This window comes from Anomalospiza imberbis, chromosome 7 (genome assembly GCF_031753505.1).
Source record: "Anomalospiza imberbis isolate Cuckoo-Finch-1a 21T00152 chromosome 7, ASM3175350v1, whole genome shotgun sequence".
NCBI lineage: Eukaryota > Metazoa > Chordata > Aves > Passeriformes > Viduidae > Anomalospiza > Anomalospiza imberbis.
Genome location: NC_089687.1, coordinates 27,603,519 through 27,842,500, shown reverse-complemented (window position 1 = coordinate 27,842,500; position 238,982 = coordinate 27,603,519). Strand labels below are relative to the sequence as shown.

The 238,982-nt window shown below is 42.5% G+C and overlaps 1 protein-coding gene and 5 long non-coding RNA genes across 13 annotated transcripts; 2 read left to right on the top strand and 4 right to left on the bottom strand.

Moving 5' to 3' along the window:
* Positions 1-8,331: 8,331 nt before the first annotated feature.
* On the bottom strand, positions 8,332-12,054 carry LOC137477323 (uncharacterized). Its single transcript, XR_011000932.1, has 2 exons — positions 10,665-12,054; positions 8,332-9,143 (listed from the first exon to the last, which is right to left on the bottom strand). It is a non-coding gene; the product is annotated as an uncharacterized lncRNA (long non-coding RNA).
* A 4,292-nt stretch (positions 12,055-16,346) lies between these two features.
* Positions 16,347-32,352, bottom strand: LOC137477321 (uncharacterized). Its single transcript, XR_011000930.1, has 3 exons — positions 32,021-32,352; positions 30,731-30,855; positions 16,347-16,706 (listed from the first exon to the last, which is right to left on the bottom strand). It is a non-coding gene; the product is annotated as an uncharacterized lncRNA (long non-coding RNA).
* Positions 32,353-43,537: 11,185 nt separating this feature from the next.
* Positions 43,538-51,288, bottom strand: LOC137477319 (uncharacterized). Its single transcript, XR_011000929.1, has 3 exons — positions 51,055-51,288; positions 46,551-46,668; positions 43,538-45,214 (listed from the first exon to the last, which is right to left on the bottom strand). It is a non-coding gene; the product is annotated as an uncharacterized lncRNA (long non-coding RNA).
* On the top strand, positions 51,266-58,390 carry LOC137477318 (uncharacterized). 2 transcript variants are annotated; one of them, XR_011000927.1, is made up of 3 exons: positions 51,266-51,671; positions 51,829-52,078; positions 58,022-58,390. It is a non-coding gene; the product is annotated as an uncharacterized lncRNA (long non-coding RNA). The 2 variants fall into 2 exon arrangements; XR_011000928.1 differs by lacking the exon at positions 58,022-58,390 and adding an exon at positions 53,534-53,736.
* Positions 58,391-59,558: 1,168 nt separating this feature from the next.
* Positions 59,559-191,843, bottom strand: SATB2 (SATB homeobox 2). 7 transcript variants are annotated; one of them, XM_068196245.1, is made up of 12 exons: positions 191,024-191,843; positions 187,245-187,463; positions 167,648-167,824; positions 132,324-132,450; positions 130,149-130,272; positions 125,292-125,394; positions 121,940-122,008; positions 112,457-112,929; positions 101,388-101,600; positions 96,654-96,809; positions 84,814-85,011; positions 59,559-62,606 (listed from the first exon to the last, which is right to left on the bottom strand). In XM_068196245.1, exons 2-12 carry the CDS (start codon positions 187,411-187,413, stop codon positions 62,151-62,153), a joined length of 2,265 nt encoding a protein of 754 aa, XP_068052346.1. In that variant the 5' UTR covers positions 187,414-187,463; positions 191,024-191,843; the 3' UTR covers positions 59,559-62,150. The 7 variants fall into 7 exon arrangements, with proteins under 7 accessions (XP_068052346.1, XP_068052352.1, XP_068052347.1 ...); XM_068196251.1 differs by lacking the exon at positions 191,024-191,843 and adding an exon at positions 187,943-188,267; XM_068196246.1 differs by lacking the exons at positions 121,940-122,008; positions 191,024-191,843 and adding an exon at positions 187,943-188,075.
* On the top strand, positions 161,396-167,823 carry LOC137477322 (uncharacterized). Its single transcript, XR_011000931.1, has 2 exons — positions 161,396-161,711; positions 167,601-167,823. It is a non-coding gene; the product is annotated as an uncharacterized lncRNA (long non-coding RNA).
* Positions 191,844-238,982: the final 47,139 nt, after the last annotated feature.

Genomic DNA, 238,982 nt, shown 5'->3' with positions numbered 1-238,982 from the left:
GGCATCTGCTCTGGTAGAACAAAGCTGTCAGCAGCAGCTATGAAATTGGTGTGGACAAACAGTCCTGGAGCTGGTGAACCATTTATTCACTAACACAGACTCCAGTACAGATTTCTTTGCATTTCCATCAGGTAAAAGCACTAGTCGGCAAAAGGTGCCACACAACCAAAGAGAGCAGCATTTGGGTCCTGCTGCTGTTGTCCAGGCACTTAATCACTTTATCAAAGCTCTGCTGCTGTTGTCCAGGCACTTAATCACTTTATCAAAGCTAAACTCACAGCAGTGACCTAGGAGGGGAAAGAAGGGCAGGGATAAGAGATTCTGCCAACAGATTCTTAATGAGTAGCTAACTGTGACCTCACTCCTTTACCACCAAATTTTGTGTGCTTTGGAATGACAATCCAGTCTCAAAGAAGAGGTGTTACATTTATTGCTTTTTAAGGATCACATCAGACTTTTGAAAGTAAAATGTCTCCAATATAATCTTATCAGATCTCCACTGAAACGAAAATCTAACATAATTATTTCTTCTCCAAACCTTGTAGCAAGGCACTCCAGGGAGTGTTTATACACATCAGTGTTGGCTGTCCTTTACCACCAGCGATAATCCTTGAGCTGTGCTCATATGAAACATTATAAAGGGCACAGCAAAGTTATCACCCCTCTGTCTCTGCTGACCTCGCCACCTGCACAAAAGGCACTGTCCCACTGAACACAACAGCAAACAGAAGAAGTATATGAAGCTGACTGAGCTGCTTAAGGAGGAAAAAAAAAAGGTTATTTGTAACCCATAATAAGCTCATAGCAACCAGATGACATACTAATTTACTGGCTGCTTTACACTGTGCAGTCCCCAAAACTAGTGTAAACAGTGCATTGCAGGAATGATCCTTGGCTATGCATTTTCTCACCAAACAGTTCTGAGTTACAAATGTAGAGGTTGGTTTGGTTTGATTCTTTAAAGTATATTGCCCCAAGAAATACCAGCAATAATAACACAAGACAAAAAAGAAATTGCCAAAGTCTGGCTCCAACATTTTATTTGACATCTATGCCCCAATGCCAGCTGATCTCTTACGTTTGCCCCCTCTGTCCTGACTTTGTTTATACCTTTCCAAACATGTAGCATCTTCCTCTTGGAATGTGGGGACTATATGAAGCCAGAACTGTTGCCAATTTCATCCACTCCACATTCAAAGGCTTATCCAGATTCAAGTCTATCTGTTACCACTACATTTTGTGCTAAATATCCTTCTTCCAGAGTCCCCATAACTTACATTCTAGAGTTTGGGAAAAGCATCACAGACACTTGGCTAAGAGCAGCAAGCCAGCCCTGCCTCTACCAGGTCTTCCCATACTTAAAGGGCAAATAAATTATAATATTAAAACATCCAGATTGTGTTGAGCCATTTCTTGGTTCTGAGAGGAACTTGCAAAAAAAAAGCTTAACTACGGTAGTTTGTTGCCGGGTCTCGCTCCCTGATTGGGGTGGCCCGGAAAGGTGGAAAAGTCTCTCCTCCAACCCGTGCCTTCAAAGAAAGTCTCAGTAGTCTTCAGTCGTCTGGTCTCAAGGTAGTTTATTGTATGTTATCTAAAAGAATTTCTCCCTGAGCTGCTGCGCTCCGTTCAGCAGTCAGGCAAGGGCACACTCCGACACCCGGGGGGCTGGTGCCTTCTTTTATATCATACATTACGTGTTAAATGTTTATAGTTTTTCCCCAATGCCCATCACCTATACTGAATAGTGACTTTCTACTCTAAACCAATCTGTGAGTGCCAACATCACCAAGAACATGGAGGTTAGGAAGAAGAAAGAAGGAGGACAGGGCACACCCAAATCCCTCCATCTTTGAACTTCTGACCCCCATGTACAAAACTCAGACCCCTCTGTACAAGGCCTAACACCCCCCTGTACAGCACTCAAAAATTCTTCCTTTCACTTTGTGACTACTTCTACTATAAAATCTAAACTTTTGTGATTTCTTGTTCTTTCTGAAAGGTTGGTAAATTGTTCCATGGATCAAGTTCAAAGCCACAGGGGTCTGTGGCTGCATTCCAGGGTCTCAAATGCTTTTGACCTGGGCCCAGAACATCCAAGAGTGTCCAAGGGACATTCTGGGTTCCAATAGTTTGTGGAGGAATTTAAATTACATCTGGCTTTTAGCCAAGTTCTGCCATTAGAGAGTACTACACTTCCTTGTCCTTGTCTATATGTGTCCAGCAGAGGAAAGCCAGAGGACAGGCACTGCATAGGAACTCCCTGAACTTGTGTTCTCCTGGTGATCCTCATCCCAGCAGAGCATCTGTCCCAGGAAAATTAGTGCTAGATAGCTTGAAAATAAACATAATAACACCTACACCTCCACTTGCCCTACCCAGCACACAAAAAACTTTTTTCTGCCTCACTTGTCTAGAGCACCATGACAGAAGAAGCAGGTCTGACCCTCGCAGGGATCAAACAAGACATCTCATGCACAGTTCCATCTCTTCTGCAGACACACAGAATAATGGCTGTAGGAAGGCAGCACAAAACCCACCTTGCATCTACTCTACACAAGACTCAACGTTACTACATGAACCACTTCTATGTCCAAATAACTAGCTTTGTTTTTCTGCAAAAGGACTCCTTTTCACACTACACGTGTGTAAAGCTGTTATCCTACAGTTTCTCCTCAAATACAGCGCAGTCTTCCAGGTTTTTCTACCTCATCCATAGCACAAAAGACCCACCACTTCTCCTCTTTTTCCCAAAGAGGCTCTACCGGCATCCAGGATATACAATAAATACACAAAAGTACACAAACAAATAAAAATAAAAGACATTTCCAAACTAAGGTGAAAGGTCTTACCTCAAGAAGATAAACGTGCATTGCCACGCCGTGCTCCAAACAGGTGCGTCTCCCCTGCCTAACTCGTATCAGGCTCCAGCCAGCCCATTAGCAGTTAATTTAAAAGTTCACAGGTGTTAACAGGATAAGTATCAGAGGATTCTACCTATTTTGGTGTGGCAAAATCCTACCCCGGGGATATGGTTCACTCCATGCAGAAGAGGTGAAATGTTTTCATCAAACGAAGTTTAAGATAAATCTCTCCAGCACAGAAATCTTTATTTTTTCTTGTGCAAATTTTAGAATTTTGAAGCCACTGAGTGTTTGCATTCTCCCCCTCAGATGATTATAAGATTGTGGAGATTTCTATACTTGACCTTCACTTGCCCTTACTTGTCTGAATCACACACTTTCTAGCCATGCAACTTAATACAATTACTTTCTTACCAAGCGTCCTTTTTTTTCTTTTTTCTCCCCACCTCCCAGATACATACAGCTCCAGTGCTGGTTATTGCAGAGGGCCAGAAAACATTTGCTTTTGCTTCAGGTTGAAACTTACCTTCTGTAATGACTCCAGACACTGGGAGTAAGTTAGAGACAAACAGCTCATAAAAACATTATTTTCTGTCTTGATTACTTTTGTTTGGACAACTTCAACAAAAAGAGGAATTTGCTCAAAAAGTTATTCTACCTGCTTTGGTTTCCAGGCTATTGCCAGGAATTTGAACTGAAAAGATGTGGAAAAATATGCTGTGTAAAACAAGGCATGATAATGAGGAAAATACACTGCTGAGTTACAAATGCAAGTGGTTTTGACAGTTGATGCTAATAAAGCCTTTCTCAAATCTTCTATTGCCTTGTTTTTGGGCTGTGTGGGCAGGACAAATGAAGGAAGCACAAAGAGGCTTTTGGCCTTTGACTTCCACCCAGGAGGTGTTGGACTGTGCTACTGAAGGCTTCAGGCTGAGCTGTGTCCCATGGCTTCTCCACAGGACAGGCTGAGAGGAAAAATGATTCAATAGGACCAATTTTAAATGTGGTTTGCATTGTCATTTCCAGGCAAATCCCTCACCTTTCTTGAGCTCATATTCAGGCTAGTAATATATTTTGTTCCTATGACAAGAACACCTAGCAGCCTGTTTTCTGGCCTCTACCTAGCTCTCAGAGAGAAGCGGCAGGGTGACAGCCCCCAACACATTCTCCCCAGCATCCTGGGAGCATCTCAGAGGTGGAAGGAGAGACATAACACTGTGCAGTTCACCAAGCAACAGCCAGATTTCATATGGGTTACTGTGTCCTCTGCCTGTTCCATCTACCCATAACATGAACTCTGGTTCAGTGACTGTGTAAGCCCAGACCCAAATGTTTTAGATCACCCATATGGAAATGAGTAACAATACCTTCACTTTGTACTTTTGCACTTACACAACCTTTTCACCAGAAGTTCTCAAAATTCAGTGGGTCTCCTTATAAATATTCCATAGAAACAGCCCTGTTCTTATTACCCCAGAAACCATATATATGTGTTTCTTATGTAGTACAGAATAGTTTCAGCTACACAGTTCACAGCCTAAATATACAGATTAAACAACACAAGGCATGGTGTGGGAACAGAAAAGAAAGGTAAAACCTCTTGCCCAAGACCAATGATGCTACAAAACCAGTTCCACTCCATCCACCACCCTTTGCTGGATCACTCTCTCTTGCACTGCTTTAATTGCTCTTGATCGTTTCAATGAAGCCACATTGAACTGGAAAATGATGATTCTTTCAGGCCATTCAGATTATTTTGGCAGACCTAATGGCCTCTTGAAATAGTTTTGGGGTTTTTTTTTTCTTCTACTACTAGAAGGATAAGTGCTGGAGACTTGGTCCCGCACACTGTTCTACACCTGGGGTGCTAACACATGAATACTTCAGTAGTGGGATAACACCAGTTCCTGCAGAGAGAATGTGGGCAGGGATCCCATAAGTTATGCTTGAAGAAGAGCTGACAAGGAATGCCAAGTTTTGTCCGTGTGTAAATTTACAGTTGGTGGCATTTCCACTGTAAGTGCCATTGTCAAGATTTTAGGATTGGATCACAAAAAAAAAAAAAAAAAAAAAAAAAAGCATTTGACTGAAACTTGCCATTCAACTTCTCATCATCAGAGTAAAATACCATACTGTACCAAGAATGAAAAGAGAGAGAGAGAGAAAACAACAACATTTAGCAGGTTTTAAAATTATGCAGATATTTTTAATGGCTTTGGAGTATTCAGACACTCACTCATATGTCAGAAAACAGATTTGATTTATAGGAATGACATTTGGCAGAGCAATTAATCCATACTATGTTCTAATCATGTTTGGTATAGGGAGAGGAAAAAAAAGTCAAACTTAGGTTTAAAGCTGATCGTGCCAGGAATTATTTTCAAAGAAGGCTCATAAGGGTTTTCAGCAAGCTCAAGGACAAAATCTGGTCTTTTATTCCTTCCCCACTCCATCACCCAACAGAAGAATGAAGACTACATCCCACTTGCTAGTTGAAACTCAGCAATTAAATCTTCTTGCCTTCACTAGAGGTGAAACAGGAGTACGAATCTCTTTGGCTTTTAAACATAGACTCTTCGTCCTGTGTTACTCCTCAGTCCTAATAAGACTGTCTAACTTAGAAATCTTGAGAGGGAAGCAATGGGTAGTTCATCAAAAAATGCTGAGGTTTCATCCAGCAGAACAGAAATTTGCCTTTGCATGAGCACTCTTTGATCTGCTTTGCCTTTCCCAGAATGAAACTTTATTTGGTCTCCATAAGGTCCATTTTAGAAACACAATTTGAGACAGGAATTTGCAGCTCCCCACCTGGCACTGGTTAGATCTCCACTGCCAGAGCATTTACACTTGACTATGGGCGCTCCTGTGCTGCAGACAGCAGAGCTGCTGTTCAGGCACCTGCACCAATTTCCACTGCAGCACAGCACAGGCCAGGGGCAGAGCAGCACCTTCCTATCTGAGGCCCTGGGACCCTGTGTCCCCAAAAAAGGGTGCTCTGCTAAGACCCAAGCACGCCTGGGAGGGCACAGCTCCTTTGCCCAGCACCTGTCCTCCCTCCATGAGGTACACCTGTGGCTGCTGACACCTCCTTGTGCTGTGCTGGGTTTGTGTAACCATGAACCTGTGTTTCTTTTAATCCACTTGAAGCCCTGATGTTTCATATCCCATGTGACAGACCCCTAAGAAAAACTTCTCAGACAAATCCATTATGTAATACAAGAGCAAGCACTACATGGTAATTTTCACTTACGGACTTTGCAGGAGCTGTGAGTTATCTCACACAGTAACTGCATCATGTCTAACACAGCACTCTTACCAGTTTGCTGGAAGAAATCTTTCTTAAAGGCTATTTTGTCTCAAATCTATCAGATTTAAATCTAACAGCTGTTCCACAACATACAAGTGCTTTATCTGTGCCTGAGCTTGTACCCCGGACTGCTCTCCACTGGTGGTTGGACATTTACCAACAAACAAATAAAAAAAAAAATGCAACAGGTAATTTGATTTTTCTGTTGCTGTTTTTTTTTTTTTTAATTATAATTTTTAAAACCAGGCCTCCTCCCTTTACTAACTCTACTAACTCTCCTTCATACCCTATCTACAGAAACTCCTGCTTAATTTATTCACAGATGAATATATATTCCTCTATACTTCTTCCAGGCTAGCTTTAAAAATCTGAGGTTACACTTTCAAGACAAATAAATAATTATTTTAGCATAATGTTTTTAACACCTGCTATGAAGATTGCAAAACCATTCACATTCTACCTATAACTCAGTTTTCTGACACTCATAACTCAGAACATATTTGCCTCTGGGTTTAATAGCTTCCATATTCTTTTCTGTCTGAAGATGCATCGTTAAATATTATTACTACTGGAGGTATGTTTGGGCAGTATTTTTCAGACTTATTTGAATTAAAGGGAAAAAGTAGAAAAATTCTGACCAGATATACTATTTTTGGAAGATGACTACAGAAAACAGCTGGCCTGAGCTAGCTTCTACTGAAAATTATACCTCTAGAAAAGAGCAAGATAGGCGAGAAAGTTCAAAAGACCTTCAGGAGTAACATTTATGCCTCACGTAAGAGTTACTGCCTCCATTTGCAGGCAAGTAAGGATTCATCCCTTCGCAGGTTTGTGCCAGGACACACATAAGAGCTTCCTTGCTGCCACACCTGGGTAACTCATACCTTTTGTCTTGACTAATCTGCCCTCAAAACCCTCCTGTGCAGTCTCACGCCTGGGAGAAGGGAAGGCAGCACCGGGGCAGCTGCTGAGATTTGCTCCTCAGGCTCTCAGGCCACACCAGCTGGGGCAAGAGCACACACACAAATGCCCCAGGAATGCCACCCTTGCATGCCAGCCTGGAGTGGAGCTGCTGCTGTCTCAACAGTGTAGAGACTCACGGATCTGTCCCGTCTTTCTATTGCCTTTCTGTTGGAAACGCTCCTACCTGTTCAGATGGTGGTCTCAGTGTGTCAAGGACAGTCCATTCTCTCTTTACCCCCTTCCCAGCAGCCAGCTTTGTTCAAGCCCTGGCTTTGATCTCAGCACGATACTGTGAGCTGCTTTCACTGTGTGAAGTCAGCTGGAGGATGGGTTACCCAAGGCATGAATTCACAGATGACTTTTAGCACAAATAATCTGACACAAAAAAACCCCACAACATAAAATTAAGAAATAATAACCAAATGTGGCATTTCAAGTTCCCTGCCTTTTCCAGAGAAGCATTTCAGGCTGTTATATTTCCACCCAAATTACTCAGATAAAATTCGAACAGATAAAGGTCCCACATCAAGAAATATTTCATGTGCAGGCAGGAGGTCTGGTCCAGTGTTCAGCTGAGTCAAAAGACACCTATTTGCCACTTATAGGCCATAGTAACATGGTGTCTGATTTACATATTTTTCACATATAACTTGGTATTTTACCATGAAAACTTTCTATTATACCTGTCTGAAGCTTTATCTCCTAGATTTACTACTGATCAGTGCTTTTTCCCTGCACTGACAGACAGGCACTGTCTGCAGAGTCATTATTTCTCATACAAGGACACAAAACTGGTGTTTTAGGTTTGATGTTGCAACTGCTCACTGTCACCTTGGAATCTGCTGCTGACGGTTATTCCCTCCACAAAAATCTTTGTCAGAGTGCTTACGTTTTTGCTGGAAGGCTTTCAAGTTCTCTTTAAGAGCTGAAATCCACATCACATGTGGGCACACAGGCATGCACACACTTCTTTAAATATCATAACAAATGATACCATAAGCCTTTCCGAAGCATCTAAAAGAGCTCTTCTTTTTCACAGGTTAATGTATGTGGATTTTTCTGAGGATGATTTACACACTGGTTTTTAGTTGGCTGGTTTGGTTGATTTCTTGTCGGTTTGGGGGCAGGAGGTGGTTGTTTTGTGCTTGGGATTTTTGGTGTTTTGGGGATTTTGTGTGTGTGTGTGTGTGTGTGTGTGTGTGTGTTTTGGTCTTTTTTAATAATAGGAAATAAGTGTTTCCTCAATGCCTGGATTTTGAAATCTAGAGTGTGGGTTCTTCAGTAGATGTGGCAGCATGTGGGTATTCTCTCCTGTTTTTAGAACTCAAGTTGCTATAACAACCTACAGCATCTGCTCAGCTCACTACCTAAGCGGCCTTTTTTCTTTTTTTTTCTTTTTTTTTTTTTTTTCTTTTGGGTCTCCTATTCTTCTGAAGTCAAGTGCTTTGCTTTGATTTTTATTTAAGGAGCTAGCTTATGCTCCAATGTGTATATGCAGAATGAGCTGAAAGAAGCCAAAATCTGTGCTGAAAAGACTTTTGGAGAGTATCTGGCTGAGTGGGACGAGCTCAGGGCTGGGCCCTGTTCCCGCTGAAGTGAAGACACACCAGTTCCTGCTGTGAGCCTGAAATTCACTGCCACGTCTCATGAAAGTGGGGGTTACTCTGTTGAATGACAGACAAGTGATGGACTACCAGGGAGCCATTGACAGAACAAGAGCCAACAGATGGACAATCTTGTATAACTGGCTCCGTAAAATTATTATATTTCCTCCTTATCAACTGCTTTTTTCTCTTCTGGAGAAAATTTTTATTTTTTCTTGAAATGGATTTTTTCCAGATTGATGGAGGGTGGGCAAGGAAGAAAAAATAAGAAAGATTATTTTTTTAAATTCATACCAGAGCAGCAGCACCATATCAGTATTGGGGTTTGGAGGATATCCCACCTCCTCCATGGGTTAGCTGCCCATATTTCATGCTTCATCACAGAACTCTGCCTGTGAAAAAGAGGAGCTTATCACTACTAGAATCCCTGGCTGCAGTTCATCAGTGAAGGTACAGGACAATTACAAAGTCCTAAGTAGATAAAAGAATGAGAATATAGCTACAATTCCCATAAAGAAGACAGACACTGGCTCCAACAGGAATATTTCTGGTTAAGGATGAAAGATTTTGGCTGTGAATTTTTAAAAATACTTAGGATTTTCTATCCATACAAAACACTTTCATTACAAATCTTCCGCAAAAAATAAAAAGGCTTTTGCATTTTCTCATCAGTCCAGCTCCAAAATGTCCCTGCTGTCAATCAGCAGATAAGCAGGGCTGGGCATACACAGGTCTGTCCAGCCCCATAGCCCTGGCTTGTCAGGAATCAGGAAAGAAGATGGCACTCCTTAGGGGCTTTAGGGCAAGTATGTCTAATGTCTTAGGAGCAATGGAGCAGTGTTCAGAGCAATCTGCTGAGCAGCCAGTTCTCCCATGTATAATTCTGCACACAAGTAACTTGTCAACAAACTGAGGTACAAGTTGCCCTGTCCGAACCCAAACACACCTTTGGCTTTGTCCCCAAACTAAGGCACTGCCAAGGCATATGCTCAGAGCTTTAGAGGAGACAAGGCTCCTTGTGGGTAGGATTTGCAGGCTCTTGACTGCCACAGGAGCTCTGCAGGGAAGCGGCACTGGAAAGACAAGCTCCTCATCATCTCATGCAGCTGTCCCTGCCTGCGAGGAAGCTCTGAGCAACAGGAGATCACACAGCAGCTAGTGAGAGGCCAGGTGGGATAGAGTCATCTATTGTGTCACTCCAGCCTTGGTCATTCCATGCCACTCTTACATCACATGTTGAAGGCAAGAATTCACAGGGACTAGGAGGCTCAGCAGCCAGCAGGGCTGAGACACACAGGCAGGAGACAGTGGCTCTTGGATCAGAAGAAGCACTTCTGCAGGGCAGGAACTGATTCAGAGCTATCCCAGGGACTGGGACCACAGCAAGTTCTCTCAAGACAGTATTGCCTTTCTCTTGTGCTACCACTAAACCTAATCTTCACTTGTACCTAGATACATTGCAATATGCACATCTACTAAGGGAAGACATAATCAAGGTGTCCTTCACCTCACATAAGGACTTTCAGAGCTAACTGTTAAGTAATTCAGTACCACTGAAACTCCCATGAGGGGCAATGAACCTGGTTTCCCATTTTTCTCAGGAATCACGAAATAATATTCTCTGAAATCACACCTTTCTCCTTCAAAGCTTCTGTGTATATTTGGTAGCTTGTACATATGTCATTTCTGTATGACAGCCACAGCTCCCACCTGGAGTTTTGCAACATTGTCCACATGTTACCTTTCCTGGAGGATATAAATGTGTTACTGATACTATTTTTGCATTACAGAGAGAAAATGAGAAGAAAAAAAAAAAAAACAGAAGGAATGAAGCTGCATGCCAGCTACCAAACTGGGACTCATTTTGCCCTGTAGAAGAAAGACAAAGAGTAGACACCTCTCCCCTTTACCTTTCAAAGACGCAGAGACAGGGTCTCTGTCTGAGCACAGGGATGAACATCATCCTTATCTTCCAGCAATGCTGTTGCTTGTCAGGGTCCTGAGGAGACATGTCTGAGCTGCCACACCTCACCCCAGCAGGTAGCACTGGCCTCTGAGAAGCTGCAAGGCTGAGGGCACTGCCAAGATGGGAGCATGAAAACCCATCAGTGCAAGAACAGGCAGTGAGAGAGGACCTTCGTTCATCAGCAGCCAGCAACAGCCTTGGCCCTAGCAGTGCCTGCTGCTTCTTTCCCATAGCTTGAAGGGAAAAAACCTGTGGGCATCCTCACTGTGATTCCAGCAGGATTTATCTGGAACTGGTTGGAAAGAAGAGGAAAAGCACAGAAACAATTTTAGATATCTTAGAGATCACATAACCCAAAGTGAAAGTGGGAAGTATATCCCCAAGAAAGATTTCAGTGTTAGGGCAGGAGCCACATTTAAGAATCTAAACAGTGTGCCAGCTCCAGATCAAGAGCCAAAGAGTGACTGCAGATGGATTTATCCCGCAAATGCTTCCTAGTGACAGCAAGTTTCATAGTGCAGCACATAGATCCTCACCTTTGGAGACACCCATGCACACAGACTCCAGAGCAGAACAACAAAACTGGGCTAAGAATTGAAACCATTTCCAACGTGCATGTTTGGTTCTACTCTATGGGACAATGACTTCCTCTTAATCTCCTTCAGTCTTGCCCAGGGTTGCAGTAAATGAGCATAAATGGGCTTTGCTGTCTACTTTACATTAGCTGAGGACGTGCATTCAGTATAAAGGATGTGTGACAAACCTTTACAATTTTCCCAAAAACTAGTTATTGGAAAGACAGCAATTGCAAGATTAGTCTAGTGGAGAACACAGCCACACATAAATTTGACCTTCACTCTGAGAAATGCTAGGGTGACCAAAAGATAACATCTGAATATTTTAAACTTACAAATTTATTTCTATTTTACTTTACCAAGTGTTTATCTCACTGTTTTGGGCAGGAAAGAGGACATGTAGGTATCTATTCATTCATCAACTTTCTCTAAATTACAGGATTAATAGACTACTACTACTATGAAGCCTGAGCAGGAGATAATATAGCTAGAATCTAAGTTTAGTGTAACTTAATGCCCCAGTCACAGAAGCATGACCTGACCAGAGCCTTCATTCCTGCATGTAGGTTATAAACAAATGAAATAAATATTTCTTTCTTTGTAGGCATAACAGTTTTGATCACAAATGACTAGAGCTCCTTATAAAAAGTTAAGTAAACAATATTATGAAAGCTACCTTTTTAAGTTTTGTTTCAAAATTTAATACTTAATTTTCATCTCTATTCTGCCAGAGTTTGAATCCAGACAAGTCAACCAATCTTCTGGTCATATCTCTACATTGATACTTAGAAATCACAGATATGAAAGATCTCCTTTTTTTAATATGCTGCACTACAGCTCTGATAAGAAACATTCTGATCAGTATGATTGTCCTCTAAATTAGGATCCAGTTCTGGGTCTCAAATCCACTGTGTCTTTGGGGGTCAGGGGAATGTGTTCCACCCTGACGATCAGTCAGAACTACAAATCCCTTTGAATATTTTGAGTATTTGGTTCTTTGGTACCGTTTTGATTTCCTTGCAGTTCACTTCAGTGGCATTAAAATCTGGACTCTTCCCTATGTGCTTCCCACTTCAGCACTGACCACTTGTTAAATAATTCTTCTTCAACCTAACAAGATGAACATAAAAGATTGCCTGTATTCCTTGGGCAGGTTGTGACCAAACACAGACCAAGAGATATTTAGAAGTATTTTTATTAGGCAGCATTTCCAGCTGCACTACTAACACTGCTCAAAACAGAAAGCAATTCTCTTCCTGGCATGGTTTCAGAAGATTTAAAATGCATCATTCTAATTACTGCCTGACAAATAATCCCATAATGCTAGCTAGGAAGTTTGTAGTGCAGACAACAGATATATTATCATCACACTGGTATATTGAACTTTTTATGATGTCTAATATCTCTAGATTATAAATAAGGGAAAGCATCCTTTGCCACTGGTGGAGTACAGCCCTCGCACACAAACTGTAGGCTCAAACATTATCGTGACACAGCTATAAACCCAAGGTCATTTTGTGGTAAAACAGTCTAGAAGAGTTGCCAAATCTGTCTTCAGACTATTCTTGATCATTTTGGACAGTGATTTCATTCAGTCATTCTAGAAATTCATAGAATTCCTTCACATTACCCAAACTCTTTGCACTTCTGCTGCTGTTATAGAGTGGCTGCCTAATCTCAGGAAGATCAGAGCTTCCTTTATCAAGTCCACAGAAAGTCCTGTAACTCTTTCTAAAGCAGAGCTCAATTCAAACTTCTTTGAAGGTCTGAATAAGTCATTCTTTTCTCCTCCCAGGTTTCAGGCAGCAACTGGGACTTACAGGTTCCAAAATACCAACAGGAACTTTGTTCTCTTCTTATGTAGAACATTGCTGTGGCAGTTCAGGAGATGCAGAAACTTCACTGAGCTGTGCATATGCCTGCTTTAGCTACATGTTGAGGAAGCTCCCATGCCAACTTTTCTAAGCACTGCCTGTCACCCACGTGAGGTGCACTCAGCATGCAGATCTGATTTAAAAAGTCTAAGTGAATCCAAGTGAACAAGTGTGATTCACATGTCAAGAGATCAAAAGAAATTTCAAGTGGGAAAAGCAGCCATTAGGAGAGGTAAGTAAGTGAAGACAGATTAAAGTCCCCCACGCCCCTGCAATGCCTATACAGTCATTAACTAAGCTGAATAATGTAACTGAAAATTTTGCTAGCTGCCATCTGTAAACACCTCTGGCAGTAACTGCTTATCACTCAGGCTAGCAATGTGGACTCATTTAATGACATTCAATTAATTTAAGCTCCCCTTTCTCTCTGCCTTTTTTTTTCCTTCTCAGAAATAGCTATTTGACATAAACATCTTTGTTTGGCATATCACTAGATCTGCTGCTAATTATAATGCTGAACCCAGATGCTTGGTGGAGGAAATTAATCTACGTCCTGCATAGTTTGTTGGGCTTGTTTTAGTAGGTTTGCCAAATATTTAGTGAAACCCTCATATGACTTTTATTATCTGGAGATAGATATTAAAGGGCCAAATACTGTTCTTATTCTCACTGGAATAAACCTGGACAGCTCCATGGAGAGAAATAAATATTGTTACCTTACTATGGATTGAGATGATGTTAGTCTAGATTTACAGTACTGTAAATCCTCAGCAGTGGAACCAGGAAGCTAAATCACAAATACTCCATCGTGTAAACCTGGGCTCTTCCCTTAACTGAAAAGCACAGTCTTAATCCTAAGAAAAATGACAGTACTCATAATGTATGTTGCTAAATTGGCATACAGAAATCACTTTTTTTTTTTTTTACAAGTTGGCCTACAGAAAACACCTGTGGAATAATTGGCATCAAAATTCCTCTATTCAGAAAAGCAAAAATGTTGCATTACAAAACAGTTAAAACAGTTCAAGCTATGAGCTGCTTCAGGAGCCAAAGAACTCATTTGCCTGCTTGGCTCACCTGAGTTTCCCATAAAAACCTGTAGCACATCACTAGTGGAGGAAAGCTGCTGGTGGTAGAAGCTGTTTGTGAAGGCACAACAAACCCAGGGTTAGCACTGGCCTTGGATACATGGACTGAAGACCCAAAGTCCCAAGGGACCCAAGAGATCACTTGGGCCCAAGAAAATGTCACATTCCCCCAAAGTAAGTTCCACCAGAGAAAATAGTCCAACCATAGAGAATACACATTTCAGCTACAGAAAAATTGACTATATCTCTGCAGAAAATAATGGGGCTTGCTAATCTCCCTTTTCTCCATCAATTTTCACAATATAATATTTTCCTGGTGAAAAAATGTGAGGTAGGGAACCTGCAAAATAACTATTATTTCCCACACAGAAAACAAATATAAACTTTTGGCTCTAAGCTTTAAGGTAACTAAAAATAAACAAAAAATGCCAACAAACTTTAAACCAAAAACCCCTGAAGTCAATATTTCCCTGACAGAGGCCAATATATGTAGTGAAAAGTCTATTTTCTATGAGAAAAAAAAACTGACAGAAAGCTTCCCACTCTGCTTGCAGAAAAAACTGAGTAACCTAGAGGAGCACTCCTGTATGCCAACTGACATTTGAGGATCAGTATCATTAGGCAACACAGACCTAAAGACAGGAAATTTCTGACAGAAAAAAAAAAATTAAAAACCCTGCTGAGAAATTATAACCTCGGGTACAATGAATGGCTACTAACCCCAGCTGGTCATAGTTTGCAGAAATGCCATAGACCTTAGCTGGGGCGATGATTTTAGAAAGAAAATACATTTTTTTTAAAGTAATAATATGATTTTTTAATTTAACTAAATAATTTGGCTTCATCTGTGGCCTTTACAGTGCATAGTTAATTGTAGTTACGCTGTTGGAAAGCCACTTTTCAGAGAAGCACCAGGAATGTGATTATGAGTGTGAACCAGACTGCTGCTATCAGAAGGGGCAGCAAGACCCCTGCCAGTAAGACATGATTTCCCATCTCATGGAACAGGCTGAGGACCCCAACTCACATGCTAAGAGATCCTCAGGGATCCATGTAGATCAAAGTAATTTACAGGAGCCTGAGGCTAGAACTGAGCAAACAGAGCAAAGTCCAGTTCTCAGCCCGACAGTAATTGAGTGGGACAGATTTTGGGCAAAACAAATTCCTGATTTCTGCAGTACTTAAAAGGCCTCCACACTTTGTTCCTTCACAGATACAGTAAGTAGCAGCAGAGAAAGTTCCCTGCTGAGCTGATCCTCTTTCACTGCAGATTTGAAGACACTGCCACCAACTAGTAACTTCAGAACATTTCTTTTCTCTCTTACATCCTTTTGCTCTGATATTCTCCATTAAGCTGTTTGCCACCCAGGTTTGTTCTGCATTTTGCCCAGACCACACAGGTTTAATTTTCAAGTGTCTTTTCCAAGCAAGAAGGGGAAAAGTAATTTGGTACATTAGCAGGAAGTTAAGTATCTCTCCACGCAGTGGCAAATGCTTACCCTTTTTGATAGATGTGTCGGGAGCAATGGAGGGTAAGTTCATCTTTGATGTGGGTTTGGAGAGCTCCAGTGCTTTGTGTACTCTTTTGGGCTAAAGAAAACACAAGATAATTTGCCTTTCTGCAGCATGGTTTCAACTCAAGCTAGAATTTGGCACGGAAAAACAATGCTAATTAAGCAAGTGTGAAGGAAATCCAGATATTCATGATTTGCATGGCAATATCTTCAACATTCCTTTAAACATTAGAATAAAAACAGGACCTTAGACTTGCAATATTCTGCTAGAAGTCCAGCAACACATCACAGCTTCCCCCTCAGTACTATCCAGAAACCATAGTTGAACCTTGCTTTCTAGAGACAGGCCTACAACTAACACCTCATACTGCAGCTGCTGACAGGATAAACCTTTCTCCGTGCTCAGGGATCTGAGGGACAGAGAGATTTCCACCAGAACACCTCCGAGGACAGTAGTGAGAGTACAGAAGCCCCAGACTATTCTGAAGTACACCCCATATATTCATGAATGGAGTCAGGGTATAGAGGGTACAGTTCACAAACCAGCCCAATTACCAGTCTAAAAGGAAAAAAACTAGTTCAAAAAGCAGTTCTGAGTCTAAAAAGCTGGAAACAGTACTATTTCTCCCTTTTAAACTGCAGCAGGGTTTCCAGAAACCACAGCAGAAATGTGGTTGCCGCACATTTAAGAAACTGACTTCAGGTGGGCAACCTGCTCCAACAGATTTTGCATTAACACACCAAACTGTACTTGCTAACACTTCGCATCGAAAAGCAGGTGCACGCGTACATGCGCAAGCAGCAAAGCAGGACTCCAAGCCATGATCCACTTGGAGCTCAATCCAAGGAAGCATGGGACACTGCCAGGGTTCGAACATGAGGCTTGGCTCTGGAAAGGATGGGAACCACTAGACGACACACTCTTTGGCACAGGTGGAGCACAACCCCAGAGATCTGGAAGACAATCAAGTACAGACAAGCCACTGCAGCCAGCATTCAATACAGCTTCACACAAGCGTCCTTCTGTAACCCTCCAGCTTTACAATCATTTGCACAGTGAAATGGCAGCAGCAAACTGCAATGTAAAGAGCAGCCATACATTCAGAAATCAGTGTGATATACAGCCCTGTAGAATAATTCTTCATTCAGGTAAATGTTGTCCAGTTATTCTTGTAGCATGCTTTTGACTGTCATTCAATCCATGGTGAATGCTATCAGTGCAGTAAGGTAATGGAACTGAAACCTTAACTAAGATTATTGATAGCACCCTGTATCTAGTCCTTTATAATCTCTACACAGAGATTGTGCAGTTCATAATAGCTAGCAATAAAATATTTTTGTTCATAAAGAAAGAAGATAAACAATGCACAGATACTTTGCTTAGAAGTACTCAATGATTTAAAATGTAAAAATATAACGTACTTGTTCCATCTAAAATGGCATTATTGTTTCATTAAAAGTTCATTGCACTGTCCTTTTGGTTAGAAATTTTATTTTTTCAAGGACAATCTAATACAGAGTCATTTAAATTGCTGGCCTTTATATCTCTAATAAACTGTAACCTGATAATCAAGGACCATAAAGGATTATTTTTTTCTCTTAAATTATCCCAGAGCAGCTGTAAAGTACAAAATCCATGGAACCGTGTGTACCTAGTCTTAATGATAAACACAGGGCTTCATCCTTCTGGCCTCAGCAAAACCCAATAGACTGGGCCCCTGAAAAGACTAAAACAGTTGTTCCCCTCAAATATTTACTCATACTTCCTCCTTTCTCAAAACAGATGCCAAGCTCCTGCTGCCTCTTCATTTTCAAGAGTGTTTGGCTCTTTGTTTTAACTCTCCTGGTGCTCTGCAGGAGCAGAAAGGCCTGGTGCAGATTGCACCTACTGTCACATTCACACCAGGAAGGGACTGGGAGAAGAGCTGCCGCTTCAGTTTTACAAGGGCGCTCTGGGCGTTGGCATGTACATACACAAAGGGGCTGTTTTACTTTCTCACAAAGACAGATTTTATTGACTTATTTATTATGCCTTCATTTTACTCAGGGTGGACAGAAACACCCAGTTTAGATTCACTTTTATACAGAAATCCTGTAACAGCAGAACTATGGCTCCTGGTGCTAATACAGTGAGAACTTAAAGACGGCCTCAATGAGTTTACGCTGTGCCTCAGCCCCCACCTGGGATCCCTCTCCAAACATTAAAATAAATGCCCTACATTCTGCATCAGCCAGATACTGATGATTTACTTTGTCCACCTAATTTCCATTCACTCTGAGCGCCAGCCATCAACACCATGTTCCCCACAACTTTCTCCTCCCTTTCTTGAATGCCCTTTTCCAATGCACTTTTTGTTGCCTAAATTCAAGTTATAGGATAAATTTATGAGAAGAAGAAAATAATTTGTGGGCCAAAACAAGCCAAGACAGGTCTGACAGTAAACAAGGCCCATCCTCGCCTTGGGCCAGTCACACATTCTTGCTAATAGGAGAGAATGGCATCGCTGGCAGGGTATCTGTGGGGAGCACAGGCTGCCCCATGTGCTGTCTCCCCAGAGACAGAGACAGCCTCACTGCTACCAGATTCTCCTGGCCTTTCCTGTTTTAAAAGGACAGGAACGAGATGCCTGTGTACAACAATATAAATAAGTCCAAATAGAGACATAATTAGACTGCCTTTGCAACAATACCAAGAACAGCAAAATCACAAGCCTTTAGTAACAAATGACATTTTTGGTCTTGAACAGATTATAACTGCTATGGAATTGAAAGTCAACATGTTCCTTCCATTCACTAGCTCACATTTCTCTCACAATGGAGCCCCTTTATTAGCTAATCACAGTCACCACATCCAAGGAAAGAAGAAGCAAACTGGCCTACAAGTCTTCAGCTCTGTGAGGCAGCAGCTGCATGAAAGATTTCAGGGAGAGGTGAACTCAGCAGAGGTACACTGGGGACACTGGGGACAGCTGCAGCCCTGGGTACTTCTGCTACTAAACACTCGCCAGAGTAAAGGGCTCTGCGAGCCACAGCCGTCTGTGAAGCCAATAGCTAAATCCTCTTTAATTGCAGCTTTTGTTACTAATGATTTAATTGTTTCTCCACAGCGATGCCAACAAGCATTCATTCTTCTCCCTCTTTGTTTCCTTTGGTGCTGGTAACTCTCTTCTCAGTTGCAATCTTCTCTGCCACCCAGAAAAGTGTGCACAGACTACCTGCAGTCACTCACAACAGTGTACAGCAGATGAAAATTGCTTCAGGATCAGGATGGCATTTGGTACCTTGCTGCACTGCAGGTATCCACCCCCCCTCAGCCAGGTGTGGTGCAATGGTGATTCCAGTCTCAGGCCTTTAAAGGCTGCAGCTCTGCTCTGTCCCATTCCCTTGCCAAAGGGCCTGTCTATAAAGTTTTCAGCAAGGCACATTTATTGAAACTCTGAGTAAACCAAAGATTCATTAAATGCCCTATCAGATGTAAAATACATTTTTCATGGTCCTGCAAAGGAAATTTCGGCAATAAGATTAAAAGAAGTCACTGCCAAATATTTCAGAGAGCTAATGTTTATAGATTGAGACTGATTCCATCCTCCCTGCTGGAGCTGCAGCCACACAGCCAGTGTAAGCCCAAGCAAAATCAGGTTCTGGTTAATTTTAAAGTGCTGCATTGTTGAACCTCTAACTAGGTGGGGCAGGGGGGGGTGGAAAAACTATTAGTAGCAAACAGATAATTTTGGCTACCTGGGAACTAGGAACTCAGGGAAGAGAAAAGTGGAAAAAATACATCAAGAGCAACCAGTCACCTTAAATGGGTCAGCATTTAGGAATGCAGAAGTTTGTCATGCTCTTTTAATTATAAGGGTAAGTTTAAGAATAAAAGACACTATTACAGCTGAAAAAACACCTCACTTAAAGACCAAGGGAATAGTTATGCTTCCTGCAACCTTCCAAAATAAACATTTCTAATACATATATACATAAAATACCATCAGAAACTCAGTAACAATTATTTTAAAACTTCTGGCCCATGCAGGAATCCCTTCCTAAGAATGTACTCTAGGTTTAAAAAGTGACTTTGTAAATACATGATGATTTTACAAAGGCTGTGTGTTGGAGCAGAAGTGTTCTCCAGTCAAGCAAAAGAACAAGACCAATCTGTAGAGCTCCCCAGGGACAGTCATCCTGTCCCCAACCACAGCATCTCTCCATAAACCTTCAGAGATGGAGTAAGCAACATGGCACAACATTCATCCTCCACTAATATAGCCTTCATCTTTTCAAGTTCTGGATCCCAGTGCTGCTCACTCCGGTATCAACAGATACTAATGCAAAACTCCTTCTCCACTACTTTACTACCTCATAGTCTAGGTTGCCCAGGCAGCCATAATGCACCCAGCTAACGTGGGAGTCACAAGCCTGCTCAAGGAACTGCAGCTTTGGGTCTTCAATGAGGTTCTGAAGTTTCCTTTGATTCTTAGAATTTTGTAATTTTAAAGTCCGACCTCAAGGGGGAGATGCCAGAGTTAAGGATCTTCATTGATCAGCATGTGCATATTGCAGTAATCCTAAAATTTGGAAAGGCCCAAATTGCATTGCCAAGATAATCCTTCTCCTCCAATTTCCTTTAGCCTTTGAGCTGCTTTAGCCGTTTTAGCTGCTTTTCCTTTAGCCGTTGTGCTTTCAGTAACAACTCACACTGACCTTCTGCCAGCTGGAAGCTGACCACTGCTCCTGAAATACAAATCCACATCAGTGAGTCAATTTCACAAGCCAATCCTGAAATCCACCCTTGTCAATGGGAGCCCAGAACTGATCCCATTGGTTGGAGCAGATTTATACATCAAGCATACACTGATTATAGGAATGCCAAATGTGTTGAAGGATTACATCCTTAGTTTCTATTAATTTGCAGTGCTTCTCTCCAGACAGCTATAGTAGTAATGCTCAATTTTTCCCAGTTTGAATAAAAACACAGCTATTCAGTATCCTGCTCTCAGCAGCATGGACATGAATCCAAGCCTGGCTCAGTTAAATTGATCTAAACTCTCAGCTTCATCTGGTTCCCCATGGCACATTTGGCTTTCTCATCAAGATAAACTTGATGCCATTCACTTCACGTCATCTATGGCACAGGGCACCATATTTACAGTGTTTGCAAAATAGAAAAAATTTACCTTATTCCTTTGATCAGGGTGCCCTGATCAACGACATCTCTAATGACAGATCATGCACCACCAGGCTGCTTTAAAGAGTTTGAGATAATAGGGAAGAGCCTTGGCTAAAACTGAGGTCAAAAACCTATAGATGGTTTTCAGATAGATTCACTAAAGTGGGATGCATTAGGTCAGCAATACATGGAGAATACTACTGCAGGGCATTTTATCACTGAATGTGAGAGGGAGCTCAGATACCTGCAGTTTCTGGCCTTGCAGGAAGGCAGGCATGCAGGTGATGAACCAAGGTGGATCAGTGGATAACAAACAAAGGCTTAAACATATTCAGAAACTCTGGTCCAAGACACTGTCCCTACATCACAAGAGTACACCCAAAAAACAAGGCAGACACTTTTGGATGGCTCAGCATCCTGTCTCAAAACTCACAGCACTTAGATAAGATTCACAGACAGAAAATTCTGACAGTTGAAGCTGAGTTTGGTTCAAGCCTGATCTCATCCGTTATTAGAAGCTAGACTTTATCCTGCTCATTCAGTATGGCAAAAACATGCACCTTCCTTTCAAACCATGGCCACATAGAAAGACCAGATTTCAAATGTCTTTTGCAAGAGAAAAAAGAGAAAAAGTATTGTGTCCTCTACATTTCTCTGACATTCCTTTCCCTTAAATGTAAATCTGTGCTGTAACCATGACTCATTCTTACTCAGCTTTTCTCAGATTTCCATAAGCAAACACTTGAAGTATTTGCATATTTGTGCACTGAACACAAACTTACTTGCCTAGGTCTAACATAATATAAAAAGCTCAGTATTTGTATCTAGCTCTGGCATAACACTCAGATTTGCTGAGGAGGAGATTGGCAGGTAAATCAGGGGGTTAATATTCTGGTGTTTTTCCAGCAGTCCCCTGCAGAACAGGCAGGCTTTCTCTAAACAAAAGCAGAAGGGAAGCCATCCAATGCTGCTGGCAGCAGCACACACTGCTTGAGGCGTCCCCTCCTGCAGACAGAGCTGGTGGGGAGCTGAGTCCCAAAAGGGAAAGGCCAGCACAGGTGGGAATGTGGCTTCTGCCCAGCTGGTCACATGCTACTCTCAGTCACACTCTGCATCCGTGGCAAACTCTCAGTGTCCAGTGCTCACGGTGAGGGCTGAGACAGCAGCCAAACTAAGGGCAGTCTCAATATTCTATCACTTGTCCATTCAAGTTCTCCACAAATCTTAATGGACAGATGGAATAAGTGATGGGTCTCTAGGTGATCCATCTTCTACTGGCTTAAACTGGAGCTTGAAGTTAACATGTACAGGCAATAAACTCTCTAAAGAAGATTTACGAAGCAACAGATAATTTGGTTGAACAAAGCTAAGTTATAAGACATTTGTGAAGCCCCAAGCTCACCTAAAGGCACAAAGAACTCAAGAAAGTATCAAAAAAGTTATACAAGGAAAGAGAGAGAATAAAATAAATTCCCCTAATGTACCACAAATATCAACCACCACACACTACCTACAAACCATATGTTTTGCCCATCTGTTCTGTTATCTTCAACTAAATTTATAGTATTTGGGCTATCGGAAGAATTGTCAAGCCTGAGCTGGGCAGGATTATAAAACCTAGGTGTTATTACACTTTAAAAGACATTTTCCCCTCCCCCTTACCACACCAGGCACAAGATTATACATTTCTCTTGCTGCCTCCTGGCTCTGGTACTACAGAGGATGCTATGCTTGTTCTCAGCTACAGTAAGTAGTAGGGCATCCCAGCCCCCAACAAAAGAATAGTTCCTCTGCCTTTCTGATTTTGCTGTCTTCCCCATCCTTCACTCTAAGCAGGTCTAAGAAAGCAGTGCCATGGCTGAGAGTGCAGGGTCACTCCCTTTGCTGCTGCAAACCAGTGAAGCTCACATTAAGTCAGGAGAGAGCTCCTAGTTGTGCCTCAGAAAGGGTCAGCTCTCTGGGGCAGGGCTCCAGGAGCAACACTTAAATTATCTAGCTGCTGAGCCAGAGTTTCAAATTTGAAACATCAGGGGTTGTAGATCAGGGCTATGATCATAAAATGTCAGTGCAGGCAAAGGATTAGAGCAGGAGAGCAGACATTTACTACAAAAGCATATGTGCAGTTGATGTCTCTTTGGGAAGAAAAAAATAAAGCTCCCTAAGTGAGCCCTTCCCACCAGTCCAGATGCATCATAAGCCAGAGAACACTGCTCCTAATACAGAGCTTACTTCCACAGAATGCAAGTTACTGCCACTGAGGAAGCCACCAGCTTTTAAGCTGGTCTAGCAAAAAGCACTTCTAAACACAGCCTGGAATGGCTCAGTCTACTTCTTCACTGCTAGTCCCATACCAAGTCTTTTGGGTAGAGCTCAGCATGCCAGATATTTAAGATCCTTCAAAATAGAGCCCAAATCTTACGGGCCTGTTTTTCTAAGCGCTGTTCTCCACTGCATACTTCCATCCATGGTGTGTCAGCTCTCTTCTGCGTGTACAGAAACAGTGCTTTTCAGAGTGTGCACACACACAGGGAAACTGCTTGGAAAAACTCAGCTCTGAACTGTCAAGTCAAATAACAAACCTTAATGCTGAACCCTCCCCACCTTGTGCACCAGATTCTCCAGTTAGTGCATTGCTTGCAGCAGCTACCTACCTCTCAGCACCTCTTTCCAGAATGCAAGGTGACTTGCATAGCTCCAAAAGCTTCCTAGGAAGTCCATAAATAAGTACAGCAGGGAAGATTCCAGTTTGCTTTTTCACTTGCAAAGGATTAGGGTAAACGTAACGATTTTCCGCACAGAAGGTCTTTAAAGAGTGTGCAGAATTCCAACAGGTGTCTCATTAATGCCAAGTCGTGGAGCACATGGTGCTGCACTCTCACTGCCCGGTCCACCTGCCCGGTGCCAAGAGGTTCTCTCCAGTGCTGCCTCAACCTGCCCACTGCCAGGTGATGGTATCCTGCTGCCCCAGGCCCTGCTGGGGAACCAGTGCTGCCTTCACCATGTTCCCACATTTGCTTCAAGAGCTGATTTCTGAAAGGTGCAAAAGCTCAGCATCAACCCCTGGGAGAGCCCAGCTCCCCTTTTGCCCCTAAACAGCATGTACAGAGGACATGCTGGCACAGCATCATCTCCCTTCTGCTTTCCAGGATGGATGGCAGATTGCAATGCAATTTTCCTCCCAGTCCCTCTCTATTCATGATTTCTACCTATTGTAATCAGCAGTCATTTCTGAGCCTGTCACTGTCACAGAAGAGGCAGATGAGTTCAGAAATGAGTGAGAAGTGCTTTTCCAGTTTTACAAATACTGCTGCACACAACAGAGTTGTGGAAATTCATTCAAACTGCACAAAGTTGAGATGGGGGTTTTATTTTGATTTGGGGGTTTTGGTTTTTTTACAGACCTTCTCAGTAAGGGGAAAGACTTGCATTGTGGACACTCATGTACTAGAAAGGAAGGCCAGGCTACAGAGTGAGTCCTTACCTTTCCTTCTTACAATATTCAAGCAAGTCCAGGCTAGTAGAGCATCAGACACCCTAGAATGTCCTGGAGAGTGGTAATCAGAGCACGGAGGTAATGCGGAACAAATCCCACTTCTAGGCAGTAATTTCCCTGGCTTTTACTACAAATAGAGCTGCTTTCAGTGGCTCAGCAGCAATATTAAAAAATTAAATTTTACAATGAATAGGAAGGTGCTTAAGAAGATCTGCTCCTGATGAAATGTTTCCTTTTTTAACCCTCTGAGAAAAATCACCTAGGTTTAAAAGAAAAAAAAAATTCAAAATATTCTATCATTTTTCTTTAGACATCAGGAAAAGATACATCCATTTATAAATCTGAGTTTTTAAGCTTGAATAGTCACTGCAGAAAAAAACCTCCATCTCTACTTTACAAATGCCCCAAACTGAAATGCTTTGAGAAGTACAGAGTGGACTTTTTTTAATACATGTATAGCTATATGGATATAATACAGAATATTTCAACACTTCTAGCCAAAACTATTCATTGAATTTGATCCAAAGTAATAGCTGTCTTTGATTGCTTCAAAATTGCATTTGTGGCAAATGAAACTGATTAGGTAAAAAGAGTCAATTTTTTAGCCAAGTTGTTTGTCTTTTCATGGGTTTAAATTCAATGTGGTATTATAAACATACTAAGTTCATAAAAGCTGTTCCATTCTTCAAATCTTCCTGAAATCTTGTTAGCAGGGTTGGGTCCTTTTTTCCTACACACATCCCCATTAATATCTCTGAGTCTGAACTCCTTCCCTCATAATATCTGCATAGGACTGATAAAAGTCAATCACACAGGCAAAATAAGAGATTTCTGAGAAAGGAATAGCTCTGCTCATCTTTATCCAAGGAAGTGGGCAGAGGGTTATGAAACATCTTCACTTTTGTAAAGCTAATAAATCTAACCTGGAACTGACAAATGTGAATCCAGATGTCCTGCAATGCCATTTGGACAGAGTCACTTTGAGAGTGGAGCAGGGCATGGAAACCACTCACATTTGAAGGAAATCAAAATTTTATTCCAAAGTTAATCCAGGACTTCAGAAGTCCTTTTGTATATATGACATGAAAAAGATCACTGTACAGGATAAACAAAGATAAAGTCTTGCACAAGGGCAGGAAAGCAGGCCTTGGCATACCAGGATTTAGGAGCAGAGCTGTGCTGCATTCATTCCCCTATGTGTGCAGAAGTGCACACACGTGCAAGTGTGCTGCACACTTACACCTGTGCTCACTCTCTTGTTCTGTTCATCTGAAACCCTCTTCTCCCAAGAACTGCCCCAAAGTAGCACCATGTGCCACTGATGTCGAAAGGCAGGACAGTCAGTCTGTGATCAACCAGCCAGCCAGAAAGAACAACACCACTGGGGATGTACAGCTTTGCCTTTTCCCACATTGAATGGGGCATTAACTTCAAAGTCTGTGATCCTTTAAATCTTTAACAATAATTAATAGGAGAAAGATGACTAATATTTGTGTTTGCCTTTAAACCTGCTCTTGGGAGAGAAAATAAAAGCTCAAAGAAAGTGACATTTTGTGCAAGCAAAGTCAACAGTATTAGTTATTCCTGAATTAGTTTGTCTTAACTCTGGTGTTAATGCTTTACTTGGCCTTGTGCTCCCAAGTGGATTGCATTTAGCACTTCAGTTCCTACAGCATGAAATATTTCACTGCGTGGATCTCCCAGTGCTAACTAGAGCAACCTCAGGGCTGCAGCAATGTCTGCCAGTTACCGTGGACTACTGCAGCCCTAAGAAAGTGTCACAGTCCAAGAAAATCGAGCTCACACTGTACAGTCCTGGACCTTTGCTCCAACACACCAAGTGGGCTGATGCTTTCCTAGCCCAGAGGAAGACTCACTTTATCAACTCTAGGCATTGGCTTCAACACTGCTCACAGCGAGTCAACGCTGTGAGCATTTCACTTCAGAAGGTTTATTTTCTTAACACATAAATAGTCTGATGGGGTTTGGAGTTTTTTCATCCATCAAAATCAATGTATCCTAGTCTAGACTGTAAATTTACAAAATTATTTTAAGAGGACTCTGTGTTCATACCATCGCCAGTGTGCCACCTCAGGGAAAACTGTAAAAAAAGTGGAAATCTGTTCTTCCACAGCAACCAGAGGTCTTGATAAGCAAAGCCAGGTTTCTTCCACCCTGTGTGTAACAGCCCTACCAAGATACATTTGTGCACATGTAAAGAGTTCAGAGTCCAAACCAATAAAAAAGACAAACTCTCTGGTTTTTCCTGTGCCAGCTTTAAACAGCCCATGGAAAGAGAAGTAGTAAAGTTGTAATTTTTTTCCTAAGCTTTTACTGAAGATGCACACAGGGCCATTTTAAGATGCTGCCATGCTGACCAGATCCTGGCATTGCTTTTTGTATACCAGTATGTTAAGCCAGGTCAGCAAATTCCCTCCACTGCTCACTCCTGAGCCAGGGACAGCAGGCAGTGAGAATTTCTTCAAGTCTCCTGCAAAGATCATGGGGAAGTTGGGAAATATAGGAATGTCCTGTGGTAAGGAGATTTCATATCCAGCTCTGCTGAGTGCTCTGAAAGCACAGTCTAAAGACATGCCAAAACAAGTGGAGCCTGGGCCAGAAAGAATGGAGCTAGCAATTGCATTCCATGCTCCCTCTGCCCCCTGTTCAGGAAAACTTGCTACCACATTCAAGGATGAGCCCCAGGATCCAGAAAATAATTAGATGAGTAAACTAGCACTGCAATCCAGCCCATGTTTCAAAAATGCCAGTTTCCTTTGGAATTTTCAAGCCCACAAATATTTTTGTTATTTTTGCCCTATTTTAGGCATCACTTTATGCCAGGCTGCCACTTAAAGGCTATTTAAATTACTGTAGGAAAAGAAAATTTAAATTAGATTTTGTCCCATTTCAGATTCTACCAATCAATAATGGAGAAAAACTGAGATAGAAAATGAATGTCCCTTATTTCAGGAGAGCCCACTGCAAGGGCCTGATCCAAAAGCAACTAGGGAGTTAATGGATTACATTCTTAACAAGTTTCAGATGATCAGTCATTTCCATCAGTCATTTGCAGAGATGGGAATGAACTTCAAAGGATTTGATGTAGAACTGAACTTCCAAGGCTTTCTATCTGAACATCCTGGGACTTATAGGTATGTTTCCAATCATCTGCAGATGCAATGAAAGGAAACAGAATCCCAAAGGCTCTGTATTTTGCAGACAGAGAGGTCAAGAAAAAGTGTTTTGTTTGCAAGAGATGGTCAGTTCATTCTCCCACTGATTCTTATCAGACACTCACACAAGCTGGCAGTGAACCACAAACAGGAGCCAAACTACTGGAATTTAATGGCTCATTCTCCAAAAACTGTAATGGCTTATAAAGATACACTGTGTTCCCAATCAGTGCTAATTTACTTTAACAATAAACTTATTGTGACTTGTATTCCCACTTCAAAGAGAGTTTTTATGTGGCAACTGGGAGGGGCATAAGTGGGAGTTTTCCTCTCGTGCATAAAATAAAGATACAGTAAGGTGAAGGAAAAAAAGCTCAGTAATTATCCTCCATAGGGTGTAAGGCTATATAATAACAATACCTCAAATTATTTGCAGACATGTCCATGTATTTGAGAGAAATAAAAGCTTTCAGAGGATAACACACCTGTGCCATGGGTAATTGCCCTCACTTGCAAACTAGAACTGCCCAACAGATGTTTATTTCACCACACACAGACAGCAGGAGCAGTAGGAAAACCTTGTCTCTTTGAGAAGTGGAAAATTATTAAGCCCACCTTAAACTGGTACAAAGCAGCTTTGCCTATACCTCCTCCTCTGGCAGCTGCTTTAGCCAGAGAGCTGCTCATCCCTTGGCAGGATAAGCCTGGATGTGAGCTAGCCCAGAGGCTGCCCGTGAGGTGGACAAGACTCCCAGGGGACAAGAGAGGTACACCTGCACCTATGGGAAGGTGCCACCAGGCAGGGACATGCAGGAAGAGCAGCCTTGAAGTGCACAGGGAAGAGACAGGTGCAGAAGGGCTCCAGCATTCCTACAAGACTCCATCAAGCCCGTCACAGAGCCCTAGCAGCAAGGGTGCTCAGTGATTGCTGAGGCATGAGCAGCCCACCCCATCAGAACAACTTGGATCCAGCAACCTGAGTTTCAGGCAAACTGACACTTCAGCATTTTTGAGACACTGTCCAGGATTTTCCAGCATGTTTGCAACCCTACTCCAGCATGTTGCAGCCATGCAAGACTGCAACACATTGAGGGATTGATCCCTAAGGCACATGGGGCCTACTCCCATTGATTTAGCTCCAAAACCACAGTGTGAATATCTGTGAATAGCGGGGTCTAGCATCTCCTCTTTCTGTTATTAATGTGCCCATAGCAAAAGCATTTTGCTCTCCTTTCTCCTCCTAAGCAGCCCCAGATTCCTTTCACAGCATTTGATTCAATCCAAGCACCCCTGGAGCACAACACCCCAACTTTATAAAAAACTCTACTCTGGAAGAGCAGCCCAAGAGAAGAGCTGTTTGCAGGATGCTGGAAGGGATAAGGTCAGCCTGACTTCTACCCCATGGTCCACAGCTGCCTGGAAATACACTGACTAAAACAGTTTTTCTTGAAAAAGATCAATAACATTTTGTTCAAACCAAAATGTTTGGGGAAACATGTCGATTATGGTAAAACTGTAATGGGGAAAAGAGTCCAAACATTCCACTGCAATCATATCATATAGTTAATGCTACAGTAAATATTTACACTGACCCTTTGTAGCCATGCATTCGATATTTAATATGACTATTACATTTAACATTAAAACGAATAGAACAATTTCTGGGGAAATAATCAACATTTCCCTGAAATTGCTTAACACAAGATGCTGAGATTTTAATTTTTCACTTCAATTACAAGTGAATTTTAATTTTTAAACACTTAGACTTCCTGCCAGATAGGAACTTTGGCTCCTCACCACCAACAGTCCAAGGTCAGAGTAGTTCACTATAATTGCTGATACATCACCAGCCTCTTGCTCCTGCAGGAGCCACTGGGAGGTGGTGCACCAAACAGGTTGTCACAGGGCAAAGATGCTGCAGCACAGAGCTGACATGCTCAGCACAAGTGAAGAGGCAAAGACAGCACAACTAGCTAGAGCCTGCTCCTAGAACACTCTCTGCAAGGGTATGCCAAATGGCCTCTCATCATGAAGAGACAAGTGGAGACATGTATTTGACCACCACATCTCTTGCCCCACCTTGTCAGCCCCCCGATTTGTCCCTGAAGATATTAGTATTTCCTTCTAATTGCTAAACAGCCAGTGATCTCCATCTTGCATGTGTCACACACATTATTAAAAACAGCCTCACTTCACCCAAGTGCACTGGGAGATCCATCATTCAAAGCACCATGTTAGGCCCCAATCTCAGCTGCACAGGCCAGGAGCCTGGTGGCAGCCACCACCTCTGAGTGTGTTACACCCACCATGTGTGACACTTGTTTAATCTGCTGCTCATTTGTTGTGATTGCTCTGCAGCTGAAATTCTAGCAAATGAAGCTCCCCAGATAGAGAGCTTGTTGCTGTGCACCACAGTTGTACCCACGTGTCATTAGAGAAGTCTGCCTGAAGGATAGGTTTCAGAAAGTTTTGCAGAGTTGCCGTCTACCTTTGTTAAGTACAGGATTCACTTAAGCTTATCTCTAGCTATATAAAGTCTATACAACTATAGACTTTACAACTATAGACTTTACATTTGTCTCCATTGTCATCACTTAGCCTAGCAAAATACAAAATCCCAGAAGTATCTGTTTCCTCCCTTAGTGGCGGGCATGGAAAGGTGCTTAATTAGAGGCACTTAAAGCACATTTAGAGTAGTCTTTGAAGCCAGCCACATTTTCTTTTCTCCTAGCCCATCACCCTTTCTTCCTCTTCCTTGCCTTCTGGCAATTTTTTGAAATGCCAAGTGCACTGCCTGGTATAACCAGCCTCATTTTTCATCAGAAATGCTCTAACTGATTCTGCTTTGCACATGGAGCTTGTACTAGATGGTCTCAAGAGGGCCCTTCCAGCCTTACCTGCTTTCCTTCACAACAAAACCAAACCAATGTGGGAGAAAAATCTGAACAATAAAACATTGTTACTTCCAAAGAAAAAAACTCTGCTCTTCCTTCTTAATTCACAACCTGCTGCTGCAGCCTTTTCCAGAATACCTCCCAATACTTCATACAGCTGAAACCTGATGCACTATCTATCAGCTAGATGCAACCGGGAATCTTGCCAAAATATTTAACAGGTGTCTTGCAATATTTGTTAAGGATCTTACAACATCAACTGTGAGTCAGGTGAATCTGGGAGAATTTTAAATTGCATTTGTTTAAACCACACATTGGAAAGCTGTCCCACTTACTTGAGTGGGTTGTGCGTGCTTAAAACAGAAGTCCAGTGCACCTGAAAAAAAACAACCAGAAACTGGGAAGCAGTTGAGGGTCTTTCACTCTATACTCTCATAAATTTTACTATTCTATTTGGTGTGTCTGAGTTTACCAATAGGTGGGCTTGAGAATATTTATATTATCAACTGGGAATGTTTTTGAACATTATAATGTAAAATAAATGGCTTTGCCTTATAACTGTCATTTTTGTGAATTGTTTGCAGTACACATTATAAAATCTTTCAAGTGGATTAGGAAACCTAAGACCCAACAGAGGCCGAATAAGATGCAGGTAATTTCCTGGTATTTGCAGGGCAATTTGAGCAGCTTCTTTTTCTCTCTTCTCTTGCTTCACCAAAGGACTGTGACTATGCTAAGATGCCACAAATCTAGTACCCTAGAGGGGATTTCTAACCAAACTGTGTATGTATAATTCCAATTCTGCTTTGGCCATGGTGAAGGTTAACAACTTTCAGTTTTTTCCAAATGCTGCTTTGTTGTCTCTACTGATATTTTATTCAGGGGAGGAATGAAAAGGATACCTTTTGGTTTACCTTTTTTACTCTGCAAATACCTCCATGCCACCTTAGACACTTCTGAAAACAACAATTCTCTTACAGGCAGTATAGATGCCCTCCTTGGCATCCCTGCTGCTTGTGGGTTCAAGTCAGGTTGTCAGTTTATCAAGAGAATTTTTCTGCAACACCCTACACTGACCATGAAATCATATTGCACAATATTTTCCTTTCCCTCTGCACTTCCCATGAACCACAACAATCTACAAGGAAGCAGGCCTTAATACTTCCAATGCATCTTTGCCTGACAGCTCTGTTACTTGAATATGGTCTGTACTTCCCACCTGGTGCCCTCCAGTCCACTCTCCCTGCTGGCACAGAGCTGACCACTCTTGTCTGCTCCCTGCCAGCATCCATAGGCAGTCATGGGATGCAATGGCAGGGATTTGAGGCAGTGAGTTGCCACAGGTAGCAGAAGGAGCACCTCAGACACTGACATGGCTTCACCCAGCACTGACTTGGTGAATAGAGCTGCACTGTGCTTGGACTTTTCTTGCTTCTGCTCACCCTGTGAAGCAACACTTATGTCTTGTTTTCCCCCAGTAAGATGCATGCCACTGTTTGTGTGAGATGGAGCAAAGGCTTTTGCATCCCTGTTCAGGCAACTCACCCTAGCCTGCCATGGTTATGAACTCCACACTTCTGTTGTTGCTAGTCCTCTATGACCTTGACCTTACAGTTACTCCTGTGCCATTAGGGTGGCTTGTCTTGAGCAGAGGAGCAGAAAGAATTCCTTAACCTGTCAAATGAAAAAGAGAAGACTTAAATGAGCTGCTACTGATTCTTCTGCCAGCTCTGGACTGAAGACAGCAGAGCATGCAACCAAGGGGCTTTGCATGGACTTCCTGCTGGGAGCTCCAGTCCAGGGGGCACAACTTTCCACAAGAGAGAAGAAGCAATTGCTGTATTCAGGTTAACCTGCTGTCTGTGCTCCCATGTACTACCACTATGTTAAGGGTCCTAAGAAGCTGCTGATAATGAGGGTATGTACACTCATGCTCCTCCTTCAGCTGCAGCGTAGAAATACCCTGAGATGCCCCGTGTCTCAGTTTATCTGTAAATATAGCCTATCTAATAATATTTCCTTATACCTTATTTACAGCTAAAAGGTGCTGAGATAGCAGAACACAGGGAGTGTAGAAGAACAGCAGTGACATATCCTACAGCTGACTCAGGAACTCCAGGTAAAGGTGTGAACCATCAGTGATTGAAAGAAGTACCTTATATCAGACCTATTGCTTTAGACTAAAAAAAATAACGGGAAGAAAAAATGGAAATGTGTTTGTGCTTATAGAACAACACCATCTTCTAATGGATTTTCCACTTCCACAGAAAGTTTTATCTAGCATTAATGTTAGTGATATGGGAAACAGGTGCTCTTTCTAGGAAAGGTCCAGCAGCAAAGGCAATTCGTGTCTCTGCCATTTAAAATTACATGCTATCTGCAGGAGAGGAGATGAGAGCTATTAGATGAACATTTATTTGCTGCGTTTGTAAACTCTGGCACACTGTGTCAGAAGACACCTTAGCCTACCTGGGATTCTGGTGCCAAGTACGCAGCCTGCCAGTTAATGAGTTACTTAATAGTTTATGAAGTATCCCTTAAACTCCCCTCAAATTATAACCATTCCCATGCAGCAAACCAAGCATTGATTACACACTTAAAAGTGTTTTCCATCACAAATGTCAGAAAGCATAAGAAAGACGATACTAAGATCCATTAAATTCTTGATAGTTTTTGTTGAGGGCTGGCAGACTGGCATCCTGTCCACTGGGGGACAGACCCTTCCAGGCTGCCATTTCATTTGGTCACTAAAATGTGAAGAGGCAACTATACTGTGTAATCATCCCGCTTCAGCACAGGCGTTAGACCAGGACTCTAATACTGAGCTAAATCAAGACACAGTTTCTTTTTTCCTGGACAAGAGGCACAGCCCTTGGCAGCTCACACTGACAGCAGGAGGAGAGTGTGGCAGAAGCTAAGCCTGGTTTCCTCAGGATCAAAGGGCACTATCCATTGGCACAATAACCTCAGCTAAAGTGTCTGGATGGACTTTGAAATATGGCAGAAAACGTGAAAGTTTGCAAATTAACTTTTATGTTCCACCCCATTCGGCTGATGTGAAGTGCATTAAATGCTACCATGGAGTGTGTCAGAGAGGATACTGGATGGAGAACATTTAATATGAACATCTGCACTTACAGGGTCACTGGCGATAGCAGGGGTTATCTAAGTGACTGACAAACCAAGCCTCCAGCTCAAAGGTTGCTATTTAATTTGTATCTGTGCTTACATTCTACTACTAACATGTGTTTCTTTCTTCATACACAAATCCTCAGTAAGAAACCTATTTAAACTAGAGTATCTGATCAATAGTAGAATATAGTACAGTCATAAACTATAAAAAGCATTAATGAGAATTTGAAACTATCCAGCATGTACTCAGAGAGCTATCATGCTGTCCTAAAGGGTTTTATTCCAGGAGAGGTTGGGGCTAAATGAGTATTCCACATGTAGTGGCTCATGGATATGCAATGTATGCCTAAGATAGTATAGCAAATAATGAATGAAGTCTTAGCAGGAAACATAGGCCATTTACTGGAAGAAGGTTTTTCCAGACAACTGTGATTTCAACATTAGAATTATAAAATACTTCAAAAGCCAACATTTCTTCATAGTGCATGCTTGCTATACTTCACAGATTCAGCGCTGCATGCAAAGCACACATCACAAATGATGCCTGCTCACAAGCAAGCAGCTTATCTGTAAACATATATTCTCTGAACACATGCTTTGTACCTGTGCTTGCAGGCACAGTTTGCGTATTCAACGTTCCTTAACTTCCTGAAAATCTGTGGGCTGTTTTAACGAGAATTAAATACCCTTTTCAGTAATAATCTCTCCTTCCCCAGTGCCTTCTTGAGAATTTTTTGTTGTTTTTTGATTATTTTGGCTGCCAAATGCACACAAAGCTGTATAAGGCAGCTTTTGTCTTCCACAAGAACAAGCTTCATTGACCCAAGAACCTCCAAGGCATTGTCACTTTACTCATGTTAGTATGCATGGCTGTGCTGCTGGAGCTGCAGAGAAGGCCTCCAGAGTTTGGCATTTCATCATGATGCCAGCAATGACATCATCTCTCAGTGAACCCTTGGAAGAACCTCATAAGTTTGGATTGGGCTGAGCAGATCTGGACAGGTGCTTGGTGTGTGGTCAGGCAGAGCTTTCCAGAAGCAAGGCAGAATATTATCCTACCGCAGGCTCACGGAGTGCAGCGTGGCCATGGAGCCTCAGTGCAACTACTTGGGTGAGCTCATTCCTCTGCTACAGCTCCCAGGAGCCACTTCTTGCTGCTTCTGCCTTTGGCAGAGTGAAAGGGGTAACTGACCTGGAGGAGGCCTGCAGAACCTCACTGTCCAGGGGCACATGTGCCAAAGAAGCAGGTTGACTTTAAAAGCATGACGATGCATTTAACCAAGCTGACAAAATAGGAAGAAAGAACAAAGAAACAAACTCAAGGCAAACAGCATTTGATCTGGAAATTATTAATATTTGAGACAATAAAGGCAGACCCCCTGAATACTATTTGCATAGAATCCCTCCTCAGAGCCAAACCACACTTTAAAGCACTTCATCTCGAAAGAGCTCTGCCGAATTGAAACTGAACTACTAGCATGACCAGAGGGTTTAGTGCCAAAAGATGTCAGATTGAACACAAAACAGAATTTTCATTCTTTTGTGTCCTCCATAAATATTAACAACTTGACACCCCATAATGAAAGCAAAAAGCACTTAAGCACGGGCAGAAAAACAAAACTAGCCAACCATTCTTCTTTTAGGATTACAATTGGAAATTAGCTGAAGAGGTCAGAGTTTTCCAGCATCACTGTAGGTTGGGATTAACTCCATGGACATTGAGCACCCAAGAGGAGAATTTGGCCTTGCATGGTGCAAGAGGATTGCAATTCCATGAAATAACCACCCCATCCTTCCAGTCCTTAGTTGGATGGAAGCTGTTGTAAAATCCTTGTCTAGCAACTGGCCTCAGCCCATGCTCGTGGCCAACAGGCAGAGGATGGAAGTGCAGCACAGGGGGACCACAGCACCTCGCTGGCCTGCTCAGGAGCCCTCTTGAAGAGACCCAACACTCCCTGTGGCCAAGAGGCAAGAAGTGACAGGAAAAGCACAGCAGCCAGGATTTGCTACGACACATTGCTTTGATTCACTTTTCTCATGTATCTGATAAAAGTATCAGAGTCTTTAGGGGGGAATAAAATGCACCTCAGTTTAAAGCAGAAAATAATATTTTTGTATTGGTCTCCATGTCCATCAAAAAAAAGGACAGGAACTTCCACTCTCCAAGACATGCAACAAAATACTAACTGCAGTGGGAAAAATAAACACACAGTTCCCTCCATCTCCAACTTCCTCCCCACCCAAAAAAAAAAAAAAGGCAAGAAGGTAAAACCAAATCAGTCTGGGATATCCACAAAGCAGAGGATACTCTGAATTCTGTGTTTCTCTTCAAGTATCTCTCAGTAAAATTTTTCTAGATAGCCCTTGGAGAGAACAGAGGAAGGCAGGAAATTTCATCTGTGTAGGAAAAGTATTGGGGAATAAAAATAGGGAAATATTTGTTTCAATTATTCCCCCTGCAGAGACTGACAAAGGCTTTTGCACACACTATAAGGGAAGAAACATTTAAAACACTGAGGTTCTTGACCAGAGCAGCACAAATCACTATATATATCTCCGTAGTACCTCGATGTTACTCTTAAAATAATTTAAATAGCAGAATATTGCTACCACCATATTTACCAGTACCTTCAGATATTTTCTTCCACCAGTTTTAGAGCCAACTTCAGAAAAGGATATTAGAATTAAAGGGGCACTGGTGCATCAGGCAATAGGAGTATCCCCCAGCCAATCACAAATATTTGAACTTTTTATTTTTCAGGTTTTGCAAGTGCCCCGAGAGTCTTTTGAATGCCTGTCCTGCTTACCACAGAGTTTCACCTGCTGTGTCTGCAGCAGGAGCAAACACACCTCACTGAAGGCTCTGACCACCAAGACAAAGAGCAGCTTTGCTCCAGGAGAGCTCCTTCTCTGTGGGAACCCAGGACATGCCTCTGGCTGCCCTGGCTGTCTCGAGACCCTGGCAGGGGGCTTGGAGACCTTGGCACAAAGTCAAAAACACCTGTGGCTTCAATTTTAGCCCGTGGAAAAAACTGCCAACTTTGTGTGAAGATTTACAGGTCACAAGAGTTTGAGTTAATGTAACACAGGGTGAAAAAAGTAGAATTTTGGGGTTTTTTAGAATGGGGTTCAGGAGGCAAGATAGAGGAATTTGGGTGTATCTTGTCCTTCTTCTCCTTCTTCTTCTCCTCCATCTTTCACTGTGATGGTGACACTTTCTATTGGTTTAGAGTAGAGACACACTGTCTAACATAGGTGATAGGTACTGGGAATTAACAGTAAATAAAGTACACGTAGTTCATAGTATAAAATGGAAACACCGCCCTAGAGGGCAGACAGACTGCAATGATCTGACTTGCTAGACAGAGCTTAGCAGGTCAGAGAAAGAATGTTATAGGTAAGAGAAAATAAACAACCTTGAGAAGCAAAACCGATGCATCTGGACTTCTTATTTGGCTGTGGGGCTGGGAGGAAAATACTTTTTACGATCTCGGGGTCATCTTGACCACAGAACCCCAAGACTTCTCAATAGTGAGGATATGCATGAATGCTTTGCCTGCAACGTCCTGCTGCAGGAATCGGGGCCTGCCTGAGCTCCAAGTTATGTTTCCACATTCTCCAGTACTGAAGGAAGGCGCTGAGGAGTCTGTTACCTAAACAGTTTCTTTGTGATTAATTACTGCATGGGAAGAGAGTAGCCTTAGGTAAATTTCTGAACCTCAAGCTAAATGCTAGAAAGATGGTCCCAACACTGAAGGAGCACAGAAGACAAAGAATCCTGTTGTTTCTAGCATGAAATGAAGTATGTTTAAAGTCTAAGGAACCCAGCAAACAGCTCTGTGAGGGAGATATTTCTTCAGCGAGTCCCTAAAATTATCTGTGGTACCAGTTACTGCCATTGTCCTGGATCCTTCTTTAGCACAACCTTTGAAACGCTGACTTCACCCATCAAACACCTTCTGTAGAAATCTCAGACCCTCCTGAAGGGAACCCAGTCCTGCCTGGAAAGTCCTACTCTCTCCTACTGAAATAAATTTTATTTTCATACTCCAGTAAATACAAAATGTGGGTGTACCCCCTTCAAGGAAGGGTTAGAGCTCTGCAATGTTCCTAATCTCTAAATTGTTTAGGTAATTTCATTTGACTTTGCTGATAGATCAGGAATGTATTTTGCAGAATCATTTACTGATTGCCCATTTCATTCCTTTTGAATTGTTTCCAGAAAGGCAGGGAAAGGACAGGGACATTTTTTTATATTGTCTTTCCTCCACTTGCACAACTATGATATTTGTTCTTAGGTGTTCAAATATCCTCTCCAAGTGAAAGAGGATGTTCACTCTCTCACTCTTGCTGCCACCACTGCCTTTACTGCTCCCTGGCAGCTGTTTTGGGGGGATGTGCAGGAGCAGCTATGGAAGTGCCAGGAGAGCAATCACCTCTGGCAGAAGTAACTCACACCAATGCATCTAGAAGGGACCATAAGCCAGCTCTTACACCATCACTCATTTAAAACTCCTGCCACAAAACTGCTTTGAGTTCTCCAGCTGCCTGTACAACACGGCCTCCAGTGTTTGAGCAATCCCCAAAAGGGTTTCACCAGGTCAACCCACGTTTATTTAAGAGCATTTTGACAAGGCTGTGCAGGTACTTTACTGCATTGTCAGCAACTGTTCAGGTGAGGAGCTTCTACTCTAGCCCCAGCGACTGGATCCCTGTTCTATTCAGCAGATGCTACTACCCTTCCCAGGTTTATTTGATCCAGGCTCAGGTTTATTTGATCCAGCTTTTATGCAAAAGCACATAAAAACAATATAAACACATTTATATAAGAGACAAATGTGTGTGTTTAAATTAGCTCATTCCACAAACATAGGCTATTGAACAGCCCCATCTGCACATGGGGAAGACAGCAACGGCCAGGTGTACGCGTAGGAGAAAGGAAGGATGAAGCAAGGAGGAAAAAAACAGGAACAAGAGCTGAGTGCAACATGAGGATGTACAGAGAAGGAAAGAAGATAGAGTCTTGTGTGTCTTAGCCACAGACGGGGCTGACCTGTGTCACTACTGCTAAAGCTGATGTGGAAAGGCAATCCCAGGGCTGTGGGTGGGGATCCTGCAATCCCACCACCATCAAGCTTCATTCCTCAAGGGCTTTCTGCAAGATGCTGGGCCTTGGCAAACCTGACATTCACCTGAGTGTGTCTGGCAGCTCCATAAGGCTTCCTATGCCATGAAGACCATAGCATTTCACTGGGAATGAACAGGGGTCTGAAAGAGTGGAAAAAGAAGGAAAAGATAAAAAAAACCTATCCAAGAGTCCCGGCGCACCTCCCTGCTATCTGCTGACATGCAAGTGGCCTGTTCAGAGAAAGATTTATAGTAGCCCTGAGAGTGGCCAGACCCCAAACTTCTCTGGGAACGCCAGCTGGGACAGAGTCCCCAGTATTACTTCATGAGTTTGACTTAGATATATCATTTCAGTTTGAAAGAGGCTTTTTGAAACATGCTAAAGCTGAAGTAGAAAGTTAGAACTTCCAAGGTGACATAGCTCTGACCAGGAAGCCAAGATGATAGGTGCTCAAGGGCAGCAGGGCTACACCAGAGCAGAAAACCCCTCCTCTTGAAAAGGAAAGCTGCACTGAGACAGAATCCATAAATCCTCAATGCCTGGAGTCTGGTCTGGATGAAAACCACAGCGAATGCCCTCAGGACTTAGTGTAGTGCTCTATTCTTTAATGACACACATCCTCGCATTGTTAAATCTGCACTTCGCTTAGGTACAGATGCTAAGATCCGGACTAGCTGAGCACTCCCTTGGAAAACCTGTGGCATTACATACCCAAATATTTGAAATTCAATGGACATTGGTCCCTTAAGTTCCACAGGACTCATCTCAAGAGCTTATTCTTTATTCCTATGCATCTCCACCTTTATGTGTATACTTAAAATGAGCGAATACAACTGGATGGTATTATGAGTATCACTGAAATTGACATATTAAACATGCTTGTCCTGAACTGGCCTTAGACAATCCTAGCTTTTTGCCAGAGAAAATTTCAGTAAATTGTTTTTTTTTGTTTAAACCTTTAAAATGTACATCGATAAATTATTCTGTTAAATCTTTTGATATGCATTAAACACACCATATTAAAAAAAAAACCCACAATGTTGCTAATTTAATTTAAACCAGCCATGAAAACAAAGGATTTAACTACAGTGCAGTTAATGATTCCAGTAAAAAAACCCAAAAAAACTAGCTGTTTACATGTTTTACAGTAAGACTTTTCCTGGCCCCTTTTAGCTATCCATACAATACATTGTTAAGTTAACACTTAATAACATCAGCTTAATATATAACAGAGGGAAAGTGCACTGCAGCCTCATTTGCTCTATTTAGCAAGTCCTATTAAATTCTGGTTTTCACCCTCAGAAGATTGTAAATATACCAATGTTCACCTTTGAGAATGAAAGTCTAAAGTGCAACATTATATGGGCAAATGCTTGACAAGTAATTTGTGACCCTCAATTTGAAACCACATTAAAAGTACCTATTCTGCTAAATAGGAGATCCCAGGCCAACTGGAGCATGAAGCAGAAGAGGGCATAAGTTGCCATTTCCCTTCTCTCCCAAAGCCTGAGCCCAACTGAGAGCCAGGCTGACTGTGCCACTACATGCAAGCCTTGGCTTCCAGAGGACTATCGCTGCGCAGGCTGGCACAAGCCAAATCCCCAAAGAAACAAGTGTAGGAGGAGAAAACACATTCTGGCTAGGACTTCAGCAGAGACACGGTTCTCTTGTCAATAGTTGGTGGAACACCTTCAAATATATGAAAGAACTATAAACAAAGCTACAAATACGTCTGGGTTTGAGTAGCAACAAAAAAGCAGAGCTCCTGCTAGTGCATTCCTGACAGCACTGACTGACACTCAATATGGGTTTTGGGTGTTTTTGAGGGTGGTGGTGGTGTGTATTAGCTCCTTTGCTGAAGTCCAAATTCTTTCAAAGGATATTTTACTGCAAAGCACTTAGTGCCTCAAAGCCTTGCCTGAATTCCCAGACAACACAAGCACCCTCAGACAGGAAGTTCCAGGTCCAACTCTAACATGCATACATTTCTTCCAGTTGTTCAAGGTATAATGTAATTAATTATAACAATTCAGCAGCAATTGAGCATGCATTTTATACTATATTATAATATATACAAATGAAGAGATAATTTCTAGACACATCTTTTCTTTCTAAACCCCAAACTTTTTTGTGATTTGTTCTAAATGAGGCAAATTGATACAGCTGCAACATTACCAAGCTCTCCTGCCTCATACTGAGGTTTGGCTGGTAGAACCTGCAAATTCCCTTTGTTAGGAAGAGCAGAGAAAGCTTCTCTGCCCTTTACTTCCAGGTGGCTATATTGTAAATGCAAAGCAGAATCTACAGCTACCCTAAACAGAGAAATACAGAACACTTCTAGTTTTGATTTTCCATCCCCCATCTGAATTTGGCAAAGGTGGTGAATGTCTGAATCATGCAATTCAGTTCACGGCAGACACCAAAGATCACTGGGGACCTGAAGTCCAGCAGCGTGCTCTGCCCAGGCTAATTATTTGGTCTGCAAAAGACCAAGGCATCTCAGCTGCTGTCCCACTCCTATCTTGCTCCAGCGAGCTGCTCTGTGCATCTGTTCAAACCCCAGCCAGTCTGCAGGTCAACGGGGCTGTAACTACAGCACACACAAAGCAAAACAGAGGTCACGACTGCAAGCTCTCCCTTCAGAAGGCTAAACTGGGTTTGGCTGGGATAGGGTTAATGTTCTCCATCATAGCTTTATCATGCTATGTTTTTGATTTGTGTTGAAAATGATGTTTTCATTGTACCCCTGACATCCCTGGTTACCCACTCCTACTAAACACAGGCCAGCTGCAGAAGAGCTGCTCCGGCTAGAGCATCTCAAAGGATTTGTTTGCCTGAGAGAGTCCCTGGTGTCCCCTTGTGAGGATTAACCCCTTTTGTAGATGGTACCAGTAAAAGTCACCTCCACTCCCCCATACATGCAGCACTTACACTGTGATCCAGCTCTCCAGAAATTGTTACACACAGCATGTAGGGATGCTGTGGATTTCATCAGATGCTGATTATACAGAGCTGCAGAAGACATCCAACTATAATATTGATACAGGGTGAATCACAGGGCTGTAAATTTGCAGAGACATTCCATAATCAATTGAATTCTAACATTACAACTTGCTGGCCTTCAGAATCTCTGTCAAACACATAATTGGGAGTTTTAATTAAAAGACTACCCACAACTTTGTAAAGAGCTAAAGATCAAGAGCCTGCAAAAACTGAAGAGAGATGAGGTTTGTCATGTACTTTTTATCCTCAGATACACAACAAATGCTGGTCATGTACTAATTGCAGGTCTCTTACAACAGCACACTGGGCAGTTTTCCAGACTGGTATCTCCACTGCAAACAGAGCCAAACTGAAGTTTATCATACTGTTCACTTTGTCCCAGCTGGAGATGTTTCGACACCTCAGCTTCAGTTCTGAGGAACTATATTTTTATACTTCAGGCATTTAAGTTCTATAATGGATAAACTGATGAATTTATTGCTCCTTCTGGATGCTCACCAGAGCAAAACTTATCTTGAAGAGGCTAAAGGAGCAACAGAACCCACATCAGTAGTGCCAATACACCAGAGATGATCATGCAGTTCAGAGTGTCTGCATTTGGGGCAAAGGGGGCTGAAACACAGGTGGGCCATCTCCCAGCTGCAGGGGCATTCAGACAATTTGCAGCTGCCAACTTTTGGCACGGAAATATTTGTGGAGAAGCATTAATAAGGCAGAAGAAGCCAGAACAGCTGCAGAGACTGGTGGAAAGATCATTCTCTGATGTAGGTGGAAAACATAAGAGCTGCTTCTTTAGGCCTGAGCTCTGTCTCCTTCCTGCTTGGCAGTCCCCTGAAAGAGCTCATTGCCAACTGAAGCATTAGCTGCTTGAAACACACACCTTGCATGCATGTTATTTCTCCCAACTAATTTGTTCTTCTGCAACTATTTACAGTTCCATCACCTTGGGCATCCAGAAGAAAAGGAAGGTAGAGATTTACCCTATAAGACTTCAGTGGATTTTCCCCTTTCTCTCTCCTGATTCTTCTCCCCATATTTTCCCATGGCTGGAAACACGGTGTTATGCCTAGGCTCTGTTCCTGAGCTGCTGTTCAGTCAGCTTTCCTGTACAACCCCTGCCAATTAATTACCAGTCAGTCACATTACAGGATGGATGACGAGGGACTCTCATGGCTGGGCTGGAGAAAGCATGGGCTGCAGTACAGCACTCATTGGTAAGCAGCACATAAAATACCTGAGAGCAGCACAAGCACATTGGGCAAGGCAGACTATTTGAGCTGAGTCCAGTTTGGTAAAAACCAAAACATGTTTCATGCTATGGTATCTTCAGGCTGGTGGACAGCTGCAACAGCCCTGATTGTGTTTGCCTTTCCTCAATTCTATGGTGGCAGCACCAGAGAAAAGGTCTTTCTGTGAGAGCAGAAATCTTGCTGCATTTTGTAAGCTAGCCTGATGTCACATAAGGGAATGCAGAGGAGTTTATTCTAATGGCTGTTGAGCCTCCAGAATTTACACAAAGTGTGGTTTTCTCTCTACACCCTAAAACATGTCTACCTTTTGCTAAAAGTGATGTTTAGAGAGGTGTTGGCAGCTGATTGTATCATTTCATATACGCTTCAGGTGCTATTTGCAGTGGACTCACAAGGTGTCTCTGAAAACATTTTTGTTCAGTTGCCTTTCCAGATAGCAGAAATTATAAATTCTCTGCATTTGGTGCTGCATAATGTGTCAGAGACTGAATCGTAATGCCCAAATCTAGGACTATACATTCATTTACCAGTGGAAATTACATATTAACAGCAGTTAATACACAAATATAGCTAAATTGTTAATTCTGAAGCTTATCTCTGTTCTCTTGGTTCACTTTGTTCCACTAAACCCTATGCATTTGTGAGCTGCTCAGTAAGGATTCACAAAAAGTTCTCTCAGAAAAGCAAAGTGTCAAATTTCAGTCAGAATTCACAGCTCTCCAGAGAAAGGAGAAAAGCCATTGCTTGACATTAATAAAGAGGAGAGCTGAGTCTGTGTAATCAGGGCTCATATCACATATTACCATGTATGCTTAACCTACTGTCTATAATAGAGATGTATCAAGAGCCTGTAGTTCTGGCCCCTGCATGTTTGATGATATATAGGTTTTGATTTTAAGCATTTATTGAACAAACCTAATTCCACTTTGGAGCTAAAAAATTATTATAGGCAAGAGTCTTTAATATCAGAAATCCTTCACATGTTTGTTATTACATTAATCCTCCAGAATATATTCTAGCAGAAATACTTGACACTGTTAGAAAGCTCCAATGTACTCGTTCAGTTTAAAAAAACTAGTTAAGATTGCAAGGCTAGAGATGCAGTCATATCCCTGAATATAACCTGAGATGCAGGCAAACCAGTAGTGGGAGGACCATTTATACTTAGTGACTAGGTTGTCAGCGTGAAAGCCACAAGTGGGTTGTAAGTGTAGGGTTGGCTGTATTTAGCTTTTTCGTATTTGCTGATTCAGCTCTGACAATCAAGGGATGTTGTTGCTTAATCTGACTAAGCAGACAGTTTTGTTTGCCTTATCTCAACCCATTTGGCTGATAACTAGGCCTGACAAGAAACGTCAGCATTTTCTTTAAAGATCATCTTCTCTAAATTTGATCTTGCTTGTCTTCACCACCCTTGAAACCAGACACATGCAAGAAAGACTCCAACTATGTCCTCTTTATGCCAAAACCAGAAATAAAGACACTTGGTCCACAGGAAGGACTTGTATGATAGTGTCAGTTGTGAAATGCACTGCCAAACAGATCAATAATTTGGGAGTTTTTCTGTTTCAGAAGTGTTTTTAAAGTGTTCATTAAATACCAAAACACTTCACACCATGTTTTTCTTCGAGCCTGGGTGTATGACACATGTTGATGTTGCCCACAGTTATTGGTCACTATTAATCAGAAACAACTCCTTTTCTTTTTTCCCTTCATTCAGCCAACCTTTCTCTCAAGCAGTTTTGGAGAGTTTCAGAGAGACAGTTCAAAAAACTGAGGACTAGATTTTTTTTTTTTTTTTTTTAGGTCTAGTGCTATTTTGAAAGTTTATAAACAGTCAGAAGTGACATCACTTTTCTAACATATGTTCTTAAGCATAAGTGGTGGGAATTTCAAAGCACATTCAGCATTGGTCTTTTTTCTTTTCCAACTGAATCAACAAACTTCTATTGACCCTAATGGCAATTAACTTCAGCAGATACTGTAAAAGCCTCACTCAAAGTAAAGCAGTTAAGGAGTTTTATCAGACTTGCAGTCCTGGGTTTCAGGATTAAAGGCAGCAGAGGACTCTTCATGTTGTTCCTCTTCCCCATTCATGGCCAGCACCATCTGGGCTCCTCAGACAGCGCATGCCTCTGCGCAGCAAACAGACGTGGGCAGGGGCTACTGAAGTCGGGTTGCCTGCCTGAGCCCTCCTGCCTTCATAAGGCTCTCTCACCTTCCTACACAGTATGAAAAAATAATAAGGCACTGTTTTGATAGAGACAAAATGGTTGTTCAAATACTTCTGCTAATTTCACAAAGACGCATGATAATGTTTCACATATGGCTCTGGGCCTTTTAATAACAGAAATTGAACACACATTTCAAGACACAAGTTTTGTTGATATGCTGCTGATAGTCCAGAGTAACTGTTTGCCTTGTGGTTTTAATTATTCTAAAGACAGCCCAGGGATCATTTACCCAGAGCTAATGGGTTTACGGGCTCTTTAAGAAGCATGGTAAGCCCACAGATGTGGCAGGGAATGGCAGGGGGGTCAGAGCCACTGTGGGGGCTTACACCCTGGAGGATGAGGAGGTCATAGGGAAGGGCTTATCCAGCAGCCTCCGGGCTCTTAATTATCATGTGGCCGTTAGGATAGCTGTGTTCTGTGTAAACATCCCTGTTTTCTCTGGAGGGGACTCTGATCTGAGCACAGTCCACAGCCCCGAGAGCCACTTCCTGGCTTTGCAGCACCCAGGGATAGGCCAGAGCGCCGGTGTGGGGAGAGCCCTCAGGGCCCGGAGCCCTGGCATTTACCCCGGCAGCCCCCTCCACCTGTGGGGGCCAGAGCCCCACCCCGCCACAGTGCAGTCAGGAGCCCACGGCTGTTCTGCGCTCCTCACACAAGTGCCTGCCTTGCCCGTGCCTCATGCCAGTCCTGGGCCTGTTTGAGCTGGGGTGGAAGCTGGGCAGCTGGAGCAGGACCGGCTGCAGCTATTTATACCAGCTAAAATGACAACACTTCGGCCGCATAAAGAACTTCTGGTGCCCTGCACAAGGAACTAGGCACTGTCTTGGCCATCAGCTGTACAGCTCACAGGGAACACACCTGGGCATCTCCAGAGCCAGGAGGACAACCTCTCCCATGCCTGCAACTTCCTAGCTGCAGTGCTTTTACCTGGTTAGCAAGTTTGGAGGGTTTGAAACTGCATCAGGATGTTTGAGGCCCAACTTTCACTTAGCAACTTAGCACTGATCTAGCACAAAGTCACGGCGGTGATTCCTAGATCACACCAGAAAAAGGTGGGTAGGAAACTGGCCTCTTCCACAGAGACTGTGTTACATCATGTTAAGCACAGCTTCTTTTAGAACACTACTTGTTAATTGTTCTAGATAAAGACTTGTATTTTAGGGATTAAACATAATGAACTTATTGTATAAACCCTGGAAACATTTTGCAGGCAGAAGATGATTTTATCTAGAATATGAAAAGTAAAGGTACAGAATAGCTGAAGCCCTAGCAGGTAGACACCAACAATATTTACAATTCAAAGTTAAAAACAGATTTAAAACACTTGAAAATGCAACAGGTCAATTCCCCCTGGACTGGGAGTAAGTAGGAGGTCAGCAGCTTCACAGACAGCAACACTGTCATCTTCTTGTCAGGAACAGAAGAGCAATCAGACTTGCCAGCTGCAAAGAAATCTTTGCAGTTCATGTGGACCTTACCTTAAGAAAGGGATCAGGCCTGCCACATTATAAGTTTCTCCTTCTTTGCAAGAGACCCTATCAATTTTGCAGAGGTTTTCAGCCCATTATCACATTACAGGTAGACAGTTGTCATAAAGCATTAGATCTAAGCAAGGCTGACAGCATAACTGCAGGCTAGCTCCAGGCTTGGCAGTCTGTGCAGCACCTGCAGGCGCAGGACCAGAGTGTGCTCCATCAAGAGACAGGCTGGTGTAATCTGCTGTGAATCACTTTGAATTGCTGCCTTTAATTGACAGTGCACTCAAGACCTGGCCTACTATGTAGACAAAACTCTAAGTACTAGTACATACACAGTCTTGCCAGAAACCTGCTTGCCCTTGGATGAGCAATGGCTACAGACGCACCTTTTTCACAGAGCAAGAGCTCTGTATTTTGCTCCGCTCCTTCATTATTGCAGGCTCATCAGCGCCACGAGAATAAGCAAGAACAATGTTTCTCCTAAAAATTGTTGGGGGTTTATGGAGGAAGAGGAGGGTAGGGATTGAGCAGTCAGTGTGCTACTGTACTGGGGAAAAGGAGGCACACACACATACACACTTCAGACAGGATCAGATAGCCCAGACCCTGGAGAAGTGCACAACCAGTATCAAAGTGCTATAGGACAAGACCCTTGGAGTGAGATGGCAACCCTCTCTCTGTCTGGGGATACCAACATCCCAATTCAGGTTTCTCAGCATCTTTTCTTATAGAGTACACAGGGAAAACCACATCCAGACAATACAGACAGCAGAGGACAGAATGCATAATTGTCATCTTTGCACTCCACCATGAGCCTAATCCTACTCCCTCCAGATCAACAAGCATTTGCTAGAGATTTAAATAGGCAGGTGCTGAAACTTCCTTGGCCAGGTGAAGAGGATTCCTCTTATCACTGCTGTCTCAAGTCACCTCCTGAACAAACTCTCACCTCCTTATGTCCCAACCCAAGTTGTAAGCAGGACACTTTCTTTGGCTTCAAAGTTTGTTGTTGTCATTGATATCATAATTTTAATGGTCTTTTAGACCCAAATTCTTACTTGTGCTCTCCTGGAAGCATCAAAAAATTGAAACTGAAAGTGCTTAAATGCCTGCCTCCCTGCTGCCAGTACAGGATGTAGAAAGGCCAGAAAACAAAGGCGATTCAGGCCTTAGAGGCCCCTTAAAAGTCTCAGTTTTTAAATTGAAGTTCCAAAAACTTTTGCTGAAAAGATTAGGAGAAAACACAGAGCATGCTGGGTGGGACATTCTGGTTGTTGAGCCAAGTCCCTTCTCTGCCACAGATGCAGTTTCTGGCTTCCTGGGGAGAAGCCAGCTGAAAGAAAAGCCATAAAGAGATTGCATGGCTGAAGGAGCAGTTTCCATGACCAGACAAACCCTTCTCCTTATTCTCTCAAAGTCTGCAGGGTTCAGACTACAGTACCTGACCAGACTGGCAGCAGCTTGCTCAGAGCCACAGGATCTACCCAGGGCTGCCTGCTGCATCCTGCACAGGCTCTGCCTTCCTCAGCACCCACAGGGATCCCTTAGCATCCAGTCCCATCTCCTTGGCATTTGTTTAACCCCACATGTTCATTTCAAGGGCCAATTTGTATGAGGGACCACCAGCAACAAATGTCAGATCTGGTTTAAGACTTGGTTTGAAGGCATTTAGATAGGAGAATAATCACACGGGGATGTGGTTTACTCTGGAGAAATAGAGGCTGTGTTTAAATGCCTGAAATTCCTGGTGACTCTAATAATTGTAACCTCCACCTCAATAAAATGCACAAATGATGTTATTGAAACATTTCCAGTCAAAAGGTATTATTTTTGGTTTAAAACATATACAGTAGCCAGTATTTAAAAGCAAGACGTCTGGGCGGGCTTACCTCTTTCAGGGGAAGAGAAAACTACCGGAACGCTAGTCTAGTCTCTCTTTCTCTGTTTTTATAGCCTTCTTATTACAACATTATAACCTTCATACAGTTCCTCTGTTGCTTTTTCTTACCAACCAGAAAGTAGCTCTAAAGTCATCCACAGAGAGGTTTTTACATTAAGGTGTGTTTCAGAGCTTGACCTGGGAAGACATCACATCCCCAGAGAAGCACTGTCCCTGCAGTAGTTGAGCATCCTCAGTACCACAAAACCCAATGGGCACCAGCAGTGCTGCAAGCCTGGTTATTGTGCCAGTCTAGCAGACACCAAACAAATTCTGGAACCTGAGATCCCCTTGCCAATTTTGACTTGGCAGATCACAGGGCTACATAACAGTGGCTTGTAGGATGAGGATTTTACTTTCAGCGGCATCTTGAGACTTTATGACACCTACAAGGAAATCTCAGAAGGTTTAAGATGGTAAAGTGGCCACCTGCAGCTTTAAGTGCTTAAATATCAAGTGCATGTATTTCTTCTGAAAAGAGACCTCAGGATCCCCAGCACTCTTGGAATTTTGCCTTGAGCTCTCTGCTGACCTGCATTGCTCACATGAGCAAAGTCAGATGCATCTCACAGAAGCTGGCAGAAATTGGGCCAGTGTTTCATGATTCACATGCCTATAGGATTAGTTATAATTAGTGTCTTCAAGTAAGACAATAACTGTATCATGCTATTGCACTCCATGGATGCAGTATCAGCACATATGGAAGACATTTATTGCTATAAATATTCGGGCACTTGATAGTTATCCAAAAATATAAAATCAGGTTAATCATTCTATCCTACAATCCCTGGCAAGAGATTTGAACTCAGGTTTTTCTGGCTCAGCTTAAAGTTTCACATATATGATAACTTCTGCCAGCTGGCAGCACTAAAGTCTTAGGCTAAAGTTGTTCTCCAGGAGCCAAACCTATCTGCACAGTAACGTTACAGAGCCTAGCTTTTTGCATGCCATATACTACCTAAAGGTATTTTGCTGTTGCATGGAACTATGAAAGTTTATGTAGGCCAGATAGAAGAATTACTTTTCTTTTCAGAGTTAATCATTAACATCTCTTGGGGAAATAAACAACTGAGGTTATTGTCTTATTTCCAAAGGTTGCCCTGGGGCTAATGAAATAATTAATTTGCCACATAATACAAAGGTAGCTATGCTGTCCCCACATTCATACATGTAAAATTGTTTCCAAAAATAGAAAAAGAATAGATAAAATGGAAGACAAAATTTCTGAAAATGTATAGCTACCACTGGAGCAAAGGGATGGGAGAATAAACTAACAGACTTCCCTTTTAAAAAGCCACTCAGCAACAGGAGCATCAGTGGTTATATGACTTCCAGTAACACAGCGCACCATCTTTGGACTCATCAAGTCTCCCACAAATGCAATAAAATTCAATGGCCATTTTACAATCTATTAGGTGTCATAAAAGCTACAAGACCCATGTATTCCTCTCCAGTGCTGCTCTTCAAGGGAAACTGCTGGGGTTTCAGTACACTCAGCTCATGATTTGTGAAGTTACAGCAAATGCCCTCAGCTCCTGGACCTACCTCAGCCCACCTGAAGCATCATCCATGGTATAAAATAAAGTCACTGCTCAGATACCAAATATTCAGAGACTTGGCCATAGTTCATGAGCCTAGTCCCAGCACCACAGAACACACAGGTCTGGGGTCAGGACAGCTACTTTCACAAGACACAGATTTAGAGCCAAAAAAAAAAATGGCACTGAAGGATCAGTGCCAGCCCAGCATGGAGGCACCCCTGCAGGGAGCTTCTTGAAGTGGGAGGCGGGCGCAGAACCAGCAGGACCCACACACAGCTAAAGCCTCCAGCAGGAGCCAAGCTGGCTCTTTACAGAAGGTCTGTGACACATCTGTGCCCCATCCTTCAGTGCATCCCAGAGTGGATGTACTACCTAGGTTACTGCATCAACCATCAGCTTATGGACAGCTGACAGGAACCAGAAAAGATGGTGGAACCTTATTGCAGATGATCATAGAAAGAGAACAGCAACTGACAGCTGGACACAGTGATGCTGGTGTCTCTCTGGGGTGGGGATTCCCCCCAGTCACAGATAGCTGCTCAAGTGTTTGCCTTTGAAACATCTTTTTTTTTAATGAATTGTGTCCACCTGACATCCCTGAATACCAAAACTTTCCGGTATCATCAGAATAACACGGTGCCAAATAGATAAACACACAAGGCTGAAGCAAGTGTTCTCTCCATTCACTGGGAAACCACAAGTAACTCAAATAACCTGTCCAAGGAGGTTCAAGTTTCCCTTTTCTAGCCTTCATCTCTCTTTTACAGCTTAGAGACTCACCCCCACCATCTCCCATCCGTGCTGAGAAGGCATCCAGGCTCCTCCTCTTTATCCTGTTTGCTTCCAGGATGAACCCGCCAGCATTCTCACCTTCTGTAGTCCTTCCTGCTCCTCCATCAAAATGCTGTAGGTAGCCCAGTTTCCCCTGCTTGGGGTGGCAGGTCAGCACATACCCCCAGGCTGCAGGGATCCCAGGAGACCACCTCTTTCTCTTGCCTGCCGCTCTCCTCTGAGCCCTTCACCACCTACTAAGTAAAAGAGCTGCCTCAAGCCCTGGCAGCAAGGCAGTGGGCTGAGCTAGCCAAGCCTCCTCACAAACACACCTTGAGGCATTTGAGTGGCCCCATCCCACACACCCACCTGGGTCAGGTCCTAGAGCTGAGTGAACCCCTCCCTGGGCTGAGCTCCTGCTTTAACACACCTCCACCTCACAGTTCAAGCAATGTACCTCTCCCTGCACACTGCTGTTCTTTGGGCTGGGGGACAAAATAGCCAGGGCATTACACTGCAAGTTCTGTAGCTCAGCTGGGAAGGCTGGATTAGCAGCTGGACATTGTAGTGGTTGATGTGTTCCTTTACATGCCATACATGCAATATATGCTGCATTTTACCACATACATGCATTTGCAAGACAATACATTCTTTTTATCCATAGAGCCTTAACTAACATTGATCATGCATCATAAAAAAAGAACGATTTGCAGAGGGTAAATGCCTGTTAATCATAAGCTAAAGGGGAAAGGAAAAATTTTAAGTGATATATAAAGGGAGGAAGTGACTCAGTGGGTGGGAGGGAGGGGACAAGCATTCCAGACAGATGGGACATGAATAACTTTTCCCTCTCCCTCTCTCTCCTCTTTGCAGGAGCTGCTGTGTTGAAATAGTCAGTCATTAACTATTTGATGAGGTTTTAAAATCTGAACTGAATTCTCTGGATGTAACCAACTATTATTACAGGGTCTGCATCACAGCAATGCAAGTGCTGGAGCCCTTTGGCAAGCCATAGCACTGAGGGCAGGATGGAGCACTCTGAAGGAAAAGCCACTAAATGGCGTCAGCTGTGTAGCTCTGCACAGCCCTGGAAATGCTGAAGGAATCAGAGCAGTAGTGATTAGTGAGTTTGCAGACCCACTGTGACCAAGCAACAGGGCATCCATCCTCACAGCCGGCGACAGTGCTGGTACGCCGGCATTGCTCATCCCGCGGGACAGAGACCCCGGGAGCACTGGGTGAAGGTCACCCTGGAGGAAACTGCTGTGCTCCTCCCAAAACCCTCTGCCTTTAGCTGTCCTTCTGCAGGGCAGTCCCTGGGGCAGAGTCTCCCACTTAACAGCATCCACCTTTTCAGAGGGCTGGGGTATAGCAAAAATACCCTTTTGGTGCCAGTTCAAGAGCAGGATTCAGACCACGGGGAACCTCTCCTGCTCAGTCCACCTTATGCTAACAGCGTCTGAGAAAGCTGAATGAAGCCTTTCCCTTCATGGATGCCAAAGGCTAATTGACCAGCACGAGACCTGCTGAACTTGGTGGAACTAGGGTGGATATAATCATTCAGGAGAGCCAATAACCAATTAACTGAATGGCTCCAGCAGTTTTGAGGTCTGCCTTTTTATTCAAGAGCAAATCAAAGATCAATTTCCTAATAAGCTTTGTAATATCTGCTATTCCTTCTCATTATTATTATTAGCTTTGCAGCAGTGTTTTGTGCATATAATGAAAGAGTGAAATGAGTTGGAGTGGCCTCAGTGGTAGGAAAGGAGTGGGGGAAGTCTCAAGCCAAAAAAACATACACATCCACACAGTTATATATAAACCAGGAATGCTGTACCAGCCCTTCGTAGCGCAGGCCAGGTCATGAGGGAATTCCGACCACACAATAAGAATCTACACTTGCTGATAACTTTTGCCAGTTCATCAGGTTTTGCACAAGGAAAAGCAAAAACCTTGATTACATTCATCAGGTGTTGCAGTGTCATGGTTTAGCCTGGCCCTCCCAGCACTGCTGCTTTGTACCATGGGCTTGGTCAGTTGCTGCCAGCAGGCAGAAAGCAGTGGGAGCCAGTTGGGAATTGCATGGCAGCCCAGAGTCCAGCTGCTCCTGGCCCTGTGGTGGTGACAGAGCACAGCAGGCAGGGCACAAGGACATGCTCCCTTCTGCCACAGGCCTCTGACAGGGCGCTGGGGCAGGTAATACCTTCCTCTGTTTCCATCACATCCACCAGAGCCCCAGGAAATGTGCTCCTCAAATCCCATCATTGCATTGCCCTGCAGTTCCCCTATGTGTTTTGCTTCTGAAACTGCAGGTTCCAGTTCTCTCTGCAGCTACACCACCAGCTCAAATCATGTTCCCTTTGTCAGAAAGTCTCCAGCACTCAACACAGTCCTCTCTCTTGCAGTAAGGCAAGAAAAAGTAGCCCAGTGTACAAATTCCTCCCCTGCCTCCTGCTCCCTCCTTTTTTCCTCCAGTGAAATCAGGGACTCTTGGAGATAATTATCTCACCTACAAAGATACAAACATCATCATATACATTTTTCAGCATCTCCAACATATTCCGTTGTGTGTTACCAGGCAGCCTTCTGGTGAGAATGCAGGTTTCCCTTTTGGATACACGGCTTTGCATGGTCCTGGGAAAGTCCCCTCCACAACAGCAGGGCAAGACTGCTTTCATTTCTCTCACATGCATTTTAGCTGACAGTGTTCTACTAGACTGCACAAGAAGAAAAACATTGTAAAATAAGTCTCCGAAGGAGAAACTGAGAATTCAGGAGGAAGGGGATGATGCTGGAGCCCTTTTTTAGAGGAGATGTAGCTGGATAATTGTCCAAGATAGACTGGCTTGTTGACTTTCTCACAGCAAAAGGCACAAGGCTGTTTAATTGATTTTAGCCTGTAACTAAACATATACTTCTTTCAATATAATGAACAACAATGCTACAATACTGCTCTCCTAATGTAAATTGATCCATTACAGATGAGTGTTTAGATCAATGTGTGATGTCCTGATTGAAAATAAAACTGTTTGCTCAAGATCACTATAAAGACAATGGGCACTGATAGATGATATTTATGTGACAAGGAATGGCTCTTCTAAAGGAGATTGCCAAGACCATGTCCATCAATTATGAAACCAGCATCCACCCAGCTGCCATGCAAGTGTTTTGAAAGACAAGAAGAAAGAGGAAAAGATCCCAATTATTTCTCTCAGCCCTGCAGTCCTGCTCACTCTCCAGCATGGAAACTCCTTAGCTCCAGGCTCACTGCTGTGGGAGCCACAACTGCCTGGGCAGGGCACCCAGCAGCAGTGGTCATGTAGAGCTGAGCGATGCTGTTCATCTGCCTGCATTACACTGGGGCTCGTTTCCTCCCAGAGCAGCTGGCTTCCACTGGGGAACTGTGCCATGCTCTGTGTCCTGTACGCTCATAGCCCATGTTTTGTCATCTCCCGGCATTTAGAGAGAAGCTCATGGCTCCAGCTAACTTCCCAGTCCGTTGTGATCAATCCATGTGCCTCTCTTGCTGGTAGCTGCTCGCTGTGCTCCTTCATTACCTCTCTTGCATGGGGCACTAGTGGTTTTTCCCTTGTGTATTGAGGGGGGTGCTGGAATACGGGTTTGCCTGAACGGTGTCCCAGCCATTCATTACCGGGGCAGCTACAAGCACTTCTCTTTCTCCTGGGGCTGAGCATCTCCTCCGAAGGGTTCTGTCAGTGCTCCTCAGGGCTCTCGGTGGGACGGGGCAGCGCCTGCGCCACCCCCGGGGCCCGGCAGCCTCCTGGCCGCAGGCAGCCCCACAGCAGCTCGGTGCTGGCTCGCCCCGGCCGGGAGCAGCAGCCCAGGGGCAGCGCTGGGAGCAGCAGCCGTGCCTGTCACTGCGGAGCCGGGCAGCCACAGATGTCCGTGCTGGGACAGGGCTGGGCTGGCTCGGTGCAGAGACACCCAGCTTGCAGGGGGTGCAGTTGCTGTCTATGAATATATTGGGTGGTGGGTGGCCAGAGGTCAGGAAGGGACGCTGGGTGGGGGAAATTAAATGAAAGGACAATGTTGACACAGAACAAATGATGCTAAATGGCTTGTGAAAATAGATCCATTAAGGGAATGATATTCTGCAACAGCCTTTAAATACAAATAGGGGAGACAAATGGCCTTTAAATACAAACAGAGGAGACTTGGTCGGTTTGAGAAACCAAAGGCTGAACCCTGTGGTGAATGACTGCATTTGCTGGTCATGTCCTGCTCCACTTCCCTTGCAAGAGTCTCCATCATGTCAGTGAGACCAATCTGCTGCATTTTTTTCCTTTCAAGGGCTAACACGTTCCAAACACTTCTCTGGTCATCTCTGATTATAAATCGCTGAGTCTCTAATGAGTGTAGCATGTACTTCATCATATGGTAAAGAGGGACCAAGGCTGGACAAGCAGGGAGCAGTTTGTTAAGGCATGAAAGAGTGCTCTCTCTCTCTCCTCTCTGAAAGCCAAGGGAATGTGGTCCTACTGACCTGGTCAAACTTGGGCCATGGAGATGTCACCTCTTAAGTGTACTTGTAAGGAAGCTGTTAGGGGACATCATGGTGGTTGTTGCTGCTCAGGCACCACAGCTGATGCTCAGGCTACTCAATTATTTCATCCCAGGAGCAGATGTCCCAAGGCCGTGACAGAGGAGCTCTGTTGCTCTCAGCATCCTTCCAGTTAATGCAAGCTTCTGTGGGGTCCTTCCACTTTTTCCCACTGCCATCCTTGTAAAGAAGAGCACAGCATCAAAGCAGGACAGAGGGGTTGCCATCTCCCCATGACTGTGGACAAAATGGCTCAGCTGACTTTTGGGTGTCTTGGGAAGGTGCAGCATCACCTCCAGCACTGTGTCCTGCTACCTCAACAGCTCTGCAGTGCACAGAGGAGAGTGACAGGAAACGGCTGAACACTGCAATAGGAAACAGCTTTTGTGTGAGTGGTTGTGCTCTGGGGCAATGCCAGCAGTTAACTTTGTACTTGCAGTCCTATCATGGCATGAAGCACATCCATTTAAACATGGGACCGTGGCAGCACAAGTGTTAAGAAACAGGCACAGGCCTGCTGACACCACCTCAAACAAGGCTCAGACTGATGTCGGCCTCTGGAGGGGTCGACACAGAGGACATTAACTTTCTGTCTCAGAAGGATTGTGGTCCATGCATGTGCACTTAATTTGTGTTTGGCTGGCCCTTCCCACCCTGAAGGAAGTCAGTTCCCCAGAAAGCCCCAGGCTGTAAGTCATGCCCAGAGTCACTCAGGGAGGAGACAGTGGCTGGTGGCACGTTTAGTCTGGTGCTCTAACAGGAGTATTGAACATCACCTGCATTTCTGCTCTTGCAAATCAAAACTGTTAAGATTGGTCATAAAAATAAAGTCTCTTTTCTGAGAACATTTCGTTGGAGATCTTCACCCCATGCTAAGGAATGTCATTCCTCATGGCTATGAGATGAAAATCTACAATTATGTAGCATTTATGCAGAATAGAACTATGGATACCTTAGATGTGACAGATACTATCTGTGAGCATTCCAGGCTCACTAGCAGCAAAGAGCCTTTTTTTTCTAAAGCTTTTCTTTCTGTCATTATCTCGATGGACTCTCAAAAGGAGTACAAGGGGGAATTCACTCACTAGCCAAAGCAAATTTTTCCTTGAAACAGCCACAGCTGAACAATAAGGCCTCAGTTCAGGAACATTCATTTGATCAGGACACCTACTTCTGAGGGAAAAAAATATCCTTCATTACCAGGAACTTTGACCCAGAAGAGAAAAGCCTGACAAAAGACAAAACCAGGAAGGGAAAGCCAAATTCCCCTTTGAATATGGTAAAGATTTAGTAGGGAGAGAAACCACCATTCAAACAAACTACTGAGGGCAACAGTGATTTTCCAGCTCCTGAGGTCTTCAAATCAAGACCAGATCCCTTCTGAAGGGTAAATTACACCACTCCTCTTAGGAGGAACCAGCTGTAGCTCCTGAAACTGTATCACGGGACAGAGGGGATGACTCTTGCCTTGAGCGAGCTGCCTTGCAGACAGTCAGCAGTTGCAGGGCGGGAGCGGTGTGTGTGGTGTGTGTCCCTGACCCTGGCAGAGGGGAGTGCTCAGGAGAGCCTTCCAAAGACAAACATACCAGGGAGCAGCAGCCACAACTCACAGCTCAGCAGGTGAGCTTCACTTTGCCTCCTACCACCTTCCTTCCCCCTGGCTCTAGCGAGCCACCCCTCCCAGTCAAGCAGGACCAGCACTCCCCAACAACCAAAAATTTTGGAAGGAGGGAAAGCCTGCAAAAATCTGCACTTGAACTGCTGCTGTTCTCCCCCTCACCCGAATCCTCTCTTTGCCTGAGGTAGGCTGACTCACCCCGAGCACGCTCTGCAGTTGGCAAGCTCCCCACGGCCTGCGCCGCCACCAAGGAGGGAGCACACAGGTCTCCTGCCATGGCAGAGATGGGGCTGTCACACTCCTGCACTGTCTGTATGAGAGCAACAAACAAGGGGGTCTTGGCCGGGATGCCAGAGCCACCTCTTTCCATCCTTGCTTCTGTGAACTTTCCCAAGGGTTTCAAGGGTGGCCTGCATTTGCTCTTCCCTGTTGGCTTTGTCACATTGCCTGCTCCCCAAGTCTCAGGCTGCCAGTGTCTCTCCCCTGGATGACTTGGCTTGTGTTATTTTGTGTTAAAACCGGTATGTTTTTTTAATGGCTATAAATAAGTTAAAACGGCATCTTTAATTAATCACTGCACTTTATATTGTAAGTGGAGATTTTTTGTAATGATTCGTTTATGATTTTAAGACACCATTTGCTCACTGTCAAATGTATCCAGCTTTTATCCCTCTATGTTTAACAGGTTCAGGATAGAAACAAAATTTCATCATTGAAGGATTTTAATCCATTTAGTCTAGAGCAAATAATTGGTAATTAAGTAAGTGGAAAGAGATTGAGTGGATACTTTTATCTAAGCAACAATGAACTTGAGACACTAGTCAGTATGTTCATCATCTTAAAACATTTTAAACTAATCTTAGTATGTTTATTTTTCACTGACACAGGTTTGAAACTGGAAATACATATGTCTGGATGACTAAAACACGAACAACAAATAGGAGCAGCAGCATGTATAGAGAAGTAGAAGCATTAATAGAAATATTTCTGTTATAGCAGCTATTAATTGATTTTTTTTTTTACAGTTTGGAAGAAGAACCCATATGTTTATAGGATTTTTCCCCCCAATTAAAATATTTATGTATGAGTGTGTCTTTCTCTAAATATTATTTAGCTACACACACACACAGGGCTCATGTATAAAATTCTCTCCCAGTGAAATGAGAGCTGCTTCTTCATTTTCTTGTCCTACTGGCAGGCAGAAAGGACAATCCAACACCATCAGCACCTTCACAGCACCTGCAGGAGCAGTTTTCAAGGCCAGTTCGTGCCCTCTGTCACCTCCCATGCCCGTGAAGGCCAGCGGAGCCCCAGCCTCGGGCCATCTACCAGCAAAAGACTGCCCAGAGTTCAGAGCAGAGGCAGCAGAGCCAGGCACCAGATCCGGCCGTGCCAGCCAAGCACTCCCATGGGAAGAGCACAGGCAGCCCAGGACCCCTCAGAGATGAGTGCAGGCACAGCAGTTGTGCACCCCAGTGAACAGCACTCCACAAAGGCTGCTGTGCACAGCTTCAGGTGCCCAAACATTCCTCGAGCACACAGAAAGATGCTTGGTTTTACCTGGTCTCAGATTAAACACAAGTGGCATGCAGGTGGCTGGGTACACATAGATGTGGTTATTCCTGCACCGCCCCTTATTTTTTTTTCTCAAGAGAGCACATAGATATTTTATATAGGATATAAATAAGCCACCAAAAAGGGAAGAACTATTGTATTGGAACTACAGAAAAAATAAAAAATGCTTTTAAAAATTGCTCTACCTCAGTTCCTAGACAACTCAAGTCTGATGTGCAGTATATGATTTGTCTGCTAGGACTGAATCCAGATACTTACCACTTTGTTAGCTTAAGAATTTTGAGCAATTTTTTCCATTTATCTGTATTCTCCCCAAAAACATTTCACACATTTCTCAGATACATCAATCCTTCCGGCATTCCTCTACGCACTCAGTAGGATGCCCTGCTATAAATATAATAAAGCCTTTTATTATGTCCATTAACCATGGACATGTGTGCTCCAAAAGTTTCCTGACACGCAGTCATTTGTGGCTTTTTAATTATAAACAGAAAAAAATCTACCAGTGAAAGAAGACAGCAGACTGGAAGTGGATCTTTATGTGTGCGTTTTGAGTATATTCTCCGACAGGCTGAAGGCACCCCACCCTCCTTCTGACCCCACCAGAAACACCCTGTGCAGGCACCTGCATGTGCACAGAAAGCCACTAACACAACAGGTTAGTCCTGGTCGTACACATTTGTCACCTGTGCCAGCTCCAGGGGACTTATGCTGGTTTTCAAGACCCAGTAATACCAATCAAACCTTTTTTCAGCAGGCAAAAATATGCCCCCTCCATCTTGCAGACCTTGTTCCAACTGAACTCAGGAGAAAAGAAAAAAGGCCCAGTAAATTACTTGACAAATTAAGTCATATTTATTGAATGCATTTTATTTCAACAACCAAAAAATTCTAACAGCCTAACAATGCACATAAGTTAAAAATTAATTATCACTTAGTGATAACGAAGATAAAGTTGATTTACATGGAAAAATGAACATTTACAATATGTTAATCCTTATTCACATTGTTGATACCGCAATAAAACACAATTTGTTTTTTTTTATTTTTTATTTCACAAAAAAGGCGGAAAATTGTGCTTTGTTAAGAGGCACTACAAGAAAAGTTTCTTTCTCCAAATAGATATTATATGATGGATATTGAATAAATAGACATATATGCATTGTAATTCGCAAAGTTCTGGCAAGACCACAGGCTAAAATGCCCACAGATTCACTTAGAACCACTGCAAAATTGGCAGTGAAATTAAAAATAAAAAGGCAAGACTCAGCATTGAAAAAATACCTAATAAAATTTTTGGTTGAAGTGTAAAAGATACCAAATGTCGATGCCATCATCAGATGAACAACTTACGTAGCTTGGCAAAATTCAGTTTCCTTTCAAATGTATGGAGTGATTTCAGCTACAGGATAAGAAGACAGTTTTGAAAGCGTAGCTCTGAGAGAAACATAAAGCAGCAACCATCGAAATTCTGATTAAAGCTGCAGCATACTACAGAACTAAAGGATGAAGAGCAAAAGGGGCATTAAGTAAGCAACCCACCATAATTTTGCAAAGGTATATGAAATTTATGCAGAGATACTCATGTTTCAAACATTAGCTCTGAAAAAATCTCATAAAAACTCCAGAGGTTACTGAGCAGCTAGAATTAGCTTGTATTGCAACGTCTTCTCCCTGTATATTGTCTGTTCTGAGTAAATATCTACACGTAGAGGTTTGTTTTTCGTTTTTAACTCCTACCTTTTATACCTTTCAAATATATAAATAGTATTAACAGTTATATTACATTGCCTGGTGTAGTAAACAGAAAGTAACTTTCAAAGTGATATTGCATGAGGTCTTTGTCAAGATTACATGAAAAGCCCATGTGAAAAAAGGAAGAAAAAAGCCAGAAGCCTTGTTGGTACCGTTATGGCTGCAGTTTAGAGGCGTCTGAAATCAATCCAGGTGCAAGGTGAGGTCTCTGTCTCGGGAATCATTGCACGGAAGTGAACAGTAAATGCTACTTGGCGTCTCTCTCGACAGGGTGCCTCAGAGCGGGTGGATGCTATGGCAGATTGCAGCTTTAGTGCTCAGGCCATCGAAGAGTCAGTCGGGATGGGCTCTGCTCTGTGGAACGTAGCTGCTACCGGGGTGCTGCGGAGCCTCGGCCCAGGCGGACTGGGAGCGCCGGGCCCGCAGGGACGGGACCTGCGGCTGAAAACACTTCATTGCACTGGCACGAACGCGGGACACGAGCAAACCCGGCTACAACAGAAACACGGGGGAGGCTGCGAGGAGGGCGAGCGGGAAGTCAGCAATGCAAACCCTCGGGCTGTCAGCAATTTACCTGGCCAGGATTCTCGGGATTATGGCATTTTGTGTCGCAATGTAACTTTACATGTGTGTGTGAGCGCGTGTTTCACTTCAGTATGAACAAAAAGCAACAACAAGAAGGAAGCTTATAAATTCTAAGATCTGAAACAGAGAACAGGTAAATAAAATCCACGGTAAAATGTGGCTGATAGTATGAATTCCATACATCAAATCTCAACACATTAATCTTTTTTCTCTTTCTATAAAGACCTCATTAATGGACAAGTCTTCTATGCACTGCATTTCAGCTTAAGTCATTCTGAATCCCATGAAAACTCATCTGTTCACTACAGAAAGGACTATCTGGAGAGTGGAACATGCTGCATCCTTTTAAGTGTGCATTGTGTTCAAAGTACTTTTAACTTACTAGTTTTCTTTTTAAGGTGCCCTGATTTTTCTATTTTCTCTCTTTTTTTCCTCTTTTCTTTTTTTGGCAGTGTTGATTTACGTCTTTAAATACCTCAAAAATTACCCATCAAGTTGCCAGATAGGAAGCCATATAATAATGAAAAAAAAAAATCAGGGATAAACATAGAAAATAAATAGGAATTCAAAAATAGTCACCACACCCTGAGAGCAGGCGGCAGTTTATCAAAAAGCCAAAGCAACTCATTGTGAAGTGGTTTTAAAACATAAACAAGTTTCATCTGTAAAGAACTCATTTCACAGTCTATACTTTCAGGTTGTAAAGTTCAGTCCCATGCAATTTAATATATATATATATATATATATATATATATAATGTAAATATATATATACACACACAAAGTTGTAAATTTCCCTTCACTGATTTCATAGGACTTTTTCTTCCCATTTACTTGCTAGCTGTCCCTTTCATAAGTGCAAGATTGATGAAGGCATAATCCTATGTGACTACAATTGCTTCAGTCAGATGTAGAAAGTGTAACACTCGAGTGTCTGTGTCAAGGCGATGTCTGATCGGGCAACGCTGAATTCATTCGGTTTGCACATGGATCATGCGCAACGGAAACAAACAAACAGTAAGTAAAACGAGGGAAAAAATCAAAAATAAAACCTCAGAAAATCCTTGGATCAATGTATTGCTTTCTGCACTCCTATCTCACATTATCTCTGGTCGATGTCTGCTGGAGCTGCCTTGCTTTTGTCGGGATTCTCCTCCTCAGCCTCCACTTTGTACATTTCCTCAGAGCCTTCCTCACTGTCGTTCTCCTCCGACTCCGTCAGCAGCTCCTCATCCTTGTACTCTGCCACGTCAACCACCGTTCCCAAGTGCTCTTTTAGCTTCCCGTGGTGCTTCACGTGGTAACGCTGGTTCTGGAAGAATTTGATGATGGTGTGTTTGGGGAGATCCAGCTGAGCAGAGAGGGTGTGGATGGCTTCCTGATCGGGGTAGAGACCCACATCGTGAATAAAGCTTTGAAGGATACCTAGAGCTTCCAAGGAGATCTTGGTACGGGATCTTGGCTTTTTGGCACAACTGTCCTCAGCAGGTGGAGGAGGAGCCTCTTCTCTAGGTGGGGAATTCTCCTTGGCAGGCTGGGACTGCTGTCTGTGAAGCACCTATAAGATCAAACAGACACACACTTCACATGCTGACTCACTCAGTGCTTGACATAAGGGCACTTGTACGAGTCTGTACGCAGGATCTACTTTGTTTTGGTCAAGAAAAGTACAATTCATATGCATTGTCCACTGCCCTTCTCACCTGCAAGACAGCTACATGTCTCTACAACTACAAACCGAAAGGAGGAAGTGATATAAAAGGCAAATTATATAAAATAAATGTAAACCCACAAATTAACTAAGAATTACAAAATATAAGTAATAAAAAGAAATCTAAAGTAGCCAAAATAAAAATTAGGTCAAAAGGTATTATAGTCTCATTGGCATGATGATTGGCCAGTTGTCCCATCTCAGAAAAGTCATTCTCCTGCTTTGCTCCTCTTCTCCCCATCCTTGTTTCCTCTCATCTTTTCAGGCTAGACACTTTGACCATTTCTTCAAGATTTCAAGTACTACAAAGGCCTATGCACATGCGGGATTCTCAGGTGCTACTTTATGAATAATGATTTTGCATTAAAATCCATCACAGCTAATTACGGAAGAAAAAAAATAGTAGAAGTGCAGAGATTTGTTAAGATTTCCCTTCTCTCAAGAGACACAGCATAGTCAATTCAGTTGCTTGACATAGGTGGCTTTAATGTGTCTCCTGAACAGGTTTCTCTGTATGACATCTGTAGTAATGTCACTAGTTGAGGAGTTCTGAGTTCAAATAACAATAGCCCTCCATTCTGAGACACCCTCCGGGCAAGCACACTTTGCAGTCTTGTAACAGATTTTCACCCACAGTATCTCCTTTTCGGCAAGTTTAAAGAAAGCATATGTAACTCTTAATCTTCCTAACAGCCACTTAAAATGACTAAGAAAGGGCCTTGTGCAACCCTTATTCCAGGGGAAAAAATACCTGCCCTGAATTGCTCAAAACACAGAGGAGCTCCATACACTTTCTTTAAAACCAAATCTATACAGGGGAGATTAACAGAAAAAATCCCCTACAGGATTGAGGGCTGTATTTGCCCAGAGGTTTCTTCAGATGCAGGGAAATAATTATTAGAGCTTGACACTCAAAGCTAACAAAATCAATATGGATAACTATTTTCTTTCACAAGAGGGAATTCTGGCTCTTTATCCAAGAAGAAAATGTCTTTGTTGCAAACTGTAACATCCAGAGAATCAACCATTAAATCAACATTAAAGCTCTCTTAAAAAAAAAAAAAAAAAAAAAAAGATAAACAATGGAAATGTGCTGAGAACTTGCACTAGATTTTGCACACATACTAAGCCCCCAGTAAAATACTACACTAGTCAAGTTATTACCCCAAGAGGGAAGTCCACTGTGGAATATCAGCCTGTTATGCAAATAAACGAAAAGGCTCTGTGCCGAAGAGCCCTTTATTCATTTCCTTCATCAAATGCTCCTGCCATAACAATTTGTAACATCAGCGATCTCCAGTCACAGCTTTTGGGAAGCAGGTCGCGGTCCCCAGGCGCTGCCCAGCGCAGCGCGGCCGAGGAGCTGAGCCTGCCGGGGATGCTGTGACAGGGGCCCGGCGGCTGCCACAAGGGCTCTACACCTGGCCAGGGCTCTGCTCCCCGCGGCTGCAGCTCCCCGGGCACAGAGGCAGGACCCGGCACCACGTCCCGGTGCCTCGGCGAGCAGCGGGGAGGAGCGAGGGCTGGCAGTGCAGGGACACAGCTGCGCATCCTGCTGCTGGCAGCGCTGCCGCTGTCCCCACGGGCACAGCCGTGCCAGGACAGTGGCAGGAACACCCCAACAAGGAGCAGCTCCACACGGACAGCCAAGAGCAGGTGCCAGCACAGGACTTGCCACCCGCGGGTGAGAGCTGAGGCTGGGCAGAAACACTGCAAACCTCTTTCGGTGCCAACACGAACATTTTCCTCCTAAGCACGTAAATACTGAGGGTGCCATAGAAATGGCTAACCAAGGAGCGGGGGAAAAGGGGGAGCTCAAATGGAAATGACAGATAATCTGGTTTATGTTTTATTACATCTCTTGCAATAAAAGAGCATAATGTTCCAATGAATGGGATCGCTCAGCTGCTCTTTGAGGAGTTCTTTTTTGTCCATGGATTGCTTTCAAAGAGAAGGGCTGACGTTTCCAAATAGAGGGTTACAGATGAGGGTGGGATCCGTACCGACGTCAGCAGGGAGCACTGAAAACAGCAGAGCCGGGATCGCAGGCTCTAGCCAGGGACCAAGCCCCATGAATTTGTCACACAGACCCTACCTAGTCTCCCCTGTTGTGGCCTCTGGTCCTGTCCCCTGACAAAATAAGGCCCAGAGCAGCCAAAATCAAAAGGATTTAACATCGCAAATGAGCTGCCAGGGAACTTACAGACAGCGTCACACAGAGAGCTGCAAGTAGCATTGCTAATCAGAAGCTGGATTCAAGTAGCATCTAACAGAGATAGAAACACATCCAGAAAGGGTGCGAATTACTCAGTTAATTCTTGTTGGAGTTGGAAGGGGGCTTTTTTTTCCCTTTTCAGTTGACAAATAGCATGAGAAATGATCCAGCTTGAAAAATGTTACAAGACTTCCAATCAAATATAATGATGAAAAAATCCAACAATACGGGATCAGCAGCAGTAAAATGTTTAATTTGAAGGAGATGAAGAGATGCCTACAGCATCTATAAAGCAATCAACCAAAGAGAGGGCTGAGTGCGGGAGGGAAGAATAATTTCAATTAACCCTTCCTTTTCCAGAGTGACCTCCCCACCTTCTCTAAAAGGGAATATGCAAAACCTGGGGGTTATCAGTGTAAAATACTAGAAAAAGGTTGTATTTTATTTCACCTCCTGTTATCTTATGTAATGAAAAAAACTAAATCTGCTCTTATAACAGATAAATTTCATTATTTTACTAACTTCTGGGTGTCTCCTCTGGATTGCCAGTAGCACTAACAAAGGATTTCAGCCACACTATATTTTTCAGCAATAGAATTTTAGCCATATACAGAGAGATGGATAAATGCTCAGGATGTCCTTCAGACCTGGGCTGTGGTCAGTTTTGCAATTCCTTCTGTCAGGACAGGCTATTTAGCACAAAAGAGAACATTATTCTATGCAAACCAGATTCAACTGCTGAGCACACGGTACAATATGAAGTCTAAACTACCTTTATGTTAAATATTTGCTTTAAACTACACTTGATTGATGAGCATTCTGGCCAGTTTGAGTGATTGGCTTACTTCATGTCTGGCTCTGCATGCCACAGCCTCACAGAGGAAATGGACCATTCTTGGAGTTCCAGATTTTCAGATCTTGAGTCATTATTAGGCTCCTACATCTAGAGGTAAAATTTCCAGCAGCTTCACACAGTTGTGCATACCCTGCCACATCTCTTTGGGTTTCAGGTCAGTGCTGCTCTGCCTCTGCACTGCCAAGAAGGAAACAACCCTGATCCTCCATGTACAGGGCGCAGTGCATTTCCCAGCGCAGGTGAACCCCCAGTGGTGGCTGGACCTACCACAAAGCACCATGTACATGATGGGCTTCTGAGATAACAGATAGCACCAATGGCCCCACTCAGCTTCCCTTTTCCCAGGAAAGCTGGTGCTGAGCTCAGAAGGGTGCACTTTGTGGCACAGATGCCCCACATTCCCCTTCTCCACTCCCATTTCCATCCCACATGCCCTTCTCCATTGCTGCCCAGCCACAGGTGGGGCAGCTTCCTTCTCCTCCACAGCCAGCACCATCTGGAGCTGACTTCCCTTCCCCTTCCTGACTTCTCATCTACTTTCAAATCAAATGTGAAGATACAGATTTCCTTCCATGCCCAGAGGATTTATTCTTTTCATTCTTTCAAGAGATTTAATTCTTGAACTCTATAGATAGGCAAGGCTGCCTTTCAACATTTCAGAACAAAGTATCTCTGGCAGATACTGCTTCATGAAGGTTCATTCAGGTAGACTTTCTCCTCACAGACAAACTTATCTTTCTGAAACAAATTCACCAGCCCTGGTAGAAAACTTGCAAGAAAATGACTGTGATGGAAGTTGACTTTAAATGATAAAGTGACTGGTCTTAGATCGCGCTGTACTGAAATATGATTTGAAGGCCACAATGAAAAGCAGCTGGAAGCCATGTGTAAAATATAATAGTACATGCCTACAGGGAAGGAAGTGAGATATTGAATGATTAAATTTAGGAGAGTATATAATGTAATGTATCATTATGGGAGTGATCAGGATTATTTGTAATAAGCTAAGGGTTTGTGGTCTATCTAAAATCCAAAGCCAAGAATTATCATGGGGAAGGGACGGTTGCTGTTTTACACGTATCCACTCCCCATGTCTCCATGTGCTCCCACAGGAGAAACCTGTTTTTGGCATTCCCACAGAAAAGAGAGGTGAGCGAACCCAACTGTAAGATGAACGTCAAATAATTGCAGTCTGTGCCTGTACTGTATTTAATTTTGGCTGGATTCACTACGCCACTGATGTTTGTTTCCATTTCCACCCACTTTCTAGCTAGAACTACACATGTGACATTGGTGAGAGGCTAAGGGAGCCAAGCAGGATGCTCGAGCGGGGAACACACACACACTTGGGCACCACCAGCAGTGAGGCACCGGCTGAAAACACTGGCTCTGGGACACGTCACCCTCCATTGCCTGGACAGTCTTTTGAGCACACTGGAATCAGCAACTGCATTTCTATGTGAAAACACCAAGCTCTTTTGTTTCCTAGTGTGGTTCTGACCTTCCCTCTGCAGAGAGGACCAGTCATGTGAGCTCCCTTCTGCTGGGATTTGCTGAGATGATGAAGTGCCCCTTGCTAGGAGAAACACCAAAAACGTTACATGCTTGTAAGACTGTGCATTTGCAACAAAAACTGCCCTTGCTGAACTGACAGCACCTGCCTCTGTGCACAGTCAGCGTGAGCACTGACAGGCACCTTGACAGCATGTGGTAGTCAATATCAATTTTGATAACCTGAACCCACAAGGAGCGAAGTTGAATGGACTGGCCTTCTCTTTGCCAGAGGAGGTTTAGATTTGATATTAGTAAAAGGGTTGCAAAGCATTGGAACAAGCTACTAAGGGAAGTGGTGGAGTCACCATCCCTAGAGATACTTAAAATATGTGTAGATGTGGCACTTAGAGACATGGTTTAGTGGTGGACTTGGCATTGGTGGATTAATAACTCGACTCAATAATCTTACAGCTCTTTTTCCAAACCAAATAATTCTACCCATCTATTCTCAGTGGAGGGAAGGCGTCTCACCTTTCAGCTTTTCTTCACCTTTACACTGTTCTCATAGCCAGCCATAACGCTGTATCACATCAAGGACTTCTATGCCAAAGACAGCAAGATTTTAGCCTGCTTAAGGACCCCAAAATATAGGCAGAGAGAACAGACACATACTACAAAACATAGGTCCATCATTTCGTGCACCTAACACAGTGATCTATTACTGCCCTTACAAGTGTTCATGGCTCATCAGCAGGAGCTGCCACCAGTTTGACTCCATGCAAAAACAATTCACCACACCCCTCCCGTCAGCAAGCCACTGGAAAAGCTCCTTCCCCATGGCCAACTGAACTCAAAGGCAGGGTGGAAGACAGGCCTAAACGAGGTCTTCAGCTGCACTTTACTGAGCAACACCTCACCTCTGTAAGCTGAGAGCCCCCAGGCAATGCCCAGCTATCCTGGTAAGAGTCTACTGAAGAGACAAACTCCCTTTTGTTGCAACAAAATATTATACCGGGGAGTCACTGTCCCTCTTACCAGAGTTTACAGGAATAATCTGCAGGAGATTATCTATTCAAATAAACAGCCTTACACTCCCTAGCCCTGGTCTCTCTTCACATATAGAAATGTGCAAGAAGAGAAGAGAGGCAGCAGCTGCCATAACCAGGCCTCCACCCGGACAGCCTCCCAGTCTGGGGCTCCCATTGTAGGAACATTAATTGCACAGCCAAGACTCTTTACAGGTTTCTAGGAATGTCTGTACAAGAAACTGTAGCAGAAGTTACAATTTGCACCTGTGTTCATTTCTTTCCTATTAAAAGTGTAGTTCTTAAGACTACTCTTTTTTCTTCCCTTGCAAAAATACATTCATTTGGGTAAACACTGCAGCACTAGTCGCAGCACCAGAGGAAGTATTTTCTTTGGGCTCATTCTCAGAGTGACTTCACACCTTGACACCATAAAGCTGTGTTAAAGACTGTGGTTTAGTTTCCTTGCTTTTCTTGGATTATACAGTATCCTAAGGTCAAAACTCAGGGAAATCCAAAACTGTTATTAAAAAAGAAAAAGTATCTATGAAGTGATGACAAATTGCAGAGTACAGGTGTTAGATTACATTTTGACTCCAGGCAGGTTTAATATACTTTAGTTTCCTTTTACAATTGCCCTTAGCAGGTACTGTTATCGGTAAGGGATTTAAAAGAATATATGGTACTCAATAAAAGAAGACCGTGTCAAAATAAATCAATATGAGCGTGCAAAATGGTAGGAAGTCTGACATGGATAAATATGTTCACTTTCATCTAACTTCAGTCTGAGCTTCTTTTAATTTTGTAGCTCAAATGCTGGCTGCACATCTTGCGCATTTTCCAGTGCAGCTTAGTAATTGCTCCACGAGAGCAAACACCCTTATTAGAGATAATTATAATACTTGTCTGTGATGTGATGTGATGTACCCCATCTCATGAACGCCAGACCAAACCGGCCAACGAGAAGTGGTGGCTACACACCACCTTGTAAACCAGCAGCCCTGGGTGCCACTTATTTTTTCTGCAAAGACAAAGCAGGCCCACACTAAAAAAAAACCCAAAACCCATTTCCTATCACTCTTCATCTGCTCCTGACTACTGGTGGAGCCAGAATATTGGATCAGACAAACTCTGTATCCTAAAACTATCGGCTCTAAGGTACAAGTCACGCCAAGCTACACAGAAAGGGACTTAGAGAGGACTCTTGAGGAGAGAAATGAGTTCCACAGGGAACCAAAGTCAAAGGCAAGTTTGTTTTCCAGGCTGGAATGTAAGCTGGTTGAAGTGATTCATTTCAACATCTTTGGAGCACACTTGCCACATGCTTCCCTTTGCTTTATGGCGGCTGCCTTGCTCAAGGGCCGGAAATAGGCAGGGATTTGAAATGGCAAGACACTGAACAGCCAGCCTCTGAAACAGCAGCCCCATCCTGCAATTCTCCAGGACCAAACTATCCAAAATGGTCAAAAAGGTGACAAAAAAGGCAACAGGAGTTAAAAAAAAAAAAAAACAAAAAAAAAAAAACCCACAACATTTTCAGTTGTAAATTGCTTTTGGCATCCCACACAGTGATAAAGCATAAGCAAAACAAAATTAATCTTGACTTGAAGTCAGAGGGAAGGTGTCTCTCCCTCTCCCCAGCACACACTGCTCCCATTAATGCTAACAGGAGCTTACCATGCATCAAAGAGCAAATCCACCACAAAACATTTTTAAGTGCTATCATCACTGGAGATAAAATATAAATTACAGTCTGATTACACTGTGCTGCTAAGAGGCCACATGCGCAGCATAGCTTGCAATGACAACTTCAGATGACCAGATAACTTTGGGACAGGTCTAAGAGGTTACTGTAAAACATCTGTGCAGAGGAATCTTTCCTTGTCTTTGCTTTCCTTTCAAGAAGCTGTGGCATTGCTGTCTGCACAGTTGTTTGAAGAATGTTTACAAATCAGCTTGACAAAGAGAAAAAAAACTTCTGCCACCACTTGACCACAATCATGATCTTATTCTTCAGTAATGCGTGGTTTATTTCCCTTTCCTGATCTCTGTTAATAGACAGCACGTGCCTACACAATAGCCACTATTTTGTCTGTATAATGTTAAAAAAATAAATCAGAAAACTCTGACAATGCAGAACAGTGTCCCGGTGTTTCCTGGGGTAACTGCTCTCCCTCGAATGCTAACTCAACTCTTCCCACAAAAGCACAGGCACAACTTTCATTGCTGTGCAAGTGCCTGAGAACTGGCTGATTTTATGGGGCAGCAAAAATGAGCTCATGCTGATGAACATTCATGTATTAGCTCTGAATTTCCCATCTTGGGCTGGTTCAAGCCAGATCCTTAGTTTCACTGCAGAGTAACTGCAACCAGCACTGGATACCTCTTTCTCTAATACCTGGCTGCAGCCTGGGAGAGCTGCCAGCAGCTCCTGCCCAGCCCTCAGGTGGAGCTGGCACGTCCCTCCTGTGCCCATACGCAACCAGCCAGTTCCATTCCGGCTGCTGCTGGCACAAACCAGGGCGCTGGTGACAGAGCGGCCGATGCGGTCAGGAAGTGTTGCACAACCTCGCTGCAGACTTTCTCCTGAAGGCATCGGTGATGGATGGCTCCATTGTCTGGGGATGGGGCACAGCCAGCACAGCTGGCACAGGGGCCAGTTTGTTGCACCCCTGGCAGGCAGGCAGGACTCTGCTGGCCTTGGAGAAGCCATGCAAGCCTCTCTTGCCTGTAACCTGTGGACCTCTGGTAGCGAGGCAACCTCATCCACAAGGAAAAAAGCAACAGCAACAGCCCCAGAAACACTGCCCTTCTTCGTGGTGATGCTAAGTAGAGCCCTCTTAAGTGGGACTTTTAACATCTGCGTGCATCTTGAGGGCCACAAACCTTCCAGTTAACACTCACCTTCTCCAAAACAAGACCATAAGCTTTGTAGGCCTCTGACTTGCCTCTTCTGTGCTTTCTCTCACAGCCCTAGCAAGGCTCTCTGGGGTGCTATGGTGTGCAGAGCTTTGCTTAGCACTTTCCATATAGAGCTTGAGCTTGGTTGTGGCTAAAGGGAGGGTCTGCCAAAGATTTCAGGTCAATTCTGCATTTCCCCATCCCAACCCTGATAATACTAATGAGGAGCTGGCAGAATGCCACAGGAATTAAGGAGGCAACAAAAGGGTTTTTCGTTTGGTTTTCTGCAGACAACACAAGCTTTCTTGTTTAATTAACACTACACATGTTCTCCTTTCTTTTGAAAATCAGAAGAGTATTTGTGGGCAGTGTGAGCAAGATCCTCCCTCACAAGCCCCAACCTAGAGCCATGCTTAAGGTCAAGCTCTAAACCCCTAACTATGGTGGCACAAATGGCGCCACTATAATCATGTTGTTTTCCAGTTACTCAGACCAGGAGTAGGCACTGCATTATTTCAGGATGGATATGTTTGGATTAGACACTGGATTCTGGTGGGGGGTAATTATTTGTCCCATCAAACTGTTTTAGGTCCTTACAGATAGCTATTTGGGGTTTCAAGAATACCCAACTGTACTGCTAATTTTTACAATGGGAGCAGTTAGAAGTCAGGAGAACCTGACTGTTATGGTTAGTGAAAATAGCAGATTTGTGCTGATAAAACACTACTCAGCATGTTTTTTGGCTTTTGAGATGTAACCACCAATGCACTTAATAACAGGACTTGTGCAAACTATACTGTGTGAATCAAACACATAAAAGTATAAATATTCCTTTTTTAGAAAGCAAGTCTTAAAAAGTGCATTATAATCAACTACCATGGTAAAAGCAAAATATCCAGTATTACCACACACGCAACTGGCATAATGTGCTTTATTATACCCTTAGCTTGAAACTGGGTAAATAAAAATCAAATGACCAAAGTACAGTGTCCTGCACTGAAGACAGGACGCCTCAGAGAATTAGATCTGAAATCCTTTGTCTTCCTGATTAAGCTCTAGAAAAGGTGCATGTGCAGAAAACAGAGGAAGGTACCCTGGTGTCTCACTCCCATGCTGTTGAGCTCCATGTCTCACTACTCTGACCTGTACCTATTTTGCAGACGCTGAATGCTGGTAGAAAATGACTTTATGGAAAGTCAACAGCACGTGCAGTTTATATTCACAGTTTTTCGGTTCATTTTTAATAAAACAGTTTAATGTAAGGCCAGAGAGGCAGTATTAGGACAAAGCAGAAGATGACATTGTTATGGCCCTGGGATCCATCCAGCTTTGCTGCTGGCTGCTGTGGGGAACTCCATGGACTGCTCTGTCCATGGCTGACTGCACACATGTAATCGTGGGGGTAAAGCTCACACTTAACAAAAGCATGAAGCTACTGCGTGCAAGGAGCCACAGGTTTTTGCTATAAATGCAAAACTTTGCTTCAATAAGGTTGTGATTGTGTGGCATTTTTCAGTCAAAAATCTTTTGGTCAAAAATGTCAACTGAGTGGCATCAAAGTACTGACTAAGTAAAGTCTACTTTGCCAAACTGTTTGCCTGGGGCAGCAGAGGGGTGAATATTCTGACAAAGTTCAAGCAGTTGTTTAGGCATTTTTCATGCAACAGCATACTACGGTTGCTTTTATTCAGAACAACTTTTGCTCTTCAGATTCTTCCTATTTTCCTTCAAAGCATTATGTTGCTTATTGCTCTAAACTGCCACAAACTTTTTTTATTTGAGCTGAAAAATAACAATTTAGAAAGGACAAACATATTTTTTTATTCCAGCATTTCAGAAATGTCAGCAACCCCTTTAACTCAGCTGAAGCAGTTCTGTAGCTCTAGGCTGTACCACCCAAGAAAGAGCAGCTCACAGCCATCTATCTACCCACCTACCTCCTTCACCATCGTATTTACTGAGGGTTGTACTGATGGGAGCTCTGCAAGAACAAAATGCAATGCAGTTTATAAAAGGAGATGGATGTGAATCTTTTCTATCTCAAAATCCAATAAAGCTTATGATTTTTATTGCATGTGGGAGTCCTTTGGTCAATGTAGCACTGATTAGCAGCTTGGCCAGTAAGTCTGATAAAACCAGAAAGTACTTCTGAATATATTCTGGCCAGAGACACCTGGGAGCAAAGTGTGAGTGTTGCAGCTGATGGCCCCAGGGTCACACATGTACCTTGGGATTTCTTCACTTGTTCTGTTCTGTCTGGCCATGGTTTTTTATTCTATTCTGTCCAGAAATAACTACTCCAAACCTCTCTTATCCTTTAATCTTCCTAAAAAGGGAGCATCATCTCAAAACTATTCCCCTTCACCTTTCCAACATGCATGACTGAAGACGGAAGATTCACAACCTGCTTCAGGCAGGGGTCCAGACTGGACTTTAATGGATCCCAAACATAGCAATGCAGCATTCTTACTCCTCATCTCATTTAAACAAGGGAACACAAAGAATAACATTACTCCAAGTTAGCAGTGCTTCCCTGGTGCTAATCAGGCCATTAAAAAGGCATAAGCAGTTTGTTTGACACAGAGGGACAAAGAGAACCACAGAAATTAATCAAAACCAGGGAAAAATTAGAGATTAAAAGTAATAATACTCCTTCCAGCAAACCACAGTCTGAATGCATGATAAGTGGCTAAAAGACACAATCACCACAGGTCTAGAGACAAAAAAATGTCTCCTGACTGCATGAAGTGTAAATTAAACTTGCTCTGATACAGAAGCATTTCCTTCACATGGCAGTTCCCTGCCATCGGGAAATCCAGACCCCTTTGCTGCAAATGAGAGCTGCCACAGCTGACCTTCCATGATCTCGCCTGTGGAAAACACACACGCTCCGAGTTGTGTGTGTTGAGTCAACAGTTGAAGGGAAAGGAAGAAAAACCCAAACGCGGCAGACTTGCTACAAGAGATTTCCATGGAAGTTTCCTCCCCAAATAAGCAGATGGTTTCCAGTTAGTCAGGGTCAGAGACTGCCCGTGTGGTTTCCTGCCTGCTTGCCTTTGTAGCTTATCTGGGCCTCATCAAGATACACAGTCTGAAAAAATTAGAATGGCTAAGTACAGGAATTAGGGAAACTAAATACAAATGAGCTCTGGTCTGCTATTGTGCAGAGGAGCAGGGGAATCTGTGCCCCTGGTTGGGATGGAGGCAGCGGTGCTGACCCCTCTGCCAGGGCAGCCATGCTGGGCTGCAGCACTGCACATCTGCTGCAGCACTGCACATCTGCAGGGGCCGGATCAGGTCTCATTAATTCCGTGGTGCCTCTCCAGGCACCAAAGCCGTGCCTGACTCCATCCAAAACACCCTTGGCAACAGCCCAGCTGCTTTGAAAGTACCCCTGATGTCAAGTTTACAACCCTGCCTGCTTCAACTGTGGTGCTGCTGCCCAGCAGCAGCCCAGCTCCATGGCGTATTCCCAGCCCTGCTCCATGGCTTATTCCTAGCCCAGCTCCATGGCGTATTCCCAGCCCAGCTCCATGGCTTATTCCTAGCCCAGCTTCATGGCGTATTCCCAGCCCAGCTCCATGGCTTATTCCTAGCCCAGCTCCATGGCGTATTCCCAGCCCAGCTCCATGGCTTATTCCTAGCCCAGCTCCATGGCGTATTCCCAGCCCAGCTCCATGGCTTATTCCTAGCCCAGCTCCATGGTGTATTCCCAGCCCAGCTCCATGGCTTATTCCTAGCCCAGCTTCATGGCGTATTCCCAGCCCAGCTCCATGGCGTATTCCCAGCCCTGCTCCATGGTGCATTCCCAACCCCGCTCCATGGCGTATTCCCAGCCCCGCTCCATGGTGCACTCCCAGCCCAGCTCCATGGTGCACTCCCAGCCCAACTCCATGGCATATTCCCAGCCCTGTTCCATGGCGTATTCCCAGCCCCGCTGGCAGCCCAGCGCACGGCTACGAGATTTGCACAGCTCCGGGCACACACTGGCTCTCATAATGCTGTGCATGGGAGCAAAGCAAAACTCCACCAGGAATGTATGCACAAGCTGCCATATGGAAAGGGCATTCTCAAATTAAACCCTGAAACCCAGATGAGATCTGAGCAAAGGACAGTTTCACTTAAAGGAAATGTCTGAGGTCAACCAGCAATTAACTGAAAGGTTCTGATTGAATACGCTATTGACTGCGCTCACATCAGACAGCTTCCTGTTTATTATACCTTATGGGCTGTCTAGGTGCCAAGACATTAAGCTGTCAATAATCTATTAATACTAAACAGCTCCTCCCTCCTTACTCCCCCTCCCTTGCAAATCCTCTTAGGCTAAGAAACTGCACTAAAAAGATGGAAATTTTTGAAATGAGATGGAAATTAGCTTTTTAGGGTATTTCTTTGCTTGGTTCCAGCTGAAAGTACAGCAACATTCATAAACAATATAACACGCAGTCTATAACTACATGGAAAAAATTGTGTTAAAAAAAAATCAGCCATGATTGAGACCATATCCTGAAATCTGGCTTTCTTTTCCAAGCCATCTTTAAACAGTCTAAGTTATATTTAATTAACAATTTACAACAAGGAGAGAGAAGTTATTTAAAGACAGGCCTACAGGTCCTTAACATTCAGTGTCTGGGAAACAGTTGTATATAAAAAAAAAGTTTTAATGAATTTAATAGAGAAAAGCACTTTAATTAAATGCTGTCAAAGAGGATTGTATTAATGACTGCACACAAAGGAATTTAAAGCAAGCCAAGTATATTTAGCAAATAGGAAGTAGGCTTTCAGAGGCTGCAACTATTTATGTTTCTGCCATTGCAATGCATCTAGGAGATCGTGTTGCCAATTGAAAGCAGTTATGTTATTAGATATGATTTTATTTATTATGGATTATTAAAATTTCAAATGCTGCAGGGAATACATTTATTTCACTTCTCAAATGAAAGAACAAAGATATTTCCTCCTTGTTCAGTAAGACAAAAAATAGGAGAGGAAATAAATAATAAATAATAATAATAACTTAGCACTTAACTAGTAAAGTGCTGTCCAGACAGATCTTTTTATGGGGCTTGTTGAGTCTTGAAAATTTAGTGTCTCTTTCTTTCTGCTACAACTGGATGGATTCGCAGTTGCTACCAGAGCTTCCCTCAACACAGCACAGAAGGAAGAGACAGCTCTTCCTTCGTGTGGGTACAAGGGACTTCTGTGATACCCTGCATGGTTCAACTCTAAGAACTACCAAAACCCCAACAGAAGAAATCCTGGCTGCGAAGCTTTTGCAAGCAAGACTGAGAATATCAAGGTTTTCCAGACCTAACCATGAGACTTAGCCACATATTGCTCATAAAAACCCAGAACAATTATGGCTCTGCATTAAGACTTCATGCACCATGCGCTCATCTTCCTCAACATCCACGTGATAGAATTTGTAGCAGGAAGGAAGGGGCTCTTCCCAACTCTCTGTGCCCATGTGCCTTGGATTCAAGTGTGGCACATCAAATGGGCATGGCCTAATAATCTGAGGAAAAAGCAGCCAGAAAATTCAAGGGTGTCAACATTATTTTGGACTACAATGGCACAATAGTGTAAAAATAAATTTAGCCTCAGCTGGAAACAGAAGAATGTTTTTAACACAAATTTAATGAGATGGCTGGGTCTGTAGTATCCAGGATGTGTTATGTGATTTACCACATCCTTTTTGCCATACATAATGGTAAAAGGTTCATAATAATTTTAGATTATTCAAACTTCCAAGTGTTCCACGAGAGGCACCTTATACATGCTTGTATTCCTTTGTTTCTGAATACCCAATGCTTTTCAAGTTAGGCACAACAATGAGAGCTAGTTCTAAATTACTGTTTTTTAAATGTATTTATTTGTAGTTAAGATTTTCATCTTCTCATTTACAACATGAAGAAATGAGTAGAACTGGGAGAAAAGTCATTGGAAAGGAGGCACAAGGGGATACCAACTCCCTTTCTCCATTCACAATGTGAGTAGCATCATAAATGGTGAAGTTTAATTTTCTAAATACATTATCTGATTTTTGTTTAAGACTTTAATAAAAATCATGTGTGATGTGTGTTGAGAATGTAGCCTTTGTTGTTCCACAGCTAGGGATCTTGCAAACAGCTTCACTTTGTCTGTGCCAAGATATTTTGGAATATTCTTTGAAACACTGTAAGCATAGATGACTGTGAGAAAAAATATGTGCTACTGTACTTCTGGATACTTCATGCGTGAGAATAGTGCATGCACACAAAAACACTTCTCCTTTCAATCTGCAATTCCTAAAAAAGTCCATACAAACATGGAACAACATACACAATATACTGACCCTGAAAAAAACCTTATCTCTGCACACATTACAGCGTCTGAGTAGTTCCAACCATTCTGAGGACAAAAAAAACCCAAAACAAACAAAAAACCAAAAACAAACAAACAAAAAAAACCCCCCAAAAAAACCCACAAAAACACACCAAAGAATTTCCAAAAAATGACAGGCCCTGGGCAAGGAGACTGACCATCTATGTCCTGCTCTGTCACAGCCTAACTCCCAGCACTGCCCAGAAGCTGCACCATTTCCCTGGAGGACGCTGTGCCACACGGAAGGAAAAGGAGCTCCTTGCTCTTTGAGGGTCAAGCAGTGCAAAATGCTCTGGTAGCACTATTCTCAATGGTTCCCTTCCCCATATAATTTTTATAATTGCCTATCTGCAGAAAAAGACCAGCTGCAATGATCCAGGGTCTAACTTTATCCTAGGATTTCTGTAGAGAGCCTGAGAATAAAATGTTGCATACAGCCAATACCCCTAAACATTTACACATCTCTGAAGCCTGATACTATAATTTATGAACAAGTGTGAGGGACATAGAGTAATTAGGGAGTATTAAAATTAAATTAAAAAGAGTTATATTTTTAACTGCTGAAATTTTCAAATGTAAATGGAACAGAGGCTCATCTAGTGCCTTTTCAGCCTTCAAGGTTTGCCTGCTGGCAAGCTTCAAAGGTTATGTGAATTTAAAGAGCCTTATTTAGTGATCTTGCTCTATTTGTTTGCTCATCCTCAACCTACTACGACTCCTTACAACACTAGCAGCTTAGCATTTACAACAGGGCCAGGACTGTAAGAAATGAGGACTAAATCTGTTCAAATTGTGTGTGAAAGGCAAAAGGGTGAGACAACAGGGGCCAGAGCTACAGTGATGTCATTTGCTAAAACTTGTCAGAGCAACACCAACACAAACCACCACCCTGCTGCTCACTGCCAAGTCTCAGCAGCACTAAATCTGCACATTCAGATTACAAGGGAAGCTTCTGCCTGGAGCATTTTGCCATGGGAGCCAGGGCAGCCCAAGCAGAGCTGCTCTGGGGCAGCCTCACAGAAGATGTACCCTCAGAGTCATCTTTACTGTAAAATGCTGCTGAAGAAAAGCATTAGTCATATTCTTAGGGCTCCTTCATCTAAGAGTCCCACCTCATTCCTGCCCTGTCCTCAGCTGATCCTGGACTAAACAAAAGCTGTCTGGAAACAGGTGTCGCTGAAGTGGCCTCATGGTTTCAGGTTCTGTACAAATGTGAAAAGGATGTACTATTCTGACAAGACTAAACTTGCCACCACAGGAAAACTTGAAACTCTGCAGTTTACTTGATCGCCCATTTCTAGGGTTAAATGGAACAGTACTAAACCTAAACTAATTTCAGAACAGAGGCAGTTTGGCTTTAATTGCAAGTACACTCCCAGCTATCATTCAAGGGGAATAACAGGCCTAACGTTAATAAAAATCAGCAGCATTTTCAGCCACATTAGATATCCACACTAAACAGAAACAGCTGAAATGGTGCAGTAGGCAGGTTTGACTGTAGCAGTCACAGCTCAGCGCCGTTCCCTGCAATTGTGGCAACTATCAATCACAAGATCATCTACTGGATACTTCAGAGTCAAATATAAGGGGGCTGTTGTTTGATTTGCGCCTGTTGCCTTTGTCAAACTTGTGCAAGACTCCTGAACTACTGTGATCCATCAGAAAAATAGTGTGCACCAAGAGGATGGAGAACCAGAGCATGCAGCCACAGCTTGTGTTTCAAAATGCACCATCTCTGGCTATAGGGCACAGGTACAGGTACTGGAGAAGCTTGAGAAAGCAGCTCAGAAGTGGAAGATGCCTGAGGTTTTTTTGTTTTTTTTTTTTTTGCATGTACCACATGCTTTGAAGACAGTTCCTTTACCCCGACCCAAAAGCAGTCACACACAGAGTAGAGATAAATGCAGTGTGAGTGGCATTTGCAATAAATATTGCTTTCAGCTTTAACACCGCATAGAAATAGAAGTTACATAGTTTGAGACTTTTTTCAGTGGTTTTTAATAGTTTTGACTGAAAGGAGATACTGAAATTGACTGTTTCTAATTCTGATAAGAGGAAGAATAAAACTCCAGGTAACTAACAACTAAAAAAGAGAGACACTCTCCACTCACAAAATTCACAGACAAAATTCATTCTGACACACATTTCCCTCTGTAATTATAAATCTAAGAAAAAACAAATAATCCAAGTGCAACCCTCCCAAACCAAAGCTCTGAGCATTTTGAGTGTAATGAATAACCTACAATACAAGTTCCTCTTAAAGTCCATCTGGGTTTGCTGAGTACAAGTTGTGTCACCAGTCTTGACCGCTCCTGTCTGTGCAGACATTACATCCAGCCATGGATTAAAGAACTGGAGAGTCAAAAAGCAGTGGGTATCAATCTATGGTTTGTCTTTTGGGTGCAGAGAAATGATCAAAAAGCAAAACTATCACGGTGCAGCCATTAAGAATGAATCACAGGGCACAGCATCCCAAAAATGTGTATCAAAACAGTAAGGACCAGACTCAGAGAGCTAGCACAGTTTGGGAAAGTAATTTTTGTCCAAGTCTCACAGATAACTCAGTCCTAATTTCTAGTACGCAAAATCCCCTGGTGTAACTCACACAAACACAGCAAAACCTCACTGTGCACATCATCCTATGGATCATTAAGTACACCATGTTCCCCTATGAAAAAACACAGCTTTGCTTCACTTATCATGTAAGATTTCCTAAGTATTATTAATTAATATTATCTTTTAAGAAATTTCAAGTCTCACTGGTTTTTCCATCTGTGTGCTATGCATTATGTGACCCATGAACTCCAAGACATTATTCAGAATCAGATATTTCATTAGGATGCACTACTGTGGTTTTCAGCCCGCTCTTTATTACTTCTAGAAAGAGAATATGAAATTAGTTTCATTGGACTGCCATCGCCACTTGCCTTGACCCATTTTTACGAGGGCTCCATGTTCTGCTTTTTTGTATTTCACTGTCATTCCTAAAATACTCGTTCCCTTCTATCCGTCACAAAATTATAAAATCAGTATTTCATTTACTTCTGTGCTATGTTATTTTCTGCATATTTAAAGAGAGGTTACAATGTTTGTAGCGAACACACAATACAGAAGAGCTTTCCTGGAGCTTTTTACTATGCCTTCTTTTATTTACTAATGTTCCTCCATGATTTATGATCTGAACAATTATATATTGCCAGATTTGTCTAAATCAAAGCTTCTGAGAAATAAAAGGGTGGAGAGATGTCATTTTTAAAGAGTGACAAAAAGTAACAGTGTATCAGAAAGCAGGATTTCATTGCTCTTAAATAAGTATGTATCTACTAGCTTCAGATCTACTTGTCAACTTCGAGAAAATGAGAGGCAAGGTTCCCACATTCTCTGAATAGAAGTACTTTGCTGCAGTAGTGGCTCATTACTCCAGAGAACCGTCTTACCCGCCCGGACACTCCAGAGACAACAGCCTGATTCATGGCCTTCCAATGGAGTCAGGTTTCTCTGTCCCAGCAATTAACAATGAATTAGCACTATATTAAAGTGCCAGGCAAGATGGTTACTCTCTGGAGTGGTCACCTTGGACACAGCAGACAAATAGTGGGAGAAGGGAGAGAAATTAGATTTACTGTGTCCCAGCATGTCTGTAACAAACACGGAATTCCTGGCTGGCAATGGGAAGCAGCTGTAGGCACTTGTCAGCATTAACACTCCAGAAAGGTCCAGTGCCAGCAAACAGCCAGGGAATGGTGGGACTTAGCAAGGGATGGAAAGTAAGACAGGGAAGGAAGGCTCACCTCTGCAGAGCAGGGGAGCTAAACACAGAAGCAGGAGGACTGCTTGCTGCAAAGGGACTGCTTTGCACATCACTAAGGGCCAGGCCAGGCCAGATCAAAGGGCCAGCCAGGATTCCACTCCTGCTGGTAATGGTGGAAGAGGATGAGAACACAACAAAAATGTAATAATGCTTTCCAGGATACCCTCCCATCCTCCAGGAACCTGTGGCTCAGGCACTCTGTAATTCAGAGGTGATGTCCTTATGGTACCCCAGCTAGCAACAACCTCACTGCTCGTCTTCCTACCAGCACTTTGCTATTACACCACACTGCATGGAATGGACACCTCAATTTCCTTAAAAACCAAAAGAGAAGCTTTGGCAAGCTCAGCCTGCATGCACAGCAACATGTAGGTGTAGCATGGATGCCCCAAAACCAGCGTGTGAAGGAAAATCCACACTCTGACATGTCCATATGGTCACACCCAGTGCTGCCAGAGAACACAGCCATGTCACAGAGCTCCACAGGGCTCACATTTTATGACTCTTCAGCACAATAACAAACAAATCAAGTATACAGGGAAGAATTTTTAAAACACTCAGCTTCCATCATAGATATTATTCATTTCAGAAACAGTAAAATAATTGATTAAATGGATTAATATATGGCTGATGGGAAAAATCTAATGGAAGAGAGAAAAATAAACATGATTGGTTTTTAAAACCCTAAACCTAAAGCTAAACAGTGAGGTGCAGGCTAGTAATACCAAACCAGTGAGAGCAAGAATCTCTCACAAAGGAAACAACAATCCCTTAAAACATGAAGAACCAGCCTCTGTCCAGCTGATCTCCTACAGCACAACTGCTCCACTGAGCACACCCTGCCTTTTAGAAGACAGAAACCATACCTGGCCTTGGGATAATTCCCTCACTTGAAGTGTCCCCAACCCTGCAAGCAACAAGTGAACTAGACAAAACACATCACAATGATATCTTTGCCATTTCCAAGAAGCCATACTGAGGAAAAGGCTGCAATATAGCCACATCTTCTGCCGGGTCATGCATCTTGTGATGATAGCTAGGACATTCTTCCAAGTCTGACAGGGGGATGTCCCCAGCCCAGACAGGGTTAAGTCATGGTGGCTGGGAATTCTGGCAGCAGTGTGGGACAGCCTGTTTTCAGGCTCTCCCAGTGTCTCAGCTGAAGGAGCAGGAGACTCAATCATCAGAGAGAAGTTACCATACACACACCTAAGGCATCAGAGCAAAGAGAAAGATGGGCTGGGCAAAGAGAGAGAACAGAGGTAAGATCCTGCCTGCTTCTATGTTACAGGTCTGCACCTGCTGTTATTCACAGCACTGCTGCTTGTATCTTCTTCAAAAGGCTGTGATTTTGCTATCAAGGCTGCAGGTAAGGGCTTGATCTACAGCACACTTCTCATCAGCAAACGTGCAAAGCAAAGTAGGTCGGTGACTGCAGCTCTTGGATGTTTTCACCCCCTGCTAAAATGCAGCCAGGCACTGTGGCAGACATTCTGCACCCGCCACTGCTTTGAGAAGGAAATGAGAGTTGCTTTCCCACTTGACGCTACAGGGGGAATTTCAGATAGGCAGAATGTAATTACTTGGCCTGGAGTTCAGCCAGGAGCAGGGCCCAAGACCCCTACCCTTATGTAAAGTGTCACAAAATCTCCAATGACTGCAAGTGTGAGGACCTCAGCTTTACATCTCTGGCTGCTGTCATTGGTTCTTCACGGCTAATTACCTAATAGTGACCCTGGCAGCAAAGCTAAAAAACAAACCTTGCTTCTCAAAACAATTCAAGTCCCAGAGACTGAAAACTACACAAAAAATTACTTAGTGTTGGGTATCTTTTGACAGCAGGGAGCAGGTGGACAGCAGACCTCCTGTGCCTCGCACAGGTAGCGTGTCACTCAGAAGCCTACTGGGGCTTTTGGACGGGCAAGCATAGCTTTAAAATGCAGCACCCCCAAAACACAAGCCTACTCTATCAACTGCATACCAGTCTCCAGAGTTTTGTTGTATGAAGTTGCCAGCTGGTTCCATTTATTTTTCTTCATTTTTCATATTTTGACTGTAATAAATAATTAATCCATGGCTTTGTAACTTGCTGACAAATACAAATGCACAGCATTCCAACACAGTGTAACATGTCACTCACAAGAGCCAACCTGCATGATGCAGAAAAGTGATGTGCAGAAGACTTTGGAAAGTAGGCTGATCATTAAGGTCACTCACAAGATCCCAGGGAAACTTTTTCTGTCTCTTAGAGGATATTCCCACTTGCTGTGGGCACCAGAACTGGGTTAATATGTTCAAGTCTACAGAGGTCTAGCTGTCTTCCCACATGTTACCTTGGCCCTTTCTTTACCTGTTTGTAGCTTCTTGCTTCCAAGATCCCATAAACTTTTTGGGACGTGGAAGACAAAACTTGCTAAATTAATTACTTAGAATGCTTCCCCTTCTTTACAGCCCTGAGAACCTGAACCCAAGGAAAGAGTTTCTTTTTTCTTTCTTTCAGGCAAAGACCTAAAGGAAAGCAAGGAGAAAGAAGTTAGCAGAAGAGACAAAAGGGACTGAACTAGGCAATAATTAATCTGAGTGAGACATGCATGTTTCAGTTGGGCAGGACAAGACAGAGAAACCTCTCGCCTTTGGAAAAAAGGGGCCGAGATAGCTGGCAGTAGTGGTAGCAGCATGAGCAGCAACAAAGAATAGAGGCTGAATGCCAAGGTTCACAGCAAGAGTAGCAATGCAGTGCAATCCACCATCAAACAATGGGGAGAGTGAAGGTGGGAGGAGGAACTGCAAGATCATCAGAGAAATGCACACTACAAACAACCCCCAGAGTGGTCACATAATCTGGCAGCAAGTGAAGGGTACTGAGTGCCAGGGGCTGAATTGGAGGGCTGAAGGGAAGAAGGGCTGCTGTGGAAGGTGTTGCCTCAGCTTTTTAGATTGAAGAAATGTCTCCTGAGCCTCTCTTGACCATCTGTAGACGTTTGAGTTTGTGACAAGCATTACTAGTTATTAGGAATACACATTAAGCTGATTTTCTCTTCTGACTGAAGCTGGAATTGCAAAGAAGAGAGTCTGTATTTTCACTTGGTTTTCCGTACACATATTTGTATTTTTTTTCTCATTCTACTAATACCTGAGACAAGAGTAGAACAAGGGCGTACCACCAAAAATTCATACTAGTCAGAAACTTATAGAGGAGCGAAACAATCCCAATGAGGCTGTGAAATGAAGGGCCATTCCTCACAAAATGCTCAGCATGGTCATTTCAGAAGTACTTTTAAGTTTCAGTCAATACATAAAAAGCCCATCTCCACGTTACACTCTTGAAACCTCCTGTGTTACCCCAGTCCTCCCACACAGACACCCTGAGGAGGCAGAAGTGCTCTGACCTGCACAGGCTCAGGCGTGAGCTGGACCACGTGCTGCATACGCTCACTGTGGTGGTGTCTGGACTCTTCCTCATAGATCACATCCCTCTCGTGCTGGGGAAGGTTCAGGAAGCGGCGAATGGTGCAGAGGTTCTCCCAAAGGGTGCGGTTTTCCGGGCTTGGGTTTTCTTTCCAGCGCAGCAGTTCACACAGCCAGCCCTGCAATGGTAGAGTCAGCATAGTCAATTCACCAAGCACCAAGGAACCAGATGTGAGCAGAAGGTCAGCTAGACTTAAAGCTCTGTGCTGGAAATTTTGCTGGTCTCATCTCACACATAAACCCCCACCACCCAAGCTGCCATTTGGTCTTGACAAATCCATGATATATTCTATTTCCTGCAAGTTGGAAAAACTGAAACAAGCAGCAGTGCTTAGCAAAAACCAGTGTCTTGTCCTTATCATATTCACACCATGTTCAGATATAAATATTTTTCCTACAGAAAAGCAAAGATGAAACAGAGGTGCATGTTCGCTTCCATTTCAGAGCCTCTTCATTTCTTCATCCAAGCAAGAGAAAAGGAGACGTAACTCCTGAGACTTGCTAACAATCCTTACTGCAACCTGCAGCCACAGAACCAGAAATTCAACACTACTCCAAATGTCTAGCAGAATATACTATCAAGACTTCTGATTTGCTGACACTATGTTGCACTGACTCCCCCAGCTCTGAACCCCACTAAAATTTTACATCTTTAAAAAATAACATCTAAGAGAAGATGCAGCCTGACATAAAGGGAACCCTGGAGCACCTAGCAGAAAAGCAGAAAACAGGGTCATGCAGAAGTTACTAGAGATAGCAGGACACTAGGCAGAGGTAACTCTAAACCCAACTAGAGATTGTAGTAAGAGCATATTTTATTTGTGCTGTCTTGTTTCAAGGTTAGTTTGAAATGCCTTTAAAAGGTTACTATATGTAAGGAGCTGTAGGACCTCTCCACAGGGACCTCTGAGGTGAAAGCATCAGCACTCCAGAAAGAGGAATCGACCCTGAACCCCAAGGGCAAGGAGAGCCCAAGGGCAAGAGCTGTAGGGGTGAAGACAGCCCCATGTGTGCAGAGCGTGACCCGGAGTCCCCAGCAGGTGAGCCAGGGATCGTGGCTGCTGCCGTTCCTGCGCGGCATGGGGACACAGCCAGCCCCGTCCTGCCTGCCAGCAGCCGGCCCACTTGGGGCTGGGGACAGTGGCTCCCCTCCTGTGCCTGCACAGGAGACGCAATGCAAATGACAGAAGATGAGAAGATAATGCCGAGGATGCTGTCAACGCGCCTTACTGACTCCTGTCAAAATATTTTACCTAGTAGCTTTATAACCCATCAATTTCACGCTACAGCTCAGCATTCTGACACCATTTTGACAGGCACCTTACAATACCTAAAAGATAGCTTGATCAATGTTAAAAATGTTTGGTACAAGAAGTAGCCAAAATTGTGTTTTTCTGAACAGTGACCAGAGCAGGCTGAACAGCCAGGTTCATTACCAGCCCACAGGGGGGCTTTTTGGTATTGCTTTTTTGTGTAACAACTTGTAAGCCATTGACAACTTCTACCGTGCACTCTAAACCCCGTGTATAATATCATAAGCCGTTGTTTGTATTACTCTCCACTGTGTCTTCTGCCTTCACCCCCCCCCCAAAAAAGGCAAGATTTGATTATCTCCGCTGCATCAGCCAAGACAGCAACACCAGCTGTTCTCATTGTGCAGCCTCTTCCTCACGGCCTACATGTTAATAACCTGATCATTCCATTTTCTCCTTCAACTGCCGGCTGCAGCACAGCGAAGAGACAAAAACCCAGGCCCATCTGCAGCAGCTGTAGGCACTGAACTGTGAAGCCACCAGGGATTTATAAACTAATCTGTAACACAACACTGCCTTGTTTTTACAAGTGAGAGGCCACATTTGTGCAGACCTGATCTTTTCTTGCAATAAACTTGGAGGGCTGGGGGGTAGGGGGTGCAAGGATGAAAACAAGATATATAATAATTGACTTAGGGAAAAAACCTCTGAGTTGTATTTTCAAAGTGTTTTGACTGGTATTTGGGCAATCTCTCAGCCAGGTGAAGTCTGCATTTTAATGTGGTTTAGCCACATCCCTTACCCTCAATTGTTCTCCTTCCACTGCTCAGAAATCCCCCAAAACTTTGTCTCTTTTAGAGAAAATATAAGAAGAAAATTTCCCAGCTCCGCAATGTTTTCTCGGGGGTTCCTCCGTAACAAGGAAATAATTTTTGAAAGGGAAAATAACCCATCTGCAGAAAAAGTCAACTCCTGTTGTTCCCTGTTTTCAGTGATTTGAATAAGTCTCCAACTGAACTCTTTCAAGATGTTTCAAGCAGGTATGTTTTAACACCTCCTGGGGGATGCTGCAGCATGAAGACCCATCATGTAGCACAAAATACAGGATAAGCCCTGCACCTGGTGGAGCTGGAGCCCATTGCTGGGCAGACCTGTGGGAGGATGCTCTGGCTCTGGCAGAACCCAGGCCCAGCTCAGCAGGGCCACCTCCCCTTCCCAGGGCTGGACCGGGCAGCCCAATGGTGACTGCCGTGCTTTGATTTATCTGTCCCGTTATAATCAGCGCTCATTACAATCACTTAGAGCAACACTACAGGCCTCATTACGGACTAGGCACTCGCTGCCATTAGTCTTTAAGAAGGATAGCGCTCAATTTGCCTGGCAACATGCGAGGTCCTGACCTTGGAGCTACTAGGGAAAAGATTAGACTGCAGTGTGACCATGTGTGCAGACATGAGCAAACCAAATTAATTTCTGGCAAAGGGAGGCACCAGGCAAGGACCCCACCATCCCGAGGACACCTGAGAACTTCTCCATTCCCCAGAGGAGATAAGCTAATGGCACGTTTAAAGGAGCCTGGTTCTGAAGGTGAAGCACATCCGTGGTATTTAGAGAGATATTAATCCAGTTTCCCCACAAAGTATTTGCTTGGCTGATCAGATTAAGGGATCTAGCCTTCAACAGCACACCCCCACCACAGCAGGCCCCAAGAAATCTGTGATACTTCACAGCCTCAGACATATTGCACCATGTGTACCCAGCTGCTACAATAATTAGCTTATGAATGTATCAGCTGGTTCTGTGATTTTTATAAATAATAACTAACCTACAGAGCAGAAAGATTTCCACGAGCCTAATATTAGCAAGAAATTGCAAGGTGCGCCTAACTGAATTGTCATTGTGCTAAATGCCCTGTCTTCTCTCATGTTGTGCGAGACTGGATCTCCCCCAATGCCATTTATAAATATTTATTTTTGCAATGTATTTGTGTCAGCTTTCTTCACAAGAGCCATTATTCGCTCACCCCCACACATACACACGCAAACCCACTGCGTGCATGTGTACACTTATCTGCATCAAGTCTGTCCTTTCACTACTCTTTTTTTATCCTTCCATCTCTTTATTCAAGCATCCATTCAAGACCCTCTCTATCCATCTATGGGGCTGTTTATTAGGCAATAGCTTTGACTAATACGTGAGAAAACACAGCGTGCCGCAGCTTACTCACACATTCTTTATGGCTGCAAGTAACCGCCTTCCCCATGCACAGATGAAAAGTCGGCATCGGCTTTTTTTAATTATTTATTTAAATAATCTTAGCACGCCATCCAAGAAAGTTTTGCAGTACCAGGCAAAAAAAAAAAAAGTGTAAATGTCAAATAAAACAGTGACAGATGACAGTATTCTCTATTGAATAGCACCGTTTCTTCGTGCATGTTCAATGAGAACTCATGAATTATTAATATACAAAAATCTCCTTTTACTGTTAAAAATCTCAACTTGGCATTTTTTTGGTTACAATTTTAAAATTTTGTTTTATTTATTTCTTTGGGGTCTGTGTATGTTACACAGAGCTTTCCAGGAGAATTATTTCATTTAAGAAATACTAACATACAAAAACTTTTGGAGCTACAGCCATTCACAGTGAATTTTCATCTATAGCTACATGTATTGGCATGAAGAAGAAAAAGTGAAGGAGACACCATCTCACCACCTTTTCCCCCACTCATCCACAGCATCTGAGCTCACTGCATTACAAGTAAATATAACTTCTGTGAACATATTCTGACAAATCTAACTAATAACACACCCCTCCCCAGACCTGTAATACGCTGTGTTTCTGGTCCTGCCTTCCCTGCACATCACAAGTCTCGCTCCACCACACAAACAGCCCCCTTGGCTGCCAGAGTTACCAGAGAGCTTGATACACACCAGTGTCAATATGGGTGGCAGAATCCAGCCCTTAATGTCAGCTTCTAAGGTTCTCAAATGGGAATGTCTTCCATTAAATATAAGAGGAGGAAAAACAGCACAATTAAAGGATGCTTTTGGCTCTATATTCAGGCACACCCAGCGCTTGTGGTTACAAGGAATTCTGCTCAGAACTTCCTTCATTTCACCCCAAAACTTCTAGAGACATCGAGAATGAAGCCCAATTTAGCTCATTAAAGAGAGCTGCAGAGAAGTGCTGGCCTCTATTTTTGTTGTTCTTATGAGACAAGATGAACATCTTCTAAGCATTTTGTTCGATAAAAAAAAATCATCATATTAATATCCCATTTTTAACCTCTCTGTCTTCCAATCAAATACATTTCCACCCAGCTAAGCAAACAACAACAAAAATCTGCAGAAAGCCAGCCATTCCCATTATGCTTTTATGCTGTTAAAGAAATAGCATGCTTAGAACACAAAGGTGAGGCTTGGTGCCCTCAAACCCCCTCGAGGACAGCGAGCTGGTGCAGCAATCCTAAGCCATATCTCTGTCACTTATCCCAGAGCCCTGTTTAGCAGCTTGACCTTTTCTCTTTTGCTGGGCTTACCCCGGAGCAGGGCAGCCAGACGTACCAGACTCCAGTAAGGTCAGTTTTTCCAGCACTCAGTACAGGTGTGCACAAACACACTGGCCCCCAAAACTGCTTCCTGCAGATCTGCTGCCCTGCAGCCTGCCAAGGACCAAATTCTTGACCAAGGGCAAAGAAGGCACATGGGAAGAGCTCAGGCTCACAGTCATGCTGGGGTACAGGCCCATGTTTACACTTTGCCAAAAGCCACTGCAGGAGGTGGCAGTTGGGTGTCCACGGTGACTTAGTCACAGGCAGCTGTTCTGCTTCGAGCATGGATAAACCTGCAGCTTAACTGACCTTGTGCTTCCCTGCACTTACATTAAAATTAACAACAACAACATCAACAACAATAGTAATACCATTAGTTGTCTGTACTGACATTTTCTAGGGTCTCCAATGAAAGCATGAGTAGGAAAAGGAAGAGGTTTTTAGTAACAGTGATTCAGGAATAAATCTCAAAAATAAATGTAAAAGGCCGTTTCCTCACCCACATCATCAGTGCAGAAAATGTCAACATATGTGACAAAAGGAAAAAAAAAAAGCAGCAATGATTGATGCAATTCTTGAAAGATTTGTAAAGAAGTGCACTCTTCAGAGAAGGCTCCCTTCCCACGTGGGATCACAAGAGTCCTCTGGACAAACTTCCTCAGCATCTCTTATCTCTGCTTAGTTTGGGACTCTACAGTGCAAAATGAGCTAGATAATATTCAGCTCTTGTTCCTTAGTCACCAAACTCTCTTACCATGAATCCAATAAGTGTCTATTAAAATAAATAAACCCCCTAATGATTCAAGATAACCTAATCAAGAAAGCTGAAATGGATAAAAGACTAACTGTAATGGAGAGTTCTGTCATGGCTTCAGTGAATTCTTGATGAGGGCCGGGGGAGGGGGACTGAACCTGAGAAGCTTTACTTGGAGAATTTTGATATAGTTCAAGGTTAATCACTCATCAGTCTGGATTTTCTGAAATGCTTGGTACTTTTCCTCCCCGGAAAATGTAAAGCACTTTCATGAGGGCCAGTTTCTCACTAGCCTCATAAAGCATGAAATTATATGTAAAAAAAGAATGAGATACATGAGCCCTGAAGTACCTTAGATTCATGGGAACACCGAGTCTGCTTAGAGCTCTGCATCTCAGAGGGAAGGATGCTGTGCACTGAGGATATTTCCAGCATTCCAAGTTCAAACTAGCTTCTCCCCACGCTAGAGAGGAAGTGTGGGCTTGTGGTTAGGGCAAGCAGCCCACCATCAGCTCCTGGGTCTGCCAAGGACTTTGTGAGCGAAGTCCCAGCCCCACAACTGTCCCTCATTCATTCAGCTGCTGAGAGGCCAATGCACTGCTGCAGATGCTGTCATAGAATCACAGAACAATTTAGCTTGGAAAGGACCTTTAAAGGGCTCTAGCCCAACTCCCCTGCAATGAGCAGGGACATCTTCAATAGATCAGGTTGGACTCTGAGCAACCTGAATGTTTCAAGGGATGGGGAATCTGCCATTTCTGTGGACAGCCTGTTCCAGTGTTTCACCACCCTCAATGTAAAAAAGTTTCTTCCTTACATATCTATTCTGAATTTATTCTATTTTAGTTTCAAACCATTACCCCTTGCCCTGTCACAACAGGCCTAGCGAAATAAGCCCCATTTAAGTACTGAAAGGCTGCAATGAAGGCTCCCTGGTGCCTTCCATATCCAGGCTGAACAGCCCCAACCCTCTCTGCCTGACTTCACAGGAGAGGTGCCTCAGCCATTTGATCAATTTTGTGGCTTACTCCGGACTTGACTCAACAAGTTGAAGTCCCTCCTGGGCTGGGGACCCCAGAGCTGGATGCAGTGCTCCAGGTGGGGGTCTCACCAGAGCAGAGCAGAGCATCACCTTCCTTAACCTGCTGGTCAGACTGCTTTGACTGCAGCCCAGGACAGAGCTGGCCTTTTGGGCTAAGAGTGCACTTTGACAGCTCTTGACCAGCTTTTCACCTACCAGCATCCCCCTGTCTTTCTTGGCAGGGCTGTTCTCAATCCCTTAATCCCTCAGCCTGCGCTGTTACTAGGGTTGCCCTGACCCAGGTGCAGGACACTGTACTTGGCCTTGTCACACCCCATGAGGTTCATATGGGCCCACTTCTCTTGTCCTGGTGGGGTCACACTGTCATATACAAGTCCGTGAAAACAAGCTCTAGTCCAAAGGTACATAAAAGAAATTCTAAGTTCAGTCAAGGAGAGAAATGTCTTTCTGCATTTCCTCCATATGTGACAAGAACATCGAAATATCAACACAACAGATATGCCCCAGCTGTAGAGATCCAAAGCATCATAAAGAAGGCACTGAGATAAGGCTGTAAGAAATGCCCCGTATGCACACACTATATACATTCCACATCTTCACCACTAGCTGCTTTATCTAGCTGCTCTTCAGCATCACTGGAAGCCAATTAGTTTAAGGCCACAGAAAGCACCAATAATAAGCTAAATGGGAGAGAGAAGGCATCCCATCCTACTAAATGAATACAAGGGAATATAAGTTGGGAAGGACATAGAGGAAGGGATGAAATTATGGGTTTCTAAAGCTAATCCTTCCTCAAAGTGACACTACTCATTCCTCTTGTAGTGCCTGTACTTCTTTTTGGAGGACGGGCAGGAGGTAAGGGCATGGGAATGTGGCCATGGTGTGGAGTCCCACCTAGCATGGGATACTGCTGAAGGCTAAACACCCTCCTTGGCCAGAGAACTGGAAATGAGGAAAGGATCTTGACATGAAAGAGGAAAGTCAGATGAAAGGCAAGGAACTGTCATAGTGATTTTCATCCATAGGCCTGGGGTTTTTTTTCTACCACAAGGGCCTCAACTGAAGGGTTTTTCGACCCCCAAACTCAAACACTCATCAAGTTTATTGTTTGTTTGCTTACTTTTCAACAGGGTAAAAATACAACACAGAGACTGATCCTTAAGACTCATCCTTAACATTTTTTCAAATGTTGCTCCAAGGGGTCTCTCTTGCTTTACTGTGGTGCAACTGGAATAAACTCCAATCTCTTGAAAATAATTTCAGCTTCAAGGCTATGCTTTTTTTTTTTCACTGGACTGGTGAAGGTTCCATTTGCCCTTCCCAGGGCTGATCCCCAGCAACATGCTTCCCCATGCCACCTCAGGCTGATTAAGAGTCTCCTGCCCTGGTAGAACTGTGGGAAGTTTGGTCTCCATGTTCATACAAACTCTGCTCTCCCTCAGACTGTCAACAATGTCTCCGGCCAGCAGTGCCCACTATTTATTTTGATAGTCATTGTTTATTATGAACAGAACTACATACCTAAACCCATTTTGCAAAGACTAAGAAAAAATATCTGCTGAGCACAGCACAGCACAGCCTCTGACAGGACTCTCACTAGTAGAGGTCAAAGGGGTGATGCTGCTGCACAGCATTAGAGTCACATGGTCACTGGGAAATGGTTTTCCTGAAGCTGTCCTGTAGAGCAGTTGTGGAACTGAATGTAGAAGCCAGTTTTAAAGCCAACAATCCAAACACAATCCAAAGTCTCTGCCTGTCCCACTGCCCAGCTCTGCATACACACAGGCCACTCAAAACCACAGCAGAAACCTGTCTTCTTGTGAATGAAATATAACCAGGGGAGCCTGAAGTGTAGACTGGAAACCAAACCCTGGTGTTCCAGTCACACAGAAACATTCCCAACGTAATAATACAGGTCCCAGACGTAGCCACTAAAAGGGCACTAGCAGGCAGTATCCCCAGACAATCCTGCTGTCCATTGGGTACATCCCTTACAGCTGACAACTAAAATAGGAGGGCAGCTTTGGAGGCTGTGTTGTGAAGGCAATGAGCTCTCAGCTCCTGCTGGATTAAAAAAATACAAAGGGATGCACAGCACTTCACAAAGGCTAAAAAGGATCTAGATATAAGTTGCAAAGAATAAAATGCATATTGAGGTGAATAAGTGATGAATAAGTCAATGTCTAAAATGAATGGCTTGAAATCTTTATGAAGGTGGATTCCCTTAAAGAATTCTCACCATACTACCTTGGTACCTCCATAAGGCCCTGAAACTTGCCTTTATGTTTACTTGTGAGCTCTGTGATTTGCAACCTCAGTTTCTAGAAACTGCCCTTCTCTTCAGTTGCTGAGCCACTGCCATGACTTAAGAATGGAGATGGTTACTTGTTAAATTAGAGGTCAATTAACTCCACCAGTAGATGATGCCACTTGCAATAACTGTTCTCAGTGGGTACCACTCTTCCTGTACAGAGACAGAAGAGGAAATGAGGTCTCTGTTGCCTCTGGATGTTCTCTCGGGTACATGACACCCAGCCCTGTGTATAAAATGTCAAAACATCCCTGTCGGAGATTCACTGCCTGCTAAAACTGTGAAGATCTCACAGCACCGTGGATTGCTGTTGACAGAACAGCAGCGCCCAACATAACACATGCCTTGTTAGCAAACTGGAAGCCTCTCAGTAGTCTGGGGTGAGGGAATAATAGAGGAAGCCAACACAACACAAGCCAGGCCTGTGGAGAACAGCAAGTGAACGAACCTTGGCGAAGAGTCCAAGCAAAGCCTCAGACTAGCTCTTTTTTCCCCCTTTTCAAACTCTCTCTTCTGCAAACATGGGCAGTTTTCAATGAGCGCTTCCCACCATGTAACTCAGCTGCTGAAATCAGCAGCATTTTCACCAGAAATTCCCACAACTGGCACAGCTGGCCTGTGCAAAGCACTGGGAACACCCAACTGCTAGTTTTCAGACAAGCTAGACCTAAGGCTGACCATGCCACTGTGGCTCTCCCCCAAGCAGGCAGCTGTGTCCTTGCTTTTTGGCACTCCTCCAGGCCACAGAGCTCCCCAGCCAGTGGCAGGACACCACAGGCACACCAAGTCAGGCCAGGGGCAGGCACACAGGTGGGCTTTGAGGAAGGGGGAGGCCCCGTACCACTGTGGTTCTTGGCTGTGGCTTCCTCTGTCCCTGCCTTCCAGTGCCCCCATAAACCACTTTCATGCTCCAGCAGAGCGCTATGACATCTCAGCATGGCGAATGCTGGGCCATCCCAGGGAGCCAGAACTGCTTTGGCAAGGCTGAGAAACAAAAGAAACATCAGCCTCAGAAACACTTCTTTATTCGTTGCTGCTGAAGAAACAAAACCTTTATGTGCAGTAACTTTGCTTTAAACAATAACATTTGTGGATCCTGTTCTTAACCTTTTACATCTGGTGTTCAAAATCTGCCCTGCTTTTTTTCCACGTGAAAGACTACAGATCTTATTTTTGTTTTGGTGCTGGTGTGCAATGCTGCCAGAGAAGTGCACTCAAGCTGGCACAGACCAAAGCTGGTGAGCCACCCAAATTATTGTTGGGTGGTTCAGTCCCTCTCTATTTCAAGAAGCCTCTGGGTATAATGACAGGAAGCTTGCAGGCAATTTTAAGCCAAACCTCAGAGAGGCTGGCATTCGGTCTGTGTTAAAACACTCCTTATTAAAAGCTGCCCAGTCCGGATTCTGGGTGGAACTTTGATATCTGCATGGAGCAAAGAATAAGGGGCACGTTTGCAAAATCAATTGTGCAGTTTTTATATTTACTGCACGTTTACCACATATGTCATTTATTACACAGTGGAAAACCGTTAAATGCACAGTAGTTGTGCCAAGTGGCATTATGCTTTTAACAGCTTTATTCGTTTAACAGCTCCAGTTCTCATTATATTTTGCCATGTGGTACATGAGATTTTTATGCATTTAACAGTTTAAGAGGGTTCCATGGTATTTTCCTTTTATGTATTTCATACTGAGCCTGGGATTTGGTTTGGGGGGGTAGAGGGACTGCAACCCCTTTAGCCTGACAAGAGAAAGCAAAATGCAAAGAAAATTAATGATTACATTAAGAAGGAAAAATTAATCAGTTCTCCATCTGTCAGGACACAAATACCTGTAAGAAGGACAAGGCTTTCCTGTGTGATTTGATAGCCTTTGATGCTTTCTTTATATGCTTTTCAACTGCTTATTTTACATCTGCCTTAATGACTATATTGTTGTTTCCCTGCACAGAGGGAAGTGTGTGTTTTGCAGAGTGCATGCACCTAGATACTTCTATCCCACTCTCTCACTGTCACGTGCACATTTGTGCATTTTTGTATGCATATTGATGCCCTCTCCTAGCTGAACTGAATAATTTCATCCAGGATCAGAAGCAGCTCTTTTCACTCAGTAAACAATTCCTTCCAACAATCTCCAATCCACTTGCTGCCCTTCAAAAAAATCTGTCTGTCCTCCTTTCCATAAAATCCCTTCTGGTGCATTATATTTTTTTAAAGAGCTGGATGAAATTTTTAAATTAATGGATTCTCTTCAAGAATTTCACCCCGACCTAGGTTTACGCACATGTATTTTTTACACCCAAGGTAGAAATTAATCCAGCAGAACTCACTGCAGTGCCTTCTCATGCCTTTTTGTAAAAATGACTGGATCCGATGTGAATTATTCACATGACGATACCGTATGCAGCACATACAACATGCTAAAAAGGAAACACCTGCCTAATATGCTGTTTCCCATCGCCTTCCCTCAGTTAACCACTTGAGAAAGCAATTTCATTACCTGCTGAATGAGTAGGATACCACCATTTTTGAAGTTCCTTGTCCTACTAGCAGAGGTGTAAGTTATATACCACATGGGGGAAAAGACAGACATGTTTGTCCAAAAGGGGAGAAAAAGCTTGGCTGTGAACTGACCCTTTCCTCAGCCTCTTTTAAAAGGGAAAAGGAAACCACTTAAGCAGGCAAAAGCCAAACATGACAGGTTCCCCAGAGATGAAAATTATTATTATTGTAGGAACAGATGTAATTTTATTGGTGGGAGGACGAGATGGATCTAGTCCCAAACCCAGAGCTTGCTTTAAAAACAAAACCCCAGAATGCCCCACAACAATGAAATCCCCTATACCACTCACCTGACTTTTATTGGCAGCCACTTTGGCAAACAGAGCTTGAGATACCTTGGCCCTTTTCATCTCCTGTTGGATCTCATCATAAATGGCAGCTGTGATGTTGACGTTGGCGCTGTCCGCCTTAATGGGGAGGTCTGTTGTTGGTGTCGAGGTTTTGGCCTACCAAGAGACCATGAAAATAATAATTAAAAAAGTGCTGCTTTCAGCCCAGCCATCTGTGCAGAAATTATCAAAGGATTTCAGTCAGCTGATGCCAAACTGCATTAGCTACAGAGGGACACTTCCTGTCCATTATTCTAATCAGGTTAATTGTGATTGGAAATAATTGCAGTGCATTCCTATAGGACATGCAAGGCCCTGTCAAGTCTCCCCCTCTCCCTCTCCCAGCATGTTTATTGAGCAGCTCAACAACAGGATAGGTAGCTGGGGCACTGGGCTGCAGGCACACACTGACACTGGCTTTGCCAGCCAGCTACTGCAGCACCGCCACCAGGCTCTACCTTCTTCCCCTCTCTAAAAGTGGCCTACACCTTGGAGGAAGAGCCAATTCTCCCAGAAAAAATGAGTAAATGGGTAGAGGTCTCTAAATAATAAATTATTACTCAATTTAATGTACTCCCTCAAGTCTCCCTCATTCTTTATTAAAACTGTACGTATGTCACTTGAGTATGTATGGTTTCCCAGCCTTATCATCATTATGCTAGCCAGACAGTCACCTAATTTCACCTAGGAAATCAGTGGAAATGAAAAAAAAAAAATCATTTCATAAAGCTGGGCTTTGGCATGCCTTAGATGTGCTGCCCTCATTCTCCTAAACTCATATTGAGATTTTGTGTATTCCACTGCACTCCTTTTAATTGAATGATTTCCCATCAGCTTCTGTGACAAATGAAGGACAATAACGGACGCTGCCAGTGCTTTCCCTGGGCTGGACTACCCCTGCAAGGCTTCTATCAATACAGTTCGGAAGACTGCTACAGGATGTTGATTTTAAAGCCCCTTGGACTGCAGGTCCCCAGAATGCACTGGCAGGAGAGGGAGTGAGGGCAGTGTGATGCTCACTGAGTGCTCCCAGCACCAGCTGCCCCTTGGAGACAGATCTCATTTACTTTCCTGGGCTCAAAGAGGAGAGATACCAGGGCTGATCACTGCACCCCTTAGGCCTTTGAAAGGAAATGTGGGTTACTGATATAAAATCTGTTTTGTCTTCAGACATAAAGGTCTTCGGAAAGAACTCAACCTAAATGGCAAAGCTCACAGTTCCCAACAGACCCAAACCACCCATACACCCCAGTGACACTCATATTTGGCCCAATTATGAACCTTTTCAGATGGATCCCATTTTTGTGCCAGAGTTGAAGTCTGCTAGAGTACATCTAATGTTAATTTTTAACTAGGCAGATATGCTCCAGTGTTTATTTGTTAATAGGAAGGTTAACTAGACAAAACCAAACCTTCTGAACTTCTTCTGTTTTGTTGTCCTCCAAATCTTCTTCCTGACATCGCTTCTGTATGGAGGCCACATTAATAATGGAGCCAAATCAGTCAAGACAACACACTAGACTAATCACTCTTCTTTATGACTTCCAGATAAAGCCTTAACCAACCTGTGTCTTCTCCCTTTCCAGGCTCAGTGGGCTCTGGGCTTGCTCCCTGCCTGTCACAGGCAGGACACGCGCAGAAAGGGTGTAAGATTTTCCTGTTCCCTGAGGCCAGCCCTGTGTGCAGGCAGAGGCAGCTGGACAGCAGCTGGGGCACAACATAGCCAACCATGGCCCAGGAGGCCAGGGCTAAAGCACTGCCATCCACAGGCCATGAGCTGGGTACAGTGCAACACAGGGACCGACGGGGACACCCCACTCCGAAATTCAATGTTTACAGACAGATGAGAGTTAGGGCAATTGTGGAAAATATAAGAAAACAACAAGAGAGTTCATGGAAAGGAAAAGGACTGTCCAAGTCTGTCAGAACTGATTTAATGGAGATTTGTCAGGTATAAAAAAAGTCTTCCCAGGCATTGGAGCCTTTGGCGAGCACCGCAGCTGAGGTCACCATGGCCTCAAAAGCTGTTATGGATGTCTGAGATCCTGAGAAGAACAAAATTAGCATGTAAAAGAAAGATTTAAAATATAACTCCATCCTGCATTATTCTCCTACACTTCTAGGTCACAGTCACAGGTCAGGAAAAAGCCTGCCCTGCACACCCTGAAAGCTGCACCATTTTTTATTTAATCACCAAAATAGGAAGGGCAAATACCAACCAAAATTCACTAAAATAAAGTATTTAATGTTAAAAGTCTAGATTCAAAGCTGGCCTTGATATTAAGAAGGAGTCTGCCACTATTGAAACACCTTATTGCTGCCAACAGTGGGGGGAAGAAAGAAAAAGTGTTTGCAACCACAATGCCAGAGCACTGCAACCCAGCCCCTTACTGCTACGGTTCTGTGAGCACACAACAATTCCCAAGAGCTCAGAACATCTTCCCCACAGCAACTGTACCCCATTTTCTGGAGCAATCTCTCGTTCTCACCTTGAGGCAGGTCCAGAGCCTCGGATCACAAAAGGGTGGCTTGGGGCTGACTCAGAGTCAAGGAGAGCTGAGCTGGGTTACTCTGCATGCCCTTACACCTGCCTGCGTGACAGCCCCAGCACGAGCATTTCCACAGGTATCTGCCATTCCTCTGCTACCCAGCACCCTCAATCCCAAAAGCCTTGCCGCAGGATATCGGTATCTATGGAAACCGTGTTTCCAATTGCCATTCCATCACCTTCTCTGGCACACTGACACACTTCCTGCAAGGCTGGTCCAGCTCCTACCACTGCCGCCCCAAAGCACCCTGCTCCAGGGTAGCTAAGAGAGCTGCCTGGGGAGCTGACGCTGCCGGAATCGCCGCGCTGCCTGCGAGGACGGCATTTGTCTCGTCAGAACTAATACCAGGCATATGGGAAGTACAGTAGCCGTGCTGCCTGCCCGGGAGCTGGGAAGAGCCTCATTTGCAGAGGTGTCCAAGTTGTCAAAACAGCACCTGTGCTGACTGGTGCTGGCCCTCTGAGGGCTGAGGAAATGTTACACAGCGGGCACGAGGCAGGCATTGGGTATACAAACCTTTGTGTGCTGCTTTTGCTGATCAAAAATCTTACAAAATTCTACTGGGTTCTTCAAGCTGAAATAAGGCAAATATCTGGTGGCTTATACTTCTAGACTATGGTTTTCTAGGAACATTTAGCTCTTACAAAGGCAGGCAAAAATTCCATTCTTTTAGATCATGTTCTAGCTGTGGCTAGAGCACGGGAAAATGGCATATTTCAAGACAGGAACAAAATGGGGCAAGAGATCCAATTTTTTTTTTTCACCAGATTGCATCTAAACTCTCAATTTCTTTTCGGTGCTTGATTCTAGTACAAAACCTATTGCAATAAATGTAAGCAGGAGTAAGCTAATTCTTTAATGAATCAATACCAATGTAGAAAGTGGCTACACTACTTAAAAAGTAAAATAGTGTACCCAATATTAAAATCCCTATATATTTTTTATTTTCACCTAAAGGTACCTAAAAAAGATAAGGAGCATACAATGAGTTTCCCATGTAATGAAAATTCAGTGTCAAATTTGGTTTGGTAGGTTAAGCTTGCTTTCAGTGAAAACAGTTCTTTACATCACATATTTGGTGAAGTGCACCTACATGTCTGGGTTAAACTGAACAACCTCAACAGTTTCTACAAAATCAACACACCTTCTCTAAGGATGGTCAGTTTGAATGTAAAACTTCACTTCCCCAGCAGTGCTTGCTTGCTTACTTACTTTTAGCAGCTGTGACTACAGAATTCAATGAGAAGTGATCATTGATATTATTAGAAGGGTTACACAAGCCCATTTACTAAAGATCAGGAAAGTGCTAGAACTGACACATCACGTCTGTACTGTTAGAAAGTTCAGACTCGAGTCAGGAAAATGTCATGGCAGGAATTCATCAGCAGCCCTGTGCAAGCACCCTCACTTTGCAGAGTACACATGTGGGACTGCCTCAGTCTGGTACAAGGGAGGGGATGACTATTACAGTGTAGTTTGTGGATGCTCTTTCTTATTGCAAAGAACAACCTACCCAGGGAAGAGTGGGCGGCAACAGCACATTAATAAACACATGCAGTTAAGTGAATGAGATAACAGCTGCTTGGGAGCTGTAAGCATCATCTTCCTTCCCAGCACGCTGTCCATCTCCACTTTCCATACCTCAAACATTTACTTGCAAAAACCTCCAACGCGAGGACTGTGATTTCCTATGCAGAATATAGAGCACAGTATTTTCTAACAGCACCTATCTAATGCACTGTCAACCTCTGATCACTAGACACTTTTATGGCAACATATATGAACCAGAAGCCCAGAAATTCCCTGTGCTCTGAAGAAGGTAATGGACACAGGTAAAAAGCTACATGCACTGTCTTTGCATAATATATTCTACAACAGCCATTTAATGAACATATATCAACAGCCTGTATGTAATGCCCACATGCACTCTTTCAGGCACTAACGGTCCATACTCTTTTGCCTTATGGCATTGATTAAAGATACTATGATCATCACAGTATCTTGCTGACATCCACTCCAAAACCTTACAAAATATTTTCCATAACTCATCTGGGCAAGGGGAGCAACAAACAGGAGCAGGGTGGAAAGAAACTCCTTTCCTGGAATTATCTGGACAAAAAATGGGTAGCAAGGGATTGCATCTTACCTGGGGTGTTCTGGAGGAGCTTGGGCTGCTGGCAGCTGAAGACACCATGCTCACGTTTGGGTTCATACTTCTCTCTCTCTCATCCTGATATATACGATCCCGCTCTGAGTCAGGCAAGTTGAGGAAATTCTGCATTGCCCGTAAGTTTACCAGGAGGGACTGGGAAGCTGTCCTAGGGTCTTCTTCTTTACGCAGGATCTCTGACAACAAACCCTGGTTAAAAAAAAAAAAAAAAAAAAAGCCAGTCATGCGTTGATGGGTTTCTTTGGTTTTTAAAAATTTGTTTAGTGTAACCAGCTGGGTTGCAATACTGAGAATCTACATCAGAATCTCATGGGCTCTCCCTGAGGGGATATTTTGTAGGAAAGTGTTTGTCTTCTGGGGGCTGGGGTTTATTTTGGGACTGTCCTATTCTGGCACGGTAATAAGCTTCTGAGTATGGAGATGCTGGATAGGAAGGTAGGTGCACTGGTTAGAAGAAATTGCAGTTATCACCAGGTGCTTGTGCAAATATTTTAGGAACTGTTAGATCTCTCTCTCTTTCTCTTTTTACTTGAAGCTGGGAACGCTTGGCAATCCTGTTCATCTTTGACAAATCTGCCAAGGTTGGTAAATTTAGTTTCGACATTTAAACAGTGCAGGAGGTTTATAAAGAAAAATGTTTGGCTGGGTTTTGATGCTACAGTCCGCTCATTTCAGTTTGGACAGTCATTTCTGAAAGGAGAAAAATGAAGCAATAATAAAATCTTAGAATCTAGCTTTAGGGATTTAACCCATTCTTTCATGCCTCATTTTAAAATACCACAGGCTTCACACTGCAACCGTGAATGAACACCATATTAATCTAGTTTTTACAAAAGCCATTACACAGCATTACTAAAAAACAAACAGTAAAAAATAAAAGAATTGGAGAGATGAAAATGTCATTAAAAGAGGCTTAAATCTAATGATGGGATTAAATTTATGCGTAAGAGTATGCACTCGCACTCGATAGTTCCACAGATTATCTAGAAGTTAAAGGCACAGCACACAAGTCTAGATCAGGGCCTACAGAAAGTACCAAGGACACAGCATGTGCCAGCAGCTTCCCCCAGGCACCCCGTCCAACACTTCACAAACTGGGACTTCATTCCAAATAGCAGGAACAGCACATTTCTGAACTACACCTGTTTAACGTACTGGGGTGCAAGGAAGCAGAGAGGGAGCACTTCTGTCCATCAAGGCTACTTAACGTAATATCTCAATGCAACATATCATTATGATATCAAAATGATACCTTACTGTTAATATGTAATTCTCTGTGCTCATTATTTCAAAAGGCTATTCTGCCAATATGCTTCCCTGAGCCATCTGACAGCGTTCCTGCTCCTCTCCTGTCACAACCCGGAGGCTGCACCGCTGCTCCCAGGAATGCTGGCCACTGAAGCAGTGTGTAATCCCAGTTGGAGCTGGGAGAGCTCACCTTGGCCTGCTCTGGGAGAGGAGCAGTTCAGCAGCACAGGGACCCTGCAGGCCCCGCTGTGGCTGTTGACATGAGTGTTTTGCAGTTACTTCACAGCCAGAACCCAGGCAAGCTGCTTCCCAAGGACAGGCAAGGCTTACTCCTTTCTTGTCAGAAAAATGTTACTAGAAAGCAACCACATACCTCAAGCCCTGTAATATTTAGTTTTAATTTATTTTCTTCCATATCAGAGAGCCTCCTTCAAAAAGTCTTGCTAAAAGCACTGTCACTACAGTTGGCCAATTAAGCAAATGCCAACATTTTCAATATATATTGACCTTATTTACCAGTCTTCCTGACAAAACCATCTGACTAACAAATGAGGTACCTGTACCTGCATTTATCTGCTATTCAACATCTACATTAAAATACACATGTAAAACCTCTACTTCAGCAGAGTTTACTCCTCAAGTGCTCTAAGCAAGCCCCACACACAACCTGAAGGTAGGCTCCATCTTTTCAGCTCCTCATCTACATGATCAAGCTGAGACACTCCCAATTACCTTTTTCTGCAGTGATCAGTGTGGGCACCAGAAGGACTGGAGCTGGGAATGGAAGCATGGTTAGCACCACTCAGAAGTGGGATGTGAGAGAGAAGCTGGCCAGTGAAAAAGGTCTGCTCTTTGGGAACAAGCAGTGCTGGGCTTCCTCTGGTATTTGTGTGACCTCAACACAACTGCATGCTCGTACCTAGCTTCTTCTTCAGGGTTTACCACCTCTCAGAGAAGCTAAAGACATTTTGAAAACCTTTCTAAAGTTTGAAAGGCACATAGGCTGGGGGAGGTTAACCAAAAAAGTACATACAGGAGCTTGAAGCCACAATCTGCATGATTCCAAGACCGATGCAAGTCCTTATTAAAATTTCCCCTAAAGTCAGTGAAAATTCTTTAAATGCAGTATATAAAGGAAATATTGGTTCCACTGATTCTCTAAATTTCTAATTCCCCGTGTCTTTGAAGTGATATGGATATAAAACTTCTTTTTAAAAGAAAAGCTCAACTTAAAAAATTAATGAGTTTAGAATTAAAGAAAGGGACCTGAAAGCTAGTGGAGCTGACTATAAGACAGTTTTTTTTCTCCCTCCCATTTTAGCCTCACTAAATTTATTGTCCAATTTCAAAAATGGAGAGCAGAAACATACGTGAAAGCATGCCAGCAATTACTTTTCCACGCAGTCATTGACTCTGTATGTAAATCAGAGGCTCACAGGTATGAGTGGCTTGCTCATAGCACGAAGATGTATCTCACTGCCTGAGATCCCAACCCTTGTGCTTGCAGGCTCTGATTTACCACCACAAACATCTTTTCATGCAGTAGATTTGGTGCCTGCGCTCCTGCTCCCATGAGGGTCTCAGCCTGCGCTGCTACAGGGACGCAGCGGTGTTTTGCAGCACCAGTGTTCCATCAGCAGGCTGGGAGCCTCTCCTCCTAAGGCAGGCACCTGCTCCAGGGGGGACTTGCTGCTTCCCCAGCGACACAGCAGCCACCGGCAGGGGCGAGCCCTGCTCCCCATGCCCTGCTCCAGGCCCTCAGGTAGGAAATCTGGCTGCCAAGAGGGTTTTTCTGCAACTCCTCTAAGTGTTTTGGCAGCTTAGGAACCATGTAAACAGCAGGAGAGCTAATAAGAAAACTGACTCATGAGGGACAAATCTCGTGTCCTCCTGCAACTGAAGATAAACAACAACAGCGGTAAACAGCAGCAGCAGATAGCTGAGTGATAGGGGAGGACAATAAAATAAAGTGCCTTGAGAGCAATAACGTCGACAATAATATAATTCTGAGCTACTGAAGTATACGCAAACTAACCAGTGAGCAACATTAAAAAAAATAAAGTGATATTAAATAATCTGTTCAGCCTTTTTGTCACCTGCAACAAATTAGGCTCTCAATATGCAAAACATCTTCCTTCCAGAAAAACAAATGATCATGATTTCATTTAATTGTAATTTAATGAGGCATAATGTATTTTTTAAAGTGATATACACCAGGTGTTTGGTGAGGAAACTGGCCCAGTCAGACAAACCCTACTGTTTCTATTTTTGAGAAAGCCCTAAAGCCAGCCAGAGACTGTTTTCATTTCTGCAAATTAGGTTTCTACTGGAGGGGGTGAGGGAGGGAAACCCACAGCATTCATAGATTTCTTATAAAATTCCATTGGCTAAATTAGCTCATTCTGACTTACTTACGTCTCACATATTAAAAAATTTAAAAAAAAATTGGCAGTTTGCAGAGCAACCAATTCTGCAAACCTAAAAAATCATCTTCAGAGACTAGAAAGTCTCAGTATGATTTTAAATAGCCAAACAGATCTTCTACATAGAACACAGCTCCTAGGATGCATTTTAGGACATGTAGCTCGATAATATCTTTGCTTTTCCACTCCTCTGCATCATTTTTAAACCGGCTGCTGAAGAGGCAACTGATGAAGTCTAATGTTCACACAGGCTGTGCTTGCAAACGAGGGGTGTGATCACCCTAAGACAAGGGCTCTGCAGAGCCTGGTTTACCCTTGGAACTTGCACTATTTTTAAAATTACACACTGGATCTGTAATTGACTTTAAGAAAATAATACCTGTGGTGGAGCAAAAAGCACATGTCCAATCAAAACAAAAAAGTCACTGAATCTATTTAAGGCAGGGGTAATTTTGACTGTGTTTCTTCAAACTAGCTGAAATGCAGTCCTTTCAGGCCAGCAAAGTCACTGTCACAGGAGTTTGCTTTGCATTTTTCTATGAAACCCCATTTGTGAACTTCTTTTATTAACTACAGGATTTCCAGGACAAACAACCCAAACCTCACAAGCACCTAATCTCTTTTTAAGCAGCTTCTGAGAGATGACACAGTACAATGTATAGCGAATGTTACTCCATATGACTCCAACATCCAGTGGACCAACTGACCAGCCTCTGAGGCAAACACAGGCTTGGCCAAAGCACACAGAAGCTGAGCAAAGCCTCTGTGCCCTCTTCCCAAAGGGCTGCTGCTCAGGCCTGGCAAGGGTGTCAGTGAGATCTCAGTGGGACAGCAGACTGCACTACCAGTGACCAAAGGCAGGACAGTTTTGCAACCGGAACTTTTGAAAAGCAATCTGGATGGGGGCGAGGCGGTGCTGCTGGAGTGCAGCCCAGGCACTCGTGTCCTCGATGCTGAGGGTCATGGGGCAGCAGGAGACTCCCAAGCACTGGACAGGGCCTCACACACATCACGCTCGATGACTCAGATGAAAGTCATGCTCTCCCCCTTACAGACCTAAACCATTTGACTACAAAACCAGGCACCAATGTTAAAGAGGTTCAGAATAGGCTTTGGACAATCAAAACACTGGCCAAGGCAAAAATTTAAATAAACCCAACTAATGTGCTAAACCTCAGTTTATATGTTCTGTATAAGGAAATTATATATATGGAGGACTGAAAAAGCATAAACACTTTTTCAGACTTTCAGTCTATTTGTGCCTCTCCATACTTCAGCTACGGCCAAGAGCAACAGAGAAAATGCTGAAATACCAGAAAAATATTGCTTCTGCAGTGCTTGAAGTTCCAAGTACTTTTAAGCCTTGCACTTGTACAGACAAGTCCCAATAGAGAAGTTATTCTGCTTTCCATCAGGGATAGATGTGACCCTGAGCAGGATGAGAAAATGTAGAGATTTATTCTATTTCAACATCTGGATCTTAAAGGTCAGTGATGTCAACCAACCCTCTCAGCACACAAGGCCTGTTTCCAGCACAGAAGGCAGCACCCAAGGAAGCCCTGGTTAGCTACACATTTCTACCAAACTACATCATAATTGTACCTTGAGCATACAACAACATACTTGATTTTTCCAGGCTAAAATGACCATTTATATTTACAGTTGTCTGCTGCTTGCAGTTGCAAGCTGGAGACAGCAGGTCAGTCCAGGAGCTCTGCAGCAGAAGCACTGATTTCTCACAACTCTTCAAGGAATAAAGCATTTCCACCCGCTGTGTTTTTCTCATGTCAAGGCAGGATTTTACCATAACATCTCTCTGCCTCTCTGTATTTACTCCAGGTCTTAACTTCAGTATTGTATTCTGGGCTAAACAAGATACATTCAACAGTTCTGAAATACTTCTCTTTGCCTCTAAGTATACAGCACTCGCCAAGAACCTCTATATGAAGCAGTTGTAGGCTTCTTGGGACTCAAGCTCATTTTCAAATGCTCACCACTTTGTTTCCATTCCCTTGCATCTCTTCCTAATTCCAGCTAGGATATGAAGCAGAAGAGTTGGAAGTCTATCACAAATGCTGATCCTGGCAATGTGTCCAGTCCAATTTTGCTGAACAAAATTGCTTTAGATAATCAGTGGAAAATTTTGAGTGGTTAGCCAAACCAAGCACCTTCATATCCATTCTGTCACCGTTTCCATCAGGCAAAAGTGTTTTTGTATCCTGTTCCCTGACCAGCTCTTCTTTTGCAATAGTCAAAATGCGTGGTGCAACATTTGTATTAGTTTTACAAACCTCAGAACTTGAAGGACTCTGACTGAGACTAACTCTCCATGAATGGTCACCCAGTACCCTTCAACACACACATCACATCAGTCCTTCATTTAGATCTCCAGATTCAGTGCCTACAGCCAGAGTATGAGCCTTGTTCTTAAATTCATTTAACTAATGCTAAAATACATACATCTCAGGAGAGACCTGCTTAGGCACAAAGCATTTAGAGGCTGATTTGAATAAAACTTATACAGGGTGCAACAATGACAATTTGATTTTTATTATTAAAAATGAAGTGTTTAAATCCTCAAAGAAAACGGCTTTATTGCATTAGTTTAATAAAGCCTCTTTTTTATTATGGTATCTGTTTTTATGAGGGAAGACAGGATGTGCATGTGGATCTAAATGTGGATGCACGCGGAAAAGGAGGCAGAGAAAGAAAGACCAACCACCTGCAGCCACAAAGTTCCACCATTTATATGAGATGCATGTCAGACCTTTGTCCTGAAACATGCTGGAAAATGAGCAAAGACATATAGCTTGTACACACTGTGGATCTGTGCCTTTGCTTCCAAGGCTCAGTACTCCTGTGCATCAGCTGAGCATGCAGCAGCCACCTCCTACAAGCACTCATTCTGAAAGCCTGACTCACATGCTACTTAAGATCTTTTCACTCAGCCTATTGAATACAATTAAGTTAATTGAAACTGAAATTTTGGGCAGTGCAAAACCCACTGTTGGAACAAATATCCCATGTACCAAAAATCTGCAATTTATTAAAGTAAGCACTTCCCTTACAGACTGCCTTCTTTCCTGTGAGTACAACAGAACACTGCTTGTGCCACATTACACCCAAGAATAAAACAAGCAGGCAGCATGAAAGGGTTTCATGCTTTAAGAGAGAGTTTTCTATGAGGGTAAAAACCAACAAAAACTCCCCCCAAAAAGCCAAACCAGAAGCCTGGCTAATTGAAAGTCTGTGCACAATGGGGCAGACACCATAGCAATGAATGCAGCATGACTGTCTCACTAGATACCAGGCAGAGAATTAAAGCTCCTTGTGTTCCTCTCATTTGAGTTAAAGGGAAAATTATTTGCAAAGGAATTCTGTCCAGGATTTGGCTCACAAGCAAATGGAGGTGGAAGAGTCAGTTATTTCAACAAACCATATTTCTGATCTTAATGCCTTGTAGAGGACTCTTTTCGGAACCCACTTCTGTTTGGGGGAATTTTGCCAAAGAAAGCAGAATTAAAACAAGGAGTCACAACCCAAAGCCTTACTTCCTTAGCAACCACACTCCTGCTGTCAGAACCCCTAAACCCTCTTATAGGTGACCAGTGACACCTTTATATGCCAACAAGTGTTATTTCCCTCTTCCTCATTGCAGAACCCTGGACTTGCCTGCAGTTGCACCAGAAGTTGGGACAACACCCAGCATCAATCCTGTGCTCCCCCACGCCTCAACCCACACCTGCAGCCAAGGTGTGACCAAATCCCTTGAGCAAGGATGATCAGTACAGCTTATTTCATCATAAACTTCATTGCATGTGAAGCTGGTGCAGTTTCCTCCTCCTCAGGCTGTTACTTCCTTTAATCCAAAGAGAAGTGGCTGGCACCAGCTACCCAGGCAGGAGCTGAGCTGGGTGTGTGCTGCTTTCCCATCTGCAGGCTGGGAAGCCAGCATTCCCATGTGGAGCTACACAGGGCAGGAAGGAGGGAGCAGTGCTCTTTGGGAAGAAAGTTACAAGCAGCCTGAATATGATGGTGTTTTTAGCCAAATCTCTTGGCATCTGGCCCCACAATGATTTGATTTAAAAAGCCTCAGATTCAAGGATATTTCCAGTTTCAGAGGCTGTTCAGTTCAACAAGCACTGGCCACTCGCCCAAACATTGTACTAGTTTTGGCTATTGTATCACAACATTGGCAAAAAAGAAGAAGCTTGGAAAAAGAGAAAGATACAAACTGAAACACTCCTTCAGTCCGTAGGCTTTGCAGTCCACTGGGCACTCCCAAGGAAGAGCAGCAGTTCACTGATCAAGGGATTTGAATTGTCTGGACTCATTACGAAGAGACCAATAAACTGTCCCGTCTACAGCTCCAAGAGCTTGCTGCAAAGAGGAATGCTGAGCAAATGAGGACAAGAATAATATGTTCATTTTCTTTATGCAGAACAGGATTCAAATTACCTATTTTCCAGTTTGCATTTTGAAGAGTGGGATCACTTCAGCCCCTCCAGATATGCCGAAAAGCTTTCCAGCAAAGCACAAGGGCGTGTTAATGCATTTCCTTTAAAACAGTCCTCTTAGTCCTACTTTTTCCTGTAACAAACATCACCTACCAATTTATCAAAACATTACAACCTGCAATAAGCACATTCTGGTCATTACAACCTTTTGGCTGCAATCTGAATGTTATATTAGGAGACAATAAACTGCAGGATGGTACAAGGACTCTGCCCCAAAGATGGGCCAAACTCTATGTGTGTACTCTCCTCCAGGAAGAAGTTCATAGCCTTGGCCATCAGGCCCTCTTGTCCTGCCTCCCATTTCAGAGCATCTCCACTGGCCAGCGTATGCTTTCAGGGGCCACCCATCACCTAGGAGTTATCCTGATGTAAAGACAATGCAGGCTTCAGCCAGATAGGCATTTTTTGAGAACTCCAGCCTGCACTGGACTTACTTTTGACTTCACTGCATTGTTTGAGACCAAGGAGAGACGTCAGCTCCCTCTGTGCAATAAAACCTCCTCACCCTCTACAGTCTGTGTATGTAGGAAGTGTACAGAACATGTCACACAGCTTGAAGTGCTTTGTTTTCATGTGTGCAGACAACATGGCCACAGGTATAAGCAAATATCGCTGTCATCAGTTACGTATTTCCAACTTCACGAGGAAGACTTGGATGTTTCACATACCATACAATTTCATCTCTCCATCCTCTGACCCTCCTCACGTTCTCCCTCCCACACAAACATGCACACATACAAGTGTCAGCCACTTGTTCCGATGGATTCAGCCTAGTTTGGATCAAAGCTTCCTCTACTTCATTTAACAGATTTGCTCAGATGGAAGGTCTCAGGGGAGAAATAATGTTAGTAAGAAGGGGCTCTTCAGCATTGAGTATGTAGGTCATTGGACTTTAAAATAAATTAGAGAATAGTTTATCTATTAAACAAGCCTCACAGTACATATTTCATGAAGCTATATTTAATTATAGGCTAATGTGCACCACAGAGCTACCATGAAGAAAGATTAAGCAGTGGCCCATAATGCAGTGATTAATGCCATTATTAGCTGGCTGGCACACAGCATCTATTATTTGGTACCATCAGGAGAAACAACAGACCTCCACTTTCCAATGCTGGCACTTCTGCAAAATGCAACAAATCCAAAGCCTTCCAGAGAGAAACACATGCCTCTCAGTACCTTGGAGGCAGCAGGGGAGATGCAAGGAGGTGAGAGTAAATGTGAATTTCCACTCCAAGTGCCTTTTACAGAGTTTGCTTCTCCACCACAGATGTGTGGGAATATCCCACACCTTCTATTGTGCAGTGCAATACTGACCAGCTGAGGACAAGGAAATATAAGTGTGTATCGACAGTCTTTTGCTTCAGTGACGGCTCCTGGGGACATGATGCACTGTATGTAAGACCACTGGTCTTCTGTATTAGGGCACTGTTGACTAACAAAACACTGTTGTGAGATGAGCAAATCTTCTATGGATGCTATAAGACTTGCCTGTTCTGGAATCAGTATGTACATCGTATTACTTATGATGGAGGGCTAAGGAGCAGGTAGTATCTTTCTTGTTGGGGAATGAGCCTTTGATTTAATAGCAGACTTGGGCATTACCAGCCCAGGTCTCCCAGTGTGGCTAAAGGAGAGCTTCATGTTTCTTGACAGTGACAAAACCCTCACTGGCAATGTTATTGCCGACCTCTCGCTCCAGTTCAGAATATGTCATTCTGTCAATACCATCCACCTTGATTATACCAGGCTTTATATACAACAGGTTATGATCCCAGAGGGATAAAAAGCTTTTCCAAATTAAAAGCAGCATTTTAAAGAGGAAATACTCATACATTCCTATGTAGTTTTCATTTGATATCCTCAAGGCTAATCCCAGAACTCAAGTGTTTTTTTCTGAGTGCAGCCATCTTATGAATTTAATGGAAGAAGGAAGTAATAAAATGTACTCCATACTTTAATTAGTTCCCTCGTAACATGGCATTTCCAAAATGGCAGTGCCAAAGAAAATCATTAATCTAGGAGAACAGATGAAGGCACGGTATGGGGCAAGAGACAGACCTCCTAGAGACTCCCCCTTTTCTTCTCTTACTGGTGAATCTTACCTCAAATAAAAACTCCAGCTACACAAAAAGAATTCATAACCAATACTGAATATTAAGCCAATTTCCATTTCCTAAGTCTTGCTATAGAGTATCACAATTGAGAGATCACATGTTGTATCCTGCAGGATAAATGTAAATGGCCTGTCTTTCCAAGCACACATTCACCCTGGGTACTCTAGGTGCCAGGCATAAGCTGATACTATCATGCAATCATTTCAGCATCTGCATTTCATTAGGTGAGTGAAAAAACCTGTGTCAGATGTATGAAAGCAAACACAATCTGCTACAGAAGGCAGACACTTTTCCAGAACACTTGCCTTACACATTTCTTGTGGAGCAGCCTCTGGCACTAGTTGTGGCATTAGTTATACCACAGGAAGGAATGAGGAAACATCAGAAGGAATCCCAAAAACACCTCTGACTCTCAGTCTCTTATTACCTCTTCTGGGCAATCAGGCAGGGGCAAATGTGGAAGTTTATAACCACAGAGAGGAGCTCAGGGAAGAACTCCCACGAGCAGAATGACTGCTAGAGAACAAAGCTCAGGTAATGGTGCAGGAGTGGCCAAATGCAAACAACCAGCTGTTCCAGGAAGAAACAGCCTTGTTCAAAACTGACAAAGAGACTGGAGAAAAGCCTGCGAGCGGTTTGACCTGTTTCTACGGCATGCCCCCTGCCCTGACCTGCAACAACCATACAGCCCCACGAGCCACAACTTTGCCCCTTCTTGCTCATAGAATAGAAATTGATACCTGTGTGCGGTTGAATGCTACTCTTGCAAAGACAGCTTGAGACACACTGGCTCTCTTCAGCTCATCTCTGACTTGCTGGTAAATATCTGGAGAGACTTCCACCGATGAATTTGATGGCTCTGGTTTGACAGCTCTAGGGATGGGTGGATGATTCAAGAACTGCTGGTTGATAGCCTGTGGGTGCTGGTGAGCCAACAGTCGGCTGACAGCAATCTGCTGGTTTATCAGATGGGCCATGGCTATCTGCTGCCTCACCAGTTGTGGACTGAGCTGAGGAGACAGGAGCCCAGGGTTTATCATGGTTTGCATCGTTGGCACTTGGTTTCGGATTGGAGTACTGTGGTGAATTTGGCCATGAGGAGATTGTTCATTAGATTTTCCCAAAGTTGCCAGCTGGTTGATATTTGGTAAGTGCATGGGACGTTGACCAAGAACACAATAGTCTGAAAGGTTTTCTCTTTCCACTCTTTCCACTGTTAAAAGAGAAAAATTAGCTTGCTGTCATTTCAGTTTGCACTTAGGGCAAGGATTATATTGCAGGTGACTGCACACAACAGCACCTGCTTTACTTTGTAAGTCTACATAGAAGTATCACAGAAACATAAGCAAGAAACACAAAGCAAAAGCAACAAGAATAATTAACATTCTTTTGGACTTCCCAGGCTTCATCCACAGCTCATGAAGACTCCTTATAAACTACCAGCAGGTATCCTCCCCAGCCTCCTTTCCTAAAGAAAAAAGCTTGGGCACTTCTACTTATACTGTTACTAACATTTGAATCTGTCACAGCAAATTGATTAACCTTTAAAAGTGGTCAGTGTTTCAGAATCACTGGCATCTAGGTAAAGGAAAGAAACTCAAATTGATATCCACTCACACAAACCGAATGGAAACAAGGCCATTCCCTGTGCAGCTCATGGCACTGCTTCTCATTACAAATTTGGCAAGTAGTATCTTTTCCACATGAACTCTACCTCGCTACCTTTCTGGTACCACCAGCTCACCCAGGTGCACCACAGCAGACTCATGTTGGTTGTGTGAAAGCATATTACAAAACAGCGAAATCCACACATGAGAAAAGTTTGAAGCTATGGTTCCTATAGCCAAAGCCTCATTGCCATGAGTTTGTCCAGACACTTTAAAGCACTTTGCACAAATGCCCACTTGAAAGAAAGTGCCTTCACTCTCTTCAAAAAAACTTTGTGCAGCACAACAGTGATCTCTAAGTGACATCGTGTTACAAAAAAATTAAACAGTACACACTAAATGCATATACTCTAGTTTTATACACTGATGTGCATTGTCCCTGTTAAATATCTTACGTCAGTAATATCACAATATTTTTTCAGGTAACTGCAAAACTAAATGCACACATTACAAAATTAAATTTTCTCTAAAAGTACCATTTGAAATAGGAAATTAAGTTTAGCAAGTGCATAAATATAACTCCTACCCAGGTAATTTTAAGCAATCAGAAGACATTTTACAGTAAGTTGCAGATTCCATAAGCCTCCCTACGTGTAATTAAATAGGTATTTTTATATTGATCTGATATATAAGTGTTTAGAAACATGTTATCATAGAAAACCACTACCTCATCCCTGTATTGGTCTCAGCAAATAACAAGATAGGATTTATTTCAGAAAGGTCAAAATACTGTTATAACTTGTGTAATGATTAACAACTGTATGAGGTTTTGAACTCTTTTTAAAAACCTAATCTATATAAAGCTTTGAAGCTTTATACTCAGAATGACAGCCTACTGATACTTGCTCTCTTTTCTTCTAAATAGAAAGACAGCTCTTTTCACTTTCTAGAGTTAATATAAGGCAGAGAGGGTTATGCCCTGAACACATACATACACATAGTTACTATTTTTTAGAACTGTCACTCTGGAACATCACAAGTACCGAATTTTACAACTAGGTGAAAACCCAGAATTTCCTTGTAAGAAATTTTAATTCTCTCTTCCCATTCTTTAAAAGGAAAATCCTGTATCATCTTTAGCCTTCTATTAAAGAATTGTTTTTTAAAAATCTAAATAAAACTTAATTTCTAAGAAAACTATGAATTCCACTTTTCCACAAAACCTAATGTTTCAACCCAATTTAATTTCTAAATAAGTGTATTTCAACTATGAAAGGCAATGCAAAATGTGTGATACACAAATATTATTGTCAGCAAATGACCATTTTGCTGTGTTACTCACAGGCTGTCAGATACATAATGCAGTATTTCATCTTGCTGAAAATACTAAAAATCCCTATTCAAAAGCTGTTCCTCATGATGTCAGTAGGCCTCCCTGAAATGAGGCACAGAAAGCTCTATACCACTTCAGGAACAGACACACAATCAATGTGAAATATGCAACAGGAGTCATGCTAACTCCAGGGATGGACCCATCACCAATACAGAGGTGTAGGCAGGGGAGTGAGGAGGGGCTGCTTTGTCACAGCCTCAGACCACATTCTGCAACACAGATGATTCAGAGACAACATGGCCATACCATCGCTTCCTCAGCCTCTCTGCACTAAGCCTGCACCTGAGTAATGCCATTAAATACACACTGTTGCTAGCCAAATGCAATTATTGCAAAAGTACCATAGCTACTTGGAAGGTGTAAGTAGAATAAAGCTGTTCCTCGGTGTAATGAAATACTTGGAGCATCCTGCTACATCACTGACAACCCTAAAGAGTCCTTCCGCTAGGAGTTTCAGAAGAGCTGAAAAAGTTCTGAACTATTTGTAGTTTGAGGAGCACACAGAGAATAAGTCACTGAAACCAACAAATTATTACTTGTTAGAACATAAAAACAGTAACCAAGTGTTTTTGAAAACTTGGTGAGAAATAAATATAAATAACATTCACTTTCTGGGCTGAACCACATTTGCCAAGTTTCCACCCACTCTTGACTTCAATGCCAAGTTATAAACCCCTATAAAAATAAAGTTTAAGATGAAAAGCCTGCCAGGTTGTTAATCGCTGCAGTGCTACTTGGAATTACACAGAAACATCACCTGACTTGCTTCCATAGGTATATTTTTCCCTTATTATCAGTTTCCTTTTTTGATCACATTAGACTACACAGCCATGCATGTACTCCCTATAAACAAACCAGATTCTAGTCACTTTGACCACTTTAGTAATAAAAGGTTACCATTAGCAGTTACGCTGGATGGAAAAAATGTGCATTACTCAACTCCTCAAGACTCTTTCCTTCTCTAACACTTTGCCCATATCTGATTCCCTGTTGTTCTTTGGTAACTATGGATTGGTTACCAAATCTGCAGGGCTGAACAGGAGCAAGACTGAGACAGCCTGGAGATGGAGACTGGCACTGTCCTGAGACACAGGCCAGCTTGCCAGCAATGCTCTAAGAAGAAATGGATACATACAGGAGCCACAAAGCTTCTTTGCCACCAGCATTCTGCCTTAGATCTTCCTGAGATAAGGCTTTTGCCTTTGTGTTCTCTGTTTTCCATGTTAATACCTGATTACAGTCTTTCCCTTTTTTGCTATTGTTCTACTCAAACTGGGGATACCTTCAGCGCTCTTATAGTCCTGTACTGATTGGAATATAAAGCTGTACTGATCAGAATATAAATATCTGAGGACAGAGCAGCAGGACCTTACACTGGGAAGGAAGGGGTTTCATGGATATGCGCTGTCTACATTCAAGTACTGCTGATAAACTACTTCTGCTAGCAATGCCTGTGGTAGTTAAATAAAAGCTGGTTCAGGAGGCTGTTACCTACCTCCATCTGTGGTGTGACCACAGCAAAAGACATTGCAGTGTTTTCATTTTCTCTCTGCATCACTTGGTATACAATTTTGCAGTTCTTTGCTTGAAGAGCTCATTTAAACCAAGTACAACAGCACTGTCATATTGCAGAGCCACCCACTCTTCTGAAGCCCATCACTAGGCAGGCAGAGACTTGTGTCTGGACAAGAGGTACTGTGCTAAGCTCAGCAATTAGCCCCAAGAGCACTCTAGAATAGCATCTGCCCTTCATTTTTCTATACCTCCCTACAATATGTCACTACCTCTGCAAGACTCAGAAACTAACATAATCCCCAGAATGGGAGCAGCAAATTAGTGTATTTGAATATTCCGTTCTCATCCTATAATGATTACCATGTGTGTCAATGTATTTCAACTTCATACTGAGTTAAAACTTCCTGGATTCAGCACAAAAGGAATTCAGTGCACCCTTCCCCTGTGTGATGCTCTTAACCTCTAGCTCAATCTTCCTTGCACAGTCAAGCAGCTGACGCAGACCACAGCACAATAGCTTGGGGTGGTCTGCATGCAACTTTCCATTTAAAATAAAACCAGCTCAAAAGATTTAAAATAAGATTTATTTCTCCACCTTCCCTTCCCCTCACACTTTATTTGCACTGGGTTGTTAATAGGAACATTCTGACAAACAGCCCGTGGGGCATTTAGGGCTTATGCGTGGCACTGAATTGACTGACAGCACTGGAAACCAAATTCCGATGCACAATAAGGGATGCAGCAGGGAGAGCAAGAGTGTAACACGTCTCCCAGCACTGCACCGCAAGCGGGGACGCAGAGGACCCGCCAGCGCCCATGACCCAGCGTGTCCGGAACTTTTCAGTCCCACAGGCACACAGGCACTTTGCCCCAGAGTAAGAAGAAGCTGGTAAAGAAACGTTTTGTAATAAGTTACCAGCCGGCAGAATTGCCATGCTTCAATTGTGACAGGATGTCACCACCCAGGGCTGTTCTCCAGTGCTTCAGTTTGCTTCTTTGTTTTATTTATTATTTAAAACCTGGTGATCATAAAAGCCACTTCTAACAGTGGTCATGGCCAAGCCGGGAGAGCTCTCTGAACTCTGGTATACCCTGCACTAAGCTTGAGACAGAAAGGTTCCCACAATTTCTCCTGGCTTAGCACCATCCTGCTCACTGGAGCAAGACTTGAACTTTGGAGCCATGCTTGGGGGACAAAGCACAGCACCAGCTCCACCGTGGAGAGACAGGGCTGCTGCACTACACCCAGAAGGTGCCCTCTTCCTTCTGCTACACAATTATGAGCTACCACTTTGTAGACAACAGAACCACTCCAGAGCACAGGAGGTGCTTTTAAAGTGGTAATTCCATATCTTTTATCTGTAATTGGGATAATTACTTATTTCTTTTAATCACAGCCCACTTAACCACTTCAGTGCAAAGGGCTGATCTGAGGAGTCTCATTTTCAGTCAGCATCTAATCTTTGTATTTACCCACAGTCATTCACTGGCTCCAGTGCCTGATATCTGCCTCGGCCACTTGCTCCTGCACTTAGGACTGGAGGAAAAGCAGGTTGACCAGGGAGGCAGATGTGACAAGAAGCTGCAACTTTTAGAACCTTTCTCCCTACTCCTGAAGGACAGCACAGAACCTCAAAATAGCTATAGAGCACATACAGAAATTGTTTGGCCGCTGGCTGTGGGTAGCAAAGGCCTTTATCCAAGCCTAATGGAAAACAGACAGGAAAGGCCATTGTCTGTTCTTTGTTGAGTTGCAAACCATTCAGTTCCCACCAAAGCACAAATCACTTTTTTTTTTTTTTTTTACTTAGAATCATCATTAAAAGTGGGCCTTTAACCACCAATCACCAATCTGAGGTAAACTGAGCAGAGTGTACTAACATTGCTGAGTCTCTTTGTGCAGTTGACCTCCTCACCCCTTATCCCCTTATCCTCAAGACTAGCTCTAAGTCATCCCTTGGGACACAGGGATGCTAAAATGTCTTCTGCCAGTGCTTAAGGATAGGAAGTCATATTCTTTACATGGGCTGCAGCTGGACTGCACTGCTTCCAAAGATGCCTGTCAGAAGACAAACATCATCATCTTATTTTTAGATTTATTTTATTTTTGGGTTTGTGTATAGGTTCAAGAGGCACACAGAAGTATGAACTCAGTTCTTCATAATCATGTTAACATTGTTCGTCAAAAGGACATGCCAGATCCATCTGGCAGAGAAAACCATTATACTGAAGGTATTCTAGTGACCACCTGCTCTAACCCATGAATACTGGTCAGGTGAAATGGAAAAGGAGAAGCAGTGGAGTCATTAGTTAGAACTGTCTGACAGAAACATAGGCAGTACTGATTTAGATGGGCTGATGTTACCATCAGATATAAAAGTATCTCCCCTCCTGTCAAACTACTGTAACAGTAGACCCAATCTTTTGTGAGATGTACAAACCCCCTAGATGAGCCAGGCCATTGTGCAGTCCCTCTGGGAAATACATAGGTATGTATTCCTGATTCACAGCATCAGAGATGGTGGAGGGAGTGAGACAGAACACAAACGTCATTTAAGTCAGAGTTACAAACTCTTCATATATTTCAAGTGAACAGAATGCCATGCTGCTCTTGCAGTTACATATTCTATGAAATCCATAGGATCGGAGAGACACTTTGCAGCTTTTCACATAGGAAAGCTTATGCCTGTACCTAAGCTTCAAGTTATTCTCCTGTTTCAAACTAATCTCCACTAATGCTTACTTTGTAAGAATAACTTTTCTTCTGAGCTAACGTCGCTGTTTGGCAGCACACCATTTTTTAAAATATGAAACAAAATTAATTTTGAGATTCCAAAGGTTAAAACAAACACATGTTTTCTTTGTAGAAAACGGAGATGATCATTCTTTACTAAGAATTCAAAAGGGCAGAAGTCCCAGCTACAGCACACAACTGGTCCTCACTGAGAAAAGCACAGTATTGGAACAGGAGACATTTTTAAAAAGAAGTTCAGTGACATCATTTGAGCAAGACACGGGACAAATGGCTGGACAGCCTCTCACAGAAGGGTTTCCAATCTTTACTGTGTGGCCTATGTTGCCTAAAGCCGCACTGGCTGCAGCTCCAGCCACACACAGGCACAGGAGATGCCACTCAGCAAATCTCACGTATCCTCTGCCACAGCACAGGCCCTGTGAGCAGTGAGAGCCACTGCTCCAAAACAGCCACAAAGAAGGGAAGACATGCTGAAAAGCTGAGATTCATATATGTATTTACCTTAGATAAAAAATTACTCTTAATTAAAAAAAAAAAAATCCAAACGTTGTGCTTTAATTCTCTTTACAGAGAGGAATAGCCAAGAGGGCCACAACTCATGCACCCCTGAACACACGGCAGCAGCTAAATTAGTTTTTAACAATACACATGCACAAATGCCCCAAACTGGCACTTAACATCACGGACAATGCTGAAATGTAAAATGCCAATGTGGGTGGGGAAAACAGCAGTCAAAGGTCTATATAATTCTTGCTGAACCTTGACACTTTTAACTTGTATTTAAAGACAAAGGCCACTTTTTCTTCATCATTAGTGACAGTTGATGAGCTACTCTCCTCATAAAATAGCACAGCAGGCCGCTGACTAAGAGGATGCCCTCGAGTCAAGAGATGATCTTCAGGTCATGTATGTTACCTAGATGCTGACAAGTTTGCTGTGAGTGATGTTATTTTCCTTCCGTTTTATTTAAGAAAGTGAGGAAAGTCCTGTTTTTAGTGAAATAAATACACAGTAAGGAGTGCAAAAGTAAGCAAAGGAGAAGTTACAGTAATGTCAAGAGCCCCACAGCCTACCCTAAATGCTTTAGTGCCAGAGTCACCACTAATATTCAAACAAGATATGAAATGTACTTCCTTAAAAAACTTTAACATTTCTGCAAAAGGTCAAGATACATGCATATAAATACATAATATATATATAAACCCCTCTACTTACATAGAGAGAGGTAAATACACATGAATGTATCAGTAAAGAGGGTATTTCAAAGTCAGAAATACTGTTTGGGAAAGATCTGGTGTGCCTTTTCATGAGGCTTCCACAACATCTGCTTCAGAGGAACAATTAAAAACTCCTCCTCAAAGCACATAGCAACAGTTTTCCCTGGGCTTGCACTGGCATTATCACTGTGCTGCAATCCTCAGTTCCTTCAGCCTGGAAATAAGAAAGCTGGGAGCCCACCTGAGTCATGCTTCTAACCTCTCTGAACCTACACTGGCCTCTAGGAACACATTAAAAGAGAAACAGATTGCTCAGTCTATCCATTATTGGAAGTAAGCAAACAAACTTTCAAGAATAAAAGAGCACATAAACAGCAAATCAGTAATATTGGAAAAATCAGAGGAGCCAAAGCAGATTCTCAATTTAAGGAAGCTATGAAAGCTTTTTCTTACATTCTTGATCTGTTGAAACAGAAATAATTGAGGCCTCCTCCTTTAAACTGAAAAGCCTCATCATTCCACAAAAACTTTGAGACAGCCACAGTCTCAAAACTCACATCCACAGAAAGCTATATTTTGACAGACACCGATGGCAGGAGCAAAGATGACGTGTTCTTCATACGCAGACAAAAAAAGTATGTCTTTATTTTTAAGTCCACAATGTATTTATTTCTTCCCCCTGCCTTCCTAACTTCCTCCCACTGAGCTAAGTTGTGTCATCAGGCAAAAAGAAAATATTCACACCAGTTAAGATTTTCAGTTGTGGAAGAACTGTGATACAGCGATAGTCCTTCTGATAAAAATAGAAAGCATGACACTTTGAAGTGAAATATCTATTGAGAAAGAGAGCTAAAAAATATTCTAAATGCTATGAACCCAAAACACTGGGACACAAGTAGGTAACTGGTACGAGTCTGATCCCTTGACAATTTCCTGAATTGAATGGTTAAATTCTGAAATACCTCTCTCCATACATACCTATATATATACATGTATATAGTTAGTTACAAAGTGTTGTTTTTATTCCTGTATCTATTTGTTAATCAAATTTCAAATCAATGCAAATTTTTCAAGCAATTATTAAAATACTGCATTTCAACAATGTTAAATGCTTTCTCCCAGCTTCAGCAATTTCAGCTTCTAGAGAAATCAGACGTGCATTTCTCGGACTGAAAAGCATCCCTGTGGGACCAGCCAGGAGAAAGGCAGCTTGAGAACCACTGGAATAAGCCATTGGTGTATAGTTGTCATTTATTAGTATGTATTCTTTAGTAAAAAAGGGGAATCTCTGATTCTTCACTGAGGCAGGATTAAACATAATTAAGCCTTGTCATGTATGCACAACTTTGTACTAAAAGGCCTTGCATTCCTCAAAGAAAAAAAGAAAAAAATAAATTAAAAAGGGAAAAAGAGGCTTCACACAGTAATCTTAGATTAATTGATGGTGCATATTTTGAACAAAATTACAAAACATACTAAATAGCCTAATTACCACCTCAAGTGATTACAGACACCCATGAGGCCAAAAAGTCCACAGCAGAACTGTTAAGCCTTTTGTCTCCTGACCACTGTACACATTCAATTACAACTGTTTTAATATAAGCTCTCCTTCAAATACATACGTGTATCCCAGAGAGACTGGAAAGAGTGGACATCCCATTATAATCCCAGCTTCACACACATCCCAAGTGGCAGACCCAGGGCCAGAAGGAGACAAAAAGCCTCCATCCTCATACCTGCCAATTCCCAGATCTGGCTGTACACTAACTCTCGTGCTGCTGTGTAAACTGTGAATGTCTCAAAACCTTAAGGGGATGGGGCAGGGTGGGAGAAAAAAAATTAAAGCATCATCTGACACAAGGCAAAATTGTCATGCTGAGCTGAACTAACTGAAAACTTTTTTAGAATTACGAACATAAGTAGTTTAGCTGTCTTTTCGGTGAGTTCAACAGAATGCAGACTGAGAATGTTTACTTGAGATTTGATACAATTCCATTTGTGTACAGCTTTTACATCTGTTGCTAATGATATCAATTTATTGATTGTTCACTTTCTTATATTATTTAAACATTAACTATGCACTCAGCAACCTGATATTTTTCTTTTTTTTCTTTTTTTCCAGAGAATTTTTTATTTCTGTCTGTCTTTGGTTGTAATTACTTTGATCTTCCAGAAAGTATAATTAATTTACTGTTTATTTATTTCTATGAGAAAGGAAAAAAGTTTGACCTAGTAGATCTATATGTAGCAATTTGTAACAGAATCACATAGCTTATGTTTAGGAAATCATGGTTTTGATTAAGAAGCAACCATTTAGTTCCCACTGTTTTATTAAAACAGACATTAGCAGATAATAGGAAACACATTTAACACTGTAGGCTGCATTTAGTTTGCAACATCAATAAAGTTATTTTGAAGCCCCTTCCTATTTTGTATTTACCACAGCTCATGTGAATTGTTTTTTGCTTTTACTTTCTAGTAACCAGCTCTAGAGTTACACAGGGATACGGGTGCTGGTTCCAAGAACTCTAAATCATCGTTTTACCTAATCTATCCAGCTACAGCCCAAAAAACAAACCACTGCATCATCCATTCACCTTCATGGAAGTCATTTTTTAAAATACTATTAAAGGAGTACATGATGACTGATGCATGTAACTTGAGTTACTGATTTTGCACACTAACTGGGCTGTCCTGCAGGATGATCTGGCTATAGAAAGAAACAAAACAACATTAAATGAGAGATGATGAGAAATTTAAACTACCTAAAGTGCGGAAGTCTTTCTGTTTGCAGGCAGTTAAGATTACTGCTCTAAGTTGCTGTTTATTCTCCATGCACCACCGTACCTGCCACAGACTCTTTGTTTTCTCTCCCACTCATATGGTTGATGAATCAACACTACTTGAACTGCTTTATAGCAGCTTGTGTTTACTTCACACATACCTTAACCTTCCTTTTTCTCCTCCTACTAACACACACATAAACTTCCAAGCAGCAACGACTGGTTGTGTCTCTGAATAGCACAGATACAGAGTTATCTGGCAAACTCTTTGGGTTTGGATCCTTGACCTTTTGACTGAAGTTTCATTCTGCTTTTACTGCACTTAAAAATTTAACTGTGCACTTACTAAGTAAAGAAAAATTAAGAGCATAAGCTCTGAGAGTGGAAAAAAGTAGAAGCCAACAGTGTACTAGAAATACTCAGAAGCTGTAGTAGCGTCTCTACAGTTAAGAACACTACAGTTAAGGGCCTCCAGTGCCTCTGCAACTGGCACCCTTGCCCAGTTTTGAAAAAAAAGAAAGAAAAAAAAAGCCTATTTCTCTTCTCCCAGAACAGCAAGTGAAAGCAAATGGTGATGACCTCGAAGCTGTTTGATTCTTTTGATTGCTTTTTAACCAAGAGGATATGTTAAAGTACATTGAATAAAATTCTGTTATTAAGAGACACCATTTAGAGAAAAGAAACACTTCTGACTCACACAATGGCAATTTACAGAGAAAAGAAAATACCCAGTTTATGTGGCATGAGGGTAGCCACATACTGAAATGTCCAATCAACATTTTTACTTCTAGCCTAAACCATTTTAGTAGGTGAAAAGCAACATCTCCATTTCCTTGCCTGCATTGTTACTCCAATCCTGCCTGGACAATTTTCCTTCTAGACACAAAAATTTCATCACAGAACATTCTTTCTTTTTTCCCCTACTGAAAATCTAATCGTTGCAGAGCCCAGGCATGAGTGTCTTACAGGTATGCTCTACACAAGCCAGATGTGCAGAGAAAAAACAGATGCCTCAGAACTTGTTCTGACGTTTCACGCAATTTTGTTTCATGTGTTTCTAACTCAAGCAGCAGACTTTTTATGGTATTATTATGCAGATTTCTAGTCTGTCCTAAGGAAACAAAACAAGTAACCTTTCATAGCTTATGGTTCCCAGCCTTTTATGAGGAAAAGACAGCACACTCTTTTTGAAAGGCACTAATCTTCACACAACTGAAAATACAATGGTTTCTCAGGAAGGACATGACATTACCCTATTTCTTCATAATGTTTGTGAATTCTGCTATGATTTTCCTGGCTACTGAAAGGATCACAGACAGAAACAACAATAACAGCCTATGCCTCCTTTCAGACAATGAATCTTCCGTTCAGTGGTGTAAGAGAGAAGAAAACTATGGAAAAACCCTACCCCAGCATACAGCTAATCTCCAAGGGTGATGGAGATTTGGGGAGAGAGGTCCTAGGTGGAATTTTGAAAAAGCTTTTGACTATCCTCCAAGTCCTGAGCATTTAAAGCACGAGTGTTAAAAAAACCCCAAAAAACAAAAACCTACTAAAACAGTCTGGTGCACACCTAAGTCCCTTGTCAAAGGAAAGGAACAATAAAAGAACAAACCACACATGATGGATGCTTGTCACATCATTTTGTGCACCACTGACAGGTGATCAGACAGTTCAGTGGTGAGAATGGGAGGAACTTTGAATAATTTTACTGCCTCAGGCACTATGGACCTACCAATACAATTTCACTATAGATAAAATACATACAATGGGCTGTTTTTCTCTTAAACTTCAGTGGGTGCAGCGCCTTGTTATTTATAAGTGTCTCCCAACAATCAGTATTAAATTCTCTGCATCCAGATTCCACAGAATAATACACAGCAGGAATGCCAGTACACTTTTCAGTACTGGAAACAGAGAACAAGGGCACATGTAACTTAAAAAGTCAGGATTTTAGCTTTCAGGAACAAAACTAAATGAGGGCAACTTACATAGCAATTTAACTTTTAAATCCTGAGATACTACAACGTTTTCTTTCCAAAATGTTTTTGCTTAATTCAAAACACAGCTGATCTTTCAGCACAGCTAAATAGAATATTTTAGGCATGTTTTGTGTCCTGTGTTTTCATGCCAGCCTTGTTTGTAAAGTATCAGATTTAATTTCAAATGTGCTGTGACTGTGTCCTCTTTGTAGACAAATTCACAAATATTATTATTGCTTATTATTACTTAATTTAAAGCAAATAATCTCAAACTGTCAGCAGAATTTCAAGAACTTGGAAAGCAACAAAAAAAATCAATTTACCTTTAATCTTCTTGTACTTTTTGTACCATCTCCCAAACTCCTGGCACTTGGTTGCTGACACATTGGCATAGTATGTACTATTTACAATGGATGAAATCATACTCTGGAAGTATAAAAAGAAAAACAAAAAGTGATTTAAAATATCTTCCACAAATAGAAATCTTTTCTGAGCAAAGCAAAAGACATGCAAGTGTATTATGATCATCCATGTGTGACTTTAAACCCAAAAGAACCATCTGATGAGTACAAAAAATTGGTTTTACTCTCCAGTCTATATGCCCAACCATTAATAAAATCATAAAATAATAAGAATTATTTTGCAAAATTCCGTAAAAAAAAAGTAGTACAAACCTACACTGAGACCTGCAGCTCAGGCTGGGGGGGAAGTTCTACTTTGCTTTGTACTTGTGATACTGCAATAGCCAAACTTTAGTTGCATACCAGGCAGTGCTGTGCTGAGGAACACATGCTCACTGCACCAAGCACAATTTAGGAACCAGATCCTAAAGGTAAGATTAGATGCTCCAGCATGCATAATCCAAATGATGCTTTTCAGATGTTTCTGTTCTGCTTCCAAATGCAGCAAGACTGCACAGCCAAGAACTGGAGAACATCCGTGCTACTCGGTGCAGAACAGCAGTTAGGCAAATAAGTTAAATTAATGTAATTTATAGAAACGTGTGATTAGTCCTCGTGTGAAGAATCACCCAGAAGAGAAATTAGCAGTGCCATTCTGAGTACAGGGAACTACACCTACTACAACACAGAGCAGGCAAAACCCGCAAGAAAGCTCAACAAAACTGAAATACCACTTGCTTAACCAGCACCCCTCCCTACTCTACAAATTCCCCCTCAGCAACTCCTTACAAGGTGACTGAAGAGATGACTGCAGACTGGTTTTCCAGCACCTGATACCAATAAAAAGGATATTTTATATTTGGGCTGCTTCTGACCATAGGGTGGCAAACAGCCTCATTACTGGTAGTTCTTCCATTCTATTATTTTTCCCTTTCTCCATCCTATAGAGAAGGCATCATTTTAACAGCATTTTGCTCTCCTTTTCCCCTTTCTGAACCCTTCCAGGGTCAAACTGTTCCCAGGACGTGTACACTGTCAGCAAGGAAAGGCAATCTAACAGCACCAACACATGGGAGTCAATGCACCTTCTCCTCCAAGTGTATTTTATTTTCCTCATGCCCTCCTTCTGCACTTACATCAAAGCTCAGAGAAAGCGGTGGCACCTTGTACAACCTTTCTGCACTGCGAGGAGAGAGCAAGGATGATCTCACAGCTCAAACCATGGCTTCAAGCTCTGGCCTACAAGCTGCTGCAGGCTCTTGGCCATCTCTGGAAAGCTACAAGGCTTATGCACTGGCTCACTGAATTTAACAATGCTTTAAAAACAAAATCATCCCTGCCCTCTGCCAGATTCACCCAGCCTCCTGTCCTGTTCACTGCAGTATCACTGGACTCTGTCCCTAACTCTTGAGTTTTAGGAACTTAAAAAATGTTACCAAAACTGAGAAATTCAAGATAACTGGGTGATATAAATTACTTTCAGTCTTCAACAGGTAATTTCACTTTCACTGAAGAGGCCTTTCTGCCTTTTCACTCTGCCTTTTCCACTCAAGAGTGTTATGGTGCACTGCAGTAGAGTTTGCAGGCTATGAAGTAAGAGCCTTAAGTAGCAGCTCCAATTTCTAAAACTGAGATTCAATTTTCTAATTAAAATCAATATTTTGAGACATAAACCTAGCATTGTGGCAGTCAGCAGCAATTCCCTGACCATAAATCTTCCCTTGCTCTACAGCATTTTAACAAGCAATGGAGTTCTGAAAGCCTGACATGGTGATAGCCTCTGCTGAAGAGGGATTTTGAACAAAGTTGAGCAAACCTGGGGTTTTTTTTGCATCACTTCAGTTAAATTTCCATTCACTAAAGAAGGGTGGGGAAATTGTTGAACTCCATCTAAATATCAAATTGGTTCTCTTAATTTTTTTTTTGTGCTGGGGGGGGGGGAAAGGTTCCTTCTCCAAATCATCTAGCTCTACAAGAAATCAACACTACTGAAATCATGAGGCTATTAAATATCACAGAATATACTAACCCATTACCCTTTATTCGAGAAAGCAAAACATAACTAAATAAACAAAGTCAAACAGTAAATCAACCACTGGTGAAAAAATCCCAGGACAGATTCTCTTTTGCAGGGGAAAGAACTGTAACAATTTTCAGACCACATATCCTCACTATTATATGTAAAGGAACACTAGGGGTATTTCTCTTAGGAATCTTAGTAAGTCTGGAGAAAGGAAATATCAATTTAAAAGAGAGTGGGGAAAAAAAATCACTCAGTAGTTGCATATTTCTAAATAATGCATAATATTTCTGGAAAAATCCTTAACGAAGGAATAAAGCAGCAGATATGTTTGGTATGTGTGTGGCCATGACAGCCATGTGGAACGAAAACTACTTAGACCAGAAGCTAAGATATACACAAAGAAAACCTGGTACAGTAAGTTCAAGGAGAAAAACATAGGACACACTCATGTCCTAATAAAGCTTGCGCCAGCAGAGACAAAATGCATGGTCAGTGCTGAAATGAGAGATACGACACAGGAAAGACAGATCTCTATGAAAAGATGGAAATACTGAAATAATTGGACTTCTTTCCGCCACACACACTCCCCCTGCCTACCCTCCTTCCCCCCAGTTTGGTTAACCGGGATTTATTTGTTTGAACAGGAGCCGTATGCTAAGGGTAGCTGAGCTGCAGACATGTAATACACCTAGCAGAAAAAAACCAGGACAATTTTACATCGAAGTGAATGATTACATTTCCCATTAACAGCAATCAGAATCCCCATCTGGGCTGCTTGGAGAGCTCAGGCACTGAGAACCAGAGACGGAGCACCGTCGCTGGTGGGAGCGGGAGCTCCCCACGCTGCCCCTCTCCGCTTCTGTACTTGAGGCACTGTGAGCACATTAATAAACAGCAGCATTTACTCCGCAGTTTCACTCCTAAGAGACCACTCTGCAATTTGCTGCTGTCAATAATATATTAACCACAAGGGGGTTGTAATGACATTTCACATTTGGCACGATATTTTTTTAAAACTGATTTGGGAGAAGGAATTGTATTAGAGGCATATTCAGATGCTGGCAATAGACAGCTTCTATACAACCTTCCATTATATCTTCTGCATTTTGTGAGCTAAACCAAAAGAGACTGAAACTTTTTATGGCAATAATAATAATAATAATAATAATAATAATAATAATAATAATACAAGCTGCATACTGTAGTCTCAGTTCAAGAGTTAGTTACTAGCCAAGGTCCTTTATACCTGTGCTTAAAAGTAAGCAAGCTCAATTTCCTACAGAAGGATCTCCTCTTAGCTTTTTCTGCCGAATAAATACTGGGGCAAAGATTCTGGCTGCTATGCTCCCACCATCAGTAATTTTGTAAATATATGTCAGACTGAGGCTACAGAAGGAGTAAACCAACTGCAGTGTTTCCACCTGGTAGGCTTTGAAACTGAAGTGGGAGGAAACAGACCCAGACAACAAATGAATTCTGCGTATGAAATGATGCATAGTTTAGTTATGCTGGGTATTGAAGAAGACTGGGTAGAGACAACCATATGCTGCAATCATCATTAGCTGACCAGATTCCACAGATAATTCTATTTTAAAAAATTACACTTAAACTGTGTGAAAAGGAAAACACTTTCATATTCAATGTGTATTCCACACTGTGAATACCTACAGTGTCTGTTACTCCTTTACTAAATCAGTAAATTCCATGGCTTTTCCTTACAAAATCCTTCCATTCTTGTTAGCTCTGCACATCCCACATGGCTAAAGAAGGTGAAGACTGTGATTCCCACCAGCTCCATATTTTACCTCTGTGCTTTCCCTGGAGTTGTAATTGTAACACAGCGAGGCAAATTTGTGGTGAACAGAGAGAATTCTCTTGGTTCATGGAAGCTTTGGATCATGAATTGCAGGATGAACATACAGTGCAATGGAAGACACAATCACAAGAGAAAAAATGCTGGATATGAGCAAGCAAAGCATTGGATTTTTAGGAAGCTGGAATTACCCATGTTTTGACTTTTAAAAGATACAATGGACAGATTAACCTGACTCTAGTACACATTTTAGAAGGCAATATATTTTTCATGCCTGGCAAAGTTATCTGGTCTGGGTGCTAAAGTGTTATTCTGTTTTTTCTGAGAGGCAAGGAGAAGTAAGTCATAAAAATTTTATGAATGTCTCATTATGACAATCTGAAGTACAAATAGAGCTAGTGACATCTGTAGGAACCTGTATCTTAGATATGACATCACTGCGGTTTAAAAAGAAGTCATGGAGAATGAGGCTGTTTTTGTTCTTTTTTTAACATAATTACATATACATTTCTTTGTTGCTGTTTCCTAGAAATTGGGGCACAACTGTTAAAACTGCATACTTTTTATCATGGTTGCAGGCTGATGAGAGCTACCCATGGGTTAGGGGGGAAGGCAAGCCTCTGCTAGTGGGAAGAAGCCATACAAATCTTGTGTTTGAGGATCATTAGTCCTATTGCAACAGATTCAGATAAAAATCTAAATAATGCATTTACATCTCTATGAAAACCATTCAATTAATTCATAATTTTTACCTGGCAACCCACTAAGAAAACATGGTGTAAAGATACTATTTAACATATTAAATAGTATTTCTCCTTTCTAAAGTAAACAAGAAATTTATTTGGTATTTATGGAATTGTTTAGTGTAGGCTCTTTACAGAAAAAAATATGAGCTTTAGTTCTTGTAAATCTTTCTTTCCCTAAGCCTGCTGAAAGCACTGACCTGTGAGAGAGGGCATTCTTTGGCTAATGTGCTCTGATTCATCTCTTTGAGCAGTTCCTTTAAGGCATTGCGAACTGTGGCATGGTTCCACTGCTCTGCTGGCAAGTCTTCCAACTTTGAACAACTGTTAAAACAGAAAGCAAAAAGCAGATAGAAACATCACCTTCCAAGATGCTTACTTTTTGTGTGCTAGTCCTATAGACCTTTAAGCAACGAGCACAACCCTGGAGTTTCCTGCTTGGCCAGCCCATCAAGGCATTTCTCCCCTCTATCCCTCTCCCACCAAGCACAATAACCAGAAGATGTGCAGTTCAACATGCAGCTGCTGATCCTCCTATGGCATATGTGTGCATAACCATTCCTGCTGGGGCCTGATGGAGAGCAAAGAAACTGCATAAAGCCAGCCCCAGGAATGGCTGAGTGAAGCCATTTTCTCCAGACAAAGATACTCCTGCTGGGGTAGAAAAATAAACATATATGCTGCACTGCCACTAACAAAATCCCTGAACAGTGAGGGCTCTCATTGTGTGAAACAAGACTTTGAAAAATTAGTTTAATTTTATACAGGTTCTTATACTGCCCTTATCACTAAAGTATCTGAGAGCCTTTCAGAAACACATTAAGCCATATGCCCAACATCTGTCACATGCAGTTCGTTCTCACTTTCGTTCCACAAGAATTGCATATGTAGCAAGCTTTTGTCTTTACATGACTTGTGCTTCTTTTAATTTAACAAGCTTATGGTTTGTGTCTACATGCATGGGGACAGACCCAAGAAGCACATCAAAAAGGTGGGAGAAGCTTGTCACTGCCATTTCTGCTGCAGAGCCTTAATGCATGCTCTCCAATGGCCCCAGAAGGTGGTTCTGCCTTCTGCCCTTACAGCCTGGCTTTTCCTTTGGAGCTGAACCTTCAGCTGTGCTTGAGGAGTTCAAGTAGTCAGTGATCATCTTTATCTCAAAGTCATGGACTGTCTTTCAATTATGTGGCATCCAGGCATTCAGGCACTTTGAAGATAAAGAATGAGATCTTAATCTCAGGTTCATACCCTTTGCTAATACAGATGTGACACCAGACTACAAGAACTGGTACCTCTATAGCAGCTATAGGGTCTAGACACTCTTTTACAACTACATAGCAGTGAGGCAGCCCAGCTGAAAAATTTTAACAGTATATAAAACCAAGCAAAGACCTGTTCATGGAAATCAGAAAACCCAAGCACCATCAGAGATTCAACAAGAAAGAAATGTTGCTGTTTGGAAGTTTAATGTCAGTGAAGCATCAACTATTTCCAAATTCTAAAATGAACCAAACTGCTGGAGAGTATGTACCTGTCACCAAAGGACACGCACATATCCCTGTGGGCCCCTCTTCTGTTCAAGCCAAAGCTTCAAAGAATTGTCAGCAAGTTATTCCAGACTGTCTGTTACTTTTTACTCTTTCCTCTGTCATGTTCTGGCCACACAGCTACAGAAAGCTGTGCAATGTAGGCTTATCTGCAGCTCTGGCATATGCCATGCACTGCCAAGGACCTTACATTTGAGGACTTTTTAGAAGGCCAAGAGAGAGAAAGGAGAAGAATAAAGGAGGGAAGAGAGGGAGGAAAGGAGGGTAAATAAGTGTAAAAATGTTGGGAGCTTTTGCTTTGCTTATCAACTAGCCCTCAGGGAAGGAAAGTATTTTCCAAATGCAGCTGCAGTGACACTTTCCTTCCTTGTCTTCTGTTTGCTGGAAAGACCACTGGAGAAAAAAAAGGAAAGTAAAAAAAACTCCCCTCCTCCCCATCTCAGCAACTGGCTGCAGAAGACCTGGATTTTCACACTGCAGCCCCTAGAAAAAGGCAAGGAGTTTATTAATTGATAAAATTAGAACTTTAGAATCCATTAACTTATGGACTGTAGAAAGGTCTGCCTCTAAAAGCCCCATATCTTTACTTGATTGGGTTTCTGCCCTTTCCTTCTCTGTTACCACATTGCTACTTCAGAAAACATACAATACCAGTTAGAACATGCACCAAAAAGCTGCCAGGTGACCCACCCTTCTCTCCATTTTCTTTTTCATTTCATCAAAAGCCCAGAAATTAATGAAGACAGGATGTGCTAATCTCTGTAGTAATGCTGTAACCAACAGAGCAGTTCAGAGAATAGGGAAGGACAGATGTTCAGAAACACCCACCTTTGTAATTGGATTTTCAATGTCACAACATGATAGACATCTTGTAGCATGTCGGCTACTGTTGCATCCGGTGCGTCAGTCACATAACTGAGAGGGAGGGGATTCCACCTCCCAAGCTTGATTATTCCTGAAAAGAAACAAACAAGTCCATACTTTATATTTTATCAGCCATTTATTAACCTGTTCAGCAAGGTTGATTGTTCCAAGATCCAAGATATGCCTTGAGGTTTATTGCAGTCCTGCCCAGAAAGGTGTTCTACTGACTCCTGAGGAAACAGTGGAGAAGAGCAGGAACAGATTCAAAATTTTAAGCAGACAGTTGCTGACATGTTCCTGACTCTTAAATTACTGCAAGGAACCACAGGAGACTTCCTTCACATCTTTCATCATAGCTCTAAAACTTAGTTCTTTAAGTTCGAATAAGCTTTAAATGCTTTCTAGTCCTGATTTTGCAGTCTACAAAAACTTCAGTAAATAAATGCATTATTTTTTACTTGGAACAGGAAAATTCCTATGCGTGGGCTTTCAGAACTGTTACAATCTAAGCATGGTACAATTCCCAGTGCGGATGGATGCCACTGGAAACCCACCAAACAGGAAGAGTTCACTCCCATATACAAGTTGCACTATGCAGACGGCTGCTTTTCTTTGTGGGGAAAAAAAAAAAAAAAAAAAGAACCAAACAACTGCAAGCTGCTGACCGCAGATCCAAAATAGCTTTTTGGAGGCGGAGGAGAATGCTGTATGTTCTATTTCTACTTCTGTTCATTCTTTAATAGAGATCATCACCTCTTCTGGATGAGCTTGTCACAAAGACTGTAAACTTGGATGGTAAACCATTTGGTGCAGAGGTATTATTTCTGTGTAGACAATTACAGAGGGCCCACCCACACCAAAAACAATGACTAATCCAAGGAATGACTTCCAGGAAGACACCAAACAAAGAAAGCCACAGTGCCATCTTACATGACAGCAAAGCAGTTCAGTCTTTTATTCCTTCCTTCATTGTGTTCCCACTGCCCCACTGTTCTGCTCCCTTAACTCTCCTCAGCTCAGCCCTACAAGACACCACTCTCCATTCAAACGGATGCCTTTTGAGGTTTCTTTATATACTGTGTGATCTTTGAAAAGACATCCATAAGCAGAAAAAAAGTAATACACTAATACATGAGAAGACTACTACTTCTGAGATAACAGGCACGCCAAGACCTCCTCTTGGGTATCTGGAAGGATATGTTGTGATGCCAAGAAACTTCAACAGTCTCCTTCTCTCTTTCTACTCCCAGGTCTTCACTAGCTCTGGAAGTAATTGAACTGCAGTAAATGACAAAAACCTTTTATCCTGATCTCCCAAAAATGATCATAAGATAAACACCACATCGAAACAGTGAAACAAAGCTTCTCACAGAGACAATAACAGAATACAAGGAGCCCATGAAGTACCTGCTATAGAGGATTTTCCCCATTCCTACACAGATTGAAGAGGAAATCATTTTAGTACAACTCCTTTTCTGTAGCACTTAAATCTCTGCATTTACCGCCAATGTACTGCTTTACAAGGCATTCTGTCACCACACACTGAAAAAAGCTGGAAGTGACCTAGTTCATCCTCAGTGGCACAAAATTTCACTGTAACGCACTGGTACAGACAGGATAATACTTCAAGAGCAGATTAGAAAGCTTTTGGCAAAGAGAGATATTGTCCAAACGAAACAAAAAGTTAGTGAGTGTTGCTTGATATCCAATGCTTGAAAATGGGACATAAACAGAACAAAAACATTTCAATGATGCACTGTTTCAGTATTAAGATTTAACAATCTGGTGCTGAATATGCTGCAGTATAAATAGTGCCTGGACTCAGATCCAGTAGAGTAACACACAGCACTCATTCACAGCACCGTATGTCTCCAGTGCTGGCTCCTTGAGTCATATTCCACTTGCCAAGAAAAGCTGTTTTTCTTAAGGGGATAGTTTACTTTATGTTATCTCTGGTGACAACAAGAAATGCATATAGTACAGCATATATTAGTCATGAAATGAGCATCAAGGGTCCACTGAGTAAAATACATGTTGGAAAAACACAGTTTAGCTGCTGACTTCCTTCACCTCCTCAATAATTTAAAGCAAAATCACCTAAAAATCCAGAAATCTATACCAGTTTCACAGAACACTTGGCTTCCTATGTTTAACCTCGCCAAGTTTTCATGTAATTGAAAAAATAAGCATCATATGTGCCCCATAAGTCACATCTAAATTGGCAATATTTTACAAGAGGCTTTATTTTTCATTCAATTAAGAAAAGCACTCAGAGAGCACACCATCTGCAACTGCTTGGGCCTGGCAATGCTGGCAAAGGACAAAGAGATGGTCGGGAAGCACTGAAGTTACTGAAGGTATCCCCAGACTAAAAGGGTTTAAAGAAAAAAACCCCAGTGCAGCCAGAGTGCACCATAGGAAATACTATGCAAATTATTTTACAGGAATGTCTGCTACTACTGGAAGTTAGGGAGATTTTTTTTTTAATCCTCCTCTACAACTGGAGAGGAAATTGTTTTGGCTGGATTTAAACAAACACAGGTGTTACCATAATGCTCAGTGCCTCTGCACGTTAACACCTGCTGAGAGTCCTTTACTCTGTGTTACAGCACTGCTGATGCACGCTATTTTTTCAGCCGGTGTGATATGACGTGTGAAATATTTTTTTTCCAGAGCACATTAAGCTGGTCCAAACGATAGCCAGAAGCCATGGTTTCCATTCAGCTCCTCAGCAGACTTCACAGGTGCTTATTTCATGGCACCAACACTGTACTTAAGGCAACTTTTGGGCTACGTTTGGGAAGATCTTGCCAGCTTGTTGAGCAAATGTGTTCTCTCCATACTAAGACATCTCTGAATGACTACTCAGTAAAAACTGAGCAGGCCAAAATTTTCCCCCTAAAAGGTCCCTTCTTATCCAGACTGGGTGTTTCTAGCATAACAGCAACCCCGAGATGAAAACAGCCTGGCAGAAAGTGGTCACTTTCATATACACATTTGTTATTGTTCCTATCATTGACTTCAAATGGTACAGATCAGGCCTTTAGAGAAATCACTTTAACTGGCCTGGCTGAGCTTTTATCCTACCACAACTGAGACTTGGGATGGGGGACAGGAATGAGGAAAGGTCACTGTGTTATTAATGAATATACTATTTCTCTGGGAGTATCACTTCTCTGTCAGCTCCAGACCTTCTCAAAATTATGTGTGGATAATGCACAGCAGATCAGAAAGTTCAGGAAATACAAATACGCGTCTTCCTTGAGTTCCCAAAATTCTTCTGTTAACAGATCTGGTTCTCTTTCCTGTATCTACTGGATCTTTTTTCCTGGGAAAGTTTTTTGAAGGGAGAGCTAACAGATTGCAATGCTTGCACCCACTCAAGAAATGGCCATACACCAGAACAACTCTCAACTCACCAAGAAATTACTGAATGCAGCCCAGGCCAGTTAGGCAATTAAAGACAATAAAGACATCAGTTTTCTCAAAAGATTTTTTTTCAAAGCCTATTTTAGAAGAGATTCTCTATCCACACTGGCTGCTGGTTCTTGAATGATATGTACTTCTTTAGACAGATCTTTTATTAACTTTAAGCCTCAGCTTCATCAAAATGCAGACAGGGAAAAAAGAGTAACTGTGTAAAATGTGTGTAACTCTCTTTACCCACAAGAAAGGCACAACACACCAGTGGCAAACTTCTGTGAGCTCGAGTGTCAGGTTTGACATAAGAACCACTGAATTTACTGCTGTCACTCTGCTCAGGCCAATGATGTGTCACCCTGCCAGCATGTTTCCAATTGAGCTTCATTCAAAAAGCAGCTCCTTTGGAGAAGAAAGTAATAACTACACAAGTGAGAGCAGAACACTACACTGAACTACACTACTGCCCTGCTATATCACAGCTGACCCATTCTATATCCAGCAGAACTCATCACATGATCCTCATGAGCTTTATTTTATCACTTGAAAAAATGATGCACTAAAACACTGGGATTATTCCTAGGGTGTAATCCTATTGAGATGTGAACTGAATGGATGCAAGGCTGGGGCTAACCCAGACTTCCAGAATAACTACTTTGATCAGAGCATAAAATGACAAAAGGCAGAAAGCTGCTTTCTAGAAAAACACAGCTAAGCTGGCAAACCCTTTCCATTATTATGTAGTTCACACTGTCCCATGAAAATTATTTATCTCTATAGACTAGAAACCGCATTTGTCATTGCAAATGGAAAGATAGCCACACAGCACACTCATTCTAAGAATGCCACATCTGGGCCTTAGAACATACCTATCATAGTCTAGCTATGACTATGGAATCGGTCCTAAATGGAATGAAGATCAGGTCCTGCACCTCCCACTCACCTGCACAAGTAACTTTTAATCTGGATAGCCCCATAACAATTACTGGAGCACCTCAGGTACCTTCCAATATATCACTAGTGTAAAATTAAACTCTTCAAATGAGGCATTTTCCAAATTCCTTTCTGTGGCTAAACAGAGCGAACAGGAGCAGAACATGCTTCACCCTGTCACTGGCTCCCTTCAAACCATCCCCTGCTCCCACCATGGCTATACTCTTGATTTCACTTTCACAAATGATGAGCACACCCGAGTTACATCTTAAATGAATACTCATAGTATTAATGCAAATGCATATGCCGCATTAATGTAATTTATTTTAAATGCTAATCTGCCAGGGTCACAAGCTAGTAATGTGTCCTAGAATTTGTTTCCTTGCATCCCAGCACCACAGTATGAGGACTGTGGACTGCAAACATGAGGCTGGTTAAGATCACAACCAACATTTGCTTCTGCCTTGTGAATTCCATCAAGTATTTTTGAGCAAACACTGTGCTTTTTAAGAGCAGCTCTTATCAAAACAACAGACACTCAGGAGAAATTGCAGGTTAGCATTAACACCCAAGCACTTCTGATTTCTTTTACAGCTATAAATGAAAGACCTCAAAGAGATACCCAGTAAAAGCCCCACTACTGGGACCACCAAGCCATTTCTCTATTAGCCACTGTCACAGGACTTCCCTCCAAGATGGGTAGGCTCCTGTGACAGTGACTGCATCTGTTTGTCCCCTTCAAAGACATCCTGTCCCTATGCTTTAGCATGAAATTTTCCTTTGTTGAGCTGTGTTTTGTTACAGAAATTGAAAACTGCCTGTCCCATGCAGTAAGTACAAAGAATTATTTATTCATAAATCAGTTTGGAGAAAATCACTACCCTGCAGTACATAACAACCTGTGTTTCTTACCTCTACTCTGGCTGTAGCATATCATCACACTTTAACAACATAAAGCCATAATTTGTAGTTATTACTGTTAATCCAGCAAAGTGAACGATTTTTCAGGCAGAAAGGATGAAAAAGCAATGGGGAAAATTACCAGAAAATAAACTGATTATATTAATTTTTGTATTATATTATTGAACTATGTTTTCTAGCTTTTTGGAAAATCTAAGAAAATACTATACTGTCTTTGCCCATTGTTATAAGGGTGCCTATATTATTCTATTGAATTTCAATCAGTGACACATTGGGGTAATAGACGGGAAAAAATAATCAGCAGAATACTCCCCCCCATACTTCTACAGCATCTTTCATCAGAGGGTCCCAATGCACTTTAAAAACATTAATTAATTGAACTTTGCAACATCCTAACATGTGAGGTAGACTGTATTCTGCCAATTGACATATTGGTGATGCAGTGATTGAAAGCACACAATTAACATAATCCTATGCTTATGCCAATACAAAAGAATCCCCCTCCTTCCTCATTTCAGTACATAATAAATAATTCAGTGAGAGAACAGGAATAAACTATGTGATTACACTGTGATGTACACATCCAAAAATCAACAGGAACACCCACAATCCCCGAATGACGAATGCTTCACCCCAGCTCATGAGACTTGTGCAACTTCAGGGCTCTGCACAAAAGGGTGACCTTCACCCAAGGGGAAAACACAGCCAAGCCACACAAAGCTCTGGAAGCACAAAGCCCCTTGAACTGCTGCTGCTGGAAGTCTTTGCTCTTGCTGTTTAAAAATGCTCTCATAAACTCTGCGTACCACTGATGGCTTAGAGCACAAAACAACACATCTATGAGCCAGTCAATTTAAACACTTTCTGGCTTGCACATCTGTATCAGTACACAGACTTTAATACAGACTATGCAATTACATGATTACATATGATATTTATATGATTATATATTAAAAATCTTATGGAATTATGGATGTAACTATCAATAGAAAGACCGTTAGTGTTACAAGGTTTAATGCCAAACTTCAGAGTACTTCCATAGATGAAATTCATTTTGATACATGAAGCTTGGGGGTTTTTTGGGTTTTTTTTTTTGTTTGTTTTTTTGAATGCTAGCATTGCCCCTTCCTTTCCTCCAGCATGACTGTATTGAAGTATTTGACTTAAATAACATACACTAAACAGTTTAATGGCTTGTAATTCCACATATCGGGTTTACATTTTACAGTAAAAAGATTGTGCCTCGTGTAATAGATGCTGCTTCACATTTGGGAAACGTTATGTGAGGACCCCGACTTTTATTAGATTAATTTAATATAGGCACTAAGTTGCTGGACTAAATTAATAAAGATCTTCTTAAAAAAAGAAAAAAAAGAGGTGGGGGGGAGAGAGAGTGAACAGAATGAACCCACAAATTAAATAAAAATTTCTGGAGCTTGTTATTTTGGAAGTCTTTATTTAATTTTCCAACCTCTATTCAGTTTGAAAAAACAGTCAATAATTGGTAAGGAAACAGGACAAAAAAACTTGATGTTATTTACTTCAGGGGATTATTTTTAAAACTGTTATATGATAGAACAGGAATACCACAAATAAATAGAACGGCAAGGAAGCAAAGGAAGTACTATTAAAAAAACAAGACAACGGGCCATTCACTTAAGTTTCCAGAGTAGATTCAATAATCCTTGTGGGTCTCTTCCAACTCAGAATATTCTGTGATTCTGAAGTATTTTTTACATTTCCTGTATTACTTATAAAACTATCGCCTCCACTGAGGAAAACCACATTCAGTTCTGCATAATATCTGTCTTTTGTCATTTTTGGGGTAAGTGTGCACTTGCCTTGGACAGCAAGAATATGCATAAAGAGAGAGAAGTCTATGTCTCTCACCCAAGACAGAGAACCACTCCTCTAAATATCACCTCCATGGCAGAATACAAAGTCTTTCAAATCATGACAACTCATGACAGAAAGGCTACTGCATCCAGGTGTCTTTCATAACCCTGCCAGTCTGGAGTTCAGCTTCACCCTCCATCAGGCTGCCCTTCCTGAGAGGCACCCTCACACCAGGGCTGTCTCAGTGGTATTATTCAGTAGACCCAATGCCCATAGGACTACAGCACCTGCTGCACGTCACTAACGTCATCCCCACAAAATGCCCAGAGCAGGACACTCCACCCAGTTCTGCATGAAATTACTGCCTTTTGGGCAATCTGTGCTCTTATGGAAAGATCACTCCCAGCTTAGCCCTGGGACACCAGGAGCACAGGCTGTGCCTTCCTCCCAGGGAGCAGTGCCTACTGAACACCCTTGAAATCCAGACTGTCACAACTCAGCTTATTTCTTGATCAAAGAGCTTCTTTAGCTGCTGCCATGAGTAGAGGTTTGCTTTGCCATCTTAAAATCACAGCTGTCCCTCTTGCTTTGCACATCAGCTGTCTCTCCTTGAGTCCCAGGGTCCTTGACAAAATGTGCCACTTCTCTGCCATCCCAGCATGGCACCAGAACCTGTCTCTAATTTAGGGCCTCTCAGAGAGAGAGAGCCAACATAAGCAGATACAGCTAGTGGGGACCTGCAGTGGGCTCTCAGCTCAGCCTTACAGACTGAGAACTGGGGCTTTAGTGCAGTTGCCTCAGTTGCTAAGAAACATGAATGCAAGTGTCCTCAACAGGGGGTGCTTTTCTCCACTGCACATGTTCCTGAACAGCCATAAACAATGCTGGGATCATCTCACCACAGATTTTGGACCCAGTGACCGTATTGCCGCCTCACTACCTATAAAGGGCTGCACATGAGTAAAAGGACCAGAGCTTTACACAAACATTTGCTGTCCAACCTTTTTTGTCAGCTTTCTGCCAGCCCATCGCCACCAACACAATCTATCTCATGACACGTTCAGCAAAAATAGGGAATCTGGGCATACAGCCTTTGGTCCCGACCTCCCTGAAGCCTTTCTTGAATTTTCTATGGTATTTCCCAATGGAGAAGAGGAGAGGTAGAAGACATTCTCCCTCTTTAGAGAAAACCCTGCATCTGTTTTTAAAAAGATGCCAATGCCCCAAACCCCTTCAATTCACCCAGCTTCTACGCTTTCCTCTAAGATTCACATGGAAAGTCAGTCTACTAAGCAGAAGGAACAGCACAATAACATAGCATCGCAGCCCAATACATAAAACACTTTTTAAAGGTTATAAAAGAGCATTGCTAACAGGACATTGTAGAGGATAATAAGCTTAGAATTAAGCCTACAGACATTGTCTGGCCTTGTATGAATCTGAATATCCTGCCCACTCACACCAACAGCTACAGAGAGCACAGAAAGTCTGGCTCAGACTGCAAACATACAGTAGCCAACTATCTTTGTGTTAAGTCAACTACAAGTAGATTTGAAAATTCATGGGTCCCAAGTCCAAAGAAAAATAAGGGCATACATCATGCTGTGCTGCACAAACAAACCCCTAAACTAATGCAGTTTCATATTCTGGCCTATGTAGTTTAACAGCTTAATCTCTTTAGTCTAAGATTTGTGTCTTGGGGTTTTCCTTATGCTGTATAAAGACTAACAGAATGGGGTTTTTTCCACTAAATTACTACTTTTGGTTTGCCTTCTGTCTTTTCTTTCCTCCCACTAGACATTCAGTTCTTGACTTCCATGAGAAAAAAACAACACAAACAACTGAAAAACTAGTAGGACAGCATCTAACTATCAGGACAGAAAAGCAAGCATTGCTGAGGAAATAGAGGGATTGAGGACTTTACTGATAATCTCAAATGACTCCTTCCACTAATTCAATATGAATGCAGTAAGTGAAGACACAGCTGCTGTAATTTTTTGCCATTTAACTTTGAAGCCCTCTGCTCTTTGTAGCTGCCTTACTGTAAGAGTATAGCCAGATCCATACAGGATCAAAAAATATCCACATGCTTGATCCCAGTATCTCTAATGACATTCAGTTAAGAGCAAATTCCACCACAAAGCGATTAACAAGGGAGGTAGTAACACTTGTATTTTAGCATTTTTATATTAACAATTTTTATGGATGCAGAAGCATCCATGAAAATCTGCATGCACATGTATATTTAAGAACAGGCAAGAGACCTAAGATTGCTAATACTCAGGCTCAGGTCTCACTCATAGTACAAACAGATAGAAGGCAAGGGACTAAACCTCACCCTTGCCTTACAAATTGATCGACTAGAGAGAGACAGAGAATAGTATCTTTAAAGTTGTAATATTTCTTTTCAAAATACAATTTAATAACCTTAGTTCTTAATTTGCGCAGCACTGCAAATTCAGATGAATTTGATTAAATTAAGTAAGAAATTTTCCTTTACTGACACTTATTTCAGTTGATAATCTGATCTCAAGTTCCCCATCTTGCCCTTTTATTCCCAGGAAGAACAAAATATTCTGCATTTCTGACAAGTCTAAATAAAGCTTTGCTGGTTACTGAACTATGCTACATTTCCTATCAACAGAAAACAAAAGTGGAAAAAAAAAAGACTAGTTCACCACTAGAGGAGATGACTCAGAGCAAGCAGGAACTGTTACCAGACTCAGAAAAAACAGTTTTCCCTCGTACCATTGATGAGCCCACGTTAATGCTGAGATGAACCTAGATTTGTTTTCTTAGCCCACATCTTCCTAGAACTGAACCTATTTTCTTACAAAGTCACCAGATCCTTTTTGGATCCTGTTAGCATTTTAACTTCATGTTAGTCATTTTGTGAAGAAGAGACCAAAAAATAGAAAGACAGAAATAACTATTTTTTTAATTTAAATGATAAATTTCTGTGCACATGGTAAAGACTGGAAAGAGTTATTCACATTTTGGATCTGGAAGTTTGCAGCACACACACATCATGCTCAGAAGCATTTCCAGTTCCCCACTTCTTTAGTAGCAGCTAAGATTGTCACGGAATCACCACATATAGAAATTGTGGAGCTGCTACAAAGAAAAGTAACTCTATCCCAGTCAAAACCAGCGTGAGTGTTTAATGGACAGACTTTCCAAGCCTCAAGCACTGGTCGCACTGTGAACACCCTTGTGAGATGGTGTAGAGCTCTAGTACCTACTCTCACCACTTCTTTCTCTTTCCTAAACTCTATCTCATGTTCAAATCAAAGAGAGAAAAAATGCCGCAGAGTGATGCTTCAAGAGAAAAGGGAGGAAAGACTGTCATTTCTAATCATCTCCCAAAGCCCCAGGTGTCTTAGGCCCACATATGCACAGCTTCTACGTGTGAAAGCAGAAAAGGAATCTAGAACCCATTCCCAGTTTGGGGGAATATAATTAAAGAAAGATACAGTGAGATGATGCCTTATGCAGAACATGGCACCAACACTGGAAAATCCCTGGAATCTACCAGAGATATCATTTCACCATAAGGCACAAATATACTTCTGCCAGCATTCTCTTCTGCACCACAAATAGAGAGTATCTGACTAGGGATTTCAACTAATAGTATCATGCTATAGGAGAAAAAAAATATAAATAACTACTTCACAAAGTCTTATATAGGAAGATGAAGACACTGCATACTTCTTCTCAAAGAATAGGATGAACAGCCCTCATATAATCCAGATATATTCTCTTCTCCTTACCAGCACAGGGAAACAGAGCAGACCTCAGCACTGAGGGAGCATTACTAGTCCAACACACCAAGGCAGCTTTGGGAAGTTTATCATTTTCACAATCTGATTGATTTCAAAGGTCCCCCTGGAGGAAAAGCCTCAATCTGGTTCCTGCCGACACAACCGTTTCCCACAGCCAGTATCTATTCTCTGCTCTTGGCACTCACTCAGGAGGTGGGAGGTGGGTTGCACTGTGGGTATCTGCATCTTAATGGAAGTCTATTTTACTCCCCCAAAGCCTATTGTTCATTTGGAGGCATGGAGTGTTACTGGTTGTTTCCTATTGGAGGTCTTAAGACAGGTATGCATACCAAAGAAATAAAAACTTTCTGAGTAAGAAAAAACTTTGGAACTAAATAATTACCCTAAAAATCCGAGCTGCCTAAAATATTATAGTAATTGAGACTCTAAATTATTTGTAATCCCTTCTAATCAGCAAAAAAAAAAATACCCTCCATTCTTCATTTGACATCTGACTTCATGGTGGATGAAAATCCAATCAGGGGAGCCTACCAGCACTAAAACACCTCTCATTTTCCTTAGGTGATGACCCTAGTTTACAGTTTACCACAAATCAACTCATTTGAAAAGCTCATGAAGTAAAGGTCCCAAACAGTGTGACCAGTCATCACTGTAGTGTAGATGGAAAAGATCACAGCCACACCATTAAAATTGCAATCTAGAAGAATAAAATTAGATATTAAACAAAATCAATAAATTAGAGATGAATCTATAGGATTTTCTGAGAAATGGCTTAGTCTAGGTAAACTGCTTTAGACTAAACATGTTGCACTGATGAAATTCAAGAAGTTGTCTAGTCAAGCCATACTGAAAATTATGGTCCACCCAATCTTCATAACCAGGAATAATTTTATTGCTGGAGGCCCAAAATAGTGGCCTCTTTGTTACCTCCTTTACCTGCTTCTCAGGTGAAATGTTTTTTGTCATATGTTCAAAGAAGTAAACTGAAGATACAGAGGCGCCTCATCTGGAGATGTCTAAAGAACACTGTTCATTTAGAAAAAGTAAGGTAAGAGTTTGAAATCAAAATACTCTGTGTTAAGGCTGAGCTAACAAGCTCTTTACAAATGAAATGGGGGCATTTAGGGAATTAAGCCAGCTTTTAACCAGGTATGTAGTGTACAAAAAGCTTCATATTCCTGTGGTGAGTACCTCCATATGCCCTACATAAAAAAAAGGAATGTCACATCCAAAGCATTTTCTGAGTAATTTTTATCTTGAAAGAAAATATTAGCCAATGTAACTAAGTATCACAACCAAAATTTTTGAGCAACTCTTGGCAGAACTGCAAAATTATGCTGTTATTATGGCTGAGGAGTTTTCTGCCAGTAGAGGAAAGGGAATTTGCAGTGCTGTGTCTCACAAAAGACAGGAAGGCTTGACAGGTTGATGGGCAAGAACGGATGCACACTCTCCCTCAGCCTTAGTGAGACAGCAGAACTCTCCACTAGCAACTGCCCCCAGCCAAAAACTGGTCTCAACCTTGTTAACAGCCTTTTAGGTCCTTCTTGTGTACAAAAAAACCATTCCAATTTTGAGCTTGCAAATCAATAGGCTTTCTTTCCTGCTAAAACAGACCTCAGATTTGTCATAGTGGATAAGATGAAACAACCCTGTCTGAGAATCCCTCATGGCAAGCAGCTCTGCTGGTCAGTGCCTACTCACCCATCCACCCAGGGCCACATCACTGTCACCGTCCTCCTCCCGCCCACGCCTCGCTGCTCCCGTCTCTAAATGACGGCCAGCACCTCCCAGCTCTACAGGAATAAATCTCCAGACCACAAACCCCTAATATCCCTTCCTCCTACCCCCAAGGCAATGAGTTACACTCTGTTTGGCTTGAGTCATGACTTTTCTTCCCATCTTCTTCCCATGCATTTTACTCAAATTTATAAACAGAGGAAGAGAGCACTAGAGGTGCCATAAGAGGGATGAGCCAGGGGTGCCTGCTCCACAAGAGCCATGCCCAAGGGTGCTCGCTCAGCCCATACAGAGCGGGGCAGCCCAGAAAACACCAAGGTGCTGTTCCCAGGGCAGGGAAAGCTGCAGAGGTAGATGAGGAAGGAGCACGGCAGGCAGGCGTGGTGATGGCTGCCAGTCAGTTCGCACCTCGGATTAGCCCTCTTCGCTGCGCACATATGGGCTGCACAGCCAACTGGCCAGCTGCACACACCCCTCCCTCCCTGCAGCCAAGGAGAGGAAAACACTGCACTTTTCCACTAAAATGACCCACTTTACTGCCACAACAACTCATTTCTGATTTATTCTCCTTGGATCTGCTGTCATGTATGTACTATTAGATATTCAATGGAATAAGTATTTCTAAATAGCAGGTGTGATATCTTTTAAGCGAATGCAAATATTATGCGCATAGCCACAGTAAAGGGAGAAAACACAGCAGTTTACGTCCTGCTTTTTTTAGTGATTTTCACAGTAGAAGCAGTGAAGTATTTGTAGGGAGCTGATACAATATAACACAATGTGAATTAACATTAGAAGGAAAAAAAAAAACCAACTTACTTCAGGGACTAACACTTTTTCCCCTTCCTGCATGTAAACGTATGTGTAGCTGTGTTAACTCTGGACACTATACATTTGATATGTATGTATGTAGAATTAGAGACAAGTACACAGCTTGTTGTTATAACTCAGAAATAAAGTACATATGAAGTAAAAAAAAAATTGAAAAGCAAACAAGTTTTATTCAGCTATTTCTCTAAGAAATGACAGAAAATTCTTTATATTTCATCTTGGGGTATGGACATTAGCAGTTATTCTCTGACAATATTTATATGAGAAGCTTTCAAGCTATACAAAGTTGGTAAAGTCATTATTCCTGTTGAAAAGGATGTTCAATCCTTTTTTTTGCCAAACCACCACCAAAAGATGACATTATTTCAGAATATTCCCTGTGTAATGCAGAGCAGCAGATTGCGGAAGTAACAGATATCTTGCTTTGGTGGATAAAAATCAGGGGAGAAAAAGAGAGAGAATCAGTTCATAAAACCACAACTTGCATAACTGGTTTTGCTTAAATGAAAAACAAATCAACTGATCATTTCCTGGCAGATGAAGCATAACATTCAAACAGAATTTAAGAATTTTATTCTTTAATTATTTAGCTATATTCTTACTCTCTCTCAACGCTATTCCCTTTTTATTTAAAAACTTGTTTCTAAAGCAGATAAATTTTGAAGGTGGAACTCTGTCTCAAACTACAAAAAGTTTGAAAAGGAAAACATCAAATTATCTCAAAAGGTATTTTTAAAACTTATGTCCATGCCTCCTCTGCTGTTTAACTTTCTCTCTTGGCAAAAACAGTCTAAGAATTTTATAAGACTACTAATATATTTGTTTAATCCCCCAGTCCCAGTCCTCCAGAGACGGCTTTTAGGTGGATTTGTTAATAAATTGTTAATACTTTGTTAATAAGCAGTGGCACAGTCTTGGCGGGGGAGTTTCCCAGGTGAGAGCTGAGCCCTCATGGATCCAAGTTCATCACTCGCCACATTGCTAATGAGACAAGTGCAGCCCAACACGAGGTTAATTGTCAGAAGCAATAATCTAAATTAAACTGGCCAACATTCAAGTAAAAGGTATCATTTAAAATATCCTTTTCCAATGAAAGCAATCTCAAGAGTTTATTTGCCTACTCAATACAGAATTCCAAGTTTTAAAAAAAACCTTCTTCTTCCCCTCTAAGGAACCAAAGTAATTATTTTTAATACAGTGACATATGTTGGACAAAAGTATTAAGGAGGGGGCTTCATTCCACTCTAAGTCTCAGTGGAATTTTCCCTTATGTGATCACACATCTGAGCTCAGATTTTACCCTAACCAATGAAGATTTTTTGTTAAACAATTGCTATTAGCTGATGAGAAATCTTCTAACAAATAATCCCGAAACGTGAAAAGATCTAGTGTGATGTTCCCAGCACTAAGAAATATAATTAAAACAACATGGGGAATTAAAAAAAAAAAAGAAAAAGTGAGAGTTCACAAAAACATTTGAGAAACAGATCAAGTCAACTCCAAGCTCACTTGGTTTTGGCTGGGATTCCGGACTCACAACAGCTTCAGCCTGCCAAAACAAATACAGCCACCCGTTTGTTCCCAATGCTTTCACCCAGGGAGAGACCTGCTCCTTTGCTTTCCCCTGCCACGATAATGACATGTCTGCTAGGATTCAACTGGGGTTCATATCCCTGCCCACCTTTGAAACAAATATTCTGTTAATTGTGAGAAGAAAAGGACTTAAGCCCCACCTCAGACTGACATAGTAACCAATACCTTCCAGATAATTATTATATGCTGTAATTAAAATAATGCACATCATTCAGGGAAAAAGTTTAAAAATACCTTGGGAGGAAGTAGTTGGGGATATAATTCCACACAGGGAATATGTTTAATTGTGGTTGTAACCATAGAGGAAAAATGTAGCATTTAATATAAATATTATTAATTTACAATGCAGAGTTAGTAGAAAAAAGCATCTAATAAACATGAATGCTGTGGTTGTAGCTCCAACGTTTTATACACATGTTTACCCATAAGGAATGACTGCAACACATATGAAAAAGTTGTTTTCAATTAACCTTTTTTTTATTTTTTAAATTATTTAGTTCTTTGTCATTTTTAAGAGAAGCTGGTAAGTGGATACAGAACTCCTTTTCAAAGCATACAGTCATCTATACTTAATCTCTGCACTAGTGACCATCAGAATATCCAGGTTTTTAGAACTCAAAAATTTTAGCCTTGAACATGACATCATTTTAAGGTAGGTAACGCAGTGAAAAACAGCTCAACTGAATAACAATAAATGCAACAAGAAAGAAAAATGCCTCACAAAATACTAGGAAAGACAGTGGATTCAAGCAAGTAATATTAAAAAAATTGGCTCAGCTTTTAATGATATTGCAAAAGTGCCTTTCTTTTTCTAACACAAAGTTGAACTCTTGAATCACTACAGATGCCTTAGTCTATGAGGTAGCTGGCAAACATGATGGCATGAAAAGCATCTTGCATTAGACACGGCCAGTTCCAGATTAAGATGCTGACATGAACTAGTTAGAAACATTTTTACATTTCTCTTTTTTAAATTCCCATTTGGCAACCTGCTGGTCCCTCTTGCAAACTCATAAAATTCAATCCACAACACAGAAGCTTTGTCACATTCCATTCCTTGGGTGCGTTGGCCACTCTACTGCCTACTCAGGAACCCAAGGGGACCAAGGCATTCCAAGGGGAACGTACAAAACGACACTCTCAGTGATCTGAAATGAACTCTGGAAGTTTGACAGAACTTATTTACGTTTTTATCTCTGTTAACTAGCAGAACTACCTGCAGCAAGCTGTGCTAGTCATACAGCTAAAGATGTCATTTTGAAGACAAACAGGCAGTGGCAAAACTGAGAAGATTCTGGAGTTCCTGAACTTTGATGTAGGTACTAATCCTAGGCTACTGCCAGTGCTCTTCCTGCCCAATTCTTAAGTGCATACAAAAGCAAACAGCAGATGGTTAATTCATAAGACTGGCAATATTGGCATAATCAACACAGAGCCACCAGCCTGTGCCCACATTCAGCCAAGCAGAGGCTGACTGATCAACTGAGATCAACAGAGCGAAGACCAGAGATGCTTGGAGAACACCTACAAAAAGGACTTCACTCACCAGGGCACCCTGAATAAGGTTCTTCATGGTCCAAGGTAACACATTTACAAAAAACATTGCTCATTTCTTTTTCTATATAGTGGTTTGTTTTCTTTCTCCTTTTAAATCTGAATCTCCTATGTCAGATGTGGGAAACAAGCATTTTAATCTTCATTTCTCCCCAAATGTTATCAAAGGACAATAACACAATCCCACAGTCCCCACTTAAAAATGTAAGGAAATACTTTAGTGAATAATTGTTATAGATGTAAGGAGACAAAACTGTTTTGTTTTCAGCATTTAAAGCAAAAAAATAAGAAGTCCAAGCAGCTTCTCTAATTGCACTAAAAAGACACTAGGCAGCATCCATTTTATCAGTTCTGTTTCTGATGCTTATTCTTCATCGTTTCATTGCTGATTTGAAGAAGGGCACAACTGCAGTAAGGTCAGACCTGTTAAAATACTCAGGACATGGGGGGAAGAATAAGACAAGCAGCAAAAAAAGCCTTGGATTTTCCTTTTTCTCTCAAATGAAGTAATGTACCACAGAAGTCTCCTTCTTGCCTGACACTTTGCACCTCCAGTAGCCAAGGGGCAGAAGGCACATTAGGACTTCTATCTGGAAGAAACACAACATTTCCTGTCCAAATTCAAACACAACGAACCCAACCCGGCAAACTATCCAGCAACTGTGTAAGCCAGATTGGTGAGGTTACAGTTAGCTATTTCTGTCAGTTTAAAGCCCAAACTGCAAATGCTTATTCAGTCTTCTTATAGATTTAACAACTCAAGCATGCTGGATGATGACCACCTCTGCAAGGCTAAGCTGCTATTTATCATTAGTTAGAATTAAATAAAAGCACAAAGACAGGTTTTGAAAGCCTAGAGCACATTCAAAAATTTACACTCTGCTCCAAGACCTAACACAGTAATAGACTCTCACAGGAATAGCTATTTCGCTGGCAAGATAGTGCAATAATGCAATTACTGCCATTTAATTAATTTATATTCTCAAAATCTGTCTTCTTACAATTTCTGAGTATTTCACTTTAACATCAAGACAGGATTTTCTGCCCTGGTTTGCCATAGCAACCCTTGCAACAAATGGCAGTTGTCTATAAAAAGGGGGGACTCTTTGAGTATGCATGCATGGTTTAGTATGGTTTGTTTTAAAGCAGGTCAGAGCACAATGGACCTTTTCTACCGTGTGGGATTGAACACCAGCAAATCTCACTTCAAGGGCTGCTACGCTCTTTGCAAAATGAAATGACACTGCTGCTAAGTCTGGATGTAATTACAGATATGAAAGGATGGCTATGAAAGTTGCTTGTATCCTCCTCTCCCTCCTCTACTCTAAATATATTTGCCATACAGCTGTTAACATCCTGAAAACGAAACATGCAGCAGACTTAACATTTCCTTTCATTTTAAGTATTAGTATACAGTGGTGGCTATTAAAGCACATTTACCACTAAAGAATGAGACCTTTGTCTGTCTATTGCTAGCAGAGCTCGGCCCTGCCTGCCTGTGCAGCCCAGGGCAAAAGCTATACCAGGAAGCCTTGACCTCCGGCCCAACAAGGACACTTAGTAGGGCTAAGGGTAATCCCAACTCCTCCTTGCTCATTCAGCTTCTCGAGCTGTTTGAAGTAATCATTACCAACACAGCTACATTTTGTGGTCATATTATAAAATGAATCATTGTTTAACAAGATTGCTAAACTTGTTTTATGTGTGGTTTAGAGTAGAGTCACTGGTTGCTCAGACCCCTCAGAGCTGTACTCCCCCCAGTCCAGTCACACCAGGGAAAGCACTCATCTTTGGCACTTCTCCAAACATGGGATGGTTTAACTGAGCAGCATTTGGCCTCTAGTGCTCCTTCTCACCAGTTGCCCACAAGATAGCCAGATTTTTTTCAGCCACTTCCATATGAAGAGCCTTTACCTCTAAGAATCTCTTTTCTACACTTTTAAAACAACTTCTGGGAATTAAAATATCTACCATTCTTTTTGAGGTACTCTGATTATACGCTCTGAAACATTACTTCTCAGTACATGTCCCTACAGGCACAATTTCTGTTTTAAGACAGCCTGTGGAATATTTGATGTTGGGATTTGGTAGGAGTGAATGAATGCTCCATTATTCACCCTGGTGGTACAGGAGTGGTTGCTCTGAAGTTTTACAATGTAGCGTATTGCTGTAATTACATCATATGACATCATAAATCTCCCACAATTTCTAAAGCTTCTGATGAATGTTTCCCCATAAGCACCTTATTAATAATTTTTTTTAAAAAGAGTTAATCAAATAAAAATCTTTTGCATTTGTATATTATTTAGAAGTCTACAGACAAGTACTAACTACCTTGGGCTTTGAAACTAAAACTCTTTTACCTTAAGCTTCATAGAAAAGAAGGCACCATCTTGATTTATAGATGCAGTCAGACAGGATACCCTGCTTTCCACCCTACATGAAAACCTCACAAAATATATGAATCTTAATTTGAATTAATATTTCTGAAGAGTTCTCTGAAAACAAAAAGTTACTGTATTTCTCCTTATTACAACCAAGTGTTCATGTTTCAACCAAAAATAGTCCAAATTAACAACTATTTCCCCCTTCTTTTAAAACCTTCCTACATACACATACATATTAGTCAAGTTAAAGACCAACTTCTCAGTCTTTGCCTAAACAGTGGATACCTGCTAACCCCACCTTCAATCAAACACAGACACAAACGCATAACTAAAGCAACACCTTACCCTACTTTAAGGCTCTTAACCCCAAGCTTCATGTGTCTCTCTACCCTCTGCAGCTTTTTCCTTCCTCCAATCTTAAGGAAAGTACTTGAAACCAAGTCAAATCTTACATATATTAAGACACACTTATCTCCTTACTTTCAGTCTTAGAGTTCCCACACTTCTGACCTCTGAGGACATAGGTTGTCTTTCTCCATGATTCTGAAGTGGTACGAGGATTCCTACAGGCAATCCCTATTTCGTTATCCCAGTCTTAGTCACTGTGTCTCAGATAGTCACATAAGCAAGCAAGAACCCAAACCCCAACTTTCATGATATCAAACTACTCTGAACATAATTAAAGAAAGTATCCTGCAAAAGGATGGCTTTCATATAACGAAAAATGTTCTGTAATAAAATGGCTTTGGCCTGTATCTCCTGTACCTAAATAACTCACTCAAGAACAGCTGTATTGAGTTTGGTTTTCCGTATTAGGATACATATGAAAAGTTACATGGCTGGAACACCTCAAAGAAGCTCTTTGCAAACAATGGAGTATAGGATCAGTAACCACATACTAATATACATAAAATTATGTCAATCTGGGTTGCCTGTGATCCCAACCCACCTCCCAACACATCATTTACTTCTTCATAAAAAACAAGTTTGAAATACAACTGGAAACAAAAATCATGTTTCAACCTCTGCCCTCAATTGCATCAGTGGAATCAAAAACTCCACTGATTTCAGAAGCATTTGACTTTATTTACAGTTCTGTAACTGAAAACATGGCTTAATTTTCTGGTAAAGAATCCCTTATTGAAGCTACAGCATCAACAACTATGAACACTAACGGCAATGTGTGAGCCGATTTTGGACCCTACATCACAACACTGAATGCCATTTAATTTTTCTATTTCACTTAGTCCTCACACTAAGTCAAAACTTTCTAGTTTCATTTTTGGCCTTATTACGATAGTAGCAGAACCCTGATCTCAGTTTCCACCATTGCAAGGAATATTTTTCTCTGAGATATACACCATATTTATGTTTTAAGAGGTCAGGACATTACCACTACCAGCTTTTTCACTCCTGTTCTTAACTCTTCCTACTAAGGATGCAAAGTTCCAAATGACATTGTCAGCATGGACTCCTCTTGGCCAAAAAAGTCATGTTTGTGATGAGTAGTTCTTGCTTTGGCGTCTCTGGTCCTGTCCCATCTCTCTTCCCAGGACATCTGCTGGAAAGCACTGCTTTTCCATAACCTTCACTAAACTCCATTACTCCCTTAAGTCACTTCCAGCCCCAGTTTCTGTCAGTCCCTGTGCTGTTCTGCCAGAACATGTGTAAGATGCTAAATGGTATGTATAGTTTTAGGGAAATATCTGCTATTTTTGAAAGTTCAAATTGCTTTGCTGCCAACAGTTAGGAATACGATAACAAGGTATTACTTCTCTTTTTTTCTGGGAAGAATTAGGAAACGTATGAACTGTCCTACAATATTCAGTGGTTTGCTGAGCATAACTATGGTCCAGCCACATGCCATAGTGTGTATATATAGCCTTACAAGTTTACAACATACTGAGGTTTCTGCTTAATTTAAATCTGCTACTGGATTCTAATATCCATTTCTCTCATTTCCCCATCTCCACACACCCCCCACCAGCACTCAGTGCCAAAGGCTGAGAAATAACAAAAGGGCCACAGGAGGCCCCAGGCATGTTTGAAACCAACCAAGCACCATGTAGGATCACACTGTCACATGCCTGCACGCCCGCAAAGTAATGTGCTTCAGAGAGCAAGACTGCATCCCAAAGTTACCAACCAGCTTCTTTTTGTTCCCAGCAAATTAAAATGCTTGGATTCTTTTCTATTCCATGTTCTCATGCCAAAGACAGGATCATGCTAACAAGCTTCTGATGGAATCCTCTAAGAATTTCTTTTTATCTTTACAAATTAAATTTTTACAGAGAAGATGAGCTCCCATCATCAAGAGCTCCAGAAGTATGGGAAACAAAATGTCAAGAATGAACAATGCCAAATATTACACTCCCACACGGGGTTAATTTTTTTTTTCCAAATCGCACACAGAAATCTGTCCCACCCATCAGATGAGCTACTATACTCCTGTTAGCGTTCTGGCACCTCCTTCTGTACAAACATAGCCCTTTGGCTATAAAACATGTTATATAAAAGACTTAATCCATCAAGCACAGAAGTAAGGGATTTTTTTTTTGCTTCCAGACGTGAACTGATCACTCCTCGTATAAAACAGCATCTTCTTCCCCCCAAATTCTGTATCACACAACTAGCTGGATGTAGAAAGACATTCAGGAGGTGTATGAGATAGGGGAAACCAGGACCAGCCTCCCTTTATATACAGAAATTCCTACGACACAAGGCCTGACTCAATGGGCCCATGCTCCACGACAAAATTAGAACATATTCCATCTTTCTCCCTGTTAAGTGACAAACTGCAACTCCCAACTGTTCTGGGAAAATAACTGCAGGTTTTTTAAAAGATAAATGCTATGCCAATATAAGAAGTTATTTTGTCATAAACCAATTAGGTTTTGTATCTAAAAATATGTGGACAAGGGGCTGCCTATCTACTACAGGATACGCATACCACGGCGACATTGCTGCAAATGCACATTTAGATAAACATCTTGCCATACTGCACATACAAGGGTTTTAATAGTCCTAAATACAGTTCAAGTAACAGCAGCTTGCATCCATACCCAGTTCCCAAATACGTGACCAGATAAAATCTAGAGAAAATGCTAAGCACTCAAAGGAAAACAAAGTACACGCTGTCTATTAATTGCACTGGAGTTAACACTGCCATCATGTAATCCTTGGTGAAAACATGACTTTTTTAATGTATTTTTTTAATTTCTTGTGAGCTATTAAAAGACATTCTATTTAAACAGCATTGCACAATTTCCAGACAACTGAATCTGTGAAAAAAGCCTTATGGCTTTGTGTCAGGTCTTGCCATATTATTATGGTGCAAAGGTTACATAAATTTATCTCTTTCTAATTCTGGATTTTTTTAAAATATGAAGATACTGGAGGCTTTTTTTTCCCATCTGCAGCTAAGATTTCTCCATCTCCTTCACATTTACATGCAAAATGTGAATTTGTGCACAAGAGACCCAGATAAAAAAAGATAAGGATTCAGGAGAAGCCTTGAAGATGTATGATGGCAATTTCGTTCTGTAACAGACCCTCCTTCCACAAAACTGATGCTGCAACCCTGGGGCATCACAGTGCCATGCCAGTGCTACAGCTGTACCTGCAACTGCATCCCAGCTTTGGTCAGCAAGGAGAAGATTGTCACAGGGATTTGCTGGACCTCAGTGACCTGGTTCTGGTGCTTACTACACTACCAAAAAATCACACTGCTGTCCCTCAAAAAATCATGACATTGCTATTACACACAGTTTAGAAAAACTTCTCTGCCTCTTCTTTTTTGCTTTCTCTCTCCCTACTTTCCTGTACTGATACACACTCAAAACTGTGAAGCATATAAAGTTTTTGCAAAATAAAAGTTTTAATACAGAACTACAGAAAGCTAAGGGAAAAAAAAATCTCATGTTTGTATGATTACAAAAGGGTTCCTTAACCTTGCTATTGAAATCACTTTGGATTATAAGGCGTAATTTTTTTAAATGGTAATCCACATTTCACCATAAATGCTGAATTCTTTGTCTCATATCACTCAAACGAGACCACAGAAGCTCTCTAGCTAAGATTATTACATTTCTTTCCTACTCACCTTTATGAAGTGACACACTACCCTTTTGGCCCCCTTCTAGAAAAATTCACAAATCCATCCATACATTGGGATTTAGACAATTTGGCATTCATCTTTTAGTATCTAGGAATAACAATCAGCTTAACAGAAGCAGCTTTATATAAGTAAATTTCATAATAAAAGTACTTCTGGATAAATAAATAAAAGAACGTCTCTGTTATACAATTTCAAACTAATCCTTGAGATAAATTTATTAATTCAACCATTAATTCAACCTTCAAAGGTCAGTATAATATTAATTTGTTCCTGACACTAAATACGTATTGGGGTTTAATCTAAGCTGGTTAAACAGACGTTCAGCAACATTCAAACAGCACTGGTACCAACACTGACAGTGCAGTACAAAATAGGGAATGTACTATAAAATATTTTAAACTTTCAATGCAAGAATACAATTCTGTAAGAGGCTACAAAAGACAAATCTTTAATAAATGCCATTTCCTACCAAATTCTGCCATAAGGTTAATATTCACTTCTCAGATTACACTGTCACTTGGTACTGTTTGACACCCCGTTGTTCCCCAGGGACAACCTCCTGTGTTTTCAAGGCAGGAAGGCAGAGCTGTTCAAGATTCCACCGCAAGTCCCTGGGAGGGAGGGAGGGACATCCTAATTGTGCAGCAGAATGACATCCCCCTCAGGTTGAGTGACACCAAAGGAGCCAGGACAGGAGTCACATTTTCTTTGCATCAGGGAAATGCCCCACATCCAGTAAACTGTTCTATACATCATGTCCAAGAGAAACCAGACGTGAAATCCTTCACCTGTGTGCTCCAGTCTACACTGCAGCACCTCTTTCCAGCACCTCTTAGCTGAAAATCATTTTACATGCAGCAAGTCACTTTTTTGCTGAGCTAAAGCACACTTTTGGAATCAACAGGTCTTTCCTTTGTGAACAAAAAAAAAAGTTTTATGTTTGATCTAAGAAGCAGATCCCACTTCTATAAATGCACATAAAATGTATTTCCCTTGGAACAGATTTATCTCATTCTGCATAAAGTTTTACTTTATGGGTGGGCCTGGGTTTTGTTGATTTGAGCTTCTTCATGGCAATTAGCTGAAAAACACCATAAGACGCATTGCTAGAATGACTGCTCGACAAGTAGCACTTTGCATCTTATTGTAAAATATTCATACACTCAGCCCAAACAAATGTTGTCTGTAATAAAAATACCGCCATATATCTTCATTTGTACTAGAACAAATCCATTTTATTTGTTCATTCTGTGTTTTAGTGTCATAGGTCTCTTAGAAAAGATAATTTATAATTCTTTATGCAATTAGATATGAAATTAAGTTGTCTTACTCTGCAGAAGAATTTATAATGAAGAGACCAGGTTCAACCAGTTCCACGGAAAATATTTTGATAGCATCAAAAAAGAAAGCATAAAGATCTTTAGTGTTTTAACAAATTAACACGTGCCTTTTGGTTAAATTACTGTACATGCTGTTAATCTTTTATTTAGGTTCTCAATTTCACATACACATTTATGGTAGGGAGGATTTTCAGTGATCGGAAAATGTAAATATATGGTGTTGCTCAACTCTTCTAATAGATATATCAAAAAAGTAAACAACCTCAACCCCCTAAAAGAACTGTAGTAAGTGTAGTCCTTTATTTGAAAGCACCACAATAAAATATTACTAAATCTCTATTAATATTACTAACGAACTACCACTCTTCATTTTATTATTCAAACAAATACAGCTTTCAGACTGAGAAAAATAAGACTTATTCTCCACAGTTACGCCACAGAAAAGGAAACTTCTATGTTTGTAATGCATGTAGCTTTTAGACGCATCACCAACGCTTAAAAATATGTAATTGATCTTATCTATAAACATGGATACATGTTTGAAGCACATTTTATGGTAGCATTTCACAAAATGCCAATTATCTCATGCTGACTGCCACATAATACTGCCTAAGCATCTCCTTCCAGGATCTTGAAAAAATACAGTATTATCTATAGCTCATTATTTGATAGAATTTTTTCCTGAAGCATTTGGTCCATCCTCAGTTTCAACACAAGATAAACACATTTTCCCCCACAGATTATTTCATAGATTCTATAGCTGGTACCGAAGAAAAACATACTCAGAAAGGCAGACAAATTGCCATCAGTTAACGATCTCTATGCCAAGGGACATTTTTAGCATGGTGTTGTCTCTGTAAAAGTAGGAATTATCTACTAGCTACACCACACAATGATTTTTGTTAGAAAAAGGAAAAAGGCCAAAATGTGGCTAAGCAGTAAATATATTATAAAAACAAAGTATTAAAGCAATTTAGCTGCAAATCCTGACTGGCACATGCATCCTCTTACTAGCCTGTTTGAATTTAACTCTTTGTTGGTAACTTGGAAACAGCTAGGTGAAGATAAAGGTGCTATACATACAAAACAGTATGGGAAGTAAAAACAGAATAAAATACAGACCCCAGATCCCAGGGCTATCCTAGCTTTATTGACATTTACTTCATTCTAGAAGAATTATTTTTCATTTGGAATAAGGTTGAAAGTAAAATTGCCCATAAATACACAGTGAAAAATGCCCCAACCTCATCTCATCCAACCTCATGCAATGCTTTTTTTAAATCACACCTGTATAAACATATATTACTTTAAATTGTCTGGATAAATCAAAGGTGTTTACTGGCCCAAGGATAGAGTATGAGCAATCCTCCACAAGCCCTCCACCAGTAAAGGAAGATACATGGAGCCTGAACAATCAGGTAGCCCAGTGGATGGGAGAAAAGTACACACAGCCACTTCTCTTGACATAGCTTGAATTGGAACCTTCAGTCAGTACTTTCAGAGTGGGTTTCCAGTGAGCAGGATAGCAGATAAAAGGAGGTCACTAATAGCATTGTCTTTTGCTCATCCTTCCCCATTCCATTAAATGTAGCCATTTAATCTGCTGCAGACCCCCGATGACAAACAATGCAGGAGGGCAGATTGCCCTTGTAAAATTCAACTGGTATGAAAGGACCCAAACATCAAATACAGTTGCTGACTGACAGCTTCATTTATATTCCAGTAAGGACCGCGAGGATTAAAGCCAGGTCCTTTCCACAATGCTCACGAAGAGCGGTGAGAAATCGTCTGAACTGACCCTTTTTGCTGTCACTGCCAGGACGATCTCTCCTGAAGAAACAGAGGACACTGAACAGGGGGGTCACTGTTCTGGCCTCTCTTTTGCCATTTTAAATCGGGAAACACTTTCTGTTTAGCTCCCTCAGATTTTCTACACCTACTTTGTTAGGTTTTCAGTTTAAAAACAAAATCGCTTTCATACTTAGTTTGTCTTCATGGTTAAAGGGGACTGAGAAGTATTGCTTTACACCACAAGCTTCCCTGGAGCCAATTACCTTTGCTCTCCACATGCTCAAACCAATTCCCCCAAACACGAGCAACAAGATTCGGAACGGGGCACTGATGATAAACGGACTTCAGACAGAGCAGCTGGCAGAAAGAGCTCTGCTTTCTCTCCAGCAGCACAGCCATTGTAAGTGCTGCACAGGGAACCTACACCCAAGGCAAACCAGGGATTTTGAAAGGTGGGATTTACTCCTAAATAAGCAGAAGCCAATGTGGGGGATGCGCCCTACCTCTGTTAGGTTAAAGAAAGAAGCGGCTGGGGGTAGGCTCGGTTTTATGTGCCTATGGGGAAAGCAGATGGGGCAGGACAAACTGCAGCTGGAACAAAAAAACAAGCTCTTCATGTCACTGGGTTAAAATGCTGCTTCCCTTATCTAGAGGAGGGAATGGAAAAAAAATTTCAGCAGATAAGAGTATTTTTAAAAATCTAAAAAAGGAAAGAGAAAAAACAAGGAAAGAAGGAAAAAAAGAGAGCTACCCTAACATGTTAACCAGCACCAAGCTTTGCTCGTCCTACTGAATGTTTAAATATTTAGCTTGTTAGCTAACAGGCTGTTAACTGCACCTCATTTTCTTTCTCTGGACAGGGGAAGACCTAGCCTAACCTAATTTATTTCTACTTTTAAATAGAGCACTACTTCATTATCAGATGCATGAAGAAGAAAAAAAAAATGAGACTACAAAATTTTATTTTTAATTAAAACTAATAAAGACCATTTCTCAGTTTTATTCAAAACCACCAGTGTTTCTTGGACTAGAAGAGGATGGGTTTAGCTGACAGGTTGAGAAAGGAAATAGGAAAAATCTAAATTTATTACTATATACTGGTCTAAGTTTTTAATCAAGTACACACAGGCCTCTCAGAGTGAACTTGATTTTTCATTTCACTCCAAACTACTGTAATGGTTGCTGTGACACAAAAAAGCCTGTGGCTCCATTTCCCCAGCATTTCTTCACTGGTTTGTAGCACTGGCAGAGTACAGGCAAATCTTTCCCTGAAGAGTACAAAGCTTCAATAAACCTCTGTCCTGCAGTGTTACCTTTTTGCACACAGCCTGCAACATAAAGTGAATGGAAAGCATTAAAGAGCATGGCTCTCACTGAACTAAAGCTCTGATTCGCTGTTATAGCCTCAGCGATATTGCTCAGAAACAGAGACAAGAACAAAAGATTTAATGATTTCTTCCGAGAGCACAGTAGAGTTTGATCCACTGTCACCATGAACTAACAAATGACACACGCACCACTGCAACAGGTTCAGTGGAGTCTGCACAGCTGTCACCAAAACATGATGTGCTCCAAAGCACTCAACAGCAAAGTCCCTTAGCAGGTATATGGGATCTCAGAGAGAGAAGGACGGAAGGCTGTCTCACTGCAACAACCAAAGCCCATTGTGTCCACTCCGCTCCCTCCTTTCCCCCGCCCTCTCTCCTGCTTACGAGCCTGCTGTGCTCAGTCACAAACCACAAATGAGACGGAACGCAGCGTCAGAAGTGCTGAGCTGTTCAGGACTACCTTTACTTACCCTCCTTTAAGCTGTTCAAACACTAATAAATTACCCATTTACTTATACTACCCAGATGTTTGCCATCTAGAAAAATAAAATATTATTTGTAGAAGGTTTTGTTCCATCACAAGAATCCTGTAAATAATATATTGGGATCAGAATGCCAATACCACATGTTAACTTTTGTACACCAGTTTGGAGGGGGGTGGCAGGGAAGAAAAGGAAAGACAGACACTTCCTGACCACTAGTCAGAAGTTAAGAACTTTCAAAGAGAGCTTATAAAAAACTCAAGTGTTCACTGGAGATTATGCTGTTGGGATAATGAGGTTATTTGAAATAACAGCACAAATGGAGAATAAGGATGACAAGTAATCTGAGATTAATTCATTATTTCTGAGCTTTTGCTTCCACATATATATATTATACTTTTATATAAATATATATTTGCATGCACGTATATGTATAAAATGTGTGTATAATAAATTATATCATATATGTGTTCATATATATAAACCAAAGTAAAACACAAAATATATTCCATTTATGTATCTATCAATATGACATTCTAACATTTCTTTGTATGTCACATTTTCCATAAAAAATGCAACACTAATTTTAGCAAAGTCTACAAATACAAGAAGCCTCAATCTTTGTTGCTTCTTTTATTTTTTAAATAAGATTTCTTAAGAGTTCTGAGGAATGCTCAAAGAGAATTCTATGGCTTTAATTGAAATGGCATGAGATGCTGAATCGTTAACAACAGTGTCTTTCAACCCCTGTGTCCATTATGCACAGAAATGTCTATCAAAACCCACAAAAAATGAAGAGGTTTTCAATATTCTCATTAAAATGTGACTTTGTCTCATAGTTCCAGCTAATTGAATTTCACTTACAGCTGTCAAGAAGTTTTGTAGGGTAGGCAAAACAGTGATTTGCTGGTAAATTATGTATATAGGGAGAGAAATAAATATCTGAAAAGTTCTTAGCCCTCTTTTTTCAAACATCAGGGAGAAAGACAAAGAATACAACTCAAGCAATGAACAGTCCAAGAAGGAGCAGCTTTTACAAGGAAAACTTTGCTCTGGATGGCTGAGTATCACTGCAAGAAATCCAGTCTGCTTAGCAACCTCAGACAAGTTGTCATAGAATTGCACAGCAGTTTACTGCAAGATGTCAGTACAAGCCTACCCCTCACACATACTACTGTTAAATTATTTGATTTCGGCCTTTTATAATGCCACCTGCAAAACTGGAGAGAAGAAAGAAGACTTTACCCATTATAAATATCCCCAGTGGAGGCAAGGGGGACAAAGGGGATTACTAAAGGTAAGGACCTGTCAATTAGAGATGGTGTAAAACTGAACAGATGAAACGAGGTGTGTAGAGGATTGGATGAGTTTCTTTCATTTGTTTTGGGGTGTTTTGTTTTAAATCGTATTGGTTTAGCAGGGTGAGAACAGTCCGTGTCAAAAGAGTTTGAGCTCAGAAAAATACAGCAGCTTTCCACAGACTGACAACTCTGTTAGGTGAGACCAACACGCTCTCTCTATTAAAATGTAAAAGTAAAAAGTGGCAGTAAGGAGTGACAGTCAGGAAGTGACCCAATACTTGGCTGGTTGATCACTGTATCACGTTTTGTTATTTAAGGTATTATATCACCAATGTCTCTCCTATTTATTAAACTCTTCTCACTAGAAAATCTTTGATCACATGAATAGGGAGCCATGACTCAGACAAAAGTGACAGTGGGCTGAGGGGTCAGAAGATCCCAAATTATAGTAACCTTATAATTTATTGCACATTACTCACATAAGAAATCTGAACTCAGGTTTCCTCTTGTTTTTTCCCATACTGCTACCTTGCACTTGCATAGAAAATAGCATATCTGGTCTTCCCAGCTACAGCAAACTTGGGTGTATACATCAAGCACAGTTCAGCAGGGTTTCGCCACACTTTTACTGCACCTTCCTTGATAGAGAAATACAAAACCAGCTTGTGCGTGTGTGTTCAATACAACCCCCAGCTGGTATGTTCCCCCTTTACCTGACATTCCGTGAAGCTATTGTGGTTCTGGAGACAGCACAGATGGGAGTATTTCACAGGATCTTTCCCTACTAATCATCTGCTCAGGTCCTTCCAATTGCCTCAGAGCCCTACCCTCCTGTACCAGCTTAGACAAATCCATTCTCTCATCGGTATTTACACCCTTCAAATATTTGTACACATGGTTATAATCCCATAAGGGGCAAGATGGTCATGCTGCTCTCACAAAGGCCAGTCTGAGTGAAGGAGCACAGCACTCTGGCTGCCACATTCTTACACACAGCAGCCTGGGGCTTGGAACTATTCGCTGAACAACACCGTGTGACACAGATCTGGTCTGTGCTTTGAAGTAATGCTGAAAAGCAGGCCACAAGTGCAAGGGGCCTACAATTAACAGTGGAGAGCAGGGCTGAGCGCACGCATTTAAACTCTTGAAGGAAACGAGCACATTTGCAGCTTGGGTTATTTCCTGCCCCAGCCATGTGCACTATCAATGCAGAGGAGAGTTCTTAACATGCCCGTGCTTTGGTTTCTTTCCTACACAGTCAGGAGAGCCACCTTTCTCTCCTACTGCAGCTGACTGCAAAGACAGCTCCATCAGTGCTCCAGAACAGAGTTCTCTGTAGAAGCACCAAAGCCAAGCTGACCTGTGGCTGCAAGCAATATCAGAGCTTCACAAACAGGTAACTGAAGCAGGACTGGAGTAGGTCCTGAGGTACCTCTGGATGTCAGCTACTCTGGCCAGGCACTGACTGACCCAAGAGAATTCTCCTCTTTTCCACTCCAGTGATGTAAGGCTGACCAGGGCCAAGATGTCTGATCTCTGCTCACTAAGCCACAATCCTCAGAGAGCATCACTCACCTCTGAGTCCAGCTATTGCAACTCCACATGGCAAGGCAAGATACTTAAAACCTTTTACCTTTTGTTCTTGTACTACACCTTCCCCACTGACCACTGCCAACCTCTCCTTCCAGCCTTCCGCTCTAACCACCCACACACAGCTCTATGCAAGCACAAGTCTTCCCCCCATCTCCAGTCTGTAGACAGTATTAGAAGAAACTGGGCACAAGAAGAGAGGTCTCTGAGGCATAAATGCAAGGCACTGCCTCTTTCAATGGCTTTGCTCAAGGTAATGCATTGCTTAAGAACCAGAACCTGACAATCTCTGTTTACAGTGACAGGGATGGGAAGGATCTCTTGCTCTGTGTTAACTTCCCTCTGCTGTTTTCTCACTCCTCCTCCCGTTCAACTTGACATCTGAGAACCATTTCACTCTTCTGTACACCCCTTTCCTTGCCATGGCCACACACAGCAACTAACCCAAGCAAACCATCCTGCCAGTGCTTGCTAAAGCTGTCCCAAAGAGCAGTCAGGGCAGGCACTCCACACTGTCCTGCCAACACATCGAGCTCAGGTACCTGAGAAGAGAAGGCAAACTCCATTTCAATGACCCATTCAGCTCTGCTAACTTCTGCAGAACATCAGTTCCATGCACACACTCACAACAGCTAACAAGGAACTGGTCGAAAGAAAAAACGCATATCCACAGGAAATCACACTGTTTTCTTTTTCACATGGATTCTAAGAAAGTAGATACTAAAAGCATCAAACTAGCACTGTTGTTCTTCCACCCCACAGAGGAGGGAATCAGCTTTCACAGCAAGTCGCAAAGCCACAGGAGAGCACGCAGGGTACACCAGATTGCAGCTACTTTCAGACTACTCTGGTCCCAGCACTCAGCACTGTGTATTCTATGTACCTCCTACCAGTTCCCTTCTCTTGCATAGCCCTGGTAGAATACCTCACGCAAAAGAAAAAATTTTCATCAGGGCATGTAAACTTTATTAAACTACATATAGAACAGGTGTCCCTTTAAAGCATGACTCTTTTCCTCTCTAAAAGACACATGTAGCAGGTTCCCTACTGTCAGGTGCGGACTCGAGTGATGAAAGAAAAATACATAAATGTTTATTAAACCTTTGTTGCCATTTACACCACCAACTTTCACACCCCAGTGCCAAGCTGTTAAAAAATTCCCATGCTGTTCCAGAAGACATTTCACAGCTCCTGTCAGAAAATGGAAGTTTCACGAGGGCAGGACTTGCTGGAAAAGTCTCTGCTCCCACCACCATCAACAAAAAAATCACAAACAGCTGTTTGTGGAATCAATGTGTTCTGCCCAAACTGTGTGGGAATAAAGAGCTTCTTCCAGGAAGGCATGGGGCCACCTTCATGTATACTTCCTGATATATTTTTGTACCAACACAGTTCGTGCTAAGACTTTTTAATTTACCAAGCAACCAGGAACAGAAATGACCCATAATAAGCCAAGTGACCACAAGCCAGTACATGAGGCTCAGGCCAGGTGACCACTGCATGTGTGTGCACACGTGTGTTACAGATCAAATGTTTGGACACTCTCCTTGGGGAGCTCTGCAGCTCCAGGCTGCAGCCCAGGCCAGCAGCCCTACAGCAGGGCCCCTCCAAGCACACAGCCCCCCCAGGGAGGCCCACACCACCTACCACTCAGTGCCATGTTTCCTTCTGCCAGCCAGGCTTTGCTGTGCTGCTGTACAGCTGGGAAGCTCGAGGCAGGGTCCTGCACACAAGGCGCACACCAACTCGAGCCTCGGCAGCTCTGCAGGGCTGCCATGGGGAGCTGCAGCAAAGGTGGAGTGAAATCCTACAGCAATTTTCTCTTCTGCCACAGCTCTTCCTTCCCCTCCAACTAGCTCTTCTATCCACCACAGAAGACCCTGTTCTAAAAAGAACAGGCAAAGGCAAGATGCTTCTCACAGGATGAAGTGAAATTGCCATTCTCCTCAGGGCCATCCAGCCAAAATGAAACAACTCAAAAGGTGACAATTGTTACAGGCTAAGTTACAGCTTAGACAACTTTTACCAAAATACCATAGCTTTGACAAACTCGTTTACTTTGTCCCTGGAGGACATGGGGACGCTTACTCATGTCACTGTTTTGCAGAGCGTGATGCACAGAGCATCCTGAAAAATGCACCTGAGGACCTTCAACCTCTCATGCAGATCCTGTAATTCAGCTGATCATAAAAAGAACTGACTGTTTATTAATATGTTTTGCTAAACAATTCCAAGCACTAGAACAGAAGCAGACTTGTCCTACAGCCATAATGAATACAGTAAATAGCTTTATTTTTCCCACCTTTTTAATATCAGAAAGTTGCGTTCCCAAACAAATCCTTATAATAGTAATTTAGTAGCATGTTTCTGTCAACTCTAGTTAACAAATTAGGGTCCTAAATTCTATAAATTTTTGCATTAAACAAAACAGTCTCAGAAATCTACTGGCTGTCTCTGCCTGCAGCTCATCCCTCAGCTTACAGACAGCTAGCACAGAGGCAAGATACTGCAGAACATGCTGCATACTTCAGCTTCATATCTCAAGAGCAGCATGTATTTGTTGAAGATGTCTAAAAGATAATGGTGGACTGGTCCTTCAGTGTGAAGGTAAATAACCTGACCAAGAGATTTCTTAGCTGATGGATGTTTAAGGTATTTTCTGTCATTCTAAATATTATACCATGTGATGTTAGAGGAATGTAATAGCTGCCTTAAAGATGAAAATACCTTAGTTTTTTCTTTTAGACTAATTGCAATAATTAGAGATTCAGCTTCTATTTTCTAGTAGAGTTATTCAAGCAGCACATCTAGTGCAGTTATTCAAGCAACAGATCAGTATCTGAACCTGCTCATTGTTAAACTCAAAAACGCAGTGGCCATTTCCTCCCTGCACAGTAATTTCTTTCATGAGTCAATCTGTCTCCTTCCCTCTATTCTCACAACAGAGCGATGCCACAAAAGCAAGGTTCCCCCAAGTGAGATGCTCAGCCCATGTGGGTCACTGCACTGGATGACATGCCCCCTTGGAGCAGGTTTTCTGTAAAGCCCATTCCCCTTCAGAAGTGCCAAGAATCAAATCTTGGCCACCTAATGCAGCATGTTCCACATGTTAGCTCGCAACACATTGAGCAACTGTGTTAACTGAGATGGATAGTGCTGTCAAACAGAAAGCTGGCTCACCAGGATGGAAACAGTGGGATATGCTGACCTTCTACATTCAGGAAAAAAGAGTTCCTAAGATGACACAAAGCATATTAAAACCAAAAAAAAACTACCTTCTTGCAGGGCTTTTACTATCATATTGTGTAAATAAACACATGTACATAAACTCTGCCTATATGAAGAACCTGAGCCTCTCTCACAGAGCAGAGTCTGACACAGGAAATGAATCATTATCATCCTGCTTGGACAGAAGTTTGCACCACCATTGCTCCTTCTGTTCCCACATTCAAATACCTAACTATACAAACCAATTCAAATCAACACAGAAAATTCAAATCCCCAGGCAGATTGCTTTTAAACTACTCTAAATGTGCACAGGTTTTATTGGTGATATGGAGAGGAAACAAATTTACAGGCTTCTCTTCCAAAAGAATAAGCACTGAAATAACTTGTTTAGAATTATAAAGCCTCTTGAAATTTGAAGTTCATTCTGGAAAGATTTTTCCCAACCCACCACCTCCTGCCCATCTCCCTCAACATTACGATTTTAGGTTTGGGTTTTTTTAAGCTTATATTTTGGGTAGAGAGAGGAAAGCTTTGTTTATTTTAAGATTTTCCTGCTAACAAAGAATAATCTGAGTGGAAGGGACTACAGTGCTTTACAAAGGGTTTTGCAGCAACATAGCAGGTAAGTGAAAACAGAAATCAGCCAGCACATTTAGACCTACAAGTATTTGCCATAAAGACAGCATGCGTATATATGAAACCATTATCTACAATGCATAATTTAAAAAATGAAAGACTACAATATGCTGTTCAAAACTGCCCTGATACAAAGAGGAATACTGGATGCCATCTGTCTGTACACCTAAAGGTTGTATCTTCTGTGCTGACTTCCTGGAAGCAGCAACCTGCCTCGTGGTGCAGAACAAGTATGTCATGAATATCCCGACTGATCGTTATCAACAGATTTCACACTTCAGCAAGATCTAGCTAATGCTTTCTATACAGGCTAAAAATGTAGGGCTTGTTATACACCTAGTTTAGGATTAAGCAATTAACACAACTGATGTAAACACTTCCAAGACTTGCTACCAATTTTCTTACTTTTTCCTTACATCAAACAACCTCAGGTGCTGTCATCTGCAGTGCAGAGAAGTGGGAAAAAACTATTGAATACCTTGTGCCTGAGCTGCAGAACTGTGGGAATACCCCAGAGCCAGGAGCGCTGTCTCCACCAGCTGGCTAAAGAGCACATCTTTGCGAACCAGAACGAACTCAGCATGCTCTTCTCGATTATCGTATTCAAGAGAGGCGTCTGACTGCTCCACCACACAAAAGACTGGAATCATCAAACCTACATAGAAAAAAACACCAAAAAAAAAAAAAAACCAACAAAGCATCAATAAGAGGAACATGAACTGTGTCACATATGTCTAATTAAACTTATAAATTAACACACCTCCTAGAAGACTCATCATAAGTGGAAATCTGCTTTTCTTCCTTGTGGGATAACTTTTGTTTTCTTTCCAAGGAAAATACTGAAGTCTCATCACTTCACTCATTTAAAAACCACACTAAAAGCTCTAGAGAATACAGTTCAGGAACAGAATCATAGCCAGCACGAAGATGAACAAGACTTCCTAATAAGACTTTTTCAACACTGCAGAAGTTTTCTACAGTTCCATGAATGTCCCTATTTCTTTCAGGTCATTTCTCCACATTCAGCCATATGAAAACCTGACCCACAAATGCTATTTCTGCTTCTCTCTACACAGTGAACATATGGAGAAATCAGCAGAGGCTGGTCCCCTTGGGGGGCCCTGGGATATTTGTGCATTTTCAGACCATGGCCAGTCTTCTCACTGTGCAAGGAAAACACTTCTGAATTTATTTTGTTGAAAATTATAATCTTGTGTTGGCAGCTGATGGTCACTCAGACCCAGAGAGACCAATGGCTGTCTTTCTGCTGCATCCATGAGGAGTGTGAGAACAACTCTTTTGGAAAAAGAATCAAGGATGAGGAGGAACCACAGAAGTGAAGAACTCAGGGGGTGGTCTGGATTCAATTTTGTTGTGTTTTATTGCAAATCTACTTTTGTGGTTACAGGATCAAGTTATCTATAGCATTAGATAAATTGTGAGGCATGAACTTTAAGGGATTCAAAACTACAGGCAGTAGAGAAATGTGCCAATTCGCAGGACACAGCCCCACAGTGCATTCCCAGAAGGAAGAGGGAACAGACTGAAAACCTACAGAACTGCATGGCCATTTCCACCACCTGCTACAGGCCAGTCTACCTTCAGTCACAGACATTTTTTACCTGGTTACATATCACTTGTTAGTCCCTAGGTAAACTAGAAAATATTGGTGCAGAGAACAATCTCAGCCTAAAGCAGTTTTCCAAATGTGCCATCTAAGGCTCATAACGTCACCAGCAAGTCCACCTCTAAATCCTGTTCTTCAGAATGAAACATAACCATTTCCAGTAGACAATAACTACAAAAAATATCCGAGTGTATTTATGAATTTCAGACACAAATCACTGTATTCCTGGACCAGACACTTCTTTAAGGGAAAAAGAAGAAAAAGCCACATTTCAGTTCTCCTTCACGAAGTCTACTGAGTATTTTTGAGCTACTGTCAGTAGCTTCAAAACCTAGTATTTACAAACCAATAGCTGTATATCCCTTCAGAGAAGTCACCCTGCCCTGGAATAAATACAGTCATATCAGTATCTGCTAAGGAACTTCAATACTCCTTGTCTTAAATTTTGAGAAACTAGATCTACTTTAAAATATATGTTAGATACACAATTCTCAGTTAGTGACTTATCTAGCACAAAATGGCTCTCAATTTGACATTCTAACTGCAGAAGCTACACACCACAATATCCACTTGATGTGTTTCAGCTCTTTATTTTAAAACATATCCCAAAGTAACATGAAAGAAGGTTAAAGCATCACATTGATACTGCTCCCTCTTCACTGCTTGAATCTGGGTTAAACTGATGCATTTTGCAAGTTCAAGCAGCCAAATTCTAACACTTAGTGCTAAAAAAACTCAGTGAAAAAAAACCTTCTAGGTGCTTTGCTGAAGAGACAGCACATGGGTGATCATGTTCCTCTGAAATATGTGACAAAATTTCTTTTCCTACCAAAGGTTAAAATCTGAATTCTCTTTGTCCATACACCATTTAACTAGTTAAAAATAAGTCTCTTTAAGTGACAAACTTTCAATCCTGTCGAACATACAGGCTGTCACAGCACTTTTGATGGGGCTATTAATGTCTTAGCAAAAGATTAAGATAATTGGCCAAATGCTGAGGCTGTAGTATCAGTTGTGCAAATTACATTTTGGCAAGACAGAAAAGGTGGTGAAGCAAACTGATGAGAGGGATGTCACACTGTCTTTTATGCTTCTGCTGGATGCTTTCCTTGTCATACAACAGTCTCTTTTTCAGCACAGGAGAAGCACCTATTCTCTGCACTCATCCTTTACTGTCTGAGTACAATCAGGATCTCAAATGCTAGAACAGATGCCATACATCACTTTATGGATAGCACAAAGGACCCCACACAACTCCTGTCCATGATGACTTTCCTGCCCCTTCGTGCTGCCTATGCTTGTAGGAACCCTGCTAAAGAAACAGCTTTTGGAAAAACATCTCTGAACTCAGTGACCCAGAGTAACTGATGATAAGCTCTATTAGTACCTTAAAAACAGAGAGCAAAGGGCAGGTTACCACATCTGTCTGATGTGATCTGATACTGACCCATTCTCATGCCTCTCACTAAATCACCTGGAACCTTAATACTGATTTTAAAAATAAATAAAAAGCAACAGTAACCAAACTTATTTCCAAGCCAACCTCACTCCAAGGAAGTTTCAACTGCTTTGCTCTCTATTTCACATGAGAGAGTTAAACTGTTGTATCACCATCAAACTTACTACCTCAAACGTCTCTGTTTCTTAGTGTTATCTGAAAATAAATACATTTCAGTACATTGGAATCAAAAGGAAAAACTTCTGCAGACGCCAACATGCTCTTTACATGCTGATATACACCATGGCTTGCTCCTACATGCATGTATTACACCTCCAGCTCGCTACAGGACCCTCAGAGAAGAGTAATACAAGTTAGTCACTACTCACTGTCATTCCAGTTGAAGAACTTGGAGCAGTACTGAGAGAGCTGGAGACCAAGCATCCATAATAGTCTCACATGCGGTGCTACTGCAGGGCAAGCCAGCCTTACTCATGAATCCTGGATCTCCTCAGCTCTTTCCCTAACGAGCCATCAGCCAGAATCCCTGTCATCCTCCCTCGCCTGTGCACACGCACCCGGCGGCTGAGGTCCCCTGGCACTGAACTGGCGTGCACCCGCTCCCCCAGCTTTAGAGAGAGGCTGCAGGCAGCGATGCTGCACAGCTCATGGTGCATGACACACGGCACTGCTTTTCACAGGGAGAAAACAAGGAGTTTTCCGAGGGCTGAAAAGGAAAGAGTTTGTTTCCTTAAAGGACAAACACTACGCTAGCATGCACACAAAACAGTACCAGCAATTGCAAATCCCACTAAAGGCTTTTACTCCTTGATTTTGATTAATGTAACTGACTCATGAACAGCTCTTTCACGCTTCCCGCAGAGCTTTGACCCCATATAGATGTCATCTGCATAAAATGTCAGGGGAGCATAAACCAAGATCTACAGAAAGGCTTTTATAAGGACATCCATACACAGCAAGAATTCCATCTAACCAACGAAAGAGAGCAGTGCAAAACTGTTCCTACCATTATCCAGAAGATTAGAATGGTTAGCAGCAACCAGTACCTCTGTATAACATACACATTTAAAGCAAATCAGAGATGAGATTTAAGCTCTGCTGCTGCTTTCATGGAAAAGCTGCAGTGTACACAGAGTCTCTGTAAATACACTTGCACTTTTTGCCAAGATTCTTCTAAGGGCCAGAGAAATAAAGAAGAAAATAAATATGTATCAAAGAGACCAAATGCACATTTTCTCCTCCTCGCCCATTTTAATATATAGTTTTATTTCACTGGGGAGTAATCAATTATTTAAAAATTAAGGAAAGAGAAATAGATATTTCATTAAAGAAATGAAAACCCAAGATAGTCTGCTGCATACAGCATCCATTTTTACAAAAAAGGACTTGGAGCCAGTTAAAAGCATTATCAACCTGCAATCATATAGCTCCCCGGAAAACATTTTCAATTGTAAGCCTCCCAAGTAAAAGCTGCAGATTTCTAATGACAAACTGGAGGGAAGAGAAGAAATCAGGTATTAGAAAGTCCTGCACTGTTTCTTCTGTTTATTTGCAAATAATAATTGGTTCAGCACATGCTTTTTTAAGTAATAGATGTGATACTATTGCACTTAACTTCTATGCATGGTCTGCTTGCACAGAAGCATCACAGGCAGAGAGGAAAGCTGAGAGCTCTTACAGCCACCCACCTCTCCAGCCATTAAATAGGGAACAGTGCATGGATGCTTGTGCATCCTAAAAAGAACAAAATGAAGATCAACTAGAAAGAGAAAGCACCAATAAAATTCATGTCTTTTTAGACTAAAATCTCTTTCCATCAGGACAAGTTTTAAGTCCCATCTACGGGTTCTTTAATTTTATCTAATTTGAACAATTTCCAAACATCAAGTTGATTAATTTCAACAGCATGGTGTTATGGAAAGATTTACTGTACAGGGATTGTCTAGCAGGGAATTAATAAAGAAGCCAGTTCTTTGCCCTGAGTAACATGAGGTTTTAAGACTTCCCAGATTTCCAGTGGGAATACTTCACAGCACAAGCATGTTTTCTTCTGGGAGCGAAACCCACCAAAATTATTAAAAACTGAGATCAAATGGTGGTGTCAAACCCAAAGGAAATCATTCTATAGTGGAGAGATTTTTATCAAGTGAAGAAAGTGGAAAATAAAGTTTTTGTTGCTGTTATGCTTTGGGTTTTTAGATTTTGTTTGTTGGCTATTTTTTTTGTTTTGTTTTAAACAGAACAGACACACATGCAGAGTAATCTCCCTCAATGACAAATTTCTATGGTTTGGAGTTCAGAAACCAGGGCATCTACTTCAAAATTCATAAACTACTGAAAATTCTTCATTACTTTATGTAGCAAACATTTTGCCTAGCAGAGACTGCAACATGGGCCACTCTCTAGGCTGGCCTGTCCACCACAGAGGGAAAAAAAAAAAAAACCTACGTAAGAGCAAGAGCAGAATCCACAAATGCTTATTTCCACGCACACCTAAAAACCACTGAAGTACAAGCAACTTTGGTTGGACTTCTAAAATGAGGCCCTTACTCTACAACAGAAATTAAGAAGCCCAATTAGCAAAGCATGGATTGTCTGTCTTGAGGAAATTATCTAGATGAAGATTCCACAGAGTCAACAATAATGCATGCTTCCACAACTGGCAGTAACCACAGGAAGCAATCAAACTACAAACATTTCCTAAACCTAATCTGCTTCTGTTTTTTTCTTTAGAGAGAGACCTCTATCCAGCAAAGGCATTCATGGGGAAAGCAGTCTATTTATTTATTTCTCTCTGCACTGCAGCAGAGCTGACCTTACATATACAGATTTGGGATTTTAACTGTCTTTCCATTTGGGATTTTAACTGTCTTTCCCTTTCTTCTAAACAAATCTGAAAAATAACCTAAACTGAGAAAAATGCTTTAAAAGGCAGAAATGGGCACAGGAGAGGTTTGCCAGTTCTCCTTTTCGCACCCTGCAACTCTGATTGAAAAGGCAGAAGTCAATTCAGTTTGACAGCTTTCATTACGCAGAAATACCAGAATTTCTGCAGCAAAGATGCCACCCTGCATCCCGAAGTGCAGCACAAATCTGTAACTTCCTTTTTGAAAAACTTATCCCCACCACTAAGTTCATTTAAAAAAAGGAAAATAAAAAGGGAAGCTTTAAAGCCTCAGTGTGCCACTTCTTCAAAACAGCGTAAACTGCAAATCCTGAAGTGATCAGAAATTAAAATCTAGTTAATGTGTTAATCAATCAGGATGTTTCTACTAAGGACTTGACTAGCTGAACAAACATAAAATCAGAGAATCATTTCGCTTGGAAAAGACCTTTAAGATCCCATGTAACAAGATAAATTTGTAATTAGAAAAATTAACTGCACTCCAAAATGTGGGGTATTTTGTCCAGTTGGCTGGGGCTTTTTCAAGAGGAAAGACACCAAACAGTATCAGAAAAAATAGGTAGGTTTTTTTAATCTCAACAATACTTCTGTTTAGATCACAGCATAGCTATAGCTGATGGTGATGTGAGAACTCCAGAAAATCCTGCAGAGTCCAGCTGAGGGCTGCAGATGCAGGAGATACAAGGACAGGCTAAACAAGCACAATCACACCATTTCCACCAGGCCACACATACGCGACTGTTCACACTCAAGAAGTTCTGCCCGTGGCCGGGCAATTCCATGATAAAGTGGAAGAGACAGAGCTCCCTCATTTCAGCAAGCATTAGGCATGTCCATTAAAGCTCACTTTCAAGTTACACCATAAATTACGAATACAATTAAATCGGTCAGAATATAAGTTGTTGGCACTTAACTTATTTACAATAAATGCTCGGTTTGGGTAAATGGACTGTGTTCCAGCCTTTTACTTATCAAGCACCAGCTTACAACAGCCTTATTATGAAGCTGAGAATTCTTTCGCTGTAAATCTTTTTTAATAGGGACTGAAGGAATGACTTTGCAGTTGTTTGTCACTAACCACTCGGAACCACGTGAAGAAAGCTGTGTGCACACACTGACAGGCGGCCAGCAGGAAATCGCTATGTCAAATACAGGAGACTGTACCAAGACCTTTGCCACTGTGCAATCTTATGTGGCATCAAGCACCTCATTACAGCAAAAGGTTTTGTTTAAAACCAAGGACCCTACTTTCTGCTAATCCTCTGCTCTCCAGTGTGTTCTAGACAAAATGCAAGATATCTGATTTTGCATATAAGCAGTAATGTGATGCTGTTAAACTCCTACTCTTCATGGGTTTATAAACCCACTGCAAATAATTTGTTCCAGGATGCAATTTAGTAAAGAAGAGCTCAGTCCACAGATGATTTTAATACAACGTTTGCCAAAGAAACAAAATCATGTTAAATAACATTACATTGTAGAATTTTTCTTCTTAGGAGGGCCAGAGGAAGCAAAACTAAGGACAATATCTTTCTACTCCTCCTCGGCTATTTTTTCTGGCTTTACATATTCAATAAATCTGTAGGCAGGAAATGCATTTCTACATTTTATATTTTAGCCAATGGCGAATGCAAACCACAAGGTATTATTTACATCTTTCTTCAGCTTCCAGTCCTTTTTGTGGCTTCAGTCTCCCAGCTATTGCAGCTATCCCAGATCTCAGGAAGTCTTATAAATAAGTCACTACCATCTCTGCAGATGTCCTCTGCTTCTGACAGCTTAACTACCCAAAGAATCCTTCTCCTAGCTGAAATAACAGCCTTACTGTTTAACACAAAATATTTCAGGCCACTATCCCACCACAGAAACATATTATGAAACTCATAACTTGATTCAATAATGCTTGAATTTCTAAAAAAACTGGTAAAAAAGAAAAGCCACATTTAGAGTGTGTGCTGCGACAAACAAGAAATGAGAAATAGAAAAACACCGAGCATTTACCTCTGGCACAGCCTCTCCTGCAGCGTGTCTGGGACAGAAGTGCTGCTCACGGGAGATGAGACCTTTTCTTAGTCAAAGCAAATCAGCTGTTTCTGGTAACAAATCCCCTTTGCTAAAGCAGCTGCACTAACTCAACCCGAAGTTTGAATCTGTCCCACCTGTTGAGTTCACAGAGTAGGAACAGGAGCAACCCCACTGGGGCTTTGTGCCACCCTGTTAGCCCAGGGACAGCCATGCACAGGGCAGCCAGGAGGCAAGTGCAATTAAAGCACTTTATAATAAAGCACTTCCACCTCTCTCATTAAACAAGCAGAACTGAGAGCAATGATAGCCCAGAGCTCCAAATACTGCTTTGAGGGAGCCCGAGTGAGAAGGCAGCACAAAGGGCTGTCTAGGTTCCTCCAGCAGAAAGCTCAGCCCCCCTGTGCACCAACACCCACGGCATGCAGGAATCCGGGGGGGTACCAGCACCATGCTGTCCACCAGAATCACACGCAAGCCTTCCAAGCCATGGAAGAGAATCCTTGAATCAGTTAGGTTGGAAAAGAGCACTTAAAATAATTAAGTCCAACTGTTCCCATTGAAAGTAAAAAGGTGAAGACACTATAGCTACATTTTTCCTAAATAAAACAGGTCAGTTGTTTCAACTTGTTTCCCAGTTATAAAAGAAGAAAAAATACTCCACATCCATACTTCATATTAATTAAATGGAAAATATACTCCTTTTACTCAAAATCAGTGGAATGAACACTTCCAAAATCAGATGACTTTTTGTTAAAAAATCACCTTAAGCCATTAATTTCCTCTAAGTTTTAGGTTTTGGTTTCTTTAACTTAAAAACAAGTATAGGGTTTGTGAGGGGTTTTTAGTTTGAGGAACAAATTTCTGTTTCTTGTCTCTCGAAAACATAACAGAACTCGCCTAAGGGGTTAAGACTCTATGCCAAGTTCCACCCAAAATTATTTTTAATGACCAACATTTTTAAACCCTGAAAACTGGAACCACTAATAAGCCCTTAAATTCAGTGGTGCTAGCAGATGCCACCATATTATGTAATTTTTGAAGAAAAAAACCATCTTCTAGCAAAAGCATTTTAATGAAGGTTCTATTAACTCCTGGTCTCCTGGTACCAGGATAAGTCCCCTGGAATGTAACAGAAAAGCCTTCATAGCTCTTTTGAGGTTTTATTTCTGGAGAAGTACTGCAGACCACACTCGGGCCTATTTTGGGGTCTCCACTGGGACCCACCAGCAAGTTCTTTTCTCCATCATGTCCATTCCTCTGTGAACCACTCCCTGGCAAGAAAACGAAGAAATCTTATCACCCCTTCCCTGTGTTACGATATAAATGTCTGCCAACTTACATCTCTGCCTTCAAACCCACTTGCAGGCTACAACAGTGAGACAAACTGAATTATCTGCAACCACTGTAACCACTGCCTCCTTCCTCGTATCTTATAGATAGTGGCAGCACTAGAAAACCTAATTTCTAAGTGACAACGTCAACAGATATGGCAGAAGTGGCTATGAGCAAAAGTTACAAGCACACATTCAAGAGGACAAGCCACATGAAACTCTCTCAGAATATATGTTGTTAAACTCAGTGGTAACTGATGAAGCTCTTCATCCTGCTTCACTTTCAGCAAGGGTAAGGCTACTGCTACAGCAATATCATTACTAGATGGTATTTTTCTGGTAGAAGAAGACCACAGAAATCTTCATCAAATCTTCAGTGGGAAAATAAGTGGAAGAGAGACTCACAAATAATCAAATGTAGAAGCCGTTCTGTCCTCCAGAAAGCAGCCAGCTTCCCCCTCTGCCTCCCATTTCACCAGCCAATACAGAGTCTTCAGACAGTCCGCACCCACAGCCCATTAATGGGTCAGCAACTGGCCTCTGGGGCTTGGCCTTTACTTACAACTCCAATCTTTCACACCCGTGTGGACAGAGGGCAACTTTTGAGTGGCCTTCTCGTGTATTGTCTTACCGCAGCATCGTGGGGGAACCACTCTACTAACGTACGATCACACATTTAACAGCTATCAGTTTGTACATTAGTCCTTTAGGAATATTTATATTCATCTGCCAGCAGGTCACATTAATCTAATGGGTTTAATAACTACCAGATCTTTATCAAACAAGTCATGAGGTCAAGGAACAAAAGTTAGATACATTCTCTTTCTCAGGTATGCACAGTACGCTTCATCCAGTTAGGAATATTTTGGGCCAAGGGTGGAAGAGACCTGCCTATAGGCTGACCTTCTGTGTGTGGATTCACTTGTGATGAGTCAGCAATGCTTTTGGGGCTCAACAAGCTGAATTGCTACATTATTATGTACAAAAAACTACACCAAATAATTAGATACTTCTGCTAATGCAAATGCATGTGCTCACTGAGAGGTGTTAGCCAAAGAAAGCAGATTACATCTGCGCTCCAAAGGCCAAACTGGCTCCCAGTTCACTTTTGGATGCCATTCCAAATGTTGATTTATAAAGCTGTATGATACAGGACTAGAGCCAAGGCTACTGTAGCAAGGCTCTCTCTTCCCATGTATGGTACAGGAGAAAGGACGCTTCTACTTATAGGTCTAGGAGTCAGAGAAAATGGGGAGCCAGGATCCCCCAGACTCAGGCCTTCAGCTACAGTTTGGTCCCTTTGCAAGAGGCACACAGATGCACAGCCCCTTGGCACAGGGCCTTTCTGCCTTTTGGGTTTTAACTGAACCTGGAGATGGCAAGGAAGCTAAAGGGCCATAGGAGAGTCCATCCCAGGTAGCAATGGCTTAAGAGACCAAGTGCTCTTATTTGCATTCATGTCCACTGATTGGAGGAGGGCACAAAAAAAGAAAACACTCACCTACATGAAGTAGCACAGCTTTTCATTTTGAAAGAGAAGGAAGTCATTTTTACTACTTTCTACTTGTCCATGGCATTCTCAAAGCTCATGCAGCTGGCAGGTCAATATGACATTATGATCATATTAATGTCATCACAAAGGCTCAATACATTCATTATTATGCCAGACCCAGACGCTTAGATAATGCCTAACTTGAGCACTACTGTCAAGCAATATGCCTACTTACTGCACACTTGCTCACAGCAGCTCGTATGAAGTCTACTCTCCTGACTTCTAGCTTGAGAAACAAACTACTTTTAAAAAAAGGAAAAAAATTTTAAAAAAACCCTCACACTTCTGTTACTCTGCATTTTCTCGAAGTCTAAAAATTGGTAGCATGTATGACAGGTCCACCTCATTTTTCTTAATGATGTTTTTATTATTCTTTCACTCAATTAAAACAGAAATGGATATTGCATCTTCTGACTGTATAATTGTTATTGTAATCTGTTTTCGATCACTGCTTGGGAAATGGGTCCAAAACAACATAAACTATCCACAGCCTCAGAATACAAGTCATTTTCTTTTACTACGATACTTAAAGAGACATCTATCATGTTGCTCCGCTAACATGTTTGTATTATGGCAAAGAAGTTATTTGTAAGTTGGGAAAAGACATTATGAAAATCACCTTTTACTCCAAAGTATTGTCTAACTCATAATTTATAACTACATTTCTTAATAACCATTCAAAATAATAAGGCTGGAAATTGTGCACATCTATTTTTAATATATAAATAATGGAAATGCACATAAACCAAAATATGCTCAAAATATGAATTTATATTACTCTCCAAAAAATAGGCTGGTTATAGTTTGGAAAATAACATGCTTCATTTCCAATATACGCCTGTCAGTTAAATTTATGGCAAAACATTCTCCATGAGTTTAGATTACCAAGATGGTAAATACCTCTTTGTGAGTTTCCTCACTTATCTGAAGCTTCCGTCCAAATGCTGACAAAAGTCAGCAACTTCTTGAGAGTGAAGTGCTGGTGATACCCAAGTAAAGACAGACTAATCCAGCCCCTTCTCAACATTACAAATAGAATGGAACAGCTGAGAGAGAGACAAAAGTAACCTTGTGGCTGTATGCAGCCATACAAATCATGCTTTTGATACAAGAAACTCCCCTCCTGACATTTCATGCCAGGTTTAGCACCTTTGAAAAGACCTGCTGTCAGTAGTGCGTCTTTTCATCTCAGTGTGTGTCTTTGGGGAACAAATGAGGGAGCATGTTTAAGTGAAAGACATTTCTACTGCATTCTGAAAATGGAGAAGGTATATGGTTATCTCAAGAGATGCTGCAGCTTCATATAAAATAATGTCTGACAGGTATTAAGATTTTTCTGACCTTCTTTACCTTGCTGACATTGCTGATAACAAGGTACAGTTGTGCTTAAATTGTTTAATATTGCATGTCCATCTGATACAAGGACATCAGTTAGAGCACAATGACTAAACGTTTTTAGCCAGATAATTAGCCAGTTAATTTTCTATTTAGAAAATAAGTCATATGCTTGGACCCTTATCTAGATCTACCTATTTCTTCAATTTCTTTCCATTCCCTGCACACAGCTTCCACAAATAACAACAAATTTCTCTTTTTCTAAACATCACTGCATGAAGCACCAATAATCATTGAGCATTTGACAAGAAATCGAAAATATATCTTGAGTTCAGACACAGTATTCCTGCCTTAGCATACAGTTTACCATAATACTGAAGCAGGGCTCACACTGCATTTTTTAAACAATCTCTAAATTATTTGCATAGTTTTATTCTAAGTAGAAGTGTCTTCTGGAAGGAGGTTTTGCGTAAGTCCTCAGATACTAGCAACACTGACATTCACACCTTTAAAAATCAGAATAAGAATTACACTTAAAAAACCCAAAGCAAAACACAGCACTAACCAACCAATAAAACTAACAAACAAGCCCTTTCAAACATCTTTTGTAAGAGTTTTTTAATGTCAGCAGCCCTAAACTGCTAATAGACAAATGCCAAAAGTTTGTATATTTGTAAATCTTCAGGGGATGCTCACAGAGCTAGCAAATATATTTAAAAAGAAAAAACCCAACAACTAAAAATACTGTTTCATGGTTTTTCTATAGTTCCCTGAAATAGAGGAAATAACACTGGAAATATAAAATAATTTTTCCCTTACCAACATTCGGATCAATGCAAATGAAGACTGGGACAAAATATACTCAACAGATGCAGTACGTGCTTTCATACAAAGCACAGAGACTCTGGATTAAAAAAAAAATCCCTAACTATAGTATAGCGACAATATGGACAACATAGCTGAGAACACATCACACATTAAAGCAGTCAACACTTGGGAATGGCCATGAGAGCTTCAACTAGGTGGGCAAGCAACTGCCCCCATATGAAAGGGCAAAGAGTATTTTCTGTCTTTCACAGCACTAATCAACGTAAACTCATTTGTCTGTAGCCTCGCAGCAGAGACGCTGCTGATGAGCATTCTGCAACAAGTACAAAGCTTCTTGGAGGGCAATTTTTCTTAGTATCGCTAGAGGCTAGAAAACATTTCTCAAAAGCCATCAAATACTCAGCTGCCTTTTGTCTGCTGTGACTATTTCTTACATCTGCATTAGTGACACATGCCACCATGGGGACGGATGCAGCTGACCCCAGACATTTGGTACAGTAGGAACCAATTACCACAAGGCAATTTTTTCAGAGCTAGAAAGGGCTCTGGCTCCTTGTTCAACACAGCGACTGGTTTCAAAGCCACTCCAAGCTTCAAAAGGAGAGCATGCTCCTTTGGTAGTTACAGAGTATGAATCAGGCACAGGTTATCTCCAACAAACCCCCATCCTATCAATTCAAAGGGACTTGGTAATACTTTATACCTTGAAAAACTGAGCCTTTAATCTTAAAAACACCGCAGTAGTTACTAATTTAACTAAGTTATGAGGGGCAGTAATTAAAGGCCTAACTTAGCTATGCCTTGCAATTTGGGATTCAAAAGAAAATCTTCCCAAGTTTTACAGATTTTCAGCTATTTTGAAAAGTTTAAAAATAAGATTTAAAAGCAGGTTGAGGACTGCTCAATCACAAAAATAAGAATTTTCCTAAACAGGTCACACAGATGTTTGGTGCATATAAATACATGACTGCCATAAAACTCTTCATTTTACAGCACCATAGTTGTCATATTGTATTACCATGTTCTGTGTCAATGCAAGCGACAAAAATCGTACTGGTTCAAGTATTTTACTTAAGCTCCGGACTACCGTTGCAGCCCTTTTCCTCCCCATTCCACACAGACAGCTCTAAAGAAAACATCAATAACAGAAAGTAACTGCAAAAATAAATACTCAGGCTAGCCTCTCCATGAACAATACTAAACTTAAATACTTTTAAAGGAATCTTAAAGTAAGTGATACCATCTGAAAGTCTGTGCTACAGGCACTTCTACTAGAAAGTTTCAATATGATATAGCTGTCTATTGAAATGACAACTTGATTACATTATGCCAGGTTTTTCTATTTTTAAATCAAGATAAAATGTTCAGCACCACAAGAGTATTTAAATAGAATATAAGGATTCCACAAAATTAGGTATTTGGGAAAGGAATCTTCAAACTTCACCTCTAAGTGTTTATTCAGAACTATAAAAGCTTAGTGTTGGCCTTCCTTCGATGTCCGAACTCTTCATCTAAATTCTGAGTGGAAGATAAGTCACTATTTAATTTCTTGAAAATATGTTACTTCATTGGCATCTTTATAGTTTTTATCATGATTTTGCCCTCTTCTTTAGGCACAAAAACAGCTCTGGGGAGTCACTGAAACCTCCTGTTAAGGTGAGTTTGTCAAAGAATTGCCCTATAAATAATTGACAGTAAATATACTATGTTCTATTCCAGTGAGATCAAGAAAAGGCAGGACACAACTTAAAAAGGGAGGAGTAAACAGAGAATTAATGTAGATTATTTCAATTATGTTGGTTGCTTTTTCTTTCCTTTGGTTTATGATAAGAATAACAGCACGCAGTTAACTAACATGGCCATGGGTGTGGAAAAGAAGCAGGGAGATGATTTGAAACGCTTAGGAACTGTTGCAGGGGAAAGAAAAAAATCTTACTACCGCTAATCTTAAATCCTGAATTCAAAATTGTTGGTATCTTTCTGCAGATGCAACTTAAGGGTTCCAAAATTACCCTAAACATCAAATTATGTTTAGGTCACTGAATGGGTGGATACCCTATTTTCTGTTTAATTTGTATGTTCAATTGCACACATACTTCAACCAACTGTGTCTTTATTTTAATAACAGACCAAGTACTGAAAACGCATAAAGAAAGACTATTTTTCTACCTCAGCAAAAATACAGCTGATACACTGCATGACCCTTCAGGAATGACTGCTCTGGTTGTTCTATTTACATGATATAGCCAGATTGGAAAAGGAAGAGAGGGGTGAAGATCAGCAAAAAGACCAAAAACTCATTTTTAACAATCAGTCCCAAAAAGAAATCACTGTCTTGCTTTTCTTAGTGTTCCCGTTAGAGGTTTCTTTCACATTATATATCAGAAACACGTAAAATGCAAGATTTTACATTTCTTCCAAATCCCTACTGAATTATATCAAATTTAAAGTAACATTTTCCAACTATGCAGCCACAGATAAAACAAAATATAAATGTAAAACATAAAAATACATCTATGCTGGTTCCTGAAACTAACAAGGATTTGCAGCTTTCATGCTTCTGTATTTCAGTGCACTTAATTCTTTCGAACGGCTACATATTTCTTTCAGGCAGCAGGAAGGTATTCTGCATCTAGGATCTGGGCAGGAATCTAAAACGTAACCTCTTGCTTTGCTCAATTCCCAAGGACAAATGAAACATACTGCGTCCAGGACGCCATGTTAACTAACCATTTAGAACAGAGGAGCAAATCTGATCAGGCTGTATTCTTCCATCTGCACAGAAGTGAATTTTTGTTCCAGACAAGTGCCTTAAATCCTTGTAAAGGTATAAAAGGCAGTACAAACCCTACAATATTTTTACAGAAATATGTAGAATGGACTTTGACAAACAGCTCTTTATCCAACAGCCCATGTTTCTGTCACCCCAGAGACATATTAAAACTGATTTCTAACTACACTAAGCAGACATGACCAGGATACACTGAACTTTAGGGGGCTCACAGCAATCAGCAGCAGCGCTCCAGAGAGTCACTGCATCCACATTTCTGTTACATCTGACTTCGTACAAGCCCTGTAACTATAGCTACTGCTAGCATCCTGATCATACGTTTTGGTTTGAATTGCCTGAAAGCTTTTCCCTCCATTAATATTTTGTAAATTGAATCACAGTTTTTAACAGATAAATGAATATGAACATGTTATCAGACTGCATCAAACTAATCTAAACAAAAAATGTTTTGCCATCATTTCCTGTTTCAAATTTGAACATGGTCCCTTGGCTATCATTTGGTTCTATGCTTCTTTTTCAGCAAAATCAAACTTCAGAACAGCTCATTCTGCATGCTGGCATTTTAAGTTGCTTTCAGAAGCTTTTGACGCTTATTTTCTATGCTCTTCAAATCAACACACACACACACATATATGCACACATCCACTCTTACACAAACAGGTTCACGAACTGCAATCAACAATTCTGTAAATATAAGTTTGCTAGTCATTAATCACGCCTCTTTTTTTAATCCTTATGGAGTGAATTACTAACTGAGAGGAGACGCCAATTCTAGTAAGTGAATGTTACCCAACAGGGATATAAAGCTGTCAACACCATAGTGCTCTTGCTTGCTCTAAACTCTCTCCCAGGCTTCATATGTTTTTTAAAGCGATATTAGTCTTTTTTTCCAAGGAACCTTACTCTCCTTAAAATCTGAGCACTTGTGTTTTATTACATACAGGTTTTAAAACAGACTGCTCAGATAACTGTTGAAATATTTCAGAAGCACTGGGTTAGTCAGGCAAACCAAAACTGGACTGTAATACATTGGACTGACGCTAACAACATTGTAAACAGTACCAAAACTTTTAAATCCCCTATTAAACACAACCTTTAAGACCTCGTTTATCTTTTTAGTGACCTTCACTAGATTATTATAGCTGCTGTAATGGCCCTCTGAATTAAGCACATTCATGTTAGAAATAAAAAACCAGAAAAGTCACAATGCAAAATTTCTCATGAGAACAACTGATTTTCTGTCTGCATTACATAAGCTTATTTTAAAACACTTTTTCACTCATAAAACTAGAGAGAAAGCTAGAAACACCGATAGCATTATATTTCTCTATTTCTCAGGGAAGTCACTAGAAGAATAATTGCAGCAAACGGTACGATTATAAAACTGGTTACCAAAGGTCATCACACTCCTAATAGCTGCAGGTAGTTGAGAGCTTATAGCTCTGTTCTCGCTAATTAACTTCAGAAACTCATATTATTACAACAAAAAGCCACTTGACAAATAGGAAGAAATTTCAGCATTTACATATCTAAGGCCCAAAATGAGATGAGAAAAAGAATTGCTAGCATGTGCCTTTGCTTTCAAAATCTTTAGATATACATCATGGAATTAAAAATAAAACAAAAAACCTGAAATGGTCTGGTGGTTTTCACCACCAGTATCTCCACTTTTGTCCCAAATACAATTCACATTCAGTAAGTATTAGCACTTGTTAAAACCCAAGAAATAAGAATAAACAGAAACACTGGCAACTGAAGCCTTGGATGTCACTTCACTATGACCTTCAATAGTTTCCTTTTTGTCAGACTCAAGGCACAATAGTAGGAGAGTCCCTATCAATATTTATTTCAAATAATTTTATACTAATTTGCCAGTAAATTAAAAGTAAGCCCTTCCACAAATGTCTACAGAGGCATTTCACAACTTCGGTGAAAAAATTACTAACACCACAGTAATCACTGCAAAGATACAGATTTCCAAAAATACCTGAAACAGGTGTGATCTGCATGCAGAAAAAGACCACTTGATCATAACAGGTTCTTAAAGACCAAACTTGAAAAAGAGCAAAAGAAAAATATCTGGAAAATAGCTATGTTGATTTATTCTAAGAGTGATTTCCAGGAGAAAAAAAAAATCAATTTTAAACAGCACCATTATCTTATTAAAAAAAAAATCTGCCTTAACTAATTTAGTATTGAGTATTATAGAACCTAGGTAAGTATTCAGAAAGGAATATTTTTTTTCTTGCTTTCAGTATCAATAAGGAGTAATGAATAACCTTTATTATGAACAGCCCAAACCCAAAGAGACTGAGACTGCTGAAAGAACACCAGCTAAGGAAAAAAAAATTACTCCTGCATTTCTTATTCCCCCACACTTCTACACTCCAGTCTACAATACCTTTATAAACGAGCTGAAGAGTAATGAATGAAAACTCAGGGTCTTAAAAGTTTGCTTTCAGAAATGAAAGTCGTTTTCTTAAGTGGAAAAAATCTTCCACAGCTTAACAGGCCAGATTCAGGCTGAACCACCAGTATAACTATAAAAGCTGATGAATTTCCCTTGGATAATACAGCTGCAACTAGAAAGCAAACATATATTCCAAAACATTTAAAAGAGTTATCTTAAAGTATATTTCTATAAATACCCCAAGGAAAAATATTTCAGCTCTAATTCTAACATTCCTTTAAAAATCAAGCATCTTTGATGCCCAAGTCTCAAAAAAGGCATGTAAAATTACACATGCTTTTTATATGATTTAACTAGTTCCTTTTAACAATTATTCAACAAATTATTTCTTCACCAATTTCTAAGGGGAACAGTATTACAAGTCTTTCACTGCAAAGCTGTTTCTTCTTTTTCCATACATTGGAAGAGCACAGAGAAGAGGATTAAAAACTAAATATATAGAAACATAAAACTAGTGAGCTCTCTTACCCTTCATTAGGTATATAAATGAATCCTACGCTTTTAAAATAAAATGTGCAGCTCCTTAGTAAACTTCAGCAATTAGGAAGCCTATTGAGCCAGAGAGGTCTAAAACAAGCATCTAATGGTAAAATCGCTAAATAAACCTCACGTAATAGAGAGTCATGTGACGACCCTCTCAATGTATCTCTCAAAACGCCAGTTACACAAACTCCTTGTGTATAAACAACTACAATTATGTGTTACGGCTCTGCTCACTCTAAAACACAAATACAGAGGTTTTTTTAAGGTAAAGTTTTTGGTGGTCATTCCTGCAGTATTCTGTTCACATCTGGTTAATTTCAAGATTTTTAAATATATTTTTTCCTAACACGAATTTGCACTGTCTTAAACACAACAGCATCACAGTTAAGAGGAAAAAAGAAGGCATTTAAAAGAAATGACTGGAACGTTTAACTACTTGGAACAAAAGAAGGGAAAAAATTAATCACGTACTTAACATCCTCTTAATACAAAACTGACCAGCAACTTGATAGCAAAGTAAGAAAGATTAAGTATTCTAGAAAAACGCAGGAAAACTGCAAAACTAATGCTCAATATATCTGCTGAAAGAGCTGAACCTTACACGTGCCCTGGCCTCTTTTACAACAACTGCTACAAAACGCTACTTACCCAAAGAAAAATAAAATCCCAAAATGCAACCATAAGCCCTGCCATTTTTCCCACCCTGGTGACCCTATTCTGAAAGCTGCGACGGTGGGTGTTAACGCACCCAACTGGTGTCACCTGCATCAGTGAAGGCAGCCCGACCGCCTGCACCCAACCCGCCGGCGCTGCCCAGGCCCGCCGCCCGGCCGCTGCCGTGCCCCGCGGGAGCGCCGGCGGACAGGGGGATGCCCGTGGGCTGCCCCAGGGCAATCCGCACCAGAAAAAGCGCCGAGCGCAGGACACGCTCTCACCCCGTTGCCCTCCGGCAGAATCAGCCCTCGCCTTTTGAGAGCTGCACGGCCAGAGCCCGGCCCGGGGTGGCCTCTTTCGGCAGGCGGCCTTCTAAAGCCGGAGGGCTGCGCGCCGCACGCCCGGTCCAAGTCTCCCCGCGGATCCCCATAACCGCAGCGGCGCCGAGCAGCCAAATGCTTGCCCGGGAAAGCGTGCAGCAGCCCTCCAGCTGTCAGTCGAACCTGCCGGCCCCTCCACGCACGGTGCCGACCCACCCGCCACACTCTTGCCCCGGGCCCGCCGCCCTCCGCGCCCCGGGCGGGGGAGCCGCCGCGAGCGCGGCCGCACGGTTACCTCCCACGGGCTTGGTGACGGCGCCGTTGGGCCTCCCGCGGGTGCCCATGGGGCTGCCGTTCTGCTCCAGCCTGGCCACCTTCCCGGGGGGGGGCCCTTTGACATCGGGGCTGCCGCTGCCTCTGTCGGGGCTGTCCCGCAGACAGGGGCTCTCGCTCCTCCGCTCCATGCTCGGGGACGCTGCTCCCGCTGGCAGGTCGCAGTAGAAGGAGCACGGACCTAGGGCGAGAGAAACAAGGAGCGCTTCAGTGGCCGCGGGCCAGTACCGGGCCCCGCTCACCCGGCCGGGCTCCCGATGCGCGTTTCCAGAGCGGTTCAGCTCCGTAAAGCCGGGCGAGTAGCGGCCGGGTGCGATGCCGCCCCGCTCCCGCCGCCGGAGCCGGCCCCGCTGGAAGCGAGCGGTTCGCCTCACCCGCCCGGCGCCAACCTGCCGCGGGCGGGGGCAGGCAGTGCTGCGCCCCGGTTCCCATCGCGCTCGGCAGGCAAGCAGCTCAGCCGCCTGCTGCAGCCAGGTGCTGCGCCCCGGGTCCGGCCGTAGTCCCGGCCCTCCCTCGAGGGCCGCGGGGAAGAGGCTGCCAGTCCAGACGGCCCCGCTGGCACGGCCCCCCCGCTCCGGCCAGCTGTGCAGCCACGGAGTAGCCGGCTGCTGGTGAGGAAGCCTGCAGCGAGCGGCTCCCGCGAGCTGCCGCTGTACTTACTGCTTATAGCCTGTCTGTAAGTTGGCTGAGTTGGGCTCTGTCCATGGATCAGAAGTAGAGAATCCAGGGTGGAAAGTTTTCCTGTTTCCTTCTCCCACGCTGCGTTCTTCGCTTCTACTCCTTCCCCCCACCCCCAGCCCCCTCCTCGCCCTCCTCCGGGGGTGCTGAGGCGGCGGGGCCGGGGAGGTTTCCCGCGGGGCGGCAAGGGTAGAGCCCCGTCCCGGAGGGTCCCGGGTGGCGAGCGGAGCGGAGAGGTCGGGACGAAGGGGCGGGGAGGCGTGGGGCCGTCGGCTGCGGCGCAGAAGAGAAGGGAAAGGGAGACGACTTCTCACACCTTCAGCGGAGAAGATCAATACCGGGAGAAACGGGGGGAGGAGAAGAGGAGGGAGCGCCGCTCTCCTGGGCTCCGCGGCGGCGGCGAGTGCCTGGCGGCGCGGAGAAGTGGCGGCGGCGGCCCCCCGTGTGTCACTTTCAATCGCTCCCTCCTCTGCCAACGACAGCAGCGGCAGGAGGGACTTGCCACAGAGAGCAGAGAAACGGTTATTAGTTGCGTTGAGTCATCGAGGCAAAGTGAGTCCTTTTTGGGGTTGTCCTTGCTTTCGGGTTTGGTGTATGTGCACGCCTGTGTGTGTGTGTCTGCCTGTCTGTCTGCGCGGCGTTCCCGTCCCAGGGCTGTGCATCCCAAACATCGCCACCCCTCCTCGCCTTGACACCCCTCCCCCTCCCCGCCCCCCCGCAAAAATCAAGTCTCGCTGCTACCTCGGAATCGGGCACAGACGGGCACGCAGCAGCCCACCTCCTGCCGGTCCGGCCCGGCCCGCCCCGCGGAGCCCCGGCCCTGCTGCGCGCACGGGTGGGAGGCAGAAACCCACCTGGCAGGAAATTAAACACCAATAAATAAATAATACATCTCGCACGCGAAAAAGGAGCGCAGTGCCACGCCAAGGGAGGGCGTAGGGCAGGCTGGGTGGGGAAGGGGAAGCGTGGCAGGCGACGCGGTGGTGACAGGAGAGACCCTGGGCAGAAAGGCGCAAGGGCAGGGGCAGTCGGGCTGGGGGAGGGCTGAGAGGGAAGGAGAGAAGGAGGAGCCGGGAGAAGGGGAAGGGCGGGGGGGCGGATGGTGGGGAAGTGGGAGTTGGGGACACCGGACCGACCGAGGAGGAGCAAAGCTGCCACCGGCATTCAGTCCAGACGCCCGGGTTGGTCCGATGCAGCCCGTGCGGGCTCGCCGCGTCCTGCCACCCGCCCCCCACCCCCGTCCCCCTGGGAACCGACCGACGGCGGGGTGCTCCCGCAACCTCTCTCCGCCGGGGCGAGGCGACAGTAACTTTCCGCGGTGTGGTGGGGGCTGCCGCCCCGAGGGCCGGTCGCGCTTCCTCCAGGCCTCCAAGAGCCAGCGACCGGCCCCAGGTAGGGCCCCGCCGTCGCCCTGTTCTCTACGCCCGGCTCCAGGCAGTTACCGAGGTGGTCCTGAATAATTGATGGCGGGGGCCGGGAGAAGGTAACAAGCGGGCAGGGAAGCGCTGCTGCTGCCGCCGCTAAATTATTTAATAGCGGAGCTCCGAGTAGGGCATGACAGCGCTACCTAAGTGCAGCCAGTGGTGCGGGCAAAGCTCAGGCCGGGAAGTCGCAGCGGGGCGGGATCGAGCCCCTCACCAGTCCCGGGGCGGCGAGCGGTCACCCGGCAGGCAGGCAGTCCCCTCTCTCTCTGATGCAAGGTGCACCGCGCCGCTCCCTGTGGCCGGCGGCGGCGTGGGCGCGTCTCCCGGCGGGGCCATGCCTCGCGGGCGCCCCGAGGACCCGCAGCGCCCCCTGCCCGGCCCGGGGGGCGCGGGGGAATGAGCCGGCGACCCCGCGCCGCCGAGCCCTCGCCGCCCGCCCGGCGGCGGAATGAGACCCACGTTAAGGTGGACCGAGGGAATCCCTTCTGCCGCGGGGGGCGGGCGGCGGACGGGTGGCGGGGAAGGAGGCGGCGGCCGTGGGCACCCAAAATGCCCCGACACCCCTCTCCTCCGCCTCCCCTGCCGCCCGTCCGCGGCTGGGTCCCTGCGCGGTGCCGCCTTCCCCGCCGTGCTCCCTTAAGAACTCTGTCTTTTACGGTGGCGCCGGAGGGTCAAAAAAAAGGGGGGTTAGTGGGGAGCGGAGTCCCCCGTCCCAGGCACGGCGACACTGGGGACCTGCGGGAGCACCACGGCCACCGGACAGCCCTGGTGACAGATCTTCGTTCTTCCCGTAAGCGCCCGGGGACAGTAGGGTGGGCAGCAGTGGTTGCCCCGAGCCCCCATGCAGCCGTCCCAGTGCTGCCTTGGGGTTTGGAGGAGGGTCAGGTCCCCACAGGAGATCGGCTGCCGCCGGTCCCGCTGCGCTCCTCCTTCCCTCCGAGTGGCAGTGACAGCCCACCCGCCCGCCGAGCGCTCGGGTGTCCCGGTGAGCTCCGGGCCGTCCCTGAAAATAGTGCCGGGAGAAGCAGCGGATCCCCGGGCAGGGTAAGAGAAATCATCCCTTCGTTCCACATCCGACCTCCGGGCCGGCCCCGAAAAGCAGTGCCAAGTTGTGCTTTCCCCGCCTCGGCCGAGGCACTCGTGTCTCTCCCCCCCTCGGCAGGGGCAGGGGAACCCGCCGCCGAAGTCTGGACGCGGTGCCAGCCTCGCCCCAGGACAGCAAGCCGTGACCGCGGGTGGGAGCCGCGTCCCATCGTCGGCTGAAGTCGGGGGGAGCCAGAGAAGATACGGGGAACGGCGGAAGGCCGAGGGCGGGGGGGGGGGGGCCGGGATACCGCCAGGGCCGGGACACGGGAGCGGTCGGAGAAGCGAGCGACGGTGCCGGGGAGCGCGCAGGCTGCGGAGGAGAGAGCGCAGCGGCTGCCGCCAGCCAGGTCTCCTGCTTTCCCTCTCAGAAACGAGCCTCAAAGTTTGGAGAACTCAGTTTTCTTTTTAAATAACCCGATCTAACTTTTCTCCCTTCCCTCCCCCACCCCCCGCAAAATTTGATAAAGCTCAGCAGTATGGAAGTTAACGTTCTTACATGGAAGTTAACGTTTTCCACCAGCTATTGAATAATTGAATAATGTTTTGTTCTTACCTTTGATGTTAAACTACGAATGCCCGCGGATCAATGGCCAGAAAGTTAGAAGAATTGGTGATTTAGGACTTCAGTACTTCTGGAAAAAAAAATGCCAATGGTTTAGCCAGGATCTTCCCTGTCTGATTCGTTACTATTATTATATCTGATGATGTGGATGGATGGAGAGACTCAATCCAAGCCCATTAATGAGGTATTTTATAAACACCACAGTCTGAAGATCTTCATTTACATTTTGTCAGTGATCCTTTCCTTAACAGCGGAGACGTGTGGCGACAGCACGATTACAGGACTTAAGTAAAGCTCCTATAAGAGTACAACTGGCTTGTTAATCGATTAATATTTTATTAAGTGTAAATATTTTATAAAGTTTTTAGGAAAACTATCGATTCTAAATTATTAAACTAGTCAGAAGGGCATTTGAATAATGCATACAATTAAATACATTTAAATATATATGTAGCGATTGCTTCATTTGCAATGAATCCCCTGCACCTTTCTCTTGCTTTCGTTTTTTTTTCTCCTCCGGCAGCTGGTTTCTCATTTCCGCGTTCACTGGAATATCAGGATTAGCGAATATGTGTTTAGTCCGTATTTATAAACTGAATGTTTATATAAAATACTCTGAGAAAATAACTTTGAAATCGGGAGCCGCAATAATTTGAAAATTTTGACATGGAAGCGAAGGGGCTTGTTAGTGAAACCGAGAGAAACGTAACCGAGTTTGTATAAATGTTGTTTGGTAACTTCTGTTTTTGTAAACATCACTTAATTTATACGGATTTTATGAAGTATGATGCTTGTTTTTCTTTTACAGATTTTTTCCTAATAAAAGACTTTTCTCTCTGTTTCGAATTACAAACGCTTTTTCCCCCATTGCATGATTTTCACATGTCCTTATTTCCACTGGAAAAAAAAAAAATATTTCCCATTGCTTTCCTCACCCATCTTCAATGTCGCAATTAAAAAGCAACTATTTTTAAAAAATATTAATAATATTAATAACCTATTTTTCTTTTTCTAACACGAACTCCGGTACGAGAATTTTCTGCTCTCTGACTGATGGGAGCAGGAGTGGATGCGCTCCGAGTGCCCAGCGCTCCTTGTTACTGAAGTTTGCGGACCCCTTCAGTCGTTGATAACCAAAAAATTTTGAACAAAAACACCTCCTTGGAAAGGTTTGGTTTTCATTAACTACCGCTTTTAAAGCCAAAACGCATGGAAGCGATTGCAGCTCTGTGCTCACACGACCTTCAGAGGCGGGCGGCTGCAGCCGGGGCTGTGGCGACCTCCTGGGCCTCCGCTGCCCGCGCTGCCGCCCCCCGGGCCGGGGCAGCTCTCGCCCCACACAGCCGGGCCGAGAGCCGGCCCCCGCGGCTCTCCCCGTGGCAGGATCTGCCGGGCGCTCTCCTCGCCCGCTGCTTTCTCCCCCTTCCACCCGGTACTTCCCAGGGGCCGCGGCGCCCGCGGGACGACAGCCTCACCGCGAGGCTCGGCCGGGGCTGAGCGCTGCGGCCCGGGCCGCGGTGGGGTCCCCGGCGCCGCACGCTAGGGTCCCGGGGGACACCGGCCCACCGCCCGCGGGCACTGCCTCGAAGCGCAGAGGTCCCGGGCTGCCACGGGGGCACAGCGGCCGGCGGGCTGGGAGCGGGATGGCCCCCAGCACCGGCGAGGCAGCTCTGGGTCCCTTCGGGGTGGCGGCTGTAGTCCGCACTGACAGTACGCCGGGTCAGGAGGAGAGGGACGAGTGGATCCCACAGGCGAGGGCTCCGGTCTCTCCGCTTGGCCCGGGCTCCATCGCGGCGGGAGCCGAGCTCACGGCCGCTCCTGCGGGCCGCGGCTGGGACCACCCGCCCGACCCTTCCCGGTGCCTTCGCCTTTGCACAGCGCCATCGCGCGGGCACTGGCGCCGGCGCAGCTCGAGGCGGCCGCTGCTCCCGCCCGCCCGCGGCCCCGGCGGTGCGGAAACGGAGCAGCACCTGCCGCGGGGCAGAGCGGGCCCCTCCCGCCGCCCTCCGCTGCGCCCTCGGCCCTGGCAGCGCCGCTCCGCCCTGCCACCTTGCCCGCCGAGCCACATGCCGTCGAGGCTCCGACACCCTCTCCTATCCCGCGGCCCGGCCCGGGCAGAGCGGTGGCACAGGCAAACCGGCGATGGGCAGCGCGTAAGGACCGACCTCCTGCCCAGCCGCGCCTTCTTCGCGTCCCCTCGCGGTCCGGGAAAGGCGCCGGGCAGCCGAGGAGCCAGGCCGCCTCTTCGGGGTGGCTCCGCCATCGAGCGCTCGCTGTCGGGGCCAAGTCATCTAACCCTGCCGCCGTAGGAGGGGTTCTCGTCCCTCCGCACTACCGCGATTTCGGCGGCAGGTTCACGAGGGGAAGCCGAAATGAAACGAAAATGTCCTTGAGCCCAATGGCGGGAGGAGCCCGGCTCTGCCCGCATCACTTCGAGGGGAAAGATCTGGCTCCAGCCGACAGTGCCGGCGGGAGCACGGCGCCGGCCATCATCCTTTCCCAGCCACAAGCCGCTGCTTTCCCCCTGCAACCCAAGCCTAAAACGGCGGCTGTCCAGAGGGGGAGCGCGGCGGCTGCTGGGGCGGCCGCCGGGCCGCCTGGCAAGTCCCCCGGCTCCGCACCATAACGCCTCGGCCCCGCGGGAGCCGGCTCTGCATCCCCTGAGCACCGCCGGCTGCCTCCAGCCCCTTCGGGATCCACGCGGCTCGTTCGTCCTGTGCTAATGGAATAACAAAAATAATTTTTAAAAAAACAAACCCAAAGTGTCTTCATGGCGTCCGAGCTCCGACCAAAGGGTTTCGGGACAGCAGTATCTCTGCAGACCTACCCGCGCTTCCATCCTTCCCCCCAGTGGTTTTATTAATAAGCCTTCTGCTGTTAACGCTGGTTTATATGGAGAAGGAGCTGCGGACAACAGAGAAGCAATCTCGACAGCTAGACGTATACAGGGAAGGGAACGACTCGGCCGGAGCCGAGAAGCACGTAATACGCTATTACACCGTATTTCGGTGCCCAGGAGGCAGCGCAGCCCCGACGAAGGCGGGCGCAGGGAGCGGGGCTCACTGTCAGGCCGGGCCGGCTGGACGCCTTGGTGCGGGGTTGAGCCGGCCGCTGCCGGAGTCCTGCTAGGCTCTCTCCTGCCCTCCGGCCCCCTACTACGATCTGCAGCTTCCCCGTGTTCCTTTCACACGTCTCCACATCTTGGCTTTCCCCTTGGCCCTGGGCTTGCATTTTCCCGCGATCACACGCTGCATTGCTAACCGCAAGGGATTTCCTCCGTGAGATATCAAGCTCATCGACCCACCTCACCTTAACAGACTTGGAGGTTCTTCAGTAATGCATGGCTTCTTTAAAATAGTTCTGTTTAGATTTGTAAACTGTCAGGAGCAGAGAGCACAGACCGAAGCGTTTGTGCTCTGTGGCTCTTTTCCTTCAAATTAGCAGCTTATAGCTGGAAATTAAGGAAGAGTTTTGCCACCTTCGTTGCAATGTAGGAAAGTTCCCTAGGTCCGAAAGAGAAGTAACTAACAAGCCCCTCCACCCGAGCACCAACTGCGGCTGCTCCTTCGCCGCAGCCTAAGGCCGCTCCAGTGCCGTTTGCCCCGGGCCGGGCGGTGTCCCCCGCTTCACCCCGAGGTGGCCGCTCCGAGCGGCGCCAGGACGGGAAACGAGCGTTCCGCCTGCCGCGCACTGCCCGAGCTGCGGCGTGAACGAATGCGGGAAGGGGCTGCAGCACAGAGCCGCCACCCTCGGCCCGGGAGGCAGCCCAGCGCCTGCCTTTACACCCCTAATGTGCCTACGGGACGCAGGGCGCCGGGAAAGCCCGCTCTTCCCTTCCAACCGAGCTCTCGCCCGGGGTGATGACGAGTGACGGCAGAGCTCTGCAGGACATGCCGAGCTTGCAGGGCTGAGGACTCGTACCCCGAGGCACGAATCGTTTTAATTACAACGATTTACGTAAATTAGCGAGATAGCATCCTTGCTGCCCCGCCAGGCTCCAACCTAGAAGCAAAACGTCACCCGCCAGGTTGGACACCATCGCCTCACAAAGGCTCAAGCGCTCTCCGAGTTGCTACGGCCGGTGGAGACCAGATGCGAGTAAAGACCTCAACAGAACCAGGAGCCTCCTCCCCGTGAGCTTCCTAACGGGCTGAGTTTAGCCCTAGCCCCGCCGCGCTCAGGACACGGTGCTCATTAGCGACTGTCCTTTGGACAGAGCAGGGTGCTATTTTCCTCCTAAATCCAAACTTTGCCTCTCAACTGATACTCTTATGTGCGTACGCCCGTTTTAATTAAAACTTCAGTAAATGCGTAGGGAGAACCCTCTGCTCTGCGGCACAAAGCAGCAGCACCCGCCGGCTCCTGCCACGCGAAATGGTGCTCAGGGAGCAGAGCCGTGGCGGGACCGCACGGGGCCCCGGTGCCGGCTCCCAACTCCCGCCCTCGCTCCCCGCCGTTAGGCTGAAGCCAAAGGCAGGGCAGCCTGTGGCAAAACAGCCCGGCCGGCAGCTGGGGTGCCCGGCTGAAGGCTTAGAGTTTTCTGTGCGAGTAACTGAAGGCTGTGGATCTACTTAGAAAAAAAGGGCAGACAGTGAAGGGGATTTCGAGTGAAGATAAACAACAGGGGTTTATTGAACTATAAAGGCTGAAAACGCCGTTGAACAAATCGAAGAAACCCATCCTAACACACACGAGCCGCAAATATCCCGTAGACTGGCTCCTGTAAGAAGGTAGCCCAGATCCTCCCGGCTGCGCCACGAACCTGGCTTGTCCCTGGCGGAATCACCGCAAATGGAAAGCTGACAGGGTAACGCTCAGTCTTTTTAGGCTTTCGCAAATCCTGTACTGCTACCTACGGGGCTCAGCAAGGCGCTCTCTGCAGAGGGGTCACACATGGGGCCCAGGGGCAGGAAAGGGCCAAATCCTGTCGCTTTTCCTCCTGCAAATAATCCTATCGTCTTTTCCTGCGACCTCAAAACTTTGCCAGGCAATATGTGCCAACACTTAAAAAAAGTTTCGGGGCTTGAGTTCGTGCTTGGCCCATGTAAAGGGCCCCTTCGGGGTTCGGGGCTGTCTGCCCGCTCCCAGCACCTTAAAGGGTGGCCAAAAGGTGGCCCGCCGCCCGACACAGCCCCGGTAGCCTTGCCGAGGCAGCGTCCTTCAACCTGGACGTGGCTTCTCGATGCGGCAGAACGAGGCAGAAGCCTATGAAGCAGATACCGGGGCAGCTGGGAACTGGGGACACTACCCTGAGATGCCCGCCTTTCGCCCGCTGGACTCCGCGGAGCTAATCCCCCCCTGCTTCCACAGTCTCTGACGAGGCTGTCTCTGTGCTACCCCTGCCCCGTTCCTTAGAAGCAAGCCGGGCGCGGAAGGGGCCGGAAGCAAGTGCTCGGCCGCCAGCGGGGACTGCCACCTCCCAGCCCTGCAGTACGGCCTCAGCCGCCGCCGGCGGAGCCACCGTGGTCTCTGCGCGGCCACCGTGCGCAAGCAAGGCACCACTGTCGCCAAGCACCGCTGTCAAGCAGCGAGAGCAATTGCACCTAAAGTCTCTTTTTCCTCCAGCCCTTGAGTCTCCCCCGGCCGCCCTGCCCCCTCTCCCCCCCCGCCCCCCTCCGCCGGAGGGGCCGCCGGCCTGCGCGCAGCCAGCGCGCTCCCGTGACAAATTTCAGGTTTGTTAAAGGACGGGTGAGAATTATCCACCGTTTGAAATCCCATTATAAAACCAGAGCAGATGCAGTGCTCGTGTGCTCTCCGTCACGGAATCGCTCCAACTAAATCAACATCTAACAAGAGAGTTTGTCCCCAGTGGGGACAGCAGCTCTCACTTACTCTGTTCCGTGAACCGCTGCACTTCTGCCCCAGGAAGAGCCCTTCAGCCACACCGTCTCTGCGGGAAGACACTCTTATTTCCTCCTTGCCAGCGTTTCGCTGGGATCCAGAAGCCCCCTAGTTCCCCGGCCGAACGGGCCCGCGCCGCTGCCCCTCGCAGGGGTCCCAAGCCCCCGCAACCTCCCACCCCCCGAAAGACGAAACGCTCCAAGATCTCTGCGCTTTGTCAACGCAACGAAGTATTTGACAGTCACAATTACCTGTAAATATTCTGATCGTTTTGTATATGGGACACTTTTTGCCTTAAGCCTGGCAAGCCTCACACAAGCGGAACTGCAACATTACCGCAACTTCACCGCGGCAGACGGCAAAATTCAGCGCTCCGCTCTCGGCACTGAGTGCGATCTCTCTCGGTACCGCAGAACCCAGGAGCGAGCGAGAGAGCTACCGCTTTCCTCTCTCCACACCCTGAAGCGCAACAGCTAAACAGTCAATTTAGAACGCTGACATTTAGGCAAGAATTCAAATCAGTCACAGGAAAAAAAAAAAAAAAAAAAAAAAAAAAAAAAAAAAATAAAAAGGTTGCCTGTTATCAAATCATGCATTCGGACAGAATAAACGGGTTCACTCGCTGGTAGATAAGGTGCCAGATTTTCTGACATACTGGCATCCGCAGTTTAAGAAAAAATAATCATGACGTCTGAGATGGTCACTACTAGCTAAACTGCGAGATTTCATAATCGGTCTTCCATTTTCCACTACAACCTCTCCCTTCCCTACCCATCACATCACAATAATTAGCAGCGCGGAATTACCTGTCTGCTTCTTTGTGTCTCCTTCAAGTAAAGAAGGTAAAAGTCACTTTACCTAAATAGCTTGTATAAGTAATAAAGAGGTGGTAACATGGAGCTACCGCATTTTGAAGATTGTGTCACATGCTTTATCATAAATAAGGTGTTATAGCCCTAGTGATTACTGGATCAATTAATTTGTGCGACAACTCATGGCTCCTTTGGTTCGTAGCAGGTATTTGTTCTGTCCCTGGGAACAGCTCTGCACATCCCTCTTCGCTAAGATGGACATAAACAACGGCAGCATCTCGATTTCTGAGGCGTCTTTGCGCGCGTTTACCGGGGAAAGCCTGTTTGTTAGCGTCTTGACTTTGTATCAACCTGTTTTGAATGAGATACGGCGGGATTTCTCGGGCTGCAGCATCTCCCTCCGCAGCCAGGACAAGGCGGAGTTGCAGCGGCTCCCGTGCGTGCTCTCATTCAAGAGAGGGTCATGGCGTGCGGCTTTTTAGTCTCTCCTCACACAAAAGGGACGAATTCGCCCAAGTTTCTCAAAGTTTCTCAGCCCTGTGCTTTTCCTAAGTCGCTTTCAAGAGAACCCGAGCTCCCTGACGGTCAGCCCCGAGGAATTTCACAGAACTGACTCGATCCGATTGAGGGACCGCAAGTGGGCGCCTAGACGCGAGTGAAGAGCACGCCTCGGAGGGGCGAGCTGACGGCACCCTGCGCCCTGGCGGCTCCAACCCTGCTTGATCCACTCCCAGAGCTCCGGGCACCCACGCGGGTCAGTCTCAAGCCGAGCCGAGTCCTCGACAGCCTGGCGGTGAGACGGGCAGCAATCCCTTCCCAGGCAGTCACTGCTCTGCTCCTACTGGCGGGAGCCCACAGCCCCGCCGGCTTGCCGCCATAAGAAAGGAGGGGACACCGAGCTTCGTCAGGCAGCGGGCTGACGGGGAAGCCTCCACGCAGGTGGAGCCGGGATTCGACTCCTACGATATGGGGAGAGGATAGACCTGCTCCTGTCACCTCGGGAGGGAAGTGTTAGTAGCATCCGGATTTTGCTATTTTTGGCCTCGGCGACTCTCGGCGGCACCGGCGCGACACGACTGCCCGCGGGAACAGGACCAGGGCAGGGCGGCAGGTGCCGTGTCCGCACGGAGGACAGCACCGGCGATACACAGGGCTGGAGGCGACTCCTGTCCTTTCGGTGCCGGCGGTGACCCTCCGCCCCGCTTCACTTGGCGTCAGGCAGGAGGGTCGGGAGTGGCCCAAGGGTGTGGGCCGGGGCGCGGACACGGCCCGCTGAGCGCCGCTTGTGCCCGCCATCGTTTCCCTTGGACGAGCCGGGCCTTCCGCACCCTTCCCCTCGCACGCCGCCACAACGCAGGGCCACGGGAGAGGGTCCATCCCCAGCTCCTGCAGATAGGTACCCAACCGCACCTGTGTATGGCCGAAGGGCTGAACCCGGGCACCGAGGCAGCCTCCCCCTGGCATTCCACAGATCACGACTACGGAGCACCATCAGGCCGGTGGCCCGACCCTGTCAAGTGGGCATGGGGCCTTTCCACTCTCCCTTGTACTCCCTCTCCCTTGTGTGGACTCTTCCTGGCCTCCCCAAACGTTGCCTCCACTATCACAGCGTGTCGACTCTCCCTGCAAAGGCCGATCCTTGTAACTGGAAGGGAGAGTGCTAGCAGCATTGCTAACTCCGTCAGTTGCCCTCTGCCTCCTCAGCCTGCCTCTGGGAGGCTATGTCAGCATCTGTATACCAAAAAGTGGAAGCGGTTTTCCCAGGTTTTCAGGTTTTTGCCGAGTGTTTTCCTCCGATCCGCAGGATATGCAAGCTACATCAGCTGGAGAACGGGATGAGGGGTGCAGGGGCATCGTACTGCCAGTCTGTCTTCAAGAAAGATGGAGGCATGGATGTCTCAGCTACACAACCCATCCGGGCCCACCGTTTGTCGCCCGTTTGTCCTCTCCGTGCCCACGCCAGAGGTCGTCGGGCCCTGGCCTGTGCCTGTGTCAGGGAGCTGTCAGCAGCTACGGCACCTCCAGCAGGAAGGCGGTCCAGCCTTCCACCCTCACAGTCCCGAGCGCGCCGCGGGACCCCGCGCCGAAGGAACAGGAGCCCTCCGGCTTGCAGGCTTCCCAAGACTCGCCAAAGGCTGGGAAGCGAGCGCCCTGGGACCACCTCCCGGCGCATTTGCCTGTGGGGCGCCCACAGACAAACAAATATTTGCGGACTACTTTGCTGCTACTGAAGCTTACGAACCAAACCGGACCTCCGTGGGGCTCCGAACACCGGTGGAAGCCCGGCTCGCGGCGCGCCGGCCCCGCGGGGCTCGGGTGCCCCGGCCGAGCCCGCAGCGGCACAGAGGCTCCCGACCCCCGCCTCCTCCAGCGCTCAGCCCCGCTACGGCCGTGAGAAGCCGAGCGCCGGCCAGCCGACCGGGACAGGGGGTTCTCGTCCTCACTGACGAGGACAAGAACCAAGTAAATCACTTTCTCAATTTTCACCTTGATTATATGGTCCTGCTTTTATAGGTCTGCCCGTCAGCTTGTGCACACACATTTACACCACTTTAGAAAGCTTGGACAGTAAAATCCCAACGAACTCCCAGCGCCTGTCCACTCCCACAAAGCAAACAAGGGAGTGCAGCACTGGGCCGGGCCAGCCCGACCCCGCGGGCTGCACCCTTGATGCCTTCAGTTTTAACTGTCATATTTCCCAGATTTTGTACTGCATTAGTGTACAACTCTGAACTTCATATAAAGTGCTAGCAAGTTGTTTTGTTAGACAAAACAATCCTTTTCCAGCCCGAGAACCAAGGACACCATTATAGCTTCAGGCTCAAAAAGCATAAACAACAGCGAATTGAGGAGAGCAATCTGGGAGGATGGGACTTCATAACCTGAAGCTGTAATTGGAAAATTAACCCAAATATGTAAACGAACCAAAACTTATAAAAGTGTGAAAACTGGTGATCCGTCGTCCTGTAGCCCTGTCCAGGCTCTTGTACTGCCCAAGGTGTATTCTTTGAAGGCCTTTTTAATAAAAACCTACTTAATTTCTTTAACACTGTCTAGCCTCTGTTCTAGGTAGCCTCTCAAGGCATCACCCTGAGCCCCACCACCTCCCCTCTGCCACCCAACAGCCCTCAGCATCACTGTGACCGTGGGTGGCTTTCAGCTTGGAAAGAGAGAGGAGAGGAATTCTGAAGTTATTTATATTAATATATTTTCAATTAAGTCAACGTACAATGCCTGCACAATGTAGCAGACCCTTCCTCTTAACTTTTGCCTCATTTCTGCCAAGACAATTCACTCACTCCAGCTAAAACAAGCTTCCTGAAGCCTTTACAAAAATTAGAAACAACAGCTAAGAAATAATCAAAATAGGAGGTAGGCTTCATGGGAAACCAGGCATGTAAAGTAACCGTGCAACTGCCAGGCTGGATTTCTCTTTCATATATCCATGACTGATGAATAACGCACAACTCATTTCCACAAGTTCTTAAGGATTTAGCTGAGGCTGCAGCTGCCCATCTGAGTGGGCATGTAGAGCAGGATAAAGCCATCAAGTGGCAGTGGCTTGAGATGGCAGTGGGAGCCCCTGGTAACTTGCAATTCAGTCCCTGCCCCCCAGTTCTGTATAATCAAGGATTTCCTAGGAAGATGGTAAAGGGTCTGAGGAGATCTGTGGTGTGTGCCCTCTGAGGGGGAATAAGACTCCTACATTTTTTTTTTTTACTCTCTAAGCACAAAAAGGGTAGAATATACAATAGAAACCTTTTGGTGATCCCCATTGCAACAAAGAAAAACTATGCTAGTGCCCACAAATTAACAGGTTTCTTTCTGAGATAATTTCCACCAATGCCTGCAGATAGTGCCACTGACTTTTTCTGCCCCCTCAGTTTCCTGTAAATCAAATCTCACACAGTCATACATTCACAACTCCCTCTAAAAACTTGTGGGTGATGGTTCAAACACACAATCGTTTAAAATTTACAAGAAAGACCTGAAGTACGGAGGTAAAAAGATCAGTAAGTTCCTGCCAGCAGTGAAAAGTAAGGAGAAGGGTAGAGGAGGAAAGTCCTGTCATTTCTCCCCCAGTGTGACCTGCCATAAGAAAAGTTGCAAGATTAACTGTCTTATTAGATAAGGACTAACTGAGAAGGAAAGCAGATATAAATGGGCCACCTGCAGCAAAAAAACTGTCATGACTCATAGTCCAATGCCAGACAAAAGCCATGAGAAACCATGTGTCACTATTCCTGGTGTTCATAAACTTCAGTGTTCAAGATGAAAAAAGTGATCATTAGTGATCACTAGTAAGAGATATCAGAGGATACTTGAGATACCCTAGAGTTAACTGCATTCAGAATCCTAGCTCAACTGTTGACTTATGTTCACCACAATTCAACACTCAACAAAATTTTAGTGGAAGAAAGAGGTAAGGTGTTTTTTTGTGGTTTATGGTTTTTGCTTTGCTGCCTTAAGCAACAGCTAAGATAGACAATATTAGGCAGTTTGCTCCCTTTTCTTTCAGTAGCTCCTGTTCAGCACAAGTTGAAGTGACCACAGTAAATAATTTGTCTCTGGGTCAAGGTCATGATCCTGTGTCAGCCTGAACACAGCACCGCCTTTGAAGCCAACAGGAGTCTTACACAGGCACAGTTAAGGGATCATGCTACTAGTTTGTAATGCAAGCTGGAATGTCTTAGAATGAGAAATCATTCTAAGATCTGAAATTATTGTCCTGATACAACCTATTTATAAATGGCAAAAAAATTATTAGTACCATGCCTGCTGTTCTCTCTATATTCTCATGAGATCTCTGCTCTAGAAAAAGTGTCTAAAAGTTCTTGGGTAATGGCTGCTTTTATGCAGTTTCTATTGTGCTAGAAAAGTGAAGTTGTTCAGAGATGCATTTGGTGTTCCTTACTGCTTTGTAAAAAGTTTTAGTTTGGTTGTTGTTTTTGTTTTTTTTTTTTTAAAAATTAAAAATAGCTTGTCCTCTAAAAACATGCCTTTTCAAAGCACTAGAACAAGCACAAGCAGGGGAAACAGCCTTTGAAAGAAAAATTACTTTGGACAAGTTTCGAATTTCAAACATAGCCTTTGTTTATATTTCACTGACAAAATGCCTCTCAAATATTCTTTGAAAGGTGATTACATTAGGCAGGGGCTATTTTAGCAATTTCACATCTCATAGCACTATTGTATACAGGGATCTGTCCACCCACTTCCTTTGCTGCAGACACAGCTCCTTGGGCCTTTACTCAGCTATCTTTCATCACTTCTAAATCCATGAAGACTTTCTTTTCTTGCAAATTGAAGCCAACCTTTTCTGTGCCACCAAGTTTTCTCTAGGACTTCTGGTGGGCTTCAGAATCACTTTTGGCTTTTTGGTGATGGTCTGTTTGAAGGTTTATCGCAATACTTTGCTTTGAGTTGGGCAGAAAATGCTTTCCTGATTTAACAAAGTTTTAGGATTAAAAAAACCCCAATTTCCATTTCAAATCTGAACAGAAAGTTGAGATTTTGAGTATTTCATAATTTAAAGGGGAAAAATTAATTTTCACTGCCAGTCCTTTCCAAATTACATGTCCTTCCTTCTCCATTCAAATTTTCCTGTAATTTAGAAAAGAGAACAAAGCGCGTCCTGCAAAAACAGTGCACAGCTATGATAAAGTAGCACATCCAGTAATTCCTACCATCAGCTCATGTGGTGAAAGCTTCAATATCCATTTGAGTTCTAGAGTGACAGGAAAGCTCTTAGTGTTTTTACTTAGTCTCAATACCATCATATTTCAAATTTCTGGCTACACTTGTCCATCTCCACTGCAATAAAAACTAAATTTGTTGACATGTTTGACATTTTTAAGTACTCTTTAAATACTTTTGAAACATCTTTATCAAGAGAAATTCTGTAGCACCTTGAGATCCATCGATGTGGGAAATACCTTGCATTTTCAGGAATCTTCCTAGGCCCCAGAACACAATGGCCTGTTGCCACCAGATATTGAAACTGATTCTTGGCATGAGTTTGGAGTAAGCCAAGAAGCACTGTCTGAAACAGCTCTTGGGCATATCTCCAGAGTTGTCTGAGGCTAGACTTCAATGTCAATAGGCAGTTCACCTGAGGCTATCTTGTTTTGGTGGGCAAGACAGTAAAGCAGGGTCACTGGAGGCTGTTGTGGGCAAGTTACAGAACCTCAGTGGCAGAACCATTCTGACACCAGCAGACAGTGAGTGCTTCTGCCACTGCTGCATGAGAAAGGCGGAGTAGCACGAGGCAAACGTCAGTGCTGGTTTTTGAACTCCAGGCTCCTGCACAGCATGTAAAAATGCACAGCACAGTGCCATGCATACAAACTGGCTGAAGATGAACAAAAATGGCCATTCAGTGTGGCTGTGATGTGCTTCTGTATGGCTGCACCAAGGCAGACGAAGTCAGAATTTTGGTCCTTGTTGTGCTATCAGTATTTAATTCTTCATGTCATTACTACATCTATTCTTTCTCAGGTACAGCAGTTATGTATGTTTTGAGAAAACAGACTACACACCTATTTCAGTAGTTTTGTGAACACAGGTAAAACCTCAAAACTTCTATTTTCCATCAGATGTAGACAAGACAAAGGCTTCATTGGTCCTCACTGCTCTGTCAATGCTCTCACCACTCAGAAATCACTGGCAACCACTTACATAATCAGACTTTTTTCATAAACTGATCCATTCTAAAATTGTCTCAGACTTCTGATCTATTATTTCTTCTGTCATACCAGAAGAGACACACTAATGTGCATTCTTGGGGCCTGATTGCGAAGGCTGTAGAAACTTTGCTGTGGGTCTTCACCACATCCAATTCATTCTGTTCTGTAGTTCATTAGAAGGATTCCAAAATTTGGTAGATGAGGAGGGCGTTGGAGAGAAGAGGTGCAAGGTATCTCTGATGCTTAAAAGCACTGAGATTCTCAGTAAAGCAAGACAGGCTAAGAATTAGGAACAGCACATATGATAGGTGTATTTTTCCTTCCAATGTTATAAAAGCAGATGAAATGTATTCCACACATCCAAGTTTGGACCTATTTTTTCCCTCTCCAGCACAAGTCACTGAAGATAACAAGCCCATACCAACTAAAATCTGACCTTAAGATATAAAGAATGACCCAGTGAGCAGTGATATCAAGGGCTGTATATGTCCCACACAAGAAGAGCCAGAGTGGTCTGAGAAGGATTTACTAGATATGGGTTATGACTTAGTAGGGATGAAGCTACAAAACAAATAACAGAACTTATCCTCTGAGATGCAGTAGTGATATTTGACAACTTTCACATGAGCACTTACTTATTAATGTCTGGTGGAACTCAAGACTCATTAGCTCCTATTTTAAAGATAAGGTCTAAAGGCTAGTGTACAGCCTGGCTATTTAGAAGGGCTGTAGCTTGGGCTGCAGACATAGTTTTGCTCTAGTTCTCTTTCTACAGAGAAATTTCTTGAGTGGTATTTTAGAAGTATGTTATTGATCTGGGAGAACAAGACTGACTAATAGTATCCCTGACACATCTTCCTAAGACACAAAAGCACAGCTGAGAACCTCTCAAGTCACAAACCTAACCCACTTAGCAATCAGAGAGGATCTGTTTGCTGGAAATTGTAGTCTTAACACAGAATTTGCTAAGGCAGCTCTTACCCTTTCCCTGCCTAAGGAGGAGCAAATTGCCTGCAGAATGGTCACACTTCTGCTCTGCATAAAGGCAGACTTGAGAAAGACACCAAGGATCCTGCCATGCTGCTTCCCAGCTTCCTGCCCTGACATGCACCCAAAGTCATTTAGTGTGAGAAGGAAAAGAGGCAAGGAGCCAAGTGACTGCCCAAGGCTATGCAACTGGAAGGTTCCCCAGTCACTCCTGATTCCCTGTTCTGTGCATTCTTCCAAACCAGTCTGCCTCCCAGTCTGGGAGAACATTTCCAAAATGCAGGGCAGAATTCAGACTCTCAGAACATTTTTGAATGATCTGCAAACTTTCTGTATTTAGGATCCTTTTCAACTGTTACTTGGGACACAATATTTGGATTACTATGAAAGGAGACTGATAAAATGTGCAACATATAGAAATTCCCAAGGAAAAATAGTTATTATCTCTTCTTTCACACATTTCAAATATTTTAAAATTTAATTTTGTCCCACAACCTGGTTTGAATCAGTGATCAAGTCAACACGGAAAAGAGGCTTCAAAAACAGGGCTGAATCTTACATGTATCAGTGCCAGAAGTCCCATTCCTGCAGTTGCATTAGGAGTAGCTTCTGCATTGTTACACAAGTAACTAGGCTAAACTTTGCCTTTCAATGATTTTAAGACCCAATTTACTGAAGGTTTATTGACAATAAATACAGTAGTATTTCCTTTCCTACAAGTATTTCCTTTCAACAATTAACAATTGTTGCTGTAGAGAGCATTCAAACTTTGAATAAGCATTCAGATGATTCCCTTCTCATCTATTCTGTTTCTAAAATCTGGAATTTTTGCAGCCTGATACAAGCAAAACCAAACTTGTTGATAAAGTCAACTAGAATTTGGAATAAGGAACACTACCAAAAAAGTTTTGCCCGAATTTTCTGCCTTCTGTTGTATTTTGGGTTACTCCATCAGGCCTCCTTAACTCAATGAGTTATTTCTGTCTAACACAAAAATACTTTTGCTGTTACTAAATCAAAGGAGTTAATGAGCTGTAGGTATCACCATCTGCACCCCCTTCTACACAGGGGATAGCAGTAGTCAATATCAAAGAGAAGAAGTTTTAAGCAACATTTGCAGGCACATTGACTGCTGTGTCCATCCTTCCTTCCCTCAGCTCATAAACAACAAAGACACCAAACAACAATTATCACTGCAAAAGAAAATAAAAAAGAAAAATCAGGTAACCCTGACAATGTATGGGGGGGGGGGAGGGGGGGAGGAAAGGGCATCTTCCACACAACAAAGAAACTCCCACTTGTTTACCAGTCTCTACCTCAAGATGAATAATGTTCAGCTGTGAATTAACTCAGCCTGGAAGAAAGTAGCCTGGGATCCAAGACTTCAAAAGAGTGGCTCTTTGGCAGACACATGCAGAGTTTTATTCCCCTGGACTATTCAGTAGGGTAATAAGTGAAGCCACTCAGCCACCATTCAGACAGCACTGTCTCACCATGGTACTTGCCTTGAAGATATCATCAATGTTCTTTTTTGTCCCACTGGCCAAGCTGCAAATCTTGGATAAACTCCCCAGCATTTGCAAGTTTCCAGCATGTGTTCACCTTGAATTTAGATGGATATTATTGTTTTGCTGAATTATTCTCTTGCAGATCCTGCTGCCTTAGGTGTTTAAGACATTCCGTTTAAACAGGTGGCTATAATTAATTATTCAAAATTATTTTTAGGAATTTGGATTATTTTTCCTGACAGTGCATTAGTTATAGGCATTGTACAAAAATAAGGCAATTGCATGCTGCTTGGGGTATTTGTGATTAAAAAAACATGCTCTAGCTCATTGTAATGTTTCTGTAGGCTGGCATTCTTTGTGAGAAATTTATTTCTTGTAGCTGCTTTGGGTTTTTGTCAGTTGTATATTTTAAGAACAACATCCGCTAAAGCAGTTTCATGTGAAAAATGGAAATATACTTACTTCAAGAAAGTATTTATACCCTCATCTTCTTTCTATTCTCAGTGGGTCTTTAATAAATACTTGATTGCTAGTGAAAAAGGTCAAGAGGATTATTAAAAATAATTAGGGAGTCAACAGATGAGAGTGCTGCAAAGTATTGTTCTTACAAGCAACAGGATGAAGAAATAGGAAGCATAACAGAAGAAGCTAAAACACACATAGAGAAACCATTATTCAGAATGCATAATACACTGTATTCTTGAACTTATAAAGAAGTGGGCTGAATCTAGCCTTCAGTCAAAAAAAAAGTCTTGAAAAAGAGAAGGCAGTAACCAGCAGAGTGCAAGTCAGGAGCCATCAAGTTCCCATACAGCTCCTGCTGTAGGTAGGAACAATAGGGAAGGTAAAGAGATCTTTGCACTACTGGCTTTCCCTCATATTCCCCCAGCCAGATGATGTATTTGTAGACAAATACCTTTCTAGAAACGACTGTTTCTTCACAATATATTCTAGGCATCACTTTTCATTCTGATGTGATTTTTTTCAGTTAAAATGTAACCAAATTAAAATCCAAAACATTTAAAAGTGAGGCCAACAGCTACAAACAAACAACAAGGAAAAAGCCCACCAAACAAACCAAGCCAAAAAAAACCCACAAAAATATGTACTTTTTTATTTTGGTATATATCTCATTTGTAATACATTAGGCTAACATTCTCCATAAGTTTTATTCTATTTCTTTAACCACCACAAAAATCTTTTCATCTGACCTTAAGCACTTCTTTCCCTAGGTGGAGTGTTTGTTTCCTGAATCACAAAATTTATTATTGTGAAGAAGCAGCCTGAACTAGCAAGGGCTGAGCTTAAATAGAGCCCCTGGCCTATACTTGTGTCTCTATGGGCATGTAAGGGGAAGCCCCAGGTGAAGCTGATCGTAGTCCCTAGACCCTTTTGGCACTCAAGGCCCTGACAATTATGGATCTAGCACTAAACTGTGGAAAGAAATGGAAAACTAAAATTGAAAAATAAATTTTGGTGTTCTGGAAACAATGTGTACTGTTGCATTCACGGAGTGCTTAGACCAGGTGAGATGTGGAGTACATGTGCATATACATGTTGTGCTTGGGTTGAAAGGCACCACATGATTTATCTTTAGCCTCAGTGTTAATAAATCTACCTGAAGGATTTTCTTTGGTAATGTGAGCACTGGAACTTCATCCCAATAGATAACAATTGTAAATACTATAGAGGCTCAGACAGACTTTGGTCATTGGTGCATGGTGCCCACTATAACACTGAAAATCTGAGATGAAATCCTGTGTCCCTCCACTCATGCAAGATTTGCCACTGCTTTCCATGGAGCCAAGATCTTGCCTCAGGCAAAAGCAAAACTGCAGAGGTTACATTATCTGCTCTTCCACTCCAACTCCCAAAAACAAGACCTACATGGCAGATGTATTATTATTTATTAATACGCAAACTTGCACAAACCTTATAATCTCAAATTTTAACGGAGTGCTTTCCTAGTTGACAAATCACATTTCAAGAGTTTTTCAAATAAAGCTTAAACTATTTTTCTTTCTGGAGTAAAATGGGATGTCAAAGTATCAACTCTAAAGAGCAAGAACTGCTCTTTTCAGATATACTGAAAACACACAAGCTTCAGTTGGCAAAATCTGGTCATTGTTACAAAGAAAACCTTACCTGGAGTTGTATAGTGAGTTTGGACTTTACACCTCAGAAGATGTCTATATTGATTTATTTATATGGGAAAACATGATTTCTGAAAGAATTATCTAAAAGAGAATATTAGGAATTTGTTGTGGCACAACAGGAGACACATAACATAAGAACTGTGGGATAATCATAATAAAAATAAAATACATCAGTAGAAACTGATTTAATTCACTGCTGAAACAGCATGTAAAAGGTAATTCTACCTTTTGCTTTTCCTTTCTGAATGATGGAAAATCTACTTGTACATTGTCTTGGCTAGGACCTGACAACAGTTTCACCAAGGGAAAGATGAGGCTTTTGTCCTCACTGAGCACTGGCCAGCCTGGGACATTCGTGTGTGATGCAGTGCAGCAAGGACAGTCTTGTCCTGCTCTCCCCACCCTCATTTGCACTGATTTGTTTACCTTCCAGAACTGCTGGTCAATTGTTAATTGTAGGACCACGGTGAAGCGTGACAGTTGTCTCTTCTCTCATGCACTTATACTTTGCAGAAAACAAAAGTTAGATCTTTCAAATGCTCTGGGAAGCCAATATTCCTCTGTTGCAAACAGGAACTGAGGGAGCTGAGTCCACTAACGCTTTCAGTTCAGAGATGAACGCCCTCATCTCCCGGCCCCACACCCCCTTCAGTTCAGAGATGTAAATGCCACTGACAGTAACGTCCTCCGAGGACCAGTACAACAGAATTAGAAGGTCACTGAAACAAATTACTTTTCCCATCATTTTTCACAGTTGCTTTTTTAATTTTTTTATCTGGCATCTGTTCTCCCACGTGTGCATACATATAAAGGCTGCTAACTCTAGCTGCTTCTTTAGGCACATTTCTGGGATAGGGATGGAAAAGATATTTTTGTTGGAGAAAAGGACATCAAGATTTGAAGCACCAAACTTTCCTTGCTTTCAAATGCCTTGAACTGCTGCACTTACGTGACACAACCAGACAACTGGCTTAGCTGGCTCATCACATTCCTTCACAGGAAGGTAATGACTGAAAAGAGAGAATAAAATTCACAACTTGCAAAGCACCTTTGGGTCTTCAATATACTGTGTACATCATTTGTACACATGTTTGTGAGATGGGGGAGGCAGGCCTGGGAGAGATATAGAACAAGTAGGAATATAATTAAACCTAAAAACTAATAAGGTGAAGGATCTATGGGAAGGTAATATCACTTTGTAGTTTCACAAGTTATTTTTAAGGACTGTCTAAAATCAGTGAGAATTTGATTGTGGCATTCACAGCTGTGATACTAATCAGCGGGCTTAGCTACAACACAAATCTGGCCTCAGGTTGATATTGATTAAACATTTATTCAATCAATAAAAAACCATAACCCATTCCTTTTTTTTTCATCTAGTCTCAGAGTCTGCTGTCCCACACATTACATCTGAATAAACTGCAGCTTATGCTGTTTGCAGCAGAAATGACTCAGTACACAAAGAATAGTGTGGTCCTACCACCCTTTCCACACTCTGAGCTGTGCCACTGGTGCTGCTGTGCTAACCAGCAGGGACAGATGCTGAATGAAAAATTATTGTGATAAGAGCTTGTGACAAGCATTTTTCTCCTAGGCAAAACTTGCAACAAAAGGGGTTGGGGGAAACGGGACCAGTAAGGAGTATTTGCATAGCAGCAAGCACTCAACATCTGTGGCTTTTGGGCCTTGGGACCAGGAATTTACAACCTAGGCTGCTTTTGGATTGCATGACAAGACCCTGAATTTGTATTTAGTCCCAGCAGGATAATTAGATATGCATGATAATCCAAACAGATATAAAAAAAGGTCTTTATTTAATTAGACAAACAGAGTACTAAATTTTTTAAACTTCACTCCAACTCACTTAAGTGTCCAAAGAGCTTATTCTCTTATAAAACTAACACATGAAAAAAAAGCAGAGGGTGCTTTTACAAAGTATACTTGATCTGAACAAAATGAAGAAAGATACAAAATGAGAGAAGATATCAAAAATAGAGAAACAGAACAAAGGCTGCTATTCCTCCTTCTCTTTTGTGAATATAGTTTAGAGTTCATTATTCATATCAGTTCTGTGCACCTCATGAAATTAAATTAAAGTTGGTAGAATACAGTGAATGAAGAACACAACAGCTTCACTTTCCTGTGAAGGTGCAGGCATGTACATACAAGGGTGTACATTCCCACACACAAGAGCCCTCACAGAGAAGGGGGAGAAGCAAGGGCTGTGAGCAGGATGGCTACTGGGCAGGGGTCACGCTTGTCCTCACTCTTACCAAAATTCAAGTATTTATTCAAAGCCTGATTCTTTGAGACACCCTTCTTTAATCCTTCAATATAAATCAGAAGCTTGAAGTTCTGACACCCAGAGAAAGGACGGGTAGGGAATAAGGGCAGGTTTCAATGGAAAGATCAGATTCAAGCAGAAGGCGGGCATGCCCTTTTTTTAATTTCCAGGAGTTTTGGCTTTATAGCAAACATTTTAAGGGGCTACTAAAAGCAAGAGAAAAGTACCTTCAATTCTGGAAAACACAATAGGGCAAACAACCCAAGACAATCTGGATTTCCTTTCAGAACAAAGATGCATGGGGTATCTCCCTATAGAAACAAAGATGGATAAATATAATGGATAGATATTTTTATGGAAGCACTGCCTATATGGCACTGATGAAGCCCTCAATTTTACATCCCAATAACAAGGATGTATTCCAGAGGAAGGTATTCTAGAGACTGCTGTTGAGTCTGCCCTGGAATGCCTTTGTGTAGCAAAGCAAATGATTGCCCTGAGGGGATTTTCCCACTGCTCATAAAAAATGTCACAGCCTAGCTTTGTCCCATCTGTACTGTGCTTTTTCAGGGCAACATCAGTGCAACCCATTTGGAGAAGCCTGTGCTGTAAATAGTAATGTTTAAATGTTACACAGAACAGTGGCAATTTTTTTCCCCACTTAAAATGTTAAGAAATGAATATATTAAAAGCAGAGCACAACGTGGTGTTTTACCAATAAGAACGTAGCAGGGCTGGATCAGCAAAGATTCAGAGCCTGTCTTCATTTGAAGGGAAAGGTTCAGGAAAACAGGGAATTGACAGGAGAAATTATGAATGTACTTTGCACGTACTCACACAAACCACACAGCTTCTACTAGAATTGCAGCCAATAACTCTGCCCTGCCTGGCCCATCCTTTTCCTTACCGGATGTAGGGAGATCTGAGGTTTGGCACAAGAAGTACTTCCAGCAAGAGAGGTCTAGGATATGGTAGGGTCCAGGCACACCTATATGTGTGCTCCATGGTGCCTCTGTCACAAAACTCACTGGATCTAAAGTGTAAGAGCAAAATAAGTTTGGGTCTGTGATGTCTCTTCACTTCCAGCAAATGCTGGAGTGCAGCTTAAGGCTTCCTCTTAGAACAGACTGTAGGATATGGATGCAAATTTAGTATGTCTGAAAAGGAGTATAAACTCAAAGCTGTACAGCACCCCCAGGACGACATGAGACCAACATCCTCATCAGGCCTGCCTTTTAGACCAAGACACTTGAAATGGGATATGGGAAACTGTCCTGACAAAACCTTCCAGGTCTATCTATTGGCTAAAGCATTACTCCTACATATAATCTGCAAGGCAGCATGGGTCCCTCCATCACAGAGTGTCCCAGCCCTGCACTGGGCATACAGAAAAACCCCATATGCCCATGCAACTTTCTAATTTGTAGTGGCACTTAACACAACAAGCCAAACATGCCCACAGCTATCACAGGAGCAGCCTACTAGAGCAAAACCACTATTCTAATATCTACAATTGACTGCTTGCTACAATTGCATAGAGGCTGCCAGGAAGCTTTGAGAGGTGGCAAGAACAAGGCAATAGTCATAGGTCAAAATATCTGTAAGGGAGATAATGAGGGATTATTTGTTTTGTACCCTTTCACTTAAATCTTCTCACTCCCTCCCTCCCTCCTTTCCATACAACATAATGCTGTCCATGAATCTCCCCACAGTCATCTTCTCAGAGGTTTCCACTGCACTTCTACAAACATTTCCTCATGGTGTGTCCATTTAGATACAAAATTGGTTAAGTGGAATAGGACATACAAAATGGACTTGTGCTTTTGACAAAGTAGTGTCAGGGTTTGCCTGCTTGGAATGACCCCGAAATTGTAAAAGTCCTTGTTCCCCTAGCCCAGCAGCCAAAGAAGAGGTCTGGAATGCGTCCAATTGCTTTTTCAAGGTTGTTTATTTCTTCTTATCTAAACATTCTTTCTCTGACCTGCCAAGCTCTGGCTAGCAAGGAGGCCATGGCCATCTGCCCTCGAGCCTTGGGCAGCTCCCACCTTATATACTCAAAACTACGTGTCTATGTTTACAATTTCTTCGACAATTCCCATCACCTATGTTAGACTGTGAATCTCTACCTTAAACCAATAGAAAAGGGCCACCATCACACCAAGACACGGAGGACAAGACAAAGGAGAAGAAGGCTAGGACATGCCCAAATTCCTCCATCTTGTACCCCCTTGAACCCCATTCTAAAAATCCCAAAATTCTACTTTTCCACCCTGTGTTAGTTCAAATATCACACTATTAAAACCCTTGTGACTTGTAATTCTTCATACAAAATTGACAGCTTTTTCCACAGGCTAAAATTGAAGCCACAGATGTTTTTGACTTCATGCCAGGGTCTCCGAGCCCCCTGCCAGGGTCTTGAGACAGCCAGGGCAGCCAGAGGGATGTTCTGGACTCTGACAAAGTAGAAGTAAGCCCATACCTTTTGCCCCAATTCACTCAACAAACTTCTTGTTAGTAGGCAAATCAATTTGGACTTGCCAGACTTGGATCTATGCAGATGTGAATCTCCAAGGTAAAACTTTTTGATTTAGCAATCTAAAACCTCGGGGAATACAGACACTAAAATACACACTCTCTGATTCTTGGGGCCCTTTTTGCCTAGTCTGAAATCCCTGTTCATCTCTTACTGTCTGCATAAGAGGATGGAAATCCCTTGTAGAAATAGAAAATGGGCAGAACTGGAAACAATGGATGCTGACAAGCACACTATCATTATAGGTATTTATGTGCTGAGCATCAAATTGATAGTACCTTTATTTGTAACTTTTGCTCATCTGTTCACTATTATTAAATGAGCTCAGAAACCAGAGGAGATTCGAGAGCGACAGAGTGTAATTACACACTTTAGAAGAAGATATTTTTCATTGTGGTTTTAGAACATAACAACCTATTAAAAAAAAAAAACAGCAGAAAGAATGTGGGTATTGCAATTCAGCTACATTGCTGTCCTCAGAGAGCAGACGCATTAAAAAAAAAACAAAAAAAAACTGCTTTTCACTTTGGTTCTAACTAAATGTACAAACAATGCAAAGGCTACGAAAAGCTTTTCCCTTGAAATATCCAACTCTGCTTAATGTAGAATTTTGAAAATCCAGTATTTAAATAGTGGGTTTTTTTGTTGTTGATCAACAATCTTATTATTTTTAATTTTGTTGAGTGATTTATCTGCTTACTTTCATAACATCCATCTATACAGGAAGTTGTATAGTCTAGCTGTAAAGTAGCTGTGTTTTATTTGTTCTATTTGATCTAGCATCAAAAAGCTAAATATTTTATAACATTGAAGCCAGCAATAGCAAATAGGTATATTGAGAATGAAGATCAGCAACAATGGATAAAAAGAGATGGGAGGGGAAACTAACAATCCTATCCATATGACTATGTGAAATTACTAGCTTCAGCTTTAAGAGGATAGTGTCAGAAATTACTTCTTTAGGAAAAATGTGGCATATTGTTACTGGTCCTGTGCAGTAAGGTCCTCCAGTGGCAACTCACCTTTAGTGTGAAGGTTCCATGTCACATGCTGAGCCAGGTTTTACTCTTCACAGGGATCTTGTGCTTCCATGCTGCCACAGAGAGCCAGAGTCATCTGGCTATTGCTTTTTCATACAGAGATCATTTGGCTATTCCTCCACACACCATGCCTGCAATCTATCCAAAAGTCAGGAAAATATGTGTCATTGTGCCTGAAAAAAGCACAGAAGTCCCTGGCCAAGGGAAATTTCACTTTGTGTATTTTCTACCCTTATCAAAAGTTTATTGTGTTTGTCTCAGTGCAGGATGTGTCTGTGAAAGCAATGTACTAAGGAACTACTTGAAAAATACCAATATTTGCCTCACACCTAGGAAAAAAAGAAAGCAGCCTCAAGAAACATGGACTTCCTAAACTGATTCAGCCAGCACATGAGCATGCTGTAATGATTGTCATTTAAGAACCCTCCAGTTACCACAGAGTCTCTTCTCTGCAACCTCCAGTGCCTCCATTTCATATCATGCAGCATCGTGTTGCTGAGGCTCTGCCATAAGCAGAAGTCTTGACATGGTACCAGTGACCATAAGAAGTTGGTATCTTTGCCTGGCAAAGATATTTAGCACCTGTCACTTGAATACTTTCTCATTTTGTGCAGGGTCTAATGAGCTAATGTAATGATTTGAATTCAAGGAATAATCAGAACACATTTCAGGTAGTAATTTTTTAAGCTACAAAACCTTTCTCCCCATTTCTGAAGAATACATGAAAATTGGAGTATTTCCAAAAGGAAGGAACTTCTGGGAGGACTTGTGATCAGTGTGTATGGATACTTGTACACAAGTATGGTCCCATTTCAGAGTGAAGCCAAAAGAAATAAGTTTTTTTGTCTTTTCCTGGTTATTGCTAATCCACTGCAAATGGAATAGTTCATCTTTTCCCATCTCCTCTCCTTTAGAATTCTCCAACCCAATCTGATACTGGTGGCAAACTAACTTAATAAGATGTTGTATATGTATTTGTGGATCAAAATAAAGTAAAACTTTAAAAGCATTTATTGTGTTGAAATTTTCTATGCCAATTTTCTGCTAAGAAGCAGAGATTCAAAAGGTCAGGGCTCTTGCAGTACAGAGTTAGTGGTATATTAGTTACAGTAATTCAGCCTGAAAATTCCAGGAGAAACAAACAAAATGGAATGCCCTGAATTACAGGAGGCGACCACAGCTTTAATCAGCTCTTGGGAAAAGAGAAACATGCATTTGGTTATTGACAGTTGATAAACTCTATTATGAGGTTTGAAGAAACAAGGAGTTCTAGGATTTTTTTCTTTAAGTAAATAAGCTTTTGTTTTCATGCTTTCCCTCCCTGGCCCTGATTACAGAGACTTTTTTTCCTCTTTACTAGACTGATACACTTTTAAAACTGTTATGATTGTTCCTGGCATTCAGGATTTTCAGACCCTCACTGGACTGTAAAGTCTGGGATGAGTAAGTCTCTAAGAGATATCTTGAAATAAAGTCCAGGAAGCACAAGAGATCCTGAGATGATGGATTCTGTATAATGGAACTGTACTGATTACACAAAAGTCTTAAAATCCAAGGTCTGACTGAAGCCTTTGAAAGACAATTCAGTCAAGCCTTCTAAGTCAGCTTAATGTGCTTGTTTTCAGGAAACACCTATTTCCACAATTCCATCATTGAGGAAGTTACCACTGAATCTTTCTCTTTGTAAAAAGCTCTGCTTCAAAATGTAAGTCATTATTAAAAAATGAAGATAGAGGAGGAATGGGCATACACTGTCATGGCTTTCTCAACACCATCATTATCATCAATATATTAAGCCACTACAAAATAATCACCAAAAACAGAAGCAGTGCCTTAAGGTAGTATTTGAGTTTGCATAGAGCCTGAACCACAAGCTTGGAGAGGTACAAATGCCCCATTCATTTCCAATGTTTGATTACTCCACAACTTTTGCATGTTGATGTACATTAAATTGCGAATTGTATCACAGAATTTCAGAAGGTCAAACAACCTCCTATGACTGTCTAAAGTGAAATATGAGATGTCGAAAGCAAGCAAACCCAACTTTATTTATAGGTGTGGGGGTTTAAAATTTCATTATTTTCAAGCCAATAGACTGATACTTCTTCCTTTTTCAAGAGACTAGTATTTCCAAATGTTTCATCAACATTTTCTCTCTTGTCCAGAAGCATTAGAAACTCATACACAATACCAGAAAAGTGTGTGAATGCCAGCCAGAAAATGAAACAAATAAGGAATTACCAAATCAAGGAACATCACAAAGCCATGAAAGGAGGAAACCGAGGCAGCTTTACCATCTTTTTTGATATCATCCTCTGGCAATTAATTCCAAAGGACAGGCTATTTTTAAAATATAATGTTTTATAACACTGCCTTGCGAAATACCAGAGTATACCAGCTGTCAGGTTTTCTCCTCTTTAAGCAATGCTGCCACAATTTCCTATCAAGTAATTGCCCTTACAAGCAGGTACTGGAATACCATGGGACAAAGAGTTTTGTTGTGTTCCTTTGAAAGACATTTGAGTCAGAGGTTAAAGCAATCACTGCTCCAGAGGCTCTTAAACATGTCATTGTCATAATATAAAAACTGACTTACTAACTTAGATTATTTGGAGAGTTAAGTGCTTGTGTTATTGCAAATTAAACTAATTAGTATCGTTTCCTGACAGCTGCAGTGAGCGATAGCAATTCCATGATTTTTTCCTCAGCCGCTCATGTGGGATGAAGAGAAGAATGGAGACAGCTTTGTGATTTAATGGAATGGGATCAGTTTATCATCATAAGGGCACATCGTTCCATTCTTAGCACAACTCTGCTGTTTCCTCTGCTCCCTCTCCGTTCATCAGCTATTATTGCACTATTAACTTACTACATGGAAGCCAGGGGAGACAGATGGAAGAGATGGAAGTTGCTGGGAACTTCACAAATAACCAGACAAAAAACTACACTGGAATTTGCTTGAAGTATTTCCTGCTTTTGGAACTGTTGTAGATTATATTTGCCATCCTTTTAACCAAGATTGTTGCTGCCAGTAGAAGATACAAGAACCCATTTCAATACCATAACTGGTTTCATTGTTATAAAGGCAGAATTGTGAACTAGTGATGATTGAAGTCTCTAGCTTATATGAATAATTGTGTAAAAAGGGAAAGTTACAGTATTTAATTGGCAGGCATTTAGCAAATCACTTGCATTTATCATGTGTGGAAAATGTGTACCAATCATGGTGGTAAAACCATTGTGCTTACTGCTGCCCAGAATTTCCACAAGATTACATGAGGAACAATAGTAGACAATCCCAACAAACTCTAATAAAATGTCATACAGAAAACTGAAAGTAATCTGATCAGTAAGGAAACGTCTAAGATTTCTTTAGAAGAGCCAGAATGAAATAAAACTCTTGTCCATCTCCCACTTCAGAGAAGCCCACACAAATGGATAAAATTACTCTGAATTCAATTATTCTGGAATTCTAACTTTCTAGAGACCATTGGGTCGTGCTTGAACTTTTCATTAGATCACTTTGGTCAGATTTATGGTCTACTTATATTACTAAAGTGGCTCCAAAGATTTTCTCTATCTTGGAGCCATTGGAATAGACTGTAGCTTTGTGGTTCACAGACTGGATTAATGTTTTCAGCTACTAATTAATTGCTGATCACCAGCATGGAAATTGAATTATCTATAATCATATTAAAATATGGGGTTTTGTTCTTCTCCTCCATGAATCATTTAGCTTAGAAAGTCTTGATGGAAAGAAATGCATATTTTTGAGACAATACAATACTTAAGTAAAACACTGAAAGGATTAGAGAAATAAATCCTCTTCATCATTGCTGAGCAGAAATTTCTGCATAATGCCAGATATCTACTGTCCTAGTATGGTCACTGTTTGCAGAGGGTCTGAGTACCTTTCACTTTTCCTGCATTTATTTTCAGAATACTCCACAAAATAGGGAATTTTTATGGTTTCTATTGACCCTTTGTCAAGGGAAGGAGCAAAGAACAAGTGAGAATTCTTCAAGGCAGCACTGGAACTATGTGAGGCAAGAGGGAGTTAAAGCTGCTTCCTCCATGTGCCAGATTTGTATCTGTAACCACATAATTTTTCTTATCTATAATCAAGATGGCAATAACAAAGCCCATCAAGGGAGAAGTAGCTGTGGATCCAGTTTCCATTCACTGGTTTCAGGGACCTTACACATTCTGAACTAGGAAGAATCTTCCATGGCCACTTAGAAAACGCTGTTTTCCCAGCACCTTAACACTTCCAGTCATTGTTTTTCCATTAGGATTGATTCCCATCAGTTATTATTTTCCTTATGTTTTACCAGTGTAAAGGGCTACAGTAAAGCTGTGCCATTCTAGTTGTTCTGCATCACTGAAAAGGAAAGTTACTGTTCATCCTACACCCACCAGGCTTCTTTCTGCCAGTGCTCTTGACCACACAGACTTTTCTCCCTCTTGGCAAAGGACCCTTTTGTGAACTCCTTGGCAAGCTACTTCACCTTGCTGACTCAGCACAAAACTACTTCCCTATATTTTTTTCCTTTCACAAAATGCATTCCCAACCACTGTCAACCAATCCAACCCTTCACTGGAGATGCTATGTTCATTGCCATGAGATCTGTTGGCTTGCATTCCCACAAAAAAAGTTGAATTAACCTTTTCAGGAAATTTCCTCTGAAAGACAAGAAGCTTGTATAAGTGAATAAAAAGGAGATATTGTTACTAGGACCAATATGTACATTTTTTCAGGTACGCCAAATGGGAGAGGTTACACACTTACAAATTTGTAATTGTTTAACTGAGTGGTCCAACTATCAACAGTCTAGAAATAATCAGCACATTCTAGATTTAATTATTTTAACTGAATATTCATGGTCTTCGGAAAACTCTTAAGAAAAATAGTATGTCTCAAAAAGAGGAGATATAAAACATGCAGTGTAAAAGTGCATTGTATATTGTCATCTAGTAAAGCTGTTTCTTTGTGAAGTTCTTGCTCAATTTGTCAGGCAGGACACAAACCAGGAACACATTCAGCCTTGTACCAACCAGAGCTTTAATATTAGAGATGGGTGAACCTCTAAGTTTGTGATTTTGGGAAATTCTTATGAATAATTTCCATGGCTGACCCAACTACATGGCAGTGGGATTTCCTTTTCCTGTGTTTTAAAATACATGCACTGTAGGGTTTTTTTTCTCTGTAAAACCACATTTAAACATCTGCACAAAAACTTTCCCTCGCTTAGAGACACCATGAAATCAGAGATGAGAACACCTTACATCCTCTAGGACAATGGCCATTAGGTAAAAGGCAAAATCAAAGGTACATAATAACAAATCAGTTTTACAATCACCCATGTAGAAGCAAGTCTGGATTCTAATCAAAAGAGTTTGCCTTCATCGTTTCCAGCAACAGGATTCTACTTCAATGTCCCTATCATCAAATTTTACCCAAGGTCAAGCGATACATCCCTGCAGAAATTAAGGCACTGTCAGTAACAGGGACTTAGCCCCACGAGCTCCTCATGACTGAAACAGTGACAACAGCTGTGAAGTTTGACCAAATGCTCCTGCTGTAGGCAAAGCCTACCCAAGTCTGCTTTCTGTTTCTGTCTCCTCACAGATCTTCAGAACTGTGCCTGTGTGTCCAACTTGGTTTAGAAATCTACTAACTTGTTGGTAGTTTGCTACTTGGGCCAATCAAGGTGTTTTTTAGTGAGTACTAAATACACCTCAGTGTTTCCAGACAGCAGATCGGAAGCTAACATCAAAATCAGCTGAGACTTCTGCTCATAGAAATTCAGTATAATGCTTTTAAAATGTTAGAAGCAAAAGTAGTCTGAGTTTAATTTAAATTCAATTTTTTAGAATACATTTTTATGAACTACTGGCTCATATAATTCTAGATGTCTTAAATTATTATGAGCTTTAGGAAGTAATATTTCAATATGATACGTCATGGAAAAGCACTCACTGAGGGTCTCTATCTTTCAAACTCACTAGTCATTTTGAGTATCTGGTATATCTGAAAGGAGACTGATTGTATTATGTTTTAGCATCTATCATCAGAGAGGCAAACTTGTTTAAGACATCTCAAGACAGTCTTTTGCAATGTGATTTCCAAAAGTTCTTGAACCTTAGTGAATTGATATCCTAGATGGAGATAGGCACTAAAAACATACAATAATTACTTTGTGTTTCTGTGAAAATTTAGACAGAGCAACAATTCATAGGAGTTTTGAGGGGCATAATCTCAAGACTGTAGTCTCAAAATTATTGAAAAAGCGAGATCTGGTGAACACAATGTTTCTTTATGGACTGGAAGAAATAAACATAATTGGGTTTCTTTACCAGAAGCACATTGCCATTTCTTTATTATAAGATAAATTAAAATTAAAAAGTCAGCTATTGACTTCTTAGGTTACAAGGTTTACCACAATAACAAAACGAAGCTCACACTGCTGATCTATTCCAGGGGTTATGGCCAGTCCTGTCTGGAACAATAGCCACAGCAGAACCCACACAGTGCAGCAAGGATGTGCTACTTGAAAAAATACAGCTTTGCAAAAGTTGTCGTGTTTCAGTGGCAGACATTACTGAGACATATAGTTCCCTCATGACAAATATTGTCTATTACTCAATTAACACATCTTTAAACTGAGAAGACAGGCTCTTGGCAAGAGGCACTTGCATTGTGTAGTTAAACAGATAAAATAGTTGCTGGCCTTGTTATAGAAAAATTCTCAGCAGAGGGAGTGTGCACCCCTCCCAGCTGACAGCATCCCTACACCAGGGTACTACTCCAGCAGCTACAGCGCCGAATGCTCCCCACCAGTACAGAACATGCTTTGCAGTGGCCTGACACCACTGTGTATGAGTTTGCAGTGTTGCAGTCGTGCACTCCAAGAGCCATAAAGCCTCAATGCCTATCAGCTGTAGTAAATGCCATCCATTCTCCATCCGCTTTCCTAACAGCAGTCAACACTGCACCTTCAGAGAGTTATACAAGGCTTTGCTACAGACTCTTCCTCTGACCTGACTGAAGAGCACATGTCAAAAGCTCATCCAAGCTTGGCACACCTTGCTCTTACTTTCAGGATCAGAAAGTACTTCACATCCTCTCAACAGCTTAAAGCAGCACTGCTAGCACACACCAAAAGTGCATGTCAGCATTCAAGAAAGGAAGGAAGGACAAAAAGTCACAGTAATGAATCTTCTCCCTATTACTCATCCCAGTCAGTAGTTTAGAAATAAGACCCGAGAATTACAGTGTGGTTGTCTGATTCTTAGTGAGCATCCCAGGGCCACAGGCTCCCTCACCATCAGAAAGAGCCTCCAGAATCCTCTCCAGGGGAGTGTATTTCTGTTACACCCCACAGAAAACTTCCTTTTTGAAAGACCTTCATTTGATATCCTGGATTTGTCAAGAACTTTCTCAGTCACTTCTTATTCCTTTCATCTTCCCTTATATCTTTCCTGGAGAAAACTGGATGGACCTGCAGGTTATTGCTTTGATGTCAACACTGTGAAGCAGGCAAGCTTCAGCCCAAACACAGTCTGTGGTCTCCATGAAATGCCATCTGTGGCTCCCAGGGAGGTTGTTCCTGTTGCTGCAGCACAGGCAAGTCAGTTTGGCAGCAATGGTCTGGTTTTGTTTGGACATTGCAGGTATATGGACCAATCACCAAGCTCACAAGCTTAGATACAGCATTTCAAGATTCACCTTTATTTCGGTCTTGGGGTCAGAAGCCAGTCCTGCAGACTGCCTTTCAAACCCATAGTCACATGCCCTCTCTCTTCTCCAACTCTCTCCTCTCTCAGGCAGGAGATAGTGATCAAAGATAATTGATCAACAGGCTTTTTGATTGGGCTGGAATGGGATCTTTAGCACCTTTTTTTTTCACTGTGAAGCCAAACAGGCTGAGGCAATTGACATGGATCTAGAATTACATATGAATGTACTCTTTGATGCATCACACCTTCTCTCACACTTGCAGATTTTCAACTGCTTCCTATTTTATCTTAATATCCTAGAGCCTCTAAATATTTTTGCTGTTAGCTACCTTGCATATTTTTTTAATACAAATGAAAAGGTAGTAATAAAATGTCCACCCTTCTAATCTCTAGTTTCAAATTGTTTGGCTGGTGCTTAGAACATAAAAGAAGGTATCCATAGGAGACCTTGGTGTCTTATTGTGCTAAGTACACTCCTCTCTAATAGAGTGACTTGGAAATGTGATCATGGATTAATACCAAAGGCTAGAAATATCAAGCCTCTAGGCTGGACAGCAATGTCTGCTTTTGCTTAAACAGTAGACAGGGGGGGGGGGGGGCGGTTTGAAGGCAGGAGATCAAGTGCTAATTATCAGAATTACTGATGAATACAATGTCTATTCCAAAAAATGTTAGCCATTTATTTAGGCACACAGACCCAGAAAGGGCTACTACTCATAGGCAAACAAATCTTCTGTACTCTTTGCTCCAGGAATGTTTCCAACAACATTAATCCATGTATTTCTTTGTCTTAAATAGCCACTATCAAGCCAAATGCAAAAATTTATGTAGTTACTTCACAATGAAGTGTTTTGTTCAAAAACTCATAAAAAGATTTTTTTTATTAAGAAAATTCAGGTTTGCATACACACTATTCCTATGCATGGCTATTTTTGAAATGAGAATCTTCTGCACAAAAGTTACTTTTCTGTGCAACACTTGGTCAAAAGTCCAGAGAATAAAAATTCCTGATATTCCAACAAACTCCACCTAGCAGAATAATTTTAAATTCTATTACAATAGAAAAATTTTCTAACCAATCTTCAGTCTGGAGAAAAGACAAACTTCTACCAATATCTTTCTTCTCAGGATCTATAATCTTAAATATCAGAGTTAAAAGGATCAGAAAAGAACAGATTTCTTCTAGATTTCTATGACTGATTCTCTACCTGCTATATACTCAATTTTCTTATTTAAAGAGTTCAAGGTTTTGAAATCAAGAGACCAGTCTGTTATTTTCCTTTCAGTGCTCTAATACTTACATATCATTCTGCTACTTTAAAAGAGTTAGTGAAAGTGGCAAGAAGGGCAGGTATTTAGGGCTGCCATCTTCATTAGTCATCTCTTGGCTTTCATGTTAGTTACATTCTGCTTACTGGACTTCGATTTGCTATTTTAATGATCAAATAAGAATAAGTGCTCTGAGAAGAGGAAGGAGCTAAAAAGATAATTGTAGGGGTATCCTCTGATCCTATTCCTACTTGATCACATAGGATTCATTAACCATTTGTTCTCATAATGTCTCCAGACATCAGAAGCGGCAGCTAATACAGGAGAAGCACAATTTACTCTGGAAGTGTACCCTACTAATGTTCAAACAGCCAACTTAGGAAATGCCGGGTTATTTTTAGAACAACAGCAATAATAATAACTATTCAGAAATGCAGCCATGCAAACTGATTAAAACAATGCTAGTCCTGTATTACTGAGATTTGACTCTGGTAAGACTACTTTTTGCTGTGGCAGAAAGAGCTCCTTTTTGTATGTTGCTGCTTAAGTACAGCACTATGCCTTGGGGAGACACAGTTCAGGGCAGTGAGCAGGGATTACTGCTGCAGGACTCTGCACTTTGGGCAGCGTGATGCATTGTAAGGCAGATTACTGTGATTTGCCACCATGCAATCCAGAGATATGATTGCATCTCATTTCAGAACTAAGTGGAACTGTCTGCCCCTTTGTATTCAATCAAAAGCCATGCATTGACTCTCAAATTACATCTGCATTTACCACCTAAAACATGAAAGGGAACTTGTTTTTTCCAGCAGTATCTCCACTCTTTGTGCACTAAATTCAGTAACCCACCTGCTCTTGTGTGCACAGCAGTTCCCTTCTTCTCCCACAGACAAGATGATGGGATTTATTCCAATCCAAGAATCTATTCTCCCCTTTTCCCTGTTGGGCAGTTCCAGGTTCTCAGGCTCCAGCTCTGGCCAGTTTTGTAAAAATACAGGTTTCTGAATTGTGTAATAAATCCCCTGCCAGTGTGAAAAGCCTTGGGTCAGTATGTACCTTTTTCCTTTAAAACTAAGCTTATATAATAGGACAGCTGTATTTCACAGGTACCATTATTAGCTGCCTAAGAAAGAGGGACAGCTGTAAGGCTCAGCTGAAATGACGTTCCCTCCTAAAGAATACCTTGTATCCCTGTAGGATGAGGCAAATACCCGCTGTCAAACCTCATACATGAAAACTTAAATAAAAGAGAGCCTTATCACTGTATCTTTTTAGATGGGAACAGAGATTAAAGAATGTGTTCAGGTCACCTTGGAATTCCGCTGTGGAACAAAATGGACACAGATCTTCTGAATTCTACCTCAGCAACTTAACTACAAAGCTTTTCTTCTGTTCAAGCAATCAGAAGCAGTCTAACTTTTATCCTTTCACAAACTAACTAAAGTGCTTATATAAGACCATATATTTTCTGGTGGATGAAATACCATTTCTGGGGACCTCTCCGCCATGTTGCTCTGTACAGTTTTAATCAGTTTGATGCCAGCAGTGATAAGATTTACCCTTACCCAGAACAACACAGAGCTCAACCCCAGAAGCCATGGATCTGTGACTGATGTTTGAAAGACTGTAGAGAGTATTTTCTATTCCTAGCATCATCAAACAGAGCCCTGCAGGAGACTGTGGCTTCCTTGGATTGACAGCTGATGGCTGCCAAGGGGAATAAATGCCGGGTATAGATTTTCCTATTTCCTCATATAAGTCTCACCAAGAGAAGGCTCCTTAGGAGGTGAGAGGGAGGGGAGAGAGGGTGATGCAGAAGATAAAAACAGCAGCACAATCCCACTAATCATATGTCTGCAGATAGCATTGTTTGAAACAATGAAAACAGATAGGATGACACCCACCTCTATTAATTTCCTTTTCCCAGAACATCTTCCCCTTGGAATACATGAGTCACCTGGAATAAGTGTCAGGTCTGATTGCTGTTACAGGTAGTGTTGGAACACATACCATAGTAGAATCAGAGTTGGAAGGGACCTTAAAGATCACCTAGTTGCAACTCCCCCGCCTTGGGCAAGGACACTTTCAACTAGACCACGTTGCTCAAAGCCTCATCCAATTTGGCCTTGAGCACTTTCAGGGAGAGCCCTGTGGGGCACCCACAACTTCTCTGGAAAACCTGTGCCAGTGCCTCACCATCCTCATAGTAAAAAATTTCCTCACAATATCTAATATAAACCTATAGTCTTTCAGTTCGAAGTCATTTTCCCTTGTTCTGTCACTACATCCTCACATAAAAAAGTCCCTCTCCAGCTCTCTTGTAGGCTCCCTTCAGGTACTGGAAGGCTGCAGTTAGGTCACCCCAAAGCCTTCTCTTCTCCAGACTGAACAAACGCAATTCTCTCAGCCTTTCAGAAAAGGAGAAGTGCTCCATTCCTCTAACCATCTTGGTGACCTCCTCTGGACTTACTCCAACAGTCTGATGTCCTTCCTCTGATGCAGGTATCCAGGTAGCATCTCATGAGTAGCTGCTATGATAGACAATTTCATAACTGTTTACAATTAAAAAACCCCACTCATTTAAAAATTGAATTACGTAGGCCAAAATTTCCAAAACCAGAGTTTCTTGTGCCATTGCCAGACTAGTTTCTAGACTTCCATGTCAGTCACTCAGGAATCCTCATGGCTTAGCATACTGAAAAATACCTCATGGCTGCTTACTAAAAACCTACAGCCCAGGCAATCTAATCAAGGAACTGGCATGTCCTTCAGTTAGTGCCAGCTTCCACCCTCCAGGGGTCAGCTGTGCAGACATGGAATGTGTGAGTCAGTGCACATACAATAACAAGCAATGTTCAAAGCAGCACATGCTGGCTTATGAATTGTATATGTCTGAGACCTCCATCCCAGCACACTGATTGCTCCAGTTTTCATTCCTTTTTGTTCATCATCATGAAGCAACAACCTCTAGGGTTTCAGCCCAAGAAATAGTGCAGTCCCCTCCCCACATCAAAGAGACCTCTAATATTAGTGCCTTGCAAAACAGGACTTCAACTGCTATCCAGAACTACTTAAAAACAAACTGAAAACAAAAGCCAAAGCCTCCTCATCATTATACAACTGCAAATGTTTTGGTCCTCCATGTCAAACAAGCTTAGTTTTGACATAGACTTCTAAAGTTTCCGCTGGCTTGGCAATCAACACCCCTGTCTCACAAGCTTCTTAATATCCTAAAATTCCACAGCCAAACAGCAAGAAATGATTTGATGAAGAACGATGGATTAATTCATCTCACATATCTGTTTAAGGAAATGACAGGAATGAAATAATTTAAAGCTAAAATTCTTTTCTTTGCATGTCTTTCTTCTGAAAGACTCTTTGTATCAAATGCTATGAATTCATGTTTCTCTGCCACCAGTGAGGGTTTTGCAATGTAGCAGTGGCAGCAAATAACATATAATAACCTGTGGTGAACTGTCATGAACAGTTAATTTGATACTAAACACATTTCCAATAAGCAATTGACAGAGATATTTTCTAGGTGTTAAAAGTATTTTTGTGTCACTGAATTGGTATCACAAGTGTCTCATGCCCTCCAGCAGGAAGAAGTATCTGCAGTATCTGCAACCAAAGGGATTTTCTGAAATCATGTTTTTGGCACTTTCTTGAGGCCTCCTATTCAGCTAATGGCTCTAGCACAAGTTTACAAGCACAGAAGCGGGCTGGATGCTAGGAGAACATTGCCTTTCCTCTCAGAGAGCAATTGGAGGTCTGTCAGACCAGCTAGGGGCAATGCAGAAAACTTTCCAGGAAGACACAGACATTTTTATTTCTCTCTAGCCTTTTGGCTGTTTGGCAAGCATTAGATACTCCTGCTTGCGTCAGCCCTAAAGAGGACTGCCCATGCTACCACTCTGTAAAGAAGGCTCTGGGATCCCAAGACCACCACAACATCACATGCAGGCCGTGTGCCCTGGTGGCAGCCGTCTCCACCCCATGCATATATTTTAATTTGCCACTTTCAAAGCAGCTGTGTCAGTACTAGCAAACTTGGAGGGGGCCACACTCAGCCCTGAGGAACCAGCTGCAGAAGGAATTTGATGAGCAAACTCACACTTCTACTATTACAGCTGAAAACATGGCAGAGGTGCTTTCTTACCTCCCTATGGTGGCTGTGATCATTGTTTAGGCAGTCCCACAGTACCTGCTCCTGCTCGTCTTCGCGATGGAGTAGGAATGCAAGGGGTTTGTCGTAACATAGTAAGGAAGCCACACACTAAGGCACTACATCAAGGCATTTGAGAATGATGTTCATTACATATTGTATAAAGAGACAAATAATCCTCTTCTGGAATGCTGGTTTCCATCTACAACAACACTAATAGAATACTTATTAAAAGAACAGCTCTTACAAACTTTGGAAAAATGGCAGAGAACAAGCAAAGGGCTGTGTATTTGCATTTATACCGAGATCCTTGGGTATTAAAACTGCTATAACTTTTTTTTCCAAGTATCATCTGTTGCATTCTTGAATACAGTCAGCCTTGTCCAGGGACTTGGTCAGAAACAAAGTAAGCATATGTTACGTCCCACAGAAATGTATATTTTTATTTTTGTGCAGAAGTACAAGTTTTCATGAAATTAAAAACAATATTTACCATACTTTCACATGTATATCTGTACCTCAAATAATCTGTGCAAAGTCAGAAGGTAAATGGGAGTCTGATGGAGCTATCCCTATATAGGGAGGACCCATGACCACTGAGAATACACTGCATTGTTCTGGGAAAGAGAGAAGACCAAGAAATGCATCTTACTTTAGCATCACAATCTGCTTGACTTGCTTAAAGATGCCTACATTCCTAAATACCAGGTATATGAAAAGCAGGAATTTTCAGTTGATACTGATGTAGTGATCAACATAGATAGATTCACAGGACACCCCTCCTCTCCACATTCTGGACTTCTGGAAAGGGATCACCACCATGAAAGGTAGGAAGGCCCTCATTACCGATAGGACACACACAAGGAATAACATTTACATATGTATAATTCTTAATGTATCTGTGTTTTGGGCTGATTTCTCATGAAGTGTTCTCTTCAATTGTCCCTGTTTCAGCCATGATTATCCTGAGCCACAGGAGTTTGTTTATGTTTGGAATGTGCCCTTCAGCTGTCAGAGCTCCACTTTCATCTTTTCATTCCAGGTGGACTTTTCAAAGCAAGGCATATAGCTTGGTTAAAACAAGAAAATTATTTCAAATATTCCAAAATTTAAAAAAAAAAATGTTCATACTGACATACCAAGCTGAAGAATCAGTCACAGAAGCCAATCTGTGACAAAATAGTAGGAAAACCCTAACATGACTATATCCAGACATCTTAAACACAGGTTTGGCTGGCAGTCTGGAAAATACTACGTTTAAATGCCAGTATTTGCACTTGATAGTACACTAAATGCATAAATCCTTTAACATGATACTTTGCTTGAGTGAGAATTCTATGCCTATAAAGCTATTAACACTAAACCACAAATGTCCCAGCAGTTGAAGAGCTGGAAACTGAGTTACTGACATGTTATTGGGGTTTTATGGAAGCAGGTACATTACAAAAAACTATTGGAAAATAATTAATTTTGAAAATACCATTTTGTTAATGATATATCATCCAGATATAAAAACTATGATTTGCTTTTAAGACACTTGGGTTATCATACATGTGGCTGTTGATGATTTTTATGACAAAATAAAGACTTGCTCTCAACCTAGAGTAATAGGAAAAGTTCAAATATGGAAAATACTTTTTGCATTACTTGAAGAATCAGTTTTCTCAGGATTTTCTCTTCTATATTTTAGGGGAAACCAAAGTATCCAATTTGTCTTTTTTATTTCATTTTTTCCACTGAAAAGGTTTTGACATCCTGTACTCATTTGTTTTAGAAAAACAAGGATATTTTTTTCCTTAACCCCTCATCTCTTTGGTAAAAAAAAAAAAAAGACATTTAACAGAAACTGAACATTCTTGTTAAGAAAAAATAGAACATACTAGGTTGAAAAATCTTTGGACAGGAAACTGTTGGCCAATTCCACTCCTAGAATCTTATTGATCCTTTATTTGTGAAGAATTTGCTGCCTGAGAGCCAGCAATTTGTAGTGTGCTTCATTGCATAAAGAGTATCTCAGCACATTTCAGCAATAATTTCTGCCTCAAGTTGAGCATTTCAGCCATGAGAGATTGTTTTGATGCTTCTGATATGCTTTTCCTCTTTGCATCCCAAGAGAAGTGGACAAGAGGAGATCTGGAATAAACAGATAAGCCTATATACCTGATGAAATGATGATGGCTCTTAACAACAGCAGATTTCTAATTCCTCTTTAGAAAGAAGGTGAATTCTTTTCCAACACAAGACAGTGATACATCTTGTTGAACTGATTACTGCATCTGACACATTAGTTCATGTAACAAAGAAAAGGCCATTGTATTAGTCAGTACACCTTTCGAGTACAGTCTGATATTTGCCTGCAACCTCAGGCATTGGAGAGCTTTGCTCCTCTCTCCTGCACCATAACTCCATGGGCAATGAACATGGGACTCTGGGTTTCAGTGACCTGCACTAATTGTGCTCTGCCATTAAAAGACGCCTTAGAAGAGGCTGCGCCTCTGCCCTGCACCCCTGAGGAAACAAAATCCTAACTACAGAAAAACAAGAGGTGAGAGTCAACTTATTAATGTGCCTCTTGGTGTGTGTGACTTATTGTGTGTGCTGGTGCATCTCCATGGAGGGGATGGAGGGTAAATCGGTTCCACTGCAGCTGGATTTCAGCAACTAATGGCATAGTCAGGCAGGCCCTCATTTTCCTCAGTGAACATGCAATAGGACAGGCTCCAGCAAATAATCTGTAGAAAAACTTCCTTTTCCCCACAGCATTTTGTCATGTTACTCAGGTTCTGCTCCCAAACAAAGATAATTATTTTCTCTTTTCTATACCTCATTTTCATATTCAAATCACTTACTTCACTCTAGTGCTGAATCAGTGTTGTTTTTCTTCCTTTGCAAGAAACATGGAACTGAAAAAGCAAGATTCTTATTGTTGCCAGCTGATTCCACCTTCCCTCAGAACAAGGAGAGTGTCCATGCAAATGAAAATAAGCTTACTGCATAAGTGGCATATAGTATAGAAAAAAATTGTCAGTATATTATTTTTGTGCATTTCCACTACACTATGACTCTGTGCCAAATTGTGTCTCTTTCTCCCTAAAACCAAATTAAAGTATCCTTGCTGGATGGCATGATTTCTTGGTGGTTTTTATAGGCAGCCACAGGAAAATTAAGTTACGTGAATTTTAGTCAGAAAGTCTTGTTTCAGGTTCAACAAAACTGGGAAGTGATTAATCCTCTTCTAAAATATTCCAGATGAGACCTAACGCATAAAAAAACCCAGTCCCAAAGTGGCTACTCTCCAGCAGGGCAATTCCTTGACTAATGGCTGAAATTGTACATGCAGCAGTGAATAAAGCAGCTAGATTTTTCAGTTCCAATAGAACAGTACATTAATGAAAGACTTCACCTTACGTGTTTCCTAAAGATATGACAGTAGCAGACACTTAAATCCTCATATTTTACTGAACTTTTCAGTGAGCTTAAGAGGTAATGAAACACCCAGGCCAATTTCTTTGTGTTACCCAGGCCCGGTAACACAAAGTAACCATGAAGAACATAGGCCACGAATCCAGAGAATCGTCTTCTCGAGCACTATGTCATATAACCTTTTTGAAGACCTCTTTTCAGTGCATGCCCTGCATTAGGGTTTATTTTTATTGTGGACAGAACGCACTATCATGTGTATCTGCCATTGTCTTGGATTGTAAACATCAAAGTAAATTGTCGTGCAGGTCAACAAAGCAGCAGGAGGGAGGGAGGTCATGGCTACACAGAGTGCCCACTATGCCCCCTCTAGCTACTTTGCCACCAGCCTGCATTCCTGAGCTCTCCCTGCTGCACAGCACCAGGGGGATATTTGCAGCTCACAAAGCCATATTTCTGGTCCTCAGAGCTAACTTCTATAGTTACACTGCACTGTGTAATGTACTCATAACTCACATTTCTGGTAATGCAACCTCAGTCCTACATGGAGTTATGATGATTACGTTTCAACAATCATGCTGCTCACACCAATCTAATTATGAAGAAGAAACCTGACAAGGCCAAAAAATCACAGACTGAAACACCCCTCAGATATACAGCTGTAATCCCTGTTCTCAGTCAGCTACCATTGCTTCAGCACTGTGCATTAGCACGTTTTCATGCGTGATCCAGTCATTACTGATCAGCCAGGCCAGTCAGGCAAAATGGAATTAGAAAGCAGCCTGCCATCTGTATGCTGAAAATATTCCTCACCTTTCCAAAGGTCTCATATTCTGAAGGAAATTATGAGGGAAAGAACAGATCTTTTGGAAAGATCTTATTGAAAGAAATCCTTGGCATCTTCATTTTCATATGTGTGTAGAATATATTGTTTTGTAATCTGAATCTGTTAAAAATGCATAATTGAAACAAATCTCTCATTTTTTTCCAAAGGAAGGAAGGACGAAAGAAAACACTAATAGTTTGCTTTCAAAGCTTTGACATTGACTTGGCATTCTGCTGCGCTTAATGATAGCTCTACAAAGAAACAAGTTACTGTCTTATGTGGGAAAGCATATTTGTGGCTGAGAAAGTGCTGCAAAAATTGCAGAGAGCTTTGATAATTTTATGCCACATTTTCACCCCTGCTTTTACAGCCAATTCATTTAGTCAAAAGTCATGTTTTCTGCTGCTTATTTTTTCATTTCATATCTCCAAATTTAATGTTTTAGTTCTGGGTTGAATATCATTTTGTGTGATAAAAGGTACCAAGACACAAGTAAGGCTGTAACACTTTGTGAAATTTAATTCCTTCAGCTCATTCCATGAGAGGGGTCTTGAATCAAAACACAGGTTGCATTGCATTGCTTTTGTATTCTCAGCTCCCTCCTAACCCAGTCAGGCCTCTTTCACTATGTAAATACCTTTATCACAGCCACACTTTCTAACAAATCAGTTTTGCACCAGCACATCAAAGTTCCCTTGGGATCCAAAAGAGGGTGTCTGGCTGAAGCTCAGACACAGCTTGTTCTTGTGTTTCATTCCACTTCACTGCAGACTTTTTCCTAGCAGGAGCTAAGGAAAAGACAAGATTCCAGCTCCTACATTTTAGGAAGAAAGACCCCAAGTGATTTTGCATCTGATTCAAGCCTCTGCAGTTTCTCAGAATTTTTTCTCTTGATTTCAGACAGTTTTCTGAGTTCTCAATCTATTTCTAGAAAAAGCCAATAGATTATAGTGTCCTCCATTGCTTCAGCATTTGGGACTTCTTGATAGAAAACAGATAGCAAAGGCCAAACCCTTAAATCATACAAACCTTTTAGAGGAGCAGCTAAATTGGTCACAAGCTTCTTGATTTTTGTTGTGTTTCAAATGTCATTGCATTGTTGCTATGACTGTTGTGTTTCCTATCAGAATGACTTTTAGTTTTAAACATGTTATGGTTTTATTCATATTTCCTAGGATTCCTTATTTCTCTGAATTTCCTGAGAACATATAAAATGAAAGCTTTTACAACTTACCTCAAGAGATAATCGTTCTCCGCTCTCTAACAAGGGCTTCTTTTCTCCACTGTGTTAGCTACTAAAGCTAAATAAATATTCAAAAAAACCCAAATAAAACATTTAAAGGGCTCTTTCTTTTTTTCCTCTTAGATTATATGTAATTATTTTATTCATTTCACAATTATAGCCTTGCCTTCAGGCTGGGTAAGATTTTTTTTTTTTTTTTTAAATATAAGGAACAAAACCACAGCTTTTTGCTTGCTTTAAAATCTTGCCTTTTCACAGGCCAAGCCTTCTATAAGGGAGAATAAATATTGCTTGGACTATGGGGATTGGTAAACTGGACCTTGCTCTCTCTTCTGTAGCAACCAGCTAAAAGTAACCTTTTAAAATTTTTGGCTTAACCCCTAACCATATTTCTTGACTCAGTTTAGTAGACACTGACAAGAGAAATCCAGCAGAGAAAGTCCATCATAACCATTTAGTTGTGCATCCCTCTTCCTGTGCTAGTGTGAAAGGTATGACTTCCAGCAAGGTCCAGCAAAGGGAACTACAAGCTTAATGCTGAGCACTGCTGCTGTTCAAGTGACCCTGTCTTTTTTGGGTAACAGTAATCAGACCCCTCATCCTCTTTTTTATCACCAGGAGTTGCTACTGAGGTCCAGGCTTTTAAACATAAAGAGCTGACGGTAGGGATTCCCTCTCTCTCATGGGGTTAAACCTGCATCAGTTCTGTGCAGCCTCCAAACTAAGGAGCCCTCAAACTGCTGGTGCATCTTCAGGTAATCTGTCAGGCAGGAAAGAGCTCCACACCCATGCTTTCATAAGCAAAGCCCACATCATCCTGCATTCACTCTTCACATCTCCAGGAGATGACATGCAGAAGCTGGGCTTTTGATATGACATATTTTAATGCAGAATCACTGCGGTATGATCCCAAATGTGATTAGCACAGCTCAGCCTTATTTGGGATAGATTATTCCTATTAGTTTCCAACTGATCTTGGAACACAAGTATTACATCTGATTTTAATGAAACACAAGACTTTGTTGTTTCCAGTCAGCTAATGAAACACTTGAACCTTCTCATGACTTGCTGTAATTATACCAAAGGCTGTGCATTATCATGAACAATGCCAACCCCTTTACAAGACCTAAAGTTAATCCTCCAGTACTTGTGTATTGATATGTTTGGAAATGTAAACTGAGGAGTGAAAAGAAATCAGCGCTACCCTGGTGAAATGTGAACATACCTGGCACAGAAGCTTTCACACAATACACTGTGGCAGCCTATTAGTGATATGTAATTTTATGTTAACAGGAAAAGTCACTTTAAAATATGTTTTGTTCATGAAAGCCTCAAGCACGTACGCAAGTTAATCACATTTTAGAAGATCATGTTAAAGTACTTGTAAAAAACCAGAAGTGCATTATGAGGAAAAAATTCAAGGTGGAGACATTACCAAGGAATTTCTTGCTTTTGACAGCTTTTTCAAAGAGTCTGGCTAGATACTGTACTTTCAAAACTAAAAGCTATTTCCATTGGGTGACTTGTTTTGCTTGTAAAACAGCTTGGTGGTCCTGGGACAGCTCTTACTGGACTAATGTTCTTCACACAAAAGCCACGACTCTAATTGGCATTAACTGTTCCCTGCTTTGGCAGCCTCATCTGAGAAACCAAAAATCAAATCCACAATGTGGATCGAATTGCCCTTAATGGCCCCTCAACACCAGGGTTAAGGGCATGCTGAGGGTAAGGAAATGCTTTTGTTTGTTGAGACAGGCAGAGAACTGCAGTTTCTTCACCTGTCCAGTCTGAAGAGAGATTAAGGATCTACTGAGTGATCAAAAGACACAGCACCAACAGATCCTCTTTGGAAAAATGGGGCATTTTAGAGGCAAGCATTAGGAAACCTCTCTCTGCCACTGAGTTGCAAGGTGGTCTTCATCATATCAATCTCTGTGCCTTCTAGCATATGTACACCTGTTTTAAAATATCATCTCTCTGGAAAAGTATGCACAGATTGGAAAGGGCTGTTTAAATACCAGCAAATTCTCACACATGGTTTCTCAAAATCTTCTAACACTTGGGTCAGGGGTGTGGGAATAGCAAGCATCATCCTGTGTAAAGTTACCCTGTTCCTGGTTACAAAGCAATACAAATTGGAAAGGGTTCACTTTTTGTCTCTCTTTTGCCATTTAATTTTTTTTTTTTTTTTTTTTTTTTACTTGTGGGCAAAGGTATCTGTGCAGGTCTTTTCCATATATATAATGACCCCCCCACAAGGGTCCACAGATCAAAGGCTGATAAACATAAGCACAGATCTGCAATAAACCCCTTACTGACAGAAAGAGAAGTGAATGAGGCTGAACTGGGGGCATTCTGGCCAAAGACTGCAGCTACATCTTTTGTATCTGCTCTAGTGGCTGATAGCCACTGCTACCAATGGCTCACTTTATACAGTAAGAAAGCTCTAACTGTGGAAAGTATTTTAAAACCACAGCAACTTTCTCCTTCCTGCTAAGTTGAGTTAGGGAGGAACTACATAGGTTCTGTGACACCAAGGAAGCAGTACAAAACCATTCTGCCAAAAAACATGACCTCCATATTAGCCTAAGTCCACTGACTGCACATAGGCCCAAGGCCATAAAATGTTGACCCTGGATTTTGGAGAGTTTCCAATGAGAACAAATAGCTTGTACTCCCAGTTCTCTTTCCAGCCAGATAAACAGTTCTATACTAGTATTTAGTAAGATTTTAACCACAGCCTCATAACTATATCCTTTCCTTTAAAAAACCCTGCATTTTTCAACAACAGCACAGTTAAGAGCTACTCCTTAAAATGAGTTAAGAGCATTAGCAGATGGAAAATCCAAATGCTGTTACATACAAAAAATAGAGGCAAGGTTCATGCATCCTTGCATCAGAAATTTGAATGTATGGCTTTGCTCAGTCTTCTTTGGACTTCATACCCAATATTATTCCAAAAATACTTGTAAATGCAGTATGAACAGCTGTCCATCTTGCCTGCCCTGTATTTTCACAAAGACAAACATACATACTAACTCCCCAGCCACTAAGTCCAACTACTAATTCCAAATGCAAGCAAACCAGCTGTTGTCAACTATTCATTTGTACAGCCATGTCACCAAGGATCTCAAAGTATGAGATCACTGTTGTGTTAGGTCTTGAACTGGTACAGAAGGCAACTATAACCTGCTTCAAGGAATTTCAAGGATGTAGCTATTCACTTCTGAAACTTCACAACCTCCCAGGCTCACAACAAATAAACAATAACTGATAAGCTAACAGTAATTACCAGTATTTAAGGCAGAAACCATAAGCTTCCATAGATGTAACCTTGTGACTATTTTTTAAGGTCAGTTAACCAACTCTTATTTAAATCAAAATCACCAGTGCAACTCTATAGGCCAAGCTGGATATGCTTTCACTGCTGCTATCTCCTGCTGTGTCATCCCATTTGGAAATAAGAAGGGAAGTTGTTCTGGAATAGATCATGTCCCTCTACTGTTAGTGTTTGGGAATAAATAGATAATTATGAAGGAATTAGCTACATAATATTACAGGGATCAGAAGACTACAGACAGAAGGAAACTTGTAAATATTGTTGATTTATCAGCATTTTGGATTGCCCTCCTCCCCATTAAGTTAATAATTTCTCTTCCCCATAATTGAGGACATTACATGATTAGTTAAAGTACTCCAGTAATTTCTGCCTTATATTCATTATATTGAATATATTTATATTCATTCTCTCTCTCCAAAAATGTGGTGGAAGTATTTTTTTTCAAATTTTCCATAGTCACATTTGTGCTATGGAACAAGAAATGCTAAGAACATGAAATTTCAAAGTAGAATTCTCTCAAACTTTGAAGTCCCTGAAAAACATCCCCAAACAAATAACTAGCTTATGACATAGACTTTCTTAAACCACAATTATTTTCTTTTTGGGATTAGGAATGCTTCCTTTTCCTCCTCTGACCTTTTTTATGGTACTTGTTTTATTGTTTTCTGATAAATACACTGTAGAAATAAAAGCACAGATTTATAATGAAAGGACATACATTTAGCTCATAAAACTAATACAAAAATGGCAAGCCTGTCATGACACCCTTCAGACACTGGTCTACATAATTATGGGTATTTAGAAGGAGCTTTCTGTAGCAGCAAAGCACAAAAGCTGCCATCTCACTGTTGCTACACAGCTTCTAATACACAAGACGTCATCATAATGGCTGATACGCCTTGTCAGCTACAGCAGACAAGAGTTTCTGCTTTTGACTTCTAGTGCTCCTGTGGCTCCTTTGCAAGGGTTATCTTCCTATAGAGGAAACAAAGCAACATAAGATTGCTGCTCCTTTGGGGTTCACTTTTCTCTAGCCAGCTTGATAAAAGCTACTTCAAGTTTAATTAAATCTCAAATTAACTTCTGTCACTTTGTAGTATAAACTGAATTAAAACATCTTAAGAAACCTTGTGCCAGAAAACTAGTAAATTAATGAGTGGAAGAATAGCAGCATTTCTGTGTGAAGAAAGGATTCCAGTTGCATTATCTGGTAGTCTTGAGGGCTGTAGGCAGTAAAATGTTCTCTGATCAGTAAAATGTTGACTGATCAGCCCTACTCCCTGGTAAGGAGTGACAGAATGGGTGAGGTTGGAAGGCACCTCAGGGTATCACCTAGTCCAACACTGCGGCTCAAAGCAAGGCCAACAGATGAGGTTGCCTAGAATCTTTTCCTGAGACAGAAATACTGCCTCATTTTCTGCCACCAGAATAAACCCCAGGATTCCAACAAGAAGGGAAGAAAGACTTTGTAAGCCTTAACCTTAACCTAAGCTCTCTTTATGAATCAGTGAATTGGGGAAGTGACTTTCCTTTTCCACTCATTCTGCTTCAGGTCAATACTTTGCTGTCCACTCCAAAGACAGTGAGCACTACTGATAACACAAACTGTGTCAAAGCTGTTAGCAAGAAATCAATAAACCTCCTTATGCTTAAGGCCATGAGAGACACAGAAGTGGATAAAGCTGAGCACTCAGAAGCCTGTTGATTAGAGTTCTGTTCCCAGTTCATATCAAGTTACTTTAAAAAAATGTGCTACACTGTAGAGTGTTTTGAGATCCTGTGAATAAAACAGGCCTCAGTCCCATTCAGACACACAGGAATTCACGGCAGGTCATGAAGTGCTGTTAAAATCCTTGCAATCCTGAAATCATGATGCACGTGCCAATTTTTTAAACTGTGCTTATTATCAGATTACACAAAATTACATGCAGAGAAAATTACACTTCATTATTTAATTCCGCATAAATGATGTCCAACTGCTCAGGAAGATAATTCATAAAGAATGCTACAGTTGTTATAGTCCAAAAAGCCAATCCAGCTCATCTTCAGCAAGCATTAGAATAAACCTAGAAAAGTTCTGTTTTCATGGCTGTGGAT

What these genes read in the sequence shown, in the direction of transcription:
- SATB2 (XM_068196245.1), bottom strand. Translation starts at nt 187,413, where the DNA reads ATGGAGCGGAGGAGCGAGAGCCCCTGTCTGCGGGACAGCCCCGACAGA. An exon ending in TTCTGCAGCTCAGGCACAAG is followed by an intron (nt 132,451 to 167,647) that starts GTATTCAATAGT and finishes GTTTCTTTTCAG; the next exon opens with GAATAATCAAGCTTGGGAGG. An exon ending in AAAGTACAAGAAGATTAAAG is followed by an intron (nt 122,009 to 125,291) that starts GTAAATTGATTT and finishes CATCCCCTTAAG; the next exon opens with GTTTTGAGACATTCACAGTT.